Here is a 286,656-nt window from a genome sequence, read left to right on the forward strand (position 1 = left end):
AGGTAACAACATGGCTTTAAGCTCACGAGAGTCAATTTTGAGTAAAGTGCACATGACAGGTTAAACTACTAATTTTTCTAAAATATAGTTTACATCAAACTATTTAAGATTTTACTTTCTGGTTAGAGTCGGGCAGCAGATGTGGCATATGTAGAGGTATGTTACCTAGCAGCCACAATGTTAACAAGGGCCAAAGCCTGTCTAAAGAATACACAATAGCACATACACACAATAGCTATAATTTGACAAATAAAAATAAATTACAACAAATTTATTTAGTTAAATAAATGTTTAAACTGCTACATTTTGGATGGAATTTTCCATGTTGATGACATAGGTAGAGGTATTTGTTTTAGAACTCACTATATTTTGCAACTTTTTGTTTTCGCCACAGATACTATCCCACCAAAGTCACATTAGAATACACTTTCTTGATTTGTTAATATCTGTGGTGTGTATAAATTATATATAATTTTACACCAATCAAGAAGTAATTTACGAAGAAAAGTAAAAAAAAAAAACAACCAAACAAAAAACAAACAAAAAACAAACAAAAAAACAAACAAACAAAAAAACATGTTTTGAAACTTACACGAAGTAAATTTCAGTAGAATTCTGTACAAAATTAGGCATAAGAAACACATTTTTTTCAGATACTTTAAACATTATTTCAACTAAATGAAGGTGTTGTTTTGTCTTTTTATTTGCAACATTTTCTGTCTAAATTAGATGTGTTTTGGCCCAGCTCACAAAACCTTTACTAAGTAACAATTATGGATGTCATGATTTCTAACCGGCCAAATTTCTAAATTGGCCAAACTAAGAAAACAAGTATGACATTTTTGTCAAAATCTTAAGTATAATGATTTTGACTGTGTTTTAGTAAACTGAGTGGTCTAACATATTATAGGTTAGATAGGATTAAATGAAGGCTAAAGAAAGAAATTAGGTGTGTGTGAAAGAAGTTTGATGGTATACGGTTATTTTTTATATTCTGCAGGAAAAGGGAGACAAGATTTTGTATCAAAACACAGTACAGTACAACTCCAGTTCTGAGGCTGGAATTGTCTCCAGGAAATCTTCGTTCAAACTGGACTTCTCCTGCTTCTATCAACAGCCCGAGCTTAAGACCATCCGCTTCACATCCAAAGGAGCGTCAGTAACTTCTACATCTAGAATGAGAGAGATTTTTCTTGGCTTGTCATAATAATTACTATATTGACGTATCATTCAATAAATTAAATAATTTTTGAGGGTCTTAGTATGATACAGCCTACAGGGCTACACTTTTCTTCCACTGTCTGACAACATCCAAATGACATATCCCCTCTCCATAATCGTGAATAAAATGTGTTTCTTGTTGTTTTGTGACAGAGGAGGGCTACAGGCAGCTATCCAAGGCTCTTGGCCTTACAACATCTCTGTGGGTATGTTCTCGGACCTGACCCTGCAGTTCCCCATCGACTTCAGCAAAGGCATCAAGATGAACCAGGTGATCTACATTAGTATGGAGTCCGAGGGCATGGATGGAGCTCTGCTGCTCATGAAGGCTGATGACTGCTACGCCACGGACCGCAATGAGACAGGGGGGCTCAAACGCTCACTCATCTCAGGAGGGTGAGAGCTGCTTTTACTATTAACGGTGAATGAACGCAGTCTCCGGTCTATGATCAAACCATGTTCTCTGACCTCTAGTTTAAACCCTGACTCTAAAATTAAAAAGAGGGTCTGATGAAATTTCATTTCAAATTTTGTTAACATGACCTACCTGTGTCCCCAGATACAACCTTAACTTAAACATGTTCAAATCTAATATTTCTTTATTCTTAATTACAATAACTTTGGACATTATGGCCAAGGCATTGATCTTTTAATTTGGTGTTTTGGATCTCAAAAGGATTATCCAATCACAGAGCAAAATTAGCCTCAAAAGAGTCTCTCATTTTGTTTGCCAGTTCCACTGGTTTATCTAAAAAGACTCTCTGATCTGAATCATTACTACCTAAACTCCAGCGCTTGCAGCCAATCATTAATCAGTGCTACCCAGCTCAGTGAGTGAATACTGGAGGTTCTGTGCTTTTACTTGAGGAATGGCCTGTACTGAGAACTTGTATGTGGATTCTATCAACAGGTTAAGGCTCTGGCAACCCATGTTCAGTTTTGATTGTAGTTCCCTTTAAAAATAGTTTGGCATTTGCCTTTATTAAGAGGAGAGAGGTCCCTTGAGATGTCTATTAATATCACCTTAACTTCATCATCAGAAAGTTATAATGTTTGAGAATGGGAATGAAAAAATACATGGACTTTGCTGTTGTTTAATTTAGGTGTCAATACTAGTGAGTTAAATGTTTCTTCTGACGAGAAAAAGAAGACTAACATGTGACAACTCTTCTCTGGTGTAATTCTGATCTCTGGTCTAACCTCAGGTGTGGAAATCCTAAAGACAGCTCCATAAAGGTGTTCCCAGCTAAAGAAAACCGAGGGACTGTGATCCGGCTCAAAATGTTCAATTTCAAGGGTGGGAAAGGGAAACTGTTTCTGAAATGCAAGATGAAGCTTTGTTTGTCCACCTCTCCAGGCTGTAAACCTGTACGTCCCTAAACCAGGTCTAAACATGAACCAAACTAGAACAGGTCAACTCAAATCAACACGGGCCTATGTAACTTTCTTTCTTTAATTTCTCTGATGCCTCTTGCAGAACTGTGGGAACTCTGGTAAAGGGCGCCGCTCCGTGGACACTCAGGAGATAAACTATGATGACACTGGGTACTTTGTTGTGCCCCTCTAAACACTGCAGGTCTGAAAATATTTATTAGTACTTTATTTAAATTTTAGGTACAGTTCAGCAAGAATTCCAACTCTAAACACAGTATACTCAAATATCTCTTAACAGAAGACACTATAAGCAAATCTTTTTTCTCAATATATACATCAAACTTTCCAATCTTGTAGGCCTACTTAACAGGATTTTGATGGATAGTATGGAAGGATTTGTTATCTAATGTTACTCTAATTTATTACAGCTTTACTCAAATACTATAAGATATTCAAAATCCCCTCTTTTCTAACTTTATTTTGTATCTTCTGTATCTATTATGTCAACAAAATTAAGCAAGAAATTTAAATCTGGCTCTATCCATTTTTAAGATGTAAGTGGTCCCTTGTTTATTGTGGGGGTTACATTCCAAAAATAACCCGCAATAGGCAAAATCCGAGAAGTAGAAAGCTTTATTTTTTTAAATTAATATATATATTTTAAGGCTGTAAAACCCCTCACTACACACTTCATGCACTTTTCTCACACAGGCATACAACACACAACATATATTACCTTATGCGAGGCTCATTGTACAAATTGTTTTCCAAATACATTAATTAAATGAATAATTAATTGATTACATTTCATTTAAATAAACACAGTAGAAAAACTTTGAACAAGGTTTACCGTTACCTATTTTAATATAATTTGGTCACGTTCGGCGGGCCGGATTAATAAGCCCAAAGTGCCGAATGTGGCCCCCGGGCCGTAGTTTACCCATGTCTAACCTACGAAGTTGGACACATAAGAAATTATTAATAGTGACTCAGGTGTATTTCACAGTTCTGCATCTTTGTCCTGGCGCTTCTGTACTGTACAGGGGACACGGCACGTCCATTAGCCCATCAGGACACAGAGCACAATGCGCATTCATACACTGTAAAAAAAAAGCATGCAAAATTGCACTTGCAAAACAGCGAGACTGCAAAAGGTGAATTGCAATATAGCGAGGGACCACTGTACTGTAATGTCCCAAATATGTGTGTATTTTTACAACCCCAATTCCAATGAAGTTGGGATGCTGTGTAAAACTAAAAAAAAAAAAAACAGAATACAATGATTTGCAAATCCTTTTCAACCTATATTGAACTGAATAAACTACAAAGACATGATATTTAATGTTCAAACTGATAATAAACTTTATTGTTTTATGCAAATATTCACTCATTTTCAATTTGATGCCTACAACACATTCCAATAAAACTGGGACAGGAGCAAGAAAAGATTGGGAAGTTGAGCAATGCTTAAAATACACCTGTTTGGAACATTCCACAGGTTAATTGGAAACAGGTGAGTATCATGTTTGGGTATAAAAAGAGCACGAAGGGCTCAGTCGTTCACAAGCAAGGATGGGGTGAGGTTCACTACTTTGTAAACAACTGCATGAACAGATAGTCCAACAGTCTAAGAACAAAATAACAACATTTCTCAACATACAATTTCAAGGAATTTAGTTATTTCATCCATCTATGGTCCATAAAATCAACAAAAGATTCAAAGAATCTAGAGAAACCTCTGCACGTAAGCGGCAAGGTGCAAAACCAACACTGAATGCCCATGGCCTTCGATCCCTCAGGCAGTACTGTATTAAAAACAGACATGAATGTGTAAAGGATATTACCACATGGACTCAGGAACACTTCAGGAAACCATTGTCAGTTAACACAGTTCGTTGCTACACCTCCAAGTGCAAATTAAAACTGTACCATGCAAAGTGAAAGCCATATATCAACAACACCCAGAAACACCGCCAGCTTTTCTGAGCCAGAGCTCACCTGAGATGGACTGACACAAAGTGGAAAAGTGGGCTGTGGTCTGACGAGTCCACGTCTCAAATTGTTTTTGAAAATCATGGACGTCATGTCCTGCGGGCCAAAGAGGAAAAGGACCATCTGGATTGTTATCAGCGCAAAGTTCAAAAGCATCTGTGATGGTCTGGGGGTGTGTTAGTGCCCATGGGGAACTTGCACATCTGTGAAGGCACCATTAATACTGAAAGGTACATACAGGTTTTGGAGCAACATATACTCACCTGAAGGATTATTAGGAACTCCATACTAATACGGTGTTTGACCCCCTTTCGCCTTCAGAAGTGCCTTAATTCTACGTGGCATTGATTCAAGAAGGTGCTGAAAGCATTCTTTAGAAATGTTGGCCCATATTGATAGGAGCATCTTGCAGTTGATGGACATTTGTGGGATGCACATCCAGGGCACGAAGGTCCCGTTCTACCACATCCCAAAGATGCTCTATCGAGTTGAGATCTGGTGACTGTGGGGGCCATTGTAGTACAGTGAACTCATTGTCATGTTGAAGAAACCAATTAGAAATGATTCGAGCTTTATGACATGGTGCATTATCCTGCTGGAAGTAGCCATCAGAGGACGGGTACATGGTGGTCATGAAGGGATGGACATGGTCAGAAACAATGTTCAGGTAGCCTGTGGCATTTAAACGATGCCCAATTGGCACTAAGGGACCTAAAGTGTGCCAAGAAAACATCCCCCACACCATTACACCACCAACAACCTGCACAATGGTAAAAGGGCATGATGGATCCATGTTCTCATTCTGTTTATGCCACATTCTGACTCTACCATTTGAATGTCTCAATAGAAATCGAGACTCATCAGATCAGGCAACATTTTTCCAGTCTTCAACTGTTCAATTTTGGTGAGCTCGTGCAAATTGTAGCCTCTTTTTCCTATTTGTAGTGGAGATGAGTGGTACCCGGTGGGGTCTTCTGCTGTTGTAGCCCATCTGCCTCAAAGTTGTAACAAGTGGTTATTTCAGTCAACGTTGCTCTTCTGTCAGCTTGAATCACTCGGCCCATTCTCCTCTGACCTCTAGCATCAACAAGGCATTTTCGCCCACAGGACGGGTGCATACTGGATGTTTTTCCCTTTTCACACTATGCTTTGTAAACCCTAGAAATGGTTGTGCATAAAAATCCCAGTAACTGAGCAGACTGCAATACTCAGACCGGCCCGTCTGGCACCAACAACCATGCCACGCTCAAAATTGCTTAAATCACCTTTCTTTCCCATTCTGACATTCAGTTTGGAGTTCAGGAGATTGTCTTGACCAGGACCACACCCCTAAATGCATTGAAGCAACTGCCCTGTGATTGGTTGATTAGATAATTGCATTAATGAGAAATTGAGCAGGTGTTCCTAATAATCCTTTAGGTGAGTGTATGCTGCCATCCAAGCAACATATTTTTCAGGAACATCCCTGTTTATTTCAGCAAGACAATGCCAAGCCACATTCTGCACGTGTTACAACAGCGTGGCTCCGTAGTAAGAGTGCAGGTACTAGACTGGCCTTCCTGTAGTCCAGACCTGTCTCCCACTGAAAATGTACACAGCATTATGAAGCGGAAAATATGACAACGGAGACCCCGGACTGCTGAGTAACTGAAGTTGTACATTCAGCAAAAATGGGAAAGGATTCCTCCTGCAAAGCTTCAACCATTAGTGTCCTCAGTTCCCAAACGCTTACTGATTGTTACCTCACCTTTCCTTTTAACAACACAGTGGTAAACATGCCCCTGTCCCAGCTTTATTGGAACAGTGAGTGAATATTTGCATAAAAACAATAACGTTTATTATCAGTTTGAACATTAAATGTCATGTCTTTATAGTTTATTCAGTTCAATATAGGTTGAAAAGGATTTTCAAATACAGTGATTGTATTCTGTATTTTTTTTTTTTTTTTTGTACTTGTTTGTTTTACACAGCGTCCCAACTTCATTAGAATTGGGGTTGTAAATCACATTTTTATATATGAAAACAGTATATGATGAAAAAAACATGTAAAGCATTTTTTATATTTACATAAATATACTACAGACAAGCACAGCTTACTTGCCCTATACAATGAATTTTTGCAGTTCCGTTTATGCAAGAACATTTCTTACATTTTTATCTTGTTTTTTCCAGATAGACTCAGCGGTTCCACTGCCTTCTCAAGATCCCTCCCTTTTCCTGATCTTGAATTGATATACAGTAGCACTGCCACATTCTGTATGTTTAATAAGGTGTTTCTAGCTGTAATAGTGTCTTATGTTATACTTTCACTTTTACAGCAGCAAAATTATGGGTAAGAAGTTTCTTTAATATACTCATATCTTTCTTGCTTAAAAAAATAAATATATATATGTATATATATATGTGTGTATATATATATGTGTATATATATGTATATAATATTTATAATATTCATATATATATAATATATATATATATATAATATAATATTTATATATATAATATTTATTATATATATATATAATAAAATGAGCAAAGAAAAAGGCAAATAAGTGTTTTGTTGATGATTTACCTGTAGGAAGGACATTTCATATTGTTCCTGATCTATAGTCTACATGTATTTAAAATGCATATAAAAAAAGAGCAATTTATTTTAGTCAAAGTCATCATAATTTTGAATCAACACAGTATTCTATCTTATCCTATACTGTGGTGAATGTCCATTACCATAGAATTCTATATGTATTCAGACACATATCACTTAGAATGTAGACACATTTGTATAATTTAAATGTTTGAAAATATTAGATTATTTTGACAAACCAAAAATTTTAAACTAAATATGAACAGTGAGGAGCCAAAAAGCGAGAAAACTCAAAACCCTTTCACACAAAGTATTGTAGTGGAAATCCTCAACATTACTGGCCAATTCAGACAGAGTGCGGCCCACTATGTGTTGTATTATTGCATGACAGTATGGTGCTCCGTTTACTAGGCCTAATTAAAAATTACATGGGAAAAAAAACTGTTGTACAATATTAAATATTTTGTTCACAAAAAAAGCTATTAATTGACATGATTTACAAAATCATGAGTGCCATGATTTACAAAATGATTTACAAAACTGTTGCACATCTGTCTATCAGTTCCAGAGGTATATATATATAATATATAATATATACATACATACATACATACATACATACATACATACATACATACATACATACATACATACATACATACATACATACATACGAAACCATGTTGAAGAAATGACTGGGAAGTGACGTCAGCGCGCACGGTGCCGTACGTCAGTCTGTGTTGATGTTTTGTGAGTGGTGGTGAGGTGGAAACGATCAGACGAGTCCCTTTTTTGCTTTAGAAGCCGTGTCCAAACTGCTGAGCTGTCTGCTCTGCTGCTTACTGTGGTTTCGGAGAGAGGCATTTCTGTGTGATCGGGATCTCAGTGGCCTGATTTGAAGACAAAAACATCGAAATATTCGATCTGAACAGGGTGACTGTCGTTTGATTCTGTAGCATTAGCCGTTAGCTACCAGTGAAGCTAACACCAACTGCTAACGCCAGCGATGTTTTTGATGGAAGAGTTTTTGACACCACTCGGCTCTCCGTGTACAGGACAATGATGGTAAATTATTTGTCGTTAAATCTGTGAATTTGTTTTTTACCATAAGGAAAATTAGTGTATATATGCACAAAAGGGAAAAAATAAGCGGACTGGAAGCTAAAGAGCTTAAAGGAACACTGCATCAATAGGACATTAGTCAACACTCTAGCTTACGATCTCTGTCTTTTCTACCCAAAGTGGACTGACTTAAGCACTGGAATCACCGCCCTGGCCCACGGTAACCGGACACTGTCTGTAGGCCGTTCTGTCTACTCCCAGTAAGCGTCAAAACTGTCAAACGGAGCTTATTTTAAGCGCATTTAAAGTGAATACCGGCGTCTGCAGTCGCAGGGAACATCTGGCCTCCACCAAGCCTGCTGTGGTTCACGGAAAAAGTGCAACAAAACCTGCCATTCTTTCTTGTACTGCTTTTTTACGCAGAAGGTGGAGTGGATTATACAACGAGGAATATTCCCGGAGAAAGGTAACTTTGACAGCAAAGAGTAGATCGAGCAACTTAAGTAATCTTCACATTGATTAGCCAGCACAGGTGCACTCTCTACACTTGGTATTGGTTTATTACAGCTGCATATTTGTTATTCCTGTATACGTTTAAAGCCTTTTATTAAAGGTACAGTATGTAATTTTTAAGTAGAATAGTCTCTGCCATCTGCTTGTCTGTATGGGCGCTTTATTTCGTTGCCTAGAATATTCTACAGTATTGCAATAAATCCATCTGTAATTAGACTGGCCGCCGTTGCCGTGTTGAAATATCCCATACCATCACTACATGCTACCTACGTTACTTGTGTTTGATAGTGTACCACCTTTGCAGTGCCCTGACAGAAGAAGTCTAATATAGATCCTTGAAAAATAGACTTGAAAACTTTCCTCAGTAGCATTGAGACACAAAGGCATAGTTTTGTAAATACAGAAGTGTCCACCAGTGAAGTTTCTCCACATAGCTTAACATGTTGTCAGAGACATTTACCTGCAGCTCCCTGTTCATTGTGTTATCTGTCAGTAGTGATTTTTGCACAACACATCAAAATACCCATAAGAGATGCAATAAGTGTGGAAAGGAGCCTATTAGATAATTTTATATATATTTTTTTTTATATTATCATAAAATATCACTATCTAGTTGCAGAATTAAATTTTCTTCCACCTGATTTTGTAATAGGCTTTGAATACAGTCCAAATTAATATTTTTTTAAACATTTTTTGTGTATAGGTATATACTAGGAAATCATACAGCAGTCCCTTTCACCTAAAGTAGTCTAAAAGGTTATTATTGTCATCATTTTCTAAGCATTAGTTGAAAATGTATTATTCTCAACTTCCCTAAAACTGAGCAAGTGTAACTCCAGTTTAACCCTCTGCTCCCTCCTCCCACAGCTTGTTCAGCTCCTGTTGAACCATGACCATTCTTCCCAAGAAAAAACCCAGTTCTGGAGGTCCAGATGAAGACAGCCGTGGCAGTTCGACTGCACGGCCACGAGCCTCTCCCCCTCCCTGGTCATATGCCCCACCTCCCCCCACACCCAGCACCTCTCCTCCACCTTCAGCCCCTCCTTCTGTGGGTCCCTCAGAGCCTGGAGCCTCCCGGGCTGAGCTGGGGAGCTGTGGGGGAGGGCTGGGGGGCTGCTGCTCTGGTCCTGGGCTCAGCAAACGCAGAAGACAGGCTGGAGGCTGCTCAGTAGCCGTGGGCTCTCTTACTGGAGGGGGGCAGCCGGGGGTCACCGGCCCTGGGGCCAGTCAGGACCAGGAGGAAGGAGCTGGAAACAACAGTGAGGATGAGTATGAGAACGCTGCACGACTACAGGCTGTGGACCCTGCCACTGTGGAACAGGTGAGGGGACATTGTATTTTGAGCTAATGAAGGTACCGGGTACTGAAACTCAGTACCATAACATTCATCATCATTTTGGATCAACACAGTATTCTCTCTTATGCAATACTGTGGTCAAAATCCATTATCATGCTATTCTGTATGCTTTCAGACACATTTAACTTGATAGGATTTTAAAAAAAAATTGTATTTACTTACCATCTCCATTTCAAACTATGATGGCATGTATATCAGCAATATGATATTGTCCTTGGAAAAGTGTGCAGGGGATTCTGTCCCATCAACTTATACCTCGATACAGCTCCTTTTTCTGCATGTAGTTCTATTGTGTATAATTTGTGTGATATGTCTGTGTGGGGTCTGAAACTTTACAATTTGTGAGTAAAATTCAGTTCATTTTTTTGTTTGTTTTCAGCAGGAGCACTGGTTTGAGAAAACTCTAACAGAGAAAAAGGGCTTTGTCATAAAGAAAATGAAGGAAGATGGAGCCTGTCTCTTCAGGGCTGTCGGTAAGTTCAAGAACCGGATGCTGCCCATGGGCCGCAAACTCCAGGTCTGATCTAAAAGTCCGTGTGTCTTACAGCGGACCAGGTGTATGGAGACCAGGACATGCATGAAGTGGTCAGGAAACACTGTATGGATTATTTGGTGAGTTCCTCCTCTTTACAACCAATGCTTATGATTGTTCTCAGTATCTCTCTGTCCAGGTTTACTCTTGGGGTACAAGTCATCATATAATTACTTACATTTTGCCCTAATTGTTTCAATTAAATATATTTTTAATGTTTTTTCCCTTTCAGATGAAGAATGCAGACTACTTTTCGAGCTATGTAACAGAGGACTTCACCACTTACATCAACCGCAAGCGCAAGAACAACTGCCATGGCAACCATATCGAGATGCAGGCCATGGCGGAGATGTATAACCGTCCCGTGGAGGTTTACCAGTATGGTACAGAGCCCATCAACACCTTTCACTCCATTCACCAGAACCATGATGAGCCCATCCGCGTCAGCTACCACCGAAATATTCACTATAACTCAGTGGTCAACCCCAACAAGGCCACCATTGGAGTGGGGCTTGGGCTGCCTGCCTTCAAACCAGGGGTAAGTATCAGGCAGGTACCCAGACAGGTCTTCATTTAATCTGAGTTTAAACCTGTTTTTTCAAATGTTCCAATATTTTCCAGAATCAGTAAATTAGTTGTAGCTAATTTCTCTGCTTTCTGCTGTCTGCTCCAGTATGCTGACCAATCACTGATGAAGTCTGCCATAAAGACCTCAGAAGAGTCATGGATTGAGCAGCAGATGTTGGAGGATAAGAAGCGGGCCACCGACTGGGAGGCCACTAATGAAGCCATTGAGGAACAGGTGGCACGAGAATCTTACTTGCAATGGCTCCAGGACCAGGAAAAGACCAGACAGGTACCAGACCTGCACATAGCGTAGTTCTGTTTTGCACATTTACTTGTGCTAGACCTGCATTATCTACATTGCTAGTTTTGGGGAAAGATAAAGTATTTATTTTTGTATGTTCAAAGCCTCGTAAAGCCAGCGCCACCTGCAGCTCGGCAACAGCAGCTGCATCAAGTGGATTAGATGACTGGAGTGCCCGGTCGCCGCGACAACGGGAAACGGACACATCTCACTCCGACCTCACCACTGCTACGGCAACCATTAACAAACCTCCATCTCCAGGAGGAGCTGCACTCATTCTCAGCAAACCTCCGTCCCCCTGTGCTCCAGGTGAGGGTTTTTACAGGTTTACATACTGTGGCAGTAAAATCCCTGTGGTTTGGGATTTTACAATGGAGCTCAACAGTCCCACACACTTCGATTAGCCCTGAGCAAGCTTTGAAACTTTGTAAAAAAAAAAAAATTCGGAATGTCTGTGAGAAAAATGAATGGGAAATTTACTTAAGGAACCAGGGGGTGGGCGGTCACTGCTGAGCTCCATTAACTGCAATAAAAGGAACTTTGTGGGCAGCAGCGTGGTAGCTAGTTCACTGTGTCTCAAAGCTAATGCTTACCATAAAATAACTGAATTTTCAAAAATATTACTCAGTTTTATGTTGATTACTTTGGTTTGTGGCATTATCTTAATATTTATTATGCCTCAAAATTATCAGTAGTGTTAGCATTGAGAAGATCTGTCTTTATAAACGCAGAAGTGTCCTCCAGGGGTGTATTCGCCTCATTTGTAATGTCTTTAACATTGTCAATGATATTCCCACCCACAGTTCGCTGCCCACTGTTTTATTTTTAAGTATTTATTCATTTTAGCATGACTTGTCTCAAAACCCATTGAGACAAGTCATAGATTTGAACAGGAAGTAGTTATACTTACAGTGATCTAGTTGTTCACTGTTGTGCGCAGAGCCAGTTGCTTATCAATAAAATAGGCTATAGTCAATGTCATTTAAGTGAATGAAAGTGGTTTTATAATGTCTTTTCATAATAAATAATAATTGTAACTGCATTGTTTATATTTGTGTCTTCTAGGTCCCAGTAATCCCAGTCGTCACCATCTGGAATACAGAGCTATAATGCAGGAGATGTCCCCCACTGCTTTTGGTGAGACATGTATTTATGTTTTAATTTTTTTTAAGACTTTAATCAAGTGTTAATCATATCAACATGATTGGAGAAGTTATTTCCTTCATTCATTGTCCTTTTCTAATTCTGTTTAATTTATTGTAGTGTTTTGGCATATTTTTTGCTTATGCTGTTTGCAGATATTTCCCATAGTACCCTCTGTAATAGTTCCACAAGAGCCTCATTGTATTATTAGTATTTTGTATTTGTAGTAAAGGGACAAATACATATAAATAAACATTTTGCTTCTCAATATGCAAGATATGGCTAATTTCAGTCCCCTGATAGGTTAATGTTAGCTACATGGCAAACAACAATTGTATATAATCACAAAGCACTGCCAAATACACAAAATATAATGCATGGAACCGGTTCTATTTGGAACCATGTGGATTCCTCGTACACACTTTGGGTTAATCAGCCTCCATGTGAGTTCATGTGGCTGTATCCCTCTATCTGAGGCATTTATGCACATGCTGAGGGTGAGACAAAACTGGCAATGAGCTCACTCAGAGCACAGATGAGGGCCAACAAGAGCATGTATCCTTTATGAAAACTATAAAATTTTATTGTTTTTTAATAGATGCCAGTTACATTTTGGCCTTCCAGCAGCCAATTTTCAAGTCTTTCTGTCCTTAGGTCTGACAGATTGGGAAGATGACGAGATCCTGGCTTCTGTCCTGGCGGTGTCCCAGCAGGAGTATTTAGACAGCATCAAACAGCGGCAGAGCAGCTCCAGCAGCGTGCACAGAGAGAGAGAGCCTTCACCAGACAGCAGCTGATACAGACAACCTTCCTCTACTCCACTACCTTCACCCCTCTCTCCACTGTCCCTCCTATTACCAACTTCACAAACAGGATCGAAATAAATCATCAAATGTACCCTTTAGTTCCTCATTCTACAACTCTCTCTCAAATATGAGCTGAGAATTATGGGCATGTTATAATATGAACCCGGGTTTCTTTTAAGAACAAAACTCAGTTATACTGGTGTTGCTACTTAAGGCTCCTCTATCATGCTTTTTTGACATTTTTTAGCTTTAAGCCATTTTATAATGTTGTTTACTCCTCAAAGTCCTTTATGAGGTATTTTTTGTTTGATTCTGACAATATATAATGACCCAGAGGCATGGGATTAAACACACACACACAGAACACTTCATACACTTAAAATGTAAGCTAAAGTGGTCAGAATATAGCATAATAGGGGATCTTTAAGTCAAAAAATTGCAGCAGGTAACATCCCAATTTTGTGAGCTCTTACTTGCCCAATCCAAACAGTTGGCAACAAACCCTTGGACTTGACATTCAAATTTGCACAATATTCTACTTTATGGGAAAAGTGCTAATGGGTAGTTTATGCTATTGCTAATGGCATTTTCCTTGCAAGCTCAAAATCACCTCAAAGTCTTACTTTGGTCTCTTAATCTATTTTGCCGTTAGTTTTGCTTTTTCCATCCATTTGTTTTTCAAAAAAACATGTATAAAACTGTGAAAAAATTTGAATCGGAACTGAATAATGAAATTGACCCTTCCTTCCCCCTAAAAAGGCTAACTTAGCATGTTAATATTAAAATCTCTTTTGTAAAGCTAGTTCTTTGCTATCAACGACAGTTGTTTAATGGGTGCAGTTCACTTAAGGAGCGCTTTGCAAGAGGAAAAAAAAATCCATAATATAGATTGATCTGTAAAATTTACAGATTTTTTTTTCTAGTTTTAAAATGACTGTAGTGTAAAAGTTCTATAACTCAAATAGCTGTATTTGTTCGATCTACAGACACTTGAAATGAAATTTAAATGCCAAATTATGTTCTAATTTTTATAAAAAAATTAATGTGAATAAACATTTCCAAAATTAAAGCTTACTTTCTTATGCACAACTGTCTTGATAAGCGCTTTTTAAAAACTGCACCTCTAGAAAATTGTCATAGCACGTAATTGAACCATTTCAAAAGTTTGTTTTTCTTGGCCTGAAAACCACATTTTAGCCTGACCACCCCTCTCCTCGCCCACCGCCACCCCCAACCCCGCCTCTCTCTTTGTCATCCTGCACCATCAGACTTATTTAGCTGCATGTGTAATGACCACCACCAATTAATATCATCTTAGAAAAAAGTCAATAATAAAAAAAGGAGAGAAAAAGAAAATTGTGAACCTTTCTCCTGTTGATTGAATAATGTTGTATTAATAATTATATAAGTTTGTTTTATTTTATTTTCCTGTTTGGGATGAAAATACTTTTTTTCTTGGAATAAAAGAAAACATTTCTGAACAAATAGATTCTTTTTTTTTATTTTTGGAAGCAATAGAAGTAGTGACATAGTGGATATAGGCCTTTCAAGGGGTAGAATTTAGAGAAAAAAATTCCACTGTTGCCATAGCAATTAACAACTCAAAATATTTCTTTTGAATGGTCAGGAGTTCTCAAAATGGCGCCCATAAACAGAAAACTGAAACCCAAGAATTGTAAATTATTATAGGGTATTGTCATGGATGTACAGTAACATATTATTATACTTACATTATAGTAGTAAAGTGATGTTTTTAGTAGCAACAATGGTACTAGTCTGCTGAGATTATGATATGAAGGACGAGACTTTCTGATGTCGTGAAAGAGGTCACCACTTCAGCTATCCTTAAGGTGGCGCTAAACACTGCGTCTTTTTCAGGTGAGGCCTTGGTTTTTAACCAATCAAATCCTTCCTGATCAACCTGAGCACAACCTGAACAAGGAAGCGTTTGTTGACACCAGAGAGAGTTTGTTTGTGACAGGATTACTCACTCTCACTGAAACGCGTCACTTTGTAATTTTAAATATATACATTTTTATTGTAAAATTTTGCCTTAGAGATCAATCCTTAGTTTTAGCAAAAATATATTTATCTCATGTACAATCAAACAGTGTGTATTTTTTTTGCATTTTCGTTGTAGTTTACGTGCAGAGTGAGATGTCTTCACTTTTTATCCCATCTTCATCCATGTAAGCCTCGATTTTGCTGCGCTGGACCCGGATTCCGAAGTGACACCTTTCGTCGCTCATCGTAGCCCTACTTTTTCGCCTTATCCACCAGCCACACACCGTCGGGACTCGGTGTTTCAGTCCAAGGGGTTACACGCAACCTGAGAGCCTTAACAAACCAGGCTCCGCTCTCCACGGAGAATAGCGGGCTGTGGGACGCAGCCATGGCCGGAGGAAACTTCACCAAGGCTGGGGAGGAGAGGGCAGTGAGCCGGGCTCAGAGTGAAGGTAAGGGAGGAGATCAGTACTGTGTTTGATTAATGCTCATTTTATAAGCTTAATGATTGGCTTCGTCGAGCAATGACAGACGAAATGCCACCGTGTCACAGTTATGACTGTGGTTAAATGTTTAATGTTAAATGTATCAACTTTACGCTTGGCAGTGGCTAGCATAACAGGAGAAATTAGGTCTGATTTAGCATTTCAATCGTCATCGGTGTACTGTAACAACACAAATCATTTTTTCTGGGGCTTTAGGTCTCCTACTGTCCCACAAGACTGTAAAAATAAACTGGTTAATAAATGTCAACAGATTAAATGCTTCAGATTAATGCTAACTGGAGATAGCTGGACTCCACGCCAAATGTCACTTCGGTTTTGTTCAACTGGTTCATGAGTAAATAATCAACGTGTAAAGTGGCTGCTTAATGCAGGATGCCACATGGATCAAATAAAACTAAACTTCAGCTCTCAATAATATGTGAATAATGTGACTCTTTAGTATGCTAACAGCTAACACTTCGGCTCAAACGAGCAGTTTTGGGATATATTAACTTGTTAATAACTTTTGTTTATAAATCAGTTGTGAGGCCAAATGAATACACGTATTATATTTACCGATAATGCATGCACTCTACGGTATTTTGTGTGATAGTTTCATTCCAGTTCATGCATAGCTTAGTGGAATTTCATGAATTTATGTTTACTGTCATGATTAGCAATTCTCAAACTTGTTACGTCTTTAATTGGCAAGTACCATCTGGAAAAATATTTGGGGTTGTGTTTCAAGAAACAGAACATTTCTAATGTATGATGCATGATATTTGGAATATTGTTTAAGTTGCAATAGAAAATGAAATAAAATCAAAAATAATAAAAATAAAATTGGTAATATACTCACAATGCATAGCTAAAATTTTAAGACCAGTATTTGACATGGTGACATACAGTACTTGTGTGTTTCAGTGAACAGGAAGTTGAAGTACATCTCTCTGGCTGTGCTGGTAGTGCAGAATGCATCTCTGATTTTATCCATTCGCTTCGTGCGGACTCTCCCTGGAGACCGTTTCTATGCCACCTCCGCCGTAGTCATGGCCGAGGTGCTAAAGGTGCTCACCTGCCTGCTCATCATCCTGCTGCAGAAGAGACGTGAGTGCCAGCGCAGTTACACTCTGACTGTATACAGCATACAGAGCCAAACAACATTTTAACCATAGAAATCTACAAGGTTAAACCCCTGATCACTGTAGGATGTAGGGATGGTTACATATTGTTTTTTGAGTCCATAGGATGCTGGTTTGACCTTACCTAACCAGCCAGAACCACATGCTTTGACAAAACTTTACAAAGACAAGTGGGTCTGGAACTGTATCCCTTCTCCCCAATTCCGGAGGGCATGATTGACAGGCCAATTAACCAGAGAGATGCATTCCCTTGTTACAGTAAATAAAAACATGGCGGTTTAGGAGTAAAAAAGGAAAAAACAACATCACAGATGACTGAGAAACAGTGCAGATTTCTGTAGCATCAGCAATTGAAGCACCAAACTCTTATTCATCACATTTGAAAGTAATATATTTTATTCTGAATGATACAAGAATTTTGGAAAGGAGATATGTGATATAAATTATCGGCTATGTTTAGACCATCCCATGTTAGGATGGAGGTTTCTTATGCTCTATGGTCCTATGATACTATATGATATTTGTTGATATTGATGCAAGGCCCACTTAGTCATACTAGAGTTCTCAGATTATTTTTAATCACATATAGCCCTCTCTGTTTGTTAACTTGTCTATTTATAAAGACACATCTAATGCAGTGAGGACACACTAAACTGCACACAGATACTGGATATTGGATATGAAAAATCTATTCCACATACTGTATCTGTTGGTATATCCCCAATAGAATGCCAGGTTTAAACAGACTAGACTACACTACATTATAAGAATTACCATGGCAAATAATGACCACGACCAGATTTAGTTTGGTCTAATTCCAGTCTGAAATAAGCAATACACACCAAGGACTACACCACCTGCAAACCTAACCAATGCAGGACTAAACCAGGAGGCCGTTTCTGCAGATAGGCTCCTCAAGTTCACATTTTCATTGCTCATTGGTGTCCACAATCATGCTTTTTGTGCCTACGACGAAGGCTTAAAACTTCATGTCCTTTTTGTTTTATGTTGATGGGAACAACATTTTGAATATCAACCTTCTACAGTTGTGTTTGAAATTGTTTATTCCTGTTTTATTTTGTCTCTGTTTATTGGTAAACATTTTTCTGTCCCTGCAGTGAATGTTAAGGAGACAGCCCTGTCCATGTTTGACTCCATTGTCGTTCAATACAAGGACACGCTGAAGCTGGCTGTGCCCTCGCTCATTTACACACTCCAGAACAACCTGCAGTACATCGCCATCTCCAACCTCCCAGCAGCCACCTTTCAGGTACCACTCACCTTCTGTGGCACTTCGATGGTACATATACACCTTTCGTAGTCTCAGAGAGGTCAAAAAAGGATCATGCCAACAGTGAATCCAATTTTTTTGAAGTTAGAACCTCAAACACTCTGCATTCAAGTCATATTATTTTGCTCCTGTCTGCTCTTACTGCTCTGCTCCTGTCTTCTCTGCTCCTGTCTTCTCTGCTCCTGTCTGCTCTTGTTGCTTTGTTCCTGTTTGCCCTTCTATCTCCTGCTCCTCTGGCGTCTGCTCCTCTGGCGTCTGCTCCTCTGGCGTCTGCTCCTCTGGCGTCTGCTCCTCTGGCGTCTGCTCCTCTGGCGTCTGCTCCTCTGGCGTCTGCTCCTCTGGCGTCTGCTCCTCTGGCGTCTGCTCCTCTGGCGTCTGCTCTTATGGCGTCTGCTCTTATGGCGTCTGCTCTTATGGCGTCTGCTCTTATGGCGTCTGCTCTTATGGCGTCTGCTCTTATGGCGTCTGCTCTTATGGCGTCTGCTCCTGCCATGGCATAAGCTGTTCCTCCTCTGTTCTCTGGTTGCTAGGTGACGTACCAGTTGAAGATCCTCACAACAGCCCTGTTCTCAGTGCTGATGCTGAGAAAGTCCTTGTCCAGGGTCCAGTGGTTCTCTCTGCTGCTGCTCTTTGCTGGAGTCGCCATTGTTCAGGTCAGTGCAACCACTCAATTGAGTTAAGAGAAATTGAGAATGGGTCATAGTTCCATGGTAGAATCAACCACCAAAGATTCAAAAAGCAAATGTGACATAATTTGAAGAAGGGGTGTTTTGCAAAATCGATCTTTTGAGCTTTTTACCACGTTGTAACGTTGTTCTCGTGCCTGAAGAGGTTTTAGAGATCATCCATTCACGTTTGAGTTATCTGGTGATCTCCCTTCTTATGGTTGGCTGTAAGATTCTGTCAAATGCTCAGCCCACAAACCTACGTCATCCATGCTCCCACATGACTATTCTCCATAAATATACAAAAGCATGATGCAGAACTGTAGTGGAGTCATTAAAATTGAAAGTGAAACTTTTAAACATATTAATATATTGTTTTTGGCAAACACAATATATATATATATATATATATATATATATATATATATATATATATATATATATATATATATATATATATTTTCTTTTTTTTTTTTTTTTTTTTTCAATATTATTTTTCTGAACATAAACAATTCAGACTTTTAACCATTGCCTTTTAAACTACTTTTTTTTTCCAAGTCTGAACTCTTACTTGTGTGTAAAGTGCCCTCTTGTGACTCCATCAGGTGCAGCAGGAGGGGAAGAAGGAGTCCTCCGTGTCAGACAGCTCCTCTCAGAATTACATGGTGGGACTGGTTGCCGTGGTGATCAGCTGCCTCTCCTCTGGTTTTGCCGGAGTTTATTTTGAAAAGATCCTAAAGGGGAGTGCGGCCTCGGTGTGGGTGCGAAACGTCCAGCTCGGAGTGTTCGGCACGGCTCTTGGCCTGCTGGGAATGTGGTGGAACGATGGTCCTGGGATCGCCAACAATGGCTTTTTCTTCGGCTACACCTCCATGGTCTGGTGAGTACACAGTCTATTGGTCAGTTTTGTAAGGATAATTTGCTACTTGGACCCAAGGTAAATGCATGCCGTTGCCCAGGTTTATTCTCAGACTCAGGCTCAAGAAAAAAATCATATGGTATATTTTATTTATACAACTTATTTTACTCTTTAGACTTCACAGTTAAAAACCCTTTTCACCCTTTTTGAGCCAATACAGATATCCAGTATGGATATAACATTTATTCCAAGGCCGACAAACTTATGCTAAGTTATAGTGAAGATCAGAAATCAACAGTTCACTCTTAATAATAATAATAATAATAATAATAATAATGATGTACACATTTGTCTGGTATGTAAAATGTGTTGCATGATTGTGTAAACATACAATCATATTTTGCCTTATTTTTAGCTATGCTACAACAATCTTGGCCAAACTAATTTATTTCACTAGATCTGTGGAAAAAACAAGACTTCTCACAGCGTTGTATGCTTAACACTTCACAAGTAGTGTCAAGTTAGTGTATATACTGCAAATCTAATCACTGTAGGCTTGTTTTGCCCTGATAATTGCACTGTACCACCTTAAATATTTGCACAGTGAAGTAGGACATAATCAAGAAGCATTTTAACATGTGCAACTCCATACCTTGGAAATTTCATACTGCCCCATCCCTACTGAGCACAACATGGGCACACAGAGACTGAAAAAGTATAAATAAATAATAATAAATAACTATTTATACAGAAAAGTACTAGTAAAATGTATTTATTTATTTGTAAAAAAAAAAAAAAAAAAAAAAAGACTGAATAAATTCCCATTTCACTCCTTAGTCCTTATAATCCCAGTAAAATAATTAGTTCTCTCTCAGAGGTTTCAGTTGACCATCAACCGATTTAATTGACTAAAGACCTACTAAAGATCCCTAAAGATTTGACTTTGTTGCATCCCCAGGTGCGTCATCTTCAACCAGGCGTTTGGGGGCCTTCTGGTGGCCGTGGTGGTGAAGTACGCTGATAACATCCTAAAAGGGTTTGCTACCTCCTTCTCCATCATCGTGTCCACTGTGGCATCTGTATATCTGTTTGGCTTCCACGTGGATCTGATGTTTACAGCAGGGGCAGGGATGGTGATCGGAGCTGTCTACTTGTACAGTCTGCCCAAACCTCCCAGTATGCTTGGCGGCATAGGGGGTGGAGCAAGTGGAGCGGCAGGAAGTGAAGATGAGGGAAAAATGGGACAGTCCAGAAATGGAAGTTTGACGACAGAAGAGAATGGTGAAATGGACTCGTTTCTCCCAAAGTCAGTCCTCATCAAATAAGTTTAAGGTTTTTCTGTTGGTTTGCACATTCTGTGAACCAATCACATTGCTCAGCTAGGTCACATGGCCTTACATGACCATGCTTAAGATTAAACTGATCATCAAATCTAACAATAGAAACATTAATTTGAAGACCATATGACCAGATGAGACTGTGAATGGTTTATCCTCTTTTGCTTTCTCTCTGAGTTAAAATCAGAACTGGAACTTTATCTAACATCATTTTAATTCTGGACTAAAGACTAACTGCTTCTGCAAGACTTGTATTCACAAAATTATAAAATGCAAACTAAAATGTGGACCTGAGTGGAACTTGTAAAACCCTCAACCCCCCGGGGTTTAGTCTTCCAGCCCAGGATTCTGGGGGCTGGAAGACTAAACCCGGGGACAAGTCAGGTTACATTCAAGTTTCATCTCCAGATAATCCAGACTTGATTTTTTTGTGAGTATAACTCTTCTCTTTTAACCTAACGACCTTGGCCAAGTCCACATGAAGACGAGCTTGGGTGTATATGGGTGTACTAGTATGTGCAAATCATCCATGGGGGAAGGGTTTTGAGACCTGAAAACAACCAATATGTGTCATAGATTATAAAATGTAAAATGTAAACTCAAAATGCAACTTATCAAACTGAAAATGAAGACTAAACTAAACCAGGCCCAAAACAAAGCCCAAACCTGTGAATGATTTGATGATCTTGATCTGAAGTGTCATTGACTTGTCTCTGGGAGTCTACATTCCTGGATCATATAGATTTTCACTGCTCTTATTGTTTACATTGTTTCCTCCTGTGGCACATACTATTACATACATTTACTGAAGCTGTGCCGCACAGACAGAAAACCGTTTTCAACACTAACTGTCTCGTCTCCATGTGGATGGCCTTCTGTTTTTTCTGCTTGAGTTAGGTTTGAAAGCACAAATGGAGCAAAAAATGAGACAAACTGGAAAACTGGGGGACTTTAAGTTCTGCCTCTTTGCCTTAAACTTTCATTTGCCAATTGAATGAATGATTGTCTTCTGCTAAATGATTGGTTAAGTTATGGTGGTTTGGTGTCAGTCTGCAGCAGATAAAAGGTTTGCACTGAAAAATCTAATAGGCTATAAGGCTAACATAATCAAATTTATTCAAATTTTATTAAGTTACTGTCTCAAAATGAAAACCAAAAGTGATTTTTATGTTATTTATGGATATAAAAGTGTAATATAAACAATTTCAGACATTAAGAAGCCCCTAGCTTCTTTTAACAAACACTCTCATATAAACAAGTGTCATATATACCATTCAAATTATTCTTTATTTTTTATATATGTCTGATTCTGTGTGAATCTAACTTCTGCTGCAGCAGCGTCGGTGCCTTCCTTTTAGCCATATTCACTTTGTATAAATCTCTGTTTCACTCAAACCTGTGGTGGGAAACGGACATTCTGGGGGGTAAAGCTCTGGTCACATGACACAGGGCGTGGGTTTGTGCTCGTTGATTGGAGCACACTTTTTATAAAAGTAAAAGACTTTAATCAAAAGACGGGCGTTTACGAATGTGTCACTTTGGGAGAAAATATACGATTTTTTTTTTTTTATAGATTTTTTTCTTAAATCATATTGTATGTTAAGTTTTACTTTAACTTAAAACAAGTTGTTAGGCCCCGTGGGGAAAAAGGGAACACAGCTTTTTGTGTTGGAAACTACATCAATGAGTTGACTTTTTTTGTACCATTTGTTTTGCCTTGGTGTATCTCTGCCATAGTAGCTGCTGAGGTACCTTTTGTCAGCCTAGTGAATACAGTATCGATTAAGTTTGAGTTTTCTTCCAAAGTGATGTTTATATTTTGTATGATTCTTTTTTATTTGAATCAAACTGTAAAAAGGTTTTAAAAGTTCTCTGATTTTGTGTAAGATCGTAAATAAATATAAGTAATATTTAGGATGAAAGGAAAGTGAAGATGTTTGATGAAGAAATAAAGGTGACTTCAGAGTCCAGACTCCTGTAGTTTACGATGTGTGGACTTAAGTGGATCAGTGCAAACCAACATGCGGTACGCAGAATCATTTGTACCCAGTGTTGGGTACTGGTCAAATGAATTGGTAGTCTAATAAGGTTCATTCTGTCTTCTGTTCTGATCATTTATTCTGTGAACTGCTTTTTCAGACAGGAGTGGCTGCTATCGTGCAGATTTCCTCAGAGTAGTTTAGTGAACTTTCTTGTCAATTAATAATTTCACATAAAAAAATGTGAAAAGCCAAATTTTTTTTTTTCCCTGAGGTCAATCTGGAGCACTCCCTGGTGCTGAGGAAGAGTATCCATATTTTTACAGTGCCCCAAACGAACATGCACTGTTGGCTGTGGAATGTTTCTACAATGCACTGGCACTGAATATGACAACTATCATGAAGAAAAACAATATCAATTCTTTTACGTCTGGGATACTACCCTGTTCCCCTACAAGCCTATGCTGGAGCTTTAGGCCGAGCTGATATGCCAAACGGTACAAATATTGGTCTCAAATATTGGTATATCTCTAAAATTCAGTAATGCAATGTTTCTTACAATGAACAGTAGTGTGTTTTCCGCAAGTTACAGCAGATTTGTATTTTTTACAGCCTTCATTGCTCATTTTTGAGAGCTGCGATTAGTTGTGGAAGCTGCGTCTTGTGTTCCTTCTTGGGTTTGATCTGAGATTTGTCTGTTTGCACTTGTTTTGTTGAGAATTAAATACTGTAAATACTTCTTTTTGGATACATTTTTATAAAAACATGAATACTTACCCAGTCTCAGTTTGTCTTGTCGTCCGCTCCTTTTTCCACCTCTTTCTTTTGTAAAAATATTCCTGACTGACAGCATGCTTTTCTGTTTACATCGGAATAACACAACACAATGTCTCAATTAATAATGTACACCTTACCTTATGATGTCAGATATAGCTCCTCAACTTGTTTCATGATAATATTTTGGCTTCATGTACACTGAGCTATAAATGTCAATTTCACTTTAGTTCTGAGCCATGCCATGCCAAGTCCTCTAATGCAAATTAAAAAACTACAGCAGAAAGATTTAGACTTAGTTTAAGGCAAGACTAAGGGTGCATTCACACTTCCAGATTCACCATATCAAAATTGGGATTAAACCGGGACTAGATCAGGACTAAACAATCACTAGAACAAGGCCAACCAAGTCTACATTAGAACTAAAATGATGAACACGCTTTGAGATAAGCCCTGCTCTGTCCTGTGTTAGTCTTGGTTTAGTCCTGGTTTAAACCTGCATTAGACAACACTTACATGCACATGCAAAATCTGATTATTATCAGATTTTTTGAGTTGCAAGATAATTAAAATAATCTGCTCACCTAATTTCTTTCTGATCACAATTTCTCTGATTACTCACACCAGATTTTGCAGGTTGCATGTCATGGAAATAAGCTTAAATGTCCAGAAAATTGATCAGATCAGATTTAAGTGTGCAAGTGTCTGTTGGGGGTTTTCTTGCATGCACACTGGTTTATAGCAGTATGCATATAAGGTTTGGTCCTGGTTTATGCTCGCTTTAGTCTTGGTTTAGTTCTAGTTTAGTCCCAGCTTAAGTTTTGCCTTACCCTTGCCTTAGTCCTGGCTTTGAAAAATGTTAGTGCTGGTATATCCCTGGTAAGGCCCTCTTGCATTTTTAACCAGTTTCGACCTGCTTTAGTCCCACTTTGGTTCAGTCCTTAGACCTCCACTTAATCCCTCGTGTGTGTGTGTTTGCTCTGTTTCAGAGTCGGTGGGAAACAGAAAGGATCATAAAGGAGACAAAAATCAGGCATAATCACTCCAGAGTCAGCTTCCAGACAGCTCCACTGCACCAATCAACACAAATATGTTTGGGACGCTTTACTTCTGCAAATTAGGAGTACAAAGTTAATAATTCAGATTTTAAACATCTGATGTGGAAGGACAGATAGATCTGAATGAAGTCCAAATCAATTATAAATCTACTACAACAGATTAAAGTATTTGTCCTTGATATAAGCTTAGATCTGAACATTTTGAACATTTTGCTAAAACTATAAATTAATGGCTGAAATTAACATACTGAAATGTATCACTCTTAATCGCTCTTAGTCTGACCAGTCCCCCAGGACCTGTTTGCCATGGGTGACCCTGCGAGGGGCATGAAGCCCCCAACAACATAGCTCCCAGGATCATTCAGGTGCTCAAACCCCTCCACCACAGTAACATGGCGGTTCAAGGAGACTAAGAGCGGTTCAGAAGCCCTTCATGATGAGAAGGAAAACAAGGCCAGTTACGTTGCCCAGATTGGCATTACAAGGGAACCCACCCTGGAGCCAGGCCTGGGGTGGGTGCTTAACTCGAGTGCCTGGTGACCAGGCCTTTCCCCACAGGGCCCGGTCGGGCACAGCCCGAAGGAGCAACGCGGGGCCATCTTCTCGTGGACCCACCACCTACGAGAGGATCCGTAGGGGGCCGGTGCGGAGAGATCTGGGCAGCAGTCAAAGGCAGGGACCTCGATGACCGTATCTCCAGACAGGGAGACTAGCTTGTCTCGTTAGGGGGGAAGAAGTCTGAGCTTGTGCGAGAGGTTGAGTGTTACCGACTAGATATAGTCAGCATCACCTCCACGCGTAGCTTGGGCTCTGGACTCTCCATTTCTCTGGTGTTGCCTGTGGGGAGAGGCGGCGAGCTGGTATGGGGTTGCTTATTGCCTCACAGCTCATCCGCCATGTGCTGGAGTTCACCCCGGTGAGGGTCGCATCTCTGCACCTTGAGGTCGGGGACTCTCACTGTTGTGTCAGCCTACGGGATGAACACCAGTATAGAGTACCCAGTCTTCTTGGAGTCCCTGGGAGGGGTACTAGAGAGTGCGCTTTGTCGTAATCTGACCTCCGGCTGCATTTCTTGGATACTCTGGTGAAGAGAGGGGTAGAGCCATCAACCGATCACCACCTGGTTGTGAGTTGGATCTACTGGTGGAGGAGGAAGCCAGATAGACCTGGCAGGCACAAGCATACTGTGAGGGTCTTTTGGGAATATCTGGCGAAGCCCTCTGTCAGGGGGTTTTCAACTTGCACCTCCGGGAGAGCTTCTCCCAAATCCTGAGGGAAGCTAGGGACACATGGATTTCAAGTGGGCCATGTTCTCCACCTCTACTGTCGATGCGGCTGCTTGTAGCTGTGGTTGTAAGGTCTGCAGTCCTTGTTGTGCCAGCAATCCCTAAACCTGGTGGTGGACACCAGAAGTAAGGAATGCCATCAGGCTGAAGGAGTCCTATTGAGCCTGTGGGACTCCTGACGCAGCTGACAAGTACCGGCGGGCCAAGCATACCGCGGCTCATGTGATCGGCAAAGTTGGAGTTGGGAGGAGTCCGGGGAGGCCATGGAGGAGGACTAGTGGTCGACGCCTCAGGAGGGGGAAGCAGTGCTTCACCAACACTGTTTACAGTGCGGGTGGAGAGCTGCTGACCTCAACTGGGGATACTGTGGGATGGTGGAATGAATACTTTGAGGATCTCCTCAATCCCACTGTCACATCTTCTGAGGATGAAGCAGAGACTGAGGACTTGGAGCCAAACTCATCCATCACCCTGGCTGAAGTCACTGAGAAAGTTGGCAAGCTCCTCTGTGGCAAAGCTCCAGGGGTGGATGAGATCCGTCCCAAGTATCTTTAAGTCTCTAGATGTTGTGGGGCTGTCTTAGCTGACACGTCTCTTCAACATCGCGTGATGGTCGGGGACAGTGCCGCTGGACTGGCAGACTTGGGTGGTGGTCCCTCTGTTTAAAAAGGAGAACCAGAGGGTGCGTTCCAACCACAAGGGAATCACACTCCTCAGCTTTTCTGGTAAGGTCTATTCCAGGATACTATAGAGGAGAATCCGAGAGACAGTCGAGCCCCTCGGATTCAGGAGGAGCAGTGTGGTTTTCGTCTCAGTCATGGAACACTGGACCAGCTCTATACTCTCCATCAGGTCCTCAAGGGTTCAAGGCAGTTTACCCAACCAGTCCACATATGTTTTGTGGATCTGGAGAAGGCATTTGACTGTGTCCGTTGTGGTGCCCTTGGGGGGGGGAGAACCCTTTGCTAAGGGCTATCTGGTCCCTGTATGACCAAAGCAGGAGCTGTGTTCGCATTGCTGGCAGTAAGTCAGACCTGTTCCCAGTGCACATTAGACTCTGCCTGGGCTGCACTTTGTCACCGCTTCTGTTCATTGTTTTCATGGACAAAATTTCTAGGGGCAGCCAGGGGCCGGAGGGGTTCGGGGACCACAGGATCACATCTCTGCTGTTTGCAGATGATGTTGTCCTGATGGCTTCATCGAGCCAGGACCTGCAGTAAGCATTGGGGCAGTTTGCAGCTGAGTGGCTGAGATGAGAATCAGATCCTCGAAATCCAAGGCCATGGTTCTCAACCGGAAAAAGATGGCTTGCCCTCTCCAGGTTGGTGGGGAGTCCTTGACTCAAGTGGAGGAGTTCAAGTATCTCGGGGTCTTGTTCACAAGTGAGGGAACGATAGAGTGTGAGATTGACAGGCGGATCGGTGCAGCGTCTGCAGTGATGCAGTCGCTGTATCGGAGTGTTGTAGTGAAGAAGGAGCTGAGTTGAAAGGCAAAGCTCTCGATTTACTGGTCAATCTACGTTCCTACCCTCACCTATGGTCATGACCTTTGGGTAAATGACCAAAAGGACAAGATCACGGATACAAGCGGTCAAAACTTATTTCCTCTGGAGGGTGACCAGGCGCTTCCTTAGAGATAGAGTGAGGAAGTCTGTCACATGGGAGGAGCTCAGACTAGAGCTGCTACTCCTCCATGTCGAGAGGAGTCAGTTGAGGTGGCTCGGGCATCTGTTCAGGATGTCCCCAGGATGCCTTCCCAGGGAGGTGTTCTGGGCATGTCCCACTGAGAGGAGGCCCCAGGGAAGACCCAGGACATGCTGGACGGACTATATATCTTGGCTGGCCTGGGAACGCCTTGGGGCGCCACCGGAGGAGCTGGAGGACGTGTCTGGGAAGGGGGAAATCTGGGAGCCCCTACTTAGACTGCTGCCCCCATGACCCGCCTCCAGATAAGTGGAAGAAAATGGATGAAAATGTATCACCAAAGTGACCTCCAGCTTTTATTTTAACATCCTTTTGTTTACATATGTCTAAACACTCCTCTCTTTTGATTACTTTTTTTTTTTTTAGAATATGATGAATGTACTATTTAAATATTTTATTCTTCAAATTTCATTTCAAATGAACAAATGTGCCTCTGAAACAACTTTTCTTCCTGTTCCATGCTTTTGTTTATGGTTCACTCACTTTATTTTTACAATACCAAACAATGAAGATTGTTTTGTTTTAAAAAACATGACTGAAAATGAACAAAATGAAATAAATATATATTGATTAATATGTCCATTATTTCGCAAATTACAAGTATTTCACAGTTTGGTTAATTTTGTTCAGAGTGGGTTCTTATATTAATCCTACTGCATAGTGTCATGTCATTGTTTTGTTTGCTAATTTGCAAGTATACTATTGTGCGTTTGCAATCTCTCTCAGGAGGGCTCTCAGTTTATTATGTTTTCTACAATTGGTTGTTTTAATATACAGTAATGTGTCTTATGTAGTAGTTGTAATAATTTCTAGTCCAATTAAATGACCTGTGAGTAAAACTGTTTAAAGCTGCTTTTAAACTGTTTAAAGATCATCTCAGTCTACTGAGAACCAGAACTTCAAACATATTAAAAAATGTGTATTTCTGTATTATACAAAAAGAGATTGTGCCATACAATAATAATCATTGATATGCAATGCCCTAATTACTTAGATTGATCAAATAAACATTGGTCTCTTTGGCCCTTTTGATATCAGAGAATAGAAAAATAGTAGGCCTACATTCCATTTTTAAGCCCCCTGTTGTTTTTATGGATGGTTAGGAGCCCTGAAGAAAAATAAGTACCCTAACTAATTCCAGATACTGACTGACATCTGCAGCACTGACAGCCAGCTCTCCTGTTCTGGTGCCCCCTCGTGGCCATTTGGGCCTACAGCATGTGTCCACACTGCATATCTGACCTCCACGGCTCTGTCCTTCAGAGGGCTGCATTCTTCTCCTCTAATCTGATCCAGCATTTGGTCTGATGTATGCGCGCGTGTGTACACGGAGAGTCCTCTGACGTCAGCGCGCGAGGAAAATCACTATAATCGTGAGGTTGTTAAAAAAAAAAAAGCGAGATCCCGGTGACGTGCGCGGCTCGTGCTCCGGTAAAACAGCGGGAGGGAGCGGAGTTGAATCGGAGCTGCATTGGAAACAGGCCAGGGGGGCGGGACCAGAGCTGTTACGTCATCAGTGTAGTTTATAAAGCCCGTGCACGTACGGTCCAGCAGACAAACGGACAGACAGATAAACGTACTTACGTAGCGACGCTTTAAATACCTCCGCGTGACTGTGACAGGGCACCGTCCTGATCTGAACACACGCTGCCCAGCCTCCCTGTCTCATTTTCGGCCTTGAAACGGATGGAGCTCGGGTCTCCTCTGGACTTCCAGCCCCGCGTCACCTGAAGCCCCTCACAGCCGGGCTCCGCACTCACAACCCCCGCAGGATTCCGCTAAGCAGGCCGCTGAGGACTACCCCTCCGTGAAGTCCCATGCGATTCTTCAGACTCACATTCAAGTGTTTCGTGGATTGTTTTTGAAAGTAGCTGTGCGTTCTGTGGCGTTTATTTTTTACGTTTTTTATTTTTGCATTTTTCTTCCTAACCCCATTCTTTTGCACCACCAACTCTTGACTGAACGTTATTTGACTGTGTTAAGTGTAAAGTGACTGAAGCCGCGCGGTTCGTGCGTGACATCGCGGATGAACAGGTGACTGAGAAAGGACTAAAAAGCAGTGGGTGAAATTTCACAGATAATATATCTCAGCAGCTGCTTTCGCTCGGACCGCGCTCCGGAGCTGCAGCAGCGGGAGGAGGAGAGCTCTTTAGAGGTGACAGGTGAGCGCTGCCCCCGCAGAGACACACGGGACACACGGCTCTAAATCTGCGGCAACAGGACCGAGGATTAACGGGACGGAAATACGAGCGGGCTATGAGCCATTATTAGTAACTTCTAACGGGATTTTTTGGCCGAGCAGCACAATTTGAACCTTACTCAAAAGACGCTTCTCACAGACTCATTTTAAAATCGCATTTGAATCGTTTTATTCGACTAATTACTGACTCTTATAACGCATGCAACCGGATTTCAATTGACTTCCGTTCAAGTGACTTGTAATTTAATTTTTTTTTTCATTTAACATCCAAGTGCAAAAACAGCCACTACTATCATGAACAATTGGGAATCTGTACAAAACTAAATTCTTAATTCAATAGTCATTTCAACTGCTAACTACTGCTTATTATAAAATAGTCCATAACATGCATAGGCCTATTACCCCCGACTAAAAGACTAGAGCTTGACTATTTCAACTTTAAAGTGAATTTAAAGTGACTTCTAGGCCTATTTATTGTAAGAATAGACTACTTATTCTATAGCCTGCTTATTTCAGCTATATTGAGAATTTAAATTTATTTTCCAGTTCGGGACAATTCAGAAGTGCATTGATCTTTGATAAAAATTGAAACCATTTCTCAGATTAACTTTGCTCAGATTTTTGTTTAGACTTTTTTTTTAACGACTTACTGCTCTGTGGAAGCAACCAGTGACAGTGAAAGATTCAAGCTGATTTTTAGAGCCATAAACTATTCTGAAATTTAAAACGTCCCTGAGCGATGGAGAAGACTGAAAAACAGTCTCTGCCTGCCTCGGCGTCCTCAACTCTACTGGACGAATTAAACAAAAAGTCCCATTTTGTCGCCAATGGTGGTGGCAGTCATCATTACCCGCCTGTGCCAACTGCAAATGGCTCACTTGTGGCCACTGTGGCGATGGGAGGTGTGGCTTGTCCTGAGAAGAAAGGGACTGTGGTCACAGGTGGCTCAGGGGCAGTGCCAGGTGCGTATCCGGAGCGGGAAACATGGACCCGACAAATGGACTTCATCATGAGCTGTGTGGGCTTTGCTGTGGGCCTCGGGAATGTATGGAGGTTTCCGTACCTGTGCTACAAGAATGGAGGAGGTAAGCATTAAATATGTATTTTATGCTTCTTATTATTACAGTATTCACTGGTGCTCTTTGTGTAATTTGGGCTAAAGATTATAATTATTTATTGCCTTACTTCTGTAATGTGCCTGACAAGTCTCTCAAACTGCTTCTCTGCAGCAATTATTTTTATTATTGTTATTATTTCAGTCTACGCATGGTGATGTTAAGCCACTTCTGTAGCCACAGCTGCCTTGGGGTAGAGTAGACTGAAGCACTGCTCCTAATCTGTACAGTCAGCCCTGCTGACCACCAATACTTGTCCACCACATACATATGTACGGTGGGTGACGTGTCTTGCCCAAGAACACAACAACAGTATGCACTTCCTTGATCCAAGTTGTTATGGAACTGCTGACCTCTAATTACTGTACCACAACCTCTGAGGGATCAATTAGGAAAATAATAGAATGAACCAGGGATGTCCACATTTTTTTTCACCAAGAGCGCATTCAAATGGGTGCATTTAACACAGCTTTGACACAGGCACCGCACCTTTTAAGAATGCTTGGAACATTCATTTTAGGTCTGTATCGCAATGTAGCGATGTAGTGCAAAGGTATAAGTGGTAGAATTACTTTAATTTTCGGAAAAGTACTACTTAAGATCATTTGGACCAAACCAATAGGAGGCCTGAGGGCTGCATTTGGCCTCAGGGTTTGGACGCATAGTTTGGAGACACCTGTTGTAACCTATCAAAAGTTTGATTGGTTTATGCGTCAGTTGATGAAAACACTGAAAGCCTTACAGCCATATTGTTATTGTGGACACTTACAATATGTATAGTGCATACTCTTTTCCTAAATGCATTGTTAAGTTGCACGCTTGCAGCCATGCACAAAAAAGAAACTACATAGACAAGTGGGTACAGCCAACATGAAAAACTTATATTATTATCATAACGCTGTTTTGTCATAATCAATCCCTGGCAAAGACCTTTTAGATTTAGTCCTTGTCTTGACCCATTGGATCTCTCAAGAATGCAGTCTTAGTTCCATAGTAGTTTTCTGGAATCATCGTACTCCTGAATGCAGAGCTATCAGCACATTCTCGGTACAGAGGAGCCGACAGGAATATGTGCCAGGTTCCTGTCTGTTTTTAATGCAACGAAGAACAGGATCATCTTCGTTGAAAATTAGCTACAAATATTCTGCCATTAGAATTCCCTGTAACAAGCCAACAGATGCTGATCGTTTGGTTTTGCACAGTTTAGTCTCAATCTAAAGTCATATTTATTTTGTTAATTTCCCAATGCCCCATAGTAAATTCATGTGAGTGATGGTTATCTGTCAGTGTATGTCTAGGAAAAGGTCTTGTTTTTGGCATTGGTTTGGAATGTCCACATAACAAAGAGGTTACCTGGAGATTTCTCTGTAGTGTCATGTGAAGCAGCATTAAAGCATTAAGGGCATTAAAGAGATGGAAGAGACATTCAAATGGGAGCAAAATAAGACCAAGACATTCAGGAGACATTCAGGACAAAGACCGAGGGACATGATTCACCTGATAAAGGTCCGGCTCTCACCGAGATCTGGTTCAGACCGGACTTTGGACTCTGGATTTAGGCAAGGGGCTTGGAGACACTCTACTGCTATATCTCCCCCATCCTTTCTTTTGTCCAGTGAAAAAAGTCCTAAAATCATACTCAGCGGAAGTTTGCGTAACCACAGTCAGTGCATCAGAAAGATACCCCCTTCTGTCCTCTAGCTTTCTCTCTCCTCCCCTCTTTCTCTCCTCTCTCCCATCCTTGTCTCATTTGTCTCCTAAATATAGTAATGGCTGGTCTGTTTGGATGCAGTTTTTGGAGGTGACTTGTCTGTCCTCTTGTTCAGCCAAACCGAGAGATTCCATTGATGCACTCTGAATGCACCTGGACCTAGTTATTTATTAGCAAGTAAGTGAGTAGAGAGGCACATTTTAGTTTTGATATGTTTTTGGGAAGCTCACAGAATAACATGTTTTGAAGTTCATACGACAAAGCTCCACCAGTTCAGCAAAATGGAGCTACTTTTTACGCCTGCCCCGGAACACATCTTATTCTGTTTGTCAATACTGCTCCACTATCCCTAGTTTTGTCATTTACGGCCCCTTTTCACGTTGAGCATTTACCAGGACTGCCAAATGAGTCTAAGAGAAAATGGTTCATTACACAAGACATTTTGCTTTGCCATGATTGGTTGAGTCACGTCTTGACCAGGAAGTATCTGCTTCAGTGTCCGCATCTGTTACCTGTCAGTTTAAATAAATTGTATTAGTCCATGCTCAGGTTAAACACTTTTATTGATCATTCACAACTGATTGGGTGTTTCCACAGCAAGAGGCTCAAGATCAAGAGGTCAAACTAACACTCTTCATTATGCACTTAAGTGTGACAAGCTTCAATGTCAGGGCTAAGCCAGAGGAAAATCTAACCTGTTATTCACCTGCCCTGTTCATAATAATTAAAGGAACTGTGCATTGTTTCATGTAATAAAGTATGTTTTGCCCCAGATATATTGTAACAGTAGCTCTTGGGGTCAAAATGAGACTGCTGTGTACTGTCCGTATCTAATAATAAAGCGTTTTTATTATCCACGAATTAGGAAGTAACATTGGTGCACTGCTGGCATTAACGTGGCCGCAAAACTCCACTCTGGCCTCTAAAAGTTGTCAAATGCATGAATTCATCACAGTGAATAATTATACTAGGAATTCATTAACAAAGTGAGAAATGCAGTTGGACCTCTACCAATGGTCTAAAGCAACTTTTTATCATTTTTGAGAAGGTAAATATCCGGTACAGTGGCTTTAGTGTAAATAATTCTTGGCTGTATGATGGATTGTATAGAGAAGGTTTATAGACTTTAAACTGGTTAAAAAGGTAGGTGTTGGCTTCTGTTTATGCAAGAAAATATATGAACATGACTATCCTCTGAATCACCAGTTTACTGACACTGTAAGAGGCAGATATTTCACCATATTTCAGATATATATATATATATTTTATCTAGATTATAATGTTGTCTCCTCATCACAAACACACCTGGAGCTGTATTTTGTTTCATTCAAACATGTTTAACACACAAACCCTACATCTTTAGGCTGAGTTCTTCTCTCGAATGAAAAACACTCTGTTCAACCTTTTGATGTCATGTAGTAATATAGGAAGTGCTCCACTGTATTTTTACACTCCATACACCTTCACTAGAATCATTTCGATGATTTCAGACCATTGCCAGTCTCTGTTGACCCAAAGGTAAAAGGTAGCTAATAACTTGAAACCTACTGATACATGACATCACAAGGTGGAACAGAGCATTTTCAGCTGTGGGGATGCCTAACAGCCTAATAATACAGGATTACTGAAATATGTGTGAATGAAACAAAACATAACTCCAGATATTTTGTGTAATGTGTTTGGAGGCATAGAGGAAGACCAGAGACCACTTTAAATTGATGCAGAGTAGAGGGTTAGATAGAGCAGAACATTTACTAAACTCTAGTCTTGGTTTTGTTTTGGTTTCCCGTTTCCTGTTTGGTGGAGGGTCAGAGGTCAAGAGGTCCAACACGTGTGTGAGATTAACATAACGCTCTAATCTGAAATAATCCACTCCGCCCATTTTACTGTCTGCTTCTCCCTGCTATCATTCAAATCATCTCTCATTTAAATATTACAGAATCCTATTATAAACGAGGTCTAAACTAGGACTGAACCTTTTTCTCTTGACGTCTCTTGACCAATGACTGACCGTTATAGTTGTTACTTCTAGAGTTTTCTTACTAGAACTAACGCCATAATGTAAATAGGTCTGCATCTGTTAAGCACTAACCCTGGTTAAATTAAGTCCAACTCTTCCCAGTCAAAAAAAACAAAACATCTTCAGCTTTCTAACCATTTCCTGGCTGCTTTTTTCTGTCCTGACTACAAACTAGTAGTAAAAGGACTGTAAAGTAATATAATCAGATTTTATAATTATGACCACTGTTTTGGCATGTTCTTCAAACTAAATGCCTCTAGTCATTCATCAACACCCCGGTTTCACTATACAGTCCTCCTTTAGCTTTAACAACATTCCCAACTGTTCAAAGTGCTGTGTGCATGTTTTATTTCTCTGTTATAGAAAAAAGCCATAAAATGTGTTGTTGAGAAAGTTGTAAATTCCACAAGTACAGCTGCTAACCCCATGGAGACAAATTTTTTGTCAGTGACTTGTCTTATCTTTAATCGGGAATTACCAAATCCTATTTCTTGTAAATTACTGCTTCAAAATTAATACTGCAGAGAGCTTCTTGTGCTTAAAGAATACTGAATATGCTAATGCAACATTTTGAGGAGTTTTTCTCATTCAAAAGCTACTATATCTACTACTATATCTAATTTTAAATGGTTAACCAACTATGGCAACCATACAAATTTTCCTCCATTCTGAAACCCATTAAAAATAGTTCAGATTTTTTGAGTGTTATTTTGTGCTTTACTACTGTAAAGTACTGATCTGAATCACTGTCTCATCCTGGGTTGGGAATCACAGGGTCCCTCACGATGTAATACGATGCATGGCTCACTATACAATATTATCACGATATGGCAATCTATGTGATTATCAATATATTGTGATACAGTATATAAAGAATAAAATGCATTTTAAGAACAATATTTGTTAAGACACTATTGACTAAATTATACTAAAAATATTTTTGGCTATATATCCATACAGCAGCCCATGATAAAAATACTGTATCACTAATTTTGGTATCACGATGTACCGCTATATACTGTAGATATTTTGGCACACCCCTAGTCTCATCCTCACACTTTAATAATGGTGATTGCGATGGTGAATTGTGTTAAGGTGGGTCAGATAAGGCTCAGTTTGGTTTGTACTTGGATTTGGGTCACGTTTACAGTCCACACAGACCTGACTGGACCAGGGTTCAGATCGGAGCCAGATTTCCAGGACATGAATGAAAAATAAACAGTATTTGACATGTGGGGGTAGAAGTAAAAGTGCTGCAGTGTAAACTCCTGATGGGGTCATTTCAGATGGCAGTGCTGTAACACTTGGCTGAGACTTGTGTGATCTGCTGCCAGGTGACCTTAGGCCACTTCTGTACTCTACTGGCCATATCATGCTCAACTAGAATCTTATGGGGTTTTTGTTTGTTTTTGTTTTGTGTGTGTGTGTGTGTGTGTGTTTTAAGAGGTTTTCAATATTAAATAATCAGTCTTGACTTTTAAGCCTATAAAATACAAAACTCATCTAAAATGGAACTAATTTCTGGACTAACGTATTTGAAATGAGAAATGAGTGAGATGTATATAGATGTTCACCAGTATACTTATAAATGCTCTGCAGTGATGGGTTTACCTGATTTAACATGTCATAGCACAGCACACAAGCTAATTGGCTAAAATCCCTTGTACAAAATTATTTAATTGACTCCTTTGCCTGGGCTAGTGTGAGTTTGAATTAAATTGTGAGCAGAACAAACATAATTTTGTTTGTTGTTTATTAAATAATGTCCAGTATCTTGAAATAATTAATTACTTGTCGTAGCGCAGCGCAGCGTTTGCGTTTTGCCTTAGTAGAGCCGTGTGTTTTGCTTGTCAGATTGGTTTATGTCATCTGTTTGTATTAATTCAATTTCGTCAATGGGGGTACAAAGTGCTACTAGTGTCCAGTGATGCAGCCAGCTGAGGCCTGGCTACAGATCTGCTCCACTGCTCTTAACCGGCTTAACACTTAACAGTCCGTTGTAGAGACAAATGTAGTGAACTTAGGCCTGTTTTGATAATTACTACATTGACTTATCGTTCAATATATGAAAGCTAGAATAATTTTTTGGGGGTCAATATTTATTGTGTGTACTTTTTTTGCACTACTGGGAAATTTTAACAATATTTTACATTTTGAATAGTTTTTGTGGTTTAAATCTGCACTTGGGTTATTGTGTCAGTGGCATTAATTAGATGCAATACAGTGGGCAATTTTGCCCACTTTAAAAGGTACACTTCAACTGTGAGAGACAGAATGAGAAAAACAAAACAGAAAATCACATTGTCTGATTTTTAAAGAATTTATTTGCAAATTATTGTGTCAATAACAAAAGTTTATCTCAGTACTTTGTTATATACCCTTTGTTGGCAATGACAGAGGTGAAATGTTTTCTGTAAGTCTCCACAAGGTTTTCACACACTGTTGCTGGTAGTTTGGCCCATTTCTCCTGCAGATCTCCTCTAGAGCAGCGATGTTTTGGGGCTGTCGCTGGGCAACACGGACTTTCAACTCCCTCCAGAGATTTTCTATGTGGTTGAGATCTGGAGTCTGGCTTGGCCTCTCCAGGACCTTGAAATGCTTCTTACAAAGCCACTCCTTCGTTTGCCCAGGTGGTGTGTTTGGGATCATTGTCATGCTGAAAGACCCAGCCACGTTTCATCTTCAATGCCTTTGCTGATGGAAGGAGATTTTCACTCAAAGTCTCACAATACATGGCCCCATTCATTCTTTCCTTCACACAGATCTGTCGTCCTGGTTTGCAGGAAAAACACCCCCATGCTTCACTGTAGGTATGGTGTTCTTTGGATGCAACTCAGCATTCTTTCTCCTCCAAACACAACAAGTTGAGTTTTTATCAAAAAGGTCTATTTTGGTTTCATCTGGGCATATGAACTTATCTTGCGTGGAGCCCCAGATCAAGGTCTTGTATGTCTTCCATTTTCTAATAATCGCTCCCACAGTTGATTTCTTCACACCGGGCTGCTTACCTATTGCAGATTCAGTCTTCCCAGACTGGTGCAGGTCTACAATTTTGTTTCTGGTGTCTTTTGACAGCTCTTTGGTCTTGGCCATAGTGGAGTTTGGAGTCTGACTATTTGAGGTTGTGGACAGGTGTCTTTTATACTGATAACAAGTTCAAACAGGTGCCATTAACGAGTGGAGGACAGAGGAGCCTCTTAAAGAAGTTACAGGTCTGTGAGAGCCAGAAATCCAATACCAATTAATTCATCAAAAATCCTACAATGTTCTTCCTGGATTCTTTCCCCCCATTCTGTCTCTCATAGTTGAAGTGGACCTATGATGAAAATTACAGGCCTCTCATCTTTTTAAGTGGGAGAAATTGCACAATTGGTGGCTGATTGGTGGCAACAGCGATATTTTTCAATACATCACCTACTTTTATTACCATAATGCTTCTACTTTGTACAACTACTGTCCTCTGGTGAGTGTGTTGGAGGTTGGGGTGATCCTGTCTTACTGCAGTCTCCTCTGTTATATAACTTTAATAATATCCACATCACCAGGACATCAAGAACAAGTACTGGTTCAGACCCTGTTTAGCTGCAGTACAATCCTTAGATTTATATCATTTTTGAGTCAGTTTTGAAGTTTTTATTTTCATTGTGTACTCATTTCTTTAATCGGCTATTCAGAGGTATAAATAATGAGACTGGAATCTGCATCACAAATAAAAAAGTGCAGGGTTGTGTTTAAATCTGCCACCTCATTTTCAAAACAAACCAGGGCTTTGGCACAAGGACCAAACTAGTACTAAATGAGGCCTGAATCAAGGTTAGCTGAGCCTCCTGTTCCAAAGAGGAAATCCAAAAATGAATGATCTCTCTGGTCCACTGTAAGGTCTGGATCTGCAGGGGTCAGGTGACATTATGTCCTCTCTGTGGTGACCTGAGATGAAACCAAAATGACAACCATTCAAATGAATAAAGAAAATTTCACATCAGATTTGGCAGATCTGAGAAAAAAAATAAAAGGGTGAGTTTCTAATAGCTCTTCCTGTTTACATAGGGGGTTGTCCAATCTACCACCACACAAGAGGTAACATGATAATATTAGCCTGATTATAGTGCGTCAGTTGGTGTGGTCTTAGTCTGGTGTTAGTCCACTGACAGGAGATTAGCTGACACAGATTATCTCACTAACAGTAGCCTGGGATAAGCGGCTAACAGCTATTTATGCTTCAGAAATGTAAACCAACAAAGACCACGTGGACAGGGTTTAAATGGTTTAGGCCTGGTTTATTGTTGGATTTAACCAGTGGAAAGTTGCTGCAATTGTAAAGACATGCTTTGTTTTGCAACTCTGAACTTGAATTAATCACCTTTTTGAGTCTGGTCTAAACTTGAACTTCTAAACACACCCAAATTTGTTTTTTTGGAATGTAATCTGTATAATGCAATACAAAAACATGTACAAAAGTGTTTTTAAAAGCACAATATAAGACCTCTATTACTTGTAGCAAAGTTTCTAAAAGTTGTTAAAATATTGTTGTTCATCATTGTTACTGTAGAACACTCCATGAGGTTCATATGATAAATAAAAGGACAAATTTGTGTAATTATTTAGTTATTATAGCTTGGTTTATATCCGTTTGATTTACTGCGCATCCTTGATCTTTGATACAATACAGAAGTCCACTTGTCACACTAGGTATTAGCTATAAGCCAGGTATCTTTTCCCTGTATTTTAAATGTAATTATTATAGCCTCAAAAGCTGTTTGTATTCCCTGACAGAGTATGTTAATAACTGTGACAGTCAGTAGTGAAGAATTGGGTCGAGTAAATGAGTGAATAAATGAATGTGTGAGTGGGCAGTCTCTAGAATCTGTGTGTAAATGTGTTGTGTATTGGACAGTGTTGCGTAGAGGCTGCCATGTTAATGGTATGTTAATGAGTGTGACCAAAAATGTGGGTCGGAGTGAATGATCCCAAACAGAGGGGGTTGTATAACTTTAACTCATGCTGAGTTTGGTTCTGTTCAAACTCCAGACATCCCATTTTACCACTACTACTACTCCTACAACTACTATAGTAGTAATGGTAATAATATGGCTGTGGATAATAGAGTAAAATAACAATGATGTCAACTGTTCTTTTATGGAGTTAGATTATGGATAGATATAAAACTTTTAAACGTTTATTTGGTAACATGCCTGATCTATAGAAGGAATTTTACATTCACATGTTTAGGTCTAAATTCTATTGCATCGCAGGCATGCCTCTTTACATGCTGTATCTTCTTGCATACCACTGTGCATTATTCCACCAGCAAATTCTAAAGGTAAAAAAAATATGATTAAAGAAATGCTATATTAACATGATAGATTCTGAGGTAGACATTAGAGTAAAAATTCTGTATTGTCTCTATTACTGGCACCCTTGAGAAAAATAAATAAAAATGAAGACTAAATATTGTAGGGAACTGACCTGTCCACATGTATATAACTTTACATCATTGTGTTTTCCAGGTGTGTTCCTGATCCCATACCTTCTGATCGTGTTTGTCGGTGGAATTCCAATCTTCTTCCTGGAGATCGCTCTGGGGCAGTTCATGAAGGCGGGAAGCATCAACGTGTGGAACATTGCTCCGCTTTTTAAAGGTACTATTACATCCAACATTACTTCTACTATTACTATGTTAGAAACCTACTGCCAGTTGGGTGTTTCTGGCAATTAAGGCCAAGGTGTAGCAGTGTGTCAGTGAGTAGGTGAGGTATAGATTTGCGTGCAGTGGAAAGCTCTTTATCGGTACTACACAATGCAGAAAAAAGGCACAGTTTAAAATATGAAGTATTAATAGTTGGGATAATGTTGGAATGATTCAAGTTAATCGATTAATTTAGATTATTTCTGTCACAGTAAAAAAAAAAGCTTCATAAAGCTTTCACAAATTTGCATAATGATAAATGATTAAAGCGGACCTATTTAGAACTTTTAACCATCATAGCTTCACAGTTGAAATGTGTTGTAAAGCTCCAAATGACTTCAAAAATATTGTTTTGTTTAAGTTCCTATTTTTCCTGGTGGATGACTTGCATACTAAGGCCTTACATTTTATCAAGAGATTCTCATGGAACTCTCTTACATAATTCATCTGTTCATCCAAACGCAAATAAAATTCACTTGTGAACATGCACAACCCTCAGAGATACGTGAGCTGACTTGAGAGGAGCACTTCCTACTGTAAAGCTTATGATCGTTATGGGCATGTAAAAGGCCATTGCATATGCACAACATGTGTTCAGTGTTGATTTCCTCAGAGCAGGCCCATACATGGAGTTATATAAAGGACATGGTGTCATTGTATGACTTTATCAACAGCTGATAATCTGACCTCTGCTTACTCTACGTGACCACCGCCGCGTACTACTGTAATGTATACTAAAGGTAAATGGGCATATACCATGTATTTCAGTAGTGTATAAAGAAGACTTTAACACTTTAACACAAGATACTGTATGTGTTCCTAATCATTTTAACCATGCAGCTGTTTCACAATGTGTCACATGTGTAAACACTACAAAATGAATATTATTTTATTGACGATACCCTGCTTTTGCCATGCGATTGTTACAGTTTAATCCAGATTTACTGCAGTGACTCAGCCTATTGTACAAGGAGCCTGAACACAATGGAAATGTACCAAAACACTTAACTGTCAAGGAGAATATCAGGACTAAGGCTAAACTAAACCTATGTATTTCATCAAGGACAATGTCATTTCATTTAAACAGCTGCAAAGCAGCAGAGTACTTATGATTAATGGGTGAATATATAGGTATTGGGATTGAACGATTTGAGAAAAAGATCAGATTAGTGATTGTGATTAGATTTGTGGTTTATGTTTTAATAATATCATTATGTTCAAAGTTCACATTTTAAACACATCCAGAAGAATTGTCACTAATAACAGAACATGTTTGTTCAGTTCTAAACTACAGGATAAGCAGTTTTTATCCAGAATAAGGCAATTTATGGTACTATTGCAGCCTTTGCGATTTGTTAATTGCCATTTGTTAATTGTGTTCATTCAAAATGCGATTTTTGATAGGTCCGGATGCCATAGTTAGAGCTGCCAAGGTAACAAGAGACCTATATGGAGGACCACAGAATAGACTTATGAATGTAGTGAAAAAGTTGATTTGAATGAGACAACAAGTTGTTTACAGTCCCAATATGTTCTTTGAGTAAAGGTGAGATTTGTCTGCCCTGTGGTAAAAACAGCCTGTTTACCTCGCACTGCTGCAGATGTGACAAGGAGCTACTGTGTGGCACTAATGGAACAAACTTCACTGACGTCAGGGGTTACATTAGAACAGAATGGATTTTATGTTTTCACTTTTAATACAATCTTTCAATTCAAAACATGAAAAGCACCAGTTAAAGCTGGTTTTAAAACTGTTGAGTCCTGGTTCCAACTGGGTATGAATGTGTCAAATGCTAATTTAAACGCCATCTCTTCAACCATAATTGAACTTTGCTCTCATAATTACTCAATTTAAGCATATGTTTAAAAAAAAAAAAAAAAAAAGTATTATTGGGGAAATTACATGCACTAATCTACAACCTCCAAACATTATGTAATTTGACCTACCTCAACCAAACAGTGGCTACAGTTACATGCATACTCAAAATGTGATTTTTGGAGATTTATAGTTAGTTAGATTATGGTCCTTCTGATTACTCACATAAGATTTTGCGGTTTGCGTGCCATTTAAATAATCTTAAAGGCCTTTTCATTCAATAATAATCAGATTTTGGTGTGCATGTAAACTGAGCCACTGGTAATCACTATTCACTTTTATACCCTCAGTCTGGCTCCTCAGGTTTCAGATTAATAATTGACTGAATATTGCACTTCAAACTCTTCTTTATCAAACAGAGGTGTCAGATGGACCCGGCCAGGTAAAGTCGACCTCTGTTCTGCAGGAAATGTGGATGCCAAGCCTGATTTTTATAGATCATACTACTATATGAAGTAATTTCTCCTCTCAGTATCTCCACAGTGATAGCAAACTGTACTTCAATTAGGTCAATAAAATAATAAACTTTGAAACTAGAATATAAAAATTAAACTACCTCCATTTTCTCTGTGTATAATGCACACTCAATGAACCTGAAGAGCCGGCAATGAGTTGACTGGAATTTTAATATTAAAAGGACGAATGCAGCACCACACAGCTGGCACCAAGCTAATACTGTACAAAGTCTCACAATGAATAATCTAAACCTGGATTTGTTTAAAATGTACAAACCACGATAATATTCATTCCTCTGTCCTGGTTTAGACCTGATTCAAATTTATAAATTGATTGATTTAAAGGGGAACTAAACACTAAATCCACTTTTTTTTGCTACTAAACTGTGTAAAAAAGACAAAATTTTAATCTGTCAACTGGACAAATTGTTGTAGGAGTGCAGTAGTTGGTGACATCACACAACACTGCCCAGATTACAGTCAAGTAAAACCTTCTTGGCTCTAGTTCTAAACTCACATTGTTCCCTTATATGTCTCCTCTCAGGTCTGGGATATGCATCGATGGTGATAGTTTTCTTCTGTAACACTTACTACATTATGGTGCTAGCGTGGGGCTTCTATTACCTGATCCACTCGTTCAGCTCCACTCTGCCCTGGTCCTCCTGCGATAACCCCTGGAACACACCTAGCTGCAGCGAGATCTTCCAACAAGCCGCCTGCAACAACAGCTATGCTAATGGCAGCATTGCTAACTCCAGCCTGGCTAACGTTAGCATCACAGCGAACCAGAGCTGTGAAGTGGGCCACTCCCCCATCATCGAGTTCTGGGAGTGAGTATGACATCCACTTTCATCCATTTTACAGTTTAGATCTTTTTTGCAGATTGCTACCAATGTTTTTAGCTTCATACAAATGTCTTAAGTCATTCTTCCAGCAAATACAGTTTTAGCGCTCTCTGCTGGCTGTATTGATACTTTGCAACTGATGTCTTTGACATTTCACTGGGGGTGTGAAGCTAACTTGAGGCACTGTTCTGTCTGAAGACCTGTTTCTCAAGTTACAACATTTACCAGAACTTTGTTCGAGAAAGAGCTGATTTAGCTCGAACTACAACAGGTGAGATTATTTGTGGTGTTAAGCAAATCTATCTAACGTAAAATTACAGCCACAAGCTAGCAAGCATTAGCGGTCAGTGTACTTATGGGTAGTTGGAATTTCTATTCAGAAACGGCAATAGATTATCAAATAATGGGTTATTTGTTTTTTGTTTACTAAAAGCAATTCTAAAATACAGTGTGTTTTCCTATTATTAATAATCACTCAAATGTTAAAAAGTGTTATTATTTATAATATATTTTATTTTATTTTCATAATCTACTTGATAATCAAGTATCAAAATATACAAAAACAACTTAAAACAGACACCAAAGAAGGACTGTTTTTTCATTTTATGAAACCAGATGTAGTCATAAAAAGCGCCGAGCTTGGCCTTATGTCCTGCAGATGTACCACATCCCAGTAGGTAAACATGGACCTGGGGGCTTCTGCTTGCTGGGATGATGTGTCTGACTGGTGGTGTTCAGGGGCCAGCGGTTTGTTTTTTGCACAGCCGACACATGCTCCAGTGCATTGCCCACTGCACACAGCCACTTTGGAGTGGTGCGTCCACCTGTTCTTAAAAGGTTATACACTATGGCTAAGAGCATCCATCTAGATCTTGGTGCTAATATTTTTGGAGGCACACGTCCTCTCTAAGCTCGGTAAAAGGCACCCACATCCTGTCTAATGCGCAGCTTTCATTTGTATTTCTGTATTATCAACTGATGATAATTTTTTTTTTTTAATGGTGTCGAATAGATGCAGTTTTGTGATGTGTGTTCATATTTATAGCTATAAATAAACAACATCAACCTTACACTTATAATGCCTCACACTGGTGATGTTCATCAATTTTGGGGCCTTTCATGTTCGCACCTGTTTTCATAAAATTAAAAATGGTTCTTTTTTGGTGTCTGTGTTCATTTGTCTGTATATATTTTAATTATCACATGGATAATGAAAATAAAATGTATTTTACATTTTTTTTTTATTTAATTGAATTTATTTTTATTTAATGAAAAAACAAAACAAAACAAAAAACAACAAAAACAAATTATGACCCCTAACTTGATATTTAATGATGTTTTTGAATAGAAATACCAAATGTCCATAAGGACACTGACCATTAGCCAACAGTTTTGTCAGTCTCACCTTTTTGTGGAAAATCAAACATCTAAATGGGACCATAAAAACGCATATTCATCATACTCTTGAAAATGTTTTGTTTAAATCTATTTTGTATTTTTTCTTAACTTTTTTGACAGTGTTTGATAATGTGTGCATTTTGTCACCATATTAACTGCTGAACATTCCACCATAGCCGTACATAACACCCCCAGCATAATGTCACTGTAAAGTATCAATGTACATAGGTTATTTTATGCAAGGTTTTACAGCATTTCCCAAATCCCATGCATTTTTAAATTCTATTAAGTCATACGACTAGAAATACCAAGGTTGTGGTGTTCAAAGCAGATTAAAAAGCTTGATTTCACCTGTGTCCTTATGAAGATTGTTTGGATACTGAATTGTAGAATGGTTAAAATATATACTGGGTAAATATGCATTATTAAAAAAAGATCCTCTTGATGTTCACCACAGCAGTTCACAAACACACAAACTTATCTGAAGTTACAGGTTATGTTAAACCAGTATAATATAATCTTCCTATTTTGTGGGTCTGTTTTATGATCTTCCCCAGAATAGATCTAAAGTGAGAATGTAAAGATTAACAGCTCTGACCCACTTAAGAACCCTTTTAAGTCTATAATTGAATCTTATACAGGCTTTAAAATGTTCATTTTAACTAAAACATCTCAGGAATCAGAGAGTGAAAAGGAATAGATTACACAAACCGACTCAATTTACGCAAGGGTCAACAAATTATTGTGGAAACTCATAAAGTTGTTTTTTGTAGGGAAGGTTGACCACCCACCCATCTACGACCACTACCACTGCTACTGCTATTACAACTGCTAGTGCGGCAAGTTTGAGGCGTACTATTTTTTAGTCCAATTTAATGTTTTAATGAAATACGATGACGAGAAAGGGAGAGAAAGTTGTGAATGCAGCCTGTTAAATTGTAAATGACATTTGTAGGGCTGTAGGCCTTTAGTCATTTGAGCACTTAATTGTGCGACGGTGTCTTAGTCCTAATCATGTTTGGATTATAAAATTTATGGTATATGGGACAACAGCAGAAAGCTGTGAGTGAGTCTGCTGAAGATTTTATTTAATTTTGTATTTATATAAAGACAGTAAAATCTGCCTTTTTACATATAAACACATAGTTTCCTTGTATTTTTTTCTGTGTAAATTGTTGTTTTTGCAACTCCTGTGTAACTGCAGACTTGAGTGCAGTTTGGGCCAAATACATGGAGATGTAACAATTTTGAGAGGTTTTACCATGCCTTTTTTGGTTGACAAATTGAGCAGCAGAACATGTTGACTACAGCCATATTTGAAATATAGTTATTTGCTGTAGACCTAGTGCCCCATCAAGGTTTGAATTTCCGAGATTAAAGGGCTATCATTGACTTTGGTCTGAACTTATTTTAGTATGGCTTTATTATAGCAAAAGAAAGCTGAATTGAACTGTCCAAAGTTTTTAGAGCGAATATAAAATCGTCCAAGTAGAAGAACAACTCAATTTAAGAAGCTACGTATACGCTCTAAAAAACTTTTGACTAGTTGACAATTCTTTTTATGGACCCTATCTGCACAACTGAAGGATTACACAGATTAAATGTACTCTTTTTCAGGAATAAAGTGCTGGACATCTCCTCTGGTCTGGATGACCCGGGGACTATCAAATGGGAGCTGACCTTGTGTTTGATGGCTGTGTGGATTCTGGTTTATTTCTGCGTCTGGAAAGGAGTCAAGTCAACTGGGAAGGTATGATTCGGACTGGGGTCTGGGGTTTTCACTTCTGTACACCACCACATACCGACATTTTTACTGTGATGTGCATTTGGGTTGGGGACACAACTCAAGCAATGCTCTTCCATTCATCAATTCAAATTAAAATATAAAGTAGTGGTGATGCAATATAAAGTAGGAGAAATTATCTAAATGTTGTTGTATTATTTAACTTGTATAGTCTGTCTACTTTTATTTCATATCTGCTGTTACAACATATAAAACAAAGTAGTATCTTTATTGTTATTATTGTTATTATGAAGTAAAACCAAAGTAATGTATGTGGAATGGTATCCTCATTTAGTTGTATATATTGAATGGGGTTGGAAGTAAATGAATATTTTTACTACTTCTCACTGCTTTTCGAGCAAGCAGAAAAATGTATTTACTATAACATGTTATAAATGCAAATTGAAAAATGTTGACATTTCTTATCTGTTCTGCGTATGTTCGAAATGATCAAATCAAATTCTTTTATTTATATGTAGTTGCTGCTGGGGAGCGTTAAATGTTAAAATAGTTTTTAGTGTGGTTAATGAATCTGTCCCTTCTACTTTCTACTTTCTTACTCAGTAAAGTAAAAATATGCCTGATAATGACTCAGGTCAGATTGTCCCTCCCTAGTCAAGGCCATGTATCCTCATTTAACTCTGCAATGCAGTAAACCATCCGGTTGCTTTTTTATCATCTTTATTGATCCTATTGATCAGTAACATGGCTTGGCTTCAAGACCACCAACCACTACCGGCATGATCACTTGGCTACTCCTTTTTCTGAATGGTTACCCCGCAGGATTAAAAATATTCCAATCTAAAAATATACTGTAGTATTTAAGCTTGGATATAAAGGGAAGTTCTTCTGCTGTTTGTGACCTCCGATCTGATGAAGCTGGGGTTACACATGACCTTTGACCTTCAGGGTGTTGTTACATAATGAAGTGTGCAGCTTCAAGGCAGCTGTCAGCATCAGTCACAGAGAGTCTACTCCACTTTAAGACCAGGTCAGACCATTACGACCACTCACCATTAGAACAGTTCAAAGAGATTTTTTCATCCCTTTGAACTACCATGGCTCCAAAAAATACTATTTCTACTACTTACTACTGCTATGGATTATTATGTAATCTTAATTGGGGGCCATGTACTGTGATTGGAACCAAAGGTGTGCATCGCCTCGTGACTCTCTCTGGTCACGTGATTCCTCAGTCTCACTGTGTCACATGACTTGCCAGAACGTCACCGTGGTTACAGCGTGAAGGGCAGGGGGTTAGTGATGTGGTGTGCTCTGATTGGACAAGAACGGGGGAGGCCAGACTGCAGTGAGACGTGATTCAATTTAATGAGAGGAGACTAGAAAGGAAGGAACAGTGGAAAGGTTGCAAGGCCTCAGCACGATATGATTGTGAGATTAATTTAAAATATTTAAAATATACTATTTTCATAATTTACAATCAAAATCTAGAATAAAACATAAAACATGAATTTCTCAAAACTAATTACATTTTTTATGATGTTTTAAAGGAGACATATTATGCTTGTGTCTGGTATATAGTTATAATGTATGACACCTGTGGAGCATTCTGTATGATATATAATTTAGACATTTTAAATCACAATATTATATATTTAAAACACCTTATATAATATATTTAAAACACCTTAATACAATAAACAAGCCTAATGACTTCCGTTAGTAAGCTGTGGTGTCCAGTGGGAGCACACGTGGCTGTAAATGTTGCAGAGAGGATTTTTTTTCCATTTGTACCAAAATGACTACACTACTTTGTACTCCAATTTTATTTTTTTAATCAGTGATGCACCAAGTACAGCGCAAGGGTGGCAGTGAAAATGGGAGTTGATTGCAATATGCCGTCTTGAAAATAAGTGATTAAAGATTGCTCAAGCATTCATAAATCCCTCCAAATGCAACCTCAAGTGGGTAAATGGAAAGGGGAAAACACTATAATATGGTTAAAAGCTCTGTTCATTTTCATTGAAAGCAGACCTATTGGGCAAAATTAACTTTCAGGGGTCTTTTTTAGATTGAGATCTGTAATCTGGCTCCAGTCCAGAGTCAATAAAACCTGAGAATCCGCTAGAAAAACACATGTGAGCCTAAAGAAACAGAAAAGGAGGCCTTCATTGTTGATTGTATAGTGGAGTTTAAACATTGTGGGCAAAAAAATGAAAGTTTTTACATACATTTTTGACCTGTAGACTTTTTAACAGCAGGAAATTAGAGATTGGAGGGTAGAGATGTTACAGTTTAGCAGGCAAGTTTGCTGTGCTCCATATATAGTCCATTGTTGTCCTGTGGGTATGGCAAAACTCAATTTCTGGAACAACAATTTACATTAGCTCATGTGCTCTAAATAAATGCCCTCTCACCCATTGGCCACTCAAAGCACTTTACACATTACACCAGCAAATCATTTACCCATTTATTCAAACTTTCCCATACACAACACTGTACACAGACTATGGAGGAAGAGCATCATGTGCTCGTTGTTCTGTGACAATTGCAGTATTTGAACAGAACCAACCTGAGGGTTAGTGAGTCTCTATTAACTGAGGTTCTCCCTTTAACAAAATGTTCTAGCATAAATTTAGTTATTGTATAAACAGTGGTGAAGAGTCAAGTCTGTTTGGATGTTGGTAGTAGTTAAATTGTATGTTGCAACAATTTTTGTCATAGAAGTAAATGTTCTGGGACTTGGCATGGTTTGTCCCAAAAAAAGATAAATGAGAGTACCATGTTACTTTTTATAAAAATCTATCACTGTGTATTGCTGGTGCGTTTCCCCAGTGTAGCTTTCACTCAGCAGATTGCGAAGGTTCTGTCCACATGTTTTTAGTTTGTTCATATTGTGCTGGAACGGTCCCAGGCTGTCTTGTCCTCAGGTATTCTTTAAACACAGCAGTTTTAGAGGAGATTTTGTCCTGATGAAACACCTCTCAGCACATGCACAGATACGCGCATATTCACTCCCTCAAGTGATACTTTCTACTAGGCTTTAGATACAGTTTGTTCTGGTTTGATCTGCTGCCATACAAAGTTAACTGTTTTTGAGATAAGAAATATATTGCAATTTAAACATGTTTTTAAACTTGGAATAAGCCGAAGTAACAGCAAGCGCAAACATGTGTCTAAACCATATATTATAAATGTATTCCCTGATTAAACCAGGATTGAAACCAGCTTTTAGTGTACTGCTCAACTTGGACAGAAGCCAGATCCACACAAGAATTATGCTAGGACTAGGGCCAGACCAAAACAATTTAATCAGTTCTGAATCAGTCAAAATGAAAGCATGTACCTAAACCAGGCACAAACTGCAACTTAACTAAGCCAGTACCAGAGTTGGGACTAAAGCCGTGAATAATCCACTCTCGCAAAACCATGCCAAAGACCATGTGCAAACCAGTTCTGGACCAGGTTTGGGCCAGTACAGACTAGGACCTGGTCTTGCAACAGATCTTGACCACATTGTTTTAGTTTAAGATGGTCCTGGTTTCTCACGGCTCTCACTGTCTGCTCCCTGCTGTCTCTGCTCCAGATGAGGCCGAATCTGAGATGTGTTCACAGAAAGGGACTGAGGGAATGATTTTATGCCCTGGAGAGCCAAAGATAACTGGAATTTAGAGCTTTTGAATTAGTTCAGGAAGCCAGTGAGTACAAAAGGAGATGCCTAGATACAGGTCAACTGGAATGTTCGAAAATGAAATGGGATGGGGAATGGGGCAGAGGTTTAATTCTGGTTTCTCATGTTACATCTAGGCATCTAAATTAAGTAGCAGTGAAAGCAAAAATACTAGATCAAAAATGGCCTTTTCTTGCATATTGCTTTGCAGATCGTGTACTTCACAGCCACATTCCCCTATGTGGTCCTGATTATCCTGTTTGTCAGAGGGGTGACTTTGCCTGGAGCCTATGACGGTATCATGTACTACATCAAACCAGATTGGTCCAAACTGCAGGAGGCGCAGGTACCTTTTTAGAGTTTTTAATAATACATTGCATACACTATAAAAATACCTGGATTCATACTGGTTTGATAATTGTCTTTTTATATTATTAACCAGTTAATCTTATCTTTCAGGTGTGGATAGACGCTGGGACCCAGATCTTTTTCTCCTATGCCATCGGCTTGGGAGCTCTGACAGCTCTGGGCAGCTACAACCGTTTCAACAACGATTGCTACAAGTACGGGCTAACCTTGTTTCATACATGGATATTTGAAAATAAGAGTAATCTATAAAATAAAATGTATAAACATCTAGAGTGACAATTGTAGAATGTGCAGTAATGATCTGTCTTTGTTTCCTCAGAGATGCCTTTGTCTTGGCTCTGATCAACAGTGGCACCAGTTTTTTCGCTGGGTTTGTGGTCTTCTCCATCCTGGGCTTCATGGCTGCTGAGCAGGGAGTGGACATCTCCCAAGTGGCAGAGTCAGGTAGGAAGCATCTTGTGCCTGAATGTAACTTTAAGGCCGGATTACCAGGCTCAGAATAAGCCAATCAGAGGAGGGTGTTGTGTTATCTGTACTATGAATGGAGACTTTAGTTTTCTTTTTTAACTGAAAAGCTTTTGGGGATATAAGTTGCCAGTGGTCCTGTTTTGAGCGAGGCAATGTTGCTATTCTGAATGCAAAACCCTCCCCCTCGCACTGTGATTGGTTTCGCAAACACTCTTCTCAGGAAATCCAGTCCCAAGCAACATTAGACTGAATCTGGCTGATCAGGGTAGTCTCCTCCTCTCCTCTGCTCTCACTGCACAGTTGTAATTTTAGTCCCGAGTCACTTGACTTAATGACATCAGTCGATTAAATTTAGCCTGAACACATTTGAGCCGTAAGCTGCACCAAACCTCACACTCTCCCCTGACACCTGCTCTGCCCCTACCTCACGTCCTTCTTCCTTATGTTCTAGCTCCTTGTCTCCTACCTTCCTATGCCCTGCCTCCTTGCTCCTTACCTCTTCATGTCCCATCTCTTTGTCCCGAACTTTTATACTTTACCCCTTGTTTCAAAATGACCACTTGTTCTTTTAGAAACATGGTTGCGTAGCAACTTCATGAGTAAAATGATTCTACTTTTGTCAAATTTGTTTTGATCAGATTTTTTCTGGGGACTTAGGAATGAGACCACAATTCAGTATTTATAGCCTGGAACAATGTTTTTTTGGTTAAATTGCATGCCGTGATTCACCTGTTTTCTCTTAGATGCCTCTGTAAGGCTCTGAATGAGTGACAGGTGGATTTAACCCATCACAATGAAGTGAGAAGTTTTAGAAGAAGCAGATGACCTTTGTTATCTCAAATGTAAAAACACAAAGATAATGAAAATGATATACATTTTTTGGCATATTGCACTTCGCTACTACCCTCATATTTTTTATTAGATTTGTAAATGTATTTCAAGTCCAGGTTTCAATTTATGCATTTTTAAATGTATTTTTTATTTCTCGCTGCACCTAGGTCCCGGTCTGGCGTTCATCGCGTACCCCAAAGCCGTGAGTCTGATGCCTGTTGCTCCTCTGTGGGCTGCCCTCTTCTTCTTCATGTTACTGCTGCTGGGACTGGACAGCCAGGTAAAAACTTGCCTCCATTTTACCTGAGACATATTCACAACCTATCACCCCTGTCTGCAGCATTACTTTGTACCCACGATGACCACAAATAGTAATTTATTTATATTTTATTAAAATTATTTATGTTGGGTTTAAATTTGTCCACACTAATCGGATGTGTGTATTTTCAGTTTGTGGGAGTGGAGGGCTTTGTGACTGGGATCTTGGACCTCTTTCCAATGAAATATAACCACAAGTACAAGAGGGAGATTGCTGTAGCTCTCTGCTGCCTCCTCTGCTTCATCATCGACTTGGCCATGGTTACACAGGTCTGTAGCCCCTCCCCTTCTTTCTCTTGATTGGCTCTGCCTAATTCTCCTGTCATCTCTAATTGGCTGTTGTCTCTTCAGGGCGGGATGTATGTGTTCCAGCTCTTTGATTACTACTCAGCTAGTGGAATGACCCTCCTGTGGCAGGCCTTCTGGGAGTGTGTGGTTGTTGCCTGGGTCTATGGTGAGTTCCTCTCAGTTAAACAGTTGTTACATGATGTTATGATGTTTTTAAATGCTTTCCACAATAATATTCTGTATTTTCTCAGGAGCGGACAGGTTTATGGACGATGTTGCTCGGATGATTGGATACAGGCCGTTTCCCTGGATGAAGTGGTGCTGGTCGTTCATCACTCCGTGTGTCTGTATAGTAAGTGCTTTCCACAGCAACATGTTATAGAGCAATGGTCTAACGGCAATGACCAGGGCCAGTGATGTAACAGTGCTGACATGTTTGGACCAGTGGTGTAACAGCACTGACATGTTTGGACCAGTGGTGTAACAGCACTGACATGTATGGACCAGTGGTGTAACAGCACTGACATGTTTGGACCAGTCATGTAACAGTGCTGACAAGTATTGATCAATAGTGCACTGACTGTTGCTGAGATCAACAAAGCCTGCCTATATTATTTTATTGGAGTAAAATTCACATTTGTTTTCCCCTTTTAAAATGGAGGTTCCCAGGCTCTAGGGCAACTTATGCAAACTTGATAATTCAGCGAAATTAATGTATAACTTTAAAATACATGCGTTAAATAAAAATACTTTTATTGTTATATGTTACCCCTAATGATGTCATTCCAAAAATAGGGAATATAAACCAATTGTGTGGCAATTTATATCTTTCCATCCAGTCCACTTAAATTCAGAATCACATTTTACAAACAAAAGCAGAGCATTCCAGATCTTAAGGTCAGCTACAGAGAAAAAACCTCTTGCCCTTGGTATATCTTGATGTTCTTTTCATTCTGGTCTATTTCTGCCTCAGTTCTAATGCAATCCTCCATGTAACCGAGCCGTGTGATATTTTAGGGTATCTTCCTGTTCCACCTGGTGAACTACAAGCCCCTCACCTACAACAACGACTACATCTACCCATGGTGGGGCGAGGTGATCGGCTGGTGTCTGGCCCTCTCCTCCATGCTGTGTATCCCAGTCAGTCTGCTCTACAAGCTGTTCAGGGCCAAGGGCAGCTTCTCCCAGGTACTGCAGTAGTACTCACTTTTATGTTCATGCATTTTTGCACACTGAGATCAGCAATAATGGGGAAATGCTTCTTCCTGTCAATTATTGCACTCATTTTAATAGAAATATTAAAAGACTTGAGGCTTGGTCAACAACCAAAAGATGAATATTAACCATTCAACAAAGAAAAAAATAGATTTTATTGTTTTTCCTTCTATTTGCCTTAATGCCACAGTACGTGATTGGCTATAATATTCTAATATTCCACAGTGTGGCATAATATGTATCGTTCTCTTCTGAAGTATTGTTTTAATTCCATGGAATCATGCAGGTGACGTGCCACCTTCAGAAACTTACCTACTACATAACATTTATAAGAATCAAACACATAAATATATTGTGCTATATAATAATAACAATGAATTATATGACATGAAAAAAAAAAATCACTTGTTTCTTCTGTTACCAGCGCTGGGCTTACCTGACCACGCCCATCTGGGGGGGCCATCACCTGGAGTACATGGCACCTGACGTCAAGTCTCTCACCTCCATGTCCCCAGGGGGTGAAGACAATAAGGTCATAATCTTTGAAAGTGTCATGTAAAAAAAATAAAACCAACTCCATCTACCAGAAAACAATTACAAGTCCCACTCACTTCCCCCACTCCAGAAGACAAAATGGATGCCAATGTTGATCGCTGGAATGCTTCATGAGTGATTGGTCAACTAGAAGAAGCAGTTTATAGCCAAAATGTCTGCCACAGGAAAAAAATATTCAAATTTGTGATCTACAACAATGAGTGAAAACAAGAGTGGAAACATCTTATCTCCAGAACAACCATCCTGAACACCAAAGTGTTTTATATCAATGAATGCCATGTCTTATACTAAAAAACTGGGCCATACAAAATTCAATTTGCCAAAATGTAATCAGTATTTGGAGACAGAATTTTGAGCCATCTATGCAAAAAGAGTCCAGAGGGAACAAGTAATCATGACATTTTAGCCACATTTTAATTACATTGAAGATTGAAGTGTTAAACTTTGAAACTTTGAGGTGAATATTCTGAAAAATGTGGGCTTTTTTTTCCTAAACAATTTGCATTTAAAAAAAAAAAAAAAATTAAAAATCAGTGTTTTCTCCAAAAGGTGTAGACATTTAAGCTGTAGAACAAAAATTTCAGCGACCTTGTTTTAAGAAGGATTACACATGTGGATTTGAAGAGAAATTTTGAAACTGAATCTACAGTGGACACAAGGATAAATGACTCTTTATTGAGACATTTTTGAGCCATATTTTGGAATCAACAAAACCAAAAGGGAAAACTATCCTCAGATTTTCATTCATTATTCCACTATAGAACAAAATGGAGGTAATTGACCTCCATTAATGATAGTGCAATGTTTTTTCCCTTTGAACAATGATGCTTAAGGGTACTACTTGCCCTAGTCTGTATATAAAATCAGGAAAAAGAGAAGAATGAAGCCACAAAGTATGAACAATAGTAATACATTATTTTATCAATCTTTATTTCAATCTTTATCAGTATTTTCAATTTTTTTTTATTTCATTTTATTTTTTGACTTTTATGCACTACTGTACATTGTCATTCAGTCGATACTAGTTTGTACTAATTCATATTTAGTTGACTCCTATGCCATCAATATACATTCAGCACAATACAATTCCTCATTATATATTTTGCAGATTTTTCCTTTTCTTTTGAAAATGAATTAAAGTGGTTTATACTATGTATGTGCAATAGCTAATAGTACTGCTGGCTGAATCCAGTGTACATTGTTATTTATATACAGACTAGAGTAAGTTTTCTGGAGTGGGAAATGTATTATATTTTTGTACACGTCTGAACTAAATATAAGGGATGCCATTATTCACGGAAATGAAACTATCTGGGTGATTCTGGCTGCCTCCTCTCTTTCTGCAGAGGACAGACAGTTTTATTGGTATTTAAGTAATCTTTGCTGTTTAAATGGTTAAATGTCAAGCACCTTTCCACCGAATAAATCTGATTCAAGTGTAGAAGGTCCAAACCATAGAGACCAAACACTAAAATGCCATTTGAACACTCTTATTGGCATAATTGTGTTTCATAAAGATTCACAAGATCCTTTAATTGGAGCCAATCAAATCAGTTTGTCATGTTTGGTCAGTCAGCACGATGACTTACACTAAACAGGCTATGTATAAATATGAAGCACACAGCTCACATATTTCAGTCATGGGGGTGATGATAAACCTACAGAACAAAATTACGTGAGTTGGTCACTATACCACCACAGTCCACTCTTCAGTTTAGTTGAATTGACATTAAGGACGCTCTGAAATAATTTACTCACTGTAACTGTAGGCCCCATGTCTGACTGGGCTGTATTTGGTGGAAGTCGGTTCTGGTTCTGCACTTTTACTGTTGGTCGATTATAGTGCCAAATTCGGCTCAAGGTGCCAACACCACATCTACCATTTTATTTTTCACCGAGTCACCTCCACAAACATTCATGGTCCCAAAGAGAACATGGGACGTGAGCAGCTGGCTAATGGAGAGTTTACTGGAGCTCAAAGTATTTTATTTTTATGAATAAAATACTTTTGTACAAATTTTAAAAAGAAAAGTACTTATCATATTTTTTTTGAAATATCATTACATTTTTACCCAGTTTTCCTAAAATCTTTGTTTGTGACTCGGTGAAATCCTAGCGCTGCCTTATGCCATTGTCTCAACTCTTGAGCCTGGATAGGTTTCAGAAGTTTTGACTGATCACAAATCTGGTCTCTTGTTTTACCTAATCAACTCAACTTTGTTCTCCACCAATCAGAATCCAGTAACCTCCATGATTTGAATGTACCATGTACAAATCTATTTGATATCTCTCATGCATTTGCACATTGTTGTAAAATAATATGGCACTTTGAAACAGTTTGTTTTACATGTGGAAAATGACAGAGATTTATTTTAAGTATATTGCTATCTAAGTGTTATTCTATATTTGATGCAGTATGTAATTATGTTGAAGGGAAGGCTTACTTTCAGCTGAACGTTGGCTTCAGATGACGCACATTGAGTAGACTGGATTTTTGCAAAGTTCTACCAAATCAGTCTGCTTAAGTTTAAAAGGTTAAATAATCAGTCATTTCTCAGTGTTAAGATGTAAGTTTCTAATGGGTCCATGTCACTCAAGTGTGCGCAGTCTGTGGGAACGAGCAGCAGGCGGTGGGATACTGGGAGTTTGCTGCGATGCAGTGATGAGGCTGAATGTGTGGCTGACACACTCAAAGGGAGTGTTTGACTTTTTTAATTCCTCTTTTACAAAGTGCTCAAGAGTTTGAATGAAATAGTTGTAGATTATTTTAATTTTTTTTTTTTTTTCTTAAACCTCACCACCATCAGCATTACTTTATACACAATACTATAAGCATCAGTAACTTAACATTTAGGGATTCTCTTTATAGATTTGAAATATTTATAGATTGTCTATACAAGAAAACACAGACTAGTGAATCAAAATACACAAAGCAATTTATAACAATTAATCTATATGTATGTATCTACACATGTATAAAATATAAACTAAAACATTCATAAAATATACAGTAATGCATTTTCTAATCTTTTGAAATTATGGAACTAAATCTATTTAAATGTTTTAAAACAAAGTTGTAAATGATGCACACATAGACTTCTAAATTTAGGTGATTCTCAGACCTAATCAGTGCCACTAATCGTCTTACTCACGTTTTCTAGACTTTCCTTGAGATGTAGACACCTTTAGTTCTTGTAAATTAATGTGTTTTTAAGTGAAATTGATTTGGATTGAAGCCTGTGAGGGTTGAAAGATTAAACTATCTTCAGAATATGCAGCCATTAACATTTAAGATTGTAATTAAGTGTACATTCACAATTTAATACAGATATAATTTTGTCTTGTGCTTTTCACCAAAAATCTGTACAATTATCGTATCTTTGAACTGAAAGTGTTCTTGGCACTTAAATATAGAAAACATGGTCAGATATCAAATTAACATTTTTTTGGCTTTGGATAAGAATTTGAGCAATGTTATTTTGTTGAGTTTTGGTTCAAAGATCCGGTTAAACTGGAACAAAGAATTTACTGTAATCGTCTAAATGTGAAAAAGTCTTCCATGAGCTGTTTGTGCATTGTAGTTTCATCTGTAAAAATCAGGACTCAGCGCTTTTACATCACAAGCTGAAAATAAAAGATTTAAAGTCAAAGCAGTACATAGGAATCCAAGAGAAATGTTCAGGTCACATGAGATAAGTGTGGGATTCAAACTGAAAAGAACTACAAATATGGTGTACTATGGCTTTCATGTCGAGTCCTGATTATGTCATCATTGACCTCTGACCCCTTGAGGGCCTCCATTTTGTGTGCAACTGTGATAACCTCAGACTAAAACATGCAATAAACTAACCTCGAAACAAACTGCCTCCTTTATGTACTCTGAACAAATGTTTACGTTTGATTCATAAATCTGCCCATTTGAGAAATACTTAGATACACATCAACAGCCATAAGTTAAAGCAATAAAACAACAGGCATGCAACAAACTTGCCTGTTTCCTTGGTGATGTTATTGCTTTGCTGGAATGTTCCATAGCATGGCATCAAACTTGTCCATCTCCATGGAGCCAAGCAGATGACACCACTAAGTTACAAGTCAGATCTGTGGAGCGGTAACCCAACTCACAATAAGGATGCATGTTTTTTCACAGCTGTCATTAAATAAGGGTGGATGGATAAGTTTAATGCCATAGTGTGAAACATTTAGGGCAAAACAAGAACAATAACACAAACCTTAAAATGTGTGTAAAGTGTGCAATGACGTTTAAACTCCTTAAATAAGGAGACAACAAAGATAAGCTCAGGTTTAAACCGCTGACTTTCTGGTTGGTGGGTAAATACTACCCACTGTCTGAACTGGTTTTGGGCTCATCTCTGGTCTTGGTTTAATTTTAGCTCAGCCTTGTTGCAGCTGTTGGTCCAGAGTAGGTCTACAGTTTCAGATCTGTGAGCCAAGAACCTACACTTTCAGGATTCTCAATAAAAGACAATTACAAAGTTTAGGAGTTTTGTTATATTTCAAATTAAGAAAAAACAAAATGCAAGAATGATGGGGTGAACCAGGTTTAAACAGAATAAACCTGAACAGTGAACGCAAAACAATTTTGCTTAGTTAACTTGCTCAAAACATTACCTTGACCAAATAATTTCATGCATTTATTTAAAGGTCCTATATTATGCTAAACCAGTGCTTCTCAATTATTTTCTATCATGCCCCCCTATAAAGAAGAAAAAAATTCGCACCCCCCCCCCCCCCCCACGAAAAAATATCAAAATAATACATTAAAATTAAATAAATATCAAATTAAAACAAGTAATTTAGCAATTTGGTACGACACCTTACATGATGCTCAGTGCTTGCTGCTTTAAGTGACATTCACAAAGTGGATGATTGTTGTTAATATTTGACACGTTTACGCTGAAAAACTCCAGCGTCTTATCAGCGTGACTAAAGTGTAATGAGGCGTCTTATTTGTCTTCACACTGTCCACTGTCACAGCAGACACCGGTCTGTCCTCGTGTCCCACCGGAGTCACGGTGAAGCCAAGCGCTAAATACTCTTCATCAGACTGCCTCGTCTTATTTTTCGGGTGACTTTACCTCCGTCTATCTCCGCCTTTCTTTTCATCCCTGTTAAAATGTTTTCCAGTGTCTCTTTAGCAAAAGTGTTTCTTGTTCACTGCCCTGTGTCACAATCTGTTCGTTCTCTCCTGCTCTTTGCTGTGCGCGCGCTGCGTACAGTACTACAGTGTCATACGCGGAGTCATACGCGCCCACCCAGGGGGGCGCGCCCCACTATTTGAGAACCACTGTGCTAAACTGACTCTTGTGTGCTTTTAGCCATGTTAGAATGTCCTCAAAAACATACCTGGAAGTGTGTTTTGTTTTATTCTCACATGTTTGAGTAAGCCTTTATTATTAATCTGTCTACAAATCTGTCTCCAAAGCTCAAAATATTCTGTTCCACAATAGTTTAACAACTACATTTTACCTTTTGCTTAGTAGAGTTCAACCCCGGAACTGGCAATCATCCAAATGATTTTAGTATAGGTGAATGCGTTTAAAAACACAGAGGAGCACTTCCTGTATTACATCATCACAAGGTGGAACATTATAACATGGGTCAGAAAATAGCATAATATAGGCCTTTCAAAGTCTTAAAACTCTTCAAATTCAGATTTATAGTAAACCATTTTGAATTCAAGACAAAATCTGTAAAAGCCACAATGCTTTTAAACAGCTTTTATTTCATTTGAAAACAGTGTTTAACAGTGGAATGAAACATGATGCACTAAACTCAATTTACATACAGTACACCATTTTACCATGCTTAGAACCAAACCAAATGTGAAAAGAACCATCTGAAGAGAATTCAATTCAGTCTTTGGTCTTTCAACATGGGAAAGATTACATGCAATCCTTTCAGGTTTAAAGTTCACTCAAATATTGGGAGTCCTTTTAGGAGGAGAAAACATTGGATATGGATAAGAGCGAAAAGATGTAATTTCTGGAATCTTAAAATTTAACAGTCAAACAAAATACAAATTAAACATTAAAACAAGTGACATTCTTTGGAATGAGTGAAGTAAATAGAAAAGTGTGACTAAGTGAGAAATGTAAAAAAAATAAAATTATCTCAACTAAAAAAACCCCAAAACATTCAGAAAACAGTAAACGTGAAGGACGTGTCACTGAACTACTCCAATTCAAACCATTACATCTGAAATAAACAAAACATTACCTAAAATAAAAATGAACCCTCAGAAAACCTCACCATCAGAGAACTGGTCCACTTCAAAAGTCTGTGATAAAAGTGGCGAATCTATTTGAGCCAATCAGAGCGCAGAGGAGCAATGACAGGTGTGGTTGTTGGGCAGAAACGCAAACACGATGAGAATGAGTATGAAGCTTCAATCAGATTTCTTGTCACCTGTCGCCTGGGGGAAAAAAAACCAAAAAAGAAAACACTTAAATTTGTTTTGAATTTGCCAGTACAATTGTAATGAGGGCTGTGAGATTAATCTCAATTAAATCAAAATCACAATTAGAATGGACACAATTTGAAAATAGCAAAGGCTGTGAAGAAAATTATGATGCTCACTGCTTAAAATTACAAACAATAAAATATCCCAGCTCTACAGGGTAAGCAGTTTTTAAGCGAACATGGTCTGAAATATGATTTTTATTAGTTTGTTATTTCATATTTCAGGGTTTTTGTCAGTTCTGGACGTGTTTACATTGGGAACTTTTAACTGAACCCTATAACAAATAAAAAATCTAAGCGTAATCAAAACAAAAAAATATATATAACAAATATAATTTATTTTTAAAATTTTAAGCATTAAGTTGGGATATCGTCTGACAGTTAAATATTTGATGCAAGAGATAAGCATAAAAATGCGATGGCTAAGAGCATAGTCAGAGTGTACCCAGTCGGTGCCCAGTCTGTACCCAGACTATATACAGTGGAGTATTTATAAAGCCGCTTCAGCACAGAGAAACCAGAGCCCTAACAGCTGCTCTGCATATACTCCACTACTGTATTTACATGTACAGGAAACATTATGCAATGTGGACCACTCGAGGAAATCAGGACGAGGAAGACAACTGTTCTATCAAACATCCAAAGGTTATTTTTATTTCTTATCTTTCCCTATGCACACATATAAGTGTATACGGCATAAAAAGCACTTCTAGATGATGCTTTAGTTAGCCGACTGTCAGTATTATCTAGTTAACACATGTGCTGCTAACAGGCCATTTCTACTGACAGATTGAGACAGTTTAAGCTGAAATCAGTCTGGTGACAGTGCATGGACTTCAACTCAAGTCTGAACTCTGAAGTATATAGAATGCTCTTTTTTTCAAGATGAACTGTGTGTTTAAAGTGTTTCAATGGATTCGCTTCCCAGCCACAAAAGTCTGATGCCTATCCTTTTTCTGTACAGGTGTCGTGTAAAATGGGGAAAATCATTTTAAAATCTGGGTTTTCGCACCAGTAATTTGCTGTGCTCCTCCAGCAGCCGGTCATACTCCACAGTCAAGTTTTCAGCCTGTTTCTTCATTGCACGAACGTCACTGTCGGACTTCTGCAGAGCTGCAAGTAACACAACATCATTAAATCTGGTTTGGACAAGTTTAAGTAAAAGTTCAATCCAGTTTAACTTAGATAAATGTTATATTTATTATATTTGTTCAGTTCAGCTCAGGTCAGTGGCACTGGTTCCAGATTGGGAACAGAGTAAACCAAAACATGATTTCACTCAGACTGGATTCATTCAAGTGCTGGCCTGCTGCCTGACCCACTCACACTCACACCTGAATGTTTGGGCATGTGCCCAGTGACTGGTTATGAAATCTAAATGTTTTTCACTGTTAAAGGACATCATTAAAAACAGACCTGGAAAAGTGTTTTATTTTCTACAACCAGTCTTCCCTCTGTAAAGCTGTTTTCTTGTTATAAACTAAATTAACAACTTACATTTTACACAATTTAGCTCTACTTTTAAGTTTGACTTAAACCAGGACACAACCAAACCTCAGTTTGTCCCTGATCTCGGTTAACTGCTAGTTCCAGGTGTAACGGTGACTGACTTGATTAGTACCTTTCTTAGAGGAGTCCAGTTCCTCTTTGAGAGTCTTCAGTTCAGATTTCAGGTTCTTGTTCTCTTCCTGGATCCCAGCAGCTTTTCCTGCCTCTGGGATCTCAATTCCCGCCTCACGCAGCTTCTACACACAAGGAAAAAGATAGCTGTTCATAAATATGCAAATAAATGAATGTTATTTGATGTCCACATACTTATTAACTTATCAGCCCAGACAACACACAAGCCTCTAGCCGATTTTACACAGTTGTAGTAAAGTATTTTAAATAACCATAGCAATAGTAGTACAGTAGTAGCAGCAGCAGGAATAGAGGTCACAGCTGCAGTCCACATGTTTTCCAAATGCTGCTGCTGATTTCCTTAGTTACTGGAACCATTTCACGGTTAAGTAGAAAAAGATGATTCCAGAAATCTGTATGAAAGTAGGTCAGTGGCTTCTGACTGTATGCTCTCAAATATACAGTACAGAGGAATGACTCCACCCGGCTGCACAGACAGGTGTGAATACCAAACACTCCTCTGACCACAACTGCTTGGAAAGTACCAGACTGGCCATAAGTAAACTCACAAACCAATCTCGTATAAATAATATGAAAAACTAAAGTCCAAATCACCTACTGTACTGCCAGTGCCACTACTATGGCTACTACTATCACCATTTCCCGTTACTGCATCTTAAACCATTTTATGATGAATATTATGGTATTATTATGACTTGAACAAGCACAGATGAGGGACATAAACATGTAAACATGAGCATTAGATGAACAGAGGATTCACTGTGAATGGAGGACCAGCCTGAGCAGATTGACAGTAGCAGTTGCGGTGCCAAGGGGCTCATAAACCATATTTTACCGCACTGAACCAAGTCCAGAGCAGAGTTAGACTCGGGTCCAGATTTAGTCCCTATAGATTTAACTGCAGTGCCATGTGAGTTTATCAGTCAGGTTAGTATTGTATGAACATATGTAGAGCCACTCTGTTCCAAATCTCACTCATAAACAGCAGCTAAAGCATTGGATTGTTAATGTACCACTATAAAAGATCTCCCCCATTGTTTGAACTATCACACTGTGTGAATTTCTCACAATTTCAATAATATTGTATTGTATGTATTCAGGTGATTTCTAATTGGTTTTAAAAACATGTTTGTCAAAGATCAAGAAATAAATGTAGGGATTTTAAAACATGCACTTCTGGTGAGGCTTCTGCCAGTTGCTTGTCTCGATGATGCCATTAACCTCTATCTCCAGGCCAAGTTAAAGGTCAGCTCTGTGCAAAAACAACTGCCCATTCACTGTTCCAGGTTTGAGATTGTCCTGTGACTTGACCAATATTAGCTCAAGATCTGGAGATGGGTCAAAAATGGCACTGAAGGACTTGTTATCAGGTGATCTGAAATGTTCGTCCAGATTATTTAGCAGAGGGTTTAGCGTGATGGCCATAAAAACATATGAGAAGTCACACATCATAAACAGCCTAAATCTGGTCTAAACTAGAACTAGTAAAAGACTTTACAAAAGAAAAATGGATAACATTATCAGAAAAAGATAAAGCATAAAGGCACAGTATGTAACCTTCTCGAGGTGGCACGTCACCTCCATGATTCCAACGTTCCAATACAACGTTAAAACCACACTTCTGAACACCATCCACGGAGTTCTTGTTTTATGCCATACTTTGGAAGATTAGAGCCAAATGAACAAGCAAGAGGAGGCCCTAGCCCAGGTCAAATAAGAACAGGCTTGATTTTATTTTTATCTTTTTTTGAGCTAAAAAGTTACATACTGTGGTTTTAACGGTATTTCTAAACCCAAAGGAGCACTAAGGATAAACATGGAAACTGGGAACAAAAATGAAAAGTGACGACAAAAGAATCATGAATCAAGAGTCTATGCATGATGCAAAGTGTTTTATGCCAGATACTTTTCCAGACACTACCCTTAAAATGTAGTAGAGTATGTCAGTGGAACAAGTTATTGGCTAGTGAAACATGTAGTAAAATATATGCATCACATCTATACAATGGTCATCTCTCGGTTCTTCTACTGAAAACACAAATATCCGGTTCTTATATAATCTTAGCTCATGGGTCAAAGGTAAAAGGAATGTGACCCCAGTTTAAAGTCACAAGTCTCCTCTACAAATAGGACTACATTAAAACTAGACCTGCGCCTCCACACTCCCAGCTGAAAGGCCTCACAGTAGGGCTACAAGATTTATTACAATCAAAGGTTTACATATCTTGTGTCTCCAGTCATGCTCTGAAATGCCTGGGATTCTTGAATTAGTTTAGCAGTTCACATTTCAGTGCTCTCTCAAATGTTAATGGTTCTGGATATGTTTGTGAGCTTAAGTGTTCACGATACCAAAACTTTACACTATTCCAATACTCAATACCTAAATGTGTAATTGAAATGTATTGTATTGAATATGAGAGTTTCCAAAGACAAAACAATATTCAATTCAAAAATATTTCTATGTGTTTAGTGCATTTTATTTGGACTGAATCGTTTTAGAATGATTTTAGTATGGATATTTGTTCAAGGAAGAGTTGTTGTACAATCACATATCCAGATACTATTTTAATACTAAAACTAGTATCAAAACTCATTTGAACAGAATCCCATTATTAACATGTTTATTGCAAATCTAACTGCAATTGGAAAAGGTGAAATCAGATATTTTTTTCCAATGTCATGTCCAACCCTACAGTAATGTTTACTAGGACAGCGTAATGCATAAAAAACATCTTTTCCCAAATAGTTGGGCATATGGTCTTGATCTATATTAGAACTACTATTACCACAGGAAATTTTATAATAGTGTATATATAGAGTGGAGTATTTTTAATAATTGTGTGAGGTCAAAACTGGTATATTGGAGTATTTATACTGGAGTATTTAGCCTTGGCCTGTATTTTTCAAAATAGTTTTGAAATGTTGGCATCCTGACAACACGACTAAATCCTGTAGCTCAAGCTTAATCGCAAATGAGTGGACTCAATTAGCAAATTGCAAAGGCTGCAATTTTTGAAGTACCGTATTTTCGTCCACAAACAAATTATTCCATTTTATTCTACATAAAAAAGTGCCAGCACTGTAGTTTAGATCTATACAAACATGGTCTAAAAAGCGATTCTTGTATTAGTTTGTTTTATCACTTTTCAGTCTTTTTGTCAATTCTTCCGGGACATGTTTAAAATGTGAACTTTGATTAGATTTGCATTTTAATTACAGGATTCTATTCCAACGCAATTATTGTCTGAATAAATAAATTAAAAAAAAATAAAAATCGTAATTCAACATTTTTCCCAAAATTGTGCAGCACTCGCTCACATCGTCTGGGAATCAGACAACCTCCTTGTTTTTTGCTAAGCATCCTGCCACTATGCCACCTAGTTACCCTCTGGGTGCATATTTCCAGGTGAAGTAATGCTTCCAGGAAGACCCTCCCGCCCATGTGCACACTCTCCTCACGTGCACACCCCTGATGTAAGTGATGCCGGTTGTAAATTGGCAGGATCACATCTCAAAGGGGAACGGGTCGTACTTTCCTCTATATTTAACTCCTGCCACTCAAACAGGACTCTCCTCAGATTGTAAATTTAAGATGATTTATTATTCATTCACTGTAAAAAGCATGATAATGCGACGAAAAGCATAACTATAAAAGGTGCACCATGTCACTTCTGAAGGTTTTAACAACCGTTTGTCTCCATGAAGACAACACTGCTTGGTCCACAGTATGACATTAAATACATCTATCCAGCATATCTGCCGCCATGGAGACAAACAGGTAATGTAGCCAGGCTTCGTTACAGGTCAGATCTGTGGAGAGGAAACCCCACTCCTAATAAGAATGTTTTTCCCAAGGTCGTTTTGTGCAATAAATACATGTGTAATTGAATAAATGCAGAACAGATAAGTTTAGCGCCATTCTGAGGAACATATCAAGCAAAATTATAACATCTCCATGGAGACAATCAGGTGCTGAACGCTTGACTAGAAAAGTTACCTAGTGCATTTTTAACTTATTCTTGTACGTGCTACTGCAAAGTCTTATGTAGATCAAGAGACAGCCTGAATGCTCAGTGTCTCTTAATCTGGGGATGTACACGATTTATAACAATTATCCTTATTGAAATATTCTATTCAATCAACAATGCTAATCGCTGTAGACCACTTTCCCAAACATAACCGCTAGAAAGGAGTCCACATCAAGGATTTATGACTATTCTGGATGCTTTGACAGCACCCCCTTTTCTTTTATCATTTAAAAAGTTGTAGGAAGGTTGAAAATACAGCATTAAGTATTTTCCAAACTTTGAATTGGCTGCCATTTCGTTCCATCATAAAAGACGAACACACTCAAATGTAGGAAATGGTGAATAGATTGTAAATAAAGCACTGGTATGTAACAGACAGTGGTGAATAAGAGTCACATGTAGCTGATGCAGAGGTTACATTTAGAACTGGCTCCATTTCATGATTCTGTTCACACCATAGTGGCATAAACCATATGCTGCCACCTATTGAAGACAGGAGGAATTACTCTTGGCATGGAATGGCAGCCAAGCTTTATGCCTGTCCCAGGACAGCTACAGCAAGAGAAGTGGCTTTTTAGCAATAGAAACACTAAATCCCTAAAGAAATAGATATGCTTTATGCCATACTGTGGAACATTTCAGGCAAAGTAATCTCCAAGGAAACAAATGATTGTCGGCCAGGTGCTGTCACAAATGTGTTCAAACTGCACATTACAAACCACTCCATCAGCAAGACTGAAATATGACCTGATTACCCAATACAAGAAAGTCATTAAGTTAACACACATTTGTAGAACAATTTACTGTGTCTCAATCTTTTCACAGGACACTCATGAATTCTAGTTAAGAAAAAACAGAGCAATGCTGCTCCCTACAGGAAACAGAGGAGCTGCAGCGTACTATATGAATCTGTTCACAGTAGACTGACACTAAACACAAACATGTACACACAAAGCAGTGCTGCCACCTGCTGTGGTTAGAGAGGATTACAGCCTAACAAGTAGGGCTGAGAAATTACAAAAAAAATTCAGACTATAAGGTGACTTTTTTCCCCCAAACCCTGTGGCTTGTACAACGGTGCGGCCAATTTATGGATTTTTACTGGCTAACGGCCAACAAGGGGCACCCTCTACCAGTAAATGCAAAAGTGAGACAGACGTGGGGAAAGATTATGCACTGAAGAATACACAAGTTTTGATTTTGAACTGTTATTTTGTGCATCATGCACACACCCTCAAACCTGTAAATCTGTGGCTTATAGTCAGGTGCGGCTTATAGATTCAATTTTAGCTGATGCTGCTTATATTCAGGTGTGCTCTATAGTCTGAAATTTACAGATTGTATTGCAAGTATTAAAGCAGTTTTTACCTTCAAATCCATTCGCTTAAGATGCAAAAAAAAATACATGGAGAAACATTAAACCCACAAAACAATCAACAGAAACATGCTTTATGTATCAGTTTACCCTTGATACATTGCTTCATTCAGGTCTTGTAAACATAAATCTGTAATACTATGCAACCCTGTGGTGTGTCTTACCTCCTGCAGAAGCTCATTCTCGTCCATAAACTTCTTGGCTGCAGAGCTTGCTCCTTCGGCCTGTTTCTGAAAAGCCTCGTTGGACGCCATCAGAGTGGCCTGCTGGGACAGTAGGGTGGCCAGTCTACGGAGCAACCTGGAGAGAAACAGTGCTTCTTTAATACTGTATATTGATCTTGCCTAGATGTTTAGACCTGATTTTGACCTATGAAACTTTTCTGGTGGACTGTCTGTGCCTGCTCGTCTCCCTTGTGAAGTTATCAATTGGTCTAGAATGTTACAGTATGGTATTAAATTTACACAGCTTTTATTCAATTAAAAGCATCTTGGAAAACATGCATCATTACCAAGAAAGCATCATTCACGTGTCATATTGAAGACAGATATAAAATGCCAAACTGTGGAACATTACAGGCAAAGCAATATCTCCATAGAAACTAGCAAGTAGTGTACAGTCTGCCAAAAAAGTTGCAGTCATAGTGCACCTTGATGTGAAATCATGACCAATGACCAGCATGTAGTTTGTTGTATCATACTTTGATACAGCGCTAGGCTCAAACACAGATTCAGCTTCCCACCATTCCTCCTATTGGGTCAGGTTGCCTCCATCATGCTCTGAGTGTTATGTCAGGGCTATGTACACTGTTTGCTGTACTGTACTGGCTGTCAAACACACAGGGTCTTTCTGGCCCTGACCCACTGACATAACAGAGTCCAATTACACCACTGTCTCACACACATGTAGTATCCTCCACCTTACTGTACAAGGAGGCTCAATGGCAGACAGTCCATACACATCCCCGAGGACACAGGGCATTTCTGACCCCATTCCTCTGCACTGGAATATTAGACGGGTTTTGTTACTGCAAGTGAGAATGTGGTGAAGTGATGCTCATATATTTAGATCCTATATGGTGAAGACAGCTGATGACAGACTGGACGGAGCACTATGGACAAGTCTGGACATGCAGAAAGGACAGAGCTCATACCAAATAGTGAGAATAAAAATATAGTTTTATGACTGGATACATAAAATCTTGAATGCAAGAGCATATGACAAGTGAATATGGAATGGTACCTGTTGTAAATATTCTATATAGTTTTACATCAGTTAAGTGGCAGTTTGTGGAAAAAATGTTGACCAGAAATGTTCTAAAATAGAAGTAGCAGTGAGTTCTAAAAAATTACCACTACCACGGAAAATTCCATCCAAAATGCAGGGACAATTTATGAGCAATCCAATTAGGAATCGGATTAAACACTAATTTAACAAAATAATGTGTTGTGTAAATTACAAAATAATTACAATATGTTTTAGTAAATTCTTAAATCTTAAATGTGATGTTAGGTTTTAATGAAAAGAGGTAAACCAACCGGTCTAATGCACTTAAAATATTTTAGAACTTTTAGTATGTGTGAAGACAGGACAGACTTGAAATACTGTGGTTTACATTTGCCATTCTACTAACTAACTGCGGAGTTCATTCACAGCCACACATAACTGCAAGACTGACAGGGTAGTTATAATACTTTTTTAATTTGAGATTATGCCAGCAATTTTTTTGTTTTTTAAACAATTTTCTGAAGCAAAGTCTGAACCTGTCTTCTGCCAACAGTGATTCAAAGAGGTTTTTAGGTCACCCAAACTATCCAGCTAACAGTGTATTGCTAGGACTGATGATCACTGACACCAATACAGACTTATTCAGAGTCAATTTACTTAAGTGTTAAAAAGTCCTGGGTTTGTGTCTTCAGATAACATCACATTCTCATTTAATAAAGATGAGGCCAGTGCTATTATTTTTTTTGGCACCAATTAAAAAAAAAATATGACAGGCAAGTTTTGTGCACATCTTCAGGAAAGATTTAGAAAAATGGGCAATATGTTTAGCCTTCTTTATCATTAGATAGTTTAAATACATAGTGGGGCTGCACAATTTGGGAAAAATCTCATTTCTGACAAGCACTGTGATTAGACTTGCAATTTAAGTTTGGTAATGGTTTCTGTTCAAAGTTCACACTTTAAAAGCCTCCAGGAGAATTGACAATATGATTGAAATATGAACTGAAAAAAGTAATCATAATTGGCGCACTGAATTGGAAATTTAAAATTCATGAATCCAGAAGAGGTATCAGATCTGGGGAAGTCTCTGTTTGACCCCCTCCCCTTTAGCACAGTCAGATCCTTTACAAATGGTGACAATATTTGTGGAAAGCAGTGGGTAGAGTGTGCGAGTGAATGATTAAGAGGCAGGTGGATGGAGTGATTGCTGACAGAACACATTCTACAGCTCCAGTAAGACCAGCAACTCCCAGCCCATTCACAACAGGAGAGAGAGAGAAGGGTCCTGGTGAATGGATTAAAGGAGAAAAGACAGCCCAGCTGCTGTGGTTTCAGTATGAGATGACAGAACACATTTCACCACTCTTTCATCAGAGACACTGGATACAGAGGAACAGGAGGCCTGAAGGGACAGCTGATGGGCTCATGACTGTGACTCACTGATGCAGGTCAGAGAGAGAGACGGCTCCCTCTAAATGACACTGAGGAGAACGACAGTACAGGGAGACCCAAGATTGTATATGATCAGCTCATTTCAAACTTTTGTACTGTAAAGAAGAACATTTTTAATTTTTGACAGAAAACTCAACTGAAGTTTCTGTTAAAGAGCAATCACTTTTCTCCCAACTGCACTCAGTGATTTGAGCAGTGCCCTCTGGGGTAATTTCGCATTCATAGAATACGGAATAAGAGTAATAATAATAATAATAATAATAATAATAATAATAATAATAACTAATTCCCATCTGCCACAAGCAAATGGGAAAGGTTTGATCAATTGTAACTGAAATTGGTCACTGAAAATGTATCTGTAAATGAATTTCTATTGATCTAAAGATAACAAAATCCCAGGATAAATCATGATCCTTCTGGTACAACACATAATTTGCGTCTCATAAAGGTGGGGTTGTGTGACTGCTGTAGTGTATGCTGCTATTGACTTTACTCACAGACACAGTAGTAAGGCGAACCCTGCGATGTACTCATTCCTCTGGGCTCGGAAAAGCTTCATGTGGATGTGCTCAATAGCCGTGGGATTGTTGGTGAGATCCACTTTCTCTGTGACACTGTATTTCCTCACTTCTCTGAATGCATCTAAGAAGAAATACATGCTTATTTTACGCCACATATTTTGCTGTTTCACCAGGATTTTACGTTGGATCTTTGCTTAATAACATCCATCCATCCATTTTCTTCTGCTTATCCGGGGCCGGGTCGCGGGGGCAGCAGTCTAAGCAGGGACTCCCAGACTTCCCTCACCCCGGACACGTCCTCCAGCTCCTCCGGTGGGACCCCAAGGCATTCCCAGGCCAGCCGAGAGACATAGTCCCTCCAGCGTGTCCTGGGTCTTCCATCGGGGCCTCCTCCCAGTGGGACATGCCCAGAACACCTCCCTAGGGAGGCGTCCAGGAGGCATCCTGAGCAGATGCCCGAGCCACCTCAACTGGTTCCTCTGAACGTGTAGGAGCAGCGGCTCTACTCCGAGCTCCTCCCGTGTGACCGAGCTCCTCACCCTATCCCTAAGGGTGCGCCCGGCCACCCTGCGAAGGAAACCCATTTCAGCCGCTTGTATCCGCGACCTTGTCCTTTCAGTCATTACCCAGAGCTCATGACCATAGGCACACTAAACACTAAAATTATATTTCAGATTTGGCTTTAATGTCTAGCATCTCAGCTGTCACCTAAACAAATTGTATACATTGTAGCTGTGGCATAGTTGCTGTCTGATCCATCAGGTAGGGCTTACAAACACAGGATAAGGAACAAAAGAATGAAGAAGACTCACCGATGAGAAGGAAGACTAAGATGGCGATGGCCACCATGAACCAGGTGTTTCCATAGAGAGCAATGGTCTGCACTAGACGAGACTTGAAGATCTTACTCCATCTAAACCAACAGATAGAGTTTACAAGGAGACAACATGCTTATGTCTACTAACCTCTGCTCTGGAACCAGATAAGTACATGTACATGTAGTTGTACATTTATGTACATTTTAAATGTTGTACAGAATAGTATTAATTGAGGTTAAGGTACACTTTATTTTGCTCATAGGGAAATTTGTCCTCTGCATTTGATCCTGAGTCAGAAGTAGTGCAGGCACCCATCTGCGGACCTTGAGCTAGGCTTAGTCAGGACTACCTCACCTGAAGGATTTTACCTATTGTGCATGTTTTGGGTTAATGGGAGAAGTGCCTATTAACCTAAAACATGGGTTAATGGGCACTTCCGTGTTCCTCTCTGTATCTGCCAACCCTGATACAGAGAGGAACATGAAAGGTCCACACAGAAAAATCTGGCTGGCCCGGGAGTTCAAACAACAACCTCTTACTGTGAGGCAACAGTAATGGCCACACATATTTTAATCCGGACATTTTTAAACAGCTTGATCCAAACTAGTTTTATACCAGTGAGCCTAAACCTTTTATGTTAAACTGGTACCACATGTTCCTGGTGACTATTTTAAAAGTTGAATTCAAATGTGTTAAACCCTTAAAGTCAAAGGAGGGCTGTGATTGTGTCCTTAGAGCACAGTGTGTGGGCGATAAGGATTTCTCTGTTTGAGATACCACAGCAGATAATTTAATTTACTCCACAGGTCACACACATGCATTTAACTACATTTACTATTTACAGACCAGGCAGAAGAAAGAGCTATGTGTCCAAGGAAAAATAGTTAATCCTGTCAAGTCCTGTTTTGTTTTGTTTTTTAAACTAGAGTGTCCCAATTTGTGGTTGTGATCCAGCTGCACTGTTTTTCTTCAGACAAGGTCCTTTACCTTTTGGGGGAGATGAATGGAATGCACAAAAGCAGAACTAAAAATACTTCGACATAAAGAAATGTAGCCACAGCTGTCCACTGGAGACTCATCTTTGCACCTGGAGGAAGATATAAAATATTAAATTAATGATTGTCAAAGGTTTATCAGTTCCATGACATGATTCATTTGCCATCCTTCACTTTAAAAAGGTAAACTATTTCATACAGACTTGCGAAATGGTTGCGATGCTCAAAGTCACTCCTACAAGAGGGTGACATACTCTAAATGGGAACTACAGTTTATTGGCGTGAGAGAATAGGGTGCATTGTAAAAAATAAAAAGGTTTCTCTGAGCAGCAGCACCAAATTCTCAGGGCTAAAGGGGGTGTGGCAGCGTCAAAAATCGGCGCCTTTCTACTAAACTGCGTCTAATCAGTCTATTCTGTGAGTAGCTACGTGTGACCCAACTTTTTAGCCGACCAAAGCCGCTGATCTTAGTTAGAAATAAATCCGCGTTAACTTGGAGCTCAAATTTCTGCCAAATCATTTCTGTTGTAGGCCAATGACAACACAGAATTCAGAAATACCAACTTCATCCATCGATCAAACACTAAAAATAATTATTAATGAAAGTTACGTTATAAACATTTGCCTTGAAGTGCATTTAATCGAGAAAATGCAAGGTAAATAGTTAACTTCTGATGTGTTTTCAAAAAGCTGTTACAAAAGCAGCTTAGCCTGTAGCTTCGTTTTGGCAGTTTAAGTTAATATGATATCAAAGTATTTTCTTGCCGTAAAAATGTTGGACTGACCTGCAAATTTCACAGAAATAAAGACGAAATCATGCACCGACAGCTGCTCGTTGTTTGACGCCTCTGATCAACGCGTTAGCCTTTAGCTTAGCCCTGAGTTTATAAACACTTCCGGGGTACGTCATTAATGCCAGCTCATCCTGACACACAATTGGACAGGAGTTGATAAGCGTATTGCGTCAGATTCCCAGTGGGATCTGGCAACTTTGCTGCAATGTATCTTTGAACAGTGATTATATTTACTTTGTATGTAATAAAATCTATAATATATACACTGTTTCTCAAATCAATAATATTTTTTATGACCTTCATTGAAAAACAATAAATATCATTCCCCTTTCTATGGACCCAAGCATCACACATTTCCCTCAGTTATAGCACATTAGATAATAATGTATCCATATAATTAATTAATCTATAGTGCATTAGGTAAGAATGTATCCATATACTTAATGAGAATGACAAACGCTACTGAAAGTCAAGAAAAAAGAAACTCAAAAAGGTTATTTCAATTACTCCTCACTTTCTGCCACGAGAGGGAGACAAAGATTGACATTCAGCTGAAGTCGCAGCTTTGATCAAAGATGAGTAGTCAAAAAATGTATTTAAGTAAAAGCAACGTTACTTCAAAATAGGATTACTCAAGTAAATGTACCAAGCAGTAGTTCAAGAAATTACTGAAGTAAGAGTACAGTATTTGGGAAAACTATTACACAGGAAGATTAGGCTTTAATAATTGTAACAATAACATGACATGTCATGACATTAGATTTAATGTTAATGATACAACCTCATACCACAAAAACTGGTAAACCACACAAATTTGAAAAATTACATCAAATCTAAAATATTTAAATAATTTAGGTCTAATATTTTCAACATAAAACTAGATTTAGGCTCAATGGGAAGAGTAAAAATGTCTATTCAAGTAAATGTACTGCTTAAAACAAAATATTACTTTTTTGTCTTAATATTTATAATAGTTGCTTTAATATTAAGTATGAGCAAAAGTATGTAGTTTGGAAACTACTCCAAGAAGATAAGCTAAATCTTGTTATTCGGTTATTCATTTAATTTGAACCTTATTTCTTGTAATGCCAGAATATAAAGTTTTATTGTAATATACACCAAAACAGCTCAACACAACAACAATAACAACAACTCAACTCAACCACATTATTGGCTATAAATCATTTTGGACTTTTAATTCAAACTTTAATTATAGCCTAGTCAATGCATTCCAACAATAAAATATGTTATTCCTCTGTCCCCCATTTCACAGTCTCCTCTCACTCCCTTTCCCCCCTGTTGTCTGTCTCTCTGTCCTATCCTAAATCCCATAACGAACCATTAAAAACTGTTTGTGGCTGGGCAGAATTCAATGTAACCCAGCAGAAAGCCACCTGATTGGACCAGACATTTTACAATTCAGCCAATCATAGTAAAGAGAGGAGAGGATCGTTTTTTAAAAGATCAACAATCACTTAACCTAATGAAAGAGTGAGAGATGGACCGTTTTAAATCATTCAGCAGACAGTACAATCTTACATAGATATTCATTTTTACTTGTTTTTCTTATTTGGCAAAAATGCATAAAACTAGGTCACTGAACTAGGTTGTTCAGGGCAAGTGTTTTTTTGTGGATTAATTTTGTGATCATCTTTATTCTGGATAAGTAATGGCAAGGCTGGAGAATCTAAAACTCATATAGAGATTGGATATGAAAGTATATATATATATATATATATATATATATATATATATATATATATATATATATATATATATATATATATATATATATATATATATATATATATATATATATATATATATATATATATATATATATATATATATATATATATATTTTGTCAGCTCTGATATTTTAAGTGCTGTATTGTACACCCTGTCGCAGGCCCATACGAGGTAGGCTTCCTAAAGTCAGGATCATCCCCTACAATTATAGGGTTCTATGTGCAGTCTGGACTGGGTAGGTCTGAGATATTAAGGTTTAAACTTCTGACCACCCATATACAATACAACAGAGAAATGGGCTTTTGCTAAGCCTAAATACACCTAACAAAATCTGGATACAGTGTAAAAGATATTCACGAGCAAGAATACAGCAAAATAGGACTAACTCAAGGACAAAATTGTAAAAATGAAGCCTATAATTCTATGGGGAAGTTAGATGATTGAATATGCAGGAATAACAGTGTTTTCCAGATCAGACCAGCTCTGGAGCCTGCATAAGTCTGTATGAGTCATGTCTGTGACAGTGAGGTCATTCTCATCAATATTAGATTCAATTAAACCTTTTCCTATGGCCCTGTTTGTCTCTGTGTCTGAGCACTACTGAGCACATGTGTTTACACTGCAAAAAGCCAAAGTTCAAATGACTTGATTTATTTGACAAGTAAAATTATCTGTGGATCAAGTTTTATTATTTTTTCTATTCAAACAACATACAATTTTGTTTCCCTTTAAGTGCAAATAATTGTTTTGAATTTTCTTATTTTGTACGTCATCTTATAATGCTGTTACCTCCTCAAAAAATACCCAGAGTTGTGTTCTGTTTCATTCACACATGTTTGAGTAACCCTGGTCTGTCTACATTTGCATAACATCACAGGGTGGCCCCTGTTTCTGCAATATTTGTGAGTTCACAAACTCATGAGAATCCATCTTGGCATGCACCCGCTTTAAGGTTAATCAGGTAGGCGGACCAATCACAGAGCAGAATTGAGGCTTTTGTGGAAGCCAAAGGCGAAGCACCCAAGCAAACCAATACAAACATGGTGACAGACATACTTCAGCCTATTTTAGCAAAATATGGACTATTTTGTTTGTGGAAAAACATGCAGATGGTAAGCACTTTGTGTATTTGTGGACAGGGAAGATGTCTGTGGTTTTCTCTCGGCTGGATGCAACAAAAGTTACATTTTTCATCTTGTTCCACTGTTGTGATGCTTCGACCAATCAGATTCAAATAATCATCATGATCCTCCGCTTTTTCTGATCACTTTCAGGGAGAGCCATCCCAAACTGGTAATGTTTAGAACTCAATTCAAAGAGCTGCACATATCAGTCTGATGTGAGATTTATTTATTTATCTATTTGATTGGGACAATGCATGCTAATGAACAGACATGATAAAACATGAATGTAAACACACTGGATTATAGCCAAAGGCTAATTTCCATCCATTGCCCGAAGGGCTGGGGTCACAAAAGGGCCAAAATAAAAATTGCGCACTACACTCATTGCACAGTTCCCATAATTTCAGTCAGTTTGGCCACCCATTCAAGATAAACTACATTTTATACCCACCCCCTTTATATTTTGCTCATACATGCAAATATGTCTCTATAATTCAGAAAATAGTGTAATATATGTCCTTTAAGTGTAGCAAGATGTACTTTCTTATTTTACATACAAAAATATCATTAGTAGATCATTTTACTTGTAAAGTGCAATTTATTCAAATCAAGACAAAATTTTCTTAATTCAAGTAATTTCAGTTTAGCTCAATTTTACTTCACTCTGCAGTGTACGGACTGTGTGGCAGGTACTGAGAACCAAAAATCAGGTTCACATAAAGTGATTAGATCAACAACATTGTTTCAAGTTGATATATTTGGGTAATTATGGGTTGGTTATGTTTAGACAACTCATAATTATAAAAAGTCTAGAATCTTCAGTCTCCAGGAAATTGATGCAGTTGAATAATGTCCCCACAAAGCATGAAAACCAACAAGAGAGATATAATTTTTGGTGAGTATATTGTACATATCTGAGCCATTTCTTTGTTTTTTTCATCCTACAGCAGCGTTCAGGGCCTCAGTTTCCCGTCTCCGTGTCTCTGTCTCTAATGTCTGGGTTCACCGGGTTCATTCAGTTATTGAAATATTGAATTATGGAGGTGGAGGACATTCATGTTTGCTCAGGTCTGCGCCAGTTTAAATCAGAATCTTTTAAAAACACATATCAGCCCAGAAATCTTACTGTAATAATTGATGTGTGACCTTTTTAAAGATTTAAATTGGCAAAGCTTTGAAATTTTGCTGATCATAATTTATGCTGAAGAAGTGTGGTGATGTAGCTGTCAGTCAACGGTTTTAGATCTTTTGGATTAACATGGAGAGAAGACATATCAACTCCCATACTGGTCAGAATATCATGCATTTCAGAAAATGTTTATGTGTAAACTTTAGGATTCATTTTTGGTTGTTTGAAGGTTACATTCTCCCTAACTGACTGCAGATTTTGCTGTTTGGTTTGGTTGATGCAAATGATTTCCTTTCAGCTGCATATTATTGTGCAGCCCTATACTCACTCAGGTTTGTCCAAGTTCATTTAGTCTGGTAACAACTCATGATTTATTTACTGGAGCAGCAGCTGTCGCTGGACCTCGCTTTAATGTTTAATAAATGGTGATCATTTAATATTAACTAAACCAGGGCTCAACCAAGTCTAAACCAGGACTAGCACACAGGGCAACGGGCTAATACAGGACTAAATAAAACTAACTTTGCAAACAGCTGTTCCTTTTTCCCAAAGAGAATTCCTGGTTTGTGTGTTTGTTTGTTTTTCTTTTTTGGGATTCACGTTTGTACGACAGACTATTGGAGCCAGGTTTAATCACAGAGATTAGACCCCTCTAATGGAGCGGGACTATCACCTGAGAACAAACATCAGTCTGTGGGGACAGCTGACAGGAAAATATTTAAAACTGATTAAATCTGATTAAATTAAACTCAAACTTTGTCAATCTCTGCTGGTTTATACAGCTGATATAGACAAGACAGAGCACTTTCCATATGTTAAGTTACAAGTCTTGTTAACTGTAGAAATATTATTGGCCTAAAGGGTGCACTATATGTAATTTATGCTTATACAGTATGGCATTGAACTTATCCAACAGACCAAGTTACAGGTCAGATCTGTAGAGAGGCAAGCCTGCTCATAGAGAGAATTCATGTTTTTAAATCTCTTTTTTTTGCTATAAAATCTTTGAGTTGCTCGATAAAACCTGTCATTTAAATAAATATAAATAACGTATAATAAATAATGTCATACTGTGGAACATAGGCAAATCAATAAGATCTCTGAATTTTATAGTGATGCTGAATGAAAGCCTCGCTAGTCATGGTCCCACAGAGCCTGGACTAAACCAGGACTAAACCAGAAGCAAACCAGCTCTAAACTAGGTCTACACCAGGCCTATGCTGAGGTGCTTTGTAATCAGTCAGTGATGTATGATAAGTGACTGTATAAAGCCCATTTAATCTGTAGGGGTCACATGACTGATGTCACATGACCAGCCTTAGCAGAAAGCGCCGACTCAGATCCACTTTGTTAATGAATGCTCGTCATAAACCCAGCATGAGTCAGCACTTTACAGAAATACTGCTGTTTCTCCCAACTCTCACTTACACAGGCAGCAGAAGAAATACCTCCTGTCCAAAGCCAGTTGATTTGATTCATTCATCATTTAATAATTCCCTCCGTTCCTTTCTGACACTCTGGCTTAGTGTTGGTTCAGCTTCATAAAAAGTTGCATTTATGTATTTTATAGCATTTTTATTTTTTCCCCTTTTTTCCATGGTTTAAAGTGCCCACAGCCACATTTCAAATAGAGCTGCATCATGGATACCGGAAACCCACTTTGTACCTTCAGCTAAATTGCATATGTGTTGGTAGATTATTGTTATTTTAAATATTTATAGGTATTTATTGTAAGTTACAGTTTATATTGCTTATTTAAATGAATAATTATAAACATATTTCACAAAACTTTGCCAGAAGGAAGACATTTTAGAGGTCCTATATTACGCAAAATTGACAAATGTGAATTTTTAGTCATGTTAGAATGTTACCTGCCCTGTTCCACCTTACGATGTCATGAAGGGGTAGTTTTCAGGTGAGCAGCTACCTTTTACCTTTTGATTGGAAGAGATCTGCAAACTCAGGGCTGAAATTATAAAAACTCTGGTGGAGGTGTATGGAATTTAAAAACACAGCGGAGCATTTCCTGTATTACCACATGACATCACAAGGTGGAACAGAGTGTTCTGTTTGAGAGAAGAACTCCTAAACTCTGTGTAATCCCTCAGTCATCCAGGTCTAATCCATAGTAAAAGTCAAAAGTTAAATCTGTCAACTGGACAAAAGGTGGCAGGAGTGAAGCCGCTTCTTCAGTTCTGGTCAGATTGCTGGTGGACTCTGCCTTATATCTGTATCTGGAGGAGCTAACTACACTGAACCTGCAAACAGCTGTTGTTTACAGCTTCTGTACGCAGACTAGATCTAGCTGTGCTGTGTGATGTCACGTAGAACTTCATATCACAGAGGTCACTGAAAGCAGCACACTCAGTTTTTGACCAGAAATTAATTTACATTGGATTTACCAAAAACGTGTAGGAACAGTCTTTTTAGTGGCAAAGATATAGATTTAGTGATTAGTTGCATTTTAAACAACAGTATGGATGAATGCATAAAATGAAACATGAGCGGCAACATTCAGTAAACTTCCCAGTGAAAATGAACAGGACTTATTGAGCACTCACTGATGTTTCACAATGACTCAGTGTGACACAAACAGAAAAAAAGAACAGTTATTTTGGTGAAATTGGTTGAATAAAGACTTAGTTTAGCCCTATTGTTTATCACTGGTCATAAAACACTCAGCGTGCGTCAGCAGCTCTTAGGATGATTCACTACACGTACACCATTGAATGTTTGTTTGTTGGTTTATTTAGTTACAAGTGTTTTTTAGTAGGGGGTATGACATATTTTCTTTTAATGCATTCCAGTCTAGTTATAGAAATAGTAAATCTAACTTCTGCAGGAGTTTTTGAATTTGTAGAAGTTTTATGAAGTAGTAAATATTCCCCGACAAGCCAAGGTGTGTCTCAGGTGAGCTGTAATCTGCCTCCATTTCTGATAATATTCAACTGTAAAAATGAATTTGTATGTGATAAAATGTCAGAGGCAGAGCGGAGTTGATAACAGAGGAAAGAATGAACCTGAAATCACCTTCTCTCTGTCCTCACTGAGCTATGGATAAGGATGTACTTTTAACTTTTACTATAGTGGTGAAGGTCTGGGGTTCAATTCCCAAACCAAAGCCAAACATTTTAGCCAAACTTTGGGAAGATACCAAGGCAAGGAGCTGTTGCCACATTTATATAGCAAAGAAAGAATCTTATTTAGATAGAAATATGTTTTTTAAAAGTCCTATATTACGCAAAAATGTACTCTTTTGAGCTTTAAGCCATGTTATAACGTTGTTACCTCCTCAAAAACATACCTGGAGTTTTGCCGTTTTGTGTTTTGTTTCATGAATGCTTAGACTGCTGCCCCTGCGACCCGGCCCCGGATAAGCGGGAGAAAATGGATGGATGGATGGTGTTTTGTTTCATTCACACATGTCTGAGTCTGTCTACGTGCTCAAAGCTCAAAATGCTCTGTTCCACCTTGTGATGTCATGAAGCTTTAGTTAGCAGCTACATTTTACCTTTTGTTCAGTATAGATGGGAAATTCGAGGGCTGCAATTATCCAAATGATTATAGTGAAGGTGTATGGAGTTTAAAAACACAATGTAGCACTTTGTGTATTACCACACGATATCACAAGGTGGAACACAGTGTTTTCAGTTTGAGAGAAGAACTCAGCCTAAATATGCAAAGTTTGTGTGTTAAATGTGTGAATGAAACAAAACACAACTCTGGGTATGTTTTTGAGGAGGTAACAATATTATAACATGGCTTAAAGCCCTTTAATAACTTCAATATCCAGGGCTCAGTCAGGCAGGACTAAACTAGGACTAAACCCGGTCTAAACCAGGTCCAAACCAGGTCCAAACCAGGTCCAAACCAGGTCTAAACTAGGTCCAAACCAGGTCTAAACAAGGGGTGCAAGATTAATCGTCATCAAATCAAAATTGCAATTTGAATTGGAAAAACAAAACTGTAATTGCTTAAGTTCTTTGCAAATAATAAAATATCCTGCCCTATTATCAAAAACACAGTAGTTTAGACCTTAAAATTCTTGTATTAGTTTAGCAGTTCATATTTCCGTCTTCTTGCCAGTTTTAATGCTTCTGCACAAGTTTAAAATGTGCACTTTGAACAGAATCTAATAATTAAAATATAAATCAAAAACCTAACTGAAATCGCAATTAGACATTTGTGTACCGTAAACCAAGTCTAACCCAGCTGTAAATTCAAATAAAGACACAGATTCAGCAGGTCCATGTTGGATGAGACTTTAGTGAAAACTGAAAAGGCAGAATGGTACAATACATTTCAAAACAGCAAAAAACAGCTCAAAGAGTCAAAATTCAAATGAAGGCATGTTGGGCCCTGACTGGCGCTTGAAGGCGACTGTGGACCAATGAGACGCATGGATTCAGGATAACAGCCAATCACAGCGGACTTTGGGCTAAAACTGGACCAAACTGGACATTTGAAAAAAATAATAATAATATGGATTTAAGCCACGGAAAAAGCAATAATGGCAAACTGAAAATTAAGTGTTTTTTCTCCAATTTTGAATATTTGAAAATTCATTTCTATCACAGTGTACATTCGTTTTATTTCCAAAAAGAAACAAACCTTTTAGCCCAAAGCGCCACACAGATAAACTTTTTCCTGAAATAAGACACATAACGAGCGGTGCTTCTCAAATTAACCACTTTTAACAATTAAAAAATATAAATTCTAAAAAAGCAGCAAAAATGTAATAAAAAAGAAAAAAAAAAAAAAAAAAAAAAGTGAGTTTGTCTGAGAATCGCCGCTCTGATTCCAAATATTCATAACAGTAATATAATATGGTACAGTAAAGACAGCGGACTTCTCTCAAAACGCACTGGAGCCCTGTGGTTGGCGGCTACTGTTGCTATGGTTACAACAGGGCCGTCTGATTGGCTGATAACTTACATAGGAGTTTCCAGTGCAACAAAATATGAAAAACTGTCAATAAATAAAAAGCATAAATAAAAGAAATCAAATAAATAGAGAGGTTCAGGTCAAAGCTGAAGGAGTCGGAAACCGGTGACACCACAAAATTTATGAAACAAGGTTATTTTTTTTACATTTTGGCCATATAAAATTGCTTACTTTTAAATAGTACTTAAAACAGAGGACAGCATTGTTGATCAGTAATTAACTAGTAAGCCAATTATTTGTTTTAATATGGACTTGTTAAATGTTAGTAGAGAGATTGTTTTAAGATGGCACAAATTTCCCTTTTTAGAGCAACTAGATCATTAACTTAAGATAAAAGCTATCAGAACTGAATGTACAGGTAATAACAATCGAGGACTAGCACAAAGTAGGTCTACACCAAGTCTAAACTAGTACTAATCAAGGACTAAACAAGGACTAAACCAGGTCTTGTATGGGAGTTATGTAACCCTATATAGTCTTCATCTGTATTCTGTGTCTGACTCTGAGGTCTGCACTGTTTCTCTGTAGAATACAAATATAAACCTCAGAACACAGCAACCATTTGAGTATTTTACTAAAGCAAAATGTGCTCTTCACCATCAGCCAGAACAATTTGACTACTGGATTATAGCACTCCTTACAGACCTACCACTACATCCAAACTTCGACTACAAAACTGGACTTATGAATATTAATCTAAAGGAGAGACCAATGCTGAGTTTTTGGTTCCATTTGAAAGCAGGTGCCTTCAATTATTATTCAGATTCACTATGAGCAGAGGAAGGAAGCAGCCTCTCACAGCAGTGCATTCTTTTACATTAGTTTTGTTTTAAATTCAGTTCAAATACACTTTTGTCTACAATAGTCTGACCTTCAGTCCTGAAGATATTTAGCAATACAAAAACTTACATGAATAAAACTACACAAGTTGCAAAAAACACTGTCCTGAAAGCCAAATGAGAAAATTAAGTCCAGACTACAATAAAAAGTACATTCAGTGATTTACATTCACATGTGATGTAATTATGATTAAATTATTGCTAGAACATAGTCATCTGATTAAAGACGTTTTGTACTTCACATAGTGAGTTGAACTAAACCACATGTCCCACGTTTACAAATTCTGTTTGTTATATTGACATGATTGTATTGCTTAAAATCATCCTACACCATTTAAACCTCTCGACCAAAACTATTAAGATTATGTGCAAACAGTAACCAAACATTAACCAGGATCCATCCATAACTGATTTCTAATGTCTTAGTTTTACTTTGAAAGTAAAAATGTAACATTTAGTACTTTTTCAAATGATGAATACAGACAACGTCAGGTTCTGCAGTGGTGTTGGTCCGGACTCCCTCAGCTCTAGTGGTTTTAATCAGGGGCTTCTCTCCCTGTTTTTATTTTAACCATTTGTTTCATTAGAACCCTTAATTTTAAGTAACATTGAATGAAATAAAAGAGTTTGATTAAAATTACCAAACAACAGCGAAATGAAGATGAAAATTTGATGTCGCTGCAAAAAGAGAACCACCAAACAAACTGAGGCAGAACATTTTCAGGAACATAACCAGATAAAATCAGGACTAAACAAGTAGCAAACCAGGTGTAAATTAGAGGTAAACCAGGTCTAAACCAGAGCTACAAGGATGCAAGTACCAAACCAAATTCAGATACACACATTTTATAATTTCAAAATAATTGGATCTTAAAAAATTGACAAAGCGCTTCAGTTAATCCTTCATCAGTAGTGGTAGTGAAAATATTCTGCCTCAACACAGTGCAGTGCTGTCATTTAGGTCATTTCCCTTTTAACACTTCTTGAGCCCATTTCAGTTTGTTGGAAATTTGTCTTTGTCTTGGTGTGAAAATGCTTGAAACAAAATGGCATCTACTGCACAAATAACACTTAGAATTTGAATCACTCCCAGATAGCACCATCCACATTTGACAATCCATCATCTTGCTTCTGTTTGGCAAAAATCCATTAATTTTTTTCTCATAAAAGTTGAGTGGTTCTCCTTTCTCCAACAAATGGGATGAAGATGTAACTTTATACAAGTCCCGTAAAATCTTTCAAATCCACAACATTTTATTACGATAAATTGCATTTTTTTGTTATTTTTTCCATACATTATTATTATTATTATCTTTCATTTTTTCAAAGTCTCTTTTACAATTATGGCCACAGTCTTTCAAATCCAGGTATTTTTATAAGTGAAATCCTGGAAATATTTTGGTCCAGAAAGATCTGGTTCAGATCCGGACGTTTATACATGGCACTAGTCTTGTTGTAGCTTTGCACAGTATTGGATTTTCTTCACTTTTGTCCTTCCAGGGCACCTGTAGCCTCATGGCTGTATTGTTTATTCAGTCCCATGTTAAAGCCATTTTCACCAAAAAACAAAAACTAAGCTTTGTGAACGGTGCCAGAAAAAAGTCCAGAATTCTTGCAAAAACAAAAATGAAAAGTTTGAAAAATTGAGGATATTTCTCTGGTATTATTTACAGATCTGAGTGTCAATGTGCCTCTGCTGGAATGTATTTTAAAAACTAGCTTAAACAATTTTTTAAAATTCATTTTCCGCGTTTTATACTCGCGAAGTTTCCACAGTCTCGATTGGTCGGGCAGTAAGTTACTTAAGATTCTATTGGCCAAAAGCACTGGCCAAATGTGACGCATGGGTATTACAAATGCTAAAGGCAATGAGAAAATTTGAGAAAATGGCTGAATTTTTTGAAAATGTAGAAATAAATATGTGGAGTGCACCAACAAGGATTAATTTACTACAGGACGTCATTAATAGTGTTGATCTGTGAACACAACTGAATTTAAAATAAAGCAACTTGTATCTGAGGTGTTTGCTCCATCTAGTTCCAAATTTAGTCTCTTGAAAGTTGTCCTTAATGAACAGCCAAAATCACTGAAATATTCTCTACTTTTGTTCTTTGACGCACAATATTTTATACGTCAATTTTCTTTTAATGACACAATTATTGTTTTTGCATGGTATTATTGTTGGTGCAAAACTAAAGCTATAATGATGGAGAACAGCCTTGGTTCTGCCCAAAGTGTTCCTCAAACATTCAAATTATTAATCCCTGTTGGTGCAAAAAACAAAAAAAAAACAAAAAAACAAAAACATGTGTAAAATCTAAAGTGACATTTAAAAACTAATCAAATAAATAAATGATTTTAGTAGAAACCTTACTTGGTTTAATAAAATGGACACAGGAACTGGTCAGTTTAGGCATCGGGCTCAGTGTGCTGTGGTTGTGATTGTCCAGAGAAAAAAAGTGGTTCTCAAAAAACAGCAAAACTCCTCCGTTCAACTGAAACGGTCTCTGGTCGAGTCAACTTTTGTGTTTCAATATCTGCAAGAAATATTCTGTGGGTTTAAGCTTCTGAAGTAGTAATAGAGACATGATTGGGATAGGTGTATTAATGAAATTTATACTATAATTTCATTCAAGTCAACCAATGGTTATGGGTAAAGTTAAAAATACCCTGTCAAAATCTTAGAATGTAACTATGAGGGTAAGAATGATTTTCAGTGTCAAAACTTTCACAACATAGCCAAAGCTTTGCACTTGATTTGCATGTTTCTACTACAGACTTTTAAATTACCACCACAGAAAGTTGGTTCTTACAAATGTGAAGAGCACCGATTAAAATCATTTGACTCGACCTTGTATCGCTTCAAACTAAATGTTTAAAACTCCAAACCAAAGCGGTTAATCCTGAGGTGAGCTCCTCAAATGCATTTCTGTAGATTCCTGATGTATTTTCATTCTGGTTTTAGATTGAGATCCAAATGCCATTCATGTGGATCCCAGCGTGACATCCGGAGTAATTCAAACCTGAATCCAGGTTTAAAATGAAGTAAATTCCACTCCAAAGTCTTGTGAAGTTTCTTCAAAGTTGTATTTGAACCCAAACACCACCAAATGGAGGTAGAGGGTCCAGCTAACCACGATGAGCAGCCAAACCAGAGGGAATAAATAATTATGGGCTGGCTGAACCAGTGGTCAGAATAGCAGTTCAGAAAAGCTCCTGGGGAGAACTGAAATGGGGATGAGTCCCTGTGAGTCCGTGGGCTCTCAGTTCATTGCGGCTCTCTCTCTCAGCTGCTCCCTGACATCAGGTTAATGGCTTGCTCCAGTTTGTGCCTCAGTTTGTGTTTGCGACAATAACCGTCTCTGTCCAACGCTGTCAAGATCTGGACAACAAAAAGCCAACAATGATCACAATTATTCTACCTGTACTCACTACACCTACAGTTGAAACCAGACATTTACATACACTAGATAAAAAGATGCTTTTTTTCTCACTGTCTGACATGAAATCAGACAACTTAGATACAGTAAGATTACTATGCTTTTAAACGATTTGAGAAAACCCAGATGGTCATGTTATGTCTTTCTCATAGGTTTGTTGACCACATTTGAGTCAATTGGAGACACACCTTTGGATGTATTTGAATGCACACTTGAAACACACTGCTTCTTTGTGTAACATCATGGGAAACTAAACAGAAATACACCAAGATATCAGGAAGAGAACTGTGAACTTGCACAAGTCTGGTTCATTCTTGGGTGCAATTTTCAGATGCCTGAAGGTGCTATGTTCATTTGTTCAAACTATCATATCAGCACAAGAACAAAAGCAAAAGACCTTGTGAAGATGCTGGCTGAAACTGGTAAGAGTCTGTCTTTATCCACACTGAAACGAGTACTGTACTGACATGGGCTGAAAGGCCACTCTGGCAGGAAGAAGCCATTACTCCAAAAGAAACGAAGATTACAGATAGATTACAGTTTGCAAATGCACACAGAGACAAAGACCTTCATTTTTGGAGACATGTCCTGTGGTCTGACAAAACTAAAATTGAACTGTTTGGCCATAATGAGCATTCTTGCGTTCGGAGGAAAAAGGGTTGCAAGCCTGAGAACACCATCCCAACTGTGAAATGCGGAGGGTGGGAGCATCATGTTGTGGGGTTGTTTTGCTACAGTAGGGACTGGTGCACTTCACAAAATAAATGGCATCATGAGGAAAAAAAAATTTGCGGAAATAATGAAGCAACATCTCAAGACATCAGCCAGGAAGTTAAAGCTTGGGAGCAAATGGGTCTTTCAAATGGACAATGACCCAAAGGATGCTGCCAAACTGGTTACAAAGGGATAAAGTCAATGTTTTAAAGTCAATGTTTTAAAGAGGTCATCACAAAGCCCTGATCTCAATCCTACTGAAAATCTATGGGCAGACCTGAAAAGGCATATGCGAGCAATTTGGCTACAAACTTGGCTCAGTTACACCAGTTCTGTTAGAAACTTCTGATTTTGAAGAAAATAATAAAAAATTGTCTTAAAAATGCTTCTCTCATTACTCTGTCATGTAGGAAATACAAATAATTTTGGTAATCCTAATTGGCCTAAAAGAGGAAATGTTTAGTCTGATTTCATGTGAGACAGTAAGAAAAAAAAAAGCCTATGCAGCTTTTTATATAGTATGTTAACTTCGTGTTTCAACTGTACTTCATGGGATGACACTCACCTCTTCCTTGTACTTGTTTATGTAGAAGTAAAGCTCACTGAGCGCACTGAGAGTGTTGAACTCATTGCCATGGAGACGAGACTGTTCCACCAGATAGGCGTCCATGTCCTGGTCTGAGATACTGGGCATCTTTGCTATGTCCCGGTAATACCTAAATACAGGACATGGGTCATTACAGTGTGGGAGAGGGGTTAGGTTTTGTACTGGTGACACATAAGCTCAATAAAAACAAATATTCTACCAATTATTGTATTAACATTGTATCTACTATCTGCCTCACTGGTCACAGCACAGAAAAGTGAAGACAAAGTAAAAATGTGTTCAATAAAACAGATCTCAGAACAAGTTGTCCTCCTTCACTGATTAGGTAAGTGTGATAACTGTACTTACCGCTCGACCCAGTTCTTGTAGTTGGGGATATCTTTAGCATACAGTAGTTTATTGGAGGGTGAGTCTTTGCCAAGCCGATGTTCTGAGGTGGAGCAGGAGTCCATGAATGTCTGGGCCACCACAGACAGGCAGGCATCTGTAATGCTGCTCTTGTGGATGTCAAAGACGAATTGAGGATTTTTGATTACGTTCACCCAGAACCGGAGAGGCAGGCTGCACAGGGAGAAAGGAGAGAGTGGAGATAGTGAGGAGAAAGGAGAAGCTCATCGACAAGTTGAACATTGAGTAAACAAAAAAGTGGTTTCTTGACATCAAATTTGATTGATAGTTTGAAGTGTCATCACGCTGGGGAGGCTGCATGTATGTCTATTGAGGAATATTCAGCTGTTACCGTGTTGATACAATGCATTGTTTAGCAAACACTGCCTGACTATTTTTAGAGTATCTGAAAAAAAACAAAACTAAATTGACTTAAAAATGCAGGAGTGAAGATGTTTCGCTCCCCATCCAAGCCGCTTCCTCAGTGGACACTGCTTTATATCTATCTGACAGAAGGAACTAACTACTATGAAACTAAAAACACCTATTTACAGTTTCTGTTTGTAAGCTAGATCTACAGAGCTACACTAAGTGTGCACTGTGCCCGAGTCATACTTAGCATAATCATTCAAGCCCCTAATGGCTGCTTTCACACTATTAGCATCCTGGCTAGCCCTATTGTTTTCTTTGTTTTGGTTTGGGTCTGAGGAAGGAGTAAAGCTGGGAGAAACCTGATGTCTAAGGCCCTCATTCCTGTTCAAGGAAGGATTTTCTTTCCTAGTAAAAATGTTTCTTTAACACCCCCTCAATCAATTTCTTTTCTTTGGCTAAGATCTTTTTGTCCAGTTGACAGATTTTATATTTTTATTTTACTATGGCTCATACCTGGACAACTGAGGGATTACACAGACAGTTTAGAAAAAGGTTGCTGTAATGATATTTGAAAGGGACTAGTTTAGTAGCACAAATCAGCTTTTGTAGTTTCAACTAAGTCAGTTGGTTATGGTCAGATTGTGTTAAAGCTCAGATTGAAGTCTAACTTGAGCAAAAGGGTTTCAGACACAGCAGACCCTCCAATTAGCATTGCCCCCCCAGGGAAAGTTGATGACATCAGCGGAAAGCTAAGTGTACTACTTTCTTTGCACATGATGGGAAAGATACTTTTAATGGAGATATAGTTCATCTTTGGATATATTTCCTGTCTTAACTCACCAGTTGCTTTTCCAGGTGTGCCGTACATCGGGGTCCGTGATTTGCCGTTTGTCTGCCTGCTCGTCTAAGAAGTCAAACATGTATTTGATGGCGAGGGGCAGTGCTGAGCCTCGGTGGGCAGTACTGAAGACCGTCTCAAACAGATCGTCCACAAACTTCTGCAGCGTCCCCTGGAGGCAGAGAAAAAAAGCAACAAGACATGGGGACCAGCAGAATAAAATAAATGCAGGATATATAAAAATATAATATATTGATAAATTGCTGATTATAATAGAATAATTATTGTACCTTAGTAGCCAGTAGTCTTGTGAGGTAAATCTCTGACACCATCTTGCTGCCCCGGTCTCCTTCTCTCTGGTCGCTGTGTTCATGGTTCTTCACCAGATGCCACAGTTTTGTACCTAAAGAAATAATATAAAATACATAATTTTACTGCTCTTTATAATTTTAGCTTCCAATATAACCTTTTGTCACCTCTGCTAATCTGTCACATTTTGGTTTGGATTTATGTATAAGAAAGTAAATGAGTACCTGTAATTTTCTTAATACTTTATATATCTATATGTACAGTGTGTGAATATATAATTTGTAGTGGTTGAAGCTGTAGGTACATAATGGCCCAGGATGGCTCACCATCCCCAAAGAGAGTGAATGAAAAATACAATGTTAAGTGACTTTGAGCGTCTGAAGAAAAAAACACCATCTCTAAGGGCAATGCATTATTCAGTACTATTATTTATTCATCGGCAAAAATGCAAATATGACGAACCCGTTTCCTGGTCTGGTGTGATCATAGGAGCTCTAGATCTGAGGCTGTCTGGACTGCTTGATGTTCGCAACAGTGACTCTGGAAGAAAGAGACCAAGAGAAAATTGAAAAAGGTTTAGTAGCTGCAGAAGCATTGTTGGGTCGGGCTGAGAAATCCACAGAAGGTTATGAGCAGTGGTAAAAGTGGAGCTACAGCTCAGACATTGACGCAGAAATACTGGTTGTGATATGTGTGTAGTGTGGCATTAGTAGTAGTGATAACAATTGTTGTAGTATTAGTAGTAACAGTAGTAGTATTAGTAGTAACAGTAGTAGTCGTAGTAGTAGTGCATTTGTACCATATCGGCTGAGAGATCTGGTGAAGGTGAAGGAGTTGGCGATGTTGTAGGCAGAGACCTGTTTCTGAACTAAAGCCACCAGAGAACCGTCCGTCACCTTGAAAAAAAATAAAAATGGAATGTTAAATCCTAATTGATAGGAAAAAAATGCTTTATAGACAAGAATGCTTAATCATGACCCAAGCATGTTTACCTGGTAGTGAGCTAGAGTATTGAGTCTCTTCCAGTCACTCTCGATTTTAGTTGTAACATCTTCATCCTGAAGAATTATCCTGGTCAAACGGCCCTGGCGCCATTCTGAAATTACATTATTTTTAGTGGATTATATTTAACTAGGGACTATCACATCTACTATGGGCTTGAAAGCAGGTACACATTGATATCCCTGGTTGATATTATGACATTATAGAAAGTAATAATAATATATCTTACCCAGATCCATGTCGTCCGCCTGAGGTCTCTGGGAGAAGGGGATTCCTTTGTAAACAGTGTCCAACAGTTTGTCTTTGACCTGAGTGATGGTGTCACAGTTCAGCACCTTCACAGGGATCTCAGTACCAGCCTCGCCCTCAGGAGGGATGCACATAAGGGTCTGAAAATACACACATTATACTACTATATAGTGTATATGAAAAGAGGGGTTGTGCACAGCATCTTGAGAAGTGAAAATATATTTGGAAAAGTAACGATATAGAAGTGGGAAGCACAGGCAAAGTCACATTGAAGAGAGTAGGGAGAACGTAAAGTGTGTTGGTCATAGTTTGATCCATGAAGTCCCGAAGTTGATACTGGCAAGTCATGGTTCAGTCCAAGCCTAGTTCCAAGTTTAGCTCCAGGTTAGTCCCAATTTTGATGGTGTGTGTAAAAGTGTGAGCACAGCCTTAAAACTTTACTTTTCAATAAATGCTTTGGTCACATTCTTTTGGAAGCTATGCAAAGTGTTTAGATATTTGTGACATGATTATGTCCCTCTCTATGATACAGTATTCCTGTATTGATTATATGGAATCAAAGAAAATATGTTTATCCCACATTTACATTACTGATAACATATGGTTTGTTTTACCTGCCCCAATCCCTTATGTAGATATTGTGATCTAATTTGAAACAAAACAGTAATCATTTCATATTATTTGTTGCCTTTACCAGTTGTTTGTAGTCGATCTGCTGTCGTATTAACTTGTCCTCACTCAGAGAGTAGCGAGCCTCTCCTGTGATGGCGTCTATGGGACCCTTCTCCATCTGCTGCTTTATGGCACAGTACAGCATAAACAAGGGCTCTCCAGCACACTCCTGGAAAAACAGCAGGTTATGTTAAAGCTTGTTTCATTGTCATTTTGGTGTTTGTTTATAAGTTTAGTTTTACAGCAATTTTATAACAGTTCTGCAAGATTTTATGCAATTATAGACAGCTATTCAAACTTTCTCTGCACATAACTCAGGAGTGTACCTTGAGGAAGCGATGCAGGAGGAAGGTGAACCAGTTCGTCAGCATCTTTTCAGCCACTGACTCAGTCCTGGACACACATAAGGAGGCTGAGATTGTTATTAAACAGTAATATATGATTTGGTGTAAACTCAAGCAATCCAGCATTTAATTATTTCATTAACAGTGCACTAATTGAGATTATCTTTGAGCTTGAGATGGATAATTGCAGTAATATGAGATCAAAGTTCACCTCCTAAGCAGCAGTTTGGGGTGGTTCCTGTTCTCCAGATTCTTTTCAATCAGATCGGCCAAAAGCTGCTTCAGAACAACTGTTGCGTACTCCATTCGACCCTGGACAAATAAGACAGTACATCTCAATGAATTCAATATTTTTTATAATGTTCTATTCTAAGTGCTGAAATATTAGAGACTATAACAATGGATACAACAGACCAAACTAGTGTCTAAGTCTTTAGTGAGTATGGGCCCGTCTATGGAATTTTGAAGGATATCTGTTCATATAGTTGCATACCTGCAGAGCGGCCATGAGCAGTGATGCCACATTCCCCCGGTCCCTCATGGAGAACGACCTTTGACCTTCTAGAGTGTGTATGAAGGTCAACAGGAACATCTTATTGTTGAGCAGCTGAGAGAAGAGACGCAGCGCCTTCTCAACATTAGCAGGAGACTGAAGACAGGAACAAAACCAGGTTAGTTCCAGGACTTAACCAGGATTTACCCAGATCTATGCAAAGACTAAAAATATAGTTAGAACCATGTGATAGTGTGACTTACATCCAGCTCTTTGAGGACTGGGTGCTCCTCGATTCCCGGGAACATGACTCTCATGGTGTAGGTGCGATATTCCAAAAATGGTATTTTGACCCCGTCCATGTCGTTGGTCAGCTCCTGGATATCAGTCTGCAGCTCTGCGAATGCTATGAAAAAAAATAAAAAATGACAAAACATATTTAAAACAATTCATTCATTAGTGTAACAAAAAAGTATGGCAACTAAAAAAACAATTTAACAGACAATTTCCAGATGTCAAGTTTTATAAGTAACTATATGTCTCAAAGAATTATAAAACACAATATTTCTTTCAGCAAATGAACCATTAAAACTCTCTGTCTCACCCTCCTTGCACTCTAGTGCCACCCGGCTCTCCAGGTTGTCCATCTGTAGCTGCAGGCGTTTGAGTGTGCGGTCTGCGTCCCTGGTCTTCCTCTTGTAAGCGATGAGGACTGCGATGATGGCGATCAGCAGGACACCACCTCCGGCTCCGATCCCAATGATGGCGGGCAGAGTCAGGGCAGAGTCTGAATAGATGTGTAGGGTCCCAGGGGAGTACTCCAGACCGCCAACCAGGATCTGAGAGAGGAAAGACAGGGCTTAGAACAGGGACTAAACCAGGGCTGACCAAGTTACATAAAATGCAAAGTCCCAGAATTGATAGTGAAACATATCCTCAATATTCAGCTTGAGTCTTGATCCAGACAGTATTGTGCGGTTAGATTTGTTTCAGTGACACATATGAAACAGAGGAGCTTCTTGGATTTCAGTAACACTCCTAGACTATGATCTATAGAGATAAGGTCATCCTGTGACTTCTCTACATTAGCACATCGTAGTCCATGAAGCTACTTTTTGTTTGGACTGTTCATAATCTTATTGTGATCCCTTCAGTGCTTAGTGGTCTTCATTAATCAGCTTACTTAGTTTACCATAAGCAGACACAGTTTTAGCTTATTATGTACCGCTTTCGGTTTCTTTTTCACCATGTCAAAGATACAGACAGCACCCTCTGATCGTGTTTTGTGTACACCTTTCAAGACAATTCTGGCCAAATCAAGTATCTTCTTGTTTTATGCAACATATTGAGAACTTTTTCCCATTTTGTTTTAAATTGTTACAATTATGGCAACAAAACCCATGGATAGAAATAAATAATTCTACACAATACTACGGTTACAAGAAATAGCAAGGCTAAGATAACCAAAGTAGCTGGATAGTAACTGACAAATAAAAGGTCAAAAAAGAAAAGGTGATTTAAAGATTAGTAGTGAAGAACAAGAGGGAAAAAAGTTATTAAGCACACAGTTGAAAATTGAACATCACCTTTAAGCAGTTCATATTTACATTGATTTAGCCTCAGTTACTTAACTCCCATCTGCTTCCCGGCCTTTTCATTACTGTGTTTTTAAATCAATAATATCAGAGGCTAATTAATAAATGATAATATCCAAGGACGTAGGTCGATAATAGTTTTAATATTTTATTCAAGAGCCCATTTGAAGAGGAGTCAGTTCAGACCAATTACACAGTGATCCCCCATAGCGCCCCCTACTGAATCTGACATTTAGCACACTAATCTGAACCAATAAAGTTAATACCCCAATTTCAGAGCCACATGGACAGGAAAGATGTCCTGACTTTAAAGAACACATATTATACTAAATGGACTTTAGGTTTTAACCATGTTAGAATATTGTTCCCTCATTAAATATGTCTGGAGTTGTATTTCACATTGATGCTGGCGTCAGTGATCCACCAAAACAAAATGAAGTGAATGTATGGGTAGAAGGATGCTGATATTAGAGCAGTTTGTTACCTGTACTTTGTGCTCTCCTGTCAGGTCGGGCGAGTCACACAGCAGCTGGCTTTCAGACACAGTGAGGACGCATGGAGACTCTCCAATCAGAACCGTGTAATTCAGACGAGAGTTTCCAGGAGCCGGAGGGACTAGGTTTTTACCCTAGAAATGCACCCAAACACATATGACATAGTAAATACACTACTGAATGGGTCGAACTTTACAGGCCTTTTGTGGTTTTGCTGCTCCTGTTAACTTAGGTTAACTTATGGAATTAATTGAGTTTAGTTTTTACCTTAAGTATGATGGGTGAGCCTGGTTTGACCTCCAAGATCCCAGAAGAACCGAGTGGGTCAAAGGTCGGATTAGGGTAGTGGGTGAAGGATGTAGAGTTTAAGACCAGCAGAGAAGAGACCTGTAGAGAAAACCGATAACATTGTTATGATAGAACAGGGAACTTTAAAAACTAAAAACAATTCTTATGTCAGAAAAAGATAACATCAAGAGGTTACAGAAGACATACCTGGTCAAATATGAACCCAAACTCGTCCGGTCGCAGCGCCCCCTCTGGTGGGCTGGGTTTAGTGTAGACCAGACCAGGCGCCAGACAAGTCATGGTGCTGTCATTCACCACTGTACAGAACTGGAGCGACAGAGAAAGGTCAAGTTATCTTAATTTCTCTGGGCACTTGTAGTAATAATAGTAGAAATAGTAGTAGTACTACTAGTGGTAGTGGTAGTAGTAGTAGTGCCAGCGGTGGTAAGAGTACCATTGTAGTAGTGGTGGTAGTAGTAGCAGTAGTAATGGTAGAAGGGGTAGTAGTAGTGGTAGTACTGGCAGTAGTAGTAGCAGTAGTAGTAGTGGTAGTACTGGCAGTAGTAGTAGCAGTAGCAGTAGTGGTAGTACTGGCAGTATTAGTATTCCTTACATTGCTGGTCTCTACTCCTCCGTACTTGGCTCGAACTTTGGGCTCCTGAATGGTCATTAGATTTGTCCCAGTCACTGTGATCACTGTACTCCCACTATACAAGTAAAAATAATTGTTCAGTTTACACAAATAATGTACAAGGTAATTTACAGAGGTAATTTCTTCCTTTTTTCTCTCTATATACGAACTTGAGAATGGTCCAGTTAGGCTCGATGTTGATGATGGTGGGATCCTCAGTGTAAATGTATTTTGTATCTGGGTTCGTGACCTCAGCCCTGTCGATCATCAAACGGATAGGGGCGGGGCCAGTTCCAGGCAGGGAGGCGGGGGTTATGCAGATTATCTCACGATTGGTCCGTCTGAAATGAAACAGCACAGATTAGTGAAAGCATTGGAGCTCGTAACCTTGAGATGGACTAACCATATACAAGGTCAACTATATGACTAAAAACAGGCCTGAACCAGGTGTAAACCAGGTCTTACTTGACAAACAGACACTCTTCCTTGTGGATGTAGACTGTTACTGCACTCCCAGCGTCCAGGTGTCGGCCAGTCACCGTGAGTCGTGTTCCCCCAGAAACAGGTCCCATCTCAGGGCGCACTCTGCTGAAGCTTGGGCTCTACAAGAAGGAAGTAGTGTATTGAAATTGACATTGAAAAATGAAAAAAAGTGTAGTATTGTTTCAGTAACAGTGGTTTCCCATCTGCTTTTATTTGAACATAACTAGACTAATCAAAGGAAGCCTTCATGTTTTTGTAGAGAAACATCGCATAGCACATTATCGTAACATGGTATAAAATAAAGAACTGAGCAAAAACATTTTATATAGTCATGAAATAAAATCTATAGCAGCTGCTTTACACTGAATTCTGCTGACTGAACAAAGCAATAATGCCATAATGCACAGGATCCTATTGGTATTGCATAAATAAGCCTGGAATGTTCTTATCTACTGCGTGATCTATTTTTACATGCATAAGTGCATTAATATTGGAGGCCATTTTGTTTACGTCCTTGAGCATAAATCCTTGTCGATGAATGAATAGAAATTAATAAAAGATAAATAGATTGCGCTTACAGAACAGGGAGTGCTCCAAGCACATTAACGTGCTTGTTCTTTATGACCTTGTGAATAAATAAATAGAGATGAATATGATAGAATACATACAACAAAAGAGTATGTCTGAGTGGAGAGAGTCCGATACTCTGCACTGCAGACCCCAATACAAAGCTCTACAGGACCACCGGGGGAGTGGGGGAGTAACGCTTCGGCCATGTCGCACACGATTCTGAAAAACATATGTTTTACATTATATGAGCTAGGGAATACAGGTGCTAAGCAATAACCACAAAAGTTCAATGACTAGACCAATAAGGGTATGTTTAGATCAACTTTACAAAGGGTTCAATGCAATATATAAAAAAAAGGAGTCTATATCTTCACCAAATACACAAGCAGTTGGACGTATATAAAATCAGCTAGCAGGTATATAATATGTCTCTTCTTATTTTTAAAAAAAGGCAGTAAAATTGGAACTCTATTTTGCATAACTTTAGCTGATGACGCTAAAAGACCTGCGGTAAATACCAACACACATAAAGAGAGCTCACCTCTCAGCACTGATGTACTGTGTGGGGACAGGAGTACACCTTACGCCTGCCACTTGCACATGGGAGATCTCCTTCACTTGCAGCCCCAGATTCTCACCCTCAATGGTGACGCGAGTGCCTCCCTCCCTGGGTCCGGTCAGAGGTTCGATCTACGCAAGCAAAACAACATTCAACAGGAGAAAGCAGAACTGTTCTAAAACCAGGGCTAAACTAGGATTACACCAGGACAAAACCAGAGCTAAACCAGGGCTAAATCAGAACTAAACTATGATTAAACTAGGGTTAAAGTAAAATAGGGTTAACCCGGAACTAAACCTGAGCTAAACACAGACTGAACTAGGGATAAACTGGGGCTAAACAAAAGCCAGAATACCAGAATATTTGTTTGAGGGTGTTTTAACAAAGTCTTACATTGTTAACCTTTTTTAGATACATTTTTCCCATGCATCTCCTTCAGCAATTCAATTTAGTGATTCACAAGAATTCTTCAGAAATTGAATATGAAAAAATGTGCTGGGATGCGCATACAAACAAGATCTAGGCATAGGAGAATAACAACAACAAATTAAGCATAATTACATAAAAATGTAATGTAAAGCATGGTTTTAAAATTGTATTTTTTATTTAATTTTTTAAGTGTTGATAGTTATGTTAACAAATGTAAACTTTATAGTGAGTCTTACCAGTCTATTTCAGATTTCAAAGATGTGTAAATATCTGATCTGAATTTATGCAATGTCTCAATGTGAGTCCCACAATAGTTGTATGTTTTTTATATTTGTCACAACACTTCTCTTACCCTGCTGATGCGCGGGTGGCTGCAACGCAGATTGTGCCGTCCGTGGTGCATCCAGTTCAGCTCAGGGGAAAGACAATGCTGTTTCAGAAGGCATTTCCTGGTATCCATGCACCACCCACACTCAAAGGCAGGGGGTGCTCTGAGACACTGCCCACAGCTGCTCCTCTGTGCCTCACACTTGTACAGCAGTGCTAAAACACAGGAATATTGCATATATAGTAAGATATATTGCATTGCTAGAATTAAAATGTATAAATATTTTACCAACTCAAAAACATGTTAGATTTAAGTCTAACTATTCTAACTGGTCTAACTATTTGTAGTTATAAAGCAACAAAAACACCTACGTATACGTTTATCTTTTTTAGTCACCATTCTCCATGTACCCCCTGAAATCAAATGTAGGGGGCCCTTTAATCAATAATGGTAATCTAGAAGCATGTACCTTTCATAGAGACAGGTTTGTCAATGAAGAAGTCTCCGTCCCACACAATGGAGAAGTCCACAGGGAGGTCTCCCACTTCATCCCCTTCATACCAATACTGAAACACAAATAAATTATGAATATTAGCAAATGGTTACATATTTACACCAAAATAATTATGTTTTTATTTTATTTCTTTTTTATTTAAGTGACCCTGGTCCATACATTTTATGACATTTATGCATTTTTTAAATATGAAGGCCTATAGTCAGGTTTATTCATGTGAAAGCAGCGAGTCTGTTCGGTCTAATGAGTCCGGAGTGAGTTTCCTGCAGAGCTGAGACTGGAGCTGGACCCGTCGCCGTGGAGACCAGGCCCCGTCGCCATGGAGGTGAGGCCAGCGTTACCACGGAGATGCTGGGGCCTGTCGCCATGGGGTCAGCAGTGCCCGGAAACCCTCACTCGACAAACACGCATTAGATCAGGACGGGAACTGGTCTAGATCATATCTCATACAGTTCTGTCTGGCATCTTCTGATTTTGGTCTGAAAGGTGAATGAGCTGATGGACCATAGACCAAGCCCATCCTGTTTCATAAAGGAAAGACTTCTCCGGTCTTCTCTGATTCTCACACGCAGATATAAAGTAGGATGCATAATGATGTGAGTGACTGAGAGCTGTGTATGAACCCTATGCAACTGCAGACATTGCTGCTGGCCTAAAGTGTATACGCCAGATTTTTCTTATTATTACTCAGATTGATAAAATAGACCATTTGGTAAATATTTAAGATCATTTATGCATAAACTGCCACTTGATTGATATAAAAGTTGTAAAAGTTAAAAATTACAGATAGTAGCACTGAGTTCTAATAAAAAAAATCCCTTTATCTATTTCATCAAAATTCCATCCTATATGCAGGGACCACTTAGACGCAGGAACACTTTCTTTAAAATTAAGAAAACAGCTTAACAAAATAAAGATTTTATAATGACCGCAATTAACTCCAGAGCTGTGTGTGAACTGTATGCAACTGAAGACATTGCTTCTGACTTAAGTCTGTAGTATTCAACATTAACTACTTGAGTTTAATTAAACAAAACCGATCCTAAATAAAAAAAATAATTAAAAAAACAAAAAAACAATGAGGATTATTGCTGCAAGCAAATAAGTCTCTATTTTTACAATAGACAACAATAATAGTATAATAGCTTGTGAATGGACCGCTCTTTGGACACTGAAGCAGATGGCCCAGATGGACAATTATCAACAGTGTGTTTGTACCTTTAGGGCAATGGTTAGTTTAGTTTGGTTTTATTTATCAAAATCCCCATTATCTCGCAAATACGCACTCACTCAAAATAACAGACTCCAGTGTAACCTGGAAGAACAGTGACTTCACAGTGTGCCTGTATTGTAAATACAGCGAACATCGCCTGTTTTTCAGAGAATTACCGGTACTTTATTCAACGCCATCAGACAATATGAGTTCAGGTTAAAGACCTGATTAACAGCATACTATTCCCTCTGTGGTTCAGGCTGGTCTGGTCTAAGGTCACACATGGTGTGGATTTAGGTTAGTCTGGACCTAGTCATTTTACAGTAGTTTACATGCAGCTGTATGACCGGAAATGGGCAGAATAAAGGGTGTCTTGGTTCAGTTCTACAACTGAAAACAAAGAAAAATCTTACTTTATGATGAAAAAAAAGACTTCTAGAGCAGGTCTTAAGCAAATTTCAATGTAGTAATGCAACTAAATGTTTGCATTACTACATTGACTGTAAAAATGTACCAGGCCTATAGCATACACCAGTGCTTCATTTGTAAAACAGACATTGTGAGAACTTTGGGACTGGTGTCCATACAAGGTCAAAATTTTACTGAAATGCACACAATAGGTGTATAAGAACTCAGAAATGCCAAAATATGCAATTTAACCATCTGAATATAAAAGGCAATTTTATTTGTCAGAGTGTTTTTTTTATATGTGTATCAGTGTATTACGGTGGCCTCTGTAATCACACCATCCAGATGCCCTCCCAGGAGCGTTCTCCTCGCACCAGAGCGGAGCCCTCACCTTCCCTCATCTGCACCCTGTATCAGCTCAGTCTAATTCTGCTACAGTCTGGAATAAATCTAGATTGGTGCAAAATCTGTTCATTCACAACAGTAATAAAGATACAAGTCTGACAGATGCCCATCCACACACTTGTTCTCCGACCCCACATCCTTCCATCCGCTCTCATTCGCTCCTTATATCGGCTGAATCTGACACTGATCTACAGTCATTGGAACAAAAGTTGTACATAAGCTGCTCATTCAAGAGGCTTTTCACACCATAGCCAAGTGTGTGACTTCACCTGTATTAGTATGCCCTCTCTGTCATTTAAGTGTATTGAATACCGTGAACAAATTCATCCCATTTTGTCGCTTTGGCTCATTAAAAAAGTGAGCTGCCTGTAATTTAGATTCAGAACTCCCGCTCTGCATGGGAAGCTCAGGAGCGGGCTGTACCACTCTCATAGAATAGGGACCGTGGTGCGGGATCAAGCTGTCGGACAGCTCTGTGCTGTGAGAGCGGAGCAGAGGAGATGAGATGTAGCCTGCAGTGCACGAAAATGTGTGCTTAATTCATCTAAACACAAACGTCTGTGTTTATATTATTCAAGACCTTAAACATAAAGGTTTAACGCCAGCCTAGTTAACGGATCAAAGAAAACAGTCAGATGATGCTGTTCCAGCTTGTTATGGCTCAAATTAAGCCCTGGCATATACCAGAGGTCTCAAACCTTTTTCCTTCAGTGAGCTACATGTACAAAATGAAATTGCCAAAGTGCTACCAATTTTAGCGGTCACAACAAATTGAGTATATATATATATATATATATATATATATATGAAATATAAACCATTATCCATTTATTAGTGCACCAAGTTAGGCATCAAAATGATACATTTACAATGGTAATAGACATTTATTTCATCAAATTTTTGTTATTCAGCACAATACATAGAATTCAGAAATCTCTTGGTGCGCTATTTGGAAGAGGTGGAGAGCTACTGGTAGCTACAGGTTGGAGACCCCTGGCGTACACTGTTGTGGTAATTTATATGTTAACCGTTCCACCACCCCCTCACAGACTTGATTTCAGTATTGCTCTTTAAAATGCAGAACATCTCTTTCTCTAGGAGCAACATTAATCCGTCTCTGATCGAATTCCTGTCTGTGATATCGACCCTGTCTGTGACCTTTGACCCTGACCCTGAGGAGGTCACACAGATGATTGACAGTACATGACCTCTGCACTATGGTAATGGCACACTCACGGTTCACAGGGTCAAACATCTGAAGGGTCATTTCACTGATGTCACTCAGACGTTGTAAAGAATATTACCTCAAGGTCAGAAAGCTGCAAACCTAAAATGAAAAGTGGCTTTTGGGAAATGTAGTTTAAACCCCTACCTCACTTGCCCTCTAGTACAGTAGGAGTTTTGTTGTGAAGCTATGTTGGGGATGGGCGATATATGGGTGATATATCGGTTACAGCATTGTACATATATGCATAGATATTTGCTACTGATACAGATGGTTTTTGGTGCTGCCCCATTGTGAGCCCATGTGTCATTCCCAGACATATTTTTATTATATTCCAGATAGACACATTTTGTTATTATGTTTAGAAAAGTGAAAAGCTAATCTGAGATCTTTACTTCAATTTAAAATTCCATAGCAAGCCGCACATATGCATCTTAAAAGCTAAATATTGGGAAATATCAGTTATCGGCCACGCCAGCAGGCCAAATATCAGATATCAGTACCAGCTCCAAAAAAAAAAACACATCGGCCCATCCCTAAGCTATTGAATCCCTAAGATAGGAATTGAATTAGTGCTTAAAATGCAAATATGACATGTGAAAACTGTAAATTGTTGCATTGTGGGAGCTGTACTAGTCACTCACCGATGTGTTCTGGCACTGGATGCAGGAGGAGTTGAATCTAACAGCAGGGATTCTCTGGACCCGGCCCTGAATGTGGAACACACACTCGTAGTTCTTCTGTCCAGACTGAGGCTGGGGCAGGTTCCGGGCTTTCAGCGTGATCGGACGTACCATTCCTGCTGCAACCAAGATGTCCCCCGCAGGGAGGATCTGAGGACAGCCCTAGAGAGAAAAAATGGTAATAACAATTTATAATTTTTTCTGTTATTGCCTATATGACATATTCTCTTAATTTTTAAATACCATTTAATATTTTATTCCTTGTAAACTTCACTAGTGAATTTCCATAAATTAGAGAATATTCAAAGGAAAAGCTCTACCATCATTTGTTGTAAAATTAAACTAGATTTCATTCTGATTGGGTCTCATCTGTCCCTGGTCCCTCCGAGTGTTTCTGAGTTTTTCCTGTATAAACAGTTTTTTATAGAAACAGACGAAGGTCACTCATCTCACATTTCAAAGAACTGCTGTTTACTACAGTCAGTGAAGGCCACATAACACGTTCAGGGACACTCCAAAACTCTCTTCAATGAATCATTCTAAAGCAGTATTTCACAGAATGATTCATTTAATTTAGGATTTGTATGGATCTGTAATATATTGCTGGAAAGAAAAATCAGTACATTTCACGTTTCTCTTGAGCCGACCATTCAGTGATTATATGGAAAAAAGATTATATGGTGGCACTAACTAATAATTATGGGCATAAAACTTTATTTTGGCCAATGTTAAAACTGCTTACTGTTTTCTGGGTGAACACAGGACTGGCTGAAAACCCAGTATCTGCTCTGTGACTGACTGGACATCGTGCAATTTGGTTGGCTGTGATTCAATCTTAGAGCTCAGATTGGTTGGATTCTACAGTATCCCTCTATTTTCTGATTGGCTGTAGTTGAAATAGGGCCTAAATAGAGTGTTAATTGGTGAAGAGGCTGATCACAGTCATTAGAGATAATGACTCTAATTAAAAGGAATACAAGAGAGAGAGAAAGTGAGGCTTACAATCATTATAGTGAGTCAGGCCCAAGTCTCATTTGAACTAATTTATCAAAACAGCACTTGAACTGAACCAGAACCCTCCTCCCTGAGTCTGAACCAAATCACTGTTTTCAGAAGAAAACATTTACTTAGCCCAGTGCAAGAGTCTTACAGGTCGTTCAGACATGAGCAGTGTTTCAGGTAGAATAACCGTTTCATTACCTCCATGCTGCTGACACGCCCCTCCTGGAAGGAACAGTCCTGCAGGTTATTGGTGCAGATGTGGCGATATTTACACCAGTGACAGGGGAACTCGCTGCTCACACACGACGTACATCTGCCAAGCACACAAAACTTTTATTTAAACATAAATCATACCCAATAATTTTATGACATCCCTCCAGGCATGAACTTAACAGGTACGTTTGCAAGTACTAGCAATTTGAGAGCTGAAATGATCAGAACCAGCCTGATGATATATTACAAACTTGAAAAACAAAGAGCATTATTCTGTAAAAATCCAGAAAGTGCCCCTAAGTGAAGGAATTAAGAGTTTTAAGATCCTGACAGAAAAAACAGCCCACAGATGTAGTCACTTCATAATAGGAGCTTTATTTGCAGTACAAGTATTGGATTGATAGAGTACTTACGAGTTGAGGACCGAACAGTTGTAGTAGATGAAGTCTGTGGAGATAAACTTGAGTCCAGTTTCTGTGGATCTCAGGCTGAGCTTCACCACTCGCTTCTCTCCTGAAAACACCAGAGGTAAAGGTATTACAATATGTATACACAATATCTCCTAAATACAGCAGTTGTTAATTAGTTGTAATTTTCTAACTGTACATGTGCTGCTGTCACTGCCATCAGATGGGGGCAGGAGTCTATATAAAGACATTATAGACTATATTTAATATGGTATTTCATGAGAGCAAACAGTAACAAAAAGAAAAAAAAATCTAATATTGTGGTGTATAAGCAAAAAGACACATTATGGCTATTCAGCAACAACTTGTAGCTTTAACACTAACCTTACCCTTAGTAACCTTACTATGAAGATGTCCCAGAATAATAAACCCCAAGTTTGGCCCTCACTCGTGAACAACACGGGATGGAGCGTGAGATTGACAGACAGATCAGTGCAACATCTGCAGTGATGGGGTCGCTGTATCGGACTGTTGTGGCAAAGAAGGAGCTGAGTGGAAAGGCAAAGCTCTTGATTTACCATCAGTCTGCATTCTTACCCTCAACCTATGGTCATGAGCTTTGGGTAATGACCGAAAGAACAAGATTGCGGATACAAGCTGTCAAAATTTGTTTCCTCTGCGGGGTGCCTGGGTGCTCCCTTAGAGATAGGGAAAGGAGCTCAGTCACACAGGAGGAGACCCTGGGGAAGACCCAGGACACGCTGGAAGGACCATGTCTCTCAGCTGGCCTGGGAACTCCTCGGGATCCTCCCGAAAGAGCTGGAAGAAGTGCGTGTGGAGAGGGAAGTCTGGGCCTCCCTGCTCAAACTGCTGCCTCCGGATAACGTGAAAGAAAGTTGATGGATGGAAGTTTGGCCAATCATCATTAGCATTTGTTCATAGACTCTCTTACCGTACTGCTGGGATAGGTCCCTGAGAGATGGAGACATGCAGGTCACGAGTCGAGCTGCGACATCACCAGGGGTTTCAGTGATATCATCAAAAACACAGGACACGCCCCCTGAGAGGGCGGGGACATTCTGGACACGGATAGTCAACTGAAAATGCAAGAAAAATGTAATTATATAAGGAACAAAGACCTTGTGCTGAGAAAATTAATGAGGTAACTGGAGGTCTGCAGAAGGTTATGAGTATGAAGCTGAATAATTCCGAACTAAACCAAACATTCAGCTGTAAATATTATATAAATGGTATACTATGGCCAGATAAAATGGTGCACCTGGGTAGAGAGCTAAGGTGCATTGTCTGTGTATCTATGATATTACATGGAGCTGGAGAATGACTGCTATTCTCAATATTGGGGTATTTTTTTCACATACTGGAATTGAACAAAATCCCTCATATATCAGGTTGTATGTGTAATGCCTTAAACCACTGCATCACCAGCCTTCTAGTGGAAATAGATGAGCAATGTAAGAGGTCATAAAATACTTAAATAAAAAGCAGAACAAATGTATTGTATACGGAAAAATACCTTTTGCGATTACTATTAAAATCTAAAAAGTGAGTTATTGGCCACAAAACAAATATTCATATTCATACATCAGTTGGGGAAAAAAAATCCGAAGATCCCCACTATCACAGACTTGTTCATGGTGTGGACAGGTGAGCAGTTACCTGAGTGGGAAGAGACGTAACGGACATGTTGCTAGGAGACACAGAAACGTCCACACATTGGTCCAGTCGGGTGTTAAAATGCTGAGGCTCCTCAAACTTGTCACATGACTCACGTCTCGAACATCTGCACCAAACATAACACAAAATACACACGATTAAATGCAGTCCAGAGTCCAGACCAAACTCTCCAACAATTAGACTCCTCCATTCTGTTGTTGCCGGGCAGTTTGTTGAATGGCTGAAACCCCCTGAGACTTATATTTAGAAGGTGAAAGGATAATGGCGCCTCAAGAGGACATTTTTCTGAAACTGTCTCTTTGAAATGACCCCTTTAAATCTAGGTTCCATTTTCAATTAAATTTTAATTTAAAACATAAAAACAGCTTTACATTCATTGGTGCAATATTGGAATAAAAAAAAATAATGTTTATGTGTAAATTCCACATGTTATTGATGTTAAGCACAATTTGTCAGAACTAAATCTGACAACACTGGCAGGTGACCTGAGGCTGCTCTCTGAATGATCACTGACAGGGAGGGGTCAGAGTTCGCAAATGTTATCAGCTGATACCTGTGAATGCTAACGTTATTTACATTTGGTTTGTTACAATAGGACAAATATAAAAAGGTACTGACTTGTTGAAGAGGACACACCAGCCGCAGTGTGGGTCTCCAGAACCCAGACACTCAGAACAGTTGTCGTACTGGTCACATGATTCCACAGGTAGACGGTTCACCTACACAAGTGTGATGATATGCAGTAATATTATCATTATTATAATACAAATGCTTTACTGATCAGTTATCTACAGGTAAATAGGTAAAAAGATAACACTTGCGTAACTATCCAATTATTAAATCATTCAATATTTAAAAAGGTGCAGTACCTGATTTTGAGGGTCTTAAAAAAATATGAAAAACAAAACTAGTTCATTTTAAACTCATTGCAGTGGTCCAAAGTTATTCCTCATTTACCTTATGCGTTTTAAGAATTCACTGTTCAGTTTATAAGTAAAACTAGCCTGCACTTACTGATTAGCGGGCAATAAAATGCTTTATAATTAGATGCAGACAGCACACTTATTTTCACCTCAAGAGCTGGTTATACAATATATAATTTTGCTCAAATTCATGGGGAAAAAGGGCATTTAAAGCAGTAACAGCAAAGCTCGAGATTACTGCTCTTAGGATTGCACTGGCAAAAAAGTATTCACATTAGACAAATGCACAGAACCATTTTAGTTGAGTGGTTCTGGTTCTGAGTGGCTAGAAGAAGTTTTATTTGGGTAAATGTTTAAATAACAACTAAGATCTTTTACATGTGCTTTGACAGTCCAAACTATTGTGCTGTTGACATTCAGTAAATTTGACTAAGGTTTACGAAACTACTTTACGTCCATTTCATTTAAGCCACAGAAAGTCTCATAATTTCACTTGTCCAAAATAATTTCTGTCACTCCTTTTGTCCTTGTTTGTTTTCCTCATTAATCTAATTTCACTGCGGTTTGTGGTTTGACCCTGAGTCAGAAACCATATACTCAGTCTCCCAGATTGCCCTGCAGCAGACTGGACAGATGATGACGCTTCCCTGAGTGCTTTGAGGAAGACTGAGCAGAGTGTTTCCCAGAGTGCTTTGGGGCAGACAGTTATGAATGAAGGCTCTGTTTGTGACCCTGACCCTGTGGAATTATTTTGATGGACATTAACACTTCGGGACATGCAGAATGTGTGAAGAGGGAGACAGAATAAACGTAAAATTATACTAAGGCCTATAATCTGGTTTCATAGAAGTTATACTTCTCAAACTCTGGACTGGTCACCTGTTTGTCACTGAGCAGGTATATAAAGCGGTGATCCGGGCTGAATACCATGTCCCTCAGAATGGGCTTCCCCTCCACCACGTTCACAGTCTCGTACAGCAATGCATTCTGGGAATTTGACACGCCATCCACACGGATCTGAAAGCAAATATGAACAGGTTTACAAATCATCCACACATACAGTTATTACCGTACATATGCTTAAAATGGTTTAATTTCATGTGGCCAATATAAAAACTTTAAACTGCACATATAGAATTTCTCATGACTTTAAAAGAAGCACTGCCATAAATACAATAGAGATGTCAAGGCAGTACTAGACCTTGGCCAGTAAAATGGAAAATGGGCTTGTCTATTAAATAAACTGGAAACTGTCTTGCTGCAAAACAGGGTTAAGTGTAAGTGAATGAGAGTCCCCACAGAGATACACATCCCCCATCATGTGTGTGTGTGTGTGTACGTGTGTGTGTGTGGGTACATGTGTGTCTGTTCTAATTAAAGTCTGGCTCTAACGAGTTTAACAAGCTCAGGGCTAATCACCATTAACTCTGTCTCCATTCCTTTGTTCCTCTGACCTACTTTCACTATATCCTAAAACCTAGAACCTTCTAAACTTAGACTAAACCAAGACCAATATTAAAACCAGTACTTTAAGAGGACTTATCTAGGACCCATACGAAGTCATCAGTCTTTCACAGGTCTACACCAGGTCTGCACGAAGGTTAACAGATCAGACCCAGAGGTGCACCAGGACTTACTCATAACGGTTATTAACTAACACAAAATTCATTGGAGCTAAGCAAAGTCTAAAGCCATAAATTATTAAAAGGTGCGGTGAGCAATGGGAAAAACAGAATAGTTCATTTTAAACAGTTTGCAGTGGTCCAAAGTTCATTCTCACTTTCCCAATGGATTCGTATAGCATCCTAATAATTCATGGTGATGAGTTAAATACAGTTCACAATTTTCAGAGGCCAGAGCAGAGTTTAACTGTCGTGCCACTGCTCGTTACCATGTGTGCACCAGCGTTACTTCCTGGTTTGCAGGCAATAAAACACTTTATATTTAAATGCAGACAGTACACACTGGTCTTATTTTGACCCCCAAAACAGCTTGTCCAATACATCTGTGCTTGGCGTCACTAGAACTGGAATACTAAAGGACACCTTCATGACTGATTCTTCACATCAATGTATTTATATCCAAGGAGGACCAAGGATTCACTGTTTATATAGAGTTCAAATGAGGAGAAAAACTACTAACAAAAACAAGAAGCTTATAGGGGCTATGTTCCTTCCTACTGATTAGAATCTCTTCCTACCTTCAATGTTTTTCTCATCCTTTTATAACCTTCCTACCTTCCTTCATCCTTCGTTTCTCATTTTAAGTCTTCTCGTTTCCCTCCTCTCTCCTCAATTTCTCTCCATATTTTCTGGGTCAGTCAGATTCATGAGTTAATCCTGTTAAGATTCTAAATCGCTGTGAAATGGAACCAACCGCACCAACACTACACAAGTCCTGGTTTAGTCCTGGTTTAGTCCTGGTTTAGTCTCGGTTTAGTCTCGGTTTAGTCTCGGTTTAGTCTCGGTTTAGTCTCGGTTTAGTCCTGGTTTAGTCCCCGTTCAGACATATATGTAGATCTTTATAGCATCAACATCGTTTAAAACAGGAAGTCTAGTCTTCATGATCGAAGAACATGGAAGGACAACATTACATAAAATCTTTACCAATGTGGTTTAAAATGTGACAGAAGTGAAATTTTCCAAAACATCTGCCAGATAGGAAAAACGAGAGAGGGAAGGAGAAAAGAGGGAGAAGAGAGGAAAGTAGGACACTGCAGTGAAAAGTGTGAAATGTTTAATACTGAGGGGTTCGGGAAGAGGGGATAGAGTGAGGATTTGTGAAATATCTGAAAGGATGTTCTCTGATGCAACATTTACCAATAATAAATACATTAATAAGGAAACAAAAAAAATTACAATATATAAATAACGTTTTTTATTAAGCTCAAACCTCCCCACAAATCTATGAACCATCAAAACAAGAACAGTACATCCACACATTTACTGCAATAATTGAGCTCATTAGTAAATATGTACTTTTAATCTGCTATACTTTGCTGTTCATACAACTTCAAAATGTCTTACTTCGCATTGCTTTTATTTCCACCACATTAACATTCTTCAACATAAGGGTGCAGTCTGGAGCATGTGGACACAGAATGGGACCCTCAGGGAGAAGAGCTGTTCAAGTTAATGAAGAGTGTCACAGGAAGTGCCCTCTGACCTCTGGAGACAGCAGGAGTCTGACCCCTGACCCCAGAAACAATAGTTTTACTGTGGGGGGTCATGTGACAGACATCATGTGATCAAAAACCCGAAATGAGACACACAGCACCTGTACATGCATGTGTGGACATTTAGAGACGTTTCAACTTGAACATGTGCTTGTGGACATTTAGAGAAGCTTCATCTGTACATGTATGTGGACTTTAAAGACACTTCACCTGTACATGTGCTTGTGGACATTTAGAGAAGCTTCACCTGCTCACGTGCTTGTGGACATTTAGCAAAGCGTCACCTGTATATATGTGCTTGTGGGTGGACAGTGTAGTTGGGGGGTAAATGTTGGCTGGAGATGCCACACATTCCTGAAACTGAATCCCCCTCTCAGCGCAGACTTGCTTCAGTGTGGTCTGTGGCCTGTGGACTTCTCAATTTGTCAACACAGCATGTAACAAATGCCCTGCTATTTCTTGAAATGAGAAAGAGAACAAAAAAATCGTTTAAGTGGTCACTGCTATCGATGAACAAAATATGATACAAAACAAAACAAAAAAATAGTGAAAAGTATACAGTGTTTGTGTACGCCACAAACTGCAGTTAAAAATTTGTATGTCTTAATTTTATTTTGAAGCAATCTTTATGGAATATTTTAAGAAGTATGTATTACATTCTAGTAGATAATTTAGTCTACCACAGTAAAATACAAGCTTTCAGAGTATTTTCCCCAAAACAAATCTTCAATTTTGGTTCAGGTGCTACGTCTTTATCAGTGCAAGCCTTATCAGATGTTCCACTACAGAATCATTTTTGTCGTTAGCCGTTTCCTAAAGTCTCTATGGAACTTGTGAGGCTGGAACCACTTTGCAGGTTCATGAATGTGAGCGTGTGGCCTCAGACACATGAGCTCATACTGAAACTGATCTGGGGTCAGTCTGTCAGCTGCTGCTAAAGGCTATTCTTAACCACTCGCGCTAATGCTAACATTTATTTGCACCAAGGCTAACATGCTAACATTTACATGGGACCGGACTGTGTAAGAGCATAACCGACAAGATTCTGGTCAGCAAATACTATCAGACTAAAATATTATTGTGATGCAAAATTAATACAGTTTCACACACAAACAAAATTACGAAATTAAAAATAAAAGAAAATTAGCTGAACAGTGATATAATAATTAAATCCATAATGCCGCAAACGAAGTTACAAAATTACTATATACGACAACCTTAAATGTAAAGTAATTAAAGAGTGCCTTCGCATCCTTCCCGATTAAGAACCAGTCTGCTCTCCTCAGTCATCAGTGGGCTACAACGCAAAACAAAACATCATCCAATCCACAGACACTTCACAAAGAAACCAAACAAGAAAAACAACAAGGTCTAAACTAGGTTCAAACTCAAACCTAAACATAAATTCGTTAACCAACTAAACCTGACTCAAATTATACTGAGCTCAAAGACTGAACCAGGATCTGAGGACAGTGACAGAGGAATGGCGGCAGCTGCAGAAACCGGAGAACTGCGTGGTTTAGACTGAGTGTGGACAAGACCAGAAAGATCCAATCACTGTCTGTTAGCAAACCCATTATTATTGTTAACACGTAAATGGTGAATGCCCTTGTTTACCAAAGCTGAACTAACATATTTCTTTTTCAGTGAACTACTTGGGAGTCTGTATGTGGGTTAAATTAGTTTTTGTGGGAATAAGGTGCCTTCCATCTTTTCCTGCCTGAAACAAAAACTACATAGTCTGGGTCAGGTAAGAAAAATGATAAAAATGGCTCTATTTATAACTTTTGTAATAACAGAACAACCAAATAGAAACAAAACAACTTTACAAGGATAACTAAAATTCACACTGGAGTGAATGCAAACCAGTTCTACCTCTGGATAGAAATAAACTTATCTGTACCTGAAAGGGACTTAAAGGATCCGTATGCAAGATATTGATTTTAAATTCTACAAGCATGTCCTATCTGTGTCCCCAGATAAAGGGTAGACATGTTCAAATAAAATATAGCTTTTACCAGTAACAATTGTAATGCTGACTTAATCTTAACTACACAACTTGGCTTTGATATCCAGTGTTTTTGTATGTTGCAATTTGGTGTATTGATTCTCAAAACGATTATCTAATCAGCAGCAGAATGAGTATGCAATGGCAACCTAGGATCGGTTTTGGTTGTAATCACTGAAGTAGTACATTTTTTAAAACTGTATGAGCGCAGGCTACATCCAGTTCCTTTAAGAGTATTCAGGATAATGCCTTATACACAACTATATGAGGCATGGGGGCAAAACAGAAGAAACATTACTGGTTACTGGATTTAGCTTTTAAAAAGTTGACAAGTTTAGAGGGGCAATGCTAATGGGCCCCAATTAAAAAAAAACAGCACCTGCAAAGGTGTAAAAACAGCTGGGGAAACACGCAAACAGATCCCGTCATTGTTCAGAAACTATTCAGTTAAGCTAACAGGGTGGTTGTAACAAGCCGTTTTAACAAGAAAGAGAAAGTCCAGAGGAGGAGCTGCACCAGACAAAAAGTGTTTCAAATGTGAACAAACAAGTACAAACGTGGAACCACAGACAGATGCTTAGCAAAAGCATTTAACGGTTAACAGGATACAGCTAACAAGATCATGCTAACGAGAGAATGCTAATAAGCTTAATTCTGTAAAGAATCGCTGCAGTGGGGAAGCGGGCAAAGGTCAAAGGTGAAAAACTCTAAAGTAACCAGGAAGAAATACTGTTTTGCTTTTCAGCTAAGGGAAGAAGAACGACATCAGAAAAATAAAAACTAACTGTAAGGATGGGTGGATAGGAGATGAGAGGGAAAGGACAGCAGCTAGGAGACAGGAGGAGACAGTGTTAATATTAAGAGAGTAGAGTGTCTAGAAGAGAAAAGACAGACGAGAGGGAGAATGCTTAGGAAAGAGGAGAGGAGACAGAGGGGGTGTAGTTAATCCTATTAATGCCCTTCCCCCCAAAACCAACAGGAGCCACGACCAAAGAATCAGGAGCTCAGTTTTACGCACAGAGGAGACTGGGTAAAGCACTGAGACAGGAGAGCAGTGCAGCTGTGAGTGGGATGAGTATGTTATGTTTATGAGCACTGTACACTGTCTTTGCACAAAAATATATATTTAAAAAAAAACACTGTACAATACCATATTTTAAGGCCAAAAACTTCTTCAAGTGCAATGATTTTATAACTTGATGTTGCAGGCCCTGTACAAAAAGATTGAGAAAACGGACATTTTCCTCCACCACTATGAACACTACAAAAGTCCCAAGGAATCTAATAAAATGTATGTGCAGACTAGAGTAATGTAACATATTGATGCAATTTATCAATTATATACATATATACATTTTTTTTTATTATTAAAGAAATATTGACAAAATTAACTTAAGTCCAAGTTTTCACATTATTACTACACATTTTTTACACTACATTTTTAAAGTAAAACATTGGATGAGAGACTGAAGCCCTGATACTATGGTATTGCATTCTGCTGTAGAAATGATTTTACCTTTAGCTCTCAGAACGCTCAGTTCACTGTATGACAGACTTGCATAGAGTTATTATTAGCAACTGTTTCATCAAGATTTGCTGAAAAAATGAATCGTCATGGAAACAGTAATGTTAAACATCTGTCCATTTACGATAAATCCAGCATCGTTATGGAAACGGTAACGGTGAGTTGGGATGGATAAACGTTTCAGGGATAAAACAGACATGGTTCGATCTCTGTGGACCACATCTCTCTGTCACCATGGAAACCGCATCACAATGAGCTCAGCATCAGCACCGACCCGCATCCAGCATCACTCACACAGCAGCTGGGAAAGACCTGGGATAGTCATGGTTCAGACCTGGTTTCGTTCTCACCTAGCCTGGTTTAATTTTTAGGCTAACTCTGATTTAGCCAGGTTAAGTTTTTTTTAAAAATCATTAATATTATCAACCATCATTTGCATTTGTTATTTTTTACTTTAAACCCATTTTGATCCCGTTCTGTTACAGCCTATTTTTTGTTGTGGTTTTAAGTCATATGGGTCTTAAATTGGAACTGAACTGAAGTCAATGAGCTCCCTGAATAACCTCATCCAGCTGTGAGTTTCTGCATTTGCATGGCAGTGACTCATGGAGGAGAACTGGGCCATCTCTGAGGGAAGACTTCTGGAACCATCCACCATTTTCCACTAAATCTGCACTTTCTGCTCCAGATCTGAATGAGGAAAACTACTGCCACAGATCAGAGACACCGAGCCAACAGAAACCAAGACGGTATTAACACTTTAAACACTCCAAAATGTGCAATGGGGTGTTTTAAAGACTGTATCTCTCTTGGTACAATTACAATATTATGATGATGCCCCTTTCTCAAATGGGAGCATGAGCCAGTATGTGATATATTTTTTAATATCAAAAACATGCAAAGAGGTTTTAGATGCCATCCATGGATGTTTGAGTATTACTTTGAGTATCCCTCCCGGGCTCTATTCAAATCCTCCTTCTTAGCTGTAAGATTTGTCCATTGCTCAGGCCACAAGCCATCCACGCTCCCACATGACAATTCTCCATAAATATACTGATACAAAACTGCACACAGCAACTTGACAAACCTGATGCGACGTGCAGTAGTCTCATTAGCAGAATACACAATGATTGTAATGTTATAACATTCTGAAGGGGGATTGACTTGTGAAAAAACACACTCTAAAACATTCAATACATTGTTTTTGTCAAATATAGCATTTTCAAAACAATAAAAGGTAACATGGTTATCTAAATACAAGTAAATAAAGAAATATCCAAATGAAAATTCCAAGATTTTGAACCATGAACATTTTCAAAATCTCATTTCAAAGTCAAAATCTCATTTTAACATAGAACTAGAAGAGTATAGTTCGACTATATTTATTGAAAGTTTCATAATAAATCAAGCTTTACAATAATAAATAAGGATTTATTTATTAGATGGATTCACATTTTGGCTGATGTGCACAGGTTTGTCCAGTACGTTAGTTATGTTACAGTCAGTGAGATAAAACAGAGCTAACAGGAATTTACTGCAAGTCTACAAGAAATAAACAGAACAGGAGTACTTAAGTGAGGCACTTTGAGAAACCAGGTCTAAACCAGGTCTAAACCAGGTCTAAACCAGGTCTTTAGAAACCAGGACTACACCAATCAGGTCTATACCAGATATATCAGATCTAGACAGAAACAAATTGGAGAAAATTTGAATGCTATCAAAACTAAGCAAGAGCCAGAACTTAAATAAAAAAAATATTTAAAATAATATTTAAAATTTTAAAATATAGAAAATATCAAAGTACATTTACAAAAAAGTAATGAAAAGGAACAGAAAGAAAAGCAATCTTATGTTGTTACTCACTCAAACAAAGAAAAAAGTAAATCAGCTCTTAGGTCACAAGGTTACAAACGTTTTAATCAAATTATCCTGTACGTTAGATATCTCTGCGTTTGTCTAATCCAGTCTGTGCTGTCGTTGGGTGTGTCATGATGAGACGGGAGACTACAGGGAGCAGTGAGGGTCAAACTTTATGGATTTGACTCCGGTCATAAACAGATGAAGTCATTTCCCCGAGGAGCTCTGTCATCCTCTCTCTCAACCCACACCGAGACTGCAGCTCAGATAGCAAACAGTCTACAGTGAATTCTCTGCTCCTCTCTGCACCGTTAGGCCCTCTCCTCTGCACTGTCTGACCCTCTCCTCTGCACCCTTTTCTAACGCAACTAACATTTTCTTTGTGGTCTCTTTGTAATCTTCCTCTTGACCTCCCACATGGTTCTTCTACCCACAATAACATGTATATAGGGATACTCACAAAAATGCTTAAATATTGCTGAGAAATCTCTAAATAATTCTGAATAACCTTGGGAATAAATAGCAAAACAGACTAAATAAATTCTATAACATATTTTAAGGAATGTCTGCATTTTTTTTTTTTTATGTATCTGCTAGTGTCCCAGGAGTGATTCTTTATCTCTCAAACTGCCTCCAGCTGTTGTCCTTAAGCATATCTTGGTGATCTGATTGGCTCTTTGCCATGATCTGACAGCTGATTGGCTCAGGGGCATGATGTCATTAGGCAAAACAGGAAGTAAATCTCCCAGGGGGCAAACAGGAAGTTGTTGCCCCATGGGTAAGGGTGTGAGTGTCAAAAGAACTACAAATGTGGTTTGGATCAGAGAGAAGACGTGTGGCCAAGAACACAACAGCGAAAAGAAATGAACCAGAACTGAACCAGAACTAAACCCGGTCAAAACAAGTCAGAACAGGACTAGGCCTAAAACGAGGACTAATGTCAAGACTAAACTTTGGGCTATTATGAGAAATAAGTGAGGCCTAAAGCAAGACATAAACCAAGATACATTTTTTGTATTCAGCAAGCTCAAATTCATGAATAAAATATATTTGCAGGATTTAGTAGTAGTCCAATTTCCTGTTCTAAAATACCATTTGAATTAAATATTAATAAAAAAAGTTGGTAAAATATGTGACCAAAATATGGATTGTTTCCAAAACTATTTTTGTCAGAACAAAAAGGCCATGGTTGAGACAGTGGCATAAACCTGACTTGGATCTACTTTAAATTGTAAAGACAAAAGCCTGGTAAGGCAGCCCCTTCTACTTTCTGTCCAAATGCAGGAGGTCTGGAACTAAAGCATGTCCAATTTTGGGACATTCCAATTACATATTCTCTTTAGTGTTTCTTTAGCTTTTAGGGCTTTTACTTGTTAGCCAATATTTGTGTTTTGAAACTAACAGACCATTTCTTTTTCTGATTGGTTTCTCTATCATCAGGGAGACAGGACTCAGTTCCAGACCCAATGTGTTTGTAAAGTATTGATCAGGCAACCCATGATAATTATATTTTTAGGGGAAGTCTTTTAAAATCTTTATCAAACTACATAAAAGGTACTGAGGCAGTAGGAATGGTGTTTTGTTAAATTGTTCTCTCTATACTTCACTGGTGAATATCTTCTAAGATTACTTGCATCAAGATTGCCTTTTGGAAAAATGTGCATTTGATACAAACAATACATTTCCTACAGTTATTTATGTCTGTTCATCTGCCTCGTTTGGGTGAAAACTGAAACCTAAATGAAGTCTATGCAAATAGTCACTTCATCTTAACTAATATACAGAAAAGGCCCAGCTCCATAGAGACATTTGCGAATATTGCTAATAAGGCGGCGAAAGGTGTGTAATGATAATCCTAATTGTGTCACATGCAGATGAAGCAGCAGCAGGTGCCATAATAAACAGTGTTATTACAGATGATAAAAACCAAGCATTCTAATTGGCCCAGAGCCCGCCGTCTTTGTTAAGTCACAAAGAGTTGAGCGACTTCAGGAAATGACGAACAATCAGCGGCTTTCTTCATCAAATCTGAGGAAGAACGCTCCGCAGCTGCAAAAGAATGACTCCAGAGAAAACGCATTCAGAATATCGGTGACAGAGGGAGACCAGAGAAGAGAGAGAGAAAGAAAGAGGAGTGGGGAATATTTCATGAAATTAATTAGTTTGAAGGGGACACCTGTTGCATTGATCGTTTAATATGCACAGTTTTAGATCGAAACATACAAGGCGGAAGCCGATTGGTTCCATCAAGTGTCAACACAGCTGTCAATCACACATTTATGGAAGCACAGTAGAGCTCTGGATGTAAAGTCAAAAAACGTCTGTTACCATAGAAATCTGCCATGTTTCTGGTAGTATCGCAAAACTTGTGTTGTCACCAGACAAACATTTCAAACTTGATTTCGATACTTAGGAATAGAACTGATACTGATTCAAATACCACAATGATAATAAAAACAATTTTTCTTCAGACATGAGAATGATTTTCAACATTACAGTGTAGTACTTTTTTATAATACAACGTGACCTTATATCTGCGTAATCTGTCAGTCGTCCAGGTAGGTTCCTTTGTGGTCCAAGGGCATATATTAGTCTATGTGATCCTATACTTGTTCTGATACAGCTCAAGACATTCTAAAGATATTCAAGAAAGGAATGTGACTTTTTTAGTATCGATATTTGCTTAAATGAGTATCTAGTTTTAGAATCAAATAACATCTGATTTTTGAACCAACATTTGCATTGTCAAATAAAAATGAAAAAAAATCAAGTCCAAAGTTAGTCAAAAGTTGGTGTTAAAGTATTTGTTTTCAACTGTTGTACAAGGATCCACCTGCTTTGGTTGCAGTGTAATAGACCCATTGTGAAAATAGCTGCCAGCCAAACAGTAAGTCAAAAGTTTACTTAAAAATAACTTCAGATCCATTAAGAACTACTCAAGTCCAAAAGTAGGAGATGTTTGTACCACATTCCTGTCAGATTGGGTTAGTCTGTGTTAGTCACTCTCTTCTTGTTGTAAGTAGAAGCTGCATCTACTAGTTTAAATGTAAATCTAATGTATTCAAACTCACATGAGACTGGGCCTGAACTACTGCACAGGATACAGTTAAAAACAACTCAGAATTCCAATCACAATCTTGATTTTCTGCTATCTGATCAGGTTGCTAAATGTTAACAAAGGTATGCATTCAAAATAACTACAGATCTGCACGATTTAGTTTTGCTTTGCCTAAATACAATGATGAGTGAGTGTGCCGCTATGCCACCAAATAGCCAATATAAACCATGACAACAATATAAATATGATCTTCATGTGAATACTGTAAATTAGAGATTGACAAATGTTTTTTTTTCCATGGCCGATGCCGATATTCAGAGAGTTGGCCGATAAGGACTGGTGATATTTTTTGGGGCCAATATGCAAGGCCGATTTTGGTTATTTTCCCCAGATTATATGATCTGAAATGACTAAAAACTCATCCACAAACCTGTTTTAATACAGAGTGGATATATGAGCTGTGTAGTCATGTTTTGTGTAGTGTCCTCTTCACTAGTGTTCAAATAAAGCTTTATATGTATTCTTTAGACATTTAGTTGGCACAAACTAAATATCGGCCTCTGCAAGAGATTTAAGGCTGACAGCCAATATGCCAAAAAGTGCAAATATGTATCTCTAGTGTAAACAAAGGAATACCCCTAGTCCCACCTCTGAGTTAACCTCTTACCTTCTTTAACTGTCCAGTCCTCGTCCCCACAAAGACCACGGTGTCCTCTCCGTAGGTGTAGCCGGCCACGGCCCCCATGCCTTGAGTGCGGTCCTCGTACAGGGGATGTCCCTCGATCACACGCAGCCCTCCCAGCGGCTGGTTCAGCACCAGACCACAGAAGTCATCGCCAATCTGCTTCGGCTGAAAATCACGCAACAAGGTACACATTAAGTGTAATATTGGGGTGATAAATGACATTACTGCAATCAAGAGCAACTAAGATTTGGAAACAAAACAACAAGTGCATATGACAGGTTTCACTAAAGCATAGTTACCATCATTATATTTAGAATTTTACTAAAATGTTACCTAGTTTGTTGCAGTTTTTTTTTATTTTGGTGACATTTACAATTGTATTTCCTAGTTGTACGTGGGCAGCAGGTAGGACATATGTAGAGGTAATTCCACAACTGTTATCACGCAACCATAATGTAAAAAATTAAAAAAACATGTAAAAACATGTCCCTTATTTTCTTAAATGAATGCCTTCCTTGTGTGTAAATTGTCTTTGGATGGAATTGGTGTTGATGATGTAGGTAGAGATATTCCATTTTAGAAATCAGAGCTACTTCCTGTATTTTGGTACTTTTCTGGTCAATCTTTTTCTCTACAAACTGCCACTTAATTGATGTAAAACTAGGACGCTATATTTAAAACATAAACAAGTCATAATTTGAAAAACAATAAAATCTGCCATATGCACTTAAAGCATTTAGTTTAATCTCATGCTTACAAAATAAATCCAAATACAAGAATTTTAGATAAACTGGGCATAGGGCAGAACAATAACTGGGTATCTGGATAGAAACGTCCATTGTTGAAACCACACACATTTTGCCACCAAATAACTGCATGGTCATTCTACCATTTTGCAGTCCAGGCACTACAACTCCCACAATCCTCTACTGTTTGGATAAAGTTTCCACATTTTTCTTCAACCAAAACGAGCTAGAGTTACAGATAAAATTTAGGGCAAAGGAAAACAAAAATGTGAGTCTGAAGGTTGGCGGTGCTCACTGTGGCTTTGCTGAGGGTAAAGTAGTCTGTTATTACACCAAATATAACTGTGGTAAACTGAACCTGAGATTTCTAGTTTAGCCATTTACTTTTTACTTAGCATTTTAGTTTGAGCAATCTGTTTAACTTAAATCATTTTACATTTACAATTAAATCAGTGAAATAAATGCTGCAGTGGCCCATTCAGTAGATTTCTGCTGCAGTTGGCAATGAGCTTTAATTTTATGACAACACAATCTGCAGAGTCAGCTCCTGGGCTTACATCTAGTTCCAGTCTGGTTCAGTCTACTGTAATTCAAACTGTTTTTTTGTGTGTGATTTGGGTTAGTTTAATGACTATAAGTACAGTAGATGACTGTAGGTAAAGTAGATACAGTAGGTTTCGATTAGCAGTATGCAATAAGGAAAAAAATAAATTATAAATGAATTTAGATTGTATCACTATTGATGCACACTTGACTGTGTAGTTTTACACACAAATATATTACTATAACTTTTCCCAATGGTCCACACTTTACTTTGACCAGTCGAATACACAAATAATCATATTCTGATAATAGTTGTAGTAATTGTTATTTGGACCTCACAAACTCTAAAGCACATACAAAAAGATTGTGTATGTGTGTTACAACAGACAGTGCAATATTAAATCGAAATGTCAAAAAAGAGTAAACCGTTTCTGATTTTCAAGAAAAATACATTTTAACCGTAAATATCAGCCTACAGTCACCAAATTTCAAACTTTAATTGGTTGTTTTGACAATTTCTCAATCTGTAAACTGGATTTTAGCCACCACTGTCCACTTGGATGTATTCAAAATACAAAAGCTAAACACCTGCAGATGCAGCCCTAACCTAATATGCCAATTGAAATAATGTTTTGTATAAAATGTGCTTTTTAAATAAAGATGAGTTGAATGGCCTAATAACGTGATGGCAGTTTATGTCTTTTACAGTTCTAACAGTGTGCGTTTGGGTCTCCAGTGTTTCTCTATTTTGGTCTGTTTTGGTATGCCCTTAGTGGAGTTAGTTTAATGACAGAGTAGAGCACGTGCTGCAGTGGAACCAGTCTGTTATTACTGAGCTCAGGGGAAAGTCCCTCACACACACATTATACACACACATTATACACACACACACTACACTATCGCACACTGCACTAGCACACTGGGGTAGGTCCAAATGGGAGAAACAAAGTTGTGCCAAAACAGGAGCAGAGAAAAGTAACTAAAAACAGGAGCTAGAGCAACTGCCACGCTCGCAGTGATCAGTGTCCAGAAATAATATTATGACATTATCCAGGCTTTTATGTGTCATTTTTTAGCTGTGAAAAATGTGACTGTTTTGGTTAAAATTTGGGAAGGTGTTCCATCAGCCAAAAGCATTCTGGTTAAAAAGTGTTTGTTTGTTTTTTTTATCCCTCAGAGTAGTCATTTCAGATTGTTTACTGTTTCTACTGTTCTAAGGTTTGCTCTTGGTTAAAATACAGAGATGGTTACTTGTACTTCACAAGTACAGTACAGTCATTTTAAAACACCATACTTTTACTTCTACTTTTGTACTTTTGCTTGAGCAATATTTTGATGAATCAGTACTTTTACTTGGCTACAACATTTGGCTACTCTACCCACCAATGTTAATAAACGAAATACTAGAGTAAGACCAAATCAAAATTTAATACATGGTAGTTCCTTGGTGAGATACGTGTGCGAGTATTCTTCAGTATAAAGCGATACTTGCTCAGTATTGTGTAGTACTCACCGTGTGTATACATGGTAGCTCCTTGTTGAGCAGCCAGGGCAGAGAGAGGCGCCCCTCCCCTCTGTAACAGGAGCGAATCCTCTCCCTCATGGCCAGGTTGATGTCGTGGAGCGTGAACAGGCACAGGACCGTCTCTCTGGGAGGGTTAGACCGGTTCTTCTGACCCTAAAGACCAGACAGAGACCAGGGTTAGGACCTGGACTAACACCAGACTGAAACCATAAAGACCACAGCTAATAGTTACTTACTGTTGTCTGCACTGAAAGGAAAGGACCATGGATAATTCTCTTTGCATTTTTGTCTTAGAGCTTAAAATCTGATATGGCTAACACAATGTAAGTCAATAATATCAAAATACTGTCAGCATAATTACAGTTACTGTGACAACCATTTAGGCAGAAAGGGGGAAAATTACTACCATGATTATTTTGCTTCAGTCAGACAACAACCAGACAATTAGTCAGACGTCATCTAGTACAAGACATCTAGTCATCATTCACTAATAATGTTTTGTCATTCATGTTTTAAAAGCCAGTGTTGATTAGAGGATTAGTTTTGTACCTTTTTTGTCACACCAGTTTTATAATTGAGCAATAACGTCGTAGCAATTGTAAATAATATAACTGTAATTGTGGTTAAACTTTCACTAATTGCACAGCCCTACTATGAGTATGTGCAATATTAGAGTGCTGAAAGTGCTGTCCCTTCACACATGCGCAGTGAACATTCTGGTGGTGTAGTGGGATTCACAGAACTGTAGTGTTGTTGCCACAATACCACATTTTCTAAATCGTTTAGTCTTTTAGTTTTTCCGTCTTAAAGAAAAGGCTTGATAATCAATAATAATGATTTCAATACCACAATAATAATAAAACATGCATTTTTTTCAGACAATAGAATGCCATTTTAACACAAAATCATAGTGGTGTCATATATTACCATACGGTCTCATATTAGTACTTACAAAGCTCAAGATCAATCTAAACTAATCCGGAAAGGTCAAATTTTTCCTATCAGTATCAGTTTGAGCACCATCAATTAGTATCTGTGACTCCATACTTTTGACAACCCTAGTCAGGATAAATAAAAGTGTTCAAAATTTCTGACCTGTGAAAAGACCACAAACAGCACGTCGTCGTCTTCCCTCAGCCCCAGCGCCTGGGCCAGCTTCATCCCTGGCTTCTGTTTGAACGCGGCCTGCACCAGCCTGTACTCCACCCCGTCCTTGGTGCAGCCCAGTGGAAACTCCACATAGGAATAAAACTCTGTGTCGTTGGAGCACATTCGAACAATCTTGGAGGTAAAGAACTTCTCCCCTCCGGCGTCCATCTGTGTCAGCTGCGTGTCTAACTGGAGCGTCAGGAAGTAAACGTAGGAGCGACTGGAGAAGCCGTAGACATAGTAGATATCGAAGGCGGGGTACAGGGACAAGGTGTCGGACGGGATTTTGATCTGAGAGGAGACAAACTCGTCCTGATAGACCAGAGAGAACATGTTGACGCTCTCCTCGTCCGACACCAGCTTGCGACTGGACAGTGTGGGGAAGTATTCAGACTTCCCGTCGATCGCAGCTCCGATGAACAGTCGACTCCCACCTTTTACCGGCCTCTTCCTGCGGGGGTCAGAGGTCAGGTCCTCATCACCCACAACCACACCTGGGAGATAAGAAAAGGAGAGCTTAACTACAGCTGGATTTAATCATGCATTTCAGCTTCCTGTTTATTGGTGCCATTTTGAGCACTTTAGACCATGAAAGTAATCTTTACAATTTTGAGTTTTGACTTGTTAATTGCTATGGTAACAGTGCTAATATTTTATCACTCTGAAACCCACTCTAAATATCAAGCAGATATTTATGAGGTATCATGTTAAAAATGTTAAGTTTTGTACTTTGCCAAAGCTTTTCCTTATGAACGCAAACACCAGCCCATGTACATATTTAAAATGTTTTGCGCCTTATCATTATTCGTATGTAGGTTTTTAAGCTGGATGCCCTTCCTGACACAACCACCCACATATTGCGACTTAATAACAGTAAGAGATCGAGCATGAACATTTCCACCAATGCATCACTTCCAATAACACTAACAAAATAATGAAAAAAAACTAAAATGCTGGCCAGATCAGGTTTGGGTACAGAGTTGCTAATCATGCAATTTTCTGTGGTTAACGAACAGTGAAGTGTCATGTAAAGGGGATCTGGCCTCTCCTGTTCCTTCTACAGAGGAGCAGATTGGTCCCACAGTGAAACATGAACCTGGAGGGAAGACCTGTGGAGATTCTGCTGAGAATTTTAATAGATTTGGCCCTGGTTTAAATCCTCACACTTCCACTACTGTCTAGAATCATGTCCAGTAACCACTATACACAGGAGAAGACATACAGAAATATCAGGCGTGACTATGAATTTGTGTAGCAAACTAAAGGCAGTATAATTATGAAAGTACAATTTAAACTATACTGAAAGAAAGAAATGTTCAAAGAAATGATTGTTGTAAGATTGAAAGCCGCTTCTTCCCCATCCCTCTGTAAAGTGAATATGTTATCCTTTCTGACAGTCTTAGTTAGGCCCACTTCTGTCACTCTTGTCCATCTTCGTCATGTGGCTCATTGTGATTTTGATCCAAAATCTGCCGAAACGCCCTTTTCTCTGCGAACGGCGTAAATATTTAGACGCGAGAGTGACGATTGGATCAAAAACTACAAAGAGCTTAGTCAAACTGACGTGAGCAGAAAACAGATGATCTAGCGGTTTAATCTACTCCGTCTGAGAGGAGAGAGCTGGGTAGGCAAAAACGAAGCATTCAAGTGAGGAGTGAAGCAAGAACATTTTAAAAAACAGCCTCCTAATTGATGCTATGTAGGCAAGAGGAGGATTCTTACACCTCCATCACAGTGGTTTCACCTAACAGGCAAATATGAACACTTTTTTTGTATTTTCAACGATAGGGGGGGCTTTGTTATGATGGAATGCAGTGAAAATGCGGAAAAGACATTCTTAGAGCCAGGTACGTTGCCCTGAATTTGTGCTATAGAGTTTTATATTGCAATAATCAGGAAGTGCATGGTTAGCGTACTTGTTCTTGTTAGCTTTACTATGAGGGGAACTCTCCTCTGGCTTCTAAATGTAATGAAAAGTGCTTATAATAAACTCAGAACTTTGAATAATTAGGATGCTTGGTATGCATAAGGTAAGTGAGGATTAACTTTGGAACACAGCAAACCGCTTGAAATTAACTAGGAGGGTTTTCCCAATACTAAAAAAAACTCAATTTCAATACTAAGGAAGTGCCTCAATAGTCGATACCGATTACAAAACCACGTGAAGATACAAATTTTACCGTTTTAGTAATAGAATGTAATTTACAACACTGAATAATAGTGAGTGCCATGAGGTTATATGTTTGTTCCGATAAAGCTCAAATGCATACTAAAACTGTTCAGGAAAGCTCAGGTTTTGTCTTGAATTTCGACAGTATAGATACTTGTTCAAATGAGAATCTAGTTTCGATATTAGTTTTAGTATCGATTAGTATTTCCAATATTAATTTAGCCCTGTTTTCCCACATTTTTGAGACAAAGAATCCACTGATGTCACCTGAAACATAATTGGTTACTGCACACTTTAAACAGAGGTAGCTGATTTTACCTGCCATCCCATCAGCCTCGCGGGCTCCAGAGAGATAGTGCTCTTTCCGGTGGTGTGGTTCTCCCAGTTTGAAAAGATCGTCCAAGCGAAGAAACTGGCATACACCCTGCCATATGGATCCGCACGCTACCAGCCTGTCCCCGCTGTAGTCCACCAACAGGAGTTTATTCACATTATCAGACCAGTCCAACCTGAAACAGATAAAACCAGGTCAGAGTCTGGACTGAAAAAGGTCTAAACCAAGCGATGCAGGCAGGAGCAATTGGAGTTGAGTGAGAGCATAATTTTAAGAATTTAATTTAATTTGTAAATAAAATCAGTTTAGTGAGATAAATCAAGTTAACATACAATTTAATTTTTTGTAGCTATTAAAAATGCCTGGAATTATTTAAGTCATTGAATGTCCTCTGTAGAGTTATTTATTTGGTTGTATGCAAAGATTCACACAGACATGTTTTTTTTACAGGTTTTTAGACATGTGTGAGTTTCCATTGACTTCCATTATAAACCCATTTTTTGACCCCTACTCTAAAAATAAAGGTGGAAATAATTTTTGGTGCAAGTTTTTTTTCTGGAGCTGATGACTTTTAGTAAAAAAATATGTTTTTTCAAAAATATACCGACTTTTAGCCCCTCCTCTGTCATTTCTATTGTGACTCTATATGAAAAATAGCAATCTTTGAAATATTGGTGCCTATAAACTGTAAGAGATTTTTTTTTCACCAAAAATCACATAAATTCACAAAAATCATTTGGATGTGTTGGTTTTGAGTGCCTCTTCAAGTCTGAATAGTTGGAGTGAAAAAGCTATTTCAAATGGTGTTTCTGTGTGTTTGATCTGAATCAGCGGCTCACATGTCCTTATATAGAAATATGTGCACCTGAGGGTGCAATTATAGTGATAACTTTGGCTGTGGTTGTTCTATTGCCATGAAAATTTCATCCCGATTTGATCAATTCTGGCAACGTGAAAAGTTTTAAATACAACAGGGCCGTGTTTTGGTAGAGTGTGAATCCATTGACATCCATTATAATCGATTTCCTTAAAAACAAAATAAACCATGTTTTTAAATTCAATTTTTCATTTCTCTGCAGTAAAACAAATTAATTTTAGAAAAACGTTTTTTTTGGTTTTTTTTAATTGCCCACTTTTAGCCCCTTTCCCCATAGCCATAAATATCTCTGAGTTTGATTGGTTGAAGCAAAAACAAAACTTCAAGCAGTGTTTCTCTGGGCATTCAAATCAGATGCACTATATTCTTATTTTAAAACAGTATATTTGTAACCAAAGCCATAAAAACAATAATTTTGAGTTCCTTAAGGAAGACGGGGAAAAAAATCATGAAGATAAGGATTCATTTTAAAGCTTGGGCTTCAAATTGTATGTTTTAACCTACAACATGATGATTTGCATAGTTTCATATAATGCAATAGAGTGAAGTAAACATGTCTTGTGGAAGAAAAAATAGAAAAAAATGAACTTTCATAAATAAGCACACTTTTTTGAATTGGGTTGTGTTGGTTTAGACACTGGTTAGAGTTGAAGGAAGATAAAAGGTCCAGAGAGGAGGGCTATGGTAAATAGGGACAATAGAGGAGGATGCAGAGGGGTGCAATTTTACCTGTGTGCACACGCTCTGACGCTAGGAGGGGGGTAGCACTTGTTGTTGTCCTCCACTGGGCCGGTCATGTGACTTCTCTGCAGCGTCAGATTGGTCGAGAGCTTGAGCACCCGATTCACAGCACCAACATAAACTTCACCGGTTCTGGAGTGGACTGTGAGGTGAGTGAAGGAGGTGTCCGAGGCGCGATACACTGTTCTGCCACCAGGGTCTGCCACAGAGGTGGAAAGAGGGACCGAGGAGGTGCAGGGCAGGAGCAGAAGTACGAGGGGAAGCGAGAGCAGCGTGATGGGGGGAGAGCGAATGGCGGGCATGGTGGAGCAGAGGAGGAGCAAAGGGAGAGAGGAGGACCAGCTGAAGAGCTTCACAAAAACATGTCTGCAAAGAGAGAGAGAACAAACAGGTTAGAATAGTAAATAATCTGGGAATATATTTTGTAGAAACTCACAAGCAAATGGTAAAGTGGTAAAATGAATAACATAATTTCACATGTCCTCAACATTGATGTGCTAATTACAAAACCAAAATCGCAATTTGTATGGTCGCAATTTGACAATCAAAAAAGATCCAACTATATTCATAGGAAAAATAGAAAAAAATCCCATGTTATTTTTAAAACCTACTCACCCTGTAATTTAAACCTCTGTAATGCATGTGATTCTTGTATTAGCAGTTCATATTTCAGTCTCCTCTCATAAGCTACAGGACATGTTTCAAATATTTACTGTGAACTGAAGCCTAACATTGACTGATATGGATTTTTTTTTCAGCTGAAAGCAATGACTGTTGTGGCCAATAATCCATATTTGATGATATTTACATCATTACTGATGTAGAGATGTAGTCAGCTTCACTCATTATCTTTTCTATTTTGCAAAGATTTTTATAGAATGTAACAATTTACCAATTTTAGCTCAAATGTCTGAAATTAAGGCCGAGTTTGAAAGAGTATTCAGAATACACAGGGACAATGGAACCATATGCAAGAATTTGATTACACATTTCATAAACATGACCTCTTTGTTCCCCAGCCCAGATACGATTAATATATGTAACAGCCTGCCCTTCTTTCACAGTGTGTAGTTAAAACACTTCAAAATTTGTGCTTCTAAAAAAATTGCACTTTTTCATATGGCATTTCCTTTGAGCTTGCCATTTATCTCTGTATTGATTGATGCATCTCATCATCTCACAAACAAATATTATTATACTGTTGGATTGTATTTTATTAGAACCTAATATATGCATCTTATATGGAGGTTAGCACATGTCAGGCCCCTTGACGCTTTTGGTAACTATCCATCACATTCTATTGTAGAATGTATTATACGTTTTATTTTTTAAAAGAAAAAAAATAATCTAAATGAATCTCTCATTTGGGCTGCCAGTTCCAATGTCTAAAGGCCATTTTTAAACCTAAAATGCCCCTCTCTGATCTGAAGTTGCACTATCAAAGCAGCTCAGTGATGTTCTGAGCTTTTACATGAGTCATGGTCTGTCCATATACTATGAGAAAAACTTGTATGTGTCCTCTGTATGCAGGTTAAAACAGTGGCAGCTCAGGTTCAGTTGTTATACCTTTTAAAACAGTAAGATCTCAGGCTATATATAATTCCTTTAATGTTAATGTTTTGGCTGATTGTAAATAAAGTGTGTGGACAGGAGAGAGGAGCATGAGCCTCTGCCAAAACAGCTCCACTGAATGGCCGTGTCAGATCTGGGACCAAACCAATCAATGATTCAGATCTCTATCTGACATGCTGTCGGCCCGCACAATGACAAGCCTTTCACCTGATACTGCTACTATGGGCCGATAGTGGGTTTGATGCATTGTGGACAGAGTAGTAGTATGGAAAGATAAAGAATGACAGGACGAGACACTCAGACTCTCAAATGGGAGGATGGTCTGAATCTAAAAGCCTCAAACCATCAGATCATGACTAAAACCGTCTATGGGGATTCACTGTCTGCAATCACACTTACTCACATTTAGGGTCAATATTTATGATTTATGAGTGTTGGGCTAAAATGGGTAATACAAACAACAGTAGACAAAAACTGTTCGATGAAGAAATTTTTAAGTATACAAAATTTGGATAGGATGTGGCATTTCCTTTGTTCTGTCATTTTCAATAAAGATACTGTATCAAAAACTGGGTCAGATTGGACCAGGGGAGAGGGGTGGGGGACTGGAGATGGGTCAAGGGGTTCAGGGACTAATGAGTGTGAGAACAGACTGGGCTACGTTCAAAACCCCAATTATAAAAGATATAGGCCGATACAGATATCTGATATTTTCTCGAAATGTTGTGGCTAATAATTGATATTTGCATGTCAAAACAAATGTTTATCTTTAGCAAGAGCCTATGGTAAAGTTGTAATTTTTATGTGTTTGTTTTTTTCCATTTGAACTTTCTCTTTAGTTGCTCTGTCTGTGAACCTGCTCTTGCACAGCCATTATTAATGCACTGTTATGGTATGTGATGCCAATATTGCTAATATGAACACAGAGCTAATGTCAACAAAATCAGAAATTCACTCTCAAACATTGCTTCTCCTAACTACTAATATAGTAACAATGTCTGTGTTCCTAAATAAACCTAATTGGATCCAAATTTTAGCAGATTTGAGCACTTTCCTAGCTTTTATTATTTGATTGAGTCTTTACTGTAATATACTGGTTGTCATTGTTTTTTCAAATTGACAACTGGAGCGTGTGTCTGATGTTTAACTCTGAGATTACGCCATCCTGAGATCAGAATTCCAACCTCCCGATGGCAACTGGAACATTGTGTGGAAGCCACGTCTCCACCGCACACTCAGAACCGGGCCGGCATAGCTCTGCCATTCCCTCTCCTCGTGCACACACACACACACACACAGCATGCAGGCCTTTTGCCCTTCCTCACATACACAAACCCTGAACCATGACACACGGCTCTTCAGCTCCTCCGAGAAGCAGACCTGTGGGTCATGGTGGTGTGCGTCTCCACTGTCCCCCTCCTCCCACACCACACGGTGTCTCGTCCTGACACGCTCAAACAGTGCATGCGTGTGAAATGAGGGAAATGTATCCCATGGTTTCGAGTGCATTACTCGTAAGCACAGATAAATCTATAGGCTGAAAGCCACTGCCTCTAAGAACTACTTTATCCAAACCTTTGTGTTCAAACATTTAATGACAGGACAATTGGCCACATTTGTTAACTATTAGAGAAGCAGAGTTCACTTTTCCCTAAAGTTCCACACACCTGTGTCCTCTGCTGCAGGATCTTCCCTTGAGCTCCTCCCTCTTTTGTCTCCCATGTGTCAATCAAACTCATAACTCATGTTTAGGTAAATCTCATTCACAACTCACTTTGCATTATCCTTTTATGGTCTATGAGGAGGAAATTACCTGCTGGAGCAGGAGGGTTTTATATATCCCAGTATTTTTCTACATAAGTTTTTATTTTGTCATCATTTACTCTTTTAGTCAGAGTTCAATGTACAATTTTATAAATGAGACCCCTGGCCCTTTATCCATCTGCCTATTTGCTGCTGAACCAGAACCCTCCATCTACAGAACTGCCCATCTCACCCCATTACAGCCCCCTGTCCTCAGACCTACACCCCCTCCCTCCCCCCTCAGTGTAAACCGTGTGTGAAACAGGAAACGGTACAATGGAGCTTTGTGAGGAGTTACTGAGGCGCTCTCATTCACACACTCGCTCACACACGTACACAGATACACACACAGAGAGGAGATACAGCCGATCTGATGAGACCGCAGTTCAGGACCAAGACTATGGCTCTTAGTTGGAGATGTTTAATTGAATAAATATTAAATAGGCGACGGGAAATTTGAGAAACTAAGTATGAATGGATGCACAATACAAAAATTCAGTGATTCTACATTGAAAGACTACATTGTTGATAGTAACTTGGTGGTAAAAAATACAGTATCATGGTAAACCAGGGCAAATCTGATTTTTTTTTATTAAGTGAAATTACTAGAACAATTTGCTGCTTTGACATTTGTAAATTCAGATAGTAATATAGAATAAAATCTTGAAATAATGACTTAACGTATACTATGCGCTTTCTAATTACCTCAATAGCAAAATAAATAAACCAATCTGAATAGGCTAATCAGACCTCTTAACTTGAACCTAATGGTGCATCTATCCCAGTTCTCTTGACTCAAATACTTACATTTCACTAAGAACGTGAAGATTCCGTGGTCATGACACCATCACTATTGACATTTCTATAAATACCTCAAGTTGCACACTCTGTTGCTTATGTGCTTTTACTTCCTGTGGTTTATTTATTAAGAGCTGCTTTTAAATGAATGTATTGAATTTCCCACAATCAATAAACTACTATATTCTCCCATCTTATCATATACCCCTTAAAATTACACAAAGAAAATATAGTGCCCAGGGTTGCATCATATATGGCAATCGGATCGAAAGCACAATTAGCAAATCGCAAAAGTTGTAATTCTTTAGACATGATACTGTATTATTGCCTTGCTGTATTAGTTTATCAGCTCATATTCAGTCTTTTGTCTTTGTGAAAAGGTGCAGTATAGTATGTAACCTTTTGGCCAAAAAATAAGACTAAAATAAAAGTATGTTTTATTATGAATGCTTTTAATGCACTAGGGAAAAAAACAACAACATAAAAACATGCATCCTTACTGTGAGTGGACCTGCATCTCCACAAACCTGACTCTTATTTGGCCTTCTTTCTATGGAAATGCTGTTCCTTTGGCTATAACATTCTAAAGTATGGCATAAAACTTGTACATCTCCATGTAGAATGCTATGTGGTATGGTTTGAACTTTCCACTTCGATGTAATCATGCAGCTGACTTTAATTACAAACTACCACTTTAAAACTAACTTGTTCCTAGATCTCACAAACTCTTTAGAGCATCACTAGTATTCACATGCCACTAAAACAGGTTTAGAACAGTTTTTCAGACAGAAAAGTGAACCAGAATGGACCAGTCTTGAATTGTCAATCAGCTCTCCTGCCAAAGAGACGTATTGTGATTCATGTGGCTGTTTCTTACAAGCGATAGATCAAATATTTTCTAATTATTAACATACTGCAAATCTAATTGTAATCTATATTACAAATTCATGTAGCTTTAATAGTGACTGACTATACACTCACACCAGCTGGACATGGCTTTTTTACACTCCTCATTAGAAAACACACAGATGTATTCAAACATATGATCTGAGGAGACTACAGTCCGGTCCAGCTGCACCAGGGCCCTCACTCATTTAGACACATTGACCCCTCTCCTCCCCTCTCTCACCCACCCATGACCCCTCCCCTCTCTCACCCACCCATGACCCCTCCCCACCCGCGCACCCGCAGAGAGCTCCACATGTGCTGGTCCGGCTCCTGTTTCCTGTTGGGTGCTAATCAGGTCTAACTCTTCTGTCACTCACTCATTAGACTAGAGCTGTTCTCTCAGTGAAGTCATTAAGAACACTATCCCTCTGTCACTGAACTCCAGTGCAGCGATTAAATAACTTGTCTCCCATTTACACATATAGTACATCGCATTCACACAGACATATAGTAGGACTGTTCTATCTAGGTGTATGAGAAACTGACAAAAATGTAAATCTCAATATTTTTTTAGTATGGCAGTAGTTCATGGAAGATTATTTTTTGATTATTTTTCCCCAAATTATCTCATTTGAATTTAACACAAAGTCATACTGGTCCTTGTTTCACTACAAACTCTATAAGAGAGCACTGTGGTCACATTTTGTACAGTGTCCTCTTGGTAGTAAAGTGTTCATATAAAACTTTATATATTTAGGCATCTGGTTGACCAAAACTAAATATCAGCCACTGTGGGAGATTCAAGGCCCACAAATGTGCAGAAATATAACTTTACGACTTGTTTAAAAGTTTATAACACAAATGTATTCAATTTTTTATGATGGTTTTGCAGTTTTCTTTTCACACAACATTCACATGCCTCTCATATATAGTTCTATCAGTAAATTTCACTTATCAACCAAACTGTACGTAACATAACACTAGTAGCAGCCTAACAGCACCACTTAAAGAAATATACTATTCCTTATTATAGCTGTCTAATGTAGTGTATTTTACTGACAGCACCAGAGTTCATAGTCATCAAATCATGGATAGAAAAAAATAATTGGTATGACATATAAAAGAACAGTACTGGTAGTATTTCACAGCTATTTCTGATGTTTTGCATACACATCCTTATAATCTAAATAAAATAATAAATAGCACAATTAAACTACAGGCCAAATGTTACCAAAAAGCTTAATACTTGTAGTATTAATTTTTAATTTGAATGAGATATCGAATGATAAGTGGATATAGTTATTATCGTGATAGGACTAGTTGCTCCATTACAATTTCTTTACAAGGTTCCAACAATAAATCTGCCTCATGGTGACTTGACCTTTCGTGTCCCAACCGGCCCCATACTGTGACTTCATTAGTCATTACGGATGAAGTGTCTTGCCCAAGGGCGGAATGACAGCATGCGTTAGGCGAGGTACGAAACGTTGACCCCTTGAATGTTGGACAAATGTTTAACCCACTGCACCATATCACCAGCACAAAAATATATAGTGTGTAATATTACTACACAGTAAATATTCACAGTCCCACTGAATTGAATCAGTCCTTATACAGAGGAAGCACTTCTCATTTCCTCCGGTTTGACACAATAGGCTCCTGTCACCACTCTGAGGTGTTCAAACTGGTCTTAGACTGATCCTGGATCAGCGGGTCTGTGCTTAGTCCCGGTCTGAGGAAGTCCTGGTCTTTGATAGCTTCCTGGATTTAACCTGAATGAGTATAGGAAGTTTGTCAATGAAGCTAAATGCACTGCCACCCAATATCCAAGCACCTAAAGTATAAATAGACTGTATTAGTCATTGAACAGAAATTGTAGTGAAAAAGTGTGAATTGGTGGGAAAGTGTCAGCTGCTCTTTAATTATCTTGAGACCCCTTCACTGTCGCCTGGAAAAGTGAGTGTCCTGCTGTGCTTAAGACTGAGACGTTTAATGACCCGCATAGAGAACGGGACATTTATTATTTATCATCCACAGCCACACCACAAGAAACTCCAAATGCCAAACTGGGTACAGCAACTATTTATATTAAACACAAGCGACAGGTCAGGATACTGTGGAAGAGGAGACTGTTAAAAGACTCAGAATGCAGGATAGTTAAAGATGGACTATGAAACTTGTTCGCCGCCTGCTTTTCTTAATAAAGAGGCTCTTGCTTGCTTTGTCTGGAATGTTTCAGAGTATGGCATTAAACTTCTTTGTAGAAAACAACAAGTGATGCCACCATGCCAAGTTACAGGTCAGACCGGTGGAGAGGGAGAACGCTCACAACAAGAATGCAGTAGTAATAAACCACCTGTTACTGAATAAATGCAAGTTAGAAAGGTTTAATAATCTAAATATGGAATAATAATTCACATTAGCTGTGAGCCTATGTTCAAGGACTTCATTTTATAATACAATTTACATCTTTTTTGTGTAGGAACGATATGATGCAGTGGGTTAAACATTTGCCAAACCATTATGGGATCAGAAGTACGAACCTTGCCAAACGAATGTTGTCACTGCGCCTTTGGGCAAGACACTTCAAAGCAGTGATTCATGAAGTCACATAGTGCTCCTTATACCTCTGTAATTATGGACCTATCCATATGAAAGAAAGTTTAGTATCTTATCTATCAACGCACATTAACAGGTGAAGAATTTTGTACTCTCTTACTAATAATATCATGTTCAGTCAAGGTTATCTCTTTGATTACAGAAATCTGTAGTTTATTTATTGAGCAAAAGATTTTAAAACATAGTTAAGAAGAATTATTTTCCAACCTTCTGTTAAGATTTTCCCAAAGGTGCCAGCATTACTTCAGGGCGCTGTAAATCACGCGCTGCACAAACCTCATTGTTTAGATAACTTTGTACATTGTAAATTCAAAAGGCCAAAAGGAAACGTCTCCACCTTCTGCTCATATTTGAACCTTTTTGTCTTGAGAGGCTTCCGTCCAAAGTCTACAGCCAACAGTACATTTAAAATCCTGTATTTAGTGCAATGTAAATAAACATATGGGTGCTCTTTAGCATTTTAAGTACTTTTCTTTTATCAGGGAGCATATGAGAGATGACGGGAGTTCGAATTATTTCGGGAGGCTTCTGGTTGGACTTTTGGTTGATGCCGAGGGACTCCACCCTAAAATCAGCCCTAACCTGTCATTACACACACATCCAGAGATATCCAGATACGTGGGGCAGGCCAACAGAGGAGAACTTTAAGAGACAAAGACAGAGTCAAACATTCCAGTAATCAGCCCAATTTAGTATTATGCAATTTTTCAGTTTTGTAAGGTTTAGTCTAAGAAATTCTTTCTTAGATTGTGCAGAAATAATCTAAAGAAAGATCAACAAATGTTTAACTTGATGAGTTTACTGACAGGGTCGACTGTAGGGCTGTCAAAAGTACCGAAAATCAGATAATAATCAATACTAAAACTAACACCAAAAGTAGATACATATTGGAGCAAAAATCAATACTAAAAATTCACAGGACAGAAATGAATGTTTCCTGGATAGCTTTAACATGATCTTGAGCTGAATCACAATATGTATAAGACCACACAGATTCGTATACACCCATGGACCACAGAACCTACCTGAGCGACAGAAGGATTATACCGACATAAGACCACATATGCATATTAATAACACAGTTACCTTCCCTGATCTTACCACTATTCATGGCTTTCAAAATTATGGCAAATTAGGACTGTTGCCATTAGGGCTGTAGCTGACTAATGAAATTCCTAGTCATAAAGACTTGCCCTGTCTATCGATTAGTCATCGTGGGCGAAGGTGTGTGGCATGGCGGTGCCAAAAGTCCTCAAAATTAGGATCTTGCTCAAAAAAACTACTGTATAAACGAGTACAAGTACTAAGTACAAATAAGCAGCACCTTATTTCACATCATATACTGAATTAAACTAAAAAGTACAGCCTATCAGTCTTCACAAATCAGAAGGATACATATAAAATGGAGTGGTGTCAAACAGCTGTGTGAAGGATATGTTTTACATTTTACAAAGGGCAGTTTCCTCTTAAGGAAACTGTAAAGTCTGCAATGCTTTAAGAACAGGTCCACACCGGAAAAACAATCATTGGGGGGGGGGGGGGGGGGGGGGAAGAATGAGTTTGACCTGGACCTCCTGTGGGACTGGCTCTAGACTCTAAAGAAAGTTCTGCATGGTACTGGTTCAAACTCTATTTCTACGATAAGACTTAATACTCAATACCGTTTCCAATACCACAATTATAACACAAAAGACTTTTTATTTATTTGTTGTTGGGTTTTTTTTTCAATATAAAATCGTGGTGTTTTTTTTAATTGATATTACCATGTGGTCTTATGTCTGTGTAATCCCCTAGTCGCCGGGTAGGTTCCATAGTGGTTCATGTGCACATACTAGTCTGTGTGGTCTTATACTTGTTCTGATACAGCTCAAGATCATTCTAAAGCTATTCAGGAAAGGTTAATTTTGCCCTGTTAATGTGATTTTTTAAGTAGCAACTCCTGCTCAAATGAGTATCTAGTTTCGATAATAGTTTTAATATCAATTAGTATCTGATTTTTGACAACCCTAAGAGTGTGTATAGTCCAGATAACAAAAATTATTAAAACAGTCAATGATTATTTTAATAGTCCATTAGTTCCGATTATTCTGATTAAGCTTTGCACAGCTACCATGGGCTACTATTTAGTCTATAGTCTCTATCCCGGGCCCGCTCTCTGGTCTAATCTCTTATAGCTTCCTGGATTTGTTTGAATGAGAGGACAGTTTTAAAGTCCATTGTGTAGAAATGTCAAAGTGTCTGATTCATTTTATGCTTAGCCCAAAACAAATCTTTAAACAAAAATACAATAAATGAATTATGAAAATGAGCGGAGATAAAAGATGATCAATACATCTGAGCGTGTGCAGAAGAGACACACCTGGGTCAAGGTCAGAGCTGCTCGATATCCCATAATAACCTCTGACGGATTCACAGTACTGCATACGCCTTCACTGTACTGCTGTACTGCCAGACTTACAAACAACTAGACCAGTTCTACACCAGGTCTGAAAAGACGACAAAGCCAGTATTAAAGAATCCATTAGTCTGTGTAACGTATGGTTTCACAAATGGAGAATGACACAACATAAATATTAATGTAGGACCCTCTCCCATAACCAGCCACTCAATTACATTAGAACCCCTGGGTGTGGACCTTGGTCTTAGCCTAGTTTAGACCTCATTAAAACCTAGTTCAGACCTGGTTTAGACCTGGTTTAGACCCGGCTTGGACATTTTAACAATTTTATTACATTCATGCTCCAATTTACGGTTGGATTTAAACTCATTTTAGAGCCACTATTTTTTTGTATTTTTTGCAGGATTAAAGCAAGACAAAATCTGGACTAACAAATGAAACCAGGACAACATAAACCAAGCCAGGACTAACCCAGTGCTAAACCAGAACTACACTAGTACTAAAGCAGGACTGCAGAAGGAAATCCCATTAGTGTGTGACATATGGCTCCTTTAACAAACTCCGACCTCAGACTGTGAGCAGCAGATTCAACAAAAACAGAATTAAAAGCTTCAGAACATTCAGACTGAGGTAGAGAAAGCAAAAACAAATATTATTCTAACCATTTTCGTCAGCTTATTCTATTGTGCATGAACTAGAATACTTGAAGGGCCCATATTGCGCTATTTTCTGATCTATGTTGTATCTTCATCAAAAACCTACCTGGAGTATTGTTCTGTTTCATTCACACACAAACCCTGCATTTCGGCTGAGTTCTTCTCTCAAACTGAAAACACTCTGTTCCACTTTGTGATGTGGTAATACAAGACCTTCAGTGTATGTTTATACTCCATACACCTTCACTACAATCATTTGGATGATTTCAGACCTGTCATTGCCAATCTCTACAGAACAAAAGGTAAAAGGAGCTATTAACTTGAAAACCACTACATGACATCACAAGGTGGAACACAGTATTTTGAGCTTTGGAGATAAAGACAGACTGGAATACTCAAACATGCATGAATGAAACAAAAAATATCTCTGAATATGTTTTTGAGGAGGCATTATAACTTAAAAGCTTAAAGCTCAGAAGAATCAATTTTGAGAAATATCGAACCTATAAGATTCCCCTGACATGCAAGAAAGGGAAGATACTAAACAAATTTCACTTTTAGTTTGCTAACTTTAGCAAATTCTGACAAAACTGTCTAATTCTCTGATTGCAAAATTTCTTAACGCAAATGTAAAGACATTATAACAGAATCTCTTTGTACTGAATTAGTTATTATGAAGCTTTTGTCACTTTAAAACTCTCTCACAATGGCAACATAGACTTAGGTGAATTTAAACTATGAAACCTAAACTCCAGTCTCTACCAAATGTAGGGCTTGATTTATCATTTTGTGAATGATTAATGATCACAGACATATGAGCCGCTTGTGTTAGATACACTACAAATACATCCATCAATATCACATATCTGATTTTTGAGAGTGGTTTAAACCTGTAGTAGCTGCTGAATAAATAATAACTGGAATTAGTCAGTGAAATTTATAATCAGTTTTTATTCATGGGCATTTTGTTACATTAACACCACAAACTCCAGGTCTTGTTATGCTGTGAACCAGAGCCAATGTCATGATTAAACATTAGAGTGATTAATGAGTGATCTGAGATATCACCAACATCTCTGAGAAGAATCAATGCATCTATCCATCAATCTCATGTATCCGACAGGCTGCTCCAATTTAGATCTAGGACTTGTTTTGGTCCCGGCTAGGCCTTGGTCAGACCCTTGTTTAGACCCTGTAGAATAGGCTACCTGGAACAGGTCTCACTTGAAAGCATTTTAATGCTTTTGTATCTGTCTTCATGCTGATTCAAACATATAAAGCCCACACTGTCCGGGTTAGCCCTGGTTTACACCTCAGCCTGCATGGATCATGGTGACTCAACCATGGTTCAGGCTCTTTGCCTAACTTAGCGCGGGTTAAGTGATGTTTTAACCCAGGATAGTCCTGCTTTGGGCTCGACACTGTTGCATGTGCCCCAATCCTTCCTCTAAATCAGATCCGTTCAGCTCCAGGTGGATCCCGGTTCTGGCCCGGTCCAAAGGCCTGGCTGACATTCGCCCAATTACCTCGTTTATCGCTTTTTTCCGCCTGTTTTCGCCTGGTTTTGACGCCTCTCCCTGCAGCCTCCCCCTTTGTTCTTCTTTAATGGATGTACTACCCCCTCCTTCCTCCCCCATTAGCACTCTCCCCTCACGCACAGGCTCTCACACACGCGTGCACAGACGGCTAAACGCGGCGTATCGCCTGCGGTTCCGCTTAAAAGCGAAACCGCAAGCGGTAGGAATCGTGTTGTCGTGTGTGCCCCTTTTTACGCTTCCCTCAAAATGGACCTCAATAGCAAGCCCATACATTCACGCTGATGTGAACCACGCGCGTGCACGCAGCTCCACCTGGGGTATCAACCATCACACGCACAAACACCCCTCTCGCGTGCACGCGCAGGAAAACCCACCCAAAACAACACCGGAGCGTCCAAACGCTCATGTTATTAAACGGGCAGATGCGGTAAAAGGAGCGGTGGGCTAGGTTTACGGCAGGGGCGGCGTTTTTCTCCCCCATTTCACATCCACACAGGCACCCCACCTCACGCACCGACACCCCCACATCCAGCAGGTCCTCGCGCACACCGAGCACGCGCCATAGCCCCATGAAAACGCACCCAAATCCACCAAAACACCCGAACCACCTCGGAACCACAACCCACCTGGAGAAGAAGTGAAGAACCAGTGCTTTAAATCCACGGCGTCTTCTCTGTGTTGGGGTCGTTTTCAGTTTCTTTTGAGCGTAAATCCCGGGAGTTTGGATCCGTCTCGGACAAAGACGGGAGCAGGCGGTTTAGGTCCAGGTTTAGAGGTGGAAAGTGGAGGTAAATCCAGTGGAAAAGAAGCGGTTACAGAGCGGCGCGGTGGCCCACTCACGCACAGGCTGCTTCGGCTCGCTTTGCCCCTGCTCCGCGACGCACAGCCCCCCAGCGTGGAGCAAACCACTGCGGAGCCAAAACGAGGGGAGGGGGCTCCAAAAAACTGTATTGTAACACAATCCCTCTCTTTGTTCAAGGTTCTGTAGTGATACATGTTTACGCACGTGATGCCAGTGTAGTAAAATGTGTTTTAAAGCCCTGATTTTGACATGTTTGTAGGCAAATAGCGGTTCTAAAGTGGAATTATTTACTGAGTCCCTGTGAGTGCGGTCTAATGGAGGAGTCCGATTTTAATCTGATGTTTTTCTACTCCACAGCCAGATGTGGATCGGACCAGACTGATGGATGGTTTAAACCTAGGTTTGGTTCCGACCTAGCTCAGACATGATCGTGTCCTGATTGGTTTAGTCATGGTTTAGATCTGATTTAGTCCAGCTTTAGTCCTGGTCTATTAGAAGGTTAGACCTGGCTTAGTCCAGGGTTTGTCCTGGTGTAGTAGTCATTGTTGTGCCCCGTTTTAATCAGTTTTTACCTGTGTCCAGTGACTCACCTGTCTGTCTCAGACACAGGAAGTGACTAATGCCACGGTTTTTATTTTAAATCCTATCAAGGTAAGTTTACTCCAGTTTCTCTGATGAAAAGACCACTCACTGCATCTATCCACGAATAACCACCATCATTAATTTGACAAATTTGAAAAAAAAAGTTGTTCTGAAAATAAATGTTTACATTATATTCATTTCAACAGCACTTCTCAGCAGCTGTAGCTACAAAGATTAGCTGCACAGTCCGGGGGAAAAAAATCACTAGAGCCAAACCAGGTCTAGACCATTCCTGCTCTGGTCCCTGCAGAAGCCCCTGGTCCTGATCTTAGAATAGAGTGTGGTGCGTTCACTACATTCGTGGAAGTGTGTAATTATCCTGATGTGTTTAAGGCTCTCTGTAATTTACCTGATCAAAACCAGGACTAAACCCAAACCCCTGAACCCAACCCTGGACCAACACCAGACCTAAACTGAGTCCAGATGGTCTCTTCTTCACCATCCCGAAGCCTATGATGGCCTGAGAGAATGAAAATGTGACTCCATCTTGTTGTTTTTTTAAATACTTATGCACTTCACACATCATTGCCTTTAGCAAATCAATCAAAATTAGCCACCATTTAACCAGCTCAAGACTAAACTCAACTGAACCTAAACTTGGACAAATTCTTTATCTAGACTGAACATCAGACTGTGTTATGTCTTAATGAGTTTCTAACTGCAGAGATGGGGGTGGGGAAAATATCCTTAGTTAATATACAGTTTTTGTGTAGTCAGACAAAGACAGTAATCTTTTTTTTTCTTCCATATTACTTTTGTAAATACATAGTACATGCGTATTACTTTTAAAAGTACATATATGATCCAATATCAGTTTATGAGTTTATGAGTCCTTTTATGTTTAAACCAACTGGATTTTACCATTGAAACTGGCAACCCAAATGAGAGACTCGTGTGAGGCTCATTCTGTATTCTGATTGTCTTGAGAACACCAAATGAAAACATCAACAACTTGACCATCATGTCCAATTAGGATTACAGTTCAAAAATATATTTGATCTGAGCATATAATACCTGGAGACACAAATAGGTCATTTGAAAAGCTTATATACAGTGGGTTAAATTTTTGCTCTTTATTATATTGCAGCCATTTGCTAAAATCATTTAAGTTCATTTTTTTCCTCATTAATGTACACGCAGCACCCCCATATTGACAGATAAACACAAAATTGTTAACAATTTTTTCAGGTTTATTAAAAAAGAAAAACTGAAATATCACACGGCCATAAGTATTCAGACCCTTTGCTATGACCCCCATATATTTAACTTGGGTGCTGTCCATTTCTTCTGATCACCCTTGAGATGGTTCTACACCTTCATTGGAGTGCAGCTGTGTTGAATTAAACTGATTGGGCTTTATTAGGAAGACATCTGTCTATAAGACTGTACAGCTCACAGTGCAGGTCAGAGCAAATCATCATGAGGCCAAAGGAACAGCCTGAAGAGCTCAGAGACAGAATTGTGGCAAGGCACAGATCTGGCCAAGGTTACAAAAAAATTCTGCTGCTCTTAAGGTTCCTCAGAGCACAGTGGCCTCCATGATCCTTAAATGGAAGACGTTTGGGACGACCAGAACCCTTCCTAAGGCTGGCCATCTGGCCAAACTGAGCAATCGGGGTAGAAGAGCCTCGGTGAGAGATGTAAAGGAGAGCCCAAAGATCACGGTGGCTGAGCTCCAGAGATGCAGTTGGGAGATGGGAGAAAGTTTTAGAAAATCAACCATCACTGCAGCCCTCCACCAGTCAGGGCTTTATGGCAGAGTGGCCTGACGAAAGCCTCTCCTCAAGACACATGAAAGCCCTCATGGAGTTTGCTAAAAAACACCCGAAGGACTCTAAGATGGTGAGCAATAAGATTCTCTGGTCTCATAAGACCAAGATAGAACTTTTTTACCTTAATTCTAAGCGGTATGTGTGGAGAAAACCAAGCACTGCTCATCACCTGTCCAATACATGGCATGCATGGTGGTGGCAGCATCATGCTGTGGGGGTGTTTTTCAGCTGCAGGAACAGGACGACTGGTTGCAATCGAAGGAAAGCTGACTGCGGCCAAGTAGAGGGATATCCTGGATGAAAACCTTCTCCAGAGTGCTCAGGACCTCAGACTGAGCCGAAGGTTCACCTTTCAACAAGACAATGACCCTAAGCACACAGGTAAAATAATGAAGCAGTGACTATTCATGAACGGTCCAGTCAGAGCCCTGACTTAAACCCAATTGAGCATCTCTGGAGAGACCCGAAAATGGCTGTCCACAAACGTTCACCATCCAACCTGACAAAACTGGAGAGGATCTGCAATGAGGAATGGCAGAGGATCCAGGTGTGAAAAACTTGTTGTCATTCCCAAAAAGACTCACGGCTGTATTAGCTCAAACGGATGCTTCTACTAAATACTGAGCAAAGGATCTGAATACTTACGGCCGTGTGATATTTCAGTTTTTCTTTTTTAATAAGTCTGCAAAAATTTCAACAATTTTGTTTTTCTCTGTATGTATGTATGTAATATGGGGTGCTATGTGTACATTAATGAGGGAAAAAATGACCTAAATGATTTTAGCAAATGGCTGCAATATAACAAAGAGTGAAAAATTTAAGGGGGTCTGAATACTTTCCGTACCCACTGTATATACCCTCCCTTTCAGTTGTTTCTTCATCCCTGGACAATTTTCCACATTTCACAAATCCACATTTGACATGATCAATTTGACTGAAGTTGCTCGACCTTTTAAAGGGACATCATATCTGATCAGAGACATTCTGCTGTTCTTCTGTTTGATGTTTTTCCTAATATTTTATTGTTCTTTAAAAACAGCAGTAAAGTGTCCCCTTCCTCTTCCCTTGTTCTGTTAGACTCCTGTAAATCCAGTCTGAAGTGTCTGATAAAAGAGCTCGGTTTTTCAGATCAACCTCATCACAGAAAGGGGAAATGAAGGAGCAGTAAACACAACAGACTTTCACAATAAAAGCCTCTTTCACATCTGAAGTTTACCAAGTTTCACCAAATAAATAAATAAAATTAAAACTGTAAAATCAGCGTAATATGTGTGAAGCATTATTGACACTCCCATATTGACTTCCCACTCCCCAAACAAGTGTTCTGGGTCTTCCTCTGGGCCTCCTCCCAGTGGGACATGTCCAGAACACCTCCTCAGCGAGGCATCCAGAGCAGATGCCCAAACCACAGCTTGCTCCTCTTGAAGTGGAGTAACAGCATCTCTACTCCAAGCTCCTCACCCTCTCCCTTCTCTTTCTGCTATCACACAAAGGTCATGACCATAGGTGAGGGTAAGAACAAAGATCAGGACTAAACCAGTACCACAGATGAGACTAAGAATGTCAATTGAGCACTAAATCAAGAGCTTTGCCTTTCGACTCAGCTCCTTCTTCAGCAACAGTCCGATACAGCGACCGCATCACTGCAGATACTCCACCGATCTGTCTGTCAATCACACACTCCGTCCTTCCCTCACTTGTGAACAAGATCCCAAGACACTTGATCTCCTATTCCCCATGTAATAACACAGACAGGGACTCCTCGCCCTAAAAGATTATGATCAACTTAATTAAACTGATTTGTATTGTTCATTAATTAAATAGTGTGGATCTGAATGAACATTTTAAATCTGGGCCTAATCTAAACTTTATATATATATATATATATATATATATATATATATTTATATATATATATATATATATATATATAAAATCTTTTCAAGAGGTCACTGTAGCTGAAGGGCCTTATACAAAAACAAATAAAAAAAAAGGTCAATGTTTAATGCTTTCCTGATCTTTTTGCGCCGTTTGTTTTACGAACCTCCAAATTAGACACACACACACACACATTAGGAGTGTACTCACAAATGCTCACAGAGATACAAACATGAGCTGCATGAGTAAACTTCTGGAGAGGGTAAATAAATGAGAGAGAGTCTGTGGTTCTCACTTCAAACATCTGTAAACATCTGTACACAGCTCAGAGACATCAGGAGTCCAAACAGTCTAATTCACAACCTCCTAAATAAAAGGACAGGACAGGATAACCACTCTGCCACAGTTACACATAGAAACCAGGGAGTCAAACTTGTGCATTGTAACAGTATTTGGAAGTTCATTCTCCTTAAAAAGAGGAAGGAAAGTTCAAAATGTCATGCACAAATTGTGGAAGTTTGTGAGGTTTTCGGTGATAAATGTGAAGTAAGTTTAAAACATTTGACAGAAGACAAAAATCCAAAATAGGTTTATATCAGATTTTCACATTTCTGACTAAAGTTGGACCAATCTATGTAAACTAATTAAGTGTAAAATGACAATGCATACATCTTATACAACATTTGTCAAGACATTTTTCAGAATGACTGTGACTGCCCTGAGGAAGCATGAGGGAAGCAAGACTGCCAATGTCAATATTAGCTGAGACCAGTAATCGCTCACTCACACACAACATTTACACGACAAGTTGGGTGAAGTGTCTTGCCCAAGGAAACTGTGATATAAACTCTGAGCTCGGATCAAACTGCCAACCTTCAACAAAGCACAGAACATAAACTATAAGGCATAAAGATAATTATTCAAATAACCTCTAGGTCAGAAAAATCCTGCTCCGAGAAGCAAAACATAAACATATTAGTCATGGTTCTGTTATAATTTTGGATTCTCTCTGAAACCGGCAAAACCTGCAATGCCTCAAACCACCACTAGTCCCATTGGAGAACTCCTCTCCTCCATCACCTCTCTCACCTCCTGCCTTTTCTCCTTCCCCCTATCCTTCCCTTCTCTTGTCTCCTTCTCTCCTCCCTCCTTGTCTCCTCTGTCCTTACCCCGCCCCTCTTTGCTGTTGCCGTGGAAACTCAGACTGTGACCTGATTCATCAGAAAAAATCACCGGGACTTCAAAGGCTTCATCCTCTGTCGCCTAGCAACAGGAGAGAGAATCGGGACCAAACCTAAATCAAACCAGAACCAAACCAGAACTAGACTGAACCAGGTCTGAAACAAGACTATACCAGTACTGAATTTGAGATAAGCCAGGTTTAAAACAAAACCAAGCCTGGACCAAAGCTGGATGTGCATTACCAGGGCCAGTGTAACGGTGCTACTGTTGTTAGCTCTACTGTTCGGGGTGCACCTGCCTCAAGCCCATAGTTGCTCATTAAGTTACAAATATAATCTCAAATTTGAAGGGTTGAAAATCAAAAAAATAAATCTGTAATTATTTTGGTAAGACAATGCAAACAACAACAAAGGACTCCATTTTGTAATTACTGTAAAAACCTGATAACCCTGCTCACCATGATCTGAAAGGGGATTCTTGCATTTATTTAGTTGTTAATATTTCAGTGCTGTTTCAAATGTTAGTAATCCTGGACATATAAATGTGCATAAATCACAATGCTTAAATTTAAAATGTCAAAATTGAATATTTCCCCCAAAGAGTTCATTACAAGTCTAACATAATAAGATAAATGAATCCACTATCTTCTCCTTTCTTTGGGCTTTTTCATATTTTCCAAGAATTACAGCAGATGCCCTTCCATTATGACACAACATTTTGATGTATTCAGGCCTTGCAGGGGTCAACTTGATTAGACCAGCACAAGCCCAATCTCCATTGAGCTGAATAACAGACTAAGTCACAGCGACCTTATGATGTCACTGTTAAGTTTTTTTTTTTTTTTTTTCCCCATTTATTTTTCAACACAGTAAAAATGAAAATAAAAACAGCATAGATTAATGTAGCTGTAGAAGAACATGCCACTGGATAAGGTTGGGTCAAAGATACAGTTTGCAAGGTTATAAACCAGATAATGAGATTATGAAATGTGGTTCATCAGTTCACTGTGGTCTTAAGTGGATGAAATATTAGTGTTCATCTCAATTAAAAATACAATAACTGGCATTGTTTTTCCAAGAGTAAACTAAGTCTAATTCAGGTCTAAAGCTAAACTAAACCAGGATAAAATAAACCTAAACTGTGTGCTCTTGTTCTTGTAGGCCTACAAATAAACCTGCCAGAATGAGGCAAGTTCTGTATAAATCCAGATGTGATAAATGTGTGAATGTGCTGCCTCCTTGTGGACATAACTATAAATACCCTTTAAGAGGAAAGCTGTGTAAATTATAATGAGCTATAAGTACTTCCCAACAAAACCATCAACCGTCAACAGTCACAAGCCAATATATTCGTAAAAATAACTTAGTTTCATGTCTCATCTCTCAAGGCGCGTCCACTCAGTTGGAGGGTCCCTGGGGCCTCTGGGTTTTGGTACACGTTTATTAAAACCTGGAGAAAAAACATGCAAAATATAAATTACTAAGATATTATAAACGCATATTTTATTATATATGAAGTCTGAGAGGAGGCAAGTCTAAATAGTTTGTTATAATATTTTATAAAGAGAAAAAGGACCATACCAACCCTGCTCGGATGGCCTGTACGCTTATATCAGCTTTAAGTTTTAAGTTAGGAGTTATAGTTGGGTATTATTTGATTTGTGTTAAGCTTTTAAGAAGCTGTGTTAGTAGATAAATGATCTGTAGAAGTCTAGTTAGTGAGGCAGTTTGATGGGATGTTTTGATTCAGTCAAATGATGGATCGTACCAATCCCGTTAGAGGGGGGTAAGCTGCAAGTGTCAGAACCTGAAGGAGTCAAGTCCTCATAGTCATCATCTGCTTCGGTCATCGGCCCTGAGGCTTCTGAAAGTAACACAACATAAACTTTTGACTTATACTATTACATTTTAATTTTGCATTTTTTTTTTTTTGCCATTCCCACTCCATCAACAGATGAAGGCCATTTCCAAAGTTACTATTGCTAGTAGTACTACGGTAATATTAATAGTACAGACACTAATCTACTACTACTACTACTACTACTACTACTACTACTACTACTACTACTACTACTACTACTACTGCTACTACTACTAGGCCATTAAGTCAGTACTAAGCCAAGTTATTTTTTCAAACAAATCTTTACACTGCTGTTATTTGTAACTAGGAAAAACACAGAGAGTGAGTGAGAGTAAGAGAGAGTGAGTCACCTGGATCCAGGTGATATTGTGGCGTGACATCAGAGCTTGTGGGCGTGGCCATATCATATAAGCGAGTATCCGATGGTTGAGGCTTGGCTCGAGGTCGGACTATGCTGTACACAGGGGTAGGAGTCGCTATGACGTTGTCATAGTGAGGGCTCATGTCTGTTTTCCTGGTAATAGATTCAGAGCAGTTAAAGTTCACGTATTCTACTTTATTTATGCTTTTTGGACACCATTGCATTTGTATTTTTATAACTTTCAAATAGTGAATATAAATGAAAAACCCATTGTTGTTTATTGTTCCTGATTTTCAATTTACAGCGCTAACAGATAGATCCTTATAAATAAAGGTTCAGTGGTATACCTACCTAGGGAGGGTGGAGGACTGGGGTGCAGCTCCCTTCTTGTTGACAACAGCATACGTCGCATCCATGTTTTGTTTCTGGGACCTGAGGTTAACCAATGAGCAGTACATTATAAATAGTACACTGTAATCTTACCTTTTTTTTAAACTGCACAAATCTGTACACTTAGATTACACACAGATTACTTACTAAATGCAGTGTTGTGGTGGATGTTACAGTTTCAGTGTGTTACACGGTCAAAATTTACTCCTGAACTAGTTAATCATCATGAACATCCTGCAAGGGCAAATCTGAACTCTCCATGCTCAGAATATGATGAAGCGTTTCTCTTCCTTCCTGGTTTGAGAGTTTCCATGGAGACGGTGAACATGATGCTGATGGGGGGTCGGCGTGATGGAGGGGTATGTGTTAGTGTGTGTGTGTATGTGTGTGCGTGTGAGTGAGGGGGGTGACACTGAGGAGACTGAGAATCTCACTGTGAACTGGTCACACGTCCATATGGGCCATCTCTCACCACATTCTCATTAAACTGAGCCAATATCGGCCGGCTCTGCTCCTGTCTGCTCCTCCCGCTCTGCTCTATTCTTTCAGCTAAACACAACTAAACCAAATCAAGACTGAACAAAAACTAACCTGTCGTCTGTTACAGCGGTTGTGATACTTGTGTTCTTCTGAAAACAGATAAAATATAAAAAATATGAATATCCGCTCATAAAAATATGCCCATAAAGAATCATCAACATAGACTGGCCAAGTGCTGCAGATCTGACACACACTATAATCAAACTAATAACTACCATCTAGCGGGTTCTTTGTCTACTGTGTCTACATTGAAGGGTGGGGAACCAAAAGTCTAGTGTTTCACAACTACTGTAAACAAACGTTGTGAGAAAGCCTTTTGCTGTTTTCTTTTTTTTGTTAATTAAAGGGCCTATATTATGGTATTTTCTGATCTATGTTATAATGTTGTTTCCTCATCAAAACATGTCTGGAGTTGTGTTATGTTTCATTCACACATTTTTAACACAGAAATCCTGCATATTTAGCCTAGTTCTTCACGTCGTGTAGTAATGCAGGAAGTGCTCCACTGTGTTTTTAAACTCTATACACGTTCACTAGAATCATTTGGATGGTTTCAGCCCAGGAATTTCCAGTCTCTACTGACCAAAAGGTAAAAGGATCTGTTAACTTGAAAACTACCACAGCATGACATTACAAGGTGTAACAGAGCATTTTGAGCTTTGGAGACAGACTTAGACTAATAATAACATGTGGGAATGAAACGAACACCATTCCTGGTATGTTTTTGTGAGGTAACATTAATTCATTCAAACATGGCTTAAAACTCACTAGAGTCAATTTTGTTTAATATATGACCTTTACATTAGAAAAAAAGTGGCATATTAAAACAACACTGCATAACTTTCTGGAGGTGGCATGTCACTACATGATTTCATGGAAAAAGAAAGTTAAATCCATACTTTGAAACATTCTCCATGGAGATAGGTCAGGTTTTTGCGATACTGTGGAATATTATAGCCAAAGGAACCATTTCCATGGAGACAAACTGGTGGATTGCCTCCTCCAAGGCATGCATGAGTCAGGTTTGTGGAGATGTAAGCCTACTCACAGTAAGGATGTATGTTTTTCAGTGTAACAAAACATCTAAGAAGAAACAAAACTAGCTTTTATGTATTATATATTTTGCTAAAAATATACAGTGGAGCTTTAACATGATTATCATTACCATCAAAAGTAAAATATAGCATCAAATCTTATAGAAGATGATAAACCAAGAAAACTTACCTCTAATTTCTACTGCTTTCAAAAAAATCCCTGGTTTAGTCCTTTTATGATCATGGTTTAGTTCTAGTTTAGTTCTGGTTTAGTCTTGGTTCAACACTGTTCTGATCTTGTTACAACTCTCGTAAACAGGAAGTATCACTTCTCTGTGAGCTAGTCTTCCTCTCGCCCTCTGTCACATTTGAATACATTTCTCTGCTGCTTTGTGTCCGATTGCAGCAGGTTCACCTCTGTCTAAGTTTATGATGCAAAGTGGAATTTCACAATGTCAGAGCTTACATTTAGTGTAAGAAGAAGTGGGTTTATCATTGACACAAAGTTAACATCATGAAGAAACTGCTAAAGGTTTTTTTCTTTTTGTTTCTTATGATGAGTAAATCTATTTCTTTATGGAGTATAAATTATGTTCAGATTGGACATTGTAGCTTGTGAAAACTAAAATTGAGTAGATCAGTATCAAATTCTTGTTTAATCTATTAATTGCAAACTACATCATATCAAACACTGTATATTATACCATCAATTGTTTTATTTCCCTAGGAATTCATTAGAGCCAAATGTGGGGGCAGGAATGGCATCAGGTGTAGGAATATATACCACACTAACTGACAATAATCTTGATCATGCTGTTCATTTTATAAATTCAGAGTAGACCCATCATTTACACTAATGCCCCTACTAGTGGATAACAAGTGGTGATACTTGGTGCAATAGCAGTAATAAGTAGTAGCAGTAGAACATAATAATGTAGGACATAATGCAGTACCCTTGGTAGGTTGCAGTAAACCGAATCAGAGTTGTTCTTCTTGAGGAACCATCTGAATAAACAGGAAGTAGCCGTGTAGATGAAGCGGTACTGTTCCTTTCAAAATAAGACAAAACACAAAAACATTTTATTAGTGTAAATAAATGTGGATTTTTATTCTTTATAGTTTTTTTTCCTGTTTATCTAAATCACAGTTTACAGTCAGAAGTTCCTTGTCAGACATCAGTCCAAGTGTTTCGAGTTAAACAGTATGTCCATTCTGACTATCACATCTGGTTGAGCAACTACTTTTATACATTTCTGCCAGTGCCAATATTGTGTAGTAGTTGGCACTGACAGAAATAGCCATTCTTACTAAAGCATACTTCTACATTCTTGTTTCTTGACTGATTACTTGACCAGTTTTCAGTTTGCTCTAGTTTCTGTTTCTTAGTTTGAGTTTAATCTGGGTCTATATTGAAATGTTACAAGTGTGAGAGTAAAACATCCTAATTTTCTAATACTTTTATAACTATTATTCCTTAAAAAAACACACAAAAAAAAGATTGCATATGTACTTTATGGACAATGTTGAGGTTCTTACTTTGGTCTGCACTGCACTGGGTCTCTGTCTCCTCACCTCCATAACAATCCTCATGATGTTGAAGTCTGAGGTTAACTTCTATGAAAACACAACAAATATTCAGAAAGATTGGAACCCACAACCTCTTTACTGAAAGGCAGAAGACAGGAAAACCACTCTGCCTCTCTCTCACCTGGTGTATCAGTAGTTGATAGATCTGGTCCAAAACACAGATAACTCCAGTTCTTCCACAGCCAGCACTAAAACACACATAAGATATCGATATTAATATATTTTTTGTAGTGGAGTAGCTATGAAATCATAAAACTTAAAGGTACACTTTTCTTCTGAGGGTTCATGGAGATGTTGTTGCTTTAACTGAATATAATAAAGTTCTAACAAAAAATAAAGGTAAAAAAAATAATTAAGAATGAAACAAAACAACTCTCCAATATAATTCCATATCCACATATCTTTATGCTGTGTATCTACTAGTTTTGTCACGATACAAAAATTTGATAGTAAGGAATACACTTGATAATCAGTACCGATTTCGATACCACAATAATTTAAAAACACTATTTTTCAATAGAATGGCATTTTCTATATTATATTGTGGTACTTTCTTTTATATTACCATGTGTACCACTTATACCTGTGTAATCCCCTGTCGTCCAGGTAGGTTTTATAGTGGTTCTTGGGCATAGTCCTCCTCTATGTCTCTTATACGTGTTCTGATACAGCTCAAGATCATTCTAAAGCTATTCAGCAAAGGTTCATTTCTGTCCAGTGAATGTGACCTTTTAATAACTGCTACTTGCTCACATGAGTATCTAGTTTTGATACTAGTTTTAGTGTCATATTTGATTTTTCGACATTTTTGACAACCCTAGTATCTACAACCATTTGGATAGGGACTGAAATCCGATCTGTCTGTTCTGGGACACATTTATTTACACAGCTTTACATCAGATAGACCATATTATGACCTGTTATGACAGTACATACATCAACATATATTATCAACAGAGCATGTTTATATTTACATTGATTTGGACTATATTAGAACTCATTAGTGGTGTAGTTGTATTTTTGACATTTTGTGGACTAAAGTAGACCATGCACTGATAACATCTCCACATGTCTAAAATATCTGATGTTTAGAGAGAAGGGAAGAGAAAAACAAATTCTAAACTCTATACTGCATTTATTTATTTATGAATGAGAGAGCATAGTAATTTGGCTCTATAGTTTGTCTAATGTCTGTGTGTGCATAGCATAGACAGAGGATAGGTCGTTTAATGTGTTCTAAATGCATGTAAATATGTAAATGCATGAATGTTTGAGACAGAGCAGATGTGACTGTTCTACAAACAGCGAGAACTGATCCATATTCACCTCCTTCTGTCAACGACCCGTCTGTCTGCACAACCTCACCACAATATCAGTCCATAAGATCTGACCTTAGATGAGACCCCATAGGTGGATTTCTAGAAGATAATGATGCCATACTCTCAGTTGGGGGCAAGAGCCAGTTTTCCCTATTGATTACACTGAACTTTGCCATGAAATATCCAAAAAGTAAATGCATAAATGCTGAACTTGATTATTTCTGTTTTTCACTAGACACAAGAATTTACTGTCATCTGAAACCCCCTAGCAGGTCCCAACTAGTGCCAAGATCTCACCTGCAGTGCACCAGTGTGAGATTGCGGTTTGGAGGATTGGGGACTGCCTGGACCAAGTGTGGACTGGACTTTTGAAGGTCTTGGATTCTGTGGAGCAAGTCTAAGACTCCTGAGGCCTCATGAGGAACATCATGATCTGGCCATGAGAGGAACTGTAGCTGGGTCACCACACGCACATCCTGCAAGTAATGATAAATGAAGAGTTAGCATGGTGGAATCTTCAAACGTTGAACCTCAATGGTTAAGTAGGGACTTTGAGATTAAACACAAAATATTAAAAATTTTGAAAATGATGACCACTCAGATACATGTAAGTGTAAGACAATGACAATTTTTTGATGAAGAAAAAGTAATGTGTTTTAAGTTTAACTGGGCCAATATATACATCTACAATAGTTTTTGCGAAGCTAAAATGCAATTTTAAGACTGGTATTTCCTCCATTCTTTTTTTAAATAAAGATTTTATATAACTAGCACTCAGATCTAATGTCAGTTTTGAAACTGTATTATGGTCTACTTCATTTTGCCTCCATTAAAGAATTTTGAACATTCCAATGACATATAGGATGCTATGATGACACCTGAAACCCACCACTCTTCATATGCTTTTAGACACATGAAACACAGAAATACCACAGAAATAACACAAGGACAGCTGGGTCACAACACGGCCATCCTACACAAGTTTGATCATGGCCAGGGCACGGCCAGCCTCCACATATCACTGCATAGTCACACAGCTTTAACACGTACAGTACATGGCACATATGACACCAGGCACACACACAGCCCACACATGCACACACATACACATATGCAGTGCCACACTGGGTTTCCATGTTTCTTGGAGACATTATGTTGACTTTTTTTTTTTTTTTTTTTTATCTAAACCTAAATTATAGCATGCCTAATCTTAAACTTAACCTAAACTTGTATCTGAACTTTAAACTCTTTGACAATAAAGGATTTACATCCTGATTTTTGTCCTTATAAGAAAGGCAGGTCCACATGATGTGCGTGTGTATACAGATTTTAGTCCCCACAATGTGATAAGTCCTGCCCACTACGATCTGTGCACTCTAACACATACATGTGACACAGTAAGGCACATATACATACTGTAAGAGACACAAGGGACTGGAGACACATTGCTGAACCTGAATTTTCTTGTAGGTTAATAAAATATTGAGCAAAATTCAATTTTATTTATTTTTTGCCATTGAACATTTAAGAGTTTTGAAGATTGACAATTGGATCTTCAACTATATTTAAGCACTTCAGCCTTGCTGGCCTTTGCTATGTGTTAAATTACAAAAATGTCAGTCGGTATTACACTATGCTCTTTAGCTTCACAAAAAAACAAAAGCAAACAAACAAACAATGACAGTAAAATACTACCTATTTTTTACCTTTTGAAATGAGACCTGCAGTTCTCTGACTATGATGTCTTGAGTGGGACTGGTCTCCCCCTGCTAGACACACAGACACTGCACTCAGAACATATTTTTCTCCAGATTTTAGAAGCTGCAGTGCATAAGTATTGCATAATTATTGTAATAATAATAAATATTCTCACACAGTGAACAGAGAAAGGCCCAAAGGATGTGGTTTGGTTCAAAGGCGACCAGTAAACCTCACACTTTTTCTGCAGGACAAAGACATACATTCATTGTAAAAAGATTATAAAACTTAGCTTTTCAATAGTTAACTTGGCTAGAGAGGTGGGATTTAACCTACCACAGTAACATTTTATACATCATAAAGTTCTTCATGCTTTTGAAATGATTCAACAATAGTCCAGCAATATAAGTTCTACATCCATCATATGTAGGTTTTTATTTAAACTTTTAACTCCCCCCCCCCCCCCCCCCCCCCCCCCACACACACACACACACACATATACTGCCATATGCACTTTAGATTGCTACTTCACTGATGGACAATGGGGCAGTTTTTCTTTGTATGTGTCTGCAACTAAATGTTTAAATATGTTTCAATGTTAATTTTGAATTTTGTTAATTAATTTATTTTTATTATAATTTACTAAAGTATTACCTACTTTTGTCTGTCAGTATTTACCTTGGCCATTTCAAACTCTCTGCATGCCATCACTATCACCTGGAACAAAACAAAAATACTCATAGAATACATTTTATTTGATTTATATGGTCACTTTTTTATAGACCTGAAGCCGTACCTTAACCTGATATTCCCAGATCAACCTCCAGAAGTCTCTGAGGGTTGAGCTGAGAGGAGCCTGAGCTGCAATATAACCACCAGACAGCGCTCCCTGGAGGAAAGACAAGGCTATTACAACTAATAATAATGAGAAATGTATAAATGACCTCTCATCTTCTCTATAATAACATATGAGCATGAACCTGAATGAAGCTGGCATTGATGTAGTCTCCATCAGACTCTGAGGTTTTGAGAGACAGGATTACTCTAGAATCATCATCTAAAAAAGTTAAAACCAAGGTTAAACCAGGTCAGTCAGACTAAACTTGTAGTTGTTTTGTAGACAGCAGTGTATAATACTGATAAATTGGACAGTATAGTTTAAAGTCCAACTAGTATAAAGTACAAATAGTTCTTACAGGGCAGTATATCCTTGTATCTGTTCTTCTTAATGTTTTCTTTCAGAGCTCCACTTTCTGAGCACTGAGATTTTTTCCATGCCACCGATTGAGTACGCAACATCTGGGAAACACACCAAACTAAATTCAAATTAATTTTCACTAATCACAGTTTTGCATAGTGATGTATTTACACTCTAAATTATTAAATCAGACGTATTACATAGTTGGCAACTATGACAGTATTACAAAACTACATTCACATGTAGTTACAGTATAACTGTGTTTCTTGAATGTTACAGTGGTTTACTGTTATGGTCTCAGATGAGGAAAGCTTTGGAGAAACAGGAAATGAACCAACAGATCACATAACGTACCAGGCTTACTTATGTCACACCAATGACAGTGGTGAGCCCATTCCTGACTAAAACACTGAAGATTAGACAAAAAATGTAATAAAACATAAATAAAAAGGGATGTTGCAGCCATGAACCCACTATAAAAATGTACTATATTAAAAATATGTAAGTAGTTGTCTGTGTCTGTGTAGAATGTATGTATAGAACATCAGTCTGTTTAGAAAAGTTATAAAGCCTTTATTTCATCTTGGCTATAAAGGATAAAAACATATGCAATAACACGTTTCGGCCAACATAGCCTTCATCAGGCTGCAAGGACAAACCCTGGTAGACTTATCAGACTTTCATGGCTGCAACCAATTCATTTGACCCATTCTGTAAAGCTGCAGATCTGAGCTAAAGTTCTGGACAGAAATATAATGTTGGACCCTTCTCCAGATCTAAGGTTAAACCAGGACGTACGAATGTATTTTGAATATCAACCTGTCCATTGATGTAAATTAGCATTAGTACTATGTTACCTATGTTACTGTTACAAAATCTATTCAACCAAAGTTGAAATCAAAGAAATGACATGATCATCACGAATAGGCCTAAGTGGTGTCCAAACTATTTTTCATCGATGCCTGCTCAGACAATTCTAACAAAGTGAACAGTGAATAATTCAAATATGTGCATTTATCACAGGATAGAATGAGACACCAGAACTTTATTTATGTTTAGATCCTCAATAGAACATAAATAATTGATACTGGCTTTATCAATGAAGATTTTACAAAACTTTGAGAAAAAGTACTCCTTAAAGTATAATGGATCAATTCATCTGGAAGCTTGAGGACCAAGAAAACATGGTCTGAGGGCCGCATTTGGCCGCTGGGCCATAGTTTGGACATGTCTGGCCTAAGGCAACATTATATTATTTAATAACTATTACACAGATGAACTCACCTCTTTCTTCTACTCTCTCTGCTTCTCACAAATAGTTTATACTTCTATCATGTGGCTTTCCTGTTCTAGTTTCAAGAAGTACATGTTTCAGAATATATTTGAAAGAAACTGACTGGCCAAAAGCAACTCAGCACGGGGTTAGTTCTGAGTAACGTTCCCTTATTTTAAGACTCTGAACTAATTATGTCTCTAATACATTTAACAGTGAGCTTTACCTGTATGTGGGTATATTTTGACACTAACACATTGTCAGCTGTTGTAAGTTAAGGGTGACTTTGAATTTTATGATAAACACATTACTGTAACATAGTGTTCAGGGTGAATACAAAGAAATCCAGGAGTTTGGCCCAAATGTGTTCAAATACTTCCTCATTCATAGCTTTATCTATGCTATTTGAATAAACTATGCCCTGGAAAAACAACCACCACCACCACTACTACTACTACTACTACTACTACTACTACTACTACTACTACTACTACTACTACTACTAATACTACTACTACTACTACTACTACTACTACTACTATTAGAACTACTACTACTGCTACTAAAATTATATAACTGTGAGATACGAGTGCCGTAGAGAAATATATTATTAAATATTTAGGAAGTTCAAATGGAGCAATAGTATGACTTCAGTAAAATAGACCATAGAGTTTCAGAATGCATGTCTGTTACCACAGCAGATCAGTAGTAGGCAGTGGTAAAAGTAAAAGTACTACTTAAGTACTAATTTTAGGTGGATACTTTTTACTTTTACTTCACTACATTTGAGAGAGGGTATCTCTGCTTTCTACTCCACTGAATTTTTGAACAGGGCAAAAAAGTAAAAGTATTTTTAATGATTTTGAAACCTACTGAAAAGGTTGAGGGGTTTATTTATTTATTTTTTATCATATTCATAGTTTGAGCAACCAAAGATATATGAATAGGAATATATATAAAAACAACTAAGAAAAAATTTAAATGAATGAAAAATATATTTTTTATTTTTTTAACTTTAATACTTAAGTAAATTTTAAATTTAAATTTTTTTGCTCCCTTATCTGTATGTTTACTAAAGTAATGCAATTAAGCACTTCTTCCACCACTGGTAGCAGGAGAAAAAGGCCTATTAGTAGTAGAGGTATTTTGTACTCACAGTAAACTCCTGTTCTATGGTGTGTTGGTCTGCGTTGTCCAAAGAGAGCATCAGGGACGCAAGCAACTTCAGATCTGACATGGTTTAAGCATCCACCTGGAACATTCAGGACACTAACACTTTGTTCATAGATTTTCCAGCCTGACATAGTATTTCTCATTTATGCATATGAAAATATTTATTTGCATACTGTCCATTTACACCTCATGTAACTATTGTTACATACATGAAATATGTGCCAAAGCATTATAATGCCTATTTAGAAACGTTATACTCCTTGTAAGTGCAAGTTGACTATTACAAATGTAACTGATTACATGTGACATTAAGGCACTTTATAAAGTGTATATAAGTGTATTTCACAAATGTGATGTATCTCATTTCTATGCCAGTAAAACTTGTGAAAGGGCAACTCTAATTCAATGCCATGCGAAAGGTTCTCTGTTAATGAGTTTTATTATTTCTTGCACAGGTGCTATTATAATGCTCTTAGTTTTAGTCTTAGTCGACATGGAGGGATGTGATATGCCATTTCTAACTTCCTCCTTTATCATGCCTCAATTAATCTACCACATAACAACAAATTTTTACATACCTGCGTCACAGTCTCCACCTAGGCTGTTCCCAAACTAACTTCACAAAGGTGTCTTCGATTACAATTTCCACATGAGTCCACACAGCAGTAAGCCAAGTAGTATTTTCAGCAGCAGATGCAGTAATAGTAGATGTTTTAATGTCCAGTCTGCTACATATGTCCACCCTGTCCAGATATCTTGATAGGACAGATCCCGTAGAAGTGGTAGTAGAAGTGAAATTTCCTCTCTGTTGAAGCCGGTGAAACACAGCTTCGGTTCTGTTAATAATTCACTCTCATCAGGAAGTAACTGTCCACTCACAAGAGAGCTCAGGGGAAACAGGAGACTTTTAACCTGCAAAGTTAAAAGCTTGTATTCTTCAAAACTTTCTTTTAAGTCAAATAGAGAATGATCTTGGATGCACATTAATATGTTTTGTTCATTCACTGCAGATAAAACTATCTTGAGCAGTAGGTGTGGTTCAAAGCAAGGCAAGGCAAGTTTATAGGACAATTCATACAAAAGATAATTCAAAGTGCTTTACAGCATAAGAAACACATTAAAATCACAACAGAACATATCAAAACATAAATAATCACAAATCATCATCATAAAATTAACATTAAAAGGGAAGAGTGCAGAATAAAAACCTTTCAGTCATATGCACAGCTAAACAGAACTGTTTTGAGCCTGAATTAAAACATTGTCAAAGTAGAGGCCTGTCTCACATCTACAGGAAAACTGTTCCTGCTTTTAGCTGCATAAAACTGAAACTCTGATTCCCCATGTTTAGTCCTGACTCTGGGCACCAGCAGGAGACCGGTCCCTGAAGTCATCAGAGTGAGATGGTTCATATGGCACTAACATGATGGAGATGTACTTTGGTGCTAGGCCATGGAGACTTGTACACAAGCAGAGCTGCTTTAAAGTCTATTCTTTAAGATACAGGAAGCCAGTGCAGAGACCTGAGCACAGGACTTATGTGCTCATACTTCCTGGTTCTAGTCAGGACCCGAGCAGCAGCGTTCTGGATGTACTGCAGCTGTTTTAATGCTCGTCTGGAGAGGCCAGTGAGCAGACCATTACAGTAGTCTAACCTATTGAAGACAACTGCATGGATAAGTCTCTCTATGTCTGGTTTTGACAGTATACCTTTGATTTTTGCAATGTTTTTTAGATGGTAAAAAGCTGCAGATGTTATTGATTTGACGTGGCTGTTAAAGTTCGAGTCCATTATTATCCCTAGATTTCTGGCCTGATTTGATGGTTTTAGAGAGAGAGACTGGAGGTGACTGCTAACACTTTCTCTATGTTTCTGTGGGCCAAAGACTATGACTTCAGTCTTGTCTGAGTTTAGCTGGAGAAAGTTGTTTTGCATCCACACACTGTTGGATGCAGTGGCAGAGTGAATCCACTGGTCCATATTCACCTGCTGCCAGTGAGACATAGATCTGAGTGTCATCTGCATAGTTGTGGTAGGACACATTACTGCTGCGTATTAACTGGCCTAACGGCAGCAGGTAGAGATTGAACAACAGGGGTCCCAGAATTGACCTCTGGGACACCTCACAGGTCAGGGACATTTTATCTGAGACACATTTTCCAATTTCAATGAAGCTACTCCATGGCCTTCTAGATAGGACTTGAACCAGCCAGTCTCTGTAAGAGGATCGACAGGACTCAAGGACTTTGCCTAAAAACTGCAGATTTGAGATTGGTCAGTGATTCAGTATTCAATACTGTGGCATCAAGACTGCTCTCCTTTAGAAGAGGCTTGATAACAGCAGTTTTCAAAGCTCTTGGGAATGTTCCAGATTGAAATGACTGAGTGGTGAGTGGTGGCAGCAAACTATTGAGCACAGACTTTAGAAATTTAGTGGGTTGTTACTTTAACTTCCAATAATATCAGAAAAGTACCTCTCCCTTGTTCTACATAAAGTGGGGTTGTACCTGTACATCTTTTCTCTGTAACTCTTATAATGAACCTGGAGCTTTGACTTGCACCATTCACTCCTGTTATGTCTGATTAAGACCTGATTAGGCCGTAATTTGTTCAGGCCTGGTTAGTTTCCCAGTTGTTTTATAGGTCTAATGTAAAATGTTTGACCACATTTGCACCATCCTTATACAGTAAATCCAAAAATGAAATTTCACTTTGCCCTTGTATTAAATCATAAGCCATATCTTTTGCTTTTTTGTCTTTTTTTCTCAAATGTGCACTTTTGTTTTGATGCTATCGTGGATGTATTCCATGCTAACTCTTGACTTATGTCAAAAGAGCTTGTCCCATATGTAAATTGAAAAAAGGACACTGGAAATATGAGATAAAAGGGGAATTGGAATGATGAAGAAAAAGGGTAAAGCAATAAGATGTATTTTATGGGAGAGAAGACAAAGGAATGCATGAAATGATGAATAAACCGGAAATCTAAGCCATATCCACAAGTAGGCTTTGCTCATGTTTACTATTATTTTTCACCGAGGGCCACATTAGCAAAATGGCTGCCCTTAAAGGGCCAAATGTACTGCTTTTTTTAACTTGTTAATTAACTGTTTCTGTATTTATTACTTATTCAATTTACAAATGTTGCATATGTATTTGCCTAGATATAAAAATATGGCTGTGTAACTGCGTATCTCCTGATGAAATTGCATTTTAAGACCATCATACCATTTAATTTACCCTGTCGAGGGCCGCATAAAATGATGTAGAGGGCCACATTTGGTACCCGGGCCTTGAGTTTGACACATGTGTTTAAGGTAATTGGTTCAGCCAAATATCAATCTTACTTTATACTGTTGATATTTTCCTTCATTTGTATTTCCACTGTAACGTTGGTTAATATCTCTTACTGTCTCTTACTGTTTATATGCACATACTTGTTGCTAATATTTAGGGCCACAATAATCATCAACTTTATTCTTTTTTTTTTGTACCTACAATTAGTCTAGATTTGTTAGCTCTTGAAACTAATATAGCCTACTTGGATAGAAACCTTATACTGTTCTTCTTCAATGTTTAATCAGTGTTCCTCCCTCGGTTCCTGAATCTTGCTCAGAGTGAGACATCTGTCCGCGACTGCTCTCTGCGCTCTGTCCGTCTCCGCTGCTAGCTTTAGCCTGCGAGCTAGCTCCGCACACAAACATGGCTCTGTCGCAGGCTTTATCCGAGGAGGAGTTTCATCGGATGCAGGTAAAGAACTCACCTGAGACACATTTACCTGGACGCATCTTTCATTTTACTGTCACTATTGTAGAAACTGTTGTCAGAGTGAAAAGTCAGGTGCGACGCCTGTTAGCTCTATGCTAACCCGTCAGTGTAATCAGGCGAAGGGTAACCGTTACTGGAGTTGGTTCATTTCAAACCTCACTGATGACTGAACGGCATATCAAATCACTTATCTCTTGGTTTTAATAAATAGACGTTGTTCATAGACATGCTCTTAATTTATTTCGGTGTGTGTTGTTCTCCGATTTAGTGAATAAATGATGATATACGCTGCCCCCTTCCTTTAGCTCCCCAGTGCTAGCCCTTATTTTGTATGTCCCGAGGCTAACAGTTAGCACTAGGTTCTGCCCAGATGAGAGTCACGGGGTTTGCTGCACTGCTCGATTACAGCATCAACCGCATCTTTTAGGGCATCGTGAAAAATATGAAATCAAAGTTCATATCGTATAATGATTGATAAGCCTTTTGCTCTGTATGCTAACGTGCTGCTAACTGTTGTTTGCATACTGTTTGTCACAAAAACATATTATTTTCCATTGACTTCAGCTAATTACAGCCTGTCTCTAGCTTGTACAGCTAATGGTGCCATGGTTTGGACTATACTTTTAACAGGAAAACCAGCATTTCTCATTTAAAAATGACATTTTGATACTGTTCCTCTTATTTCTAATGCTTATATAGTTTCAGTGCAATAACATAGCAGTAAACATGCCCTTTGGTCTTATTGCAACTTTATCTCAATAATTAAAAGGACATTGTCACATATTACAGTGTCAAATGCGTTTTTCATTAGCATTACCTCATGTGACAAGTGACAATTAAGAAGCCTGTGTTTTTATACTGTACTTTTTCAGTATAATAAACCATACATAGTTGGCATAATTTATGTACACCAAAAGTCACTCATTCAATCTTCAAATTATATTCATAATTTAAGCAAAATTAAGACTGAAATTGCATGTTTCTGGACATTATTCCTTCAATGTGTTGTCCTGTCCCTTATGTTTGTTCTCCTGCAAAAAAACAAACAAACAAAAAATATAAACTTCAATTGGTTCAAAACTCAACTGTCTACATCATTACACACATCACCTCCATCAACCACACCACACCCATCCTATAACAGCTTCAGCGGCTCCCCATCACAGACCTCAGTCAATACAAAATCCTGTTCTTCACATTCAAAACCCTCCACAATCTTGCACCTCCATATCTTTCTGAACTCCTGCCACACCCGCTTGCTCCCTTCGCAACCTCCGCTCCCTCGTCTCCCTCGTCTCCCTCGTCTCCCTCGTCTTCTCTCTGTTCCCTTTGCCTGCCTCATCACCATGGGGAGCAGAGTCTTCAGCCGCTCTGCTCCTCAGCTTTGGAACACTCTCCCTCCTGACCTCTGCAACACCAACTCACTCCCACACTTTAAACCTAAACTCAAAATGCACCTGTTTCAAATCGCCTATTCAACACACCACCAGACCATAGCTGCACTGCCCTGCTTTAGCTATATGCTTTTAACTGCATGTTTTACTGTATTTAACCTTGTTCTATAATAATGCTTTTGTATTTGTTTATTGTTGTAAAGAAACCTAGAGTGTCTAGAAAGGTGCCATAATAATAATAATAATAATAATAATAATAATAGCATTATTATTTCAAACTCTGCTGAAAGCGAGTGCTGAATAGGTTGAGATATGTAATGTAAAGTGGAGTTCAAGTTCTACAGAATATCACACTTGAAATTGATTGGATGTTGAATTAGACTTTCATATGCATTGGGATTAACATGGTTGTGATTTAGTCAAGGAGCTAATTTTAATGAATTAAAGGTCCTACATTACACAAAAGTGACTCTTTTAAGCCTCGTTTTAAGTTATGTTATAATGTTACCTCATCAAAAGTATACCTGGAGTAGTTGTGTTTGTTTCATTCACACATGTTTGTGTAAGCCTGTATTATTGGTCTATCTACATCTCCAAAGCTCAATATGCTCTGTTCCACCTTGTGATGTCATGTAGTGGTAGTTGGGAGTATTTTCCATCTGAGAATGGAACTCCAATGGAATTCATTTATGAATGAAACAAAACACAGCTCCAGGTAGGTGTTTGATCAGGAAATATTATAACAAAGATCAGCAAATAGCAAAATCTTTAATACTCCCTTTAAGTACAAGTGGCACACACATGATATTTTGGAACCAAAAAGGCCAAAAATTGTATAGGAGGCTAAGGCTGTTTAGGCAAGGCAAGTTTATTTGTATAGCACAGTTTGTACACAAAGTGCTTTACAGAATAAACATACATTAAAATCACAATACAAGAACTCAAAACATAAATAATAAAAAAAATAAAAAAATAGGGAAGAGTGCAGAATAAAAACCTTTCAGTCATATGCACAGCTAAACAGAACTGTTTTGAGCCTGGGTTTAAACATTGTCAAAGTAGAGGCCTTTCTCACATCTTCAGGAAGACTGTTTCAGGTTTTAGCTGCACTGCATAAAACCTAAACTCTGATTTCCCATGTTTAGTCCTGACTCTGGGCACCAGCACAAGGCCAGTCCCTGAAGTTCTCAGAGTGCGAGATGGTTCATATGGTACCAACATGTCAGAGATGTACTTTGGTGCTAGGCTATGGAGAGACTTGTTCGCAAGCAGAGCTGCCTTAAAGTCTATTCTCTCAAATGAAGTCTGTATTGCAAAAGATAACCAGGCAAAACTTGTTCAAATCCATCTGCGCTGTGTTCTGGACGACCACTCATAAATCCCACATTTCTGACACCATTATTGTTGTGGAAAAATAATAACTCTTGATGAATAATAATATACTTTCAAAGCCTGGTGAGTTATGAACAAAAAGGATTATTCTTTGTTACAACAAATATGGACAGGACAGGGCCCAGGCCTGCCCTGGCCACAGACCGGCAGTTTTTTGGCAACCCTAAAGCATCTCTTCCCCAGAGCATCTGAGCTTTAAGTATTTATACCAGAATGACAAACATCTTACATTACAAAATTAGGATCACATCTGTTCACAGTCATAGGTTAAGACAAGTAAAACAACAAAGGGTTTCCTAGAGGATGGGTTAGAGCCTTCACACAGGTTAATGTCTGTTCTGAGTCTCTGTAAAAGCATTTGATCTGCCAGAGACATATGATAAGAATATTCTTCACAACATGAATGCACATACATTTCCATCAAAAGGGTATTTATAAAACTTTAATTATGACTGCTGGAAATTCATAATGCATGTTACATCTTTCAGCTCACCTCAGTCTTTAGCTCTGACGTCCTGCATTTACCTTTTTATTCTTTAATATTTCACACTGCCCTTCTCTCTCCAAGGCACAGCTCCTGGAGCTGAGGACCCAGAATTATCAGCTCTCAGATGAACTAAGGAAAAATTCTGCAGGTAACATTGATGTGCTGTAAACCTAAAGATGAACAGCAATCTGCGTGTAATTGCTGGCATTTGGATAGTTTAACAATTTTACTAAAATCGATTTTTGTTTATTTCAGAGCTGAATAATCTCCGCCAGAAAAATGTTGTTCTAGAGAAAGACTTTGTTAAAGCTCAGAAGGTAATGAAAATAAAAGTTACTCATAATATTATAATTTGTTTTTTTTAAATATTTATATTTCATTGTTATTGACTTCTTCAAATTCTCTGTTCCAGGCAGTGACCAAAAGTAAAAAGGCTCAGGTGAGGCGTGAGCATGACACACAGGAATTTTAATACATTTAAAAAATATTTTAGATGTTAATGATCATGTATAGAGGAAGAAGCTCTTGTGTGTTGAAGTTAAAAGTTGTTGTAAAATTGATGATTTTTATATGTATTATACTTTAGGAAGTAGAGGCTCTTTTGGGGGAGAATGAGATGCTCCAATCCAAACTCCACAGTCAAGAGGAAGACTTCAGACTCCAGAACTCCACTCTGATGACAGAACTCTCCAAGGTGCTGTATACTATGTCTCTACTGTGCACTAGTTAGAACTTAGTTTGTGTTAGTCTCAGGTTAACTACTGGTAATTTAAGTGATGAAACTACCTTTTTGTCATTGCAGCTGTGCACACAGATTGAGCAGTTAGAGCAAGAAAATAAGGCTCTCAAAGAAGGGGGAGAAACTACAAGTTCTGCCTCTTCGACAGCACCACCTACAGTCAATGATGAGCTTTTGCGACTACAGGCTGAGAACACCTCTCTGTACAACAAAATCAAAGGTGGCCTATGGATTAATTAATTAAACCCTATTTAGCAGTGATTATAGTGCATTATATTGATGCTAATCTATATTTTTCTGAAAACTTGACACATTTTGTGATATTTATCTATAAAGCGCTACAGGACCAGCTTGACCGGGACAAGGGGCGCACAGCGGGAGATGGAGAAACCTCAAACACTAATGGAGTAAGTGATGTCACTAAAGAGAAAGAACCTACAGCCAATCACAGACAAGAACATGTGAGTTCACAAAAGAGAGCTGGTTAGAAGAAAGAATTTCAAACCTGTTACTAAGTAATGTATATGTTTTTTTATTTTTCAGGCTTCAGATAATTTTGAACAGACAGACAAAAGGCTTAGTGGTGGGTGTTTTAATTTATTTTATCTTAATTTAAAATAGATATTAACCAACATCTATTAGAAATGTATTTTATATTAGTTAGCTTGATGGAATCATATGGCAAACTAACTGCAGTTAAGCAAATTTCCTGTTCCAGAGCTGGAGCTGTCCCTAAACACAGAAAAAGAGGCTCAGAGGCTACTCAGGGAACAACTCAAATCTGTTGAGGTGACACTGGTAACATTCATGCTTTTTAGTTTTGTAAAACGTTTAATATATATTCTATTTTGTGTCATACTTACTCCACAGTCCTCCAAACATACAGAGATCTCTAAACTACAAGAGGAAGTTGCAAAGGTAAATTACTTCATATTATTATGTCTTGCTGACTTTTCCATTTAAATACTGACATTTTTTTTTATAGCTTACAGATAAACTAAAAAAGAAACAGGAGAGGTACCACACATTTTATATTTTCATTATCTATAACTGACTGAATTGATTGGAACATAATATGCTATGTGCTGCCATTTGATATTAATTGTAGTATAATTTTGGAGAATAAAATATCTGATTAACTTGCTTTATGCAGTTTTCAGCGTTTGCAAGGAGAGAAGGAGGCTCTGTACAATGATAGCAGGTTAGAAACACATTTACACTTAAAACTTTTCAAAATGAGTCAAATTGGCATAGGAAATTGAAGTCTTTTTAAGTTGAAAAGTTTTTTGTTTCTGTTAATTTAAAAAAAATACTATGTTTAAATATAATATTTGTTTCAGGACAAAGATTGATGAAATAAATCAGCGAAAAGAAGAAGAATTAAAGGCTCTAAACTCCAGGTTACATAAGATACAGACTGACCTCCTCTCAGCCAATCAGGTGAGACAACAAGAGACCTGCACAAGAGACCCAATGGACTTCTTTCAATGGTGTGATTGACACCGATGTGCTAATATTTGTTACTGGACTACAAATTACATGCGTTGCATAGCATTAGGACAAAAAGCTATGTTGTCTGTTATTCTTAGGAGTCTCAAAGGTCCTGACAGTGTTTTTTCCTTAACTCCTTTTAGCCACTCTGACTGTTCAGACTTTGTAACTACAGGTTATAGGGATGCAGATTTAGAGACAATTTTGTTATTAAAGCACATTTTATCCTCTAATGTAATACTAGTTTAGTCCCTATTTCACTGGGACTAAACTACAGATCTATTGCATCTATAATAGCTACTTAGCATGCTCCATGTTCTTATTTTGCAACTTCACTTTGTTTGTTTACTCCAGTTGGTGTCAGAACTGAGAGAGCAGATCCAAAGTAAAGACAAAGAACATGAACTGGCACTGCACACACTCAGAGATCAGGTATGTGTATATGTGTATATATATATATATATATATATATATATATATATATATATATATATATATATATATATATATATATATATATATATATATATATATATATATATATATATATATATATATATATATATATATATATATATATATATATATATATATATATATATATATAATGTGTGTATATATATAATGTGTGTATGTAAGTAATAGATATCAGATATCGGGTAACTCCAAACTGACTCAACACATTACATAACGTAGAATGGAAGATATTTATTATAAACCCATCATTCACGACTAAAAATTTAGTTTTTATTAGAAGCTTATTACCCATTTTATCTGAGTACATTAAGGGCTTTTTCCTTCATATTGATCACATTTTCAGTTTGGTTTTTTAACCAAGATATTGAATATTAATTTCATGAACACTGAATTGATGCTGTTTACACAAAAGAATAGTAAAATCTATTTTTAAGCCAGTTTTTTGGCAATGGGTTGTAGAGCCCTTGATTTAAAAGACACAAACTTACTGTTGATTATTTGAAACAATTTAATTTTGATTAGATTTTTAGTTTGATTAATTGCACAGCCCTAAGTCAAACATTTGGTAAAATTTCAATTTCTCTGCTGCATACAATCTTACTTTATACTTTTGTTGTGCATGTTAAAATGGTCTAGCAGAGAGAGATGCTCTTTATCAAAATACCTGCGCCACAACAAATACACACTATATTGTAGATGTATTCAGAGCATCTTTTCGGCTGATCCATTCTTGCTTCCAACTCATATCTTTGGTGCGTTCTACTTGTTTTGTAAACCTGCTCCTCCTCTTCCTTTCTCTCTCTGCTTCTGCTCCTGTGTCTCTTCTTCCTACATTTCTCTTGGTCCCCTGCCTCCATTATTTTTGGCTCAGGTGGCCAATCAGAGTGCAGTGACTCAGGAGCAGGTGGATCACATGCTTCAGGAGAACGATGCTCTGAGAACCAACCTGGCAGCACTAGAACAGGTAAAACTGAATATGCAGGACATTAAGTTTAAAAAAAAAACAACAAAACTAATTCCAGTACCAAGTGACAAAACCATAAATAGTCTATACCCCGGAACCAGTTAACTGCAGTTCTTAGGCAGTGATTTATGGAGATTTCTTGCTTGGGATCCAGAATACACACTTCTTCAATACTTTATAAAGATGTGAATGTAAAAAAGGAAGCTACAAAATATTATAAGGAACTGAAAAACATTGCAGAATCAATGAGCACTTACTCAGCTTAACCTGTTAATCTGAAGTAACAGAAATGTAATTTTATTTGAAATGATGGGTGACCAATAAGCTTCTTCATTCCAGATCTGTCATTGAAAAAAAAAAAAAAGTTTTAATCTGACCCAAGGTGCGTGGTGACCAGACCAGATATCCCTCTGTATAAAAATATGATGGATAAGAAGAAATCATTTTGTATTGGCCAAGCAAGATGATTTTGGGATCATCAAAATATAAGAGAACCTTTATTGGGGGAATGGGGAAAAAAAAATTATATATATATATATATATATATATATATATATATATATATATATATATATATATATATATATATATATATATATATATATATATATATATATATATATATATATATATATATATATATATATATATATATATAATTAAAAAAAGCAGCTGCTGGGTGTAGTTATGTACAGTAAAGAATATGTACAAAAATAAAAGGCAAGTAAAGGGGCTTCACTATTGTACCGGTGATTCACAATATGAACAAACCATGCACACAGTATTAAGCTGTACTTGACTGTTTCAGGAATATTGTGCACTGAGGGGTCACCTGTGTGCTCTTGAGCAGGTAAATTGAAGTTTGGCAGAATCCTTACCTAAATAGTTAACTTAACCTACAATAATAATAAAACATCATCTTGGTCACAGAAGTTTAAACCTTTAGAATCCCTGCAAATCTGAAAGTACTGGCTTCTCCTTATTTGCCTTGTCTGTTCTGCTTTTTTCAATGTCCTTAGTAAACTGTGTGTACATCCCCACTACTCTAATGTACAAGTGACAGTCTATATAAAATTGTAAAATGTATTTGTATTTTGATTCCTTCAGATCCAGACAGCAAAGACTCAGGAGATGAACCTGCTTCGTGAACAGCAGGAGGCGCTGACAAGTGAGCTGCAGCAGAAACAAGTGGAGAATGAGAGTTTACTGGCTCAGAAGGATGACCTGCAGTCACAGTTACAGGTACTAAAAAGTGTAATAAAATAAATGTGTCAAAATAGCTTGAGTATTCAGTATTTAATAATATAATAGATGTTTTTTAAATGTCTATAGGAATCTAGTTTTGCAAATAGGAAACTTCTGGAGCAGCTCACAGACGAGGGACACGAGAAGGACAAACTGTTACGGGAACTCGATGAAGCCAAAAAGGTGTAACAGTAAAGGCCAGAACCTTCTAATTCAGTTGAATTAAATTGTTTTTTTATTTAAACTAATTGAATTGGTTATTTGAACATTCAGACAGCTGAGAAAAGGAAATCGATGTTGGATGACATGGCCATGCAGCTGAACCAGGAGAAGTCTGACCACAAGGAGGCACTGTCTGACCTCAAACTGCAGCACGAGAAGGAGGTGAGATACAGAACACCATTGTTTATGAATGAATATTTAACTATTGAAAAAATGTCTCAAATAAGTATGTAATTTATGGTCATATGTTTTGGTAATTTTTTTACTCATGAAGAGGTGCCTTATTTGTCTCTCAGGTTTTGGCAGTGAGAGCTCGCTATGAAAAAGAACTCCGAGGACTCCATGAAGACAAGAACAGGTCAGAGGAGGAGATACGGCAGCAGCTCAGGGAGGAGAAGGTACTAGCAGGACATGATGATTTTTTTGTAATTTATCCCTATGTGTGTACTTAGAATTTATTTGTCCATCTTTGTCCTTTCTATACCATCTGTGGAATTAAGCATTTACCTTTTCCTTTAGGGTAAATAAAGCATTTACCTTTTCCACTAGGCTAAAACCAAAGAACTGGAGGGGCTGGTGCTGAAGGTGGAGGAGCTGCAGAACCAGGTCCAGTCCATGGAGGGGACTAAAGGCTGGTTTGAGAGGAGACTCAAGGAAGCTGAGGTATAACAATAATAAAACAATAACACTTGGTGATTTTCTGATTGTAGAATGTCATGATGTCATACTCCCAGATTGGAGGCAAGAGCCACTTTTCTCTATTGATAACATTGGATTTTCTTAAGAAAACCCAAACTTTAAATGCACAAATGTTGGAAGTTTCCATTTGTGATTAAACCCAAGAGCCTGCTATATTTCAGCAAACACATAATTTTAACTATTAATTTTAGCTGCCCCATCCCCATCTGTATATAATGTTGTGGCCTATATAATGTGATGTCATCTGGTTTCAACTCAATAGTACATCAATTTGATACTAAACAGGACCAAAGAACAGGATTAGACTAGCTCCAGTACATGGGCCTTATTTGAGACAATACTGAACACTTCAGCTTCTTCTAGAAAGTTGGCAGATAGATCCCCACTATCAGGATTGTTTACTGCTATTGTGTCCTTTTCCTTGGGCACCATGGTTTCCCTCTATAAATATATGATTGGTGGTAGTCTTAGAGGTGTAGCTCATGTCCACCAAAGTGTAATTGAAAAATAAAGAAAAATTGATAGAAAAGTGTAGCTTTTAACTAAGGAAGAGCATATGTCTCATTTAGTGGTTTTAGTGTGAACCAGATTAATTTAGTAACAACTCAATCCTTTGTTCTATTTAAACTGTACATGTCATACCTTTTATCACAGGAGAACTTGGAACAGAAGATTATGGAGCATCAGAAGCAGGTTAAGCAACTGCAGAAGGACCACTCTGAGCAGATGCAGGTAACGCCCCTACAGTCACCCAGAGAGCATGCGTTTGATATTAGCGAATACGTTAATCCGAAACTGGTTATTTTTTGTCACATTTTTCCTCTAAATGGCTTATGTATTACTTGATTCTATAGAGTATTTACCTATTATTAGATTGTAGCTAATCAGGTAGAAGGGGTTGCCATTATATCCACAAATGTTGGTCACTGGGAGAAAAAGCTGAGCCACCACTGCTATTAAAAGTAGAGCAGTTGAATGTTGCAGCACATGTGGGAGTGAGTTTCCATAGCAATTGACAGAGATTGATTTTTGATCATGAAGCCCAAACAAGATCCAAAATATGAACCAGGACTAAACCAGATCTAAACCTGGGTCTTAAATGTGGAATTACAACCCCACAGTGTGTAAAACATTTGGGCCTGCCTGCAGACAGTGGAGAGAGACCCTTGTTAAACCGGTGACCCACCGTTAATGAGAGTCAGAGTTTAATTAACTTTTCACACTCAGTTCCTCCTGAACGAGATTATGTACATTTAATAAACAGCGGACAGAGCAGGCTTCTCACAAGACCATACTCACTCGTTGCCCAATTAACTCTTTTTTTTTTCCACCATAAAAATAAGAAATATTTGTGCTAGTCCTATTTATGGATTTCTCTTTAGCATTATGTGACCTCATGTTTTTACTGCCTAGATGAATAAAGTTATTTGCCTGCACACCTCTGAAATACTATATGAAGATGTGAATACTTGTCCATCACCTCAAGTTCAAATGGGCATGACTGATAAGTGGACAGGGGACACGCATGCTCCCTCTGTATCAAAACAAATATGGTCGCTTATGAGGTAAAAAATAAAGTAAAAAAATATCACAGCAAACAAAAAACTTTTGATTTGATTTTGTTCTAAATGATGTTTGACCAATGGGCTCCTTCTCTCACATGCATCACTGAAATAAACATATCTGATTGCATGGTCATGTCTGAATTTGACTCAAAGTGCTATGGAGGGAGTGGTCACCAAACTGATATCCCTTTGTATAAAAATAAATGCAGATATATATTATAATATGTAAAATAGAGTTACCAGGCAATAAAGTTAGACGTTGGCAGTCACCTTCATTTTGTGGTTGTAGCATAGCAATATTTTGGCAAAATCAAACCAGTTTAAACAAAAGGATTGTTTTGAATAGATGAGTTGTGGTGCAGTCGTGTCTGTTCTGGCCTTATCAAAGTCTAAGGGGAACACCAGTCTATAATTAATCAGCTCAAGGATTAATACAGACCAGTGCTAATTTAATAATCATTTAACACAGAGAGATTAGAGGCACACAGAGGAGAAGAGGGGCCATGTGCCGAACAGTTTAAAACTGTAGAAGGAAAAAGGAGCTAACAAATGCAAAATTTAGACCTGAGTTAGACCTGGTTTAATCACTGTTTAAGCCATGTTAAGATCTAGTGTAGTACTGTTTTTGATCAGGTTTGGTTCTAGTTTAACCCTGTTGTACATCTGGTTTAGACCTGGGTTAGTCTTGGTTTTAACCATATTTACGGTACTTACAATCTAGTTATTAGTCCTGTTGTATAGAACTGCTTCATTATTTTAATGCTGAATGTTAAAGTTACTCTGACATATTTCTGTGAAGCAGCGATGACTTCTTTTCTCTAGATGAACAGCTTGTAGAGCAGACATCCTTCTAATGTTTTTTTCAGAAATGTCCATTTCTGATACATTTGGTCTTAAATTATGGTAAATTTGACATTTGTCTTTTTCGCTGTGTTTTTAGTTGAAGCAGTCAGAGCTGGAGCAAGTGCAGCTGCAACTCCAGGAGAAGGAGAAACAAGGGGACGAACTCAACCAAACCATTGACAAACTCCGACAGGTGATTGTATATAAAACTATATTAGACGCAATTGTTGTCATTCTTTGCAGTTAATATGATGACTGGTGGATGTGAGTTACAGGGACCAGAACACTGCTCTAAGCCTAATGCCTTGATGCATTTTTTTTTCAGGAAATAAAAGACACAGTGGATGGACAGAGGATTCTGGAGAAGAAGGGAAGTGCTGCGGTGAGTTACTGGCTTGGACTCGAGCCACTGTTAAAGGTTCTATACTATGCAAAGGGACTCTTGTGAGCTTGAAGCCATGTCATAATGTTGTTACCTCATCAAAAACATACAGAGTTGTGTTTTATTTCATTCACACATAAGTTTGATTAAGCCGTTTTTATTTCTCTTTGTACATCTCCAAGGTTCAAAATGCTCTGTTCCACCTTGAGACATCATGAAGCCGAAGTTTTCAAGTTAACACCTACCTTTTACCTTTTATTTAGTAGAGCTTGACAATTCCAAGGCTGAAATTATCCAAAATATTCTAGTGAAGGTGTATGGAATTTAAAAACACTGTGGAGCACTTCCTGTATTGCCACATGACATCACAAGGTGGAACAGAGTGTTTTCTGTTTCAGAAAAGAACACACTAAATATGCAGGATTTGTGTATTAAAAATGTGTGAACAAAACCCAACTCCAGGATTTTTTTTTTCATGAGAAAACAATATCATAATACAGATCAGAAAATAGCATAATATAGACCCTCTTTAAAAATCTAAATGTTATTTTTTTTAAATGTTCCTATAAGTATCTATTTAAATCATGTAGTCAAGTCCTCGAACATGTCCCCACCACTGCAGTATGTTGTGTTTAGTATTCCTTCAGTAGGGTCAGTGAACTGTGCACTGATACAATTATCTAACTGTTCTCATCCTATACTTTACACTGATTGATGCTTATGAAAAAAGAGCAGACCATTAAATAAAACTTCATCATGTCTCTGTAGTTAAAGGACCTGAAGAGACAATTGCAGCTGGAAAGGAAGAGAGCTGACAAACTCCAAGAGAGATTGCAGGACATCCTCACCAAAACCAGAACGGCTGGTAACTATTCCATTCTTTTTACCATATATACTGCTTTAATTTAGAAGTAGAGAGTGCAATTAAATGTTGGTGATACACAGAATATACTGAAAAAACAACTGAGACAGATAGTTCTTTCCTGTTCTATACAAAGAGAGAGAGAGAGAGAGAGAAATTGAGATGACCAATGAACTTCGTTTCCATAGTGTCACTGAAATAAACAAACCTGATTGCACAGTTCTGTTTGAGGTCTGCCTGAGAAGTGGGGAGTGAGTGCACTGAGACCATCTGTATAGATTAGAATGTTGAGACTCCAGGAGGACTCCAGCCTGGCTTCCAGGTAGCATATAGGCTGAATATTTGTTTATAATTCTCTAGGTCTGGAAGAGCTAAACCTGTCCGAGATCCACAGTCCCAGTCGAACCCAACAAACTGGAGACTCCTCCTCTGTGTCCTCCTTTTCCTTCAAAGACATGATGAAGGAGCAGCCAGCCAATCAGAGCAAGGTATAGTGTTTTCACATGAGTGCAATCCGAAAAAGAATTACAACAATGAAAGCAAGGTATGACTGTACAAACATCACATTAGAAGAGATTGACTGATCTGGGTTTTTGTTTGTTTTTTTTTTTATCAGAAATGTGTTTTTTTAAATGACTATAAACTTGAAGTGAACTTGCTATCTTAATACAGTGTCTACATAAGAAATGTATAAAAAGGAAAAATAATATTTATAGCAAAGATGTTTAAATGTCCACAGCAATATTTCACTGCTAACCTGTAAGAAAGCAGTGTAGTCATATTTTGTTAAGTGCCCTCTTTGCATTATAATTTTCAAATAAGTTCAGTTTATTTTATTTTGTCAGGTGGTCAGCTCGAAAACAAAATATTGACCTATACTGAAGCTGTGATACAGATAATGGAAATTTTATTAAATCCACTTTAAAAATTTTTTTTTGCTTTTTTAAATTTGCTTTATTTGAGACTTTCTTTACTAAGACTGGCATTAAGCAATGAGAATTTGCTCAGAGTATAGTAGTAAGTATAGTCAGTTTCAACTTCCTCTAGGTTTTCAAGCTTATTAGGTGACAAATTGGTCAAATGAGTAACCCATTCTGTTTTGTTTAGGTTGGCTTGTCAATGTAAACTCAAAGTTAGTGGATTAATTGCATTGCAGAGTCTTTCTATACATTCATGAGTCTACCTGACAATCAAGGTGACCTTAAAAAATCTCACCAATGTCCGTTATGTCCGTCGGTTATGAGTTGAATTATTTTTACTAGTTTATGTAAGTGATTAGTTCTGTTTGGAATGAAAAGTGCTGTAGTTTTTGTCCACGTGTTTGTGTCTCACTCTTTCTCCTCCTTCTGGACATGTGAGATTTATATTTAGAACTGAGTCTAAATTTACTCCAGTCTTTTGTTGTTCTATTGATAGAGGCTCTGTGAATAGATCTGAGCTGTTTTTAAACTTTATTTAGTTCCACGTGAACGAGATGAGTCCTGTTGTAACCCCTAAAATCAAGATGGGCATGGAATTCAGTTCAAGCCAACTCATGACGTTGGAGGAGGCATCTGGAATAAAAATGATAATATTTGAAAACACTAGTTTGTATTATACTGATCTAGAGGTCTACTGTGTAATAATAACAATGCTAGTATTGGTGTAAATGTGTGTTTCAGTCTGGAGGAGGCAGCCCTCAGTCGCAGCGCCCGGCCGACCTCTCTGATGACGAGGTGGGAGAGCTGTTTCAGAGGCTGGCTGAGGTGCAGCAGGAGAAGTGGATGCTCGAGGAAAAGGTATGACTTTTAATGCATTTAAAGTACCACGAATAATACAATGGGCAAACATTTTGCGTGATAATAATAATGACAATAATACATTTTATACGTGAAGTATAACAGATGTAAAATTTTATAATTTTGTTTTCAGGTGAAACATCTGGAGGTGAGCTGCTCGTCGATGGCTGAGGACATTTGTAAAAAGAGTGCGATTATCGAGATGTACGTCATGGACAGTCGCAGAGGTAGGACTTTTCCATTATTTTTTTTCCCCTTCAAATTGAATTATTTATATTGTTCATGTGTTCATCACAACAGGTGAGAAATCTATAGTGAAATTTGCTGTTTTACTTTTCTACATTAGATTTGTTGAAATGGTTTATGGGTAATATCTATCTGAAACAAAAACTGACACAACTTGTCATAACTAAACATAAACTAAAGTCAAAAAAATAATAATTTCAGAATAGCTTCAGAAAGTGGTGCCATTATTCACCACAGATGTGATTGTTGTCAGTTAAAAGGGTTTTAACAAAAATGATAGTTTAAAATTATACGTTTGTGGAGCCAATATTAAATAATGATAAAGTTACTGGAGAATCATAAGTAGATATTTCTTTTAAACAAACTATGAATCATGACTATGAAATGAACCATGAACGCAACCGCACAACCTATTGTGTGGGTCAGACAAGCTGTAGAGGTTATGTAGATAACATCACAACCTTTGGAACTTTGGGTGTCAAAGGTATGAATGTTTGTGATGAGTAATGACATTTTCTCTTATAAAAACTCAAAACACATTTAAAATGTGAAAGAGCTGCTACAGCTTAATAACAAATATGAATGAAACTGCTAAATATTTAGTTTATACCTGACATCTAAAATAAGAACATCAGGTAAACAGTAGTAGAAACCAGTTAGCAGTTAAACAACAGGGACAGACTTTTGGGATCAGACACAGTTGAACTTTCACTCCTTAAATAAGATGCTTCTCAGTCCATGCGATGAAGTATTATTAATAATTAATTATTCTGGGGCGAAAACAATAGCTCCATGGACAAAAATTAGGCAATAAAAAGCAAAAAAAAAAGTTCTGCCACTCAGTAGGAATGTTGAGGAGCATTTTTTGAATAAAATTATGTCATTGCATAAATTGCCAGTCACATTTCTGGCAGTTAGCATTGGACTGGGAACAAACACATTACTTTCATTTAGAAAAAAGTCAATCTGATCCACATGATTCTCTGTTCCACACTGCGATTAGGCTCTGACAGAAGAGGCTCATTTCAAAACGAGCCGAAGAAGACGGCGAGTGGGAGGCAATAATCCACAGCTATTATTAAAAACAGGACAGAAACACAGAGATAAATATAACATCAGACAAACAGAATCCTCTGAGCTATGCCTGGCTGCTGTCTACACCGTCGTAATGAGAAACGTCACTGGAAATCTACAAAGGAACATGATGGGGAAAAATACTACTTAAAGATTTAATGGAGACAATATTTCACATTTTACTCCTTTTATTGAGCGAGTGGTTAGGCATTCACAATGAGGCAAGATTCATCTATCATCAATTATCTTCAAGTGTTTCTATATCTACATTGACTTCAAATGATAAATTGTCACCTCTCTCTCTGCAACAGCTACTCTCGGGCTCTACATGATACTGGGGTTTTATTTTCACCATTTTGCCCCTAAGTTAATAACAGACCAATCTGGTTAGCCGCTATAACTACTAGCATCCATGAGCTTTTTTTGTTTGCAACTGAATGCTATGGCTGCCGTCACACTCCATTAGTCCACTTTTATTATGCAGTCTTTGGTTGTAAAAATAATTGTAAGATTGAAAAATAGATAATCGTATAAATTAGGTTTACCATTTTGGAAAATAGAATACATTGAAATGACTAAGCTTAATTTGGACATTTTAAATCACAATATTGATCTAAAACAACTTGGTTAAAAAGTCCGAGCAACAAATTTTTTTCATTTGTACCAAAAGACTATGAGTCCTACTCATAAACTAAAATTGACAGTATGAGTATAGAGAAGTGGGGGGACCGAGGACCGGGGACGGTGACAATGGGAGTTGATCAGCAATGTGGCGCTTGAAAATATGCAATTGTTGAAATATGCATACAATATGCATACAATACAAATATGCATACAAATTTGAGAGTAAATTGATGAGGGGGAACAATAATATATTGTTTTGCATAAAATGGCTGCTTTAAATAAAAAGAATAAAGTTAATCTGACATGAATATGCAGACTTTAGAGAGCTCACCTTTATGAAGTTGGTACATGCAAGACTAGAGGAATAGTGATCTTTCAGTGTAAGTCAAAGTGAATTAAGGATTTCTCAGTTTGGCCATGGTTTCTATAATCGTAAATAACCATAAAGTTGTGACGTTTTTTTCTCACAATGATCATAAGACTAAGATTTATTAATATGACCTCCCTAGCCTTGAGAAAATCACTTTAAAAAGACAGACTGACAGAAAACAATATGATGTTTTAATTGTACCATTACTCAGAAATGGAACCAATTTATTTGTGATTGGTTCCATTTCTCCTATTACATGTGTCCACTGCATGTGTTTCTTAGTCTGTTCTTAATTTCACGACTCGCTGGTTTCCTCTCCCCTCTGCCCCTCTGCTTCATGGGCCTAGCTCTGAGTTAAATCCCTATATTTCCATCATATTCACTGTCTCTCTCCAGTTTAATGCGCTCACACTTTCATAGGAAAGCCCTGGATTTAAACCTTTACGATTTCTATAACTCACATTTTCCTAAGCCTCTCAGATCCATTTTGTCGTGTCCTAAAGTCCATCTCTAAAGCAAATACTGCATTCTTTCAAACACCACTGTAGCCTGAATATTTATGTGAGTTTCTTCCTTTGTGTACTAGAGGAGGAGTAAAAGTCAACTGTATTGGCCTGAATTATAATATCGTGAGTATTGTTCAATAGAGTTTATATAACAAAGACATTTTTTAGCCATCCATGTTTCATTTTGGTTTACTAAGTTTTCTGATAGAGGGTCTGCCACCTGCTTGTCTTCATGTTATTGCTAAAGTGTTCAACAGTATGACATTAAACCTCTGTCTCCATGGAAACAAGCAGTTGATGTGACATGGGTCAGGTCTTTGGAGAGGCAGCACAGCTCACAGTAAGAATGAATGGTTAAGGTTTTTTTTTAAACATATGTAGCATAAAAACATGATATATATGAAGACAAACAAGTAGCGAAGCCCCATGCTAGCAAAGTTACACAATGGATCTTTTATTTATTTTATTTTTTTTCAGTGAAATAAATGCAAGATATAGATTTAATGCTACACTGTGGAACATACCAGGCAAGCAATAACATCTCTGTGGAGACAAATAAGTGGCAGACCCTCCACCAGAAAAGTTCATTTTAACTGACCAAAAAATCTTGAAACCAGGTCTAAACCAGGTCATACTCTAATCCCAGGATGAATAGCAATACCAAAGCAAATTTTTATGCCAGAGCGACTTCTTGTTGCCACATAAGAACATGTGGTCAGCCAGGATAAGAACTGGCAACCCTCCATTTCCAAGGCAGACTCTTAATCCCCTGCATCCCTGAATATTGCACCATTATATTTTGTTCTACATTGTCTTTTTACATGTTTGTCTTTTCCCCTCAGACGTGTCCGGTTCAGGCACTGGAGGGGCTCACAGTGCGCCCCACACAGACAGAGGTAAACTGGGCTCTGTGCTGAGAGATCTGGTCAAACCTGGAGACGACAACCTCCGAGAGATGAACAAGAAGCTCCAGAACATGTTAGAGGAGCAGCTGACAAAGAACATGCACCTACAGAAGGTAAAAGCAGGGACCGAACCAGTTTACACATGTTAACCCCTAAACCTAACCAATATTTGCAGAACCAATATTTAGCTTTTATAGTCCATACCAAGCCCCAGGCATATAAATATATATTTGTTAAATAATACATGAAGAAAATTAATAATTGTTAAATGTTACTGTATACAGCCAATACATACAGTCATTTTTTAACAGTTTTACTAATTAGTCTGATCAAAAAGACAAATCCGATACACTGAGGACACAGGGACTGGGGCAGTGGTGCCAGATAACGGTCAATACCAATATTGGAATGCCCCTCCCTAGTCTAGAGGAATATTTAGGTGGTCTTGACACTAGCTGTAGGACAGATTGATAAAAATGAAAATCTCAGAATTTTTCCACATTATCTCAATAACAATTTTATTTGCTTGGTTGAGGTTCAAGCATCTCACAAATACTGAATGGACCATAAGATTAACCATACAAGTGCAGAAATATCACTTTGTACCCTTGTTTGGAAGATTACACTAAACATTTCCATTTTCCATTAGATTTTAATGAGTTCTTTTTGCTGTCATTTTAATAGTTTTAAATGTAGACAATATAGTACTTGATATTCTAATTTAGCATATCTTCTTATCTATATTACAATTTTTTTTTTTTTTTTTTGGATATATCGCCCATTTTTCTACTCTCTGCTCTAGGACCTGGAGGTTCTGTCTCAGGAGCTGGTCCGGGTCAGTAAAGATGGCTCTAGTTCCACCTCAGGATGAAGCTGATTCTTCTTTGTTTTTTCTTACAAACTGGAACGGACTGGATTTTATTTGGAATAAACTCAGGCTCCGTCCACACAACACTTTCCCAGCGGTTACAGAGAGAGATGTAAATAAGAAAATATTAATATATGCGAATTGTACACTAACATGTTTGACAGTGGTGCACGATGGCAGAGTGGTTATCCTGTCACCTGCCTCTCAGTAAGGAGGTTATGGGTTAGACTCCTGAGCTGAGTGGAGTGTGTATGTCCTCCGTAGGTCCATTCCTCTCCCTCCCTCGGTCCAAAGACATGCATGTTTCCCCCATCAAACCAAAACATGCACAATAGGTACAATTCAGCTCCAGGGTAGTTCTGACCAAGCCTAGCAACAAGATCACAATGACAGGGCACACACTACTCCTGCTCCAGCGGTATTAAAAGATGGGCCAAATGCAGAGGATAAATTTCCCTATGGGGACAATGAAGTGTATCTTAACCTAATGACCCTTAGAGAAAGAATACGTGTGTGTCTATGATAGTCAGTCCAGATTGTGCACCACATAACACCCATAGTAGTGAATAGTGGCATTTGCTCTCTAGAAAACACTATGACAACAGTTTAAAGTGTGAACGGAGCCTGTATTTGAATGTATTGTTTTAATTCAGTTCACACCAAACACCACTTTCACTTATTTCGCTTTTTCCCGCTATGCTACTCTTTGGTCTTCCTCTAGGAGGCCTCCTGATTCATGGCCTCAGCATCCTTCTACCCATGTATTCACTACCCCTGTTTTGTACATGTCCAAACATCTCAATTTGAACATTTTATCTTTTCTACAAAACATCTTATATGGGTTGTGCAAATGAAGTATTCTACCCATCCCAGCCCTGACAAAGTTTCTTGATGTGAAACTGGGTTGTTGGTAGTCATGTTTTACTGCTATTTTTATAACAACTGTAACAACTTTTTCACTGATTTGGTGTGAACTGATTTAAAATATGTGTGTACGTGTGTTTTTGTCAAATGTTTCTGGTAAAGGTCTGTATTTTTCCGCTGCTGCTTTTTGTCTTAATCTGCTTTCCAAAGGTTTCACTGCAGCAAAAATTCAAGAGGTTTATAAAGGAATCTATGGACCAAACCAGACTTTATCATCAAGAAACTGTCCCTATCTGGCAATGGTAAATGCGGAAAAGTGACTCGTGACCTTTTAGTCATATTGGAATGTCGTTGCGTCATCAAAAACATACACAGAGTTGTTTTGTTTTCATTCACACATTTGGTTTGTGTAATCCTTTATTATTAGTCTGTGTCCATCTCCAAAGCTCAAAATGCAGTGCCACCTTTTGATGTCATGTACTGGTAGTTTTCAAGTTAACGGCTTAACCTTTTACCTTTTAGTTCCGTAGAAATTGGCAATTCTAGAGCAATTTTTTTTCAAATGATTCTAGTGAAAGTGTATGGAGTTTAAAACAGTGGAGCACTTCCTGTATTACCACATGACATCACAAGGTAGAACAGTGTGTTTCTGTTTGAGAGAAGAACTCAGCCTGAATATGCAGAGTTTGTGTGTTAAACATTTGCATGAAACAAAACACAACTTCAGGTGTGTTTGCGATGAAGAAAGGACATTATAACAGATCAGAAAATAGCGTAATATGGGCCCTTTAAGACCTGGATTCACAAGGGCAAATGCTGTTATATTTCACACAATGGTAAAGCCAAATAATTTCAAAACAAGGATTTAAACCAAGAATAAACCAAGACTCTATTAGGTGGTTTAATATTCAATTGTTGATAAAGTCTGGTTTTATTGTGTTCTTTTCTGTCTTGTCTAAAGCCTTATGAAGTTGCGGTCTAATTGTTGCAGACTGTATTAAACCTTATGGACTGGGCTCGGTCTAATTGCTGCAGGCGGCTCTTCCTGCTGTTTGTCTCTGTTTTTAAAGTGTTTTATTTGAGGCCCGTTGATTTGTATATAATGCTGTCACATGATGGGTCACATGACTGTATCTGTGTGAAAAATCAACTGATTATTATTTATGAATACAATTATGACGCTAATTATTGTAACTGAAATTAAATCTGTCACAACCTTCAACAGTTTTTTAAACTTTTTTTCTTGCTGTCAAATACACAAATAGGTCAAGGTTCTTCAGTAATTTCGTGTTCTACTCATCCACCTGTGCAGAGTGGACCAATCACACAAAGCCTCACACATTGAAGCCCTGAGCGCAAAGCAAAAAAAAGACATTTGGGCTCCAGTTTCTAAATTTATTTTGATGATTATTTTTCTTCTTCTTCTTCTTCTTCTTCTTCTTGTTCTTTTTCTTCTTCTTATTTTTTTGCACTGGTGGTGTGGCTGGGGGCATGTATTGATAGTTGAATCAAAGTCTAGCTCACTTGGTAAAGCATTAGCTTTTATTATGGGAAGCTGTGGTTCAAAATGCATTTTTGATGTGAGTTTTGATTATATGTAGTCGCTCTGTTTAAAAATGCGAAAAAGACACAATCCTGTCTTTATTTTCTCTATGAATAGTAAGGGAGTAATAGGAATCAATGATCACATACTGTATAGTTTGGGGTCTATGTAGCCACTAAAATTGGCAAATACTATCTCAAAACCAATTGGCAAATTTGCTATGACACTAAATTATGCTATAGGCTCAAGACTTGTCTTCTTTGTGACATAACAGGTTCATTTGCACCAAAGCTCAACTACACATTAAGGACTGAAACGTCCTATCCTACAAGGAGTACCATCTCCAAGCAGGGCTAAGCTCCACTGACTACCTGGGTTTACACAACTTCTGTCAGTCAAAGTTAGAAGAACCTTGTCGCACAAATAAGAAACATGCAGCAACTCACACACTGAGGCATATGCACACGTAGAGATGCAAAACCTTTCTGCACCTCCAGCACCAGCTGGGTAAGGCAGTTGTAGGGGGCACAGAGCTAAGGTGGAAGTGCATATGGGATTGTTGTTGCAAATGGAAAATATGGGTCATGAACCAAGGTCTCCCGTGTTAAAACTCCAAGCTTTCCTAAATGAGCACACCCTCCACTCACTTTTCTGTACTTGTCTTTGTAATTTCAAATAATATACTGTGAAAACACTTTAGTTAGATTTAGATGTGTTTTTTTCCCCCCCATCTGCCACACCAACAGTACAAAAAACAAAAATCTGTAAGCAAAGGCTGCAACCTACAAGCTCAAACCGGAGAGAAAAAAAAAAAAAGTAGATATGGAGCCCAAATGATGCTTTTTTTTTTCTTTTCTGCTTGCTACTCAGGGCTTCCATACTCACAAGATGAACTATACATTAATACATATAGCATTATATTTGCTATTTTGCTGTCATAATGTCTTTGAAGCTATATTCAAAGCCACTGCCGCAGTTTGAGTGATTTTATATTGTGTTTTTAATCTTTCCAACCTTAATTAATCTTTTGCTCTGTGGTGTTTCTCCCATTAACCCTGCTTTAATCAGGTCCAACTCGTTAAACCTGCTTTACACCTGGAGTTAGTCTGGCCCCTCTGAGGACCCCCAGGAAATAGACCTCACCAACCTCCCACTGCGCCATGAGATTGTGTGAAACAGTGACATCAACTTTATTTTAAACTCAAATATTTGGCTAAATCATGGTGATTTTTAATGAAACCTGGATGTAGTTATCCAGTAAGCTGGCGATTAAAATTCCACTTTCCCCATTTCTTTCTGCTGTTGTGTCCTTGGGCATGGCACTCCGCTGACAGAATGTGTTGAACCAGGTCCAGGTGGAAGATTATTGTAGTTATTGTTGATTTTGCAAATTGTCTTTTATGAGCTTTTTACCATCTTATAACACTGTTCCAATAATCACCATTAATGTACTCTAGAGTAGCTGTAGAGTTGCATTCTGATTGATTCAAGGATATTTCAGTGATTCTGTTTTGTCCAGTATTCGAGAGCGGACAGCACAGAAATGTTCAGTTTTCATCCTCTGCCAAGTTTCCTGTATTTACTTTTATTTAAAGAGGGAGCATTATGCAAGTCATTTTTTATGCTTTCTACCATGTTATAATGTAGTTCCCTCATCAGAAACATACCTGAAGAGGTTTTATATGTCATCCATGCATATTTCAGTAATTTAGCAATCTCTTCTTGGCCCTAATTGCCCTTCTTACAGTTAGTTGTAAGATTTTGTGCTAGGCTACATCATCAATGCTCCCAGATGACAATTCTCCATAAATATACAAAAGCATATTACAAAACAATGCACAACAACTTCACAAACCTGATGTGCAATAAAACGTAACATCTAAATATGCTGTGTTATCAGGTAATATAAGCAAAATATCCCCCTTTAATACTAAACATCCCCAAAAAGCACAATATGTCTCCTTTAACAAGATACTTACTTACTACTTACCCCGCCCCAAGCCTATAGTAGCTGTGTCTGCCTCAGTGAACTCTTGATTTGAAGTTTAGCCAACACAGCTCTTGTCTCTTCACCTCACTCGACTCAGAGTTAACAGGTCAGGGAGGCAGGGCAATAGGCTTAATATTTAATGACCTGGTATATACTGTACCTTCTATACTCATTTATTATTGATAAGAGCTAATTTCTGACGCTTATTTAAAACCACACAACAAACTCCGACTGTCACGAGATGTTACATAACACACTAGTCTGTTATCAATATACTGAAGACTGTTGGCAGTTATGTGTTCTGATATCAGCACCATTCTCTATGAGCAAAATAATGACTTGACAAAAAACATTGTGCCCAAATTTACAAAATGGTGATCTAGGTAAAACAAAAAAATTATAAGGGAGTCGTGGATGTTTTGAACCTCTGATAGTGAGATTACATTCAGGTTTTCCATTCGTTTCAGACTGATGAGAAATTAGCACCGTTGGCATCATGGCAAATGTCAGTCAGTTGTCAAAAGTCCTCAAAATGTCACCTTTAAATCGGTTGCAGAAACAAATCTGATACACTTCTGATAAGTTGTTAACGCATTATTTTTCTGGGAACACAAATGAGACCTAATCAAGACTACACCAGGACATTTTTTACAGCAATTTTTACGACAATAAAAATGTATTCCTGTTGCCAATTTAAAACAAAATATCTATAAACATGTTGCATAATAACTGGAAGCTAAGACCCATGAATAGCTTAATGAAGGATCATATTTCTCCATGATACACCATCCAACATCCAACCGGCATTCTGAATCCGTGCATGGAAACTCTCGTGTTTCCCTCCGTTCCGCTCGTGTGCTCCGGGTGTGGGCTGGTCTAACCGAGCACATGTGAGGAGGATGCGCTCTCTCACCTGTGTGTGGCACCTGCTCTGCTCTCATCACCTGACCCTCACTTGTTGCACCTGTCTGATAGAAACCTAACCTGTGTCTGTGAAAGCCTCATCATTAATGCATGTGCTCTGAACTCCAGCTTTAGGCCCGTTAGGAGAGAGGTTAGTTTAAAGTCTGAATCACTAAAGATGGGTTCAAGGTGAGTCCAAGACAGGCTTAGTTGGATTTTGTATTGCTTTGTTCAGGATATATAGTTCAATTTATTGTAATTTTGCATAGTGTGACAACAAAAACTATTCTTATATTATGTAAACCGCAATATTGATCTGAAACAGCCTGCTGTAATAATAGAAATAGGACCATTGACTTTCTGTTCAAAACTGCAGAACTGATGAGCCTCTTCATAGTGACTTTTCACTGCAGCAAGCTGTGGATTTTAAAGAGTAGTATTACTACTCTTTAAAATCCGCTGTATTTTTTATGCAGTAAGATATCAGTTTGGTCCCCATACTGGGTCTCACGTCATCAAATATGATGGTGCAATCAGACTTCTTTTTTTCAATGACACATGTGAAACAAAGGAGCTCATTGGTCACTCATGATGAACAAATAAGAACATTTATTTAATCTCAGATTAACATTAACTTGAATAAAAATTTCCATCATTTGAGTGTCCAGCAGTCTGTGTTTCTTCTTTGTGTCTTGAGGCGTTCAGGTGCATCTCCTATTTCGTGTTTTTCTTTTGTTCACCTGTCACTACTCACCTGTATCTATCAGTATATCTGTGAACCAATGAGACTTATCTGTTGCCGTAGTGACAATTCAACATATGATACACAAGCATAGAATAAGTAACTGGAGACTTGGTCAATTTAATCAAGATGAGAGGCAATGATATAGCTATTACAGTGTAAAACAGGAAGGTTTTAACACCATAATACCTAGAGGGGTCATGGGAGTTTGCTCAACCAGTTCACATGTGCTTTGTGGACCTGGAAAAGGCATTTGACTGCGTCCCTCGTGGTGTCCTTTGGGGGTGCTCTGGGAGTATGGTGGTGTGGGGCCCTTTCCAAAGGGCTGTCTGGTCCCTGTATGACCGGAGCAGGAGCTGTGTTCACATTGCTGGCAGTAAGTCAGACCTGTTCCCAGTGCATGTTGGACTCCGCCAGAGCTGCCCTTTGTCACCGGGTATCTCGGGGTCTTGTTTATAAGTGAAGAAAGGATGGAGCGTGCAATTGACAGATGCATCGGTGCAATGTCTGCAGTGATGTGGTCACTGTATCAGTCTGTTGTGGTAAAGATGGAGCTGAGCTGAAAGGCAAAACTCTCGATTTACCGGCCAGTCTATGTTCTTATCCTCACCTGTGGTGATGAGCTCTGGGTAATAACCAAAAGGACAAGACTGCAGATACAAGCAGCCGAAATTAGATTCTTCAGCAAGGTAGCTGGGGCTCCCCTAGAGATAGGGTGAGGAGCTTGATCACACGGGAGCAGCTCGGAGTAGAGCTGAGGCTCCCCCCACGTCGAGAGGGAATCTGTTCAGGATGCCTCCTGGATGCCTCCCTAGGGAGGTGTTCCGGGCATGTCCCAGCGGGAGGAGGCCCCGGGAAAGACCCAGGACACGCTGGAGAGACTATGTCTCTCGGCTGGCCTGGGAACACCTTGAGGCCCCACCGAAGGAGCTAAAGGACGGGGTCTGGGGTGAGTTGAGTCTGGAAATCCCTGCTTAGACTGCTGCCCCCGTGACCCAGCTCTGGATAAGCGGAAGAAAATAATGGATGGATGGTAAATGTATTATTATAATGAGTTATACTGAACTCTAAGAGGCAGATGATTTTTTGTTCCATAAGGTAAAATACTATAGTGACAGTTTAACTCAGCTTTCCTCTGCAAAGCCACTGTTTGACCTGAAGGAGACTCTTGCAGAAAAGGAAGTGGCTAAAGATGACATCACTCCTGTTCACAGCCTGGATTTGTTGTGTGTTTTGTAACTTGTGATGGTCGACATTTTCAAGATTGATGAACATTCCAACCAAAATGATCTGACTCCACTCCATTGAGGCAAGTTTGAAGAAAGAGGATTCACCCCTGAGAGAGAGTGGATGTGGTTTCCTGTTTTCCCATCAGCCCCTGAGGCTAATCTCTGTACTCAAGATCAATACAAAGCTCTGCTCTCCAGCCCTGACCTCAACTCTCCACAGTTCAAGTCCACAGTCCACAAAACTTTATTATTGTGACAATGTCTAATTATCTATAACTGAAAAAAGGATGACTTTGGTCAGTAAGTCAAAATAAAGTTGCACTATGTAACTGAGTCTGCCTGCTTTTCTGGATGGAGAAGAGCAGGTAGCAGACCCTCTGCCAACAAAGAACATAGTGACACTATTATTCTGGAGGTGACACATCACCTATGTGATTTCACAGAAATAAAAAGTTCAAACAATTGTTTGGAACAAGTATGTTTTATGCCATACTGTGAAATATTACAGCCAAAGGAATAAAATGACCATGGAAAGAAGCAGATCAGAAGCCTTCTCCAGGCCAAGAGATGTAAGCCCACTCACAGTAAGGACATATTTTTTCAGTGACAAAAAACCCTTTTATTTTAGTATATTTTTGGTTAAAAGTTACATGGGCTTTAAGCCCAAGTTATCACTTGTACATTTTCTTTTCTCAGATTCATTTCCTCCTTTTTCACCCCTTTAGTCCAAAGACAGGCAATAAGTAGCTACGGCTGCTAATGCTTGTTATTGATATTTTGTTACATAGAATTAATGATGAGTGATTTACTGAATTAAATATAGCCTATGAAGAAAAAATAAAAATTTTACATTTCATGTTTTCAATTTCGAATTACACATTAGTCTCAGTGCTGTCCACAATCATGAGAAGACTGCTGACAAATGCATTTTGTTTGTTTTTTTAATAGTTTTGTTATTTAAAGCTGAGCTCTGACCTTCTCTCCTCTCATGGTTGGTTTTTGGCCTGGCCACTGTGCTGCAGCTTCAGCCGAGTCAGTGTTTGTGTGTGAGTGCAGAGTAAATATTTAATCACTCTTAAATAATATAGGCTGGGTCAGAGCTGTACTTCCTCTGCTCTCTCTCTCTCTCTCTCTCTCTCTCTCTCTCTCTCTCTCTCCCTCTCTGTCTCTCTCTGTCTCTCTCTCTCACTGTCCTCCTCCCATTCTCACTCTGCACCAAAACATTCTCCATGTACCGTGCACCCTGAGGACCACTCTAACCCTACACCCTAAGGAACACCCTAACCCTGCACCCTAAGCACTATGCAGGGTTAGACTTGCACCCTAAAAACCACTCTAAGTTTGCGCTCACACTGGCCCAGTTGAACTGTGCCCAGTCACATACAGCCCCTCAAGCGTGGTATGTTTGTCAAGTCTGCGTGGTACGTTTCAGACTTTGGCATGGTTGAAGGAGTTGGGCCAAAGCACAGTGCGGTTTCTCATGTATGCGCAAATGCACAACTTTACTATATGAGCCCTGTCAGGTGTGCTGATGTCACTCATATAAGGAAAACAGTGAATAAACTCTCCTCTCAAATACACCTCGAATCCACATTTACCTTCAAAAAGGACTGCAGACAGACAAGATTTTGCAACCTCCGGTTGCCCTCACTTCTACATAAACTCATGGAGGAGCGTATCACAGGAGGACTGATGTCTGCCTCACTATTTAAGAGGTATTTCATGCTGTTGGACTTATTTTAAAAGTGATAGCACTTTTGCACAACCTATAAAACAGACCTATGTGATTACATCACCGGGCCGTGGTTCGCTTTGGTTGTGCAGGTGTGAGTGCAGGCTATAGAAAACTCCGCAAACATTCTTGAGCACTGCACAAATCAAATGACCTAGTGTGAGTGCACCCTAACCCTGCACCCTGAGGACCACTCTAACCCTGCACCCTAAAGCCCCCTCTAATCCTGCACCCTAAGGACCACTCTATCCCTGCACCCTAAAGCCCCCTCTAATCCTGCACCCTAAGGACCACTCTAACCCTGCACCCTAAGGACCACTCTATCCCTGCACCCTAAGGACCACTCTAACCCTGTGCCCTAAGGACCACTCTATCCCTGCACCCTAAGGACCACTCCAACCCTATGCCCTAAGGACTACTGTAACCCTACCCCCTAAAGATCACTCTGCCCATATACCCTAAAGACCACTCTAACCCTGCAACCTAAACACAACTCTTCAATCATTCAGCGCCCAACCGAGGACCACACACTCAAGCCTAAATAACCATTCTGTTGTTGTGTAATTACCTTTGCTGCAGACCTTGGAATCCCAATATTGTATGTAATTCAATAAACAGAAAAAAAATCACAAAATAATTTCATTATGGATGTGAAATTTAAATATAATTCTTTGTATAAGTTAAAGTGGTCCAAAAGACCCCAAAAATAGTAGCCCTTTGAAAAAGAATTCCCATTAGTACTACTACTATTACCTCTAGTGCAGGGAGTGGAAATCCGCAGTGATGCAGCTGAATGTGGTCAAAGAGAGAAAGTTAAACCTCCAACCACTAGTAACTGTTCTCTTCAATCATTCAGCGCCCAACCACAGGGACTGGTTGGGTGGCACAGTCAGTACTTCTCTCACCTCTCAGCAACAAAGTCCTGGGTTCAATTTCCAGATCGTTTGGGGCCTTTCTAAAAGATGCACAGATATAGAGAATGATCCTCTCTCACGTCTGGTAGATAAGGAACAAGTTTACGAGGACAACAAAGACTTATCCCTGACCATATAACCTTAATCAGACAAGGACTAAACTAGGTCCATGCTAAAGTGTTCTACCCTCAGCCCCTGGTGTATTCTGATAAACATTGGAGTGTCTATGGTCCAGTTCTCTCCAACACAGAAGCATTCTCAGATCACATAATTAAGAAACATGAGCCTCCTATTGTGAGGGATAAATATAAACCTGTGCACACATTTGCAATTATGAGTCTTAAGTGTATTGTTATCAAGTACAGGACTTGCACATGACTTCTAATACAACAACTATTTAAAGTCACAGTACATAACTTTTTTGCCAAAAAAAAAAAAAAAAAGACTAAAATAAAAGAATGCTTTTTTACTTTTATATATATTTTTGCCCTTTGATTGTGATTGTGGCTGTAAAAACAGTGGAGCTTGTATTTCCGCAAACATGACTCTCTTCCTCCTCTCCTGTTTTTTCCCATGGAAATGTTCCTTCGGCTATAATATTCCACAATATGACATAAAACAAATCATGCATTGGATTGGCCTGCCACGATAAATACTATTAAATTAAATATGAATATTTATCGTGATTATTTTTTCCTTGCAGTAGTGGGATATTTTTGGTTATTATTTATTTTGTAATATGATAACATTTCAGCTGTGCAAGGATGAATACATAACTTCTATTGTTCAATATAGATACAAATTAATTACTGTAAGTGTTGCATTCTGCTATTTACTTTCTTATTTTTTAATATTGTACATTTAAAATATTTTTGAAGGGATTAATTCTGCTTCATGGTTTAGTTTCAGTAATATAATTTATTATCCAGATGGATGGATGGATTTCTATGGAATTATGTAGGTAATGTGCCACCTCCAGAAAGTTACATACTGTACCTTTACACAGCACAGATGTTTTGCTAAAATAAAGGATTCTTGTTAAATTTGCAGTAGTCATGTACCAATGAGATATAGTACCTGGCTTTAAACACATACTAGTGGTTTACTCTGGGGCAGTGTAGGGTTTGTTTACAGTATTATTGGTCCTGCCCGTAACTATGAGAGATATTAATATTGTGGTCGTCCCTCTGCAACGGCTGGGACTTCCCTGTTTAATGTCCACTCAGCTCTGCCTGGCTGCTAAAAATACTACACATGCTCAGTCCAGCCTCATGCACACACCCCCACACACACACACACACACACCCGACTCATGTTTCGCCATAATGTGATCTGATAATGCTTTTGTGTTGGAGATAATTGACTGAACAGAGTGAACTCAATTTCCCAGAATGCCGCACTAGGCCTTGTTTAGACCTGGATTAGTCCTGATTAAGATCTAGTTTAGTTCATGTTTAGATGTTATGTAACTCTGGTTTAAAGCTGGTATAACACTGCGCACCCCTGGTTTACAACTGGTCACAAAAACCCAGGTTAGTCTAGTTTAAGTCGTTGGTTCAGTCCTTGGTTTAGAACTAGCTAGGTTCTGGTTTGGTTCTAGTTTGGTCCTGTAGAGGTGGGACTGAGAGGAGACTGAGGTCAAAGCTTTTTGTGGAAAATCGATCGACACAGACTCAACGCATTAATAATTCAGCTGCAGCTTCAGAGGGTCAGGACTGAGATAAAACAAACACTAAACCTGGTCTAAACTGGGTCCTAAACCAAGACTAAACAAGGTCTGAACTGGGTCTAAACTAGGACTAAACCCGGTCTAACTCAGAATGCAAAAACCCTACTTAAATGAATTCAGTATTTTAAAAACAAATTTACTTTTTGTCTGTTCAAACTGGAACTACTCAATAGACAACAATAGCAGTTTCTTTAATACAGGCTAATAATAATTACTATGTGGTGTTACTAGTTGTGATATAGACTATAATATTCAGGAAAAGTCAAAATTTGTCATACGTGATATTTCTTTCAGTATCAATACTCGTTCAGTATCGATTAGTATCTGGTATCGATTTAGTTGACAACCTTAGTCCTTCTATACAGGCTCATAAGGTAAACCTGAAGCTTATCTAGGCACAGCGAGAGCCCCACAAACCCCACACAAAAAGGTTCTGCCACTGTAAAACTAGAATAAAAATTGATTATTAAACTGTCTGACATGTTCCCATAGATACTGTGTAAGTGCCATTTGTTTTACAACCACGCTGCAGTCACTCACCACCTTAATGCTCCACTCTGAATCAGTGAATGTTTGAGGTGAGAAAGTGAAAGTCTAGGGTGAGCTGGTGAATTATAGATGCCGATAATCGCTGGTCATCTGTACTGTTCAGAAACACAGATGGGTTATAAAATATTCAAGTTTACACTGTTTGACCCACGACCTCAACACTACAGGCTTTAAGAGGCACGAACAAGTTACCGAGGTACTCCTGATCCTGGGGAGAAAGGTCAGAGTTTTTAATCTGAATTTGAAAAGTGCTTATTGTTTTATAATTTTTTTTTCCAAAGTAGAACACTTCCCTATGGATTGGCATTGTTATAGCAATTCAATTTTTATGTCTTACACTCACTAAGAAAATCATTATAGAAAGTCCATTTAACTCATTTCCCTTAACAGAATTTCCACAAGTGCTTTCCTATTTTCAATTAGGTAGATTTACGCAACGCAAGTATTCAAAAATATCGACAACAAAATGCAACATAATTAACGATCATCGTCGCACCGTGGATTAAAACAAAACTTAAAACCATCTGAACTCAAATAAAAATTAAGATAACACATGCTTTTTTAACCCTTATTGGCCAATAAACCAGGTCTAAACCAGGACTAACCCATTCTGTGTGGTCTCGACACTTGGGACTACTTCACTGTCTACAAGACTGACAGATCCCCAGGGTCCAACTAAAACTGGCTACAATCCATCAGTGCTCAAAAGAGTGCTGAAAATTTGTACCCAAGTAAAAGCATGGCTAAAATATTCTCAGTTACAAGTACAAGTAGCCTATACAGTATACTCTACCAATTTTGCACCTGTAAAAATATTAAGTATGCAACAAAAACACTAGGCTACTCAACATATGCTACCTTTTGACACAATTGTGGTAACATTTTAGATAATTCTTTAATATAAAACCTGATTAACTAAAAACAAAGTTAAACAAAATCAGAATCAGTTTATCCTGCACTATGGTCATCAGAGCCAGCAGAGAGGTGTTTGTTGTTATTTGTGTTTGAGAGAGGCGCAGAAGTAACAGTGTACTCAGCAACTTCTTTAATTTTAAATGTAGCTAAATATAATTACATGGAAAGACTTATACGTGTACTTGTAAGTGGTTACTTTATTCCAAGCAGTACATCAAGACCAGGAAGACTAATCTATCAACAGCAAGGATAAAGGGAAACCCCCAGTAACAAAAGGATGTGCATACTCCAGCGAGATCAGGACTCAGACCTATAACCTGCACTTTGGTCACCTTGAGTGTTGTAAAGTGCTCTATAAATAAACGTTGATTGATTGATTGATTGATAACCTGCAGACTAAGAGGCAGGAGACAGGTTAACCACTCTGCCGCAGTAGTGTTTTTAAGTGTTATATTTTTTGGGAAGTTGGTGATAATGGAATAAAGATGATGGGGGAGATGCTGAGTCAAACTTTTGAGCTGCGGCCAACCTCTGTGCGACAGGAACAGTAAACCCCCTCACAGGGTTTCACCGTCGTGTTCATCACAGAGAGAACAGGCTGGTGTTCAATGTGTGGCAAAATATGGTTATACTTGCATATCGTAATACTTAATTCAGTATCGATATCGCAGGCTGCTTTATCAAAATATTATTGCCACATTTTTATTTTATTTTTTGCACTGTACTTTTGTTGCTTATTTGGAGAAAGAAAAGTATTTAGTGTCATTGAGTGTTTTGAGTATTGAATCATGATGGATCTATCAGTCTATATAAGAAAATTGGTGGATTAAATATAAGCTCTGTAAGGTGTTATTTGGTCTATTAACATGAAAGAGTAAAAAAAAAGTTCTTGGTCAGCACGGTTATTTATTTACTATTTTATTATTATTTTCACTGTAGGTAAGAACACATCGTGCACAGTTTTTTTTAAAACATCCGTTTTATGTTAAAGTCGATATCAAATGAAGTGACAACTTTAATTCCAGTTTTCCTCCGTCAAACTCACCCCGTTGCATGCTGGGAACTGTAGTGCTCGTATTAAATCCATTAACATGAGGATGGATAGTAATGACAGTGAGAGAGACCACTCCGAGTGAAACGGTGAATCAAACCAATCAGCGCGCAGCTCCGGGGATCTCTCCGCGGCGCGCTCCTGCTCCAGTCCGCCTTACAGCCACTCTCCTCCGGCTGTGCTCCTTCAGCTGTGTCCGCTCCGGAACCACGGGCTTTTGCTGCTCCAAACCAACTCTCAGGAGCAACGAGCCACCTACGCCCGGGACTGTGCGCCCTCCTCGGGGTCCCAGAGGGAGGGCGTCAGAGGAGTTTTTACAGTTTAGGATGAAGATAAGAAGCGAAAATGGGGGGATTAAAGAAGGACAGAAGAATGACGGTAGGTGCAAAGTGTGCTCTAGTTTTATCCTAGAATAGAACAGCCAGAGCCAGGAGACGAGGAAGGAAGCGAGGAGACAAGGGAGGAAGCGAGGATGCACACAGCGGGGAAAGTGTGTGGTGCGAGGACGGAGGCGAGAAGGGTGGAGTTTCAGATGGACAAGAGAAAAGTATTGCAAAACTAAAGTATAGTATAGGCTTAGATAGTAAAAGTTAAGCAGCAAACAGTTTGTGGACAGGACGAGGAGGGAGTTGAGTTGTGATGCTGAACTCTTAGGGGAGAATGTTTTGGTTGATCATGGGGGGTGTTTCAGTGGGCTCTCCTCTGAGTAGGATTATGGCGTGTAAAACTGTTCTCCAAACTCACTTTACAAATATATCCCAAAAGATTCAAATTTTGTTCAAACACAACTAAAAATCAAAGCTGTCTAAGACTTGCCTGGAATGATACAGCGCTGGGTGTGGAGTTTCCAGGCAAGTCTAAGACCATCTGATGATAATAACAGTCAAAAGGAAAAAAACAAACAGGAAGACTCACAGGTAAATTTGGCTCACATGTTTTGATAGACAGTAGAAACTTAAATAAAAAGCACCCAGCACAAAATATTCATTCATCTAATAATCCCCATCCTGATTGTCCAATTGTTCCTTTTGCAATGGCTTAAAATATTATTAAATGATTTTGTTGTAAATCGACTTTGAAAACTGAAGGTTGTCTTTTTGGTTCATTTTAAATTTAAATATTGGCCTATATGTTTAATAATAATAATAAAACGGGATTGGAATTGGTAAATGTTTGTCAGATTATGTAAGAGACAAGGAAACCGCGTGAGGAAGCAAGGATGAAATATTTAGTAAATGAAGAAACTGTTTTAACGTTTGTTCATACTTGGGAGATTTAGATCATAAAGACATTGGGTATAGTCTATCAACAAAAACAAGACAGAGGGAGGAGATGCCAGACACATGAAATAAGCCTATGTATAAAAAAAGATATTTACAAAATTTTAGATACACCTTTAAAATAATCGTATGTGTATTTTTCTTGTTTTTAGATCACCTTGAATATTTATTTAGACATTACATAAAAACATAACATTTTAAATGAATGAATATTTGAATAATCCTCTATAAACTGTCTGTTGTGAGTGTCTTTAAGAATTTATCATTGCAGTTTGTGACGTAACTCAGATCTGTAGATAAATTAAACATGCATTTAGTGCCAGCTACAAAAGAACAACTGGAAATCATACAGTCATTTTTAATTTTCAGATGTTTTTAAGAGACTATAGTGAACACAAATACAACAACTGCAAAAGTTGGTGAAATCTTGCATGGGGAGATGAGCTAAAAAGACATTTGTAGAAAAATATTAGAAATGTAGCTAAATATCTGCTTATTCTGGTTCATGTCTTAAACAGTGACCCTCAAAATTCACCCTAAAAAGTTGAGTGAGTGAAAGGTCTTGCCTAGGGACACAACAAAAGTATTAAACTACTAAATTGCTAGCATTTTACTATCCTTCTTCCTCCTCAGAAAACATCTACTGGTTAAAGTCTAACATAAAGTCTTTTAATTTTATAAGAACAGCTGTGTTGTGTGTTGTGTGTGGCCGTCAGACTTTCACCTCCTCCTACAACAGTCAAAAAAAATCACTGTTCAAATTCAACAGAGATGAGGATAAAATCAGGATGATACAGGGAGGAATACATCCTCCACTAAAAGCTACTTATCATAACATTTCATTATTATAAAGCACTAAAAACATGTGGACAAAAATGAAATGAAAGGTATTTAACACATAATTTAAATAATATAGGCAGTGTGAATCCTTCCCACCCAAGTTCAATCTGTTGTTGTGTCTTTGGGCCAGACACTTCACCCACCATCCCCGTGGGCAGGTGTTTATCACACTGTGGGGATTGAAATCTGTATAGATACATGCCTTCCATATGGAGACAAAAATTGGGGTACGGTTATATAAGGAAATCAATTAATGTATGTCTCCAAAAAACGTGACTAAGTACTTAATTGTGTTTTGAGAGGCTGTGGGTACAAAATGGCAGCCACTTTGAGACTGCATTGTTATTACCAAAACTTCTTCATGACTGGAAAAAGCAGCTCTGCAATAGTGTTGTGTATGAGCGGATATGGTGTCTCTTTCAGCTCGTATATTGATGAATGTATTATGTCTCTATAGTCAGTTCCTGTGTCCGTATAGTGCGTATAGAAGACTGAATGTGTGAGCCGTGTGTAAAGATAGTGCTCTAATGTAGTCTAATACTTCCACACTCTCCTCTCCTACTTCTATCTCTGTTGTTTCTTTGCTTTGATATAGCCAGGAGCATACTTAGTCCAAGTGCAATCCAGGACTAAACCAGGACTAAAGTAAGACTCCAGCTTATGTAATTGGGTTGATTTTGATGGTCTAGTTACCTGCTCACCTGAAGCAGTTTAAAGAACACATATTATGCAAAATTGCCATTTTTGGAGCTTTTAACCATGTCAAAAACATACCTTGAGTTGTATTTTGCATCATTCACACTTGTTTCATTAATCTGGTATTCCACACTCATCTTCTCTGAGCACTCAAAAATGCTGTTTGTATTTTGCCAAGATTGCTGCATTATAGCAAAAAATGTAATTTCTATTCAATACATACTCCAAAAAAAAAAAAAAAAACAAAAAAAACCCAGACTGTTAAAATAAAATAAATTTGGAGAGAGACTTGCCTTGTGTAAGGTCCGCTATAGCTACAGTGTGTGTGGTGTGTGTCTTCCACAAGAGTCTAGAAATACTATGTTCCAAACAAGTTTATTGGCGTACCTTCATATCCATCCACACTGAATCCACTCTACTATAGCCATCCACTATACCTCCACACAGCAACGCCTGAGTGCAGCTTTTCACCTCTTATATAGGGCAGTTAATCATAGAATACAATACATGACAGAATGGCTCCAACAGAGACCAAACTTTATATATTCCCCTCGATAGTGCTTAACCTGTTGACTTGACAAATGTCTGTGTTGTTTCTCCTCTTCTGTGAGCCTAGTTTAGTCCTGGTGTAGTAATAGAAACATGCACCTCAAATTCAGTAGTGTCGCAAATTTAAAAGTCTGAAGTCTGAGACAGTGTTGGTCCAAGTCTGGAGAACAGTCTCTTATGTAACCTAGACATGTGATCTTAGCACTGCCATCTGATTGGTTTACTCATGCCTTCACAAACGCAGAACTAATGTCTTCATGATTTTATTATGAACTTCTCTGTGTCAACACACACTACCAAAAAGACCTGCTTCAGTTCTGGTTAAGTCCTGGTCTAGAGGTGTTTAGACCTGGTTTAGGCCCGGTTTACTTAAAGATGAAGTTGCATGTGAAGGCATCAGTAGCAGAGGCTGAGAATAAACTCCAGTGATGTATTGATCAGTGATTGGCTCCTGGTCCACACTGATCAAGGATCTGTCCAGTCCAGGTCCTATTCCAGACCAGACTCCTTTTGGTCCCTGCATTAACCTCAGTTTGTGCACAGACTTTATCAGCAGACACTTAGGAGAAGTTGACATGGTTAAGATACTATATGCAAAATTATAATATCAAGTATATAGTAGGATTGTTAAAAGTATTGAAAATCAGATCGAAACCTGATACTCATTTAAGCAGGTATTGATACAGAGAAATATATAAAATTCTAAATAAATTGAGTATAGGCCTGTCGCAATAATTACTACATCAACTTATTGTTCAATGAAAGCTGGAACAAAATTTTTTTGGGGTTAATATTTATTGTGTGTACAGTTTCTTTGCGGTACTGGGAATATTTTAGTAATTTTTTGTCAATACAATATGACTTTAACTATAGAAGGTTGAATAAATAATTTTTGTGACTCATTACAGATGCAAACTGAATTTAGGCGTTTCATTCTGCTATTTATTTATTACAGCTCATGATTTTTTTAAACAGTATTGTACATTTAGAATAGATTTTGTGGTTTAAATCTCTTCTTAGGTTATTGTGTCAGTGACATAAATGAGTTTCTATATTTAAATAAGCAGTATATCGAACTTCAAACTTTGTTATCATGACAGATCTAATGGAGCATCTTGTCTATTCTTTAGTACCAAAATCGAGTTTAAAATGTTTGTATTGTGACGCTAGTATGTAATAATCAAAATTTAAGAAAAGTTGCTAAAAAGCTGATTAAAAATACAACTTTTGGTTACTTTTACAATCCATTCACATTTTTTGCAAGATTTTAACCTCAATCACAAGGTCAAACTAAGAATGCAACTTCCCCCTTTTACGTGAAACTAAATTTGATCATTTTGCAGGTTGTATAAAGAAGCCTTTTTTCCACAACCAACACTTAAGTTTAACTTTCTTCATTTGATGAGTACCAAAGGAAGAATGATTCAAATAGATTGCTTGTTATTGAAGAGAGTAGTACCACAGTCCAACTATTTACATTAGAGCAAACATGTTCAATTTATCTTATTTCCAATTAAGTAGCCTACTATGGTAATGAGAAATGAGAAGGAGAAACTAATATTTACACAGAGGCCCTGGTTAGTTTCCACTCCATGTAATTATCTAGTGAGGCATCCAGACTGGTGCTCTGCTCTCTGTATACTCTATCTCAATACAGAGGATGTCAGTCTGGTCACCACCCCCTCCTCCGCGACTCAAGCCAAACTCAGACAGATTTTGCTCATTTAGTTTATTGTCCCCAAAGGTGCAGTGCTCTCTTACAGTAGTATATGACACCGTTTGAAGAACTCCTCAGATTAGTGCTTTACTCATTGGTTCTTCAGGAGTCTGCAATGTTTCTCAGTCCTTTGTGTAATTATTTTTCTCTTTTCTTTATACTAATTCACCGTGTTTGCTTTGACAAAAACGGACCATGCATTTCTCTGATTGGTCTTTTACACCCATCAGAACTCTGAGAAATAAGACCAGGGCCCAGATTACGCATTTTTATATTGTACAGAAAACGTGTGTAGCCCTCGCCAGGTTAGTAATTACCACATCTGTAAATTTAAAACATGATTTATCCAGCAGACCTAAATACATACTACCCACATAATGTAAAACATATGAGATCTTTCATAGACTACGTAACATTATTGAACAAACTGTAATAACTCATCTTGAGATAACACTTCAAACTTTGATGCAAATGGCTACTCGTCCCCTCTCTGTCCACCTGTATCTCGAAGTGAAAGCACTGACTCAGGATCAGCTCTCTCTCCTCCATCATAATAATATCATCCCCATAAATCCATAAAAGCTGCATTAGAGCCCTCAACTCAGAAACGCTGACCCAGGATCCGCCCGGAAACACATGATGTCAGCAGGGATTCCCAAGGGCCAATCACAACGCAGCGTCACAGGCATCAGCTCATTATTTATGGAAAAACTTTTAACGATTAACGAGAATTAAGAGTTATGTATGGAGGAGTAAAAGTGAAGTTATACTTGGCTTAAAAAGGACTATTCTAGTAATAAACCGGATCTAAAGCCAGATTATACCAAGTACGTTTGGCGATATTGACAGATATGAATATCTTGATATTTTGGAAGATCCATCCATTTTCTTCCGCTTATCCGGAGCCGGGTCGCGGGGGCAGCAGTCTAAGCAGGGACTCCCAGACTTCCCTCACCCCGGACACGTCCTCCAGCTCCTCCGGTGGGACCCCAAGGCGTTCCCAGGCCAGCCGAGAGACATAGTCCCTCCAGCGTGTCCTGGGTCTTCCCCGGGGCCTCCTCCCGGTGGGACATGCCCAGAACACCTCCCTAGGGAGGCGTCCAGGAGGCATCCTGAGCAGATGCCCGAGCCACCTCAGCTGGTTCCTCTCAACGTGTAGGAGCAGCGGCTCTACTCCGAGCTCCTCCCGTGTGACTGAGCTCCTCACCCTATCCCTAAGGGTGCGCCCGGCCACTCTGCGGAGGAAACCCATTTCAGCCGCTTGTATCCGCGATCTTGTCCTTTCGGTCATTACTCAGAGCTCATGACCATAGGTGAGGGTAGGAACGTAGATTGACCGGTAAATCGAGAGCTTCGCCTTCCGGCTCAGCTCCTTCTTTACCACAACGGACCGATACAGCGACCGCATCACTGCAGACGCTGCACCGATCCGCCTGTCAATCTCCTGCTCCATCCTTCCCTCACTCGTGAACAAGACCCCGAGATACTTGAACTCCTCCACTTGGGGCAGAGACTCACCACCCACCCGGAGAGAGCAAACCACCTTTTTCCGGTCGAGAACCATGGCCTCGGATTTGGAGGAGCTGATTCTCATCCCAACCACTTCACACTCGGCTGCAAACCGCCCCAGTGCCTGCTGCAGGTCCTGGCTCGAAGAAGCCATCAGGACAACATCATCCGCAAACAGCAGAGATGAAATCCTGTGGTTCCCAAACCAGGCCCCCTCCGGCCCCTGGCTGCGCCTAGAAATTCTGTCCATAAATATAATGAACAGAACCGGTGACAAAGGGCAGCCCTGGCGGAGTCCAACATGCACCGGGAACAGGTCTGACTTACTGCCGGCAATGCGAACACAGCTCCTGCTCCGGTCATACAGGGACCGGACAGCCCTTAGCAAAGAGCCCTGGACCCCATACTCCCAGAGCACCCCCCAAAGGACACCACGAGGGACACGGTCGAATGCCTTCTCCAGATCCACAAAACACATGTGGACTGGTTGGGCATACTCCCATGAGCCCTCGAGGACCCGATGAAGAGTATAGAGCTGGTCCAGTGTTCCACGACCAGGACGAAAACCACACTGCTCCTCCTGAATCCGAGGTATTTTGGAAGAGATTATCACAATAGTAATTATTTTGAAATCAGCATTAAAATGTGCCTGCAAGTGCCTTGGTTCAGGTTCACATTTCACACAGATGTGAATGGACTGTAAAATTGCTGTATTTTTTTAACAGTGATTCATAGGGTTCAGCAGCATTGCATAAATGTTTGCACACAAATAAAAAAAATCCACTATGTACTACCATGAACTGCAGCAGCTATATGTAAGCGACGCTGTCAGCAGAGTCCGACAAAGGCGTCACTTTGTTGTGATGACATGTTCAGTAACATACCCTGAAGGGGCAGCTGTTGATTTAGATCAATATTGTGTTTTAAAATGAACAAAATGTAAAGTAATAATCCAGATTATGACTATACACCAGAGAACAGCACAATGTGTTTACTTTAAGAAATAAAGTGCAGCTTTTTTTGGTTAATTCGTTACACATTATATTCTTAACACTCTCATTTTGCTTATCTTCAAAAATGTAGTGATAATACTAGTATTAGTTAGTGATAGCAGCCACAGATTACACATGGAAGACTAATTTTGCTTAAGAATTCAATAAGCAATGCTTGTGAAAGGCATTGAACTCTCAACCTTCAGGCCAGGGTGGATGTCCCTACCCAATGTCTACTGAGCTACTGCTCCAGGCTGTTTGTTTTCAGTAAAGTGAGAGTGGACCAGAACATGGCGGCGCTGACACAGGCACAAGTGAAAAGAAGAAATAAATTATTCACAATCTACAGAGGATTTACCAAATGCTCTCACCTCTGCCTTTCCTCTCCTCTGATATAGGGTCAAGCTCTGCTCATCTTACTTCCTCCTCAGGCCTGTAGTAGAGGTTGTGTATTTCCATAGTGACTTATAGCATGAATGATGCTGTCTCATGAGGCTGTCTCTTGTGCATAGACACGGCGGACTAGGGTTGTCAAAAGAAGCATTGAAAATCAGATACTCAGTGATATTAAAACTAGTATTGAAACTAAATACTCATTTGAGGAAGTATCAATACTAAAAAGTCTCATTCACAGAACAGAAATGAACCTTTCCTGAATAACTTTACAATGAATCTCGAGCTGAAGACCACATACACTCGTATGTGCCCATTGGACCACTATGGAACCTACCTGAATGACTGAGAGATTACACAGATATAAGACCATATGGTAATAAAAGAGGACTAAACTAAGTCTACATCAGGACTAAACTGGGCTCAAACCAGGACCTGCACAGGTTTTCAAATGTTTGCATGTCTGAGAAAGAAGTGGCTGATATCTAAAGAAGTTTGTACAGCTTTGAATGTGATTTGGATGATGAGTAGAATGTAAAATGTGTGTGTGCATAGCCTTGATGGAGGGTGGGACGGGCTAAAGTGAGTGGGTAACAGCGTGTGTGCTTATGTGTGTGGCTGTTGTTTTTAGAATAGTATTTGAACAAAGTGGTCCTAGGTAATATCTGTTTAATTTAGTTTTGGTCAATTTACCTATATACATTGAATCTGTATTTTTAATATTTCTACCAACCTGCTCAGGGACTACAGCTCATGCTATAACCTGGCACCAACATCTCTGCTATGGCTTTTGTCTTGGTTAATGTATTGTTGTGCACTGTCCCTGTGCAAATAAAAGCACACCATACCAAACCAGGTCAAATGCAAACACATATATATTACGTGAGATTTAAAGGAGCACTTCATAACTTTTCTGTTTGGGGGTCCGTTACCTGCTTCTCCATAGAGCTGTTACTGCTTTGTTTTACAGTTTAGCATTAAACATTTATTACAGGTGCTTTTTATTGTTCAAAAATACCTCGAGAACATGCATTCTACTGTGAGCAAGATTGCCTCTCCACAAATCGGACCTGTCACTTGGTCTGTAGTTGTCACCTGCTTGTCTATAGCGATAGATCGTATTAATGTCACACTGTTGAACATTCCAGGCATTTTAATTACATCTGCATGGAAACAACAAGAAAAGGTACTTAAGATGCAAGCTTCCTTAACTCATCTCCCCTCCTCTTTTTCTCATCTTCTCTCCTTAACTTCCTCCTTTTCTCTTGAGTCTAACTGTTCTGTATTTGTTTGACAGGAACGACCCTAAATGGACATGAGCGTGTGCTGCAGTAAACATTCACCAACCGAGGACTGAGGAGCCGAGAGGACAAGGCAAGGACACAAGGGTTTAGGGAACAAGAGAGGAGTTAGGAAGCAAGGAATGAGAGTAAGGAAGCACCCAAGTTTGCAATGGAAAACGCAATGAAGACGTCAACAGCAACGAAAGCAAAATAGTAGAAACACGTACGACTGAAAAATTGGAAGTCAAAGTTTGAAATTACAGAAGAATTATACATGATAGAATGCTGTTATGAAAGAGCAACAAAACAATGGCATCCAGGAAGAAGAGCAAACCTTCTGATGGATTTTTCAACCAAAACAAGGACTAAAAGATAAAGTTTGGATCAAGATCAAAGATGCAGAAACTGTTGTATTCTCAAAAAGGACTGATGAGACAACAAAACTACCTATGACAAAGTGGATTCACGTTTGACAGGTAAAGTGTGGCATCTATAGTTGTAATACACATTGACTCATTACATTTGCACCTTAGGGCAACCAACCTGGTCTTAGTACAATACATCTATACTCAGTAGTTACCTTTATAGCTCTGTGTCTTGTAGCAGCTGTTTCCTTTTCTTGTTGGCTCTGTTCACTCCACTGTCTGCAGAATTCTCTGGCTAATTTGGCTAATTTAAGGCCACTAATGTTGCTCCATGATAGAGAAACAACTGTTTGCCTGAGAAAGTCCCAAAGGCATTTTCAGTGTTTGTGTACTCTGAATGGACTACTTATCATTACTTTTTCTGCCAAGCATTGTGATTGCAATTAGATTTGCAATTTATGTTTTAAGAATTTTAATTATTAAATACATTTTAAAAATGTCCATAAGAATTGACATTGAAACATTGAAATATGAACAGCAAACTATTACAAGAATTATATTTCAAAGCATGTTTGTACAGGTATAAACGACAGGGCTGTCAGTTTTTATGCAGGATAAGACAGGAGATTTAGTTGTTTGTGGATGAAATGATGGTAAAATGTATTTTGCTAATTGTATCCATTTAAACAGTGATTTCAGTTCAGTTGAGATTATTGTTATAACCTTATTTATGAGAAAATGGCACCTCATTTTAAACATGCAGCTAAAATGTACAGTAAAATAAATTGTTTATTAATTTTGACATAATACACTCAGATAGGCTACTCTTAAAATATTGATATCACAATATTTCATTTGTGTTATATGTCTACTCTGTGATGTGTTTGTTTTCAGACATGTCCAGTCCCAGCTCCTAATCCCCCTCCTTGCCCCTGCTCTCTGGCCCCCTCCCCTGCTTTTGTCTTAGTCCTCTGTACCTGTCCTCTCCCCCGTCCTCTGGAGCAGTGATGGCGGCCGGAGTAGCCACATGGCTGCCCTTTGCCCGGGCAGCCGCTGTGGGCTGGCTGCCTCTGGCCAAGAAGTCCATGCCCAAACCTCCTGTTGACAACTCCTCCAAGTCTGACGAGATCCTGTATGTCAATGTCAGCGGAGTACGGTTCCAGGTAAAAAATTGTTTCAAATTATTTTAAAAGTGGTTTTTTTGTGTTTAGTGTGGAGTGAATGTTTTCCACATGACTCACTCACGTGCTACGAAACGCTCATTTGTCTCGGAGACGTTACCTAACAATCATCAATAATTCAAATCATCTCAAGTTATTTTTGTATTTCAGATTGTGGAGTAAAGTAGGACTAAACTAGGACTAGACCAGATAAAACTAACAACCAGGTGTAAACCAGGACAAAATCCATTTAACCTTGTTCTAAACCAAAACCTAACCAGGTCACATCCACACTTTAACCGGGACTAACCCAGGTCTTTCTCCTCAGACCTGGAAGAACACTCTGGACCGGTATCCTGACACTCTTTTGGGCTCATCGGAGAAGGAGTTCTTTTTTAACGAGGAAACTCAGGAGTATTTTTTTGACCGAGATCCTGAGATGTTCCGGCACATTCTGAACTTTTACCGAACTGGAAAACTACACTATCCACGACACGAGTGCATCCAGGCGTTCGACGAGGAGCTGGCCTTCTACGGGATTGTACCGGAGATCATCGGGGATTGCTGCATGGAGGTACGTGTCAGATTGGGATGCCAGGATTATTTGGTCAAATTTGCAGATTATGTGATCATGACATACTCCCATACTCCCAGTTTGGGACAAGACTCATTTAAACAAACTCTGCCACTTCTTCCACGCTTTACAAAGAAATCAAGCCAACTTATAAACATTAGAATTGAACAAGCATTTCCTTGTTATCGTCATTACACCAGAACATATCAGGGCACTGGGTGAACATTTCATCAAATAAAGGATTTCTAAATTCATCATAAATGGATAATACAACAGAAAATGAGCTTCACTTTCACTTAGAAGCAAAAATCAAGTCATTTCAATTCAATCTATACTTCAAAAAAGTAATTGTAAAGCAAAGTGCATTTTGTATTAGTTATGTCTGTTATTTCCTTTATATTCCATTTATATATGTATGTACATATGTGTGTGTGTGTGTATATATATATGTGTGTGTGTATATAGGGGGGGGTGTGTGGGGGGGGGTGGGTGTGTGGGTGTGTGTGTGTGTGTATATATATATATATATATATATATATATATATATATATATATATATATATATATATATATATATATATATATATATATATATATATATACATATATTGATTTTTTCAGAAGTCTTGTACTACTACTATACTAGCTTCTTCACAGTTCGCACTGTGAATCTAGCTGTCACTCTCACACTCTAATGCTGATCATGTAGAGGGTGTGTTCAGTCATATAGCTGCTTCTATTACATGCACCATTTTTCCCCATTCACAAGATATAATATTTTGTTTTAAATTGTTTATCACCATGGCGACGTTACTAATTTCTCATCATTCCAGTTCCTGATGGTATCAATTTCTATTCCAATAATTTTTAAATTGTCCTCTCACCCACCCCTACTGTACATGGATGTATTAGACTTAGTCTAATCAATTGGCTGTCTTAACAATATCCAATCAACTGTCTCTTCCTGTGACTGAAGGAATACCGGGACCGTAAGAAGGAGAACCAGGAGCGCCTAGCAGAGGACACAGAGGCGACAGAGGGAGCAGATGCCCCCCTGCCCCCCGACAGCACGCAGCGAGAGCGCCTTTGGAGGGCCTTCGAGAACCCCCACACCTCCACCATGGCTCTGGTCTTCTACTACGTCACCGGGTTCTTCATCGCCGTGTCTGTCATCGCCAACATCGTGGAGACTGTGCCATGCCGACCACCCAAAGGAAGCGTGAAGGATCTACCGTGTGGAGAGAAGTACCAGGTATAGCTTGTAAGAAGTTTAAAGTCAGAAGTTGGAGGGAGGTCCTTTTCCCACTACTAACATGGCAAAGTGGAGTAGTCGACTTTAATTACTGTTAAGGCTGACGTGATAATTAGACACACAATAATTAAAGTGGAACTAAACACTAAAATACACACTACTAAACTGTGCATAGATTGTTTTAACAACATCGTCTACTGTTCCTAGTTATTTTTTGGCAATGTAAGTGTAAACTAGGAAAATTTGCAGCTTTCTGGTCAAAATATAGGTTTGTGGCCTGTGTGTAATTTCAAGCATTACGTGACATCACACAGGGCTGCCCTTATTACATTTGTGTGTTTGTGATTACAAACACCTGGCTGCAGGAACAGAGTTTGAAGTATGGCTCACTGTTAAACCAAGCACACTGTTCCTTATACCTCTAGACCCCGCCCCTCCTCCCCTCTCACTCACCCCTTTAAACCGTACTCTAAATGTGCGTGTGAGTTAGTTTAGGTGTTTAGTCCCAAATATATGGACAAATGGATTTCTCGAGGTACAGACCTACTACTAAAGTGTAAAGTGTTGTGTTATTGATTGTACATTTACATTTTTTGTTTTAAATAATCCTGCTTTAGTTTCAATATTATGTTTATATATTTTTTCTTCAGCAATCTATAGCACTTAAAATGTGTTATTGAGACAGGCCTAACCACCATGCCTCCAGTGTCTGCGTATGCCTGAGTGAGTGCATGTGAGACTAAATGGGTGAATGGTTCCTTGGTGTAAAGTGCTTTGAGTGCTCAGTAGAGGAAGAAAAGAGCTATTGGTTGTTTCAAACTATAGAAAGTCCTGATAGCCTTATTGCAAATGGGGGTAGTCGGTATTTGTGTATAGGATCTATGAGGTATTTTCATAACAAAAAACCAAAGCAAAATGTACAAATATTAAACTAGGGCTGGGAGATATGACAAAAAACTGAACTGAAATTTGAACTCTGCTCCAAGTCAAATACTCACACTGACAGAGAGTAGCTTCAGACCTCTCCATTAAAAACACTCAAGCTGATAATTGACAATATTATCTTGATTCAAATTAATTACACAGACCTAAGTTGAACCAGATCAGTGCTATGGGCCTAAATGCGAGTGTAAGATCATATAGAACACTGTTGTATAAATGTAACAATGTGCTTGTTGTGTACCAGGTGGCCTTCTTCTGCATGGACACGGCCTGTGTGTTGATCTTCACCTTTGAGTACCTAATGCGGCTGTTTGCTGCGCCCAGTCGTTGTAAGTTCATGCGCTCGGTGATGTCAGTGATCGACGTGGTGGCCATCATGCCGTACTACATCGGCCTGGTGATGCCGGAGAATGAGGATGTGAGCGGAGCCTTCGTCACGCTTAGGGTGTTCAGAGTGTTCCGGATATTTAAGTTCTCACGGCACTCGCAGGTAGGAGACTGTGAGACATAATGTCATTTTATTGTGTGATTATCTACCAAGACAGATCGCTGTATCAAATGTAGGGCTGAACATTTTTGGGTTCTAGTTATGATTGTTCTGACAAGCACTGCAGTACAATTAGATTTGTGATTATTGTTTTAATGATAAGATTCTGTTTAAAGTCAGAAATATAATCTGCTAAACTAGTACAAGAATCCCAAGCATTTATGAACATGGTTGTTGTTTGTAAAGGTCCAAACAATAGGGTTAGCTGGTTCTGTACTACATAAGACAGGGTATGTGGGTCTTTGCAGTTGTTTAAGTAACTTAAATAATTGCAGTGTTTACTAGGGTTAGGATAATTTTCACAAGACGAGATCGGGTCCACAAGAATAATATAAATCAAGATTTGAACACAATTTATTGTAAACTGTGAGATTAAGTTCACAGTTGTTATGGCCTCACCATTTTTATTTAATGCCTTTTGGAATGGCAGCTTTTCAAATAGTGCAACTCAGAAAGTTGTTGTTTTTTTTTTTGTCTAAGCCAAATGTAAAGAATAAAAATCTCACAAATGTTCCTTATGTGTGCACAATCTTGTGACATTTTTTTCTTGTGAGATCTTATGGATCCCTAGTCATTACTATTTGATAATTGGCACCATTCAAATTCTGTTTAATTGATTAAATTGTGATAAATCTTTCAGCCTTAATTTCAAGTAATTACAAGGAGAAATGTTCACAACTAACAACTGACGCTTAGTCTCATGCAAATAGTCAATCTGAGAACCTACTGAATCTGAGTATTGTCCTTGTTGACTGAGCACATTGAGTCTGTGCTGGTCACATGAAATGTCCTTTCTAAATAAAATGTGTTCTTGTTGTTGATGATGCAATCACCATGTTACAGATTTTACTGCATTGTTGACCCCTAATGTCAGATTGAAATAGTGCCCTACACTTTGGGTTAGTGTTAGTGACCTTTGTTTCTTGACAGGGTCTGAGGATCCTGGGCTACACCCTGAAGAGCTGTGCGTCTGAGCTGGGCTTCCTGCTCTTCTCCCTCACCATGGCCATTATCATCTTCGCCACCGTCATGTTCTATGCCGAGAAGGGAACCAAGAATTCCGACTTTACCTCCATCCCGGCCTCCTTCTGGTACACCATCGTCACCATGACAACACTCGGGTCAGTACCCCTCAAGTTAGATGTACAATAATATATTCTGTCTGAATAACATATTTTGAAACTCTTAATATTATTTTATTTTTAAGATCAAATGTAGGGCTGCATGCATTGGTAAAAAATATCTAATTGTGATTTTTCTGAGATTTAATTTGTTCTATATTTCTGACTTTTGATTTTTTATCCACATTATAATGCTCTTACCTACACGTCCAGAAGAATTGACAAAACGCTTAAGTGTGAACTGACTAACTAATGCAAGAACCACATTTCAGATCATATTTGTGTAGCAGTTTTTACGTCAAGAATAAGATAGGATTTTTTTATTATTTGCGACTTTGAGACTTAAAAAATCGCAGCCTTTGCGATTTACTAATTTCATCCATTCAAATTACTATTTCAATTCAGTTGTGATTAATCTTGCAGCCCTAATCAAATGTATGAAAATATTATTCTCTTGGAGGACAGTTATTTTTTTCAATAAATTTGTTGATACCTTTTGATCGTTGCGTTTGAAACATAAGAAACTTTGAAATGACAATTAATTACAACAAAATCCAATCCTGTCAGTTTGACCAGTGCTGCATTCGGGACCCAGGTCAAAGTAGTTGTACTGTTCTACCATATCTGAGAGTTGCAGTACTTCCAAAACTTTGGATTTGTCACCTAGGCACTACATTATTTGGATGATAACTTCTTGGATGAGAAGTTAAATTTGAATATTACCAGATGAAATGCTGGCTAAAGTGAGACTAGTTAAGAGTATATATAATGGGTTGCAGTCGGCCCATGTGCTTTTGGAAGTGTTGGCCGTCGTCATGGAAACAGCTGTGTCTTTGTGCCGTTTTTATCATGCTTTTCACACGCTTCGAACGCCTACACACATCAGATCATTACTCTCAATATTCCCCACCATCATTATTACTGATAATGTTACTGTAACGTCTCCCCATCTTCTATTGTCACCAGTTCAGCTCTGAGCATCTGGTGCCTATCATACTGGGTAGAAGGTTTGTGGTTCAGTTCTCATTACTGGCACTGCGTACTGTTGTTGAGTCCTTGGGCACTTACCATGAATGAGTGGAAGTATTCATTTGTTTTTAAGTTGTTGGCCCAGAATGAAAGCATATTGAAGAAAGAAGGCGCTCACTTTATAAAACTAATGCATTATAATAATTAAGTTCTTGTAGTTTTTTAAAAAGTGCACTCCACCAGTCTGTGTCAGTCCTGGTGTCTCTGTCGGGGAGGAAGAGGAAATGGCTGCTCTTTATAAATAATGAGGAGTTGAAGTGTTCTGTAGCTCTCCGTCTCTGATCAGGACTAAACCAAGCCAATTGCTGGTTTTCAGATGATATCATAACATTCTATGGACTCTATATTATCTAATACAGATGGGGACTGCTAAAATTAGTATTGTTAAAATGCATTTCTTTTATCGGGTTTAACATTTGTGAATTTACTTTTTAAAAATGTTTAAATTTTTAAAAAGTAAAAATTACGAGTACTTTATGATGAAATATCCAAAATATAAAAGCAGAAATGTTGAACTTGATCATTTCAATTAGTGACTAGACCCAAGAACTCACTGTATTACAAGAACTAATTTTGGCTGCCCCCATCTGTATTAAATAGTACTGGCCTATTGCATGTTGTGATGTTATCTGAAACTTTCTAAAATCTGAAAACTACTAATACTTATACTCACCACTTTACTTTGTACTAAATGTACCATGGTATGGCATTAAACTGATCTATCTTATCATTTGTTAAGTTACAGATGCTTTTGCTACTAAGAAAAAACAAACAAACATGCATTCTTGCTGTGAGTGAAGTCACCTCTCCACAGATGAAACCTTTAACTTGGCCTCGTGGCACCACCTGCTTGTCCCCATGGATACATAGATACGTTTTGTGTCATATAGTGGAACATTCCAAGCAAAGCAATAACAACCCCTTGGACACAAGCAGGTGGCAATCCCTCCACCAGAAAAGTTACATAGTGCACCTTTAAATCTATGTCAGGCAGAGGACTATCATGGCTTTACTTTTTATATTATTACAGTGATTCTTTCTACATACTGAAACCACCTGAGAGATAAGATTGTGAAATCCAATGCACAGTCCTAGTAAAAAAAAATGAGTGATTGGGAGTTAAACTTTGATGACATTTTCATTGGTCCATAGATTAGCTCTTGATGTGTATGTGACAGAAACATTGACTCCATTCACAAGGCGGGAGTAACAGAACACATGATGACTTTTGTTCATAATTTTGTGTTCAGTTTAACCATGGAAGTATAATATCTGGAAGATGAACCAAAGAGGGTATTGTTTTCAGTGGTTGTGCTCATTGGCACAAAATGCCTGAAAAGATTTTTTTACAGAAGCCTGTACTGCGTGATTAGTTCTGACCAATCAGAGCAAAAGCTGCTAGAGCAGAGCTAATGCGGGCTCAGAGCGGGGCTAGGATAACTCTTACAAAGCTAACATTTAGGTACTTTGAGGATTTAAAATTTCTAAAAAGTCCAGGTTGTGAAAATACAGAAGAATCCTTACAAAATCCGACCTTTGTGAAAGCTGTTGATGCCCTGTCAGCCGAACACAAGCAGTTTGATTTCCTAAAAAATGCATTGCGCACTACGGGAGAATTATTTCTGTGCTCCTGGAAGCTGCAGTACCTATGAAGTGGCCACTAGTCAATTCCGTCTTATCCAGTTCTTATTATAGATCCATGAGTTTAACAAAACCATGCCTATTCTTCTTTGCACCACTGATGTCCCCAGAATTGTGAATGCTCAGTTTGAATCCCAACTCTCTCGCCAAAAAGAGTAGAAAAAAATACAATCGCTTTGAAGCTCTGCACATTTTCACTAAGTAATCATTGTAATTAGCTAAACGGAGCTAAAGGAAGTCTTAAGCCCTTGATTTGAATGTGACTAATGATGACTCGGTGAAGATACAACGTGTCATGAGCTGCTCCTGTCTTATTCGGAGCTCTTTATTAGTCTGAGAGAGTATTTACACAAACACTACCACGACGCAGAGCAATAACAGACCAGATGAAACTCAGAACACACATCTAGCAGCAGAGCAGACATGCGGATTTAACATTTGTTTCACCATTTCATTACTTTAAACACAGTACAATATACTTTACCATATGTTTCTGTTGCTGATATGTTACAACCAAAGATATGATGGAATATCTTTATATTTACCTCCAAAAAGGTTTTTACTTACTGTGTCCATTGAAATCAGTTCTACTAAATGAAGAATATTAAACTTCCCATGTTTTGGGGCCCTTCCAAAAGGTGCAAGCTTCCAGGCTGTATCAGACCTTTGTTTAGACCTTTTTATTTTGGGCCAGTGTGTAAAACATGTTCTAAATGTACCATCTCAACACTTATTTTTACAATAGTGGATACACAATTCCCCACATTTAAGTCCAAGACAGTGAGTGGTGTATGCTTTTTCATATAAACGAGTTTGAAAACATTAGCCTATAGCCTATACAAATCCACTGATGTAAATAAACTTGGACAAAACATGTTACATGAATGGAGAATATATAATGACTAATTAGGACTGAGCAAAAAATGAATTAAATAAAGTAAATTTAAAGTTCAATTTGATTTGTTTGGAAGAAAATCAGTTATTTTTCCGACATTCTGTCGTAACCAGCAAGACGCGGACGTTCCGGTGCCGAGTGTCTGGTCCTCACTCCCCTTATCCACAGCAGGTGTTGTTGATTGTGTAGATGGGCTGCAGGTGCGCACAGGAGGAGCAGGAATCCGCCCAGCTCCGGAGCTGGGCAGGTGAGGGAGGGGGAAACACAGCACGGGAGGACAGCGAACAGGGATCACGACACATTCGTACATTAAAAATTGCATTGAAAATGCAATTCAAGCTACTCATTTAAGTCACAGGGCCATGTTGCACTGACTGCTTTGAAATCAGTGACATCAAATTAAATGTTGAGGTGGAAAGTTTAATGTAATAGTTTAATTTATCTCAGTCATAAAAGATTTCCCCCAATGGCTATTGGGTTCATTTTAGTTTTTAGAATTTTCTGTAGTTTGCAGAACATTTTTAGTGGTGGGAGGAATCGAAAATTGAATAAAATGTTAATTTTTTGGAGAAAAAAGTCACAGTTTTATTTTTAGGCAAAATCGTCCAGCTCTAGAATAGATTATACTTAGTAAGCTATACTTAACATACAATCTAAACACATTTACTGCTCTTCACAAACTCTTTGAATGTTTGAAATCTGAAACTGCGGCACCAATTTCATTTTGGATACATTTTGTATAATCTTAAACTTTTTGAGTTTGTCCCTGGGCATAATGGGGAGTCCAGAGTTATGTAACAGGTCAGTTTGATATTTAAGAGTTAGAGGTTATGGAAATGAGCCCTTCTCATTCCTGTTTTAGCCCCGTTTCATTCCTGTTCCATTCCTGTTTCAAGCCTGTTTCAGACCTGTTTCAGCCTTGCTTCTGTCCTGTTTTAGTTCTGTTTCTGGTCTGTTTCAGCCATGTTTCAATCCTTTTTCAGACCTGTTTCAGTTCAGTTTGACTGGCTTAGTCTTGTTTCAGTCCTGGTTTAATCCTGTTTCAGTCCTGGTTTAATTCCATTTCAGACCTGGTTTAGTCCTGTTTTAGTCTTGTTGTAGTCCTGTTTCAGTCCTGTTTTAGCCCTGTTCAATGATTCATTTGTAAATCCATATTTACAGGACACACTTGGACTGGGTGAATAGGCAGGGGGATCAGGCCAAAACAGTTTCAGGAACACAAAAAGCAATGTGAACGTGCCTACTATTTGATGGTTTAAGTATTTAATATTTAAACAGCAGGACTCACATTTAGGCCTGTAATAGTAATTGTCCTGGGGCTTGTGTGTGACTGATGAGGTGGGCTGGGCACAGTGGTTCCACTTTGGGATAGTCTGGGTGGTTGGAGTTGTTGGTGGTGAGGTCTGACCAGGACACTTGAGATGACATGAGCAGTTATGAGGGCATCACCATCAGCATCAGCAGAGAACCTGTCTCCATCACTGCCCCCAGAGTGTACTTCTGTTTCTAGAGAAGATTTTCTGAAGAATCTGAAAATATAAACACAAGTTAGACAATAAAGTAGATTTAGTAAGTAGAACCACAAAAAGTATATTTAGAAATGTAATAAAAAGCTCAAGCCAAATTGTAAAAAAAAAAATACTTTGGAAAAAAAGCAAATAGCCTTTATAGCTATAGGAAAAGTTCAGTTTGTAAACTGTAGCTTATAACATACTGTGGATGAGGGGGTCTCCTCCTGTGCATCCTTGTCTTTGGGTTTTTCTCTCCCTCACAAGTCATCACTTTACCATTAAGTACAATGTGCAGTTATTTAGGTAAACTTCAGCTTTGTCTGAAGATTGTATTAATAAAATGCATCCAAACTCTGATATAGAACACCCAAGAACAACATGTGTTTATTTTATCTACAATACAAAACCAATGCTACAAATAAAATTACACTAAATATCTGCTAAAAGTCCACTAAACGTTTGATAAAAGTTGGCTAAATCATTTACAAGCTGCACTCTGGGTTTGCATGTTGTTTACTCTCTGCTGTCAGACGTGTCTGCTCATTCTCGTCCCTCCTGCAACATGCACACTTCAGTCATTACTGTAATGTCAAACTATTTCGACGCTGATAGCAGTTGGGAAAATTACTGGCTCAAACTATTTTATTTATCCAATGGTGCAGATTGGCAGCCTCGCTTCCGTCAGTCTGCCCCAGGGCAGCTGTGGCTACAGTAGTAGCTTACCATCACCAAGTGTGTAAATGAATGAGTAATGACTATGGTGTAGTGCTTTGAGAAGCTTTGAAAAAGCGCATTACAACTGTAAGCCATTATTATTATTATTATTATTTCCCGAATCTGTGGCAGGTGAAAATTTAAAGAAACCAGGAAGCATTCCGGCAAACACCAGATCAAACTAAGCCCTGGTCCTGTTTCAGTCCTGTTTCAGTCCTGTTTCAGTCCTGGTTTTAGTGAGCTGCATGGTCCAGAACAGTCAAACCTGTATCTGCTGCTGTGTCCCATTTTAATGCTTTTGGGACAACACTTCCTCCTTTAGTCTTCCTATCATTATAGGAGTGCTGACCCAAGAACCAAGTCTCAACCAGAACTTAACCAAGGCTAGTGCTAAACCAGGTTCAAACCAGATTACCTCAGGTGACGTATGGTTGTCATGACAAAGAGAAAGGGAAAATTGTATTGTTAAATTGAGTAAAGATTAGGTCAGAGGATAGCAGTGTTGACAGAGCTAACAGTAGGGGTGTGACACTTCTTTGGTGATACAATGTGGATATCACTGGCTGTTCTGTCACATATCAGAATGGACATTTTTTGGTATATTTTACAGAACTTAAGTGTGTCAGATCTGGGGAAACTTGATTATGTAATACATCTTGAGCAGGTACAAATAGCCTGTTGTAAAAATAGTGATAAATGGCCCTGTGATCCCAGCCCCAGCGAAAAAGGCTTCAGTAGCTAAATAGTGTTAAAGGCTTAAAGCTGCACTGTCACTTTTCTGGTGGACTTGTCTCCAGGGAGGTGCTGTTGCTTGGCTGGAATGTTCCACAGTACGACATCAAACCTGTGTTTCTCAATTTTTTTCAGATCAAGGACCACTTTGTTGTTAAAAAAGCAAACTGAGAACCACCAATTGTGCAAACACACCCACACCTCCAATACAAACAAAATTTAAATTAAGATTGTGCTTAATCATGTTTAATTACTAAGACCAAAAGAAAGGATAGAAACAGAGCTAAGAGAGATCACAGACACCATGACGGTCCTCATCTGTCTCCTCCTGCTTCTCTCTTCTTGACTTGAACTCCAATATCGATGTGCAGGGAATTTATGAATGGTGGGCTGCTCGTTAGCGTTGAATGATACAGAATAAATCTAAACCTACAGACTATTTCCATTTTATAACCAATTAGGCTTAACTGAAAACCTCCTAAATTAACCAACTGGACACTTGAAAAATGCAGTTTGAGCATTAAACATATCTATTTAGCAACAACCAAGATCTTTTCAGACATGACCTTTAACATGCTCTGATTAATTCCCAAATATTGTTCCACATGTTTGTCTTATGCTGTCATCATATGTGGAAAACTCTAAATCAGAGTGCTACTACGGATAAAGTAGTTTATTGTCAGACTACCGTCAGGCGTTGGCTAGTTTGTTTCATTGTTTAGATCCATGTTTCAAAGTGTGTTGGTGAATGTGGCCCCACCCCCTTAGTTGCCCCGCCCTCGTGTGTCCTGAGTGAGTCCTGGTGCAGCTGAACTCTGCTCACTGAAGGAGACACAAACTCTATCTATTATTCACTCACTGCAGACTCATTACTCTTTCTCTTGGGCCTACCCCCTACAAACTGCAGCCTACATCCTTCACTAGCTCCTACATCCTTCACTACATCCTTCACTAGCTCCAACATTCTTTTCTACATCCCTCACTAGTTCCTACATACTTCACTACATACTTCACTAGTTACTACATTCTTCACTAGCTCCTACATCCTTCACTATTTCCTATATCCTTCACTAGTTCCTACATCCTTCACTAGCTCCTACATCCTTCACTACATTCTTCACTAGCTCCAACATCCTTCACTATTTCCTACATCCTTCACTATTTCCTACATACTTCACTAGTTCCTACATCCTTCACTAGCTTCTACATCCTTCACTACATTCTTCACTAGCTCCAACATCCTTCACTAATTCCTACATCCTTCACTAGCTCCTATATTCTTTAGTACATTCTTCACTAATTCCTAAGTTCTTCACTAGCTCCTACATCCTTCACTAGCTCCTACATCCTTCACTCGCTCCTACATCCTTCACTAGCTCCTACACCCTTCACTACATCCTTCAGCTTGTAAAAACTAGTGTATTGTGTATTTTTAACTTTTTTCCTTTGCCATTGTTCTGTGTTTTTACATTCTGGTTTTAAACTTATCGGTGGTCAATAATTTTGGTTAGATTTCTTGTACAAGTGATTGATTAGTAGAAGCTGAAGGGAAAGGACTGTCTGCACAGGCAGCTACACTTCTTACTCCAGGCCAACTGTGGCTAGGAGTGCTTACCTCTTGAAATGATAAAGCAGCTATATAGCTATATAAGAGTGTAAGTTATATAAGAGTAATGCATTTTTATACTGTTGCTGTTGTTATTATTATTACAACTAATATAAAATCCAATTTAAAGCCCAGTTGGGGAAAAAGTTACAAAGCCTTTCAGTAAAGATTTAAACAAGGCTTTCAAGATAAAACTTCTATCACTTCTAACACTTCTATCACATCTGAAGGACTTTTATTTTGAAATTGTTAGCTACAGATTATCAGCAGCATTTCAGCATTTATAGACCAAAGCAATAATTAGAAATTCTCATTTGTTTTGGTTTAATCAGAGTGGAACATAATGGTGTGCACAGTTGATAAAAGTCATTATGTCCCTGATCTCGATGGAGTCTGGACTCTTTCTCATAAAACACTCTTATAAACTTGTGCACATCCTTCTGGGAAATATTCACAGTATTAATAAAAATTGAACTCAGGGGGGACAGGAAGTGAGCACACACAAACAGGAAATGAGGTGAAACTAAAGCCACTGTGAGCCGGTGTAGTCACGTTCTACTCAGTGATGGTGTAAGTTAAACAGGATTTTTAATAGAAATATTGTACATGTGCACTGTGCCTTGGTGGTTACATTGAACTGTGTAATATCTTTGTGTACTGCCATGTGTGTACTGAGGTGTAATCCAGTCTTCTGACCTCCAAAATGAGAGGTAAAAATACTCAGATCGATCAGAAACACGAGACAGAGCTAATGTTGGACACAAATAACACTTCGGTCCTGCTCTCCTATGACAGGGACAGGGACATAGTATCATTGTCTTATGCACAATGCTTCAGTCTATACTCTTGATCAAGAACTGGTCTGGTCTTATGGCCCTGACAGGTGCATAGAAATCGAAGGATTGGTGAAATATATAAAACATTCCCCAATTTTGATCTAAGTCCACCTTAGTGATGGGCCTGTATAATGACAAATGATAGTCTCAATATTTTGGGGTGAATTATGTTGTTAACAAAAGTCAAATTTTATGATTACTCTCTACCAGAAGTGTGATAAAATATTGTCTTGCATGTGGATTGAAAAATTGACGACCAAACAGCATTTTTATCAGATCTTTTTGCCAGTTTTCATTGTTTCCTTATGATATAGATGATATACTTGATATTAAATTTGCTTGTCTTCAAAACAACAATTTAAAAATTATGTTGCTGATGAGAGCATAAATACAGGATAGAAGTGAGGGAAAGGTCTACTTTTAAATAACAAATAAGGGCTACAATATATAATTTGAAGTATTGTAGCCTCGCGAACAAGTAGTACATTTACTTTTTATTTAAGGCCAATGAATACAGCTTACAGTAATGGTATATATGTTTTTTTCTGTACAAAGATAGTGCACAGTGGACACTGACCAAAAGAAAAATGCATTATATCACGTTATAGCACATTTCCACCTGTCATCCCTGGGCAGGTGGATGTAACAGTTCACAGAATCTAAAAGGAGGTGCATACAAGACCATGTCACGATACATTATCACACATAAGTTAGTAATATTTCATTTACAATTCAAGTGGTCCCACTGTTGGACCTGACATAGTATCATTTGTAGTATGGGATGGCAGTTGGAGAGGAGGAGACAGAAAAGAGGAGGGAGGACTTTGTTCTGTTGAAGGACGATCGACTGAGTTTGTTTGTCTACTCTGGCCCCAGGTCGGTCTATGGGGCGCGCTACAACCTTCACTCTTCCTCTTGTACCTCAGGTCTCCTCTCTTCTTCTTTTCAGGTTCAAACTATCCTCCCCTCCCTTCTCTCTCCTTACTCCTCACTCTCTCCTTTCCTCCTTGTCTTCCCTGTCTCCTTCACACTTTTGGTTTTGTCCACTCAGCAGTTTTGCACGTTATTCTGTCTCAAACATTTGATCTGTTCTGTTCCATCTTTATTTTCAGATTTTATATTTATCTCCTTGCCTCTCCCCTCACCTACTTCCTCCTCATCTCCTTCCTTGTTTCCTCTCTCCTCGTTTCCTCCTTTTTGTCTCCTCCCTTCTACAACGCCGTCCCTTGGCTCCTCCCAGTTGCTGCTGCTCCTCATGTTTAATTGATGAAAAGTCAATGAAATTTGCAAAAGAGAAATGGCTCTTCCATGTTTTTACTCTGGACTTAACCTGAACGCACACCGCCCTTTGTAGTCTTAGCTTAGTGCTGGTTTAGTCTTGGTTTATACCTGGTTTTGATTAAGCCTGATCAAACTAACCCAGGTTCTATCATAGTGCCTGAGTCATGTGATCTGGGTTTGTGGTGAGGGATAAAAACAGCAGTAAACCGTAAAAAAACAGAAGTGACTCCCGTTACAGTGGCTATATTTGGATGATATGGCCGGGTCTGGTTTCACGCAGAGCTCAGGATCTGGGCTCAAACTCTCATATTTATATCTGTTCCCTCACCGTCCACAGCTTGAAGTGTGGCTAGTGTTTGTGGAGAATTAAGAGAAAGTGACACAGCTAGTAGCAACACAAAGCTAACAGATAATGGAGTGTAACGTCATACCTGTCTTTTCTTTCACTTCTTGAAAACACCGTTTACTCTGTATAGTGTGGTGTAACAGTAGTTAGTTATTTAAAAGAAAATGAGAAAGAGAAAATGTTTCCCATTTTGGAGCAGCTGCAAATGTTCCTCTAGCATGGTCCAAAATCACTTGTAGAACTTTTAAGACAGAGGAGTAACAGCACATGGTGGCTGAATGGCTTCACGGCAAGAAGGTTGCAAGATCAACTACAGGTCTGCTCCGGCCTTTCTGCGTGCAATTTTTACCCCATTAACACAAAACATGCACAATAGTTAAAATCCTCCTGCCAATGTGGTCTTGACCAAATCTAGCTCAAGATCTGGAGATGGATCCACAGCACCCACTTCACCTGTCTGTTGACCGTAAAGCTTTGAAGAATGGGTCAGAGAGATGGGAGAAAGAATTTCCCTCATGAAGGATTAATAAAAGTATACCACTAGCCATGGGAAACAGTTTAGAAGTTCCTGGTCATGTCTTTGATATCTTTACTTCACATTTCAAATCTCACTTGCAACAATTTTTTTCCTCATCTCCTTCTTCTTCTCTTTTTCCTAACTTTGTCTCTCCTCTCTCCTTGTCTTCTCCCTCGGTTGTTTCCTGTGCTCCCTCTTCTCTTGTCCTAGTCTCCTCTCTCTTCTCTTTTTCCTAATTTTGTCTCTCCTCTCTCCTTGTCTTCTCCCTTTCTTGTTTCCTGTGCTCCCTCTCCACTTGTCCTAGTCTCCTCTCTCTGCCTCTTCTCCTCATGTTTCTTTCCCTCCACTTCTCTCGTCCTTGGATCCTATCTGATCCTGAAGTCCATTATCCACGGTGCGTTTGTGATTGGCTGAGTTCCCCAAGGCAGACACAGATCGGTTGATTCGATTGGCTGAGCACTCACTAATGGTATCCTGTCTTCTCCAATCACATCAGGTTTTATCTACCTTTTGCCCCACCAACTTCCATTCTCAGTTTTCCTAAAAATGTCATTAAATGCGTTTTGGGTAGACTAGACTTTACTATCTGTGTAGAGTTTTTTTTGGTCCTGATCAGGAGGAAATAAATGAACCCTTAGTTTTGACATTAGGAGCTTTCTTCCTCTGTATTCGACCCACAACTTTCAATACCCCAATTCCAGATTTAGTATCTAGTGCTTTATCTATCTAGTGCTGTCATGATACAAACATTCAAACTCGATCCTCCTGATACTACGGGAGACTTGATACTCAATACCAACTCCAATACCATAACAACCTTCATTTAGACAGTAGAATGTGATCATTAAATCATAGTACTTTCTTTTTGTTAGAGCTCAAGATTATTCTAAAGCTCTGACTTTTTTAGAGTATTTAAATAATAAATAAATTAGTTTAAATACTAATTTTAGTATTGATTAGTATCAGATTTTCAACAACTGTGCTAGTACCTAGTATGGACTTGGATAGGGCTGAGTATGTCAAACATACCTAGTAGTTATGTTAAGGCTCTGCTCTACTGTTGTACACTGGTATCATATTTTATCTTTGATACAAAGCTTTTAGTTTAGTCCTAATTTAGTGCCAAAGTTACAGCCCAGTCTCATATCAATGAGACTGCATAGGCCCTAAAGCTTATCATTTTGCTCAAAAAGGTCTTTTTAATGGCATTCATGAGAATTATTAGTCTTTTTAGGATTTTATAGATGAATGCAGTATAAGTGTTGGAAAAGTTCAGCTATTGTAAACCATGTTGTTGAAGTGCCCAAACAACTCACAGTGGTACCGAGCCCTTTTCCTGGAGCTACTCTCAGCTGATGGAAGGGTCAGGGGAGGACAGTAGATGTCTGGGACAGTCCACTTGGTTCTTTCTTTATAAAATAGTTGAGTGTTTTTTTTCCTGCATATCTCTTGTCTCTTATAGTCCTCTGTTGTGATCTTAGACTACACCGATAAGAACTGACTGGACTGGAGGAGTTTGGGGCGTCCTCCGCTCGCTGCTGCAGTGACATAATGTTCACATGAAATTTTAATAAAGACGCTGTGAGTCATGTGACTGTTCTTTATTTAAACTCACGCAGACACAGGAGTTTCCCTCAGAGACTGGACCTGTTTAGTCCTGGTTTAGTCATGTTTGATACTGGCTTAGATCTGGTTTAGACCTGTTTAATCCTTTTTGATTCCTTGTTTACTCCTAGTTTTGTCGAGGGTTAGTCTTGCATCAATTTAAAATAGCATAGGTATTCATTTGCACAAAAAAATAGTTGGCCAGAGTTCATTCGTAGCCTGATTTCAACGCATCTTTATGACTAATTTTGTTTTTATCGATTTCACTCTTTTTGTCCAGCTCTGGTTTAGATCTCATGTTATCTGTTTTTGCAGACTCACTCCTCTCTCTTCTCTCCTCCACTTCCTGTCTCTCGTCTGTTCATCCACTGGTTTTTTGGCTCAGTTTCAGCTCTTGTCCTCCTCCTCTTGTTCCTGTCTTTCTCCTGTCCAGCTTTGGAAGAACTGATGAGATAATAATGGGCTCTGAAATGAGACAGAATCAGAAATACTACTCCATCTGAAAACTCCTTCACCAATGTCTCTGTAGTCTTAGTATGAAGCTTGTTCTAACTGGAAGGGCATTTGGCATAAAAACTGCTCAAGTACACTGGTTCATTGCAGCATGTAACACAATAAAAAATATATTTACCTACATTTGTTAATAATGGATTTACTAGCTATCTAAATTCAGTACAAGGACTATTCTGTTATATTAAGCCTGATATGGATATGTGTAAATACTGGATCCTGCTCTGTGATTGGTCAGATTTGACGTCTTAAACATCAGTGGAATTATAGCCTCTCCATTTCCCATCTTGTATGCAAATGGTGGTGGTCACATGATCTCTTGCCTGATTAGCATAAGCTGATTTATGGACCTGAAATATCACTAAAGCCTCTCTCAAGGGTGTAGTCTTAGTAATGTGAAATGGAAATATTTTTTGTTTGAATAGAACTTAATAAGGCTGAATGATTTGGGAAATTGCAAATTTTCTGACAAGCTTTGCGACTGGGCTGATGTTTAGATAATAGGATTCTGATCAAAATTAACATTTTAAACATGGCCAGGAGAATTGAAAAAAGAAGTATGAGCCAACAAACTAATACAAGAATGACAGGAGTGAACTACAGGGTTAGCAGTTTTTATACAGAAGAAGAGGATATTTTGTTGTTTGTGGAGGAATTTATTCAAAAATTGCAGTCTTTGTGATTTGCTGATTGCATTTTTTCAGATTGTTCTTTTGATTCAATTTTGATTAATCTTGCAGCTATAGCAGTTGGTTATAGATGTTTTAGATATGTAACAAGCTTGTTTAGCCTAGTCTTCTTTTCTTATTTGTCATATTTACTGTGCGTTACATCACTACTTTTATTCTTTACAGTTAAATATAGATTTCTTTATTGTACTTTCTAAAATGGTAGCCAGAGCGTAAACACAGGTCAAAGGTCAAATGGATGTATGGAAGCCCGTAGGCTCAAAATCAAAGCTCTTTCTCTAATGATAGTTCAACTTCACCCATCTCTGTGGCCTCTGGGTCTGTGCACATGGAAATATAGGCCAGATATAATGTTTCTATGGAAGCCATTCAGACTAGTGTTAAGGCTTATGTAACAAGAGGGAAAGGTCTATTGTATTAGACACTTTAAAAGATATACAGTATGTGACCGGGGCAGGTGACAAAAAAAAAAAAGTATTATCCCAATAACAATTCAGGTGTAATTGTTATTCAGACGATATTAACCAAACAGAAATGTGTTCAAATTTGTCTTAAATGTATTCTGTAGTTTGAGGTTCAAGTATCAGACAAACGTGAAAGTCTAAGTTTGGTCAATTTAAACTCTTTTTACTGAATTTTATTTATTTTGCTATAAATGATATACTCAATAATATTACTGATATAAAACTTAAATTTGAAATGAATGTAAACTTGTCAGTAGTTTACATCAGAAGTGTAGTAGTACTAATGTAGAATGTGGGGGAAAAAATCTATTCATTTAATGGACTGTGTCATTTAAGAATGGGCCATGCACAGTGTCCTGGAAAGGAGCAAAAATGACATTACATTACAGTACATTACCTCATTATAATTTGAGAAAAAAGTTAAGAATTCTGGACAGTAAAACCCAAATTTTAAATATCAAAAATAAAAACATTCACAGTTTATTGTCTCATTGTCCTAATTGTTGAATGAAAACTTCTTACACCACACTACATCACTGCGCACCTGTACCTACTCTCCGACTCCGTTTCATTGCTTATTAAAATAGTTGACAGTGATTCTCTTTTATTAGTTGTTGTGACATTATGTTGTCAGTTGTTTTTAAGCAGAGGCGTGAGATCCAGTGAACTGGATCTAAACTGTCTGGTCTATACTTACATTAGGCTTGCATGCCATGCCTTGTATTGTACTGTGCATGTACTTCAATGATGCAGTAATCGTGTTAGTACTGCTGTGTTGGACCGATATATGAGCAGTGCATTAGGAGGTGCTGGTAGGAGAGAGATAGACATGCATTACACTTATTTAGATTGGGACAGGTTATAGTTATGTTGTTTTGTTCATAGAGCAACTGTGAAATATATGCAGAACACATTTTTATTTTTTGTAAAAAGTAATGTCAAAATGGAACTGATATGTTGCTCTTTGCCAGTTGGCTGATTAACACCCATCAAGCCTTCAAACTTTTGCTGTAAATTGTTGTGTTTTTTTTCAAAAATTGGAAACTAGACAGGAGCAGCACTTGCAGTATTTGTAGTAGTAGCAATAGTAGTACAGTGATAGCAGTAGCAGGTGGTTGTAGAAGTAGAACAGCTAAGTGGGTCTGAGAGAGACTTGCTGTGTTAATGGCTCTCGACTCTTTCAAACTTTAACATAAAGTACACAGTTAAGTAGCAGCACAGACATGACTGTCCTGTTTTTGAGTCTACATGTAGAGGTCTGTACAGATGTGGGGGTCGACCTGTACATCACATCAGCCTTGTTTTATGACGGCTAATTGTTTTTTCAATCTTTGAACAAGGAATGTTTTTATGAATGAACGAAACAACCAAAGTTTAATGTGCACTATGTAACTTTTCTTGTGGAGGATCTACCACCTGCTTGTCTCCATGGAGATGCTATTGCTTTACCTGTTATGTCCCACAGTATGCATTTATCTAAAGTATATTCAGTCAGTTACAAGTGTTTTATGGCTGAAGAAATACCTTGACAAACATGCATTCTTACTGTGAGCTGGGTTGCCTCTCCACAATTGATTTAACCTCATGGTGTCTCGTGCTTGATGGATAGGTCATACTGCCATACTGTAACATTCCACACAAAGCAATAATATCGCCATAGAAACAAGCAGGTGCCAGACCGTCCATCAGAAAAGTTACTCTGTGCACTTTTAAATAAGTTAGCAAGTGTATTGCAATATTTATTTACAATATGCTTTATTTACAATATTTATTTTCTCTGTCTCTCTTTCTCTGTCACGCTCTCCTCTCTCCGTCTTTCTGTTTTTGTGCCTGTCTGTTTCCTCTTTCTCTCTGTCTCCATCTTCTCTCTTCCTGGTACAGGTATGGGGACATGGTTCCTGGCACCATCGCAGGGAAGATCTTTGGTTCCATCTGCTCCTTGAGTGGAGTCCTGGTCATAGCCCTGCCTGTCCCTGTCATCGTGTCCAACTTCAGTCGAATCTACCACCAGAACCAGAGGGCTGACAAGATGAGGGCCCAGCAGGTCAGTTTGACGAAGAGAAAAAGTTACTGAGTTCTGCTTTAATATTGTGTTTTTTCTCTCTTCTCGCTTCTATTCAAATACTTTTTTATCTTGCAGAAAGTGCGTATGGCCCGGATCCGAATGGCAAAGAAAGGAACAGCCAACGCCTTCCTGCAGTACAAGGAAGATCGAGGAATAGGGGTACAACTCCACTACTACTACTATTGCTACTACTACTACTACTAGTGGTGGTGGTGGTGGTATGTCGGCTGAATCTGAGCCTAACAAGCTGCTTTTGCTCTAAACTAGGACTTAACAAGTATGCCCTTTTCAAACCCAAAGCAAAACCAAGAATTTATGTTTATTTTGAATGGTGCATACATTATGTAACTTTTTCTGCTAGTCTGGATGGAAATGTTATCACTTTGCCAAGGATGCTCCACAGAATGACAGTAAAGTTTATTTTCATAGAGATAACCCGATGACCCCTCTAGGACAGGTTTCAGGTTGGTTCTGAGGATAAACAACCCTGCTCATAGTAAAAAAAACAACGTGTTTTTCAATTAAATAAAATCCCTGTAACTGAATAAATGCTAGATAGAAGTTTAATGGCATACTTTGGAGCATTCTAGGCAAAACAATATCCATGGAGACACCAGAAAAGTTACACAGTGTACCTTTTAGCTGTAGATATAATCCCTGCTTTGTGCCAAGTGAATGTTCTGAGACACTCAGGTAATGGATGTGCTGAAGTTGGCGGCTGTCCAGTTCAAGAGTGATACACATATTTCATTCTTAAGGGACCTCCTTTTAAGGACACAAAATATTATGAATGCTGTTGAGGTATATGTCAGAGAGGAGTGTGGTTAATGCACACTTTATAGCCCCCACAAAGATTTTTCTGACTAGTTTATTTAATATTTTTTTAATTAGATCCATCATTTTACCCTAGAGTAGATGAGAGGAACGCGCTTCAAAGTGTAAATAGTTTTGTAACTCTAAATCGCCCTCTAGTGGATGAGTCAAGTAAATGTTTCTACAAACTGCCAGAAATCCAGAAGTCCACATTTACCAGATAATTAACATGATTGGCGACATTACAGTGACATTATACACAATCTTTCATTTATATTTATTATATATATATATATATATATATATATATATATATATATATATATATATATATATATATATATATATATATATATATATATATATATATATATATATATATATATATATATATATATATATATATATATATATATATATATATATATATATATATATATATATATATATATATAAAACAATAACTTCCATTATTCTTGTGTCAAATAAAGCATGTTGTCCTTTAAAATGTGTTGGAGACATATGATAATTGCATATTATACTGTAAGTGTTATCATTATGGATTGTCCACCATTGTCTATGGTCCTGATGAGAGACAAAGATGGAGAGAGGCTAAGTCAGCTTCTGGAACTGAACCAGGGCTAACAGCACTTAGGACTTTAATTTAGACCACCTTCAATATGCACACTACAGAGGAGAGAGGAGAGGAGACAAGGAGAAGAGAGAGGAGAGGAGAGAGGAGTAATGCATGATAGGACCTACATCACTTAGAACTTTAATATAGGTTCAGTATGCTCACTACAGAGGATGTGAGAGTGAATGAGTGACTGGACTGTGCTTGTTTGTTGCTTCAAAACTATAGACTCTTGCTTACCAAATTTTATATTTAATCTGAGAGTTGCCAGATTGACTGCTTTAGGCCCGAATAAGTATCTCCAGTGTATTAATGTTTATGAATAAATGTAATATTTTTTTAATGTGTGTTTTAGGACCGGGACAGTGACAGCACAACAATGTGTGTGAAGAATAGATCCACATTTGAGCATCAACACCATCACCTGCTGCATTGCCTTGAAAAAACTACTGTAAGTACTGTGAAAGTACTACTAGATTGCTACAAACTGTAAAAAAAACAAAAAAAACAAAAACAAAAAAAAAAAACACTCTAAGAACTAACAATAGTACTACAAACTACTAAAACTCCTTCTTCTCTACACCTTCCTTCACACTTCAAGTCTTCTTCATCTAGGCCTCTTTTTTCCTCACAGCTTTAACTTAAAGATGAGATATTACATTTCTATGTGGTATTAAATGTTAACACATAACAACTTCATAAACATCAGGTTTGTGGCGTTATAATGTACAGTTTGCATTATGCTTTTGCATACTTATGTAAAATGACCATGTGGGATCATGGATGACGTGAGGGAACAGGGTATAACATGGTAGAAAACTCCAAAAAAGTTGATTTTGCATAATACCCCCTCTTTAAACACACATTCACTGCTCCTCCTCATTCCTTTGTCTTATTTTCCACAGAATCACGAGTTCACAGATGAGATGACCTACAGTGAGCTCTGCATGACGGAATCTGCCTTCAGGACGAGCCGCAGCACCTCTCTGTCCAGTCAGCAAGGGGCGCACAACAACTCCACAGGCTGCTGTCCACGCAGGGCCAGAAGGAGAGCTGCCATGAGACTGGCCAACTCTACGGTGTCTGTGAGCCGAGGCAGCATCCAGGAGTTAGACACTCTGCATTCAAAGACCACCACCATCACACCACAAACGTAAGAGGGCTAGCCAAAAGGGGGCAGCACTCACTGCTAGTTACTACATGCACACCAAATCCATCAGACTTAAATATCCTTACTAGTCAAACTGCGCAATAATACTACTAGGTCTGGGTGATTTGGCGATAAAAATGGAATTGTGATCTCATTCCTGGGACAATCTGATATTTTGGTAAAATTGCCATAACGAGATTCCTTGCTGTTTATGTCTATGGTCACAAACAGACACTTTCTACTATCCACTCCTTCTATTTTTCATGCTTGGAGTGAGTGACAGGTGGATTTAATAGTGGATGAGAGTAAACATTCAGAAACAGCGGATAGCTTTAGTTACCTCCTAAAGATTCTATAAAGGATAAAAAAAAACATGACGGGATAAAATCAAAATCATGATCTTGCTCTAAGAAAATTGTCATATGAATTTTCTGGCAGGGTATAGAGGGTCTTTTAAAAACATCTAATACATTCAGGTAGGACTAAAATAAAAAAACAACAACTAGTGAATCAAAACATACATTTTTCCACTTTTACCATCAGTTTCAGAGTTGTTTTGATTCATGTAGGGTCTTTAATGAAAACTTGCTAACAGTATCATTTCTACTCAAATATTAACATAAATGGCCATTAGATGGCTTTTCTACACCCACTGCACTTCCCACATGACACTGAGGAACCACTAATAGACTCTGAGAGACCACTCACCCATTGACACATACATTCATACACCAGAATAACAGATAATAGAGGTAAGGTGTGTATTAATCAAGGACCTAAAAATGATATGCACTGTTGGGGATGAAGTTTGAACTGGCTAACTTTTAATCTAAGTTACCATGAGTTTGTAAAAAAAATGTTGTCAGATCACATTAGCTAACTCGTCCTTCCTCCTTTTTCACTCCCTCCTCCCCTCTTTCCTCCTCTTTCTCCCACTCTCCCCTCTCTTAGTCGCTCCAGTCTGAACGCTCAGCCCACAGACCTGAAGTTGAACTGTGGGGAGCAGGACTTCACTGCAGCCATCATTAGCATCCCCACTCCTCCGGCTAACACTCCAGACGAGAGCCTCCCCCCCTCTCCTGCTCCTATTCCCGGGATCCTCCGAAACACCAGGGCCACTGCATGTACCTACGACACCTTCAAGATCTCCTCCTTATAACGCACCTCACTCTCCTGCCATTGAACTGGCCTATAGTCGCACAAAAATAGGCAAAAAGAGGGCACATGACTGCAAAAGACTGGAACAGAAGGATGGAGGTGTGAGTGGAGGCCATTTTGGACAGGTGGGAAAAAAGGAGAAATGCATCTTTTGAATAATCAAAATTCATGAAGGTCATGAAGAAGTTATTTTGGTCAAATCAATGCACTAATGGCATCCAACTTATTTTCTAAAAAATTCTAATATATAATTAAATAGGACATGCATAAAGGTATGTTTTGATAGGGTTTGGCAAAGAATATGATGACCACATTTATCAAAGAATCTAAGTGAAAAAAGTCGAGACTTGTCCTGGGAATGAATAGATGAACATTATATGTTGTACCTGAAGCCTCAAAAGAGTCATATCTTTCTAAAAATTACGTGTAATACGTGTAATTATATATATTTTTTATTTTGGGGAGAATTTGGTAAATCCAAAATGGCCTTCACAAACATAAGAATGCACAGTGCGAGTATAATCATCGGTTTGTGCTGCCGCAGTGGACTGGAGTCAGTGCCTGTATTTTCCTAAGCCATAAGCAAGCCTGTCCCTTTGAAACCTCTTTAACTTGTGGCATTAAAAACAGGGTATTAAATATGAAAAATAAGCTGACACATAAAATGGACACACAACTTGGACTCAAGTGAACCTCCTCAAGCCTTGACCAATTTATTTTGACACAACACTTATGCACAATGTCTAACCCTTGCACAAACTCGGGGAGAAAGAAGCTGGATTTGATGGCACCAAACAGAAAAGAACTCAAAGCAGATCCAGAATGGATGACAACAAAGGACAGTGGTTGGATTATGATAATTCATAAACTTTGAACAAGAATGAGGAATTCTATTTGGCTTGAAAGTTTGTTATAAAAAGATGTTTGAAGATATTTGTAGGCCTATTTAGACAAAACTGTCTGCAAACTTTATTCGAAAACTGTGAAAGGATCCAAAATGGCTGCCAAAAGACTGGATTCAGGATTGTTTTTGCATTTTTCTTTCCGCTTAAACTTGGAATAACGCCATTGTTTTGGGGAAGTATTAAGCTGACTTTCTATGGACCCAAAATGGCCACCAATAGGTTGAAAGAATTCGTTCACATTTCTTATCAGCCCTTGGAGTTTCAAGAAGGATAATGGATTATAATATTGGATCAATTGTGGAGTGGATAGGTGAATTATGGAAAAGAACTTTGCTGCTTTGACCCAAAATAGCAGCCAAGAAATACTAGTTTAATTTTTGCCTTTTGCTGCAAACTCTCTTGACCACAACGGGACACTGTATATTTTGGATTTTACTTAGAGTCGAAAAATGGAGACATTTCCTGTTTGAGAACTAGCATCAGCGAAGAAAAGCTAAAACTGTAGTTAAAGACGCATGAATCTTGTCACCTCGAATAGTCTGCTGAGCCTGGATACTGTCAAACAAACGCCTTTTCAAAATATGCAACTTTACAACTCTAGCAGGAAAACAGCATCAACAAAGTATATGAGAAATATCAATATTATAAAATAATATCTGTCATAATGATCATATGAACTGTGTGGTGAGTGGACACATTTCTGCAATATTCAGAGGAAACGCTGAGGACGAAAGCTCTTAAACTATAAAACATTTTAACGGTTACAAAATGTTTAGCTCAATATCAATTTTGTTTTTAGAAATCACCTTTTAAAAATACTCTATGTAACTTTTCAGGTGGAGGGTCCATTACCTGCTTGTCTCCATGGAGATGTTATTGCTTTGCCCAGAATACCGTTTATTCATGACATGCATCTTCAGTGGTAAAACAACATGCTTTTTACTGTGAGTGGACTCGCCTCTGACATTTAGGTTGGCGGAGTGACATCACCTGCTCGTTTCCATGGAGATAGATAAGTTTAATGCCATACAGTGGAAGATTCTCAAAGCAATAACACCTCCCTGAAGAAAAGCAGGTGGTGGACCCTCTACCAGAAAAGTTTTTTTGTCCACCTTTAAAATTCATTATCACATCCATATTAAAGAGACAAAATCTAAATGAATTAAATTAGAGTTTAGTCTTTATATCTTCTGATATAATAGATAAATTATTATCATTTTCAAATTTGAAAATACAATGAGAGCTCATCCCAACGTTTCTTCTGTCAGTGACATTATCAAATGAGAAGAAAAATCGTACATATTGTAACATATTTTGTATCATAAACATCACCTGCATCTTCCAATGAATCCTGAAAATAAATAAAATAGGAGCCGTGCGTGTCCGGACATCCTGCATGAACCTCATAGAGACAGTAGAAGTAGCACTACTGCCATAGACCAGGACCAGGACTCAGACCAGGTCTAAATCAGGAGTGGTATGTGATCATTAAGAAGAGTAAACATCCAGGTTTCAGTTTTTATTTACATGTACTGGACCATACAGTGGTTCAAATACATTGTGCTTTGTTCATCACTCACCAATTCTTTCTCTGGGTGGGACAGAAGGATCAACAATGTAACAGGTTTAAAAGCTTCAATATGAAATGTTAACAGTATGTGGGACCTTTAACCACTGCATCTGCTTGAAACATCAAGAGAAACTGATACCAGACCTGTAATGAGTCAGTTTCTCTAGTTGTCAGGAGATGGAGCCATTTAGGTCATTTTGATTTGTGAATGAGACACATTCAAAGGCATGTTCTTTCTAATTAATAACTTCTGAACAAATTTATACTCCATATTTATGTTTGCTTCAAAGAAGACACATTATGCTTTTGGGGGCATTAACTACTACTACTAATATAATATAACATACAACAATTATTATCGTACATTCTTTTAATTGTAGAACACAATGCTGATCTATAATTGCTTAAAAATAGAAATGAGTGGACTTTCTGTTCTTAACTGCAGAACTGCATCATAGTGGCATTTCATTGAATGCAGGACAATACAGGATGCTCAAACATGTATGAAACAAGTGAAGTGAACACCATTATGTATGGTTAAAAGCTTATAAAATTTTATCAGGTCCTGGTCTGGTCCTGGTCTGGTTCTGGTCTAGTTTTGGTCTGGTCCTGGTCTAATCCTGGTCTGGTCCTAGTCTAGTCCTTGTCTGATCATGATCTGGTCATGGCATGCTCTTTGCCCTGTTCTAGTCCTGGTCTGGTCCTGGTCTGGTCTTGGTCTGGTCTTGGTCTGAACCTCGTCTGGACGTGGTCTGGACCCGGTCTGATCCTGTCTGGTCCCATCACGCAGAGCTTTGGTTCTGCTTTTGCATGGGCTTTAGTTTTTCCTGTTTCTGATTTGTCTGCACCAAAAAAGATTTTTTGTCAAAAAGTCAGAAAAAAGAGACACACAAGATACAAGACCTGTTAGGACCTGGTTTAATCCTGGTTTAGACCTGGCTTAGTTCTAGTTTTGGTCTTGTGGGTCTGCAGTTGCATGTGTGATACCGTTGTAGGTATATTAAGACTCCACTCTTTTCTGTAAACACATTTTTTTGCCTGTTTTTTTTATATTTTACTGATAACTTATAGTTATTAAATTATTATTATTTTTGCGTTATTGATGTTAACATTTTTTTATGTTGTCCAACTTTATTGGAGAGATTCACAATGAGCAAATACAGTTTTTTTTCTATTACAAACAACTGCACAAATGCTGTTTTTTAAATATTTATTTAAATTATTGTGCAGAAGACATCTGACTTAATGTGCCCCAATATATAGTTTTCATCTTTAGCAAAGACCATTTTTTGTGTGTACATTCTTCTGTAAAATCTAGATTTTATTTAGTCATGGTTCAGAACTGATTTAACCTTAGTTTAGGCTTTGCTTTGGTTGTGTTTAGTCTTGCTTATTTTCTGGTTTGGACAAAGATGCTACCACTGTTTCCAGGCTTATGTTGTGAGATTGTTGTTGCTGTTTTTTTTTTTTTTTTAATTTTGTTTTTTCTTCAGATTTTGACTTATTTGTTGCAGACAGTAGAGTGGAGTTCCATGAACAGATGAATGAAAACACTGTCAAAGCACAGAGTGTATATTCCATTCCACAATAAAAACTACAGGACCCAGAATGCATTGTGCCTCTTGTCCCTGTTTGTTTTCACTATAGCCTGTATTTTACAAAGAAATACTATTACTTTCTGACGCCAACAGAGACCCACTGAAACCATCCTCTTGCTCCTTGGGACAGGGGTTCTCAAAGTGGGCAGAACCTAATTTGCTCTTTTCAGTCAGAATGGTTTATGTGACAAACTACATCCTTTTACCACACACCGAGGGGAATATTTATTGATGCAGGGAATAAATTAAAAGTGCAAGCTAAAAACAACAATAGATATCTGCAGATAGCACTGATGCTGCTCCTATAAAGCCATAAAAATCTCATTGCTACTCCTGATGATGATGAGGAGGAGGTGCTTCATCTCTATCTGCATGTGCCTGTGTAGCGAAGATGAGGATGATGATGAGAAGGATGATGTTGATGAGGATTGCGATGATGATTATGATGATGGCAATGACTGTGTTGATGATGATAATGAGGAGGAGTATGCTGACTATGATGATGATGATAATATGATGAGGGTGACGATGACTACTGATGATGAAGATGATGATAAGTATGATAATGGTTAGGATGATGATAACCATGTTGATGATGGTGGTGATTATGATAATGATGAGAAAGATGATGATGATGATGATGACTACAATGATAATGATGATGAGGATGACTGTTGATAATGAGGATTATAATGATGGGGTGATGATGAGTGTTGATGATGAGAAGAATGATAATGGTTAGGATGACAATGATGGTAACTATGTTGTTGTTGTTGTTGATGATGATTGTGGTGATGATGATGTTGATGATTATGATGATGATGATGATGAATGTTTTTAGTGTTAAATGTGAGGCCACCTTTTTCTCATTTTACCCCTTCTAAGCTATGAATATAGAAACGTGACTGAATGTTAATTGATGTCTGTCACAAATGTAAAAACCCTTGCAAAAGCTGATGAGCATGAAGGCCTTCTGGTTTTCACTCTACACCTTTACCCTGTAGTGTGTGCCATCTTCCTCTTCTCCTCTTTCTCTATATCTCCATCTCTATATGTATGTGCCTATGTGATATATGACGACGATGATGATGATGATGATGATGTTGACAATGATGATAACGATGACAGTGGTGACAATGATGGTGATAATGATGTTTTTAGTGATCACAGTGAGGCCACCATTTCCTCTTTTTTTTTGTTACTGCCACCACAGAATGGGACATTATGTGTCTGTCCTAAATGTTAGGGTTTGAGTGTTGCAAAAACTGCTAAGAATGAAGTAACCAGAAGCAAAGTCTTCTGTTTCTCATGCTACACCTTTACTTTGCATTTGTAAATCTTCCTGTTCCCTTTCTCTACATCTCCATCTATGTGCATGTGCCTGTGTGCTCTTAGACTCTCTCATGTAACTCAGCTGTTCAGAAATAACTTCATCCTCCATCAGAGTCCCACATGGAGTACCTCAGAAGATATCTGCTGTGGCTGGTGCAGGTGTTGGTTCGGCGCTGGTTCCTTCTGTTCACTCTGTTCTGTCTGTACTACTACCATGTACGATTGGACAAAGATATGAGGTGTTCATGTAAGTCCCAGGACAAGGACTGCTGGGTCTACCTCCTGGTCCCCGGTCTAATTCTGACTGTGGTCCAGCTCTGGGTGGACCTGGTTTTCGCTCGCAGTCTGAGATATCTCTGTGGAGGTGCCCAAGGTATATCTGTCACACTATAAACAATAATATTAGGTCAACTGAATTTTGTTTTTTCTTTAACCCAAAGCATTTTTTATTTGCTTGCTGTAAGGTGGAGTGGTTAAAATAAGGCCAGATTTATTTAAATTATTATAGAGGCAATTTACATTCTGTTTTAGCCATTTTATTGGGGGTGTTCTGTCTGTATGCCTATGGTTGAATCTTCAGCAGTTGCCATGATGACTCAATGCACACATTATGTAAAATGTAAGTAAACAACACAATTTCTAGAGCCTGTGATCAATACAAGGATTCATGGTCCAGTTTAGGTGTTTGATTTTCAACAAAAAGGTGAAAGAGACTAACTGAACTGACTAATGCCAGCTAACTTGTGACCGTAATTTTATGTGTGAGAAATTTGTTTAAAAACACAAATCATGTCACTTGTTATAGTTCCAACTGAGTTTTTTCTGGTCACACAGAACGGGTCAGACTAAACAGCATGTACATAAATCCAATACAAGACTGAAAGGTATAATGATAATCTGATGATATATATGTCAATAGAAATGTGCTAAATTGTGTCTGTAAATGTCTTGGCTTGTAAGTTTATATTCTTTTTTATCAATGCATTTTCAATATTATGCATAGACAATCACCCTTCTGTCTTTCCAATTTTTTTATACAGCAATAATATCATCTGCCTAAATGTGCTTTTGACAGGTGTGGTGCGGGGTAAGGTGCTCCCAGTCCTGATCAGACGGGTGCTGGAGGCCAGCTTGGTGGGAGTCCTCTGGGTGCAATCGGTGTTGTTGGATGGAGACTGGTACATATGCTGTGGGCGAGCAAACATCCGCTGTTACACTTACCCCTACAACAACTACTTCCCCGATGTGGTGAGACCGAGTTCTGATGAGATCCACAACGAGTCCCAGGTGAGAACAGAACCAGAACTGAACCATAGATTCGCAAGAGAGAGAGAGAGAGAGAGACAGAGAGTGAGAGAGGGAGACAGAGAGAGAGAGACAGAGAGACGGAGACAGAGAGACAGAGAGAGAGAGACAGAGAAGAGAGAGATTCTGATGAAATCTGCAATGAGCCCCAGGTGAGAACTACACCAGGACTAAACCGTGTCCATAGATCCACAGCCAGAGAGAGAGAGAGAGAGGGAGAGGGAGAGGGAGAGAGAGAGAGAGAGAGAGAGAGAGAGAGAGAGAGAGAGAGAGAGAGAGAGAGAGAGGTTGAGAGAGAGAGAGAGAGAGAGAGAGAGAGAGAGAGAGAGAGAGAAGGAAAGAGATAGGCAGTTAGATAAGAAGGAGAGAGAAGGAGAAAGAAATGGATAGATAGATGGATGGACAGATGTTGGATAGATCTTGAATACAGCTTGTTGGAAAGGTAGTGTCTAAGTTGTTTCTTTGGTTTGGGGAAACAAAAAGTGTGGTTTGTATTGGGCAGAAGTGAAAGAAAATGAAAATCAATGAGAAAAAAGCATAAAACAGACAAAAGAAGAAGTGTGAGTTTTGCAGAATGACAGATAGGCATTATTTTTGTTTCAAAATGATTTCACAAGGATCTGTTTCCTCCCAGGAAGTTACTGTAGCTCAGGGCTTTTTAAGATTTTTCATTCAATAACGCAAGAGGAACAGTTGCAATAAAGAACAGTTGCAATAAAGAAATTCAGATCTGTAAACATCTCCTGTTCATGGTTTTACAGTTACAAAGCTTAGTTATGTTACCCAAGTATGCAAGTAAGCTAGTCTTATTGTGAGTCTAAATTAATACAAATTACTTTTCAATGTTAAAGTTAAAACTGAAATCCTAGTGATAACTTCATGAGGACAGACACTGAAACAGGTCACTGCACTTGCATATGCTGCTGACTTAACTCTAACCATGATCAGACAGTCCCACCTACATCTACGTTTGGAATTACACCACAGATTGTGACAAAAAAAAAAAAAAAAAGTCCAAACTTAGGATGGTCCAATCACAGTCACTAATTTCTATCACTCGTGTCTCGATCAAAAGACATCTTCACTCAAATATTTTTATCATTCAGAATAAATTATGTAACTTCTTGTACTTGAGATAGATAAAAATTTAGTGCTATGCTCACTCATTTCACAGTCCTCATTTTTTACTTGTAAGCTGCCATGTTTATTTTGACATGAATGGACCATACATTATTCTGATTGATTAATTTGTCTGTCAGTCACCCCCATTGGAAATCGAGGAGACAGTATACTCTTCCAGCCACAGTGACCAGGCAAACTTTAATTTGTCAGTGTTGCAACGGCAATAGAGAATCGACTAACAATGCCAAAAGTCAGGATAACAACAGTAAATGTTTTTGATTTTTTTCTTAATAGAATGGTAACCCTGTCTTCTGTCCTCAGATGATTGGACTCCTGCTTGTGCTTGCAGTGTTTCTTGCAGCAGCCATCTTGTCCTGGTTGCCATGGGGACGCTGGTGTGCCTCTGTCTCCTCTGATTGGCCAGAGGCAGTGCTAGAGGATGTTGAGCTTACTATGGGTCAGCAAATGAGAAGCATCGCTCAAGACCAGCTTCGGACCAAACTGGACCAAACAGGAGCAGACTGGAGGAAGTGGGAGGAGGTGGAGAAAGAGTTGCTTCTTGACCAAACCAAAGCGCCAACTGAAGTCCAGACTTCGGTCCTTATGAGCTCCCTTACCAATGCAGACAGTGGATACCAATGAAAGCTAAACGAGGATTAAACCAGAATCAGGTCAGCACTAAATTGGGTTCAACTAGGGGGACAAAACAAACAAAACCATGACTTTTGTAATTGATTTACTATAAATAAATACAATAAAGTTGGGGTGAATGGTGGGAGTCTGAGTAGTGGTTTGGGCTGTAAAGTTCTACTTAGATCTACTTAGACTCAGATGACCAAATGTTTGAAAGTTTATTATTCAGTTGATAATATTATAGTATATTAGTTCATCACCCCTCTGTAACTCTGGATGCACACAACTGTACAATTCTAATGTTATTTACCCCTATCTCAGCTAGACATTAAAGACATGTATAAATGTTGTGTTTTCTTTTGAAACCAAGATGTTATCATTGCCTATGCTCCTATTCTCTATCAACTTTAAGATTATATACTCATTTGTACTTCATGATATTACTGTAATTTAAATTGTCACTAACATCAAGTAAATATATGTAAGCTACAAAAGCATAAATAAACTGTGATTTTGACCTATAGGTTCTAAGATTATTTTGCAATAACATTAATCCAGCAAGAATTTCTTCATAAGAAGACAATAAAGGCTAAGTAAATCTAATCTATTGTGAAGCACATACACTGGAAGCCTTTTTCACTCAGAAGGTGAATGACCCACAGAAGCACCATGGGCAGACCAAGTGCAGGGTACAGGCCAGGTTCTGCTGGTTCTGAGGTCTGCAAGAGCAGCTGAAGTCCTTTTGAAATGCAATGTGGTACCTTAGAGTTACTATGAGCCTGATATAGAGGCCCAAGTTATTGCTGAGCTGAGTCAAAAGGCAGATATGGCTTCCGTTTGATTTGTAAACATGTTCACAGTTTTACAAATCAAACAAACTTGTCGTAACAGTCTTGGCCAGTTGCGATGGGACCTATGACAAAATGCATCCTGGACCAGTCAGACACAGAGACTCACCCTGAGAGATAACATATATGCATTCTCCTGTTCACCTGAACGTATGCGAAGTGACCAGTCTGTCATAGTAGGCTAATGTATTGAGAACCTGTACACTCAGGAATTCAACACCAAATCACATTTAATGACTGTGTTTTTCTCAAAAACAGCACATATGCACAGAAATTAAAGAGAAGCATTTAAGTCCTGTTGTGACCTTTGGGTTTGTATTGGGTCCTTGTTTAGTCCTTGTTCACACCATAAATGGATCTTTATGTCCTGATTTGTTGCATGATGGATTGTGTTTTGGGAGAATCAATAATGCATACAATAAAACACTGACTCACAGTGAGTCAAATGTTTAAACTACAAGACAGGTTAACTTCCATCTGTTCACACGTTTAAAGTCCTCTGGCTCTGCTCCTGCGTCTCTACTCCTTATTTGTTCTAACCTCATTATGGGCACAAAGAGAGAAATGGACAAAATCTGAGCAAGTAAAATGATGATGACAAATAATCACACACATGTCAAATGACATGTTTTGACCAATAGAATACTGAAACTAAAGGACGTTTTACTGATGGTTTTATCTGTGGTGTACACCAAGACAAGTCCAGTCTGGGGCCTGACTTTCACGATTCTAACCCAAGTCCATACGAGTGAAGGCTTCTTCCCTAAAATCATTGTAACTTTTTCCTTTCATAGTCTCTACAGGAGGAGATTTGACTGCACCTGTAGCTTTCCTGAGTCCTGTGTGGTCTACCTGCTTGCCCCCTGTCTGGTCATCTGGTCCTGCAGCTTGCTGTGGACAAACTCTTTTTTAAATCCATTACCCACATGGTGAAAGAGGAAACGTCTTGCTGTGTGTCTTGGAGATGTGTCTTGGTCCGCACATTCTGTGTGAATCTGATCTGGGCCGTGTCTGTGCTGCTGGAAGGGGACTGATATGTCTTCTGCTATGGGAACAAATCTGTTCATTAAAGAAATGTAAAGAGGGTGTGATGATTTTTAAATTATTGATCGAAGAAGAGGAGAGGGAGTGGAAGAATGTGAGACAGGCAGTGAGGAGCAGATCTGGAGCTGAAGGACCACATGGACAGAGGAGAATGGAAAGCCTGCAATAAAGGTCAGAAAATCTTTGAGTGGAAGACTTTAAGAGCCCAGAGCTTTGGACAGCCACCTTCAGTATCACAGGACAGCACATGTGGAGGACACACATCTGTAAAGGACACATATCTAGGCAGGAGAAGCTTCTTTTTCAGAAAAGTTTGTGTAATTTTGATGACGCTACCAGACACCTTGTGAATGTGACAGAAATGGCTTCCAACATAAAAATACAGTTTGTTTGTTCAAATCCAACTAGAACGTCAGACTGTCCCAGTCCAGCTAGACTGTCCCAAGTGGTCCCTGGACTCAAAGGGTGTGGCGCCGAATCAATATCCAGTGGAAGACTGACAACACTCTTTATCTGTGAAACATCAGACTGCCAATAAAAGTATATAGCGACTATAATGGATTATGATCGTGTTTTTATTTTCCTATTTTGCTCTTAAATCAAGATATGAATGTTAATAACAAACCAGCCACTCGTGCAGCCACTCACGTAGCAACAGGTTGATTGACAACCTTATTGCTAAGAGCCCACTCCCTTCCAAACCAACGGTGTAAGTGGAAAGAGACCTGTACCCTCACTAACCTTGTGTGGTTGGTTGGACACCGTCATCGTCATTTGAGTTGTATTATTTTGCATGAGGGTGCCAATCTAGACAGCAAATACGTTCTATATGGATTACATTGCCTTCCAGAGAATTGGTGCACACGAATATTGAACATTTGACACAAATCAACCTACTTTGTCATATAAAGTCATGTAGCAGCAAAAATGTTCTCAAATTTTCTGTTGAAATTAATAAATGTATCCCTGTTTACCCAGAAGTGCCACCTCAACGAAAGTGCAGTTTAGTAGCATTTAGGGGCAAAAGTGGGCGGGGCATAGTGGTCCATATCTATCTGTCTTATACCTATTCTGATACAGCTCAAGATCATTGTAAAGCTATTCAGGAAAGATTAATTTCTGAATGTGACTTTTTTAGTATTGATACTTACCTCAAATAAATAAATACCTCAATAAATACCTCAAATGAGTATGAGCAGCACTAGTTCGAGTTTTGTTTTTTGTATCAATTAGTATCTGATTTTTGATATTTTTGACAAACCTAATACAATCATTACCACACTTACTCAAAAGATATCTCAATGACAGTTTTTATTATTTACATTAAGTTACATTTAAAATACCATTTTTCTACAACAAATACTACAACTTGACATTGTGTCTCTTGTGCTCCTGCTACTGGTCTTGTAGCTGCAGTCTTTGCAGGCCTAAATCCAGTTCTGAGTTCTCCACACTCTCACCCTGAAGGTTTGACAAAGAAATACAGTTGATACATTGAACTATAATGATTCAAATGGTAGCAAACATAGAGTACTAACTTGTAATAGTAGTGAGTACTGCGCCAGGGTGTAGTAGAGGAACTGGTACTGCTCTGGTGTTTGGATCATTCCTCCTCTGATCAGCAGGGGGCAGACACAGAGTGATTTTAAAAACTAGCCTTTTAGGTGTAGAAGTAGTAAATTAATTTCTAGATGAATACTAGATTAATAGTAGTAGTAGTACCTGTCCAGTCTCAGTTGACAGACAGTCTCCAGAACATCTACTGTGCCAGAGTCTCTGACCTGTTTACAACAAACACTGGAGGCAATGAAGCAGCCGCTGCGACCGATCCCTGCACTGAAGACAAATACTTCATAATGTACTGCTACTGTGAGACACAATACTGACTGTGCTAAAGAATATACTCCTTCTACAAACATGATGTTCACCTGCAGTGGACAATGATGGGTCCACCCCTGTTTTGCTCCCCATCTATGATTGGCCTGGAGCAGAAGTCCTCGACCTCTTGGACCAGTCGCAGCAGAGCAGAGGTGCGTTGTGGGACGTGGTGATCGGGCCATGACGAGAACCAGAAATGTCTGACGTGTCGAGATTCTGAGTTTAACTGAGAAACAAATAATTCTGCACTGAAAATGAGGAAATATAGCTTGAAGTCTGATTACTTATACTTTTGGACAGTGTATTTTAGGTTTCAATTAAGTCATTTTATATAAATTTAACTGTTCCAAACTACTCAAATTCAATCTAATATTCTGAATTCTACAGAGCCCCTAAAGTCTAGAGCAGGGGTCACCAACCTTTTTTAACCTGAGAGCTACTTTATGGGCACTGAGTCATACGAAGGGCTACCATTTTGAGACGCTCTTCTGAAATAACACATTTTCTCAGTTTGCCTTTAGTTATACATTATTAATAATGATAAATGATAATCATCTATGTGAACACACTGATCACGTTGCAAGACACTGATCACATTAATGATTTCTCAAAATAATTATCAAAAATGAGCAAGGAGGGAAACAGATATCAGTATTCAGCACTTTAACTTTACTAATCTTAGTAATTGTTAAATTTCCAGATGACACTTACATCACTACATCTCATAGGAAAAGTGTCCCATTTTCACTATCCATTGACAAACCTTTTTAACAAAACATAAATAATACACATCGCACCATGTTTCATAAAGTTATCAATTATGTAATGTTAAAGAAAAATAAGCATACATATTTTTAAATAAATCTCGGTTGCGTTGTGTGACTTTTTCACCGGTGTCGTGAAAAAAGCCTGTTGTTTACCCAAAGCTGCATTTAGCTCTGGGCTTGTTCTGCCCATAGTGCGCGTCCCCGTGAGGAGTGCGCGTCCCCGTGGGTAGTTAGTGTGGAGTTTTGTGAGATGTAGTGACGTGTCCCTCCACATTGTGCCGCTTTGCCGTCACCACAGTCGCTCCGCAGATGAGATACGCGCAGGTTTCTTTTACTGTCTTAAATCGTTGCGAAAATTATCTCTTTATTTTCTACTATGTTTTGGAGTAAGAAACTGCATTCAGCGCATCGTCACAGCGCTCGCGAGCGGAGCACTGGTTTTGTCAGCTTTAAGTGTCTGCCAATACCAGATATCAACAGTTGCCAATGCAGGGACTAATAATACCATTTTATCCCTTTAAACTAAAATAAAACAAGACTAATTCAATCCAAATATGATTGTATTTGTATTGTATTATGTAGCTTATCCTTTAACTTTGAATAAATACAATTTCAAACATTATGAAACTTTCTGGGCCAACTACAACCAGTAAATAGTCTTATTACATCTATTTATATGTCAAACCAGAATACTGACTGAAGCAATATTTTGAAGCCAATATTCAATACAGCAAAATTATAGGCACCAATATCCAATACTAGTCTCGGATTGGTGCATCTCTTCCCCTAAAAAGTCCCCTAAAAATGTATCTTTATCTTAAGATAATCTGCTTTATAACCAAAGCAACAAGGCAAACTAATGATTACTAATATAATAAGATTATACTGAAACACATTACATACATGATACAGATGATAATAAATATACTTTATATGTTGAGCTCAAAGAGACATTAGTGGACCATGGCTTCTCAGATATGGTATGATTCATATATTGACCCAGAGCAGCTTCAGTTTCACCAATTACCACAAGATGGCACACAGAGCTAACACAATGCCCCAAAAAGGGCTTTTACTGATACTGACACTGGTCTAGCATTTAACGTGCACTATGCAGTTGCATAGTGCATATTCTAGTGAGGGGTACACCGCCTGCTCTTTTCCATAGAGATGGTATTGATTTTTCATTAAATTCAATTATGTTTTTATTGATCAAAATGACATGCCATTTACGGTCAATACGGTCAAAGTTCTTCCCATGTGACTGAGCTCCTCACCTTATCTTCAAATGAGCACCCAACCACCCTGCAGAGGAAAACACCCTGCAGATTTCAACCACTTGTATCTGTGATCTCGTCTTTTCAATCATTACCCAAAGCTCATGACCATAGGTGAGAGTAGGAAGGTAGATTGATCGGTAAATCGAGAGTTTTGCCTTTCAGCTCAGCTCCTTCTTTACCGCAACAGTCCGGTGCATCTGTCAACCTCACCCTCCTCACATCCTTCCCTCACTCGTGAACAAGACCCCCGAGATACTTGAACTCCTCCACTTGAGGCAAGGACTCTCCACCCAGAAGAGGGCAAGCCACCTTTTGTCAAGTTCTTTTAATTTTAGATATTTTTGTGATGTGGGAGGAAAAGTCAGAGAAATTGTCTAGGCAGAGGAAGTTGTATGGAAAGAGGGAGCTGGCTATGGAGTGTTCTCACCTGTACAGTGATGTCTGTAATGGTGAAGCCGTGTCTCTCAGTCCTGTCTGTGACGCAGAGTTGGAATCGTCCAAAAGATCCTGAGCTGGGTTCAGAGTCGGACTGTGGCCAGTACAGTTCACACTTCTGAGACACAGTAACAGAGAGAGAGATAGAGAGATAAGAAAATGAGAGGTAGCGCTGGTAAAGAATAGAAATATACACATAATGCTAATTTAAGATTAAAGCCAGGTTAAAACATTAGGTTTACTTATTATACAGAATTATGAAAGAGAGACAATATGGTTAGTTTATGTTTGAAATTCATAACCTCAAGAAAATAAACAAGGCTGCCTCTGAACACTGCCAATCTATCACTCACACGCATATTCATAAGCGAGGTGAGTGAATAGTCTTGCCTAGGGACACAATGACAGTTTGCTCTAGAGCTAGTTCTGCCCCCTCTAGGGTACCTAGTACTCAGTCTCCCATCTATGTACTAACCAGACCGAGGCCTGCTTTATGTCCAGGATCAGGAATTATCAGAATCAGGCATTGTCAAGATGGTATCAATAGTAGTATTAATAGTCGATAACTGTACTTATAAAGAAGTCTCCTGATGTCTGTATTCAGCAAACACTAGAAACTGTGCCACTGCTTTGTATATTACAATGGCATTATTTAACAAAACTACAAAATTCTAAAGTAATGTATGTATTTAATTGTTTTGGATCATGTAGAGGGAGTGTCTGGGGAAAGGGAGGTTTCACCTGTTGCTCCTCCTTCAGCCGGGTGAGCATGACAATGGCAGGGACTCTCTCCTGCCACACCATGTCCCAAAAGTCTCCCGCTGTGTGCACCATGGGGCCCTGGGTGGCAATGTAGGCTTTAGGTACTCCTTTATACCCCTGCATAATAATAATAATAATAATAATAATAATAATAATAATAATAATAATAATAATAATAATAATAATAATAAAACATGTGCTAAATCAACTGAATACATTTACTGTGGTGTAGTTCTGAATGATATGTACAGTACGCAGTGTAGTTAGAAATTGTAGTAGAATAAGTAATTGTAGTAGTAACCCATGTAGTCAGAGATGAAGTCATATTATGCAGAAGTAGTAGTTTAACCAATCCTTGCTGTAGTATTAAAGTAGTATTGCAGCAGTAGTAGTAATAGTAGGAGTTGTAGTATTAGAGTAGTAGAACCAATACTGACCCGTATGTAGTTGGCATTGATGTATCGGTCTGGACCTTCTTCTGAACTCTTCAGAACCACTCGAGTCTCTGGGTCTGACCAGGAGCAGACCAGCAGTTTTTCAAGCAATTGTAATAAATACTACTACTACTACTTGAGTTATATATAAAGCGGCATATTGTCACAGCTAATTGCAATAGTAATAGTTGTAGTAGAAGTAGTAGTAGTAGCGGCAGTCCTATAGCAGTTGTGTTAAAAGTAGTAGTACTGGCAGTGATAATAGTAATAGCTGTGTTATAGCAGTTCTGTTAAAAATAATAGTACTGGCAGTGAAAGTAAAAGTTGTGATATAACAGTTGTGTTAAGCATAATACTCACTGGGTAGGATGGTCTTATAGCGGTCTTTAATCATGTGTCCAGGTACATTTAAGTCTAATGAGCTAACAAAGTTTGGAGGGATTTTCTGATGAAGATAAATATTATTATTCACAAGTGAGCAAACAACGAAGTTAAATCTGTCAACTGGACAAATCTTGTAGGAGTGAAGACGTTTTGCTGCTCATCCAAGCCGCTTCTTCAGTTAGAGAAATGAAGAGCCGGCTTGGATGAGCAGCGAAACGTCTTCACTCCTACAAGATTTGTCCAGTTGACAGATTTAACTTCACTGTTTGCTATGGATCAGTCACCTAGACGACTGAGGGTCTACACAGACATATTCACAAGTGACCCTTTTATGACATACTTTTATACATGCAAAATTTAATATCAAGAAGAAACAACTTAAAACCTGGTACTCCTGCTGCAGAGCCAATGTGTCCCTTGCTGCTTCCTGTAGCTCAGCCAGGGACAGTCTCCGAGAAGAGGTGTGCAGCAGCTGAAGCCACACCTCTTTGGGGGTGGACACAGAGCACAGTGGCTCCGCCTCCAGGCCAGACACGTCCAATAGGAGCGCAAGATTAGAGCCTCGTCTGCAAAAGAGAACGAATCAGAGAGCCAGATTAGAGATGGTTCTCTGTTTCTTTCTACCTTTATTTAAAAATACAAGTTACACTTCATCAGCAACCCTATCTCACTGAAGCTTGCACAGCGCGAAATGGCAGGTGTTGGGAGAGACATTCACCATATTCCCAAGCCAAGAAGCATCTACTGATGCTGAGGCAGCCAAGACACCATGCTCCCTTAAAATTTGAGTCTCATGAAAAAGCGTTCCCTGACAAATTCAGAATGATATCTGTGTTTTTTACAGATGGATATCAGTCTGGTCCCCATGCCTACCATCACGTCTTGGGTCCAACAAAACCTGATTTTATTTGGGGTTTTTTTCTGTGACGCATGTGAAACGTAGGAACTCTCTCATTTACAAACAAAATGACATTTGTTTCAGCTCAGATTAACAGAGTTGTCAGAGTTTGCTCATTGATTCTGCAGACATTCTGATGTTTTCAGTTTTTTTCCTATCCTTTGGTTTTGATATGACAAATCACACGTGTTTATGATTGAATTCACAGGTGACCAGACTCACATCTTCGTAAAGTAATACAGAAATGTGCAGTCTGGATCCCAGGCAAGAAAAAGTGACACATAATAGTTAGTTAAACAAAAAGGTAGAGATAGATTTATTTTTCATGGCAGAGCAACTACGTACCACAAACACTACAAATACACAAAGAAAAGAAAAATTAAGGAGTTCTTAAAAAGATAGCAAATAGGATGTACACGCTCATGCCCTTGCAAATGTTCACCCCCTAGCAAATTTCATTACCCACCAACACTAATAGACGCCATTAATAGACTCACCTCTCCTGAAGCCTTATGGATGATTTCCGAGGGGGTGTGGTCACAGGTGGAGGTGTGGTCAGAGGTGGGGGAGTGGTTACTGAAGGGGACAGAGTCAGAGGACCAGGGGGTGAAGTCTGTACCTCAGGAGAAAGTTGAGCCGAAGAGTTCATCCTGAAGAAATGGTGCTGTTGGCATGTATTCAATACTTTAAGATGACATTTTTCATTCTGAAAGAACATAAATATTGCATTATATCAGTATAGTTAAATTAATCCAGTGACAGTTTAAAGTATTGAGCATTAAATCTCTTGACAAATGTGAATTGCCTCAGGAATTATAATACATTTTCTTGCAATAAGCCAGGACAGAGGTCTTCCAGGACTTGAGCACCAACAGGAGCCATATGGAACCCGTTCAAATTAAACCAAACTCAAAATGTAAAATATTATTCAATTACTCAAACTTTGATGATTATTAGCTCCAGGTCAAAGATTTTTTTTTATTACATTCAATTAAAAAAAAACAAAAAAACATGAAGAGTCTATTATTGAACTCACCAGACTCCAGGACCTCTCTCACATAAACCTTCAGCCTTAAGTCTCACTATAAAGATCCCACAACAGGAAGTGACACCACAGCCACAGGAAGTGACACAAGAGCAACAGGAAGTGCCAGACGCCCACGCCATGAAAACTGTCACCACATCACATCAGTATCTGTCAGTCCAGTGTGCAGCAGGAATAATAGTATTAATAAAGAATTAATATAAGACAACTCAAATGGATCCTCTCTCTCCTTAGTCACTGCGCCACAGCTGTCCTGGGGCAGACTGACAAAGATGTGACGGTTGTTCTGTGCTTATGGGCTATTCGACCATCAGGAATCATAGTCACAATTAAACCTCCAGAGTGGTTAAAGTGCAACAACACACCAACAGTATGCAATGTTAGTAGAAAAGATTGACTCACAATATGATAGTTTTGAACATTGGAGTTTCTTGCACTGCTCCTTCAGATATAACATAGTTTTTGTTATGTTTTGTCCTTTACATCAGATCAAATTTTACATACAAAATATAATAACACACATTTTCCTTGCATATGGTGCTACATATTGGTAGTCCAGTCACTTTCACTGTATTTTGGATATAAAATTGAAAATCATGACAAACATTTACTATTAGCTCAAAGTTCCAGAGTCCATAACACCATGTCCCACCACAATTTTTTTAGTCACAATTTGAGTTAGTCACAAATTATTTTCAACTATTTAATAAAAAAGAAAAGAAAATCTATAACTATTGAACTTGGTCAAGGTCCATCTTTCCACCATTATCTTCAACCACATCACAAAATCAGCAGAGCAACAGTAGAATGAGTAGACATTTTATCATTGGAAGAAGTATTTGACTCACCGTGGTCTGTACTGCTTTCACTCAGAGCTATGTAGTTCAGAACAAAACAGAGTTGGATAGACGTTTAGTTCAAGCTGCAGTTTGAAGAAACACTGACAGAAAGAGAGTGGCAAGATTAAACTTGTGAGAATATTCAGGTTTGGACGGATTCAACACTAAACCTCCTCAGGGAGAAATGAAAGAAAAATACAAACAGCAGTCCGAACACGCACAGCAAAAAATTAAAGAGAAATCGCAAACATTTTGATAGTGAATTTAGATTTTGCTTTTTAAATTAACTTTAAGTCAAGGAACATTTTTAAAGGACTAATCTTACACAAAATTTACTCTTGTGAGCTTCAAGTGATGTTATGTTGTTACCTCCTCTAAACCATACCCAGAGTCGTGTGTTGTTTCATTCACACATTTGAGTATTGATTTATTATTAGTCAGTCTTTTTGACACACAGGCCGCAATGGGTGGCCTGTGTGTGTGTATATATATATATATATATATATATATATATATATATATATATATATATATATATATATATATATATATATATATATATATATATATATATATATATATATATATATATATATATATATATATATATATATATATATAACAATCGAGATCTGGGCTGTAACATGTAGCAAAGCCTCATTGAACAAACGTTTTTCACAATTCATTCATTAAATTAATAATTAATTTATTAAATTTCAGTTAAATGAACACAGCAGAAAAACTCACATTCAGTTTTATCAAGTGCAAAAGATCAACAACTTTTTGAAAAGGTAAACTAAACAAGGTTTACCTTTACCTATTTTAATATAATTTCGTCACATTCGGCAGACTGTTTGTCCATGTCTGGTCTACATCTATACCTTGTGATGTCAGATGTCATGTAGAGGTAGTTTTCAGCTACCTTTTACCTTTTGTTTAGTAGAGATGGGCAATTCTATGGTTGAAATCATCCAAATGGTCCTAGTGAATATATATGAAGTTTAAAAACACAGTGGAGCACTTCCTGTATGGCCACATGACATCACAAGGTGGAACAGAGTGTTTTCTGTCTGAGAGCATAACTAAGCCTAAATATGCAGGATTTGTGTGTTAAACATGTATGAATGAAACAAAACACAATGTGGGGTATATATTTGAGGAAACAACATTGTAACATAGACCAGACAATAGTGTAATATTGGCCCTTTAAGTAAATGATCACATTTAAATAGCACTTCTCTACCTTCACAACACTCAAAGCAATTTACATCAAGGAACCATTCACCCATTCACACACATTCATTGATCAATGTACACAGACATCAGGGGTGAAGTGGGTTAAGTGTCTTGCCCAAGGACACAACAGCAGTATTCAACTGTGGGAGCTGGAATCGCACCACCATCCTGTGCACCAGTGGGTCTGGCCGCACTCTCAATGAAGTTTTTTTTTATGTTGAGAGGCGTATTCGAACCGTCAACCTTTGCATCAGAGGATCTCTCTACCAGCTGAGTTACTGCTGCCCCAGTAGCTGATTATTTTATTGTTGAACTAAGAAATATCAGAACTCAAAAGCAAAGAGTGTGTATATTTGTTTCTATAAAGATGATTTTTTTTTTTTTTTTTTTCATTATGCAACCTAGATATTGATTCTTATCAGAAAGTCAATGTGGACAGGATCCAAGTACTTATAACTAAGTAAAAATAACTCATACTGAAGCCCACATGTCTAAAATATGACTTGCAAGTATTAACATGCTAAAGTAATTATTCAAAGTGACTCACAGAGTATAACAATTCAAAAAACTGAGCAGGAGGGGCAAAATAAAACCATCAAGTGTAATTCATATGACAAGTGAGACTACTACTACTACTACTACGTTTACTAAAACATAGTTAAAATAATTGTATTTAAGATTTACAAAAAATGAATTTTTTTTTTATAGTTTTTAAATTTTTGTGAAATGTATAATGTTATAAATGTATAAATGTTTTACTTCCTGGTTGGACACGGCAGGCAGCTATGACATACATAGAGGTAATTCCATAACATTTACTTAACAACTATACAGTAAACTTGTCTAAACTGCACAATAGTTATAATTAGACTCATAAAAAAAACAAAAAAACAATAACACCTTTATTTTGTTAACTCAATGTTTAAACTGTCAGAAAAATGCCTTCCTTGTACATAAATTGTGCATAAATTGTCCCTGCATTTTAGATAGACTTTTTATATGGTTAGACTTTTTTATGGTTAATGAGATTGGTAGAGGTATTTTGTTTTAGATCTCACCTCTACTTCCTGGATTTTTGTACTCTTCTTTTCAAACTTTTTCCCCACAAAAATATTGGTATAAAACTATGATAAATATTTACCACAGGCACTATCCCACCAAACCTAGTCATATTTACAAAAACAGGAAAATCACATGCACTTTAACCAACACATGGCACTGCATAAACTATAAGGCAATTGAGCGAATAATCACTAAAATGTTTATGAATTATGGAAATAAATGCAATGGCCCTTACCTGGCCCTTTCTTCAGCTGTCCATACTTCCTTCCTCAGAGCAGTGGTTCCTTTCCTCTGTGTCTCATTCCCTACCTCCTTGTGTCCTTGCTTCCTCCCACTCATTTGTTTATTTGATTCAGACCCCGAGGAGACACAAAACCTGCTCATTGGAGAATGGAAATTCACTGTAACCTCAAAAAAAAAAATAAAATAAAAATAACATGTGTCTAAATGTTCAGTCTTTTTAATAAGAATGTAATGAGTCCAATCAGTTTGCTGCTAATGGATCATATGGGAAATTAAACACACAATGAAGTGACTGCAAAAACACAATCATAATACAAATACTTATTTCAATTTTAATGTTCACATAAAGAGACTATGTACAAATAAATAAGAAATAGAAAAGGGAAGCGACAACTGTGTTTGTTTGTAGTACCCAGAGAAATTAAAACTTTTACATTTTGTTCCCAAGGCACCTCTATAAAACAATGCATGTTGTGTTCACAGTAGGTTTAAGAATGTCCAAGACTACACTGCTTCTGAAGTAGAGGTTAAAGGTCCCAAATGTTTATATATATATATATATATATATATATATATATATATATATATATATATATATATATATATATATATATATATATATATATATATATATATATATATATATATATATATATAAAAACATATACATACAGTAAAAACACAAATTACAGAAGATTGGATTTCAAAATTAGCTCTAAAACATTTTTTCTTAGGATTGACCAGAATGAACCTGAGACAAAACAATAATTCCTGGTATTAAATATAGATTTATATAAAAACCCTGTAATGCATGACATTTTTATGATTTTCTTTACTAACAGACTGAGACGACATGTGCGTATAATTCATTTAGTGCATATTAGTTCATGTTAAACCCTGGTTTTGTTCTAGATTAATCCTGATATAGACCTTTGTGTTTGGTCCAGCTTGCTCTAGCACCACGTTAGATCTGGTCTAGTCCGGGTTTAGGTTCAGATCCCAGTGTTAGTCCTGATCCAATCTCTGAACTTTGTGACTCTGGCGTAGATTCCTGGTTTGTTCCTTTGAGCGCAGCCGTCTCCCCAACTCACCACCCCCGCAAGAAAAGCCCTCCCGCTGGGCTCCTGTACCGACAGAGGGCCCCCAGAGTCACCCTGTGCGCCAGAACACAACAGAACATGGTTAGACCAGACTTGAACAACAGTATATCTGCTGAGCTAAATACTGCGCCCGTCCAATCCCAGAATAAATTAGAAACTCAACTCTGTTGATTGAATATGTTAACCATGTTTTAACTGACAAATTACACTGAAGTTTTTCTCTTCTTCAGTGGTAAGATAAAAGTGTTAAACTTCTGAGCAATAACAACAGGAAAGTGATCATATTTCTTAGATATACGTAGAACCTTACCTGACAAGCATCGATGCCCCCCTGTAGGACTCCTGCACACAACATCTGCTCTGTCACATCATCTCCCATTAAAGCCTTGCACACGGTGGAGTTTACCAGACGAACTGAGGCCTTCTGTAGGGTCAGAGAGGTGGAACCTGAAAGCAGCATGAAGACCGATTTAGAGCATGTGAACACCACAAAGAACTGGTACAGAGCTACAGCGGTTTGGCTTGGTTCTCACCTCCCTCCCTGGTGGCACCCCAGCCTGTGATCCAGGCCTCGGTGCCAGAGCTGAAGCGGTGGGTCTCTGCAGGGAGGCAGATAGGCCACACATATTGGTTGAGGACCACGTCTTTGTCTAACTCCATCAGAGCCACATCATTGTTGTAAGTCATAGGGTCATAGTCAGGGTGAGCCAGAATCCTCTGCACTCTGCGCCGCACCGTCCACTCGTTTGCACTGCTCTGAGAGTGGAGCCCCAGGAGCACATCCCACTGGTCTGCTGAAGTGAACCTGAGAGGAACAGGGGACAATAAAGTTAGGAATCTATGGTGGTTTATGGCTTGAATTGTCTTTATATTTCGTTTTTCTACGGGAGATTTTCATAAAATCTGTTCTGTTTGTGTTAAAGAAGACACATTATGCATTTGTCATACATTACAGGATTGCTCAAGCTCTGAGTAAGATAAGGCAACATCCTTATAAAATTGTTAAAAGCTCATAAAATGTTAATTTTGCTAAATATTTCCCCTTTAAGGGGAATCTTGTTGATGTTAGTAATTCAGGAAAAAAATTGTTCCCCCTAACATTTGAAATCCCTCAGAGAGCTCCACAAGGTCAGAATCAGCTCTAGGTTTGTTGTTGTATTTAAGAGTAAAGTCCTGCAGGAAAGAAATGGTGCTATTGTTTGAGATGACTCATTTTTCTGGCATTGCATTTGCTCTTAGTATCTTAGTATCTTTACTGACCAGCTAGTTACACTGTAGTAAGCTGCAGTATTTAAATCTTTACTATTATGTAGTGTGATGATGTGTAGTATTATCACTGACCTGTTGGTGGCACTGTTGTACACACAGTGTGCTGCTGTCAGGATCCATCTCTTGTTCAGGACTGACGCTCCACAGACATGTATTTTGTCCAGGTGCAGACTCACCTGCCACGGCCACTCCCCCAAGCGGGACTCAACTCCACCCACAATTCTGGAGGAGCGGTATGGACGTGCGCCACACTCTGAAAGTACACCGGCATTGCACTACTATTACTATAAATTTTTACTACTACTATACTGACTCCACTCTGTAAGTATCCTCAAAATAAAAACAGAAAACACAACAATCTTTTTTTGTTGTTGTTGTTTTTATCACTGAATTGGCAGTCCTCCATCTCTTTCTCTGATTGTCATCATCAGCATTAACTCACCACAATTCTCCTCATCTGATCCATCCTGACAGTCTCTGTTTCCGTCACACTCGGGGTTTGAGCGACTCACACAGCGACCATCGGAACAGCGGAACGAGAACTGCGAGCATGACTCCAGGAACATGGCTGTGTGTGAGCGCATAAGTTAACAACAACTTCCTCCTTCCTTCACTGACAGAGGACTGTCTGTAGACCTCTCCATTAAGAAAAATTCAATCATATATCATTGACTATTAGGCATGACTTCATTAAAATCCAACTGCCCCAGCCCTAGTTTGGACTATTACAGTGCAGAGTTAGTAAATACAGTTTAAGGGTTGAAAAATGCTGAGGGTTAGACTCACATTTCTCACAGTGGGCCTCATCAGATCCATCACCACACTCATCTATACTGTTACACTTGAGGTTAACAGATACGCAGCGACCATTGGAGCACAAAAACTCTCCCGCTTTACACCGCTCTATAAACGAAAAGATAGTTAGAGCAGGACTACACCTGGTGAAAAATCAAATCATGAAAAATCTATTGGCACTTTGATTCCTGTTGTCTTGGAATACTGTTGTTTTGTTGTTGGGCAAGACACATTATCCACCTGGCCCAATTACTGTAATTCTCACCACAGTTTTCCTCATCCGTGTTGTCTCCGCAGTCATCGAAGCCATCACATTGCCAGAACTTGGGCTTACAAATAGAGTTTCTACACTTCAGTTGGGACTCACTGCAAACTGTAATCAACAAACCACTTTTAAACAATGTGTATGAGTATGAAGGAGGTGTCTGGGGAGTGGGAGGTATTAGTAGTGGACGTACCACAATTTTCTTCGTCGCTGCCATCTCCACAATCGTTAAACCCATCACATTTCAGGTCTGGTTTCACACAGAGATTATTGGAGCACTGGAACCTTCCGGGACACGCTGGGACAGACACAGACATACACTATACACATAAACTGAGGAAATTAGAAGAAATTATTTTATGCATGTCTTTTATCTTATCATAGTTTAAATTTTATCATATATCATATCATATTATAGTGTACAGGTACATCATGAGTTATGTTGAGCACCCTCTGTGGGATGAGTTTAAGTTAATGCCATTAGGACATCGGTACAGAATGCTTTTAGCAACCAAGAAGGTGTACAAAGGATCATTCATGTCAAGTGCTGTCGGTTTGTTAAACTAATGAATTGAAACGTTTATATCAATGAGCAGCAACCTTCTTTTAAATGTAGCAGACATTTTATAACATATTTGATTTTAAAGTTGATGGAATGACTGATGTGTTCATGTGATGGTGAACCAAAGACAAATTTCCACTTTGGTGGGCAATTAAGTTAAAGTTAAGTGATATTTTGTTTATCACTCCTAGTTTGTTCAATGACAATGGCAATAAAGCTTTTTTTTCTGGATTCTAAAACTAATTAATACAAACAACAAAAAAACTTAAGTTTAAAGTATAGACCTTTTACAATACTATGATGGAGGGAAACAAAATATATGGTGGAATATTATAATTACATAGTGTTTTTCTGGGTCCACAACAATGTATCATGTTCAAAATCAATCTATCTATCAGTCTATCAATCTATCAATCTATCAATCTAGCAATCTAGCAATCTAGCAATCTATCAATCTATCTCTCTCTATCTCTATATATAGCAGCTCAGTGTGTGATCTGTGATATGTGACCTGCGTTAACACACAACAAAATATTTTTTTATTTTTTTTAGTTTACATGATACAACACGTTAATGTGACCAGCCCTACAAGAACATAAATGTAAACCTACTGAGTTGTGCTTGGTCAGTGGTGTGTAGCATAAGACTTACGGTTAGTGGGGACATAAGCCTCGTACTCAGCAGTAAATCCCTGGTTCACTCTGGAAGAATCTGAATGAAACTTGACAGAGAGCTGAGAGCTGCGGAATGTTTGCACTGGTGTCTTCAGTTCACTGCCACATAATCTGGAAAATTATATAACACATACATATTATATTACATATAAATCTGTGGGTTTATTTGTTTAATCATTGGGAAAATAAGCAGATATGCTATTTATTCAACCAGGAATTTCTGAACATATTTGTAATAGTCTGAGATTTAAGACCCACCTCTTGCCGTTGACCTCCACATAGTCCTGGGAACAGTCCAGGTCCTGGTTCTGACCCACAAAGAACTTTCTGAACAGGACTTTGATAAACTTATCCTCTGCAGTCTATTGGGGAGATATATGAACAAAGTCAGAAGCTGTGTTTCCTGCTGTGAGATATGAAATAATTGAATTTGGACTAGGTTCGGGGTAAAAATGGGTGGACTTGTGTCTTTTGTGTTGACAGACCTGTATATCCCAGGAGCAGCTGCTCTGAGGAGGGTAGTTGGAGGGGTAGAAGGGAGAAGAGAACACACCTTTCCCTGTGGTTAGCAAACCTCCACATTCTGTACAGAGATATCACAAAACTACTAAGCACTATTACCACTTCTGATGCACGCAATCTTTCTGACACCTCATTTAAACTTTACATCTTGATTTACACTGCCCTCTAGTGTCAAGGCTTATGTACTTTTCTGTTAAGCACAAAGTGTCAATATACACCATCCATGTAAATTATCTAATATTTTGAAATACAATTTTGTACCATTCTCTTTGATTTTAATCTGGGAGTAGTTGGCTCTGAATCCAGGGAAATTTTTTTCATTGTTTGTGACGAGCGTCAGCAGCATTACGTTTCCAGACGAGAGATAGGAGAGGGATTGGTGAGGGTATCCACACTGCCTGGAAGAAATAAAAAATATTATTACAAAATAGGAATAGCAGGAAAAATGCAGACAAGATCAGAGCAGACAGGAGCAGAGTCAAAGGAGCAGACAGGAGCAGACAGGAGCAGACAGGAGCAGAAAGGAGCAGAAAGGAGCAGAACAGACAGGAGCAGAAAGGAGCAGAAAGGAGCAGAATAGACAGGAGCAGAAAGGAGCAGAAAGGAGCAGACAGGAGCAGAAAGGAGCAGAGCAGACAGGAGCAGAAAGGAGCAGAAAGGAGCAGAGAAGACAGGAGCAGAAAGGAGCAGAGCAGACAGGAGAAGAGGAGCAGAGCAGACAGGAGCAGAAAGGAGCAGAACAGACAGGAGCAGAAAGGAGCAGAGCAGACAGGAGCAGAAAGGAGCAGAACAGACAGGAGCAGAAAGGAGCAGAGCAGACAGGAGCAGAAAGGAGCAGAAAGGAGCAGAAAGGAGCAGAGAAGACAGGAGCAGAAAGGAGCAGAGCAGACAGGAGAAGAGGAGCAGAGCAGACAGGAGCAGAAAGGAGCAGAGCAGACAGGAGAAGAAAGGAGCAGAACAGACAGGAGCAGAAAGGAGCAGAGCAGACAGGAGCAGACAGGAGCAGAAAGGAGCAGAGCAGACAGGAGAAGAGGAGCAGAGCAGACAGGAGCAGAAAGGAGCAGAAAGGAGCAGAACAGACATGAGCAGAAAGGAGCAGAGCAGACAGGAGTAGAAAGGAGCAAAAAGGAGCAGAGAAGACAGGAGCAGACAGGAGCAGAAAGGAGCAGAACAGACAGGAGCAGAAAGGAGCAGAGCAGACAGGAGTAGAAAGGAGCAGAACAGACAGGAGCAGAAAGGAGCAGAGCAGACAGGAGCAGGCAGGAGCAGACAGGAGCAGAACAGACAGGAGCAGAACAGACAGGAGCAGAAAGGAGTAGAAAGGAGCAGAAAGGAGCAGAGAAGACAGGAGCAGACAGGAGCAGAAAGGAGCAGAACAGACAGGAGCAGAAAGGAGCAGAACAGACAGGAGCAGAAAGGAGCAGAGCAGACAGGAGCAGAAAGGAGCAGAAAGGAGCAGAGAAGACAGGAGCAGGCAGGAGCAGACAGGATCAGAAAGGAGCAGAGCAGACAGGAGAAGAGGAGCAGAACAGACAGGAGCAGAAAGGAGCAGAAAGGAGCAGAGCAGACAGGAGCAGAAAGGAGCAGAGCAGACAGGAGCAGAAAGGAGCAGAACAGACAGGAGCAGAAAGGAGTAGAGCAGACAGGAGCAGAAAGGAGCAGAAAGGAGCAGAGAAGACAGGAGCAGGCAGGAGCAGACAGGAGCAGAAAGGAGCAGAGCAGACAGGAGAAGAGGAGCAGAACAGACAGGAGCAGAAAGGAGCAGAAAGGAGCAGAGCAGACAGGAGCAGAAAGGAGCAGAGCAGACAGGAGCAGAAAGGAGCAGAACAGACAGGAGCAGAAAGGAGCAGAGCAGACAGGAGCAGAAAGGAGCAGAACAGACAGGAGCAGAAAGGAGCAGAGCAGACAGGAGCAGAAAGGAGCAGAACAGACAGGAGCAGAAAGGAGCAGAACAGACAGGAGCAGAAAGGAGCAAAAAGGAGCAGAGAAGACAGGAGCAGGCAGGAGCAGACAGGAGCAGAAAGGAGCAGAAAGGAGTGGAGAGGAGCAGACAGAAGCAAAGCAGAACAGACAGGAGCAAAGCAGACAGGAGCAAAGCAGACAGGAGCAGACAGTGAATATCCTTACTCTGCGATTAGACGGTTTTCAATAGGGACCAGCGAGTCGTAGATTCTGATGAAGTCTTGCTCACAGTTATCCTCCAGTATGAGGGTATGAAAGTCCAGATTGATCCTGAATCCTGGTTCTGCCTTGAGTCTCCACTGGACAAACACATTCGGGGGGTATGGGTTATCTGGAAAACCGGGAGACTCCACCACTCCTCCATCTTTTACTCGCAGTGTGAAGGACTTCTTCACTGTAAATATGGAAAATAAGACACTATTGGATTATCCATACCTAAACATGGATCTTGGTAAGGAAATTACCGTACTGGGATTAGCTAAAGAATAAAATATTCCACTCACCAAATAGAGACTTCCTGTTCATACGAGGATCAATGGCTGTAAAAGATAAGTAATAATAAGTAAAAGAAGTGCTATCTGTATTTTTCACCAGGTCTGAATCGTATGTGTGCATATGTTACGTACCTCCAGAGATGACCTGGTCGACTTGCAATGCATTCTTAGGGGGTATGAGCACTCGCCCTTGACCTCTGATCCCGGTCCTACTCAGGGTATTGCCTGACGGACCCATTTCTAGCAGAGACTCCATGGCTTCATCCAGCAAAGCATTGTGGGAGTCAGGAGCAGAGAACTCAGACTGGTAATAGGCCACAACGCTGTTCTCCCTTGATTCACTGTAAAATAAATCAAGGCACTGTTTAACCAAGTGGGTTAGCTAGAGTCTTGGGAGTTAATGTCTACAAAGAAAGCCAATGTTTACTAGTAGTTTTTTGTATTAGTTTAGTTTTGTCTTTATTTGAAGCGACAATGTCCAGAGACAATAAAATCATAATCTGATGTGAAACAGAGGTGTTCCACACCAGATTATATCTTAATAGTTAGTTTCCAATCGCAGTCCCTGATTTACATAAAGAAAATTATACAGTGCAATTACAATCAGTCAACAATACGAACAATTCACATTGTCCACTCTCTGACTCAAACACTCTCACACAATATCACACGTACAATACAACCACACATCTCAACAATGAGTGCTATATATTTGTTATATATTTACAAAATCATGAATTTGCTTCATCTTACAAAATACATGCTAACCTACCATTTCTACATTTCAATATTACAACAGTCCAAAGCTTTAAAAAATATATATGTACCAAATTTGGCAGTAGTTGCTATTGCCTCTCATTATTAGTGTCAGCAGTTTTCATTATTCTACAACCATGCAAGCAATACCTGTTAATACTGTAATAACTACAACTACATTTCCTGTAAACTGAGCAGACATTATCTGTGCATTAATCAATAATATTACTCCTCCTTCTTCAAGAGAAACTGCAGCTCAACCTTAAACTTGGACTGATGATTACTGTAGAACAGGTTATAGCACAGCTCCACCCAGACACTCCTTAGACCTGACTATAGACCTGGTCTCGATCTGAATTCAACTGGTTTAGTCTCCCAAGTGTGAATCACATATCTGAAAACACACCTGTTACCTCACCTGTAGGCAAAATCAACAAGTTAGTCTTGAAAAAACTTTTTATGGAGACAACTTTCAAAATACTTGGCTTATTTGAATGCCTTTTTAACTAGGTAGTTGAAATGCATACATTGTGAGAGCAGAGGATTTAGAAAAGAGGAAGATGAAACAACTGTGATACCTGAAGGCCTGGACAGAGGATCCTGTGAAGTACTTTGCCAGGACCGAGTTCTTGTTATAGATGATTCTGAGCTAAGTTGAGGGAAAAAATTATAAATGTAAATATGTCCTATACATTTAATATATTACTATCCTCAATTTTGTTTATAACATGTTTACAGCAAAACTGAAATACAGAACAGCATAACAACAAGAGGAACCAAGTTAAAGAAGTTTTTTTAATGCATGTGCCATAAAGTAGGAGGAAATTAATGTCATAAAAGCATGTTTACGCAGTTAACATTTGGATGTTTTTTGCCTGATGCCCTTCTTGTTGCAAACAATAAAATTTACATATTGAGTGGAGAAGGCAGTATGGGTTTATGTTTAATAACTTTGGAAATAACACTGCACTCATGTGTCATCTTTAAATGTACATGTACAGTGCTATTATATACAATCAAATTAAATACTATTAAAAGTGCAATATGTAACTTTTCTGGTTATGCTTTTATCCACGGATATGCTATTACTTTGCCTCATATCACAGTATCGTATTGTCTATTTCCATGGAGGTAAGCAGGTAACACAGAATATATATATATATATATATATATATATATATATATATATATATATATATATATATATATATATAGAGAGAGAGAGAGAGAGAGAGAGAGAGAGAGAGAGAGAGAGAGAGAGAGAGAGAGAGAGAGAGAGAGAGAGAGAGAGAATATATATATTCATATATATCATAGATTAGCTTGTTAGAAAATATTAGCTTGTTAGAAAATATTGTGCATGCTAAATTTGTTACATTAAGCGCTGATGCAGACCTGCTTTTGGACCAGGGAGGACAGCTCTCTGAAGGGTTGGCTGTTTGGTTCTTCGTAGTCCTGGACGAAGGGCTGGTTCTGGATCTCCATTGATCCGATGTAGAGTCTGGGCAAAGTCTGGACTTCCTTGTGATCTAAAAGAGAAAGAGAAACACCCATCAGTAGAACTACCAGAACAAACATCTACAACAGGTGCAACAAATTCCTATCTCTAAGTGAGCACCCAGGCACCCTGCGGAGGAAATCATTTCAAATGCTTGTATTCGCGATCTTGTCCTTTTGGTCATTACCCAAAGCTCACAACTATAGATGAGGGTGGGTGAATGTAGATTGACCAGTATATCTAAAGCTTTGCCTTTCAACTCAGCTCCTTCACCACAACAGACTGATAGAGAGATGGCTTCACTGCAGACGCTGCTCTGATTCGCCTGTCACTCTCATGCTCCATCCTTCCCTCACTCATGAACAACACCACCTTTTCCGGTCGAGAACCGTGGCCTCAGCTGATTCTCATCCCAGCTGCTTCACACTTGGCTGCAAACTGCCCCAGTGCCTGCTGCAGGTCCTTGCTCGATGAAGCCATCAAGACAACATCATCTGCAAACAGCAGAGATGAGAACCCGTGGTCCAAGAACTGGAAATTCTGTTCATAAATACAATGAACATAACCAGTGACAAAGGGCAGCCCTGGTGGAGTCCAATATGCAGATCTGACTTACTGCCGGCAATGCAAGCACAGCTCCTGCTCCTGACCCCACCCCCCAAAGGACACTACGAGGGACACGGTCGAATGCCTTCTCCAGATCCACAAAACACATGTGGACTCCCATGAACCCGATGGAGAGTATACAGATGGTCCAGTGTTCTGTAACTGGGACAAAACCCACACTGCTCCTTACTGGGGAAGCTGAGACACGTGATTCCCCTTTAGTTGGAACACACCCTCCAGTCCCCCTTCTTAAACAGAGGGACCACCAGCCCAGTATGATATTTCTACTTTGTCAGAAATGTGTGTGTTAGGCTTGACAAAAGCATCAAAACTCAAATACTAATTGATAAAAAATAGTATCAGAACTAGATACTCATTTGAGTAAGTATCGATACTGTAAAAACACATTAACAACACAATTTGACCTTTACTGAATAGAATCATCTTAAGCCTTATCAGAACTAATATAAAATCATGGTAGACTGATTGAAATTCTAGTTTAGTGTGTGGGGGTGTTAAATAAATGGCTAAGTTAAGTCCTTACTGTGAAATTTCAGCACCAGCACAGTGGTGAGTACAGCTATGAAGACTGCTCCAAGAGTGAGTCCCAGACCAATCCAAAGTCTCTTTCGACGAGGACTCTTCTCCACTGCAGTGCCATCTGATGCTTGGAGGAATGTATCCCACTCTGGACCCTAAAACACACACACAAATACTTTACTAATTATTTTAACAACTACTGTCCCCCCTGTGTTGCTGTGGCAGTGATTAGCTTGTACCACTGGTTTGTAGTTACTTTTAGGTAAACATACATACTGCTGACATACTGAATTAGAGTCATTCAATAAACAGAAATGTGTGTCCTCTTCTGTCTAGTAATCAGCTCGACCCCACGATTCAAGGAAATTTAACCCTAACCCCTAACACGACGGACATTTGAAGTTTGAAAAGTTCACATCCACTGTCACTGGGTCTCTGGTTTCTCTCCCTGAGGTAGCACTCTTTCAGTTTCTGTAGTATATGTTTCAGCTCTGGGACAGTTTTTCTTCTCAAACACAGAGAGTGACAGCAATAACAGTGTAGTAATAGTAATAGTAGTACAACATTTTGCATTTCTGTGGAATTTTATTATATAATATAATAATGTAGTCTAAATCTATGGCTAGAAGTAATAGAAGTATAGGCCAGCTACTGGCAGTTGTAGAAGTTGTCATTAGGAATAGGTACCTACCAGTGCCAGGTAGTTACTACCAGTGCCGCTATTTTCCTACACTCTGTAGGCTGTATGAGACATGTGTTTAATGTCCTATAGGTAGGCCTATCATAGTCCCTTAAATACATTATACTAAACAGTATTTATTTTTTTAAATAAATAAATTTATACAAATTATATAAATATAATTATATAAAATACATATTTTTTAAAGAAAAAAGGAACGTAGCCTGATAAGCCAAAAGACTGTGTTATCAAAGTAGGTAATATTAGTTTCTATTCAAATATGTGTTAGTTAACCACAATACAATACCAGTGTATGACTAATACAGGCCTATTCAGTCTCACTATCGATGATACGTGGATACGACACTCCGCTGTGCACCTGTCACAGGTAAAGAAGCACTCACCTGTTTCGGACTAAATTTCTCTCCCGAGTCCAGTTCGTCCATTTCTTTTTCGAGGGTAGTCAAAATCTACAAACACAGATGTAATCCTGGAAAGAAATCTAAAAACACTGCTCCTCCGTTAAATCCACGACACTGACATTTCTCCTTTTCGTTCTGTGTCCAATGAAATCAAAATAAATAAATATATAAAAAATATAAAATAAAGTTAGAGTGAACGTCTTAAAAGTTGTGTCCCCGCGTTAGTGTAGGCTCGTCCAGACCAGTGGATCAGGTCCAGTCCACAGCGCACCTGAACTTAAACTAAGTGAAATAATGAAGGAAGTGATCCAAGAGTCACACCTGAGCTCCCAGCATGCATCGCGGTTCCTGTCTGTCCTCAGGCTACAGGCGCATATGGGGCCCTTAGAGCAGAGCAGTTCTGCTCCTGTTCCTGACAAAAGCATATATATATATATATATATATATATATATATATATATATATATATATATATATATATATATATATATATATATATATATATATATATATATATATATATATATATATAGGGGGAGTCCTGTGCAACCTTAAAAACAAACAAACAAATAAACAAACAAACATCTGTTTGCCTGTAATAGCTTGTAAATACTATTGTGGTAACATAGAGAATAACAGAGGCAGAGGTTGTTTTGATGTTAAAGGTGAACACATTTTGTAACAGCCCATTTAAAGTGTAGAGTAGTTCAGACTGTGTTAGGGCCTACTACAAAACTGCCTTGACTTAATGTGCACTCACTGTTGTCAATTATGAAATATTTTGCTACACTGACTGCACCTGTCATGGAATTACCTTCATGATGTTTTTAATAAATGCATTTTTAATAAATTCATTTTTAAAATGTTACAAATGCTGTAGAAATCCTTTCTAGGTACAACTATTATTAATAAGGACAGTTCTTATACACAGTTAAAACTATATAAAACACGCATATGCTTTTTTCTCACTGTCTGACATGAAATCAGGCTAAACTTTTCCTGTTTTAGGTCAATTAGGGTTACCAAAATTATTTCCATTTGCTAAATGCCAGAATAATAAGAGAAGGATTTGTATACATATTTCATTACTTTCTTCAAAGTCAGCTGTTTACATACAATAAGATTACTATGCATTTAAAGAATATCTGAAACCCAGATGATTATGCCACGTCTTTAGAAGCTTCTGATTGAAGACAGATCTGAAACACACGGCTTCTTTGTGTAACATTATGGGAAAGTCAAAAGAAATCAGCCAAGATATCAGGAAGAGAATTGTGGACTTGCACAAGCCTGGTTCATTTTTGGGTGCAATTTCCAGATACCTGAAGGTGCCACGTTCATTTGTTCAAACTATTACTCATGAGTATAAACACCAGGGGAATGTCCAGCCATTGTAGTGCTCAAGGAGGAGATGGGTTCTGTGTCCAAGAGATGAACGTGCTTTGGTCCATAATGTGCATATCAACCCAAGTACAAAAGAAAAAGACCCTGTGTAGATGCTGCTGAAGGTGGTAAGTGTCTGTCTTTATCCACACTGAAACGAGTAGTGTGCCGACATGGGCTGAAAGGCCACTCTGCCAGGAAGAAGCCATTACTCCAAAAGAAACATAAAAAGGACAGGTTACAGTTTGCAAATGCACACAGAGATAAAGACCTGAATTTTGGAAACATGTCTTGTGGTCTGACAAACTGTCTGAACTGTTTGGCCATAATGAGCATTGTTACGTTCGGAGGAAAAAGGGTTGCAAGCCTGAGAACACCATCCCAACTGTGAAATGTGGAGGGTGGGAGCATCATGTTGTGAGGTTGTTTTGCTGCAGAAGGGACTGGTGCACTTCACAAAATAGATGGCATCATGAGGAAAGAACATTTTGTGGAAATACTGAAGCAAAATTTCAAGACATAAGACCGAAGCATACTGACAAACTGGTTACAAAGTGAGATAACAAAGGATAACAAAGTCAATGGTTTGGAGTGGCCATCACAAAGCCCTGATCTCAATCTTATTAAATATTTATGGGCAGACTTGAAAAGGCATGTGTGGGCAGTTACACTTTCTTTTTATATAGTGTATACTGTGAACTGTAAGCCTTTTCTTCTTATGGTTGGAAGTAAAGTTTTATATTAAAACCTAGAAAGTCTGGTCAAATGCTGGATACTATTTCTACAGCTGGATCAATGTAAACTTATGTTTTTGTCTTTTCCACATGTCTTTTCAAAAATAGACAATAAAAAAATGCAGGTTTTATTTTAATGATCATGTTGTAAACAATTAATAGTACACATTCCACCTTTGGGGTAGTTGTTTTTAAATAACTGAAAAATGTCTCTCATGATCAGATCTTTAAGTTACTCTGAGTCATTTCTTATACCACTACTTTGTACTCTTTGTAACGTTACTCTCACTAAAATATACAGTGTAGAACAATTTAGTATTTAAAAGTAAAATAAAGTCATGAGACTAACACACTGCCTGACCAGCTTTACATTTTCCTGCAGTAGAATTTCATTCATAGAAAGCATTTAATTATATTATATATAAACTTAAACTGGATCTGAGCCATTGCTTTTTTATGTGTTTATTTCTGATCTGAGCCACCACAAAAAGAAAGTTTACTGTGCAGGTTTTTAAGTTGTTGGGGTAACAACTTCTTTAACACAGGAAGAACATGCAAAACCCCTCCCAGAAATACACCATATAGTCCTGTAATCAAACACCCACTATGCCACAGTGCATACATAGCTTAAGGTGGGGCTAAACATATAAACTCTGCCAAAAAACACATTTCAAATAGAGCTGCTAAACTGGAAAATACCTGGAGGACTAAAAAAAAAAAGAGTGAGGTTAGAGGAGAGGTGGCATCTGGGGGTATAAGGAACAATGTGATTGGTCAAGCAGGTATCCATATTTCAAACTCTGCCTCTGCAGTCAGGTGTTTGTAATCAGAAAGACCTGGCTGTAAACAGGGTAGTCTCTTGTGATGTCAACAACTACCAGTAGCTGCAGTGGCTACTGAAGACAGCACACACACAGTTTATAGGAAACTGCACATTTACCTAGTTTGCACTAAAACTGCCAAAAGAAACCTTGGAAGAGATGATAATGCTCTTAAAACACCATAAACACAGTTTAGCAGTGAAAAAAGTGGATATAAAATTTTGTTCTACTTTAAAGTTTTGATTCTGGTGAGAAACAAGACACAGCCAAACATTTACTGCATGTGTCCTATGGGGGAGCTATGGAGCTCTCCTCAGCTGGGCCTGTTTGCAGAGGGTCTTCGGTGGGACTTAAGTGTCTCATGTTATTAAGTGGTTGGAGTTTTTTGAGGAACTCTTCCACTGCATTGGCACACTGGCTCCACTCCTCTCCCCTGATGAAGGCCTCCACATCCGCCTTGATCTTCTTGTTTGCTGCAGATTGGACCATTTCAAACACCAGACTCTGACCCTCATCCCAAATGACTTCAGAGAGTTTCCCATCCTGTTTAAAGAATACACGCACCACTGAAACGCCTGTTGCCAGTAAGAGCATAGCCAGGAGCACACCCAGAGCAGAGACCTAAAAAGATAGAACATAAAGTTTGAAATGACCTAATCAGATTTACATCGTATTTGAAAAATCTGAATCACACAACCATCCTTCTGTTTTACAATATTGGTTAGTTTTAAACCAGAGAAAATGACCATACTTACATACCGAATGGCATCTGATGTAAAATATAATTTCTTATTTGTTGACTGATTTAGTTTGTTCATGTTTGTTCATTGCCCTACCACCTTGAAAATTACCAACATCATCTGAACTGGAAAGTAGGGTTGGTCTGGGTTAGTAGTACCTGGATGGGAGACCTTGAGAATACCAAGTGCCACAGTGGGGCAGCAGTGTCTGTAGTGCAAATTGTTATTGCGTCCATAGGCAAGACACTCCACCCACATTGCCTAGTGAATGTGGTGTGTGTGCACATGTGCAACTGTGGTTACAATAACAGTTTATCAGTGAATGCATATTGCTATGTAAAATGTCTTTGAGTGTCCAGATATTGCTATATAAGTGAATGTATTTTCATAAAAATGTATGTGTATACATGTTGCAAAGAAAAGTTTCTTATCATATGTCTTTGTGTACCTCTGATCTTTGAAAGAAACCCACACATTGACATGTGAGAATGCTCAGCAGGCATTGTCTCCATCCTTCAGATAACTCTATGTTGTTTTACTTGTCTTCAAGTGTAAAAGTTGATTAACTGCTGTGAAACAAAAGTCAATCTGCTTTGATGTGTATGTAGTTTTGTAATTCTGGTCTAAATACTCAAAGCTCAGATGCTGTGGAGAGAGACTTGCTTGAGATGCTGGAAGGCTGCCGGTTGGTCGCCAGGGCAGGCCAGGCTCTGTCCTGACCATATCTGTTGCAACAAAAAATTATCCTTTTTGTATTTCATAACTCACCAAGGCTTCGCAAATTAATTATTACCGTCAACAATACATATAATTTCCACAATAGTAACATTATTATTATATGCCACATTGTGTTGGCAAAACACTCAAGTTACTACAGGGGAGTAGAGTAATTAGGCTACAATGGAAACACTAGAAAGTGACAACAGAATAGAAATAGTTCTACATAATGGCAAACAACAACTACAGGACCCTTCTTTAGGTCTTCCGATGTTCAGCATGTTCACCATTTATTGTATAAGAATCCAATGAAGAAACCTTTTTTCCACTTGTTTTGCTCACCCTGGACAGACTCCTCAGATGAGCGAGGATGGACTTCTCACTTGACGTTAGTCCAGATGGGTCTCTGCATGGGATTTGGACTTCAGCTGGGTTGCCTTGGATCCTACAGCAGACCCACCAGCTCCCGTTGAACAGCACAGACACCACCCACACCTGGCTGACTACAAGGGCCCTCAGGAGCTGCAACATTATGGACCACAGAGGACTACTACACCAGACCTGCTCTGCTGCCCCCTCCAGATGTGAGCATGTGTGAGCCAGCCTGTAGATAGATGTGAACATATCAAATTCACTTTTCTAAAGCAGTTACTGCAGTGGCATCATGCAGAGCTGAGGAGAGTAGCCAAAAAATGTACTCCAGTAAGAGTAATGTTGCTTCAATAATAGTAGAAATAAATTACTCAAGTAAGAGTCAGGTAAGAGTAAAAAAGTATTTGGCAAAACTGTTACTCAGGTAACAGTAACTTAAAGAGTAACTCTCTGGACGTAGTCAGATTTATAATTTGAAGTTAATATCAATTTATAGACATAGATATTATTAGTAAAAGTATGCTGGTCGAAAAGTATTCTGAAAAGCACATTTCCTTTCAAAAAGTACTACCCACCTCTAGTATTATGGGTGTCATGGACAAAATCTGAACCAGTGATTAGGGTAATGGGCAAAAAAAAGTTTAAAAAAGGGAAAAGGACAAGTTTTGCAATCTAAAAGTTTGAACTTTTTAGTAATAGTATATGATCACATGGCAAAAAAGGAAACTGTAATTTGCACCTCTTCTGCTCTTATTTACAATTAGTGACAATAGGAACATGAGAACGTGGCATACTTTAGGATTTATTTTCACAAAATGTCTTACATATTACAGATATTTCATGTATTCATATGTAAATAGTAAATGTAGGCCTACCTGGAGAGTGCTCGCTGAAAGATCCGGTCCAGCCTCAGAAGTAGGAGTACAATTATAAGAGTGGGTAAGATCAGATACACATGGCAGGCTACAGTTTGCTTTTGAGGGTCGCAAGAGCAGGAAAAACCTTCAAACATATAGATGATACAGGAAACATTTAGCCATGGCTTGGATTATGGTGGACATTTTCCTGGCAAGGCAAGCCTTTCATGTTGCCTATGATGAACCAAACAAAAATCAGCAGATTCCACCAGTTGTTTTTTTTTTGTTTTTTGTTTTTTTTTGTCTTTTTTGTAGATAATTGAACCTCAACATCACAACATCATGCATTATTTTGTAATTACCTGTAAAGAAGAGATGGAAGAGAACTATTAGGAATATTACTGCATAGATAATGACCCTTTGACACTTGGGATCACAAAAGTTGATGAGCTCCTCTTTGAACCTGTCCAGGCTGCAGTCACACTGAACCACCATGGTCTGTAGTTCTGGTTCTCCTCTCTTGAGATGGGCTAAACTAAAATATACTGTTCTATGTCTATGTCTATGTGCAACCCTTACACACTATCCTTTTACCTTTGTTGTTTTTAAAAGACATTTACTCTCTCTAGGATGTTAGGATCCTGATGCTAGCATGTGGTAGGTGTGGTCTAGGCTCCCTTTATGTAGCTCCACCCATCACATAACTGCAGCCTCTTCACCAGTCAGCTCAATCAGCTGTCACACAGTCAGCAGGATGACCTAGAATTGATCACCTCATAACATGGGGGATATTTCTAAAACAGTTATGTTTTTACATTATCCCCCATGAAGAACTACTATAGTTTGAAGTAAAGTGTAACATTAACTATAGGGCTGTACTAATCTTATCCAGTATTCATACAGTAAACAAGGAAGTGTGTGTGGCAGGTTGAGCAACTTGGGTTAGTATCAATCATGATGTCAGTCTCTCAGTGATATTGTGGACAGAACTGTAAGCTCCTTTGCCTATAGCACAAACAAAAATAAATAAATTTAACCACATTTAACATGGCCCTTGTTTTGTTTCAGTGCTGCCATAACAAAATGAGTATTATTTTTAAGCTTTTATTAGAATGTGACTAAAATTATAGTACTAAAGACTTGAAAGAGTTGTATATCTACAATACCGTCCCTTCCCTTCCAGTTGCATCAATATATAATATTGTATGTGATGCTGTTATATCTATCCATCCATTTTTTCCCGGGGTTGGGTCGCGGAAGACTTCCTTCTCCACACAGAAAGCTCCTCTGGGAGGATCCCACGGCATTCCCAGGCCAGCCGAGAGACATAGTCCCTCAAGCGTCTCCTGGGTCTTCCCCTGGGACTCCTCCCGGTGGGACATGCGCAGAACACCTCTCCAGGGAGGTGTCCAGGAGGTATCCAGAAAGATGCCAGAGCCACCTCAGCTGGCGCCTCTCGATGTGGAGGAGCAACGACTCTACTCTGAGCTCCTCCTGTGTGACAGCTCCGCACCCTATCTCTAAGGGAGCGTCACCCACCCTGCAGAGGAAACTCATTTCAACCACTGCGCTCTTGTCCTTTCGGTCATTGCCCAAAGCTCATGACCATAGATGATAGGAACATAGACTGACCAGTAAATCAAGAGCTTTGCCTTTCGACTCAGCTCCTTCTTTACCACCATCACCACTGTTATATCCTTGTAAATAAATACATACCCACTTGTGTTAAACACTATCAAGTAACTACAAGAAAGATGTTTACATTTTAATCGAGTTCAGTTTTATTTTTTGACACAAAGCAAAATATTTAAATAAAAACACTTTAATCAGAGTGCATCCTTCCCACCTTCTATTATTATCATCATCAATCTTATGATTATGTACTTGAACACAAATGAGATCAGACAGAGGAAGGAAGAATGAACACATCACAAGCATTGGGACAAAAGGGTGTTGGAGGGAAGGAGAGAAGGACGTGCTCCAACTTTCAAAAAAATTAACAAAATGTACAAAAAATACAAATCATAGAAAAATGAGTTTTTTAACCATCAAAAAAAATATTAAAACAAAGCTACATCTCTTCAAACAGTGCTCCCTGCAGTTCACCAGATCTGCACTGTAGGGGGCACTACGTCGACCATGATGAAGCCTGGACAATGTTTTTGTATTCTTATCAACATTATTAGGATTTGATCATTAATATTTTACAAAAACAAAACAGTGCAACAAAAAGGAGACATCCATGAGAAGAGGTAAGATAAGTGAGGGCTTATGGGTAAATCTGCACAAACGCTGCTTTAGGGAAACAACCAATCAGAGGAAGGGCATGGGACAAACCACTTTTAGTTTGGTTGTGAATATTTTCTAGCATCTGATGGCAAAGTTTATGAATGCCATGACAGAGCAAAAGTAAAAAGTTTTGCATTCCAGATGGTTTTCATTTGTTCAGACTAAATACTGAGATTTCTGCCATATAGAGCAGTGTAAGTGCAGATCAACATTAACAAAAAAAAAAGGGGGAAAAAAAAAAAAAGATAGGCGATAAGGGAAGATTAGAGGACAAAATAGGAGGTTGTACAGTGCCCTCCATTACTATTGTCCTCTTGTTAAGAGCTACTGTGATGTGGGTAACTTAAAGACCCAACTAACCTTAAATTAAGTGTTTGGGGCAACTGTGATTATGCTTTGACAGTGCAGCCTGATTCAGTACACATCTAGGTCACTTAAAACTCTTTTTCCTTTAATGTTAGAAAGCAGTTGGGATATTTCAGTTCAGTAAAAACAAGTACAAATCACTAGAATAAGCTTAATCAATATTTAGCTCATTTGAATTCATTGGGTTGCCAGTAATTACAGCACATGATAGAGAATGACAGTAATAGTGGAGGGCACTTTAGGAAAGGAGGGAGGAGGGAGTCTCATGAAGTCCTCTTGGTCCTGGAGTGTTGGATCAGCCACTGCAGGGTGATGTCTAAGGACAGAAGGAAGCAGTCAGACACAGGCAGACCTGGCTACTTTTGGTCCACAAATAAAATTTGACTTTTTTTTCTCAATCATCACTACCTTCACCACACCTCGAGGCAAGCTCATTGATTCTGTAGAAATGTTCAGCCTCCTTTAATCTTTCTTCCCTGTAAGCAGCTATATTTGCTTTGATATGGACAGACCACTGATGTACCTGATTGGCACATCCACCTGTCAATCACATCCACCTGAACCCGGGGAGATTATCTAAAGTATTGGAGAAGTGTGTATTCTAGATCCCAGTTAGTGCAGGTGCCAGTTGAGGTTAAATACAAATTAAAAACAAATGTCAAGGAACCCCCTAATGCTACTGGGACAGTCTATGCCCCTTCTGTACATCTGAGTCAGAATCCTGGTCAAGAAAACCTTGCTTAATCGAGCAAGGTTTTTCCTGACCACTTTTTGCATAACACACTGGGGCACACAGAGTATGTACAGGCTCTAAAAGATTCCACAAAAAAAGATTACGAAAAAGATTAGAAAACATTTTCTAGCTATATGATCTGATCTTTAGTATATAACTTATTAATGTAGGATGGTAGTGTCTCATACCGATGTTATCTTTCTCTTTGCATGAGATGGAGTAGCAGCAGATCTCTCTGTCCTGGATAGCAGACAGGTTCCTGTGGGATAGATAGGGTTAGTTTCCCCTCTGGCGGACACATGGGGGATGATAGATTAGTATGTAGTTTATTCATCAGATCTTACATCCTTTCGATAAGCTCTTTCTCATCCAGGGCTCCTGGTAAGTCCCTCTTATTCCCCAGAACCAACACCTGCAAAAAACAAAGATGCCTCTATTCTGTGTTCACGATGAAGGCTGAACAGGATAAATGTCTACCAAGTGTATAGCTGTGGTTTGATTGTTTGTGGATGAAGTTGATTTGAACATACAGACGATGGATGGTGAATATTGTATTCATATTTCCAATGTAAACTTACTGGTATTCCCTGCAACTGTGGTTTGTCCAGGAGGTTGTGGAGTTCATTTTTTGATGCTTCAATCTTTTCTGGGTCTGCAGCATCCACCATGTATCTGTAACATATTTTAGTTTTAAAACAAATACATATAAATAAACAAATTAATGAACTTGGGGAGGGGTTTATGTTATTGACAATAATGTATGACAGTGGAAGAAATTCTGCATGGTTTGTAACACTCACACAATGGCGCTGACTCCTCGGCAGTATCTCTCCCACATGGATCTGAACCTGGGCTGGCCCCCGATATCCCACAACTAAAATACACATGTAAACAGCAGGACAATTTAAACAGAGGGCACTGTACAGATGACTTAAATTCCGGCCCTGCATAATAATTATAAATCCATTACCACTCAAAGTGTCCTTGGTGTACATATTTAAACCCACATTATCCCACATACAACTGAAAGAATGTTAACCTTGATGGTGACGTTTCCTTTGGTGATCTTCCGCATGTTGAAGCCCACTGTGGGGATCATGTCTTCACTAAACTGGCCAGACTGGAAAACAAAATTACATTAAAATAAAATTAAATGTATATTACATATTATATGTAATATACAGTGCAATGATTTTAAAAAAAAAACGCCGAAAAGAATTAAAAAAAAGTAGGGATGATAGGCTGGTTGATGTATTTTTTTTATTTTTTTTATACAATAGTTGAGTAATTTATGAAAGCTAATTTTATTCTAGACCCGGGTAATTTTTTGAATTACTGATCTTAGATTGTATATGGATGTTCAGCTATACATCTGATTTCCTTTGGTTCACTCAGTTTTGGAACCATATAATTTAATTAAAGTGATTCATGATGTACTGCCAAAGGAAAAAAACAAAAAAACAAAACAAGTATATTTGTGTGTCATATATCTGGGTCCAAGCCCTGATTTCTTCCTGGGCTAGTCCCAATTCAGGCTTGAGTCCTTTCTCTCTTAAAGTACATTGTGCAAATCAAAGTTTCAACAAAATGCACCCACGTTTACACACTTATCCTATTTGATTATTATTTGAATGTGAAGTTCTATGACTAAACCCGTGACTGGTCCCGAGCCGAGGTCAACCCAGGCTCCATCAGAAACACAAAGACGGCTCCAGCTGCAGCGGCGCATCTGCCCTGCCTCTGCCTGCACACCGAGCCCCACGCACCGCGATCACGTTCACAAAGGTGGTCTTCCCGGAGTACTGCAACCCCACCAGCGTCAGCTCCATCTCCTCCTTCCAAAATAGCGCCTTGAACCAGTCCAGAAGCCTGTTAATCAACGCGATCATCTTTGTTTTCGCCTAGCTCCCAATGCTAACTGCGGCTGCAATGTCTCCGTAGCCCCGTTCAATCCTCTAAAAAAACGTCACAATTTCGACTTTCCCCAAGGCTGACAGTCGCTGAAAGAACTGCCGACACAAAGAACGCAGTGTTGGCTAGTGTATTTCCTCGGATAACCCAAAGGAATCAACAAAATATGCCTTTTTTCGGCTATAAACGGGACGAAAGTGATGCAAGGATGTTTATTAGCTGTTAGCTTTCAGTTCTGTCAAGTTCATCATATTGCACACCTCAATTCCGGTGTGGATCATCATTTCAGAATAAAACATTAAACAAATATTTGGTTCAACCTAATTTCGTAATATATAGTTTTAATCAGCAGGGTGTAGAATTGTGAAATTACAAGGATAACATTGCTGTGTTGAAGTTTCGTTAATGTATTGATTCAAAAAAAGTTAAAATAAAAAAGACATTTTCCGGTTTGGGTGGGGCTCGTAAAGGAAGCAGAGGAAACGTATAAAAGAAACAAATCTATGTGTTCGATTTAGACCGCTCTCTAGTGGAAATAATTGGAAATTGCTTTAATTGTGGATAAAATATGTGTCCCGTAAGTAGGAGTTTCCTATAATTTGACGACGCTACAGTAAAAAAAATACAGCCTTATCAGTAAAACCAGAGATCTGTAAATATATTTAAATGTCATGAAAATAATGTTTTAAGGTGATTTAATTCATAGGCCTCTGATGGCGCTAAAGTCATGTATGCAAAATATAGGCCATTGCAACGATAGATTGATAATAGTTGATACATACATAAAGATGATTCATAGACCGTGGTCTATGAATGTAATTGGGACTATTAACCGCCAGAGGGCGTTATTTCATCCGCGTTTGCTCAGGCGGTCAAATGCACTTGTACGTTTTCAGTTTTCACTTAAAGATGCACTATGTAACTTTCTAGCGGGGGACCGCAATCTGCTTGTCTCCATGGAAATGTTATAGCAATCCTCGAAATGTTCTATAGTATGGAATTAAACATATCTTTTTTTTTTTTTTTTTTTACATTTATTCAGTCAATGTTTTTACTGCTCAAAAGAGAGATTTGAGCTGTAACTTGGCCTGGTGGTGTCATCTACTTATTTCCATGGAGATGCTTAATGCCATAATAGAAAGGTATTAGGCAAAGTGTATAATTTCTATGTGTTGGTCTCTTTCAGTTAGGCCTTAGTCATATATCTCTTCCCAGGCTCTGCTCTGTAAAACCTTTTTTTTTTTCATCACTTCAGCGAAGGAAAGAAAGTTCAGTTTCTGTTCTTTCTTAAGGTTAAGTCTCTCTTTCCCTCTCTCTCTCACACACACACTCTCTCTCTCCCCCTCTAACTCTCTCTTTCTCTCTCTCTCCCTCTCTAGCTCTCCCTCTCTGTCTCTTTCTTTCTCTCTCTGTCTCTCCCTTCCCCTCTATCTATCTATCTATCTATCTATCTATCTATCTATCTATCTATCTATCTATCTATCTATCTATCTATCTATCTATCTATCTATCTTTCTCTCTCATAGGCTGGACTGGACCAAGCTCCAGTTTTTCTGAGTTTTTGTTGAGTGGTGTGTGGAGCAGGGGACAAAGCCGTTAGCCAAAGTGCACTGAGTTTCTGTGGAGACGAGAACAGAGATGCTTTGTGCTCAGCTCACTGTCATTCACATCGCGTTTGGGTTTATTCACCAGCAGAGGGTTTAGGAGAGGAGATGAGGAGAGGAGAGAGAGAGAGAACAGGCTCCAGGCCAATCATAAAACATGAGAGAAAAATGAACTTAGGGCAAAACCAAACCTGGCTGAAAAGAGAGTGAATAAGATGATGACAAAACCCAGGAATACACCAATAAACAGAATCAAATCATATTATGGTAAATTGTCACATTTATGGGCTGTTCTACTTTCAAGACACTCAAAGCACATCAAGGAACAACTCATCCATACACATTCATATACCAGTCTATGCACACACTAGGGCTCAATGCTCAAGGGTTAAGTGAACACAATGACAGCATGCACCTGTGGGAGCTGGAATCAAACTGCCAACCTTTGCGTCAGGGATCTGACTGCTCTACCAGCTTTTTGTTAATACTGGCAGTGGGATAATTTGGACTCCAGGAGTAGAAACGCTTTGCATGGATAGTAGCCTGCAGGTCCAGACCAGGTCTAGGACTACAACATAATGTCTTTCAGAGAGCTCATTGTTTACAACAACATTCTATGTGAACAAAATATGTTAGTTTTTTTTTTCAAGGAAATCTGTATATATGTATAAAAACTGTATATGCAGTCTATGAGAGAGGCTATCCAGACTTAGACTTCTACTCTGACTTGGTTTAATGCTGTTTTTACTGGTGTGGTTGATGCCTGTAGGCCACCTGGTTTTCTCCAATTAAAAGATTGTTTAAAATCGATATAAGACAAGACCTTGCACGAGTTGGAACGGATTTCGCCCCAATTTAGCCCTGGATCCTTTTACTCCTATAACGTTATTCTTGTGGCAGTTCATGAAGTCCTTGGTTATAATCCAAACTCTATTTCCCTTCAGCCAATGTCTGCATCTCTGTAGAAACAAGGTCAGAGGTCACAGCCGTTGTCCTGGTGATGTGACAGTGGTGGGCTTGTTAATATTCAGAGCAGCTCTAAACTCAGCTCAAGAATTTCATTAGGGCCAGTGTCATAAGTTCTTCTGGAGTTTGAATACCTATTCTGGTATACTACTTGGTTTAGACCTGGTTTTCTAACAACCACTCAGATACATATAAGCTAGATCTGGTTGAGGCTGTTTTAGAATTGCTTTTGTCATGATAATGTTTAAATGAATAGGGCTACAATCACAGATCATATTTCATATTGACACCATTTTATTGTGAAATATCCATATTTTGTGACATAAATCTCTAATTGTCCACAGTCTGGGCTCAGTTAGCTTCAGTTAAAGTGCTACAACATTAATATTATAAACTCCTCTGATTAGATTTACATTACTCATCTCTGCACTGTTGACCAAGGCCTCCACTCTGCATTGAAAGTCCAGTTCTGCTTTTGTCTTGGTCCAGTCAAAATTAAACCCAGTCCTGGATTGGTCTTGGTGTCCCAGTGTAGTCCAAGGCCACAATAATCCTAATGCTTGACCAGATGCAACCCAATGAGACACTCCTGGTTTAGACTCTTCTTGTACTCTCCTATTATATGGATTATCAAAAAGATCTCCACATTGATTTAAATGTCCAATATAGATGAACTTGTAATGGTTGTATTTACTGCTTTTACTTTCAATTAAAGTGGGAATTAAGAAATTGTTCAAAATCTTGTTCCATGGCAGTTTTTGGACCATATTTCATTTAAAATTTCCAAATATTTCCCATTTCAATCTTGTTGTTCTTTCTTACTAATAAACCTCCAGAATATTCTAAAATGTATTTTTTGTTGTCCAGTTTGTGCAAGTTCAGCATTAGCATTAAACTACAGTTAAAATAATTTTTAACAGAACACACAAATATATATTACAAAACTCAGAGCATCCACATTTCAGACAAAACTTTTTTCCTCCATTCATTACTTATTGTTGGTAAAACATTCACAATAATCCATCTTCTGCTGAGCATGTTCTTCTCGTCCACTACTCCTGGCAGCTATGTGCGTGTGTGTGTGTTTTATTTTCTTTTGGGAAAAGCCCTTTAATATGCTTAGGTTTGACTCAATGTGGATGCTACTTTACAGTAAACTTCAACTCATTCACAGTGATGTCACAAAACAACAATACATCTATGAAAGAAAAAAAAAGTAAACCAATGGCTGTTAAAGGGAACCATGCGCAGAACAGAGACTGCCACGTCTTCAGCTGGAGATGGACAAGATGGCAGACGTGTCCTTGGCTTTGTCAAAGAAGATTGATGTCTCGTTGGACTTGAGTTTGATGTGGGCGGGGCTTCCTTGCGATGTGATTGGCTGGCACTCAGAGCAGCAACAGCAACAGCAATCCATAAACGCCTGGCCCAAAGACTACAGACAAGATCAGACCAGATCAGACCCTCCACAATCTTCTCTCATAGTAATTAACAGCTCTCATTATTTCTGTATTAGAGGATTTGTACACATTGAAACTTGATATTGTTACAAGGAACAAGCCCAAAAGAAGAAGAACCATGACAAAGTATGACTGCAAGAACACCCATTCTCTAGTTAGGTGCATTATTATTTATAATACATGTAATACTCTTTGTTATAAAGTGAACAAACCTTGCAGAGGCATAGCAGCAGCAAAGGAGACAGAGCCGCCTTGAGGAATAGCAGGAAGTGATGTAAGAGAGTCAGCATGGAGGCCATTTCTGGGCTGACAATGATGTGGGCAGTCGTCAAGGCAATGTTGGTCACGTATTCCGGCCCAGTGCACAAAGCGTACACCACACACACGCACAAGAGGGCACCATTTCTCTGCCGCTCCAGAGCCCTACGCTGATTGGACCCTGTATCGTCGTGGTGACGTAAAGGAGACTTCTGTGTGGATGATGGACTGACGTTGCGACTTGCCATCTGACACAGGATGGTGAAGAGCACTGGCAGTAGAAAGTAACACCCGAAACACCACCATAAACGTGCCTAGGACAGAGGAGTCAAGATTCAAGATACACCACTACAGATGCATCTAGGACAGAGCAGACAAGAGTTTAGAGAAGACTGAGCTCACCTGTCCCTCAGAGCTCACCTATTCCTCAGAGTTCACTTGTACCTCAGAGTTCACCTGTCCCTAAGAGCTCAACTGTCCCTCAGAGTTCATTTGTCCTTCAGAGTTCACCTCTACCTCAGGGTTCACCTGTCCCTCAGAGTTCATTTGTCCTTCAGAGTTCACCTCTACCTCAGGGTTCACCTGTCCCTCAGAGTTCATCTATCCCCCAATGTTCATCTGTCCCTCAGTGCTTGTTGCATACTGCCATTTTGTTCTTTGGGGAAGATGTTTTGCCTCCAAATGTGCCTCTACACTGATGTGTGAACATGTTGGAGTGAATAGGAGAATAGTTCCTTGATGTAAAGTGCCTTGAGGTCATACTGGGAGAAAACATTGAATAAATGCAGCCATTTTACTGTAGTTCACCTGATGGTAACGGAGCAGCAGTGAATGCAGAGAGTCTGGGAGGAGCAGCGTCAGAGGAGAGGATGTTGTGATAATGCAGGTATCGACCAATCGTCCGCCGATTAGCGTTAGGGGGCTGGACTCCCAGAGGAACAGCTCTGGAGATGCTAACAACAGAGCTGTGAGCCAAACAAAGAGAAGTTTCAACAGAACAGACTTGCAGCGCTCAACACGACCCGCATCACATGATCTGTCTGATGAATCAGATGCTGCTGATGAGGTGGCTGCATGGAAACGGTCAATCCCCAAGACACACAGAGTGAAGGAAGACAGACCCAGAGAGACCACCTGAAAAGAGACAGAGAACACAGAAGAACAACAGTGACAAGTTTGTATCTGGATTGTTCCTGGAAGCCAGTCACAAGAAACATAGAAACTAGAAGGAAGAACTGCTCTCATCAGATAGATTAAGGCTCAAATGCTCAGACACAATCAGACAGGGAAAGTGGGTGAACACAATAATATTTAAAACAGGGACTGAACCCTCAAGTTTGACACAGGTCGACCCTGAATATGAAGTTCTGTTTGTTCTGCCCAGACCTATGAACACACAGACCTGGGCTGTACACAGCAGACTTTGACCCCCACAAGTCATCTTATTTAGCAGTCCCAGTTTCTACTCCTTCCATATTCAGAATGTCTTTTCCATGTAAGTCCTGTCCAGGAGCAAAGGACATTGAGAATATGTAAATGTTTGCCTTTCCTTCCTGATAAAAGTGTGAAATTAAACATTTTGAAATAGCACAGCCTTTAGCAACATGGCACAACATATAGATGCCTTGTATTGTATTTTATAAACCTGCAAAAAATGTGCTGGAGAAAGGGGAGAGTTATATGATGCTAAGCTATTTCTTCTGTTCAGAGGAGGCAGCCTGAGATGCCTACTCAAGACTGAAGTTAAATGCTTCAGGTCTGTTTTTGAGGTGCAGAAAATAGGAGATTCATTTATGGAGGAGTGTGTGCCCTACCCACCTCCATATATGGCACCATGCGGCAGGTGATGTCAGGGAGGATTCTCCTATCAGAGAGCTGGTTCAGCAAAATAACCGGGAGACACAGGACCAGAACCAGGAAGTCCCACAGACAGACACTGGCAAGCAGGCAGTTCCACCCGGACCTCATGTAGTAATTATTCCACACCACACACATAACGGCCATGTTTCCCCCGACCCCTAGCACAAAGACCAGCCCCCCCAGCATCAGCATGGCCCAACCTAGAATGGACCCCTCCCTCAGCGGGTACAGTGGGTTCCTGAAGCCTATCTCTGGGGTGGACTCATTCAGTACACTCAGGTTGGAGGCGGAGACTGTCACCGAGTCGTTCTCCAGGGACTGACCGAAGGCCGACTGCTGATCCTCCTCCTCAGCCCCTCGCACCTGACGCCGCGACTTCACTACATCCAGGTCAAACATCTCTGAGAGGGGGTTCTCCAGAATCTGCCCCATCCACACCTGGTCGGGGTCCACCTGAGAGGAGGTTCTGGTCTGATCCGAAACACTGTGCACTTCATAAACAAGGAGCAGAGCAAAAAAATACAGCCAGGACACAAAAAATTGAGCCATTATTCTACCAAAAATCTAAATTATTGCATTTAATGAAATAAAACTGGAAAAATATTTTTGTTGAAACATTCAGTGTTATAACATTTTCAAAAATTGGTCCAAGTTTGTCACTTTTTACAGTGTCCACGAGCAGTGTGTGTTCTGACAGATTACAAATGCAGCAGCGATAAAAAAGTTTTGTATTAAAAAAATATTATTATTATTTTTTTGGTAAACTGGCAACAACCAAGGTAGTCAAAATCTTAATCTGGCTGCAAAAAGTGCAAATCATATAATGGCATAAATCCGTAAAATTCTGTAAAAATGTCCCCAACAAAAGCAGACAATAACTGAAATAATTCACTTTAATCCACTGAGATTCGGTGAGTTGCCAAGCTTGCCTCTAAACCTGTATCTGCAGTTGTGATGGAGCTCCAGAGAAAAAGGGGGTGTCCGTCCAGCCTGTGTCCCAGTTGGAGCTGTTGTTTGTGGGCAGTGGTGGCTTGCAGACTGGGGTCCGTGCTGGAGCTCTCTTTGGGGAGGGGTCTGTGGGAACTGGGGGTACTCAGAACACGGCTCGATGGGCTCTTTGTGAAGATGTGCACCCTCCCAGGATGAGCGTGCACACACACAAACATACACACACACAAACACTCACATGCATGTGGGAACACAGAGCCCTCTAAAAGCAGCATTGAGGCTTTAATGAGGGGCAAGACCTTCCCAAACTGCTTTTGTTTTTGGTCAGAAGAAAAAATGAGAAATACATTCATTTTATCTATAAAGCAGGCCTATTTTAAAATGAAATCATCTGTTTCCTCTACAAACAGATATTTACAATAGTATTTCTCTATAGGGGAGCAACTTTAACTTAACTTATGTACAATGAACAATAATAGTAATAGTATACTGACTAAAGTACTATAGTATATTAGTGAGGATAGTTACAGTAGTGTTAATAGCAGTAGTAGTGATTTCATAAAAGCTTTAAATAATTTTATCGTGCATCTTATTCTAAAACTATTTAAAGGGAGAACTAGACTTCACTGGACTAAAAGAGGGTCCACAGAATCATGGAGGGAAATGGGAGGGGCCTGAAATAGGGAAAAAAGGAAATGAAAAGGAACTGAGAAAGAATTGATAGGAAAAGGAAGCGAGGAGGGAGAGGAGGAGGAATCTTTTGTCTCAGTTCAGATTTGGCCCCAAATAAACAAATGAACAGCAGAGCAGAAGCGCGTTTATGTGGAAACACTGCTCTCTGCTGGACACAAATGAACCTGTACTCGCATCCAAACCTATATTATTATACAGTTTAAAAATCCAACACAGGCTTTAATACAGTTTGAATTTATGTCTATTGAATACAAATAGGCTAGGACTGGCTTGGACCACGTGCTAATTACCATGTATGAAATCCCTTAAAAACAAGTTGATCTATGGCCTTTTATTTGTGTATAGAAAGCACAGGCAGAGGGTGCAAGAACAGACTGAACACTGAAGCTGTAAAAAAGTAAAGCTAACAAAAAATACATGAAACTATTGAAGTATTGGTTAGGAGCATACTGAAGAGAATTTGACAACTTCAATGATCACAGTGAGTATATTGAAAGGACTTTAAAACAAGGAGGAGTTCTTCTGGATTACCACCAGCTGCTGTCAAGACCTTAAGGCAAGCAGTGTGAGATGTCAGCAGGGAGAACATATGATGGATTACTCAAACATGCGCAAAAGCTGTTAATATTTCAGAGATATATTTTCTAGTGTGAATTCGCCTCAAACTTCCCATTTTTGTGCTAAAGTGTCTCTTCACCATTTCAGCTCTGCAGAGGTAATTAAGCTATGTTCCTTTCCTCACTGTTGACTCTGAATATGATCTTTAAAAAAAAAAGCTGTCAGTGATGAAAAAGGCAGCAGTTTGTGGTCTTTGAGACTAAATTTAACCTGCGCCTGAGGTGGGCCATAAAAGGGACGGAAACTCCGAGAGATTCAGATGAAGTGTTGAGTGGAGACCCAAGAGACACAGGAGACAGGGAAGAGAGATGGAGCAAAACAGTGTTGGTGCCACATGGTGTTGGTCTTGTTAATCCAAAACCTCTGCATCCTTCTGCACAAAATATCCCTCCTCTGCACATGTCCATACCATCATAATCTGACCTTACCTTCAAAACATCTCAGCTGTCCGAATGATGAAGTGTTTCTCCAGCTCCTGTCTATTGGATATTTTTAGTTTTGCCAAGTGTTTTTACAGCTGTCTGTGTCTGAACTATGAGCTCCATAATCCATCAGTCATGCACAAGAAAAACACATGCATATATTAAAACACACTACTCTATATATGACCACAACAATATATAATGTAACTACGGCCACAAAATACGGGAGACAGAAAACTTAATCCAGATTATTAAATGGAAAAATATTTAGAAAGTTAAACATGTAATTACAAGACTGCATTGATTCTATATAAGTACAAATTGTGTTTATAAGTCACATTTCAGCCATTCAAAGTACTTGAGACTAGAGCTGGGCAAAAAATGTATGAAACCGAATTTGATGTTCAAATGGATTTGTTTGGGGAAAAACAATATTTTATTTTGCCAAATTTCTTACATTGGAAAGGCTGCCCACTACAGTCACATGGACCAAAGTTTAGCACAGGGCCAGCGCTGACTGCTTTAAGATCAGTGTCATCAAATGAAATGTTGTTTTACTTTGTTTTATCTCATCCATAAAGATTTCCCAATGGACAATGGGGTAAATATGATCGCTGAATACAGTCTTTTCAGCTTTGACCATGTTCTGTAATTTGGATAACATTTTTAGAGGAGATGCAGGAAAAAAAATCAGAAATCAAATAAAAAATCTTATAATATTTCATTTTCAGGCAAAATCACCCAGCCCTACATGAGACCAATATAACCATAACCAGACTAGAATATAATTTTAGCCTATAACATACTAAAATATCTGTAAGCTTGTGAATAATGTTAGTGTAAGGATGAGAACATTGGAGAAAGTATTGTGATTTAGTTATGTAATATGTAATAAATATATAAATAGTTAGACAAATAATATTGTGTGTGTACAGGAAAGTTGTAACCAAATGTGAGACTTTTTTTCAATTTTTTTTTGTTATTTCTATTTACACAGAACTCTACACAAATCACATTGTTTCACTATGGTAAATGGAACTTATTCAGATTGGCAGATGCAAATCATATATTCCTACTGTATTGTCAACAACATTGTGACTGGCTGCCGAAAAAGTGATCTAAAAGCCACCACCAGAGGCCACCAAAACTAACACTTAGCATTTTTAACAGTCCTGTGTGTACTAGTACTGTAAGCTTTAGTTTTAGCCACTACAGAAGGGAACCGTGAAAGCCACTCTCTCTTTGGTCCTGTCGTCTTAATTGATGTGTGGTTTTGTTGTTTTTGTTTGGTTTCTAGGAAGGCAGAAGTGAACAGCTGACTGGTTACCGTGACGACACAGAGGAATCGACCAATCACGCCAAGGCACAAAGAGAGGGAAATATATGGAGGAAGGAAGGAGTAAAAAACTTGGACTCAGAACTCAAAGCAGTGTGGTATTTGTGTCCTAAATATAGTTTTGTATGTTTATTTTATTATTACTACTTCTAATATTACTAATCATATTTTATTTGTGGGTTTGGATGTATAAAAATAATAACATTTTTAGAACCTACCGTCTGCAACGTTAAGTGATTGTGTGATGAGCTAGAACATGACCACTTAGTAAGACTGTTGCAGTAGTGGTAGGAGTTAGATGAGGTAGTAGCTTGACACTCACCTGTATAGTGATTGACAGGTCAGATAACCTGGAATAGTAGTAGAAGTAGTAGTAGTAATGTACAGTGTGGTAGCGATTAGCAGCTGAATGGCAGGAGGATTTTCTGGTGCAGTGAGTTCTTCCGGTTCCTGATCTCCAAACAGGTTTTGGTGTGCGTCCAGCCCTTTAGACACAAGATCAACCAAGAACACAAGCAGAGCACACTTGTAGAAACTGAAC

The 286,656-nt window shown here is 38.7% G+C and overlaps 13 protein-coding genes across 21 annotated transcripts; 6 read left to right on the forward strand and 7 right to left on the reverse strand.

The window, feature by feature from the left end:
- The first annotated feature begins 7,877 nt into the window (after window positions 1-7,877).
- otud5a (OTU deubiquitinase 5a) lies at window positions 7,878-14,937 on the forward strand. 3 transcript variants are annotated; one of them, XM_055223029.1, is made up of 10 exons: window positions 7,890-8,236; window positions 8,414-8,699; window positions 9,614-10,067; window positions 10,483-10,576; window positions 10,651-10,715; window positions 10,868-11,173; window positions 11,309-11,491; window positions 11,608-11,812; window positions 12,569-12,640; window positions 13,301-14,937. In XM_055223029.1, exons 3-10 carry the CDS (start codon window positions 9,636-9,638, stop codon window positions 13,441-13,443), a joined length of 1,500 nt encoding a protein of 499 aa, XP_055079004.1. In that variant the 5' UTR covers window positions 7,890-8,236; window positions 8,414-8,699; window positions 9,614-9,635; the 3' UTR covers window positions 13,444-14,937. The 3 variants fall into 3 exon arrangements, with proteins under 3 accessions (XP_033826036.1, XP_055079004.1, XP_055079006.1); XM_055223031.1 differs by having other exon boundaries at window positions 7,892-8,236; window positions 10,486-10,576; XM_033970145.2 differs by having other exon boundaries at window positions 7,878-8,699.
- Window positions 14,938-15,643: 706 nt separating this feature from the next.
- slc35a2 (solute carrier family 35 member 2) lies at window positions 15,644-28,369 on the forward strand. Its single transcript, XM_033970150.2, has 7 exons — window positions 15,644-15,908; window positions 16,866-17,048; window positions 18,202-18,353; window positions 18,905-19,027; window positions 19,645-19,919; window positions 20,857-21,204; window positions 24,978-28,369. The coding sequence occupies exons 1-7, from the start codon at window positions 15,845-15,847 to the stop codon at window positions 25,003-25,005; spliced, it is 1,173 nt and encodes a 390-aa protein (XP_033826041.1). The 5' UTR covers window positions 15,644-15,844; the 3' UTR covers window positions 25,006-28,369.
- A 1,218-nt stretch (window positions 28,370-29,587) lies between these two features.
- On the forward strand, window positions 29,588-58,660 carry slc6a8 (solute carrier family 6 member 8). The gene is made up of 13 exons (XM_033970143.2): window positions 29,588-31,320; window positions 40,589-40,720; window positions 43,643-43,928; window positions 46,959-47,091; window positions 50,967-51,101; window positions 51,215-51,318; window positions 51,444-51,568; window positions 52,591-52,703; window positions 52,874-53,011; window positions 53,093-53,195; window positions 53,281-53,381; window positions 54,047-54,217; window positions 54,669-58,660. The coding sequence occupies exons 1-13, from the start codon at window positions 30,975-30,977 to the stop codon at window positions 54,801-54,803; spliced, it is 2,022 nt and encodes a 673-aa protein (XP_033826034.1). The 5' UTR covers window positions 29,588-30,974; the 3' UTR covers window positions 54,804-58,660.
- A 2,457-nt stretch (window positions 58,661-61,117) lies between these two features.
- On the reverse strand, window positions 61,118-74,266 carry bcap31 (B cell receptor associated protein 31). The gene is made up of 8 exons (XM_033970155.2): window positions 74,125-74,266; window positions 73,332-73,431; window positions 72,339-72,439; window positions 71,503-71,647; window positions 68,491-68,626; window positions 62,904-63,027; window positions 62,295-62,395; window positions 61,118-61,235 (listed from the first exon to the last, which is right to left on the reverse strand). Exons 2-8 carry the CDS (start codon window positions 73,421-73,423, stop codon window positions 61,209-61,211), a joined length of 726 nt encoding a protein of 241 aa, XP_033826046.1. The 5' UTR covers window positions 73,424-73,431; window positions 74,125-74,266; the 3' UTR covers window positions 61,118-61,208.
- An 8,115-nt stretch (window positions 74,267-82,381) lies between these two features.
- plxna3 (plexin A3) lies at window positions 82,382-128,028 on the reverse strand. The gene is made up of 37 exons (XM_033970158.2): window positions 127,792-128,028; window positions 126,170-126,360; window positions 123,628-124,175; window positions 122,521-122,685; window positions 119,701-119,883; window positions 108,290-108,427; window positions 107,106-107,206; window positions 106,470-106,593; window positions 105,745-105,889; window positions 104,799-104,898; window positions 104,371-104,485; window positions 103,132-103,332; window positions 99,192-99,288; window positions 98,747-98,937; window positions 97,948-98,096; window positions 97,505-97,625; window positions 96,819-96,955; window positions 96,524-96,694; window positions 96,336-96,429; window positions 95,930-96,049; window positions 95,702-95,821; window positions 95,425-95,568; window positions 93,950-94,184; window positions 93,609-93,751; window positions 93,346-93,501; window positions 93,064-93,164; window positions 92,835-92,901; window positions 92,531-92,677; window positions 91,817-91,976; window positions 91,578-91,681; window positions 91,385-91,481; window positions 91,048-91,125; window positions 90,567-90,679; window positions 90,279-90,448; window positions 89,028-89,240; window positions 88,638-88,788; window positions 82,382-87,300 (listed from the first exon to the last, which is right to left on the reverse strand). The coding sequence occupies exons 1-37, from the start codon at window positions 127,857-127,859 to the stop codon at window positions 87,205-87,207; spliced, it is 5,454 nt and encodes a 1,817-aa protein (XP_033826049.2). The 5' UTR covers window positions 127,860-128,028; the 3' UTR covers window positions 82,382-87,204.
- Window positions 128,029-146,578: 18,550 nt separating this feature from the next.
- On the reverse strand, window positions 146,579-159,623 carry ptpn18 (protein tyrosine phosphatase non-receptor type 18). Its single transcript, XM_033970148.2, has 17 exons — window positions 159,363-159,623; window positions 158,768-158,863; window positions 156,337-156,439; window positions 156,121-156,197; window positions 155,937-156,029; window positions 155,819-155,857; window positions 155,316-155,384; window positions 155,149-155,211; window positions 153,740-153,918; window positions 152,245-152,311; window positions 152,073-152,150; window positions 151,490-151,585; window positions 149,554-149,591; window positions 148,924-149,004; window positions 148,562-148,725; window positions 148,119-148,214; window positions 146,579-147,800 (listed from the first exon to the last, which is right to left on the reverse strand). The coding sequence occupies exons 2-17, from the start codon at window positions 158,846-158,848 to the stop codon at window positions 147,727-147,729; spliced, it is 1,398 nt and encodes a 465-aa protein (XP_033826039.1). The 5' UTR covers window positions 158,849-158,863; window positions 159,363-159,623; the 3' UTR covers window positions 146,579-147,726.
- Window positions 159,624-162,414: 2,791 nt separating this feature from the next.
- gripap1 (GRIP1 associated protein 1) lies at window positions 162,415-183,772 on the forward strand. 3 transcript variants are annotated; one of them, XM_033970141.2, is made up of 29 exons: window positions 162,415-162,535; window positions 165,908-165,974; window positions 166,082-166,143; window positions 166,239-166,265; window positions 166,413-166,520; window positions 166,629-166,785; window positions 166,902-167,026; window positions 167,109-167,148; window positions 167,284-167,354; window positions 167,436-167,483; window positions 167,551-167,582; window positions 167,719-167,766; window positions 167,906-168,005; window positions 168,411-168,488; window positions 169,405-169,497; window positions 170,605-170,739; window positions 170,830-170,925; window positions 171,016-171,126; window positions 171,261-171,362; window positions 171,514-171,627; window positions 172,318-172,395; window positions 174,169-174,264; window positions 174,397-174,453; window positions 175,222-175,318; window positions 175,676-175,803; window positions 176,977-177,093; window positions 177,227-177,320; window positions 180,756-180,931; window positions 181,621-183,772. In XM_033970141.2, exons 1-29 carry the CDS (start codon window positions 162,488-162,490, stop codon window positions 181,687-181,689), a joined length of 2,574 nt encoding a protein of 857 aa, XP_033826032.1. In that variant the 5' UTR covers window positions 162,415-162,487; the 3' UTR covers window positions 181,690-183,772. The 3 variants fall into 3 exon arrangements, with proteins under 3 accessions (XP_033826032.1, XP_055079018.1, XP_055079019.1); XM_055223043.1 differs by lacking the exon at window positions 169,405-169,497; XM_055223044.1 differs by lacking the exons at window positions 162,415-162,535; window positions 165,908-165,974; window positions 166,082-166,143; window positions 166,239-166,265 and having other exon boundaries at window positions 166,420-166,520; window positions 166,910-167,026.
- A 22,706-nt stretch (window positions 183,773-206,478) lies between these two features.
- On the forward strand, window positions 206,479-231,264 carry kcnd1 (potassium voltage-gated channel, Shal-related subfamily, member 1). The gene is made up of 10 exons (XM_033970160.2): window positions 206,479-206,634; window positions 206,960-207,205; window positions 208,182-208,457; window positions 209,644-209,889; window positions 210,877-211,067; window positions 227,325-227,487; window positions 227,584-227,667; window positions 229,311-229,406; window positions 229,861-230,108; window positions 231,057-231,264. The coding sequence occupies exons 1-10, from the start codon at window positions 206,479-206,481 to the stop codon at window positions 231,262-231,264; spliced, it is 1,914 nt and encodes a 637-aa protein (XP_033826051.1).
- A 5,429-nt stretch (window positions 231,265-236,693) lies between these two features.
- On the forward strand, window positions 236,694-241,498 carry LOC117374016 (uncharacterized). 2 transcript variants are annotated; one of them, XM_055222922.1, is made up of 4 exons: window positions 236,694-237,041; window positions 237,744-237,955; window positions 239,417-239,766; window positions 241,371-241,498. In XM_055222922.1, exons 1-3 carry the CDS (start codon window positions 236,789-236,791, stop codon window positions 239,735-239,737), a joined length of 786 nt encoding a protein of 261 aa, XP_055078897.1. In that variant the 5' UTR covers window positions 236,694-236,788; the 3' UTR covers window positions 239,738-239,766; window positions 241,371-241,498. The 2 variants fall into 2 exon arrangements, with proteins under 2 accessions (XP_055078897.1, XP_033826045.1); XM_033970154.2 differs by lacking the exon at window positions 241,371-241,498 and having other exon boundaries at window positions 239,417-240,247.
- Window positions 241,499-242,918: 1,420 nt separating this feature from the next.
- On the reverse strand, window positions 242,919-250,494 carry LOC117374013 (tyrosine-protein phosphatase non-receptor type 7-like). Of its 4 annotated transcripts, XM_055222920.1 has the most exons (12): window positions 250,352-250,494; window positions 249,495-249,630; window positions 248,956-249,164; window positions 247,946-248,126; window positions 247,537-247,621; window positions 247,180-247,253; window positions 246,722-246,859; window positions 245,973-246,098; window positions 243,549-243,724; window positions 243,343-243,456; window positions 243,159-243,234; window positions 242,972-243,081 (listed from the first exon to the last, which is right to left on the reverse strand). In XM_055222920.1, exons 3-12 carry the CDS (start codon window positions 249,105-249,107, stop codon window positions 243,016-243,018), a joined length of 1,188 nt encoding a protein of 395 aa, XP_055078895.1. In that variant the 5' UTR covers window positions 249,108-249,164; window positions 249,495-249,630; window positions 250,352-250,494; the 3' UTR covers window positions 242,972-243,015. The 4 variants fall into 4 exon arrangements, with proteins under 4 accessions (XP_033826040.1, XP_055078895.1, XP_055078894.1 ...); XM_033970149.2 differs by lacking the exon at window positions 250,352-250,494 and having other exon boundaries at window positions 242,919-243,081; window positions 249,495-249,681; XM_055222919.1 differs by lacking the exon at window positions 249,495-249,630.
- Window positions 250,495-253,572: 3,078 nt separating this feature from the next.
- Window positions 253,573-265,180, reverse strand: LOC117374007 (suppressor of tumorigenicity 14 protein homolog). Its single transcript, XM_033970142.2, has 19 exons — window positions 265,010-265,180; window positions 263,931-264,081; window positions 262,678-262,811; window positions 261,861-261,931; window positions 260,659-260,867; window positions 260,536-260,571; window positions 260,198-260,426; window positions 258,332-258,468; window positions 258,034-258,131; window positions 257,807-257,910; window positions 257,526-257,659; window positions 256,506-256,610; window positions 256,313-256,420; window positions 256,039-256,155; window positions 255,695-255,820; window positions 255,325-255,505; window positions 254,517-254,788; window positions 254,294-254,430; window positions 253,573-254,037 (listed from the first exon to the last, which is right to left on the reverse strand). Exons 1-19 carry the CDS (start codon window positions 265,049-265,051, stop codon window positions 253,876-253,878), a joined length of 2,553 nt encoding a protein of 850 aa, XP_033826033.1. The 5' UTR covers window positions 265,052-265,180; the 3' UTR covers window positions 253,573-253,875.
- Window positions 265,181-272,414: 7,234 nt separating this feature from the next.
- LOC117373895 (ADP-ribosylation factor-like protein 8A) lies at window positions 272,415-276,201 on the reverse strand. Its single transcript, XM_033970016.2, has 7 exons — window positions 275,806-276,201; window positions 275,079-275,159; window positions 274,840-274,913; window positions 274,618-274,711; window positions 274,384-274,451; window positions 274,228-274,298; window positions 272,415-273,622 (listed from the first exon to the last, which is right to left on the reverse strand). The coding sequence occupies exons 1-7, from the start codon at window positions 275,926-275,928 to the stop codon at window positions 273,570-273,572; spliced, it is 564 nt and encodes a 187-aa protein (XP_033825907.1). The 5' UTR covers window positions 275,929-276,201; the 3' UTR covers window positions 272,415-273,569.
- A 2,591-nt stretch (window positions 276,202-278,792) lies between these two features.
- LOC117372950 (G-protein coupled receptor 37-like 1) lies at window positions 278,793-283,197 on the reverse strand. The gene is made up of 4 exons (XM_033968802.2): window positions 282,057-283,197; window positions 281,046-281,372; window positions 280,193-280,552; window positions 278,793-279,955 (listed from the first exon to the last, which is right to left on the reverse strand). The coding sequence occupies exons 1-4, from the start codon at window positions 282,645-282,647 to the stop codon at window positions 279,791-279,793; spliced, it is 1,443 nt and encodes a 480-aa protein (XP_033824693.1). The 5' UTR covers window positions 282,648-283,197; the 3' UTR covers window positions 278,793-279,790.
- Between the last annotated feature and the right edge of the window lie 3,459 nt (window positions 283,198-286,656).

The sequence above is a fragment of the Periophthalmus magnuspinnatus genome, chromosome 7, assembly GCF_009829125.3.
Source record: "Periophthalmus magnuspinnatus isolate fPerMag1 chromosome 7, fPerMag1.2.pri, whole genome shotgun sequence".
NCBI classification, from domain to species: domain Eukaryota; kingdom Metazoa; phylum Chordata; class Actinopteri; order Gobiiformes; family Gobiidae; genus Periophthalmus; species Periophthalmus magnuspinnatus.

Coding starts and splice junctions, on each gene's coding strand:
- LOC117372950 (XM_033968802.2), bottom strand. CDS start 282,647: ATGGCTCAATTTTTTGTGTCCTGGCTGTATTTTTTTGCTCTGCTCCTT. Junction 280,553..281,045: donor TGCTGCTCCGTTACCATCAG/GTGAACTACAGT, acceptor CCTCTGTCCTAG/GCACGTTTATGGTGGTGTTT. Junction 279,956..280,192: donor TGCTGCTATGCCTCTGCAAG/GTTTGTTCACTT, acceptor TCTTGTCTGTAG/TCTTTGGGCCAGGCGTTTAT.
- slc35a2 (XM_033970150.2), top strand. CDS start 15,845: ATGGCCGGAGGAAACTTCACCAAGGCTGGGGAGGAGAGGGCAGTGAGC. Junction 18,354..18,904: donor TCCCAGCAGCCACCTTTCAG/GTACCACTCACC, acceptor TCTGGTTGCTAG/GTGACGTACCAGTTGAAGAT. Junction 19,920..20,856: donor GGCTACACCTCCATGGTCTG/GTGAGTACACAG, acceptor TTGCATCCCCAG/GTGCGTCATCTTCAACCAGG.
- gripap1 (XM_033970141.2), top strand. CDS start 162,488: ATGGCTCTGTCGCAGGCTTTATCCGAGGAGGAGTTTCATCGGATGCAG. Junction 167,027..167,108: donor CCAATCACAGACAAGAACAT/GTGAGTTCACAA, acceptor TTTATTTTTCAG/GCTTCAGATAATTTTGAACA. Junction 168,489..169,404: donor TGCACACACTCAGAGATCAG/GTATGTGTATAT, acceptor TTTTTGGCTCAG/GTGGCCAATCAGAGTGCAGT.
- otud5a (XM_033970145.2), top strand. CDS start 9,636: ATGACCATTCTTCCCAAGAAAAAACCCAGTTCTGGAGGTCCAGATGAA. Junction 11,492..11,607: donor ACCAGGAAAAGACCAGACAG/GTACCAGACCTG, acceptor GTATGTTCAAAG/CCTCGTAAAGCCAGCGCCAC. Junction 11,813..12,568: donor TCCGTCCCCCTGTGCTCCAG/GTGAGGGTTTTT, acceptor TGTGTCTTCTAG/GTCCCAGTAATCCCAGTCGT.
- LOC117374007 (XM_033970142.2), bottom strand. CDS start 265,051: ATGGACGAACTGGACTCGGGAGAGAAATTTAGTCCGAAACAG. Junction 256,611..257,525: donor GGCTTATGTCCCCACTAACC/GTAAGTCTTATG, acceptor TGTCTGTCCCAG/CGTGTCCCGGAAGGTTCCAG. Junction 256,421..256,505: donor CAGCGACGAAGAAAATTGTG/GTACGTCCACTA, acceptor TGTTGATTACAG/TTTGCAGTGAGTCCCAACTG.
- plxna3 (XM_033970158.2), bottom strand. CDS start 127,859: ATGACCGGCCCAGTGGAGGACAACAACAAGTGCTACCCCCCTCCTAGC. Junction 108,428..119,700: donor GGACTGGACAGTTAAAGAAG/GTAAGAGGTTAA, acceptor ATTTGCTTTCAG/ATCCGTGTGGATGGCGTGTC. Junction 90,680..91,047: donor CACACCAGACCAGGAAACGG/GTTCGTCATATT, acceptor TTATTTCTTTAG/GTACAAAACTGTGGCATCTG.
- LOC117374016 (XM_055222922.1), top strand. CDS start 236,789: ATGGAGTACCTCAGAAGATATCTGCTGTGGCTGGTGCAGGTGTTGGTT. Junction 237,042..237,743: donor TCTCTGTGGAGGTGCCCAAG/GTATATCTGTCA, acceptor TGCTTTTGACAG/GTGTGGTGCGGGGTAAGGTG. Junction 237,956..239,416: donor AGATCCACAACGAGTCCCAG/GTGAGAACAGAA, acceptor TTCTGTCCTCAG/ATGATTGGACTCCTGCTTGT.
- ptpn18 (XM_033970148.2), bottom strand. CDS start 158,848: ATGTCAGATCTGAAGTTGCTTGCGTCCCTGATGCTCTCTTTGGACAAC. Junction 149,592..151,489: donor TTTACTGCAACCTACCAAGG/GTACTGCATTAT, acceptor ATCTGTTTTCAG/AAGAACACAAGTATCACAAC. Junction 147,801..148,118: donor ACCCCCCTCTAACGGGATTG/GTACGATCCATC, acceptor TTTTTTCTCCAG/GTTTTAATAAACGTGTACCA.
- LOC117373895 (XM_033970016.2), bottom strand. CDS start 275,928: ATGATCGCGTTGATTAACAGGCTTCTGGACTGGTTCAAGGCGCTATTT. Junction 274,712..274,839: donor CGAGGAGTCAGCGCCATTGT/GTGAGTGTTACA, acceptor AATATGTTACAG/ATACATGGTGGATGCTGCAG. Junction 273,623..274,227: donor CAAAGAGAAAGATAACATCG/GTATGAGACACT, acceptor TTCTGTCCTTAG/ACATCACCCTGCAGTGGCTG.
- slc6a8 (XM_033970143.2), top strand. CDS start 30,975: ATGGAGAAGACTGAAAAACAGTCTCTGCCTGCCTCGGCGTCCTCAACT. Junction 43,929..46,958: donor CCCATCATCGAGTTCTGGGA/GTGAGTATGACA, acceptor ACTCTTTTTCAG/GAATAAAGTGCTGGACATCT. Junction 53,196..53,280: donor GGTTGTTGCCTGGGTCTATG/GTGAGTTCCTCT, acceptor GTATTTTCTCAG/GAGCGGACAGGTTTATGGAC.
- LOC117374013 (XM_033970149.2), bottom strand. CDS start 249,107: ATGAACTCTTCGGCTCAACTTTCTCCTGAGGTACAGACTTCACCCCCT. Junction 247,254..247,536: donor CTATAAGACCATCCTACCCA/GTGAGTATTATG, acceptor GCTCCTGGTCAG/ACCCAGAGACTCGAGTGGTT. Junction 243,235..243,342: donor TGTCAACTGAGACTGGACAG/GTACTACTACTA, acceptor CCTGCTGATCAG/AGGAGGAATGATCCAAACAC.
- kcnd1 (XM_033970160.2), top strand. CDS start 206,479: ATGGCGGCCGGAGTAGCCACATGGCTGCCCTTTGCCCGGGCAGCCGCT. Junction 211,068..227,324: donor GTCACCATGACAACACTCGG/GTCAGTACCCCT, acceptor TTCCTGGTACAG/GTATGGGGACATGGTTCCTG. Junction 227,488..227,583: donor ACAAGATGAGGGCCCAGCAG/GTCAGTTTGACG, acceptor TTTATCTTGCAG/AAAGTGCGTATGGCCCGGAT.
- bcap31 (XM_033970155.2), bottom strand. CDS start 73,423: ATGAGTCTCCAGTGGACAGCTGTGGCTACATTTCTTTATGTCGAAGTA. Junction 63,028..68,490: donor AGAATGAGCTTCTGCAGGAG/GTAAGACACACC, acceptor CCTTGTGTGTAG/AAGCTGCGTGAGGCGGGAAT. Junction 62,396..62,903: donor ACTGGACTCCTCTAAGAAAG/GTACTAATCAAG, acceptor TGTTACTTGCAG/CTCTGCAGAAGTCCGACAGT.